General features: G+C 40.0%; 1 protein-coding gene across 3 annotated transcripts; it reads right to left on the bottom strand.

The window, feature by feature from the left end:
• Positions 1-75,144: 75,144 nt before the first annotated feature.
• Positions 75,145-225,318, bottom strand: CNTN6 (contactin-6). 3 transcript variants are annotated; one of them, XM_006122484.5, is made up of 20 exons: positions 225,143-225,318; positions 195,162-195,257; positions 180,245-180,448; positions 178,064-178,166; positions 164,430-164,614; positions 161,134-161,270; positions 156,046-156,175; positions 154,225-154,375; positions 123,894-124,021; positions 113,380-113,555; positions 112,928-113,045; positions 111,959-112,117; positions 111,718-111,867; positions 102,930-103,000; positions 96,616-96,850; positions 92,482-92,597; positions 90,475-90,661; positions 80,245-80,357; positions 77,580-77,748; positions 75,145-76,493 (listed from the first exon to the last, which is right to left on the bottom strand). In XM_006122484.5, the coding sequence occupies exons 1-20, from the start codon at positions 225,282-225,284 to the stop codon at positions 76,393-76,395; spliced, it is 2,871 nt and encodes a 956-aa protein (XP_006122546.4). In that variant the 5' UTR covers positions 225,285-225,318; the 3' UTR covers positions 75,145-76,392. The 3 variants fall into 3 exon arrangements, with proteins under 3 accessions (XP_006122546.4, XP_075794784.2, XP_075794785.2); XM_075938669.2 differs by lacking the exon at positions 178,064-178,166 and having other exon boundaries at positions 180,241-180,448; XM_075938670.2 differs by lacking the exons at positions 156,046-156,175; positions 161,134-161,270; positions 164,430-164,614; positions 178,064-178,166.
• Between the last annotated feature and the right edge of the window lie 63,040 nt (positions 225,319-288,358).

Here is a 288,358-nt window from a genome sequence, read left to right on the forward strand (position 1 = left end):
CCTATCTTGTACATAACCCGGGGACTGCCTGTACACTAAAACTCTTCTTGTGAGTGTTTGCAAACAGTGAATACTAAGGGGAATTAACATGGTGAAAACTAAACAGGTCCTTGGAATTCAAATGAATGTCCTCAAAATAAGTTTGCAGCATTGGAGCAGCTCTATTTACATGTTTTCTGAAACTGCTGAGAACTTGTTCTGTGTGCATCACCCCTTGTAAAATTAGTTATTACATTTGTGTGCTCGTGCATAGCTGAGGGAAAGATTGAGCCATGCTTGATATTCTCTTTTAGCATACTGAGAATTATGTTGCGTTAGTGCAACTTTTATCAGCAAGCAACCAACCATTCTGTGTAAACACAGTCCCTCCAAAAAATCCATGGGCTCTCTATTTCTTGTAAGGTTTAGACCTAAATTGCTCTCCATCCAGATTGTCAGCTGGTGCGTATCAGCTGCTTAGCCATTTTACATCAGCTGGGATCTGGCCCCTTGTTTTTAAAGCCCGCCATATTCATTTTAATTTTTAGTTCAACTAACATGGTTACGATTATTACCCCCCCCCCCCCGACCATGCAGCTTTTCTTCTCAGCTTGGAAACTAGGGATGTAAAGAATTAGTCGACTAACCGATAAGCAAAATGCTTATCAGATAGTTGACAGGATAGTTGACTAGTCACTTCACCCCCTCCACTTCTCGCTGCTGCTTCTATGACACAGAGGTAGCAAGTGGGTGGGAGACGAAGGGGGTACTTAAAAGCAGCAGTGCCACACGGAGCCCAGGGTCAGCTGATCTGTGTGGCGCTTCCACTTTTAATACCGCAGGAAGCCCGGCATCAGGCTTCTTGTGGCATTTCAAAGTGGCAGCGCTGTGTGGAGCCTAGAATCAGCTGGGGACCCCGGCTTCTGTGTGGCATTTGAACGTGGCAGCACCGCTTGGAGCCTGGGATCAATTGGGGACTCCCCAGCTGACCCGAGGTTCTGCATGGTGCTGCCGCTTAGAAATGTATAAGAATCCCCAACAGGGGCTCTTGTGCATTTCAAAGAGGAAGCGCAGCATGGAGCCTATGATCAGCATGGGACTCCCCACTGGCTCCAGGCTCCACACAGCATGTCAACTTTAAATGTACAAGAGTCTCCAGTGGGGGCTCTTGTGCATTTCAAAGTGGAAGTGCCCATGTGGAGCCCGGAGTCAGAGAGATTTCCTGCTGGCCCTGGGTTCCAAATGCACAAGAGCCCCCACTAGGGCTCTTGTACATTTCAAAGGTGGAACACGGAAGAGCTTATCGCCTAGTCAAGTAGTCAATGGAAATTCCTACTTAACATCCTTATTGGAAACATATTAGTGTGCATGGGTCTGGGTATAGGTGTAAGTGCAGAAATCATCTCAGTTCTACTGATGATTTCTCCATGGAAATATTGAGACTTCTCTATGGTCCATGTGGATTTATACCTGAACAGAACAGAATTTAACCCTGGGTGCATTTAGGGTCACAGAGCAAACAAAAGCCCCAATAACACATACTTAATGTGCACAAAAGCTTATTTAAAGCCCATAAATTGTGCATCAAGTCCAGACAGAATTTATTTCATGATGTGCAATCACTGACGTACTCTGTACAACATATTCAGCTTTAACACTATTGGAAATGTCCAACACATGGGTAATGTTCTTTTTCTACATGCATGGTAGAAAGGGTGTAGAAAATGAAACTCTTAAGCCTCTGGGAGAGATCCTTCCTCTCCCACCCACAACAGGAAACTGGTAAAATATTTACCTACGTTACATTCCATAAGAGTCTTTCCTATAGCAACAAACAGGCGATAACCATTGATAGTTGAATAATGCCGACTAAGTAGAAGTCTTCACGTTTGGAAATGTTCAGATGCATTTCAGTCTTTGAGGCCTGTATCAATCTGTGATACTTTAAATATGGTTGAAGTTGGTACCAGAAGTGCACAGTGGAGTTCCATTCTAACACATCTTGAGTCCCAGTTTCATCCATGTCCTTTTACTGTTACCAAAATGAGTTTGCTAATGATTTCTATGCAATGTTTTTTGGATGGCCTTCCTACAATAGATGAGGCAAGGGGTGGATTTGCAACTGAAAGAAGAGCTGCTGTTGCTTCTGGAATGTTAACACACAGTTAGATGACTTGATCTGTTATTCCAACTCTGGGCAAGTCACAGTGGTTTTCTGCTCAATATGGAATTGATTTCAAACTTCCTTTGATGACTCATAGAGCAGTATACCTTTGCATAAACCCTAGTCAATGTTTTAACTTATTTGACAAGCAATGTATTGTCTGTTCTAAAATATAGATCTGAATCTTCTGGAACATTAACTTTTTTGTCTAGGGGGCACCCTAAATACAACATTCATTTCTGCTTGCAGCTGAAAATATACTCAGGAGACACATTCAATTCTGAGCTTAAAGAACGCTGTTCAAGACTGTCCAAACTTTTTTTTCCGTATGTTTGACCCTTTTTTAAAATGACACTTTCCCCCTTATGTTATTATTTCCAAATTAATGTCATACCATCTAGCACTCCTGAATAGCCCAACAAAGCACTGTGTTCATGTGCTGGAGGATAAGAAAGGTGGCAAGGAACAGATTTAAGCTTCAAGATTCCAAAAGGTTATTTACAAAATGGATGGAGGTGGGGGAGGATGGGAATAGAAGGGAGAAAAAATGAATGATTTGTTTCTATACTGAATTATATGCTTCAGAAACAGAAGTGATTTTTTTTCCGGATGAAATAGAGCTGCCAGCATTATCAAGGCAAGACTTAGATATCCCTCCTGAGAGATAAGCAATAAAAAGTGCCCTACAAGCAATATTACCTACTAAAGCACCATGACCAGATGGATATACAGCTGAATTTCACAGAACATCCAGTGATAAATTACTTCCAATTTTAGATGAGGTTTATAAACATTCTTTAGAGAGAAAAAACGTGTCCTTATTTTAATTAACCCATGTTTCTGTCTTCTCAAACTAAAGAAAAAATCCCATTTAGTCCCTTTAAAGTTTAAAAAAAAAATTGCAGCTATTTGTTTGGAGAAAGTCACTCCTGTGCCTTTTTACCTGGTTCAAACCAGATTTGTTCTGGGCTGGTTCGTAGCAGATGGTACCCACTATTTAATGAATATGATAGGCCATTACAAATGGAACACTAGATATACAGAAAAAAAGGCTTTCAATGGGGTGGGATTTTTCATTTTTAAATACCACCTTCGGGGAATATTTTCTGAATTGGATTCAGTGTACAGTACGCAAATGACATGAGTTGAAACAGACGGAGAGACAGCTGTTTCTGCTCAGTATGAAACTCATTAGAGATCCCCAATATGATTCCATTTGTTTTTAGTTTGTTCTAGAACCACTTCTACACCAGAATTTAGAACTAACCCCTTTGGCAAGTGATGCTCGTAGGAAGAAACAGAAAACTGGCAATCTCTCTGCACTGGGTGATGCATGTGTGAGAATGGGTCACCTCCTGAAATATAAGAAAGATACTAAATGTGGCAAATCAAAAGATTTAAAAGCACACAGCATCAGAAAGAAATAAGATGTAGCAAGCAGTAGCCAGTTACAAAATGGATGCTTAGAGGCTGCAGCCATTTGCCTCTGACAAATTTTAAAGGGACAAGCCCAGGAAGAAATGCTGACGGAAAAGTGCCTATAAGGAAACAACCCGGCCTACAAGGGCTGGGAAGATGTTCTATGCTAGCTAGGGAGGCTTATTCTGCTCTAGCAGAGGATTTAAAAAGCACCTATGTAAACTAAATAGCAGTATAGGGTGTAAGGCAAGTTGAGATGAATGAGTTGTTGCTATTTAAATGTACTTTTGAATATAATTTTAACAGGATATTCCTGTGCAGTTGGGAATATTTAGCGATTTCTGTCTACATGAATATAAAACTAGATGTAAATTATGCTGATCCTTCTGATATTAAATAAGCTACAACACGACTTGATACACTTGCATTATCATAAGTGGAGCATAGGCATATTGTAGCTAGCTGTCTTTGCTGAAGTTTTATAAATCATTAACTATGGAAGAAGTATACAGAACTTCAGAAAGCTACCCAAACTTAGTGTCCAATCATGTCCTGTTGACTCAAAGGGGAATAATTTCATTCACTTCACTGCAAGAGGACATATTGCCAAGCTAATTGAATGTAATTATTAAAGGCTTGTTAGAGTTCATGGAAACCTCTTTACTACTACAAGGATTCAATGACTAGTTTTCAAGGTTGCTCATTTACGGGAATATGATACCAGCCGATGTCGCAAAGAGAAAAATGCGGGGGCGAGGGGAGGAATATTTACTTGTCTTCAAGGGGATGGTAAAATTGCTCTAGTATTGGTACATGTTATGATTCATTCCAGTAACCAATTATTAATTCCTAAAGTCATCCTCATATTTGATTACCACCAGAGGCATCCTTTTCTGCTTAGGTATTATTATAGAGTCAGGTTATTTTTATTTAAAAAGTTATATTTAACAAGATTTGAAATTATTGAGTTTCAAGAGTCACTTAATTACATGATGCCTTTTTTCCTGGTATCTGAAAAATAGTTAAAATATGACAGGAAAAAACCCTCAGGCCAATTATATTAGCCAAAATATTTGTTGCTAGCTTGATATAGCCCAAGGCAACAAAAGAGTTTGATAAACATTCTCATCTGTTTTTTTCCTCTGAAATTCTGTTCCATAAGAATGTTTTGCATGAAGAAATATTGTTACTATAAAACATAGGAAATAAACAGCTAGAGTGAAAATAAGTGCTGTTTACCTCTAACCATGTGTGCCCACAGAATGCTTCCTGTTTCCCTATGTGCATAACAATGTATTGAACCAAAATATTATCATATGTATTATTAGAGGCTCCCGAGTGGTAGGTTTTGTACACACATGTAATAAGACACAATCTCTGCCCTAAAAGGCCTTATAGACAAAGGAACATATTATCTCCATTTTGCAGGTGGGAAAACTGAGTTAAAAATTAAGAAATTTTCCTGAGTTCCCACAGGAAGCAGTAACAGAATCAGAATTTGATCTCATGAATCCCAGGCCTGTGCCCTTGCCAGATATAATTTTTTCCTTTTTAGCTATGCTGTGTGCAAATGCCATCCACATGCTGCTTTTCCGGGTACTCAGGGACCATTTTCAGAAATTATATCAAAAACTCATTAATGACAATCTAACTGATAAAGGAAGTGAAGATAAAGTACAAGTTGTAGCTGCAGTGCTCCTTTCACCCCATTAGGTTATATTTTGTAATTTTGGGAACTTGTTTTGGTCATTCCAGTTTTAAGCATTTGGATAATTTTTTCAGACTACATTTAGGCTACATATGCACTACCCATGCTGCAGACCCCTGTGGTAACTCAACTTAAGGTACATCGAGTCCATCTCAGCTATTCATGTAGCTGGTGTTGCATACCTTGTTGACTTTCTACTACAGTGTAAATGTAGCCTAAGATACTATATCATTTCTTCTTTTTCTTCTTCTTCTTCTTCTAAATGGGTGTCACAAGAAGGAGGGAGACAAATTGTTCTCCTTAGCCTCTGACAAGAAGCAACGGGCTTAAATTGCAGCAAGGGAGGTTTCGGTTGGACATTAGAAAAAACTTCCTAAATGTCAGGGTGGTTAAACACTGGAATAAATTGCCTAGGGAGGTTGTGGACTCTCCATTTCTGGAGATATTTAAGAGCAGGTTAGATAAACATCTGTCAGGGATGGTCAAGTCAGTGCTTGGTCCTTCCATGCAGGCAGGGGACTGGACTCGATGACCTCTTGAGGTCCCTTCCAGTTCTAAGGGATTCTAGGATTCTTCTTTTTTAAATTTTGTAGTTCTGGAAAGGAAAGTATCACTAGTGCAAATCTGAAATAACTACCCTAAGTTAAAAATTACATGAATGTAAAGTGTATATAACTGATCATAGATTTGGCCCAAAGGTCTTCTAATTTATGTTCTTAATCTTATGCTCCCATTTTGTTACATCTCCCTAAGAATGTAACACAATGAAAACTTCTATCATAGTAATGAATGCAGATAAATAATATCAGGTTTTAATATGTTTTGCCCATGGATATGTGCTTTCCATGAGCCCACCAAGTCACAGTAGGCACTGCATTACTTGAGTCAAAGATAGAAACTGTGAGAAACAGTAGAAATGTGACATGACATTTAATTACCATTGAATAAAAAGAAATGTGTGAACTACTCTGGATTTTAGAATATTGATTCAGCAGAATGTGAAAGGAAACAGTATAAAAGGGTATTCTATCCCTATGGCTGAATGTAGGATAAGAACAATTAAAACTCATTCACTTCTGCAAAGGCATTTAATAATGACAATATCCTGTTATAAGAAGAAGTGTGATCTAATGAATAGATAGCTAGACTGGGTATCTGAAGACCTGGGTGCTGTTATTTGTGCTGTTCGAGAGCTACTGTGTGACCTTAGTCAAATCACCTCACCTTTCTGTAACTCACATTCCTCTCCAGCTCTTTGTCTAAGTTATAAATAAGGCTGCGGTTTTGTCACGAAGGTTGTGGAAGTCATGGAATCTGCAACTTCCAGAGACCTCCCTGACTTCAGCTATGGCAGCTGAGAGCTCTAGGGTACCTTTACTGGCAGAGGCAGTGGGGCTCTTCAGGCTCCCAGCCACCACCTGGGCAAGGGTGGACACCATAGTTCCACCGCAGGAGGTAGAAGGATCCTGCCGCTCCCAGCTCTATGGGTAGCAAGGACCCCCAAAGCTCCCTGGTAGTTCCAAGCTGCCATAGCAGTGGGGGCCACTGGAGTACTGAGCCACCATGGGTGGTGGAGGTATCCTGCAGCTCCTGACTGCTACTGGCAGAGGGCAAACCCAAGCTCTGAGCTGCTCCGAGTGGTTTGAGCTCTTAGAGCTCCTAATATGCCCCTGCCCCTACAGAGGCCCAACTGGGGGGAGGGTTGTTCCCCTTCATTAGGCAGCTTCCCGGGGATATTAGTCAAAATCAAGGACAGGTCATAGGCTTCAATGATTTCTCTTTTTATTGCCCCGACCTGTCCATGACTTTAATTAAAAATATCCAGGGAAAAAACTTACCCTTAATTTTAATCTCTTTTGTGCTGGGATTGGTTCTTTTAACGTGAGTTTGCAGTCACTAAAACAGGGCTGCTGTCTGAAGTGGGAAGGTCCTTGGGTGGAAGGGCCAGGACTGGGGCTTGCATTCACCCATCCAGCCTTTCGGCGCTGCCCAACCTGCGCCTCAGGGGTTCTGGCAGCGATTTGAAGGGCCTGGGGCTCCAGTTACTTCCACAGTCTCCAGGGCCTTTTACATCACCAGACCTTCACGCAGTTGCTCCTTTTGCACCCTTCCCCCGCACCCTCCCTGGTAGCCCTGAATACACACTAAAGAAAAATGATATCACGGCACTGTGGACACGGTGGAATGGCAAATGTTGATTTTTCTTAATGGCAAACCACAATAATCTTCTGACGATATTGCCTTTTACTCAAAGCTACCACGATAACTGTACAAAGCCCCAGAGATAAAGGAAGTCGATACTACACTATATGCTATTATACAATCTACAATCTCTTGACACAAAGAAATACAATCCTCACGTGGCATGCTGCTTTTGAGATCTCACTTGGAAGTGTGTTTTGGCAATGAAGTTGTTTTAATCAATTATATTATCACTTGGTTAAAAAACAAAAACAAAAAACCTCACAGATTTGCTTAATAACATTACTCCTGCAAAGAAGTAGAAGAAAGGATTAGCAATAAAACTGGCTACATGTTAAAAAGGAGACACAACATATCATGTAGCATAAATCTTTCTTTTCTTTTTTGGAATTGCAAATGATTGATCATGTATGATGCAACAAGTCATACAATAGATCGATACTGATAATCCCCACTATATTAGATTTTGTTTTCTTCTAGTTACATTTCAGTGATGTTTCCTGAATTAGACTTCTCTGTAAATATATATACCGGTATTAAAGGGGAAGTTGTTACTAGGCACGGAGAAGGCTGATCAATTTGCCTTTCTCCCAGTTGATCATTCAAACCAAAGTCTAGTTATTTTGAATGTTTTCTGAGGCTACAGCTACACTGATCACAGGTTTACAATGCATCTTCAAAATTCAGTGTCACGGCCAAGTTAGATTAATGCAACTGGAAACCTTTGATCAGCTTCATTATTCAGACCATAAAATTACTGATACATAGTCCTTTAGTACACAGGTCAACATTTTTCATAAAGCCTATCTGATATTGGACCTTAAATCCTATGAGTTTCCCACTGGGTCCAAGAATGGAGACTCTGGCTCATTCTACATTTTCAGAACTGATCTTGGGAAAATACCATCATATTTCAGTACAACACTCTTGTGTTGGAAAACATAATCCTACTTTGTACAATGGAACTACAACTATACTCACAAAATGATGCAGTCTAAATTACCTGTTCACAATCAAGAAAGATCGTGAAGTCGTTGTGGGTAGTTCTCTGAAAACATCCCTGGCATATGCAGCGGCAGCCAGAAAAAGAATGTGAGTAATTATTAGGAAAGGAACAGATGTGAGAGAAAATATCATAATGCAACTCTATAAATCCATAGTATACCCGTGCTTTTGAATATTGCATGCAGTTCTGGTCACCCAACCTCAAAAATATATTAGAAATGGAAACACTATAGAGAAAGGCAACAAAAATAATAGAGGATATGAAAAAGTTTCCTTCTGAGGAGAGATTAAAAAGATTGGAACTTTTCATCTTGGGAAAGAGATGACAAGTGTGGGGGGCATGATAGAAGTCTATAATATCAGGAATGGCATGTACAAAGTGAATAAGGAAGTATTATTTACTCCTTCACATAATACAAGAACCAGGATCACCCAGTGAAATTATTAGGCAGCAGGTTTAAGACAAACAGAAGAAAACACTTTGCACACCATACAATCAATCTGTGGTACTCATGGCTTGGGGATATTGTGACAGTCAAAATTATAATAGAATTAAAAAAAGAAATAGATACAGTCATGGAGGATAGTCCATCAATGGCTATTAGCCAAGATAGCCAGGAATGCAAGTCCATGCCCTGACTCTCCCTAGCCTTAAGTTGAGGGTGCACAGCCGGATGGATCACTCCATGATTGATTTCCTTTTTTATAGATTCCTTTTGAAGCACTTGGTATTGGCCACTATGGAAAGCTGGGGCAATAGGCTAGACACACCTTGGCTGTGTCTACACTGACGCATTCTTGCGCGAAAACAGCCGCTCTTGCACAAAAACATGCCTCCTGTCTACATTAGCCACGTGTTCTTGCTCAATTAAACTGACGTTGTACTGTAGAAAATCATGGCTTCTTGTGCAAAAATGCTGACACTCCCTCTCAGGAAGAAACCCTCTTGCGCAAGAGCTCTTCCAGAACAGGCCAGTGTAGACAAGCAACATGAATTTCTTGTGCAAGGAGCCCCTATGGCTAAAATGGCCATCAGAGCTTTCTTGCGAAAGAGAACGTCTACACTGCCATGGATACCCTTGCGCAAAAGCACATCTCTTGTGCAAAAGCACATGGCAGTGTAGACGCTCACTTGTGGAAGAGTTTTTGCATAAGAACTCTTCCACAAAAGAGTTCTTGTACAAGAAGCTGCCAGTGTAGACGTAGCCCCTTAGTCTGCCCCAGATGTCTGTTCTTATCTGATGTTCATCACAGATGAAAAACAGATTTTGGATTTTTTTTTTCAATTCTTCATTTCTCATATAGTGAAAGTCACTAGAATCATGGGTTTGTTTCAAATAACCCTCTATAAATCTAATAAAAACCCATAGTTCTTATTTAGGCTTCAATTATATTGAGTCTGCTTGCAATATATGGTCACTCGTTACTATCCTGTATAAAGGGAATTAGTTGTTTTGAAAATTTTACCCAGAAAAAAAGCACTGTTGCAGAACTCACTGATATGTGCCGAACTAAAATGATTGATATGCTGTTGAAGAGAAATTTTTAAAATAAGCGATTGTTTTAATCCTATTTGAGTTGAAAATAGCAAAACATGAAAACAAACAATAACTGTCTGAGTGCCCCACCCAAGAAAAAAACATAGCACATGAACTACCATCATCAGAGACAGTACAGAACATGTCCAGACAGTTAAACTGGTGGTTCTAAGGACTGATTTACAGGACATGCTGTTAAGGTTCTCTGAGAATTTCCTTGCTTTTGTTCTCTCATTATTTTAATAACCCTTTAAATAAAAAGGGGATTTTTAAAGTATTTTCGTGTGGTTTATTTCTACTCTGAGACTTGGAATTTAATACATGGTTTTAAATTTTATGCATACCATGAAACTAATTCAGGACTTGCCCACAAGGGGACATCCAGGAAAGTCAATCCAAATGAACTCAACCAATTAGTTTAGCTGCTTTAACCCGTGCAGAATAAGTCTTAGACCACGTCTATACTGCAAACTTTGGTGAAGCGCGTTATGGTGGTGCAAAGCTGCAGCAGTTATTATACTGCTGGTGTGCGTGCATGCATTTATTTTAAGGTAAAATATTACACAGATAATATATTGAAAACAATACCTTCCTATACCCATACTAAAAGCTTACCAGAGGCCACCCATCATGCTCTTGTTGGGTGATAATCTTTCCAACCCTTCTTCAGGAGTCAGAGACCTCTTTGGACAGAAGGTTCGATCCATTTGCTGGAGGAAAAAGAAGGCCTTAGCAACTATAAATGACTGTTTTATACCCAAAGCTCTTTCTTTTCCTGTTACTCCCTGGAAAATCCAATGTGACCTAGTACTGGCAAGCCTCCCCAGGGTAGAGGTGTTTAAACTCTTAAGTGATTTTCCCTCATCACTCTCTCCTTTTTTTTGGCTCCTGCTGGAGGTGCAGTACCTCCCGCTGCCCCCTGAGTAGCATGTAATCCCTGGCCCGCAGTGATATACACACTACATATAAACTTAATACAACAGGCAGGTCCACAGATGAGAGGTGGGAGGCAAAGGAGCTAGTTACCCTGGAGCCCAGCAATTCAAAGGGCTGCAGCAGTAGCAACTGCCGGGGCCCCAGGCCCTTTAAATTGGTACCAGAGCCTCACACAGCATGATCCCAAACTTAAAGCTCCCTAAAGATCCTTTTGTTATGGCAAGTATGTGGCAGGGTTGCAATTTCTCTCAGACCCAGGTGTATTGCTTTAATTACGAGACCACCAATTTCCCCAAGCCCCAGTGTGGCCATTCCAGTATTGGGCATTCACTGTATATGTATTTAATTTGATTCAAAACAACCAAGCTTTCTAAGATCATTACAGATAAAGGGCAACTTTTCAGTCAGCTTCACTGTGTCATAGTTTTTTTCCTCCCTCAACTATATTGGCTGCCACATACAGTTATCAGCATGTATAGTTCCTTCCTAATTGCTGGTTCCTCATTCCTCCTTCCCCATACACAAATTTTGTGTCCATAGAGAATACAACTGTTCTATCAGTGATCAGGTTAAAACTTTATTAGACAAGTTCAGGAAGTTCTTCAGTATGATTGTGTAGCTGGAATACCAATATAGCAACATTTTTGACAGAAATAGAAGCGGGAAGGATCACAGTAAATGTCATATCCCAACAGTTTACTCTGTATGCTGTTTAGTCTGTTTTCTTTTTAGATTTCCATTTAATTATATGAGTATTACACAATGCTGTTAGGGGAGGATTGTTATGCTTGCGTTGATAGTCCCAAAGCCAGCACAATATTTTGTGGTTGTTGAACAATTATGCAATTAATTGCTCAATAAGATTAGCCATTGTGTTGCTAGGGAGATAGTCAAAATGATTTTTTTATTATTAGTTTTGTAATTCAAAGTCGGTCCCAATGAGCATTGGAGTTTCTGCCTTGTTTGCAGTCATTCGTGCTCTAAATGTCAATGAGAGAGAACCTTGTTCATGTAACACTCTGAGCATAAAGGCAGTGGAACAGAGGACAATTTAGCATATTGATATTTTTACTTTTTTTCCTATCTCTCTAAACAAATTTTTAGTTTCACAAAAAATTTTATGAATCATATTCTTTTTTATTGTTAGAATAGTAATAAGATTTTATATATAAATTCCCTTCCTTTATCTTATAACATCTTTACTGAGGCCCTTTATATACAAGTTTTCTCTTGACTTTTGCACTTAAACACTATCATATGAATTTCTCTCAACTACATAACAGAAAAATAATCTGATCCATGCTTGCTGCGAAGTCATGTCAATTTAGCTGTTATGTGTGTGTAGGTATGGAGAAAGAGAGTGAGCGAGAGCTGAATTAGAGGTCTGTGTAAGCTTGAAAACTTCTTTCACCAACATATGTTGATCCAATAAGAGAAACTACCTCATCCTTGTTTCTTTTCTTTCTTACATTCCACACACACGCACACATGCACAAAGTATATACAGGAACTTGTGTGTGTGCATGCATCTGTGCATACTATCTTTATATTTATGCAAGATGGAAACGTCTCTGGAATTTGTGATTACGGCTGTGATTTTCCTCTTAAGAAATCCACTGGAATCCTCTTATGCTCATCTCATTGAAGGAGCAGGCTTTGAATAAAGATACTGTAAAATAAAGGAAGCAACAGAAATTGGAGAGATATATTAAGTTGTGTGTCCGTGTGTCTGTGTGTGTGTGTCTGTGTTTGCATGACATTTTCTACTATATCTTTTGGCTGTTTCCTTCTCATGCTAATTAAATCTTCAGCGATGATGCATGTCAAAGAATACTTGTAATGATTTATTTTGAAATTTAATCATATTGTTTGGCCATGCTATTTTCTGGTTGCTGTTATAATAAAGAAGAGGAACCATATGGATGAAACAAAATGTAACAGAAATCCTACAAACTGTGATTAATGCCTCTTTCATACACCCCATATACCAATTAGTGCACCATGCTTCACCGCATGCAGCCTCATAAAAATAAACCCTCCACAAGGTTATCGACAAGACATTTTCATCTATAGTTAACAGATGAAAACTGAGAGTCTCCATCCCACAAAAGAGTGGTTATCTGCTTGGATTGCTGACTGAGCTTTGAAAACTTTGGAAAATCCAGCTTCCAAGCAAGCTCACTTTCTGTTAAACCAGACCATGTTTGCAATTTTGTGCTTGCAATTACATGTGAGCCTGCGGGGTGAATGGCACTTAGCTTACAAGCTTTGAGGGGCTTATTTGCCAGACATCGAAACTCTAGTGCAGCTTGCTGCAATTCTGTTTCTTAATGGCATGTCAGGGAGTTATAGCCTGAGGCTATAGAAATCTATGGATGTGGGAAACCCATGAATTCTGAGGATTTAGGGTCTTCACAAAGATTTCCTGAAGATTTTGGCATATTTTCCAGAATGTAAGCTTTTATTTTCAGAAAGTACAACTTCTGCAACAAGACAGGATGAGATGCCAGGGAATGTGAACCTCAGAAAAAATAAATATCAAAGAAAAGTTTCAAATGCAGTGGATTTGAACATGCAATGTTTACTCCCTCCTCACTGAGGGAAAAACTATTGATGGGAGTTTGCTTGAATGATGGCTGCAAGATTTAGAACTATGGGCCATAATCCACAAATATGACAATCATATCTGTCTCTTCCTTAAACCCATTTACTCACAAATGGCTAGAATGTGACATCAGGCACAAGCTTGAGCAAAAGGTGATATGAAGCATCAATCCAAGAGTAGTCCCAGGAGATGTCATGACTCAGAATCACATTTCTGTCACAATTCTTCCCTTCCTTCCCACTTGCTCTAGGGGATTAGTACTTTGCTGCCTGCCTATAGCTTCAGTAAATTACAATCCTCCTTCATCTCAGCTCTACTAGCCACTGAGTGTGTGTATAGGAGGTCAGGGGAAACAATGAAGGCACTGTACATTCTTTGCTTCTCCCTCACATACCTCTTCTAGCTCAAAGTGTAAAAGTAGCAAGTGACAAGAGAAAGTAGCACCTGTGCTGTAACAGTATACGATAATTCTCCTTACTGCAGAGCTGTCTGGGAAGATGAAACAGAGCCAGAAATTCAGTCATATGCAACAGGGGGGTAATGGACATAGGTAAGAGTAAGAGTAAATGTTGCAAAATGGTAAAAGGCGGGGACACCGATGCATAAGAAATGTCCCTAGAATGCTGGCCAACAAGCATTTTGAGTAAACAGGTTGGTAGGGAATACTTTTTTCATTGAAAAGTATCAATTTGTCAGAACTGAAACTGGGTTCAGTTTGATGAATTTCTTGACTCAAAAAATATTGAGAATCATTTTTAGATTTTTAAAACATTTCACTTTGACATATTCCAAATGAAAATTTCCAATCTTCTGGTTCAGAACATTTTTTGTTTAGAAATTTAAACTGAACAGATTGAGCAACATGTTTAAAAAGGTTGAATTCAGGACACATTTTATAATCAAAGAAGAAATGTTTTTAAAAAGTATCTTTGATTTGCCAGTACAGGCAGTCCCCGACTTAAGCGGATCCGACTTATGTCGGATCCGTACTTACGAACGGGGCTTTTCTCGCCCCGGAGCTCACGGGCGGCGGATCGCCACCCGTGTCCTCCGGGGCGAGAAAAGCTTCTCCCGGTCACCCTGGTCTGCTGGGGGGGTCCAGGAAAGCCGCTTGACCCCCCCAGCAGACCAGGGACACCCGAGCAAAGCCGCCCAGGCGGCGGGAGTCCCGCTGCCTGGGCTGCTTTGCTCGTTTGCCCCGGAGCAAAGCCGCCCAGCACTCCAGGGAGACAGGAGCAAAGCCGCACGGGCAGCGGGGTCCCTCCGCCTGTGCGGCTTTGCTCGGGTCTCCCTGGTGTGCTGGGGGGGGGGGGGAGAGAGGACTTTTTAGACCTATCTAAAAAGTATTTTTAACCTAACCTCTCAATTTATATGCTATGAATATAGTACATGGGAACCCCCAAGGGTGCTGGAATGGTTTGTGTATTGGAGATGTTGTGAGGCATTGAATGAAACTCTAAATCCTATGTGTGAGGGAAACCACATTAAACCAGGGGTTACAGCAGCCAGAACCATTGTGTCCAGCTCTACATCCCAGAATCATATTTCTGTAGGATATTTTTTCAGTTTCAAAAGAACAGCAGCCATGGAATTATCTATGTGTACCAAAAAACATGGCAACAGAGAGAAAGGAGGTGAGGAAATCTGGGCCCTATTCTATCACTAGATAGGTCTGCTCAGCAACTTCATTTCAGAGGAATTTACTTATACTCAGGGCAGAATTTGGTCAGCTTTCAAGTGAACAATGAGATAGCATTGGAGACGCATCTGGGAAGCATTCATTAGACCATCAACAGAGCACAGAGAGTGAATGGAGGTTAGAGAAGGAGAATAGAACTGAAGTCAGTCAAATGATGGGAAGAGAAGAGCCTCAGCAGAAGAACGAGTATGGATGTCTACAGAGGCAGCTAGAAAGAAAGAGGAGGCTGGCTTTATTAGGGGCCACACTTTTATAATGGCTGCCTTTACTAGCAGCCAATGGTCCATAAAGGGGAAGTGGAGAGGAAACTGATTGTACTGATTAGGGGTTTGGAATGGGTCCCATATGAAGAGAGAATAAAAAGACTGCGAGTTTTCAACTTAGAAAAGAGGAGACTAAGAAGGCATATGATAGAAGTCTATAAAATCATGACTGGTTTGGAAAAAATGAATAAGAAAAAGCTATTTACTTGTTCCCATAACATAAGAACTAGGGGGTCACCAAATGAAATTCATAGGTAGCAGGTTTAAAACAAATAAAAGGATTTTTTTCTTTACACAGTGCACAGTCAACCTATGGAACTCCTTGCCAGAGGATGTTATGAAGACCAGGGTTCAAAAAGGAACTAGAAAAATTCATGGAGGTTAGGTCCATCAATGGCTATTAGCCAGGATGGGTAGAAATAGTATCCCTAGCCTCTGTTTCTCAGAGGCTGAAAATGGATGACAGAAGAGGCATCACATGACGATTACCTGTCCTGTTCACTCCCTCTGGCGTATCATACCTGGCATTAGCCACTGCTGAAAGACAGAACACTGGACTAAATGGACCTTTGGTCTGACCCAGTATTTGCTGTTGTTATGTTCTTTTTGGTGGACAGAGTGCTGCAATTAGGGGTTCTTGGTGCTGTAATTCCTGGTTTGACATGGTTTCCCTCACACACGCGATTTACAGTTTGATTCAATGGCTCTCAGCATCTCCAATCCAGCAAAGTCATCTAGCACCCTTGGAGGTCCCTGTGTGTTATATTCATAGCATATAAACAGAGGGGTTAGATTAAAAAATAACTTTTTAGATAGCTTTGTGCTAGGCTAGCTGTTTCCAGTGGAATATAGTTCTTACTCCCTTTTGGAATATTTTACTTTAAAGGATTTAATAAAAGCAAATAATTTTTTAAAGAGAGTTTGAATTCATGTTGAGCATTCATGAAAATGGATATAGAAGCAAAATATGTTATGTACATCTGTACTAAACTTTATTCTGGTATCTGTTTTTATTTGGGAGTTGACAATGAGACAAAAGAGAAAGGGTTGAAATGGATTAATTAGACAACATTGTATTGGACTCTATTATTGAGGAAGCAATGTTGTTAGACCTCTGAATGCGTATTGTTGTTTTGTGCTATAAAGTGCAGATTGCTTTTATTTATTTTTTATGGTTCCATAAAAAAGAGAAAAGGAAGAAGAGCACTGATGGGCAATCTTGTTTTACATTCAGGGATTAGTACAATGCAGCTGCTTCAAATATAAGTAAAGGTATTCAATAGGCAATAAACTATTTTATCTCTGATTCCTTTTGTCAGGACTTATTGGACTAGGGGTATGTCTACACAGCAGGGCTAAAGTCGAATTAAGCTCCACAACTTCAGCAATGTCAATTGCATAGCTGAAGTCAAAATAGCTTAATTCGGTGTGTGGTGTTGTCTACACAGCAGGAAGTTGAAGGTAGAACACTCTTCCTTCAACTTTCCTTACACCTTGTAAAATGAGGGTTACTATGAGTCATAGTAAGAAGTCCTCCTGCTTGACATTATTTCGAAATAATATTTCGAAATAGTGTAGACACACGCTGTTATTTTGGAATAACGTCAGTGTAGCTGCTGTATAGACGCACCCTAAGGGATTCTTGATTTGTTTATTTTTACATAGATCCCTTCAAGAAAAATGTACACTACAGGCCAAATACTCAAATGATGAGTGAATCCTTGTATAGATGAGTAATAGCTCTTGAATGCTGTCTTAATGAAAAATGAGTCATTTCACTTTGGCTAATTGATCATGCCTTGTATATTTGTTTATTCACATGAAACCATTTGTTCCTGTTCCTATTTTGCATCTTTAGAAAAGCAAAGCTGGCAAGTGGTAAATTATGTAACAAATCTCCTTTGAATCGTAGTGGCAGTGAGGAACTGTTAATTTCATTTTTGAGAAGTTGGTTTGCATTTCCTTTCAGATATAAGTAAATTACAAAACTGATTTTAAAATCACCTGCTAAATTGTAACTTGTCCTAACATGGTTGCACAAAGCAAGTAAAGGAAGAAAGGTCATAGACATGTTAATAGAACTGTGCCAATAGCTGTTTTTTAACCATCAGAGAAGAAGTGAAGTTCAAAAACATCTTCAATACAGGCAGTCCCCGGATTACGTACAAGATAGGGACTGTAGGTTTGTTCTTAAGTTGAATCTGTATGTAAGTCGGAACTGGCGTCCAGATTCAGCCGCTGCTGAAACTGACTGCCAGTTCTGACTTCCATACAGATTCAACTTAAGAACCCCAAGCGTCCCCAAGTCAGCTGCTGCTGAAACTGATCAATGGCTGATTCTAGGAAGCCTGGGGCAGAGCAACTCTGCCTCGGGCTTCCTGTAGTCAGCGCTGGTCAGTTTCAGCAGCGGCTGAGTTGGGGACGCCTGGGGCAGAGTAGCTGGGGTGCTGCTGGGTTGCTCCAGTAGCACCGCTCCTCGGCGCTACTGGACCAACCCAGCAGCACCCCAGCTGCTGTGCCCCAGGCGTCCTGATTCAGCCGCTGCTGAAACTGACCAGCAGCGGCTGAATCAGGAGGCCTGAGGCAGAGCAGCTGGGGTGCTGCCGGGTTGGTCCAGTAGTGCCCAGAGCAGCGCTGCAGGACCAACCGGCAGCGCCCCAGCTGCTCTGCCCCAGGGTCCACAACAAAAGCCTGGTCTTCTGGGGGGGGGCACACTAGCTGCGCCCCTCCCCCCCCCAGCAGACCAGGGACACGGGGAGCAAAGCCGTAGTGGCAGCCGGGTGCCACGCCTCTGAGGCTTTGCTCTGGCCGCGGCTGCGGCTTTGCTCCCGGTGCCCCTGGTCTGCTGGAGACAGTCCCCAGCAGACCAGGGGCTCCGGGAGCGAAGCCACAGCAGCAGCAGGTTCCCACGCTTCTGAGGCTTGGCCAGAGCGAAGCCTCAGAAGCGCGGGAACCTGCTGCCGCTGCGGCTTCACTCCCGGTGTCCCTGGTCTGCTGGGGACCATCTCCAGGAGACCAGGGACACCGGGAGCGAAGCCGCAGCCGCGACGGGGTCCCGCGCATCTGAGGCTTTGCTCTGGCAAAGCCTCAGAAGCGTGGGAACCCGCCGCGGCTGCGGCTTCGCTCCCGGTACCCCTGGTCTGCTGGAGACGGTCCCCAGCAGACCAGGGGCACCGGGAGCAGCTTTTCTCGCCCCGGAGGTCGAGGTGGCGGATAGCTGCCTGCGAGCTCCGGGGCGAGAAAGCCCCGTTCGTAAGTGCGGATCCGACATAAGTCGAATCCGCGTAAGTCGGGGACTGCCTGTATAGGAATAAGGAAGGGGGACAACTTAGTTTTAAGATAGAGATGGACAAGCGTATAATTCACATCAATTACCGTGGCTATTGGCGGCAGGATGCCCATTACTGACATAGCACCTTTAAGGACCACAGAAAGGGATATAGCGGGAAAAGAAGGACAAAGTAAAGAACCAGATTCTCAGCTGGTCTATAATGGCATAGCTCTACTGACTCCAGTGCTACTGGGCTGATTTACAATAGCTAAGGCTCGGATGTATTAAAGTTATTTTGCAGTGCATACAAGTTGCTTTTTAGGAAGTTGCATGATGACTAGTTCCAGCAGAAAATAATATTCAGCGGTAAGCTATATTAAGGAAAGAGATGAAAAGAAAGATAGGGAGACTTAGTCTGAGGAGGTATACCTCAAGACAGGAAGAAAGTGGAGTGACAAGTTGGGGACCAACCACTTAAGTAGTAGTTCTGCAGAAAAGGACCTGGGGGTTACAGTGGATGAGACGCTGGATATGAGTCAACAGTGTGCCCTTATAGCCAAGAACACTAATGGCATATTAGGTTGCATTAAGAGGAGCATTGCCAGCAGATACAGAGATGTCATTATTCCCCTTTATTCGGCTCTGGTGAGGCCACATCTGGAGTATTGTGTCCAGTTCCGGGCCCCCCACTGCAAAAGGAATGTGGACGCGTTGGAGAGGGTCCAGCGGAGGGCAACCAAAATGATTAGGGGGCTGGAGCATATGACTTATGAGGAGAGGCTGAGGGAGTTGGGTCTGTTTAGTCTGCAGAAGCGAAGAGTGAGGGGGGATTTGATAGCAGCCTTCAACTTCCTGAAGGGAGGTTCCAAAGAGGATGGAGAGAGGCTGTTTTCAGTAGTGACAGATGGCAGAACAAGGAGCACTGGTCTCAAGTTGTGGTGGGAGAGGTCCAGGTTGGATATTAGGAAAAACTATTTCACTAGGGTTGTGTCTACATTGGCATGAATTTCCGGAAATGCTTAAAATGGAATACTATTCCATTTTCAGTTTTTCCGGAAAAGGAGCATCTACATGGGCAGGCTGCTTTTCCGGAAAAGCCGCTGGATCCCCCCAGCAGACCCAGGGACACCCGAGCAAAGCCGCCCAGGCAGCAGGAGTCCTGCTGCCTGGGCGGCTTTGCTCGTTTGCCCCAGAGCAAAGCCGCCCAGCACTCCAGGGAGACAGGAGCAAAGCCACACGGGCAGCGGGGTCCCTCCGCCTGTGCGGCTTTGCTCGGGTCTCCCATGAGTGCTGGAGGGGGAACTCCCCTCAGCACCCCAGGGAGACAGGAGCAAAGCTGCACGGGCAGCGGGGTCCCTCCGCCTGTGCAGCTTTGCTCGGGTCTCCCTGGTCTTCTGGGGGGGAGGGGGCGCAACTAGTGCGCCCCCCCCCAGCAGACCAGGCTTTTGTTGCGGGACGCCTCGGGTAGAGCAGCTGGTGTGCTGCCAGGTTGGTCCTGTGGGAACCTACCGGGCAGCGCCCCAGCTGTTCTGTCCCAGGCTCCAGATTCAGCAGCTGTTGAAACTGATCAGGCTGATTCCAGGAAGCTGGGGGCAGAGCAACTCTGCCTCTGGCTTCCTTTAGTCAGCCCCTGGTCAGTTTCAGTGGCAGCAGCTGAATCTGGAGCCAGTTCCGACTTACATACAAATTCAACTTAAGAACAAACCTATAGCCCCTATTTTGTACGTAACCCCGGGACTGCCTGTACTGGGCTGTCTACACTGGCCCTTTTCCAGAACAGTGTTCCGAAATAAGGACTTATGCCCAAGCGGGAGCAGAATAGTTTTTCCAGAATAGCGGCTGATTTTGTACAGTAGAGCATCGTTGCTTTTCCGGAAATTCAAGGGCCAGTGTAGACAGCTCGCAGCTTATTCCGGAAAAGCGGCTGATTTTCCGGAATAAGTGGCCCAGTGTAGACACAGCCTAGGAGAGTGGTGAAACACTGGAATGGGTTACCTAGGGAAGTAGTGGAGTCTCCATCCCTAGAGGTGTTTAAGTCTTGGCTTGACAAAGCCTTTGCCGGGTTGATTTAGTTGGGATTGGTCCTGCCTAGAGCAGAGGGCTGGACTTGATGACCTTCTGAGGTCTCTTCCAGCTCTATAGTTCTATGATTCTATGACTTTCACAGGAATTTGATGGAACAGAATCCCTTGTCTTGCTGGTAGCAGCTAAAACATTTTTTCATGATGCCTATGATCACAATTAGAGGTGTATCAGTTCGACTGAGGGTCACTTGGCCAGACGAATCTACCCAGGAGACATGATTCCTTGAAAATAAAAGGAGTAACTTGACTACCATGAAATGTTTAATGCTCAAGGAAATAGGGTGACCTCCCACCCCCGATTTGGGTGGGACAGTCCTGAAATACAAACTTCAAATCTTAGTCCCATATTGAATGATTGAGGGACAGTATTAGGCACGGATTCCCTGTGACACTGCTCAATACCTGCCTGAAGCTCAGAGCTGAGACCAGACTCTTCTTGGTGGGGGGAGTAGAGGGTTAGTTTCCCCTGCCACAAGCTCCCATCTGCTGTTCCTCCTATCCCTCCCCCCAAAAAAAACCTCCTTCCCCTATCCAGACCAGAAGCCAGACCCGAGCAGTAGTTAAGAGCTTTCCAGGAAACCTGAGCTACTGTAGAGATCTCTGGACTCTCCCTAGGGATGGGGACAGAGGCTAGGGGCCGGTTTCAGGGCCCCCCAGCCCATGCTGGTAGAGAATCTGGGGCTTTCTCAAATGCTCCCTGGGAGGTTATTAGCACTTCTTGGCACCAGCTTTTGGCCTGGCCAGATGGTGGGCTCTCGGTGGGGGGAGTGGGAAAAAGAGAAGGAGGGGCAAGGCCACAGATGGGTTTGGCCTCCTGCTTGTGCCCTGCTTTTGCTTTTTGATAAGATGGTCACCCTACATGGAAGACCCTGCATAAGAAGGAGTGTCTGGAGAAATACCAAGTGTTTTCTCATCATCATTTACCTGCTGGTGGATTAAGAAAGGGAACTTCCACCTCTGCACCCATTCAAACAAGAGCATACAAGGGGAAGGAAGTGAAATGGGAGGAAATAACACTTCCTAAGGTCATATAAGGGTGAAATTCACCCCTGCACAAGGCACTCGTCTGCATGCTTGGTGTTGCACGGCCCTCTCCCCTGCTGTATTTAAAGCCATGAAGAGTGTTCACATTGCCCTTGCTGCCCTATTGTCTAGTGTTTTCCTAGATTGACAGCTAACACAATCACACTGCCATTCTTCAGGACTCATTTCTTTGATAGACAGTAGCCAGTAGCCTTCCTGCTTTAATATCAGTTTAACCAGCAGAAGAATTTTACTGTTTAAAATATTAAACACATCTTCAAATATTAAACAGTTAACATTTTTCCTGGTTGTTAAATTTGTATTGAGACTGCCAGGAAACGGTGATGCAGCCTGTATCTATGGATCTGCCAAAAGCTGGTGTCAATGGCTAACTCTGATCTTACATCCATATATGAAAGTAGAAAGTGTTTGTCGTGAAAGCTTATAGAACACTGCACAGAGCAAAATGGGGAAAGCTTTCCTTTTGCAGGATATGTGCCTTTTGGGATTGATCCAGTGGGAAACAAATCTATGCCAATGAGCCTAAAGAGCAAAATTGATCCAAAGAATAATGGACAGGTTATTTTTGCTTTTTTCCAATTTTAACAAATTAAAATAATTAAAAATGGGAAGGAAGATAAATGACAAAATCAACTTTTAGTGATTAGTTCCGGGGGCTAAAAGCTCTTCCTAGTTCTCTCCTCTCACTGAAAACAAAAGAAGAAGTAATAGGACTATGCGCAAAGGAACTAAGGGGAACAACTGGGGTTGGAGTTTTCTCAGGGTATGTCTACACTACAGCGCTAATTCGAACTAAGCTAATTTGAACTAACGCATCTAGAACTAAAAACTAGTTCGAATTAGCGTTTTGCTAATTCGAACTAGCGCGTCCACATTAAGTGGACCCTGAAGCGCGGTTAACGATGGCCGGAAGCAGTGCCGGCAGGGCATCAGAGAAGGACTTAGAGCGTGGAGATGCTGTCTCAGGCTAGCCGAGAGCTGTGCTTAAAGGGTCCCGACCCCCACCCCGGACAGACAGTTCTCAGGGGTGCCCTGCTTGCAAAGCAGTCCTGGCTTGGAGTGCCCTGAGTGCCCACACTGGGCACATCACAGCACTCGGCCATCAGCCCGGCTGCACTTGCTGCAGGCTGCCATCTGAGGAGAGGGGGCAATTGGGGGGCTGCAGGAGATCTTCCACCCCCAGAAGCCCGCAGACCCAGCCCAGTCCTCCCCATCGGGGGCTCGTGCCCCATCCTCCCTCACCTCTTTCCACTTATCCTTCCCTAGCCCCTCTTCTTGATGTACAAAATAAAGATAACGTGTCTTCCAAAATGGAATCTGTCTTTATTGAACAAAACTGGGGGAGACTGGGAAAAGGAGGTGGGAGAGGGGAAGAGAGAGGCTGGGAGAGGGGAGGGCAACTAAAATGGTCAGGGGTTGGGAACAGGTCCCATATGAAGAGAGGCTAAAGAGACTGGGACTTTTCAGCTTAGAAAAGAGGAGACGGAGGGGGGACAGGATAGAGGTCTCTAAAAGCAGGAGTTGGGTGGAGAGGGTGCATACAGAAAAGTTCTTCATTAGTTCCCATAAAGAAGGACTAGAGGACACCAAAGGAAAGGAATGGGTAGCAGGCTTCAAAGTAGTAACAGAAAGTTGTTCTTCACAAAGCAAAGAGTCAACCTGTGGAACTCCTTGCTGCAGGAGGCTGTGAAGGCTAGAACTGGAACAGAGTTTAAAGGGAAGTGAGATCAAGTCATGGAGGTTGGGTCCATGGAGTGGTATTAGCCAGGGGGTAGGAGTGATGTCCCTGCCCAAGGTTTGTGGAATGCTGGAGATGGATGGCACGAGACAAATGGCTTGGTCACTGTCTTCGGTCCATCCCCTCCAGGGTCCCTAGCGTTGGCCGCTGTCGGAAGACAGGCTACTGGGCTAGATGGACCTTTGGTCTGACCCAGGACAGCCATTGTAAGCTCAGGGCTTAGGGTCGGGGGTCTCAGTGGACCCCCTTGATTCTCTTGCACACCTGCTCCTGGGTGGCCAGGCTGGCAGCTATCCTGCCCAAGCCGGCCACTTTCCTGTGCCTAGTGCGGAGATCATGGACGAGGTCCACGATGTCCGCACTAGCCCAGGCGGGTGCCCGCCTCTTGCGGTCCCGGGCAAGCTCCCAGGAGCCACCAGCCTGGTCCCGGGAAGAGGGGGAGGGCTGGGGGGCATCGGGTCGGTGGCTCGATCTGTGCCAGGTGCAGGGTCTGCTGGCTGGGTGCTGGCAGGCTTGCACCTGACACGGGCACCGTAGCCAGCCCGTGCCCCTTTAAGGGGTCCGGGGCCGGGAGGGGGGCAGTAGAGTTTCCCTGGTGTTGGCCAGAGTGTCCACCAGGGAAACCTGGGGAGGGCTAGCCTCCCACTAGTTCGAATTAAGGGGCTTCACACCCCTTAATTCGAACTAGCTAGTTCGAACTAGGCTTAATCCTCGTGGAATGAGGATTACCTTGTTCGAACTAAGCGCTCCGTTAGTTCGTATTAAATTCGAACTAGCGGAGCGCTAGTGTAGCGCCTATGAAAGTTAGTTCGAATTAACTTTGCAGTGTAGACATACCCTCAGAGGGTGTGCTGCTTCTCCACTGAAATAATTACAAGCAATGAGTTTTAGTAGCAGCTGCTCATCCTGCATACACCAGGGGAGGCTACGAAAGGTGTGGTTAGGATTGTAGATCCACGTAATGATGGACCTTTTGGAAAAACTTACACCATGCCTGTTCCAGCATGCCTGAAACCCCACTTTCTGTTGCTATGAGGAGAGGGGCTTCACCGTGTGTAGGAGGTTCAGAGACCCTCCATAATCTGCCCTGTCCTTTCTTCTTGGCATGCAGTATATCTGTGGTAGGTCCACAGACAGAAATGAAATGGGATATAGTGGTTTCAAGTCAGACTCAAAGGGGGGTGCCACTCTGTATAATGATGCCACCTAGCTATTGATAATCAATTGGCAGGGAATTAGCAAGGTCTCTTGGAGAGTGATGGGAAACCAGCAGTCGGTCACCCAAGCTCTTCTCTTGGGGCAGATGGCAACCACTGTCAGGCTCCGGGCCTTTGGGGAGGGCAGAGCACATAACCGGTCTCTAGCCCAGCCTCGCTGGCTGTGGCAGACAGCAAACAAACACAGCCCTTCTGGCCTCAGGTGGTGGGGCTAGCAGCAGGGAATAAGGGGATCCAAGTTCACCCACTCCAGCCTAGGACCCTAGGACTCTAGTTGTGGTGAGTGATCCTGCCGTTGGGATCAAGTGCTGGCACCACAACCAGACTAATTTCTGGTTTCCCTAGGCTACCTTCTACCTCAGTCTGTTCATAGGGCTACATCATTCACTGATCCTTGGGATACTTGGTGGCCTGCAGTCTCAGCAATTCCTTGGGATATTTGGCAGACCTAACAGCTCCCTAGAGTATTTGGTGGATGGCAACAAGGCAGGGGTGTCGGCCTCCTTCACTTGCTCCTGTCCAACGGAGCTAGAGGCCCATCTACTATACTTCCTATACCACTTCTTTGCTTCTAGAATTGGTTCAACTTCGGAGGAAGGCCACTTTGACTTACTATGGGGAGGGAAACAGTGGGACCTGAACATGGGCAGCAGGTGAGGGACCAGCTGGGGATGGCAAGCTGAAACCCGCCCCTTCAACTGGAAGTCCTGTCCCTTCTAGCCCCACACCATATCCCTTGAACAACACCATCCCCCAATCAAGCCCTGACCAATCCCAGCTGAGGACCAAGGCTGCTGCATTACCCCAGCCTTCCCCAGCTTCCGGGGAACTAATCTGTCATGTGACACAGCCCCAGCCCCTCCCAGGTAACTGGGAAGTGTAGGAAGTTTGAGGAAGGCAATGCCTTCCCTTGCCTATATTACCCACTGCTCAAAGATCTGATTTTATGTATTTCTACAGGGAAAAAATGACACTTAATAAATATTGAACTGTGCTGTCATTTTCTATCTAGGTCCACTTTCTTATATTGGATTCATTGCTAAAATCTACTCAACCAGGTCAAAAGACAGAAATGTTAAATTAACAAGTTGTGGAGTTTTATCAGTGTCATGCAGCTGTTCCATTCAATGTATTTGCATTGAAATGACCCTACAACTTCTGGAGACTACACAAACATTTATTTCATTACATTAATAGAACTTCATGAAATAATTAGTGGGATGAGGTTCACTAATCTTTCAAATAGATTTGAAGAAAACTGAATCATGCTTGTGACAGTTCATCTATAGATAAAACTGGAAAGTGAAGTCTTTAATATATCTATACAAAATTTATTAAACCAACAGCAGAAAAGTAAGGTTCCTTACAACACTCCACTCATTTGGTATAGCCTAGACATGGAGAGAAATAATCTCTGAGGGTATGTCTACACTACCCTCCTAGTTCGAACTAGGAGGGTAATGTAGGCATACCGCACTTACAAATTAAGCCTGGGATTTGAATTTCCCGGGCTTCATTTGCATAAACTGGGCGCCGCCATTTTTAAATCCCTGCTTGTTCGAACCCCGTGCCGCGCGGCTACACGCGGCACGGACTAGATAGTTTGGACTAGGCTTCCTAGTCCGAACTACCGTTACTCCTCGTGGAATGAGGAGTAATGGTAGTTCGGACTAGGAAGCCTAGTCCGAACTACCTAGTCCGTGCCGCGTGTAGCCGCGCGACACGGGGTTCGAACGAGCAGGGATTTAAAAATGGCGGCGCCCAGTTTATGCAAATGAAGCCCGGGAAATTCAAATCCCGGGCTTCATTTGCAAGTGCGGTATGCCTACATTACCCCGCTAGTTCGAACTAGCGGGGTAGTGTAGACATACCCTGAGTAGCTAACATGGTTGGAGGATATGGAAGCCACTTCTCCACCAGTATAAACTGTCAATTAGTGAAAGTTTCATTGTTTCTTGTTGCTGTTGTTGTAATAATCCATCATTTAGGAGCTGGACTGAGGCATTCAACTCTTTAGACAGATTTGTGTCAGTGTTGTGCAATTCTGTTGACTGTATATGTTGTATTTTGTCCAGAAAAAACTGGTTAAATGTCAAAATATTAAAGTATCATTGAACACTTTGTTCTTTGATTGAAATTTAAGATTCTTGAAATTGAAAATCCTGAAAATTTCAACCATCTCTGCTAATGATTCTGTTTAGCTAATCTGAAACATATTTAATATTTACAAATGTGTTTATTGATTGATAAGTGAAATAGTGTTTCATTTATTTGTTTTATCTGAACATACACTTTACTGGAACTACAGGTTGGATCTCCCAGCAATATCGGACCATGGATGTCCTGGGACCAGGAAGTGCTGGCTGGGAGCCCCAGTGTCAAGAGGGCTGGCCACTGGGAGCCCAGCGGGGCTGGGCTGGGACTGGGTCCAGAGCACAGCTAGGGCCATGGCAGCCTTGGTAGTGGCACTGGACCCAGCAATGTGTCAGCTCAGGATGCTGAGGCTGCAGCAGCATGGCATTCCAGTGGTGGGGAGGGGAGACAATGGGTTGGGGGAGCTGATAGCAGGATACCTCCCCGGTCCAGCAAATTCCTTTGTTCAAGACCAGCCAGGTCCTGAGGGTACTGGACCCAGAGAAGTCCAGCCTGTAGTATGATGGTTATTTATGTATATTGAGGTGGGATTTAAAGAGAGGCAGAAAAGTCCAGAACATGGGAGAAAAATATTTCCATTTTGTGAGACAAGAGATCATGCTGCAGAACAGGTCAAGTTTCAGGAAAGGATAAATCCATGTAAGACTTTGAAAAATATAAGGGGAAATATTGCATAGGATTTTTAAATGGAATAGAAGCCATTAGAGATTTCTGAAGGCTGTTTTTTTCCATAAAGCCAAATACACAGTTGTTAGCAATTTAATTTTCTTTCCAGTTTTAAGAATCCATGAAGGGATGAACTACCATGGTTTTATCAAATCAAAGTTTACATTTTTAATCTAGAATCGCTAACTCAATTACAAGAGTTAAGTTCAAAAGTGCACCGGAGTCACATTTATATAAGAGAGTAAACTCACATATAAAAAGCTGACTATAAGAAGAGTGGATCTTTCTCCTATTTTGTTGACACTTCCATTCATATGGAAAATTCAGTGCCAAGTTTTCATCTTTTCATGTTCTGTTACCGCTTGTAAAAGTCAATAAGTTACTATTTTTTGTATGTCAGCTAAGACTGATTGGACTGCTGACTTTAAATACAGGTCAGAAAGTCATTGGGAAATAAAACAACAACCTTTGCTAGAATGGAACAATGCTAAATGTCACAGAACAAAAGACTTAGATGTATTTCAGAGAAAAAACATGCAAAATGTTTAGACTGTGGTGTTTAGGGGAGTGTGCTCTTAATCATATTATTTTTAACAAGCTTTGTGCAATGAGCCAGATGTCCTGCCCCAGAGAACAAAGGACTAAAGCAGCCCTTGCAGAGGGCTGGGGCAGGAGCCAATCAGAAGAAAGCTGAAGGCAACCAATCAGGGCCAGGCTAGGCCCTATAAGGAGGACAGAGGACACTTAATTTCTCCTCAGGGCTCGAGGGAGATGGACTGGTTGCCTAAAAGGGACTGGCAAGGCGGCCAGCAGGGCTCCAACCTGACTAATGCCCAGGGGTAAGACCCTGGCAAAGAAGTCCCAGAGGGTACTAGGGCTACATAGGAGCATCCAGAGGAGAAAGAGGTAGCAGGTCTGTCCCTCTTGCTGCTGATGAGCATAGCCAATTCAGAGTGCAGTTTGCCACTGAGGGTCCAGGCAAGACTAGGGGCTGCAGAGGGTTACTGATGCAAATAGGATCAGGCATAGCTGGTTCCTTGGGGAAGAGGAATCCTGGAGCAGACAGCTCCAAAGGATAGTAACCCTGGGGAAAGTGTGCCGCAGTCTGGGAGAGATGAGGGTCTCGGCATGGGGGTGGCAGAAGAGGCACATAACTGGGGCAAGACACTGCCAGACGAGGGCACTCTGGGGCTGGAATGAGCTTATTCCCAGGACATCCATTGGTGGTGGAGACAGCATCTCCATTACCCTTTGCAATAGAAACATACAAATAGTGATAGCTTTACACTTCCCGTTCTCTTCTCAACTACATCAAACTACCTGTACCTTGAGTACAGTGAGCCCTGTGTTGTGAACCACACAGAGCTGCACCTACTGGCACTCTGAAGAATGTCTCCCAGGACTTTCAGCACACATGGGGAGTGTGTGAATTTCAACACTCCTTTTTAGAGCACACACTCTTCATACCGACCCCTCTCCATGGGCTGATCGAGCGGAGACTATGCTGCTTTTCTCTGCCTCCCCCCCCCCATGTTCTTTTGGGTCGTTCTACAGGGAGAATAACGAGATTTTTACAATGGCAATAAATGCTTCTCAGTAAAATGTCAGACCTGGGAATTCTGAATTTACTTCAGTTGCCTAATTCATTCCTTGTTCTCTGCTATTAATAATCATTCACAGAGCACTAGAAATGCACAAAGTACTTTACAGACATAGACCGAGACATGTCCTTGACCCCAGAGAACTCTAATCTATGGACTCAGTTGGAAAACACTTATTCACACCAGTTGTCATCATTCACAAAATTAGTCTCAGTGAAATAAAGAGAAATGTATGAGTGACAGTTGCAAGATAAGGCCCTAGCAATCACATCTGCATGTCTTTCTTTAGAACACACTATTTTAGTTCCAGTGATAGAGCAACAAGTAAAGAGCACCATAAAATGCTTTTGACAAAATGGAAATTAAAGCATTTGCCTATTTATCATCTAAGATCTGATTTTCTTCTTAGCGGTAACTGGATTTCAGTTTTCAAATGCACATTTTTGGGGCTGTAAATAATCAGAGACAAACAATGAATACAGAAAATAAAGTCCAGCTGTTAAAAACTTGCCTCTGACTGTACCTCAATTAATATGTTCTTCATACCCCTTTCAAAGCCATAACATCAACATTTGAAAATATGATGATGACTGGGCACACTATGGCTACGTCTAGACTGGCATGATTTTCCACAAATGCTTTTAACAGAAAAGGTTTTCCGTTAAAAGCATTTGTGGAAAAGAGCGCCTAGATTGGCATGGACGCTTTTCCGCAAAAGTATTTTTTGCGGAAAAGCGTCCGTGCCAATCTAGACACGGTTTTGCGCAAGAAAGCCCCGATCGCCATTTTCGCTTTTTTGCACAAAATGGTTCTCAGCTGTCTACATTGGCCCTCTTGCGCAAAAGCATTTGCGCAAGAGGGCTTTTTCCCGAACGGGAGAGTCATTGTATTTGCGGAAGAACACTGACAATCTTACATTAGATCGTCAGTGTTCTTGCACAAATTCAAAGTGGCCAGAATAGACAGCTGGCAAGCTTTTCCACAAAAGCGACCGCAAAAACTTGCCAGTCTAGATACAGCCTATGTATATGAAATGTTTTCTAAGACCCAAAGGCAATATTTTTAATTGCACAGTTATAGTCAATAGTAAAATAGAGTAGAAACTGGGAGATTTCAAGGTTTTAGTAATGGTATGTGTTATCTTTTGACTCTAGATCACATCTTACTAAATTTGGAAATGACAAAGGCATTACAATTTTATTGTTCAGTGTGAAATGCATTGTTAGTCTCAATCCTATTCCTAATAGAGGCCCGACCATCTCAAGAAATCTGCTATTACAAGGGGCATGAACTGCTATCCTAGGTGTCCATCTCTGCACGGAGAGCAAAGGTTAAATGAGCATTGAGATATTGGAAAGTCTCACCTCAGTGGTGATGGCTAAATTCTCCAACTCTAAATGAAACAAAGATAGATTCCTGCAAACACACTGAAAGTGGAACTCCTGCATGGTGGCATGGATATTCAGTTCAATATATTCAATATGCACAAACAGATATATCTGTTTAACAAAGCACCTACTAGGCATTATTTTTAAAAGTTATTTTGTTATTATGATTTCATGATATCTTTTTTGTACGATATTGAAATAATAAAAGAAATAATTGCTTGCTATGCTACACTAACTTGTATTTGATCAAAGTTAACCTACCTAATAACTTTAAAGTAAAACATTTCATTTTAGTCTATTCCTGTATTCAAAGTTAGTCATGGATGTCATCAAGGGAATTCAATCTGAATTTATTTAAACTTTGATCAACACAACAGCTTGAATAATTATTACTGACAATCACAGTTATTATACGGATGATCTGTGTAGTCCCCTTTTTAATGGTGTCATTCAGAGAAAAATATATGTATCATATTAGCGTATATTTAATATAGTTTCTCATTCAAAATGCAAATCAATAGAGCTAAATTTTAAGCAGCTTTCCTTTTTTTAATGGTAACTAATCTTCAGGGCCGAATCACTCCACTCTGGGCATATATAAATTGCTAGACAAACACATCACTCTAAATCTGGTTTGAACTCACCTACAAAGACACAGCACCATCCTTTAAATTGCCAGTTTTGGATGTTGACCTGATGAGGAGTTTGTGAAATCTGGGTACACCTAGGACAATAATTTTCTCAGATGTGATGTGACCACAAGAAGTTCTTATATTGCATGCAGAAGACACAAACTTAAATATGATCGCTGAAAACTTCAGGATCACATCTACATCAGCATCATTCCCCCAGATGTATTTATTTATTTAAGACCAGATTTGGCTACTCTACTCAAAATGACTAATACCTTAATTAATGAGTTGTAGTGTCATTGATTTCAATGGGATTGCTTACAAAGTCTTGTCATACTCCATCTCTATGTTTACACTACAGATAAGATCAAAGCAACTGCAGTCGATTTTCTGGGGTTCAAATTAGGGGGTCTATTGAAGACATGTTAATTTGAATTGAGAGGGCACTCCCATTGATACCGGTAGTCTTGCTTCTATGAGGAGTAAGGGAAGTCGAAGGAAGAGTGTGCTCCCTTTGACTTCCTGCAGTGTGGAAGGTACCAAAATTCGAATTAACTTGCTTGGACTTAAGCTTTACAATTAACAAAACTCCACTCCCCTACAAATATGAACTCCCGTCAGAGCCCTACTTCATTATAAGGCTGGGAATATAAATAGCCTTTGAAGTGTGCCCCAAAGGTCATTCTAATCTAAAAATGGGGCATGACTTTCTAAAAGATAACAATTCTTTAACATGTTTTTTATGATTTTGTATTTTTTCCGCTTACAATCCTCTATTTATAATTTAATTGAGAAACAAAATATTTTGTCTTTGATTTCCTGGAAAAAAAAATCAGCTTTCTTCAGAGTTCTAAGAGCTGTTTAAAGTCATTTTGTTTTTAAAGGCGAAAGTTAAAGGGAAACAATTTCAAAGAACCACAGAAGTGAGAAACCACAGTTACTGTGTCTTCTTGTGTGTGTATACTTTAGCGCTTACTTAAAAGAAGGAAAAATATAGTCTGTTTTCTTTGGGCTGAGGAAGTGAGACAAATACTGCTTAGAAATTGGCAACAGCAATGCAGAAAAAACTGACCCCCAACTCTCATTGAAATCAATGGGATGTTTTCCTATTTCTTTAGTGAGAAAAGGATATTCCTCTAGATACATTCTGTATTTACTCCATTATGTCATTGGGATTTCCATATTTAAGGGTAGAACATGATTATGACTTCCAGGTAGAATTAAACAAAAATGTCACCTGCCATAGTGAAAAGTTACAAATCTGACATTTTCTGACTGTGACGTTTCACCAACAGTGATTTCTTGACTCAGAACGAAAACTAATTTCTGGCATTCTCTTTTTTTTCCCATTTCCAGATCAATTCTAATAATAAAATTGTTGCCCATTCTGCTGGCACCAGTAACCGTTCCAACACCACTAATATCCTTCTTCCAAGTGGCAATAGAGGAGGAGAAACCCATGAAACAGACACTGGGTATGTTTAAAGTGCAACTTACTTTAATTACATACATACTCCATTCCTGCAACAAACAGCTACACACATGGCGTGGGCAATCTCCTCTTCCAGACATTTCCATCCTCACATCAATGCCTAGTTCCCAGGATGATTCTCTGAACCAAGAACTCTATCCAAATAGACAATTAAGCAGAGATGAAATTCCGTCTCTCATAGTTACTTCCAAAAGTTCACCATGTAACAAATCTGACAAGACACCTTTTCTTCAAGGACTGAAAACTTGCTCATATTATTAAACAAAAAAAAAAAGCCTTATCTCTAACAATACCAATTGGAGATAATAATACTCCACATTTTTAGGATTTCATTAATTTCAAAGTTGCCCAGAGTTAACAATAAAGGGCCGACACCTCTGAGGTGAAAAATGGCATATGCTCTACCGCACCCAAGTAAGCACTGAAATATCAATTTACAATACAGTTGTCTTACAATAGAGAAGATGTAAGCTTCTCAGCACAGTGAGGTATGGTTGTCCAGTGGAGAAGAAAAGTTTAAACAGAGAATTCTGAAGATTCCCTCTCCCCAAAGGTAACAAATATTTTCATAACTATGGGTAACAGTAACTGACTTCATTTTCTGCTTGTTTATAGATAGTTTAATTTTCTTTCTCTTTTTGACATTTTCCTAGTTTTCATAACGATAGGATTTTTATTTACTGAATGAGAATTCATACCACGTTTTGAAATATTCTCTCGGCTCTTTTTATTTCCATCCTCATTGTAATCCTTTTCTTCAGAAGTTGTCAAGGTCCATTGACTGGAGATATCTAGTCTGAACACCTCAGAGGAAAACATTTGACATATAATATTAACCTTCTAAATGTAATCCCCTTTTACGCGCGCGCGCACACAAACACACACACACACACACACACACACACACACACACGAGTCCTACTTCATAATCTTATCTAATAAATGTAATCTGACCTATCCCTCATTTAATGATACTTCTTCAAAGAAAAATGTCACATTAGTGCAATGTCTCAAAGTGCCATTGCTTCAAATCTTCCTGGTACTGTAAAATCAGAACATATATTCAAAATATCTGATTATGAGATTGAGATGTCTTCATTGAGATGATAGCTTCTTTTTATTTAATTCATTTATGCCGTCGGCCCGTATTCAAGTAAAAGTTTCCTGCTTACAGTGGTCTCTCTACTTGGAATATTTTGATCGCCATATTTGTTCTTACATTAGTACTAGCACAAATCCTATTGAATCACCTATACAATTCCAGTTGACCTCATTGGGAGAAGGCTCATATTCTGATTTTTGCCATTTAGTCAATAATATTTTTACAAGGTTAGTTTCGTTAGATCATTGCTTAGTCTGATCTCTCAGGACTTGTCTATACTACGGAGAAGATCGACCTTCCAGAGATTGATCTTCTATCATTTGATTTAGTGGGTCTAGTGAATTCAGACTGAGAGGGTGCCTCCATCAGCGCCAGAAGCCCTGCCTTCTCACAAGGACTAAGGGAAGCCAATGGAAGCATTTGCTCCTTTTGAACTCCTGCTGTGTGGATGGCATGAAAACATGATTTAAGATACAATGACTCCAGCTACATAATTAACATAGCTGAAGTTGTGTATCATATGCAACTTTCTCCTTTAGAGTAGACCTGGCCTCAATGAGCTGTTCTGGCTGAGGCTCAGAGCAACCTTTCCAGACTCTGGAGAGAGCTATAATGTCATATAGGAGAATCCCAACAGTGGGACAATTTCAGGGTGGAGGAAGGAAAGCGAAGAAGAGTAACAACAACCTCCAAAGATTCCGCAAGAAGAAAAAAAGAATAACATTAATTAGATTATTTTAGTGCAATGTTTAATCTTTTCAAATGAACTGAAATCTATTTCCACCCCATCTCTGCTGATTTCTTTTTCTATAAAACCTCTATGGAGTCTTTGTAGGGTTGTTTTTTTGTTTTTTTAATTTACATGAAATTGTCCAACTATAGATAATCCACTTATATAGATTAATATCTAAATTACATTATGATATCTGTCCTGTATAAGTCTACATAATATCCTTTCTTTCATTTTCAATATACCTGCATAGAATCACTGGTCTCTATGAAAAGCTTAGTTTGTCATTTCCTAAACACATTCATCTTCTTTAAATCACCTTTTCAGTAATCTCTGAAATTAGGACAAATTATATGAATAAAAGACTTAACAATTTTATTTTATCTTCTGTTATTGTTTTTTTCGCACTACAGATCTGCTCTCAATAGTTTTCACAATTTTTAAAGACTATTCAAGTTCTCTTGCAAAGGCTTCAGTAGCTCTTAAATAGTTTCATCTCTTCTATATTAAATATTTAAACTTCCAACATTTAATAATGATGAATAAGATTAAGATTGGTGCTCCAAGTAAATTAAGAAAAGTTATTTTATTTCAGCCAATGATGGCCTAATAGTTTTATTAAAGAATTGTTAAAACTATCATTCCCATATTTCTTTTCAGGTCATAATGTTGTCCTCCCTTCTTTATGTTTAAAATATATTCCCTTTTTTGACTGTTTGAACCACTGTTGCTGTACTTTAGTTTTGGTGCCTGAAAGATCTTAGTCTGGCCTGGTCTATTTGCCTACAGCATATTGCTTTTTATGCTGTCTTTTGGGAGACCTAAGTTTGAAAGTGACCTGAGATCTTTTGATTTTGTTTGAGCTCAGCAGAGGATGGAAGATGAGGGATTAATTTGCAAAACCCTATGCAAGTCAGACCAATAGGACACCTTCAATGAACAAGTGCTAACCTACCTGACCCAATAATATTCTCTTTTGGGGCATTTTTCTTTCCCTAGAGTAGGAACCTGTTTTATCATTTCAAATAGTTTTTCTCAGCTCCAGAACTCTCAAATGTATTTTTAATCTAACAATACCTAATAACTTTCTAATGTTACCATTATTGCCTTTTATTTTCATATCTCCCTTTGAAGGAAATATTGCACTTCACATGCAGTCTGTATGCACATAGATTATTTCAGGTGGTAATGCATCCTGTTTGTGACTCTTATGTTTATACAAGCTAAGTGAATCAGATGTAATCTCAGGGATAAATCTCCTACAGAATTGCAGGATGCAGGTCAGTAAAATCAAGGCCCAATCCATAAAATCATCTCCTAACCACGGCATAGTAATCCAGGGCTCCATTTTTGTTGTTTAATGATTACTTAGTAAAGAAAGCCCTGTCTCAGAGCCGAGGTCAATTGACTCAGACTCAGTTTGCAGAGCTAAATATATTGGTAATAGAAGACTTACCCAGCATTGCCTCAGCCCTTCAGGGCAGGGGGCTGGCAATGTGGTAGGTGCAGGAGTTAGGGCAGGGCTTTGGGAATGTCAGGTGGGGTAAGGCAGGAGGCTGGGGTATTGGGTAGGTGCAAGAGTGAGGGTTGGAGTGGTTCATCTTGTGGGGCTTTTTCCAGGGCGTGCCAGTGCTATATAGCGGTCCTTGCCTTCCCTAAGTTTGAAGAAGTGCATGCAAACAGACAAGTTCTATACAAAGTTCCTAAAATAAAAAAGTTTGTTTCTCCTTGCTTGGCAGGAGGAAGAAGCAGATAATGTCTCCCCGCTGAAAGCATTAACTGATTGCATTGTTGCTTGAGCACAGCAGCTGTCCTTCTACATTTAGACTCCTAGTGACAACAAAATTAAGGCAGTCTCCCCTCCTGTCAGGCAACAAAATGATTTTTTCAACTTCTTTATTTCTTATGAAAACTTCTCAGATTGGGAGGGGATCACAGGAGAGAGAACAGAATTGGTCTTTTCAGAGCTGCCCCTCTACAATAGCACTAAGATAGTCACGTGGAATTAGTCCACTGGATCATCATGACAGAGCCCATTCTTTAATGTCCCCCCCCCCCAAAAAAAAACAAAGAGAAGATAAACAATCAAAAACTCAAATTCCAGTGTGCCCCAGGGAGAGATTTCCTTCCTGGTCCCAAATTTCCCACTTAGTTTAAATTTCTTCATGTGAGTGAGTGTTTTATCTTGTTTAAGCCCAGGCTAGCATAGGCAATCCAAATAAGTGTTCATTGTCTTCTTCTATGCTGTTAGGTGGATCCTGCCAGTATATCCTCTGTGGCAGAGGACGATTATCCAGCCAAGGGAGGGAGAATGTTTCTGCAGGTATTTAACTCTTTCATTTTCCTTTCCTGAAGAAATGTCCAGATGCTTTCGCATTGCTACAAAATCTAAGAAGATCCCTACTATCCCTAAGAGGACCTTTCATTGCAGTAATGTCTATGATGACCCTAGGCAGTGTATGGATCAAGAATCAGACCTGCAGCTCTGTTATGTTGTGTACCCCTTTTGAGGATGTCATATGTGAGAGTGATTTGGCCCTTGGCTGCGTGTGGATCTGTAGCTCCACCTTTGCCCCTTCTCCTTCTTTGGCTCTTCCCAAAGTTGATCTAACAGAAAAGCTGGGGAGTCTCCACATATAGAGGAATCTACATATGGCACAACCCACTCTCCATCACCTTCTTTTAGCTCCCCCACCGTGGAAAGTACAAGTTGATGTCAAAACGAGGATAGAAGGGCATAAAGGCAGAGTGTAGTACTCTTCATTGTTCCCCAGATGATGAAGCAAATGACCTAACTTATGTTGGGAATTTAACTAGCCTCAGCAATCTAAAGCACATGGTTCAAAGCATTCCCAAAGTCATCTTAACTCCTTCCTTTTCAGGAGTAGTAATGATCCACTCAGGCTCACTAGAGGATCTGGGGCACTATCTCTATTTCTTTCTACTGCCTTTCATGTTAAGCCATCATTGAAATATGGCTGTGTGATCTGGTATGTAGTGAGAAATAAGGAAACTCCAGATAATTTTACCTTCCAAGATTTTTGGAGAAAAATTATTAAGAACTCCTCTCTCCCCCCCCAAAAAAAGCACTTTATCCTTTTCCCTGTCTTCAAACTCCTGTGAATGTTTTGTAGTTGCCCTCCTACCCTCCCATGAAACAAACAGATAGAGGTAGTCTCTTGAACCTGAGTCAACTGTTGCTGAGTAGAATTGCATATAGGTGAAATCAAAAGAAGAGGAGTACAATGGAATTACAATTTCACTAATATATAATGTTTTATATGAGATAAAATGTTAACATCTTTTAGGAAAGACTAAAGCACACATTTTTGTACAGATGTGGTTATACATGAGTGCACACCTACAGCTTAGAATTTAAGCCAAATGCTTGAGAAGAACTGCTGAGTTATTGTATCCAATAGACTATAGAAAAATTGTTAAAACTTTTCAGTACTAAGCTAAATTATCCAAATTTGCCACCACAGGCCACCTGTTGTCTGAAACATTTAGTTTCAGTTTTTAACTTTTGATTTAAACCTTGTAACTCACTTTTTTTGGCCACTTATTTTGAAAAAACCCTGTAGTCTAGACACACCCAGAGACTGACAAAAACCTCCTGCTGATTGCATTGCTGTGGGAGGAGGGGCAGTTGCCTTCTAAATCACTTCATTATTGAAGATTTGAAAATGATTCTCTGAATCTTTGTAATTGTTTCAGCTGCATTGCCTTTTAAACTCTGCTACTCATTGTAATTTTAAACCTTGCAACTCTGTAGTTTTTGGAAAACCTTGCAACTATGTAACTCTCAGCTACTTTGCTTTATAAGTTCAGAAACTTACTGTAAACTTGTAAACTTGGTGATTGTTGAGCCTTGCAACTTTGTAATCTTTGTAACAGCCACTTTGCTTGTAACTTGTTCTAAACTGCATTCTCCCCTGAGATAGAAATGAGTATGTGTGAGTGGAGACTATTGTGTGTTTGGGATTAGAAACTGCAAGGCTGAGCACTGTGGAGCCAGGTGATAAGTCATCAGACCAATTAAGGAGACTTGCTCTGCTAGATCAAGGGAGGTCTAGGCACACTTGCTAGTGAGAATGTGGATGAGTCACAGGGGTTGTACAGAGGCAATAAAAGGAGTGGCTCATTACAGTAGCCCTCTTTCTGAGAAGCTCCTCTTTCTTTTCTGACCAGCTCCCCAGCCATAACCAGTAGACAGTCCCTCCAGAACCAACATGCCTTGGCTCCTTCTGAAACTCATATACCTGTTTAAGCATGTGAGTGCCTGAGGACAGGAATGAATGTGTGTGAATGAATGAAGGTGTGTGTTTGTGAGAGAGAGATAGCTGGTTCCCCTTTTTTAAACCTTTAGTGGCAGCTCTATCCTCTTTACTTTAACCATATAGCGCATATAGTGGAGTGTTAATTCCTCAATCAATAAATCTATACAAGTGTAACCTTGGGTGATCTCCAGTGGAGAATGTATTGGGTAACAGTTGCCTCTGGAGAAAACCATCTTGGAATCATCATAGACAGTTTTTAGAAAACCTCTGCCTAATGTGCACTGGTAGTCAAAAAAGCTAACAATGTTAGGAACCAATAGAAAAGGGATAGATAATAAAAGAGTAAATATCACAGTGCCACTGTGTAAATCCTTAGTGCAACCACATCATTAATACTGTGTGCTGGTGGACCCATCTCAAAAAAGAAATTAGAACTTCAAAAATACAGAAAAGGAAAAGGAAAAAAAGTATTAGAGGTATGGAATAGCTTGAATCTGAGAAGAGATTACAAAGTCTGGGACTGCTCATCTTGGAAAAGAGACAAAGTAAGGAGGATATCATAGAGATCTATAAAATCATGAGTGGTGTGGAAAAAATGAATAAGGAAGTGTTAGTTGCAAATGATTCGGAGGGTAGGATTAAAATTCAAAATATCTGGAAAACTGAAGAAATGGTCTCAAGTAAATAAGATGAAATTCAATAAGGAAAAATACATAGTACTCCACTTAGAATAGAATAATCGGTTGCTCACATACAAAAAGGGAAATGATCTTAGAGGAAGTACTGTGGGAAAGGATCTGGAGGCTACAGTGGATCATAGCTTGAATAGGAGTCAACAGTGTAACAAAGTTACAAAAAAAGCAAACATCATTCTGGGATATATTCAGAAGTGTTTTAGGCAAGATACAAAAAGTTGTTCTTCTATTCTATTCTGGGCTGATTAGGCTCCAAATGGAGTACTGTGTCCAGTTCAGGAAGCCACATATCAGGAAATGTGTGGACAAATAGGAAATAATCCAGAGAAGAGCAACAAAAATAATGAAAAGCCTAGAAAACATGACCTATGAGAGAAGATTGACAAAACTAGGTTTCTTTAGTCTGGAGAAGAGATGACTGAGAGGGTACATGATAACAATTCTCAGGTACATAAAAGACTGTTAGAAGAAAAGCTGTTCTCCTTAAACTCTGATGATTGGATAAGAAGCAATGCACTTAAATTGCAGCAAAGGCTGTTTAGGTTTGGCCTGAGGAAATACTTCCTAACTGTCATGGAAGTATTGCCTAGGGAGGTTGCAGAATCTTCTTTATTGGAGATTTTTTAAAACAGGTTAGACATACACGTGTATGGTCTAGATCAGTGTTTCTCAACCTTTTTTTAATACAGTACCCCCTTTTTTTTAAAAAAAAGTTATAAGTACCCCGAGTAATTACAGTTTTCAGACACACAATTTTTTTTCTACCATTGCAACACATTTGTTTAAACAACTTAAACGTAGCTGGGTAATGACATTTTTGGGTGTAAAAAGTACATAAATAATAAAACACTGCAAAACTTAAAACAAAAAATCAGTTTTCTCCAAATTTCAGTTGTTAACATACCCCCCTGGATTTCTCTCAAGTACCCCTAAGGGTACTCATACCACTGGTTGAGAAACACTGGTCTAGATAACATTTAGTCCTACCATGAGTGCAAGAGACTGGACTGGATATTCCTTTAAGGTCTCTTCCAGTCCTGTGATTCTATAACTTAGCCCTTCACATAACACAAGAATGTGGGATCCCCCAACAAAATGAACAGGCAGCAGGTTTAAAACAAACATAAGGAACACTTCTTCACACAAAGCTCAGTCAACTCATGGAGCTCATTGCCAGGGAATGCTGTGAAGACCCAAAGTATAACTTAGTTCAAAAATAATTAAACAGATTCATGGAGATAGATCCATCATTGCTATTAGCTAAGATGGTCAGGAGCACAATCCCACCACACTCTGGGTGTCCCTAAAACTCTAATTACTAGAAGCTGGGACTGGACATCGAGGAGTGAATCACTTGTATAAATTGCCTTATTCTGTTCACTCTGCCTGAAGCACTGTGCAAGATAGGATACTCGGCTATGTGGACCATTGGTTTTATCCAGTATGGCCTTCTTATGTTCTTATCTTTTTAAACCATCGTTAGCTAGGAGTTGCCATGGAAGATTGGAAACTAGCTTGTGTTATAAAGGATTTTTTTTATAAAAATGTCAATCGTGCATTTGAATTTTAGCTTGAGATAAAAACATTCCTTAAAAAAAACCTGAAGCAATGTGATTTCTACATTTTTAAATCTGATTTCAGCTATTAGAATCTTAGTGTGACATCGTGTTAGCCTCTTTGCAAGAAAAAAACTTAGAGCGTCCACACTGTCAAGCCATTTATTTCAAAATAATGGCCTTGATGTTTCTAAATAACTCCTGCTTATCATGAGGAATAAATCTTATTTTGAAATTGTTATTTCAGGAATTATTATTTTGAAATAAGATATTTGGAAACATTTTTTATTATATACTAGAAGAAACTGGCATTGCTCAGACCCTTATCCCAATTAATGTTGGCTGGTTTTGTATGTTTGTTTGTTTGTTTGTTTTGAAAATAACATACAAATGTATATGACTTCATTTAAATCATTGATCTGGAGTGGGGTTAGGGAGGAGGGGTTCAGAATGCAGGCTGCCCTAGGCAGAGAAGACAACCCTAGCCGTCTTGCACTGCGTCAGTTTGGGTACGTCTAGACTACATGCCTCTGGCGACAGAGGCATGTAGATTAGACTACCAGGCACAGGAAAATGAAGTGTCGATTTAAATAATCGCCGCTTCATTTAAATTTACATGGCTGCCGCGCTGAGCCGATCAGCTGTTTGTCGGCTCAGCGCGGAAGTCTGGACGCGCAGGGGTCGAGGCAAAAGGCATTTTTCGACCTCCCAGGTATGCCTCAATGCCTTTGATGCCGACTCCCGTGCGTCCAGATTACCGCGCTGAGCCGACAAACAGCTGATCGGTTCAGCGCAGACGCCATGTAAATTTAAATGAAGCGGCGATTATTTAAATCGCCGCTTCATTTTCCTATGCCTGGTAGTCTAATCTACATGCCTCTGTCGCCAGAGGCATGTAGTCTAGATGTACCCTTTGAGGCCAGGCAAGAAGTGCTTCTCTATGGCTACTGCAACTCCGGTGGGCATAGCCAGAAGATGGGTGCATGTTCCCCAGATGAGGGAGGTCCAGGTTCATCTGCTCCCTGTGCTCTCCAGCCAGAGTGAGGAATGCAGCAAATGAGCACTTTTCTCTCACTCCTTGATAATATGGGATCAGTCAGCAATGTTCCAGTACAAGTTGGGGGGGGGACAGCTTTAGCCCCCTAACCACTCTAAAGGATGCCTGTCTGGTGGGAGGCTTGAGGCTGGGACAGTCCTGGATGGTGGTGGTGGGAGGGAGAGACATGCCTCCAACCAGCCCCATTCAGCTGCCTGGTGGTTCTGTCCCTTTTCTGTGGGTATGTTTACATTGCACCATTCTTTCACGATAACTAAGGTTATTTTGAAATAACAATGAGAGCATCTACACAGCTATTCTGTTATTTTGAAATAATTCAGAAATAACAGGAGGCTTATTCTGAAATTTGTAAACCTCATTCTACGAGGAATAACACCTATTCCAAAATAGCTATTTTGAAATAAGGAGTGTGTAGACACTCCACTGCTGCTATTCCAAAATAGCCCCTCACCAAACCCATTTTGTTATTTCTCCCAGTGCCTCCTCGGGGTCTAAATTGAGATAGCACGTCTACATTAGGGAAGCCTGCCTTGGGCTAATTTTGAGGCTTCCCTGCAGTGTAGACATGCTATTTCGAAATAAGCTATATCGGAATAACTGTCCTGGAATAGCTTGTTTCAAAATTAGTGTGCAGTGTAGATGTACCATGTATATTTTATGTAAAGCAAACCCAATACAGGAGCATCCCATTTTCCTGGCAAAACCAAACCCTTACCTTGCTATAAATTACAGGAGCATCAGAGGAAGCTTTATACCAATTTTGGTGGACCTAGCTCTTACCGTTTAGGAGGAGTTCTTGAACAAATAGATGGATGGATATACAGTCACACAAATTCAAATACATGGGAGTAGATTGTTTCTTTGTAGGCACACAACATGAAGAATCCTTTTATTTGGACCTTTCCACCTGCTCTCCATCTTTCTCACTCTTCCTCTTTGTTTGTGAGTTCCTTACACTAAGGACATTATCACCTACCTCCAATGAATCTACATCGACCTCGACATTCATTCTGCCCCTAGCTTTCTATTTACACAGGTATTCATAGCCATGATGTCATTTATGTTATGAAATGGAGTCATGCTCACAGGCTATTGCTGTGAATCTTATTTAAATACCTAGATAGATGCCTATCACCATCTCATTCCACCAGAGATTCCTTTATCTGTGGCCTATTTCTTTAACATGTAAGCTAAATCAGTCCTAAGATTGTTAGGACACTATTGCTCAGTTTCTTATTACAACAATGAATTTTACATTTACATTTAAATTTGATTTCTTTTTCAGCAAAAATTGCAGGTTCTAGGTCTGCTATAACACAATAATTCTCACAATTATTATTAATCTTTCAATATTTAATGTTTTTTTTTAAAGCTCTAACAGCTGGGAAAAAAAGTTTTGATTGCATCATTTGTTTCTCAAAAAAGTTTGTGTCTAGCTGTCAGGGATGCAGACAAAGGCCAAATCAAAGGCATTACCCAGCTCAGAAACCAGAGACAAATAAAAAGAACCCCAAATTTATTATTTAGAGAAAACCCTCATAACTGTGTCTGACTAACTTCAATAAGCTCTGTGGAATTGTAGGGTCTGGCTCTGTGGAGTTCTTATCAGAACTTCATGGGTGGAAAGCAAATAAACATAAAATTCACTGTTGTGCAGATGGCTCACATGAGGACTTAAGTCCTACCTATGTGTTATTTTGAATGCTTAAGTGGGTCTTAAATAGTGTATAGGTTTTGATCTCTGTCTTCTGGATGTGCCAGCTCATTAATTTCCAAAGGAAGATGGATATGGACAGAATGTTGTTTTTTTGAATTTTTATTGAATTCCTCTCTCCTTACCAAGATTTTGATTTCTTAACTGTGTTGACCTGAGATCTTTAGTCAGTTTGTGTCCTACTTAACATGATACATTGCTGCTTCAGAAATTCAGATGGTGACAAGCTCGTTATTTATAATACAAGACCAGAATGAAACTCCTTAGTGCCATCCCAAAAGAGTTCTACTACCCTTTTTTTTCCTGAGCCAACAGAAACATATTTTGCATTACAAACCATTAAAGTAAATAATAATTTTCTTTTAATTCAGTAACCTCAGTGTATAGTCTATCAATGCTACAAGGAAAGCTTAAAGTCATAGCTGCTAAATAGATCAAAATGAGCAAAGGAAAAATGCCTTTAGCTAAAGACAAATCACAAATGTTATTTAAGACACTTTATGTGTTTACAACATGCATGAATGCTAATCTTTGGGAAACTTCATGTAGCAAGCATGGTTTTAATTCTCATTTTTTGTTTTCTTAGTCTGGAACTGTAAATTAACTTCACCCTATAAAAAGAAATAGAGACATTTATTTTCTTAAGCGATCTGGCTTATTCAGCAGGAAACTAAATGTGAATTAATGTCCCTGATACACTGAATATAAAATTAGTGATACAGTAATGTGAAATGCACATAATGATAATATCAGATGAAAGAGTTATAATGTTAGGGTATAGCTTTCTTTCCATTAATATACTCCACTAGGATAAAAAATGGAATTCAATATGCTATCTAGCACTTGAATGCTTTTTCAAGAGCTTCTTTAAAAGAGATGGTAACACCAGCCATGCTAACACAATGAATGTACACTTTATTTTATTTGTGTGAGACCTGATTTATACCTATGTTATCCATTGGGAAAACATGTCTTGAATGAGGCCTGTATTTTGAGTGTTGCCTCCAGTTATTTCAGATATCTACTGAGCTTAGTTGCTTCTTACATTTATCCTGAATAGCTATTTCGGAATAAGCATTACTGTACATAGAATGAGGTTTACAGAAGTCGGAATAAGCTGACCGTTATTTCGAAATTATTTTTCAATAACAGAATTGCTCGCATAGTTATTTCAGAATAATAGCTGTTATCCCAAAATAACTTTGCTGAGTAGACACACCCAAACTGACCAATGGAGGCAGAGGATTTCACTGGGTACTGTTTGATAGAAATATCTCTGTTTGGGGGCAGAAGTACACATAGGTAGAGCTATTTGGGAATTATTCAGCCAAAAGTATGGCTTTTTTGACAAAACTGAAACTCTTTCTGGGAAATGTTTTCTTTTAATAAATTTCTTAATTAAAAAAGTAAAAACAGGTTTTGAAATTGTCAAAATGATCCAGCTTGACATTTTCAAAATGCAAAATTCCTTTCTTATGCATTTGAAATGGTTTTCTATTTTGAAATGTAAGTTAATTATACTTAAAAAGACCTTTTTCAAGAACTGGGATTCTAAAATGCTTTTTTTCTGGACATATTCCAGATTACTTAGTTACATCCTACCATTTGTCACTTCGTGCTCTAAATTGCTATGTAGTGTTGTGATGCACTCCAAAACAATTGCTGCATTTCACTTTACTGTGGGATACATTTCTTTTTATGTATGCAAAGGCATCTTGTTGAATGCTGTACAAGCAACCCAAACTCCATGATATCTATTTGATAGAATTCTGGGTATGTCTTCATTTGGGAACAAGATGTTTTCTCTCATGTTAGAAAACACACGATGACTAACGTGATTAAAGCTGTTGATTAATCACAGTTAACTCATGCGACTATCTAAAACAAATTAATCATGATGGAAATTTGTTTACAATTATAGGAGATAACACCGCCTGCTTCTTATTTACAATGTCACCTGAAAGTGAGAACAGGTGTTCGCATGGCATTTTTGTAGCTGGCATTAGAAGGTATTTTTGTGCCAGATATGCTAAATATTCATATGTCCCTTCATGCCTCAGCCACTATTCCAGAGGATATACTTCAATGTTGATGATGTTTGTTACAAATAATGTGTTAATGAAATTTGTGAGTGAATTCTTTGGGGGGAGAATTGTATGTTTCCTGCTATTTTACCCAGATCTGCCATATATGTCATGATATAGCAGTCTTGGATGTTGAACAAGCACAAGTTCATTTAAGAACACTTTCACTGCAGATTTGAAAAATACAAAGAAGGTACCAAAGAAGGTATTGAAGGACAGCTACAGCATTAAGAATATGACACTCCTTCCAACATCTTAGAGGAAGGAATTGTAGAGTACTCTTTCAGAACTCCTAAAAAAGCAATGCTCCAATGAGGAATGTGCAGAACCTGAAGCAAAAGAAAACAAAATCAACTTTCTGCTGGTGGCATCTGACTTAGATGATGAAAATGAACATACATCGGGCTTTACTGTTTTGCATTATTATTGAGCAGAACACATCAACATCATAGACATATGTACTCTGGAATGATGACTAAAGCATGATGGGACATACAAATCCTTTCCTCATCTAGCTACAAGTAATTAGAACAAGGCACATCTGTAATGTTACACTCCATTTTCTTTATGAAAATGTTCTTAGGATATGAATAACCAAGATATGCTTTATGCAAGATAACTCATGTAAGGCATTATTGGAAAGAGTCTGATTTTCTGAATATGATGCTCCTGTTTGTATGCATGCACATTTTTTTATCCAAAATTAGGAATATTGATTATGTATCTGTATTTCAACTATGCTACTTTGAATGATGCCCATTGCTAACAATTCTGGTACAACTGTGGAAAGTCCAGACAGGACAATTGATTTTGAAAAGACTCATGGATGCTGTGATATTAAACTCTATTTTGGACTGCTGAATTTTTCCACTGGGAGGTGGAGGAATTGAACAAAGGATTCCCATCTCACAGAAACCCTATATGAGGTGGGGAAGAAAACAATTCATGAAGTTCATTTCTGTGTAGCTGGGTATGGCCCTGCCTACATGCTTAGCTGGTAGAAGCTTGTGATCCTAGCCCAGCAACATCAAAAAAAGGGGACCCACGCTAGGCTGATTCATCTCAACGCATCAGGTGGCACTCAAAAGGACTCAAGACATCACAACACCTTATCTACAATTTTGGTTGACAGAGATAATAGTGTTGACATAAGGCACTTATATTTCAATATGATATTTGACATTGTATCACATCATTTTGATTAAGAAATTGGAATGATACAAAGTCAACAAATCACATATAAAAGTGATTAAAAAGTCTTAAAATTTAATTGTAAACATGAGTAATTCCACAAAGAGAGGTTCTTGCCCCAATATTATTTAATACTTTTATCAGTGACCTCAAAGAAAACAAGAAAAAAATCATCTCTGAAAATGTTTGAAGATGACTTGAAGAATTAGGAAATGGTAAATAATGAAACAGAGACATGTCTGATACGGAGCAATCTTGATCCCTTAATAAGTTGGGCAGAATCAAAAATTGAGCATATCAATAAAAATAAATTGAAGGCACAAAGAATGCAGGTTTTAATTATAGGGTGGAGAACACTATTCTGGAATTCAGTGACTAAAAAAGGCTTGAGAGGGCATGTCTTGGGGGACTGTATGTTGTTGGCTGACCATGAATTCCCAGTGCAATGTTGTGGTCCTTGGATGTATAAACACGGAAATACTGCACAGAGGTAGGTAGGACTTATCACCTCTGTATTTGATACTGGTTCAGCTACTCCTTCAATAAATTGCTTACATTTGAAGGAGAATGTTACAAAAATTGGAGAGGGTTCAAAGAGGAGTCAGAAGAATGATTAAAGGATTGAGAAACATGCCTTATAGTGAGAGAAACGATAAGCTACATTTATTTGGTGTATAAAAGAAATGGCTATCAAGTGACTTGATCACAGTGTACATCTACCAATGTAAGCAAAATAAATTTGGCGATAGGAGTTCTTCAGTGTGAAATATAAAGGTATAACAAATTCCAGTGTTTGAAGCTAGATGAATTCAAAGTAGAAATAAGGCATTTTTTAAAAAATAAGTGGCAATAATTAACAATTGGAACAACTTTCAAGTAATTCCGGTGGCTGCTCCAACACTGAAAATGTTGTAATTAAGATTGGATATTTTTCTAAAAGCTAAGTTCTTGTTCAACCACAGCTATTGAGCATCAAGAAGGAAGTACCATAATTCAAGGAAGTCGTACAGCCCATGTTATGCAGAATATTAAACTAGATTATCATAGTGGCTCTTTCTGTCCGAAAAAAGTCCATGAATCTAGGCTTCCTGATAGTTTGTGCCCATTAAACACAAAATGTTCTCTGTAAAAATAAAGCCTGGTTTCATAACTGGTAATGATTGATTTCCCTTCTTTTCATACATTAATCTTTTAGAAAAAAACAAATGTGTTAGATGTACTTTAACAAAAAGTTGCATTAAATTCCACAAACTTGCCTTAGAAAATTAATCCTGCAATTTAAAGCCATGTCATTTTAACCTTTGAGGTACTCATTTTGGAACAAAAGATGAGGGTAAGCAGCCAAAGTGTGACTCACAGGCCAAATATAATTATGAAATATGGCTTGCTGTCATCTTCATCTTTAATAGGACTATGGAGACTACAGGTTCCAGCATGCAATACTACATCTTAATATAAACAGAACTGCTGCAATATCACATGCTAGGACTTTTATTGTCTCTGTTTGACTTAAACTGGAATATTGAATGCTGTGACTAGAGCAGCTTTAAAAAAAACTGGACCATTTTCCATTGCAAACTGCAGTTCTGTGAAAGTCTAAAAGCTTTGTAAAATCATATTTAATTTTGGGACAAAAAGATTTGACCAAAATAAAAGTGTGTGTGGGGGGGGGAGGGGGGGGAGGGAATAGTTTGGCCATTGTCAAAACATTCTTTCTTGACAATTTTGGAATGGAATGGCTTTTTTAATGTTTCCTTTTGAAATAACTTTTACAATAAAAGAAACATATTTTGAAATGAAAAGTTCAAACGGAAACAAAATGCTTAGCTGGACGCAAATCAATATTTTCTGCAAAATTTTCTTTCCTTAATCATTTGCAATTTTAGGATTTTGTTCTTAATTGGGATGAAAATGAATTTTGAAATCTTGAAATTATCCATTAAGATTTTGTTCTTTTCACAACTGGAGCTGAGCCATAGTTCTTTGGCAGGTGGTGACGCTATAAAAATGATGACAGAAGCAACAGTTTCCACAAACAACTTCCACAAACTACTTCCAGCACTTTGGCATCAAGTAAACTGCCTTTATGAAGTCTTTGAATAATATTTGGATGTCACCGTGTAATTAAATCCCAAAAGAAATCTAGATAAAGCAACTAATTCTGATAAAGCAGTACATGTCTTGTATACAAAAGAGAAAATTCTCTGTTCAGGTCCACATGGCAAATTTGGACTCCAGTATTCTATTCAGCTGTAATGTCCAGGTCCAAACATGAATGTTAGTTCTATGAAAGAAAAGAGAGCAGAATATTGGAGGCCCTAGATTGGAAGCCTAAGGACCAAAGAATATTATTTTGTCCACAATAAATAATGAAGAATATCTTATTAAACATCAGGGACCACATTGGCATTCTGATTTTAAAATGATAACATAATTTGGTCCTGTATACTTAATATTATTAAATGCCAAACTACATACCCTCATAGCTCGTAGATCCTATGAATCAATAAGGTTTGACAGTTTTATTTTTTAATAGCTGTGAACTACCATTAAGTGACCAAACCACAATTAATGTCTTCAATTTAATATTAAAAAACTCCAAACTGTTGGACTGGCATAGTGACAAGCAACAGACTGTGATTTTATCTCATAGTTGTTTTTTAGTGTTTTTATTAAAAATGCTTTACAGACAAGATTTTATCGAGCAGGGCATGTTACCATTTTTACTTTCTCACAGTGAGTAGTATGTCAAAGACCCAGTGATGTATTTATAGAAGAAATCTTCCAGGGGCTGTGGAAAGAAAAACACTTAACGTTTGGAAATGATTAGGAATCCATACTTATGAGTGTAGTACCATAGATAAATTAGATAAATTATTATGGTGGGCCTTAGATACAAATGTCTGATGCTATGCACTGCCTAATATTTCAGAATCACTTTGATTTTCCTTCTCTGGGAGAGAGGGGTGATGAATAATTTATCCATCTCTTGACTATTTTCTGCTTCTAAAATAAGGATTTTTAGTTACAAACTTTTTATTTTATTTTTCTAAGCATTCTCCATCTCTCTGTGCATGAACATTGTAAAGATATGGTGGCTTAGACATTTCAGAATTCAATAACACGAAGGTTCTTCTGGGATATGTTATTCAAACTACAGGTTGAACATCTCTAGTCCAGCATTCTCTGGTCTGGCATCCATGGTCTGGCATGATTTTAGTTAGCTGGATATCCACTTATCAGTTTCCAGTGGCCCATAAAGTTTGTTTACTGCAACCAATCCTGGCTCTCAGTGTTCTATGCTTTTGTTTAGATCTCACTTACCCTAAATGTCTTCTGAGGACCCAGAAAGCAGTAGAAATGTTAGTAATGCTTGTAGACAATATTGAACTCCCGTGGTCTGGCAAATTCTCTGGTGCTGCCAAAGTCAGGTCCCAAGGGTGCCAGAGTAGAGAGATTCAACCTATACTCAACATTCAAATCTCTGTCCCATAGTGAGATTAAACATGCTGTTTTCAGGCTACATGAAAATGAGGCTACAAGAAAATTATTTTTAAAGAGTCAGCAAATAAGCTAATAAAACTGAAAAACATGCTGTTCTATTCAAATCTTTTATGGTCAAGGTTACCAAGATTACACCAACAGGACCATTGTGAAGCAATGAATTTGCAACATGTTAGTGCTTTTAGAAATCACAAAACCAATTATGCACATTTCCCTCATTGTGTAGACATACTCTTTGGTTACTTTTGAAAAGATACTTAGTCTCCTAAATCAGGGAGGTACTTTTGAAAATTATACCCCTTTTTTAATCTTTTGTTCTTTGTCATTGAAGCTTAAACTGTAATTAACAGCTCAGTTTACACTATCACCTTCAGATTCAGTCTATCACTGCTAGACAAGTAGGATGGTACAATTGTTTTAATCAGTTGGATAAGCTGCAATAATTATACTTTACATACACTGCAGAGAACATTTCAAAATGTTTGTATACATATATGTAAATATAGCATCAAAGTCTTGACAGTTGAGGGCAACACAAACTAGCAGGAAGAAGCTAGGCACAAAATGGAATTTGCCCTACAAGAAATTTTGATGTTTTTAAATTTCCTTTTGTTTTAAATCCATATGAAAAAGTTAAAATTTCTCAATTTATCATGGGATGGCAATGTCAAAATATTTCATTTCAGGATCATCAATTTACTTTATTAAAATATTTCATTTTGATATTGTAAAATATGTTCAATATTATGTAATATATATTAAATATAATATACATAATATGCTAAAATTACAAACATGAAAAAAGTCAAAATGAAACAAGAAATTTAGAACAAAAAACAGTTAAAATAAGGTATTGTATTTTGATTCAAATTGCTTCATTTCTTTCTGTCAAATTTCACTGAAAATGACACATTCCCAAGAAATGTTTCCATTTTGATAAAAATATTTCAGTCCAAAAAAAAAAAATCAACCATCTCTAATATGAATACTGCCTATTCCTATTGTGTGGGCAAGAGAAGAATATCTGTTATTTTAGGCTCAATTCCAGTAGTCTATAGGAAACTGGCATCTGTAATAGTACCCTTTGAAGTCAGACACCAGCTACAAGAGATGTTGTAGTTAATAGTACAATAGCACCTAATATTTCTATGCACCTCTCTTGACCTTGAATCAAGGAAAGTGTGGTTATGAAATCCCTCTCAGTAAGATCATGTTCTTCCAAGCGAATTCAGGAATCAAATAACGGTTGAGCTGATAAATTTCTAAATGTTCAGTTCTGATAAACACTTCCTATTTTCTTCACTCACTTGCTCGCTCTTTTTCTCTCTGGGTACATCTAGACTGTGGGGGTTTTTTGGGATACTGTTTTTTCCAGGGAACATGTTTGCACTTCTGCTTTTTTTTGCAGAAGAGCAGACACACTCTTTCGGAAGCCCTGTCTTCCTAGTTCCATGAGGAAGAAGGGATCTTCCAAATGAGGTGATTTTTCCAAAATTTGGCCCAGTGTCGAATTTTGGAAAAGCCTCTTCCGAAAGAAAAAGCGGAAAAAGGTACGCAAATTACAGAGCACATTTTCCATACCTTTTTCCGAAAAAAGGCTTTATGGCTATCGATCCTTTACATAAGGATCCATGGCTTCAGTAATGGCTTTCCCAAGTGGGCTGTGGCCCATTTTAAGAAACATTGTTCTATAATTTTTGCAGTAGTGTAAATTTTGTATGGAAATCTTTACATCAGACAAGGGTGGGGAACCTGCAGCCCTCAGACTTCATGTAGTTTGTCAGGGTTAGTTTATGGTAGGCCTCCAGATAGTTTGTTTACCTGAGCATCGACAGGCATGGAGCCCCACAGCTTCCAGTGGCCACGGTTCACTGTTCCCAACCCATGGGATGTGTGGGAAGTGGTGGCCCAACATGCAGCTCCCATTTCCAACAAGGGCAAACTGTACCCACTGGGAGATGCAGGAATCCCAGCTTTAGATTTTGGCAGGATGGAACCCAAAGAACCGTGCAAGACTCCCCATTTGTATAGGATTTTTAGTGAAAATTCATGGATATTGCTGTATTATGCTGTAATTAGTCATTTGAAAAATATGTTTTTTGGGTGTTGCCGTATCCTGAATTTGATGGGATTTATTATTTTCATTCATTGAGAGTGCTTGCTTTTAACTTTAGGGTCACCAATCTGCCTCTGACCTGTTACCAAATACTACAGGCACATATGATAGTTCCTTTGTGCCCACAAGTGTCTGGCCATTTGACCATTTGAATGCTGTGTGTAATTTTTTATACATTTATATTTTTGACTTACACAAATAAAAATTACACAGTTATTTTCTGAAAAACAGATCAAGTACAAATATTCTAAGATTAAGTAACTATTACTATTACAAATTTTTCCATAATATAAAACACATTCTTATGCTCTTAAAGAAGAAAACAATCCTAAGGATAAAAGGATGCCCATAGCGATTCATAAGAATCTCCTGCTCTGTTCCTGTCTTAGCACTGATAAACATAAACAGACTGCTTGATGCATCTTTAGCAACAGCACTAGGCCGTTCCTTTCTGCTAGTCAGAAACAGCGGCTGGCAGGGTACATTACACATTACATTGCAAAACCTACATTTTAGCTATCTGGCTCCATTAAAAAAAGGAACAGGGCCAAAATGTAGTCGTGGGTCCTTTAATTCCCAGGCCGCTCCCCCCTCCCTCCACCCCAGCATGTCCCAAGAGGCCTTCCTTCGGGCGCCATAGCCAGGCCTTAGAGAAAACAGAAAATGTTAGATGTCTGGTATTTTCTGAGTTTTTTTACTAGACAGAAGGCGCAAATACCAGACTGTTTGGTTCAATACCAGCCACCTGGCAAACCTACTCTAGCACATTCAGGACCAGGTCCTGAGTTGCAGCTAAATGCTCCTCACATTTCAGAATAAAGAGAGACAAAGTTGACTTTTTGTTCTCCTTGGCCATAGAATGACTCTCTGCCCAAGCACAGACTAGAATGCTACTTGAAGGCTACCCTAAGGCCTGGTATACAAAGGGAAATCTGGTCAATATCATTACAGCACTCGGTGTGAAAACCCCTCCCCCCCATGACACAGTTAAATTGTCTTATGCTCCCTCTCCTCCCGTGTAGATAGCACTAGCTACAACTCCTGGGGAAGTACACTAGCTACACTGGCAAGAGAAATAGTCCTCTTGTAAGGGAATTTAGAGACTAGAAACCATATCTGCAAAGCAGGAGCCATCTGATGTTCCCATGATGTCATCAGTAGGCCATCCAGAGTCCCAGGCAGGAATCACTGTACAGAATAGATGTTTCAGGAAGTACTACCCAATGTACTCAAAGTGATGGTTCCCTGTAGCCCTTTGATTTGACAAGCATTCCATTTAACATTAGAGGTTGTCCCAGGAAGTGGTCAGGGCATCCACACCAACTTTGAGCTTGCTGCAGGAGGCATAAGGGATCTGTCAAAAAAAAAGGCTTTCTTTCTTGACAGATCCCCCTCTAGACTGCTGCTTTTTGCAGACCAAGTACTGAGTCGGCAAAATGCGGTGGCCATTTTTATGCAAATTAAGCACGGGATATTTAAATCCCTGCCTCATTTGCAATGTCGACCTGCCTAGTCTGCATCCCTCTGCCGACAGAGGGATGCAGTCTAGGCATACCCCCTGTCTCCTGAGCTCTGATCACCTATCCCAGCCTGTCTCTCATTCTGAATCTCATCTCCTGGTTCTACCTCTGATTTATGGCCCCAGTCTGACTTTGACCACCAAATCTTGCTTATTGAGCCTCACTCTAGAGATTTCTCTGACCCCAAACTACTGTCCCTGATGTGTGGACCCCACCCCATCTGTGACTGCTATGATAGACTGCCTACTGCCACTGTCTGACACCTGTCAGCAGAGGTAGCATCCTCCCCGAAGTACTACAGGAGTTCAGCTATAGCTGAAGTGTTGCAGCTGTGCCTCGGCATAGCTAAGTATAAACAAGTCCTAACCTGTTCTGACTGTCAACAGTCTCCAGAGGCTAATCCAGGTTCATCCTCTGTCACAGGGGTTACCAAAGTGTAGGGATATCTTGACTGCCTCCCCTGCATTGGAAAATGGAGTGACGGTAGTGATCATTTACCACACATTTTTATTTTAAAAAATCCAGAACACTATACAATTAACATGGCACTCATTAAATGGATTAAAAACTGGGTAACACAGGTCTCAGAATGTCACTGCAAAGGAAGCTGTATCATTAAGTGGGCCTGTTTGTAGGGGTGGGGTCCCTCAGGAATAAGTTGCTGGACCTATGCTATTTAACATTTGTATCAGTGTTCTGGAAGGAGGCATACAATTGTCACTGATAATGTTTGCAGATGGCAAAAAAAAAAAATGGTGAAATGGTGAACAATGAAGAGAAGTCACTGATTCATACTAATTTGGATCACTATGTAGACTGGGCACAGGCAAACAATACATGTTTTATTGTGGCTACATGTAAATTTACACATCTAAGAACAGAATGCGGGACTCAGGCCCAGCCAAATAGTTTGTGGGCCCCGAGGCAGCATGCTGTGTTTGGCTGAGCCACATGGCTATGCGGCTCCCAGTAAGGGCAGTGAGTAAGTGGCCAGGTGGGTGAGGCCAGGAGCTGGGCAGTGCAGGGTCCTGAATGCACGGGGCCATGGGGCCCTGCATGTGCAGGGCCCAGGCAACTGCCTCGCTCACCTTGCCCAAAGGCCGGGCCTGGCAGGACTATCCTGGGAAGCAATGACTTTCAAAAAAGATGTGGGGATCATGGTAGCTAGTCAGGTGAGCAGGAGCTCCACTGCAGTGCCATGCCCAGAAGAGCCAATGAGAGCCTAGGATATACAACCAGAGACATCTCAAATGAGAGTTGAGTTTTTGCCTCTTCATTTGGCACTCGTGCTACTGAAGGTTGAATCCTGTGACTAGATCTGATACCCACAACCCAAGAAGGGTGTTGATAAATTGGAGAGAGTTCATATAAGAGCCACAGAAATTATTAAATCATTAGAAAAAATGCTATAGAGAGAGGCTCAAGCAGTTCAATCAATGTAGTTTAACAAAGAAAAGGTTACAGGGTGATTTGATTACAGCCTGTAAGTATCTACATGGGAAATAAATATATAATAATGGTCTCATCTGTCTAGCAAAGAACAGTATAACATGATGCAATGGCTGAAAGTTGAAGCTAGAAAAATTCAGACTGGAAATAAGCATAAATGTTTTCTGTGAGGGTAAGTAACTATTGGAACAATTTAGCAGGGGTTGCAGTGGATTCATCATCACTGATGATTTTTAAATCAAGATTTTTTTTTCCAAACTATCTACTCTATTATTATGGTTTTGGGAAGTTTTCAGGCTTGTGCTATACAGGAGCTCAGACTAGATGATAACTACAGGCCCTTCTGGCCTTAGAATCTGTGAAATCCTCTAAGGCAGCTCTGTGTCACTCAAAGGTTTCCCTAGACAGTGGCTTCAAGCATCTTTAAACCATAGAATGAGGCAAAACTCATGTCACGTGAGCAATAATCTCAAGAATCATGAGAGAGGAGCATTATGTCCACTTTACAGACGATCAACTGAAGCCAGCATTGCCCAGCCAGCCAATGGCAGAAGTGGGAATTTCAGATTCCCAAATAAGCTTTGCAGTGGTGATGCTGAGAGAGTCACCACGTCTAACTTTTGGTGCCTAGTAAACATTTCATTTTCACTGGGTTAAGTGCCTAAACTTCCTGTAAAATGAATGGAGATTATGAACAACTACAGTGATATGGTAGTGGCTGAGCTGTTTAGGGTTGGGAGCTTCTTTTTTTGGAGACAGCTTTTGCTTCATACTTTCTGTGCCAGAAAGAGGAATGCAGAAATGTAGCACTGGTTCAGTCAGGAGGAAGACTTTTCTCAGCTCATTTTTGTCAATAAATAGCAGCTATTTCCAGTGCTGTACATACCGGGCCAGTACAATGGCAGAATAAATCAATAGCCACATTAATCAATACACTGTAAAATGCTGATCTCAGTGAATAAATTGTACAGCTGTAAGAAGGCCTTCAAATAAATTTCAAACCCACTCAAACTTTGTAGGCTTTCAATTTACTTAGGATAGTGAGATGTGTGACAGATTCCTGTTGCACATATGCAGTGCTTTTAAACCTCCAGGGAAGCAGTGCTGAATAACACAATTAAATCACACTCGCACCACCTAAAATGTCTACTTCATGGCACATCGAATGCCCCAGGAAATATCCTTTAGCTCATACCTGTCAGCACAGAAAATTATCATGAGGCAATAACTCAGGAAGAAAAGCCAGGATGAATGCAAAGGAGTATAGAGACTACTGGATGCTGAATTGAAATCTCTGCAGACTAGCAGGACTGCATTGAAGGTTTTATGGAGGTAAATATGGGTATATTTGTGAATCTAATTGCAACTGGAGATGTAGTGATCTTAAATGCTACCATTCTGCTTAGGGTAGGCTGGAACAGTTCTCCCACCAAACACTTTCTGATTTAGTGAGTGACCTTTAGCGATATGACTGTACTTCAGCTGGGGGCTGCTTGCCAGCCAAGGTGGACAGATGGTAGTTCTTCTAGATCTAGCATGCTGAAAGGAGCAGCATGTCCATGGAACAAGGTCTGGGGTGCCATTCAAGCTAGGAGCCCATGTACAAACTCAGCTCAACACTGGATATACACCTGGATTGCTTGCCTGAGTCAATTGCTTGCCTGAGTCATGCAGACACAATACTATTTTTAGCATGCTAGCTCATGCGTAGCTAGCACATGTTCATCTACCACATTCGGAAGCGAGCTGCCAGTTGCTCTGTAGACATACTCTACAGGCATATGATGACCAGAAAGAATATTACCTTAAAGATCCACTAAACTATAATCCTCAGCTGAATGGCACTATGTACTCGCAAAGTATTATTTTCTCAGCTTTAATAATAATTACTCATGAATATCTAACTAATAAAATGAATCCTTTTCCTTGTTGAGGTGGTCAGGGAGAAAATACTTTTTTTTTTCAAATCTATTTGTTGTTCAGAAGTATTCAGTAATTGTAGTTTAAAATTCAGGCGGCGTTCCTTTTTTTTTTTAATGTGATCAGTAAGTCAGATGGTGTTGATTCTGTAACATGATGAAACTTTAATGTTTCTGATTAGGTTTCTGTCTAGGAGATAAGACTGCTTTTGAACTCACATTGGGGTACTTGGTATTTGTCAGAGTGAAATCCACTCTGTCGATACGCCTTAGGTACTATCGTATCTATGGGCCAGTTTCTAAAAGGCATTTACCTCTGCCTAAAGATGAAGATAGATATCTAATAAGACTTTTAAAAGCACTAGATACCTAATGCCCATTGAAATTTCTGGAAAGCAGCTTTAGAATCTGGGCCTGAACACCTCACTATCTTTTAATGTATGTATAAATCTTCACAAAATCACTTGAAATAGAGTAGCTCTGTTATCCCCATTTCACAGATGGGGACCTCGGGTAAAGACACTAAATCCCTTGCCCAATATCACACAGACTGTTTGTGGTGGAGTAGAAATTGATTTCACCCATCTCCTACAGCTCAGTCAAGTGTTAACTAATCCATCCTTCCTACCCAAACTAGGTCCTTATTGTGCCCTATCTGCATAGAGTACAGGGCAGTTGCTAGCTATCATACAACCTGGAGACAATAAACAGAGATGATGTGGGCCTTCCCCCTCATTACCTCACACCTAATATTCAAATGCAGCCCTTTTGCTGCCCTTCACAAAGGCAATTTATGTGGTGCAAGTGTATAGGCACCTCTTAGTGGCCACTGCCCTATTCTCCTTTCAAAAGGGACTTCAATGTCATGGAGAGCCTTGTGGTGTTCCCATATACCGCTTTGGATCTCAGAATTGTTGCCATCAAATAATTATCTTTCTAAAGACAAATATTGTCATATGAAAGGGCAAATTAAGTAACGAAAAGACTCATACCAACAGTATAAAAATGGCATTCTAATTGCTACCTCAGATGTATTTTCAAGTACTAACTGCTAGGAATTTACAAAGGAAAGAAGTGTGCATTAGAAAACCAAATGATTGAGGCTGCGGAGAGGCCTTTATTTTACCATTCTGTCAAAAATGTCTAAGTGACCTTTTCTGTATGGGAAATTTCTCAAGAAAGACTTTTTAAAAACCATTTCATAACACTGATTTTTTTTCATGCTTTTAGCATTAGGTAATGGTCACCATGAGAGAAATGCCAAGCCACTGTGTATACTCTGCAGAAGATGCAGGGCACATTTGAATTACGCGCTGCTCTTTTGCAACCTTGTTTCAGTTTTCAAGAGTTCGTATTTTTAATGCAGCACAAGTGGCAGAAATCCAATAATACACACTCAGAATTAGAAGGCGGGACACAGACATTATACAACTGCAATGTTAGAGCAAGATTGGACTTTGCATTTATTTAAATTATACTAAAAAGAGAGGTGCAGTATATGGTTCCACATTGTCTCCACTTTGAAAACTTCATCTGTATCCCTTTTGAACCAATTGATAGATAATTTGTCTATTAATAATTTTATTATATGCCAATTCACATTTAACCAAACATTTTCAAAACAGGCCATCTAAAACTAGGTCCTTAAAACCATGTTCAGGTACTTATATAAAAGTGGTCTGGTTTTCCTACACAACTTCTATAGTAATTGTGCATGCTGAACAGCTCTAAAAGCCAGATCCTGGACTAAACATCCACCTTTGAAAATGTTGGCTCAGATGATGTTATTTAAATATTCTACCCAAAATGTGCATAGGCCAAATGCCACCTTAAAACACCAGGCATCCTGTGGTGAAGCTAAGGAAGATGCATAGAAGTAGCTGAAAATCCATCCCTCTGTGATCTTGTTTTCATGTTTGTCATCTCAGCTGCTATCAAAAATCTACTAGCAAGAACAGAGTGAAGCTATAGGCTCAGCTCATTAGTTCATTAGGCAACAAGGAGTATTTTTGCCTCAGCTGTGCAGAGCAGTTGGAGCTCATCCTACTCTGCCTTCATTATCAAAGAACAGGTCATTTCAGCTGCTTGCACATTCCAGAAGAGGAGGGGAAAATCTGTTCATAGGGGGAAGGAAGCCTTCTGTTAATGTGAGTGGCCAACAATCCCTTAGCATAGAACACCAAGACAGGTAATCAGAGATGGTGCCCTGAGGCCTGGCAGATGGACAAACAAGCCTTAAGCAATCCAGGCACATGCTCTGATATGCCAACAGCAAAAGATGTTAGAATAGATGCTGTGATATCAAGGCATTGACAGAAGAGAGGCAGGGGACAGTCCAGGAAGGGGGCCAAGTATCAGCAGTAGAAATGTACAGCTGTATCCTGCATATATTTCCAATAGCAGAGGACCGGTCAGCCCAAGGAACTGGTCTAGCTGGAATCTAAAATAGCAACGTAAGTGCCCAGTGTACACGGCATGCCCTGCCAATATTCTGCACAGGCACTAGAAGACAACAATATGGAGGGCATTATGTTGGCTTGGAGAAGTGACTAGTTCCAGCTCAAGAATATGGTGAGATGAGTGAGATTCTCCAAACCCAGACATTAGTGAGGCAGCAAAGAATCAAGACTCAAAAACACACACAGGTTGCTGGGCCAGACATAATAATGCTTCACATGCATAATTCCCAAGACCTTCACATGGAGAGTCTAATATCCACTGATTTCTGTCATACCTCAAACATATTCAGTCACAGGCACTGCTGACCACCACATGCTCCCACCTATGACCATGATGTAGTCAGGATTTGCTCGCTTTTGAGAGCTGTCATAGGACTACCATTATTCTCACCATTGAATGCCCAATCCCCCATGCAAATAGAGGGATATATGCATGTAAGAGAGATGCATGTAAGAGAGATGTATATAGGGGTATATCTGAGATCTGTTGTATTCATAAAAAGATGTTACCAGCCAAAAAAGAACTAAGATGTTAATAAAATCCTTCTTCACTGTTAGAACATTTTAACAGGTAAGCATGGTTTGAGGTTTCATATCAAGTTATTGGTAGTGACTACTTTTGTAACAAACATCAATACAAATCTTTACTATTTATTAAAGTGACAGAATAGAAAGATAGTTAAGACATTTGAAATGTAAAGTAATAAGTAAGGCCTTCATTAAGCAGCATCTCTTATTCCCTTTCTGTTTCATTATCAAACCCTCTTGGACAGTCGTTTAGTGGTAGTTAAAGATGGTATTAACAGCACCTTTCAGTCAAAAAGAGAACAAGTCAGTATCGATAGTCTTGAGATCTTGCTGGAGTCCAACTTTGTTTCCTTGAAGACAAAAAGAAAACAAATGTACACAGGAGGGAATGAAAATGAGCAGCAAGGATAGAAACAGTTCTGTCTTTGGTGCTGACTTTCATTTGCAACATTGGTGCTGGGAAACACAGACCCATCATATGGTCTGATCAGTCACTCCAATGTGTGCCAAGCTTTTATTAGCATCGGGCTAAGACATTGTTTTTATCTCATCTTTTGTGTTACAGATTCACAGCAGTTTTTATAAAGGTTGTCTTGGCCAGCTGGGTCAGATTATAACTAGCAAAAGACTAAGAAATAAGACAGGGTATGAAAATGATGCACGCGTGAGGGGAGGCAGCAGGAACCTCGGGTTCACATCCCAGGCGTTAGTCAGGATTTAGCCCAAGCCAGTTGAGGGGTGACAATGCTTTGGTTCTCCTTCTGTGGCCAGGTCTGTTCACAGCTCTTACAACAAAGATCTAATGGTTTTGAAGTACATCTGGGGGTTCCAGGTGATGGAGACGAGGTTAGTTCCTCCTAGTTCACACATCCCTCCATTTCTCTCAGGCTACATCTAGACTGCACTGTTAAATCGGAAAAAAGATATGCAATGTGTAGTATGCAAGTTGTGTATCTTTTTTTAATTTACTTTCGAAAGAGGGTTTTTTGTAATTTGGCACATCTACATGATGCCAAATTGCAAAAGAAAGTGCTCTTTTGAACCATCCCGTATTCCTTGTAGAAGAAGGTTTACAGGGATGGTGAAAGAGCGGTATCCCCAAAAAGCAATGCAGTCTAGATGTAGCCTCAGTAATGATCCCCACCCCATTTAAAGATTGCCAAAAAGGTGTTGCAAGCTCTTCCCATTGCTAATAACAAATCAAAATATATTTTAGTGATTTAACTGCAAATATTTCCCCCTGTTTTCTAGAATCTTTGAACTCTTTATCCTTGCTAACTCCTGGGGTTACCAGCAGCTTTGAAAAAGCCTCACAATTATTGCTAAACCTCAGCTATTCAAAAATCAGGAGCCAGGACCCTGAAAATCATGAGACTAGCTTACAAATCATGGTTTTTTTGTTTTGTTTTGTTTTGTTTAATAATTCCATTGTCTTCTGGTTTCTAAGCCTTCAAGTTGCACTCACTGTACTTCATATTTTCAAGAATATTAGATTATGATGTGCCACAGGAAGAGAATGGGATGGATCAAAGTGCATCAGTCCTCAAGGCTTCCACAGTGGCTGGGAAATTCTTGAGTGACTATACACAGATAATGCGGGAAAATCTCCCACAGCCACAAGTTGCATCATACAAACCCTAGGTCACCGCCTAATTGACCCAGTGGAAAATTCCTTCTCAGTCTGGTAGACTTTAATCATGTGAGCAATAAAACACCTGAGAGAATACTTGGTGCCATCTCAGAGCCTTGGCCTTCCCCACCCAATATCCTATCTCCACCCATGCTTCAAATGATGGAAACCAAAAATATCTGAATATACTGGCTAGTGAGAGGAGTGTCTTCCTGACCGTTGGTGATGGCCGGTTGAAACTGTTCATGCCTCGTGATTAGGAACGTAAGAGACACAGCAGAGCAGAGCCCTACCTATTATTATCACAAGCAACCCTGTGATAAATTGCACTCATAAATTTGTCCCACTCTCTGTAAAAACGAATTAAGTTGGTTGCTGACACAAGTCCTATTAGGAAGCTATTCCAGAATCTCATTCCTCTGATGGCTAGAAACCCTCTAATTTCTAGCCTGAATTTGTTTATAGCCAGTTTATACTTATTTATTCTTGCACTCAATGGCTATGTCTACACTGGCAGATTATTGCTCAAGAACGGTGGTTCTTCTGGAAAGTGTCCACACTGCCCACCCGCTCTTTCACAAGAAGATTTACAATACGGCGAGGTAAGAGAGGGCTTCTTGCACAGGAGCTCTTGCTCAAGAGGACAGTGTAGACCCATGGCAGGGGTTTCTTGTGCAAGAAAGCACTATGGCTAAAATGGCCATCAGAGCTTTCTTGCACAAGAGAGTGTCCACACTGCCATGGATGCTCTTGCGCAAAATCACATCTTGGACATGGCAGTGTGGATATGTTCTTGCACAAGAGTTCTTGCACAAAAACCCTTGCTCTAGAAGTTCTTGTGCAAGAAGCCAACAGTAGACATAACCAATCTGTGTCCTTTAGCTAAATAGCTTTTCACCCTTCCTGGTGTTTGCCACCCTGTTGTATTAGTAGAGAGGAGTAATATCCCCTCTTAGTCTTCTTTTTGATAGATTAAACAGCCCAGTTTCTTCTAGCCTTCTCTTATAAGATAGTCCATCTGTCTCTCTGACCATTCTAGTAGTGCTTGTTTGCACCTGTTCCAGTTGGAATTCATCTTGCTTGAACATAGGCAACCAGAATGATAAAACAATATTCCAATTGATGTTTTACCAGTGCCTCATACAATGGCATTAATTCTTCTCTATCTCTGCTGGAAAAGCCTCACCTAATGCATTGGAGGATTGTGCCTTTTTTCACAGCTGTATTAGATTTGTGGCTAATAGTTATCCTGTGACTGTCCCACAAACCCACATCTCTTTCTTCTATCATTTACAGCTGAGTCCCAGCTTGTAGAAGAAATAATTATTAGACACCGAACACATGATACTGCACTTTACACTTTTGAATTTTATCCCATGTTTGTTACTCCAGACTTCAGAAAGATCTGAATGAGCTTCTATAATACTTTGATCCTCTGTATTAACTATGCCTCCCAACATTGTCTCATCAGTTAATTTGATTAGCCCATCAAAATATTGAATAAGATTGGTTCCAAGATCAGTCCTTCAGAAACTCCACCAGTAACCACTCCCCAGTCCTATAATTCACATTTCGGCACAACGTTTTACCTTTCTCCTTTCAGGCCTATCCTTATCTAGCTCATAATTTTGAACTAATCCCATCTTCTCTAATTACATTTCCTACATAGTACACTGTCAAATGTTTTATATACTTTAAGTGTTTTACATCTGCTGCATCTCCAATATCTAAAAAAATCAGTTATTTTCTCAAAAGAAGAAAATCAGATTAGTCTGCATGTTGCATTGCATCCCTTTTATTGTTTATTTCCATAAATTTAACTATTCTATTCTGTACAGTTTCTTTTAAAGCCTTGCATACTATTGAGGTCAGACTAACAGGGCTGTAATTGGCTGGGTCACTTTTTTCTCTTTCTTTACTATAAAGAAAGCACTAGCTATTCATCAGTCATATGACACTACCCCAAGTCAACAGCTATATTAAAAATCCATTAATGATCACATGTGCCAATTGTTTTAGTATTCTGGGAAATTATTTGATCCCCTTTAAGATTTTCTTCAACCACAGATGTGGTAATTTCCATTTCTACATTCTTACTCCCATCAGGCTTTCTGCCTTCCTGTTCCTCTTCCATATTATCATACTTATTGAAAATCAAGGTAAAGTATTCATTTAGTTTTGAGTCATATGTAGATTACTTTAATATCCTTCCCATGCACTGCCCATATACACTATAAATAACATACTTACCACAGAAATACAATGCAGAATGCTATCAATGGCAGACTAAAGCAATGAGCATGGTCAATTTCAATTTCTTTTACTCTATAAAAGTTTCTTCAGGCAAGATATTAATATATTTTGTTAAGACCAAGTGAAATGTACCAATGAATATAATTTAATCCAGTTGTATGACACCAAAAGCCTCTGTCCTGCTGACATATTTAGATTATTATAAACAATCATTATTTATCTGTACAATCCCAACAGTCTGCTAGTTGCTACTGTTCAATCAAAGAGTTCTATAAAATTACAAATAGTTATAAGATAATGATATTGAGCTAGATCAGGACAAACCTTTTTTGCTGGGGGCCACTTCAGAAATTTTTGAAGTGACCTCAGGCCACTCCGGAAGGAGTAGGGCCTCAAGCAAAAGGGGGAGAGAGCAGGATACTTCCCTGTTTCCCCATGCATAGACCATGATTGGCCTTTGCCCTGTCCCCCCCCCCCCCCCGAGGTTCCCCTTAGGCACCCATGCCCTTGGCAGTTGGAGGAGACTTTGTGCGCTCCCCCTTCTGCCTCCAGGCTAATCAGGGCTTAGGGGTGGGGGAGCATGCAAAGTCTCCTCCTTCCCTGCCAGGAGCACATGGCACTTCTAGGTACCGTGTGCTCCTGGCAAGATGGAGGAAACTGTGTGCTTCCTCCTGCCCCTGGGCCCTAATTGGACTGGTGGGGGGGGAGCAGCAGGGCCTCCACGGTTTGGATCAACCCACTTGGCGGGCTGGATCCAGACTGTGGAGGCCCTTTTGCCCACTCCTGAGCTAGACTGTGCCTTAGTTACAGCCCTATGGAGCAGTCCCAGGCCAGAAATATGATCCAAAGGGACATAATTGCATCTTGGCTTCCAGGTTTTTTTATCAGAGGGGTAGCCGTGTTAGTCTGAATCTGCAAAAGCGGCGAGGAGTCCTGTGGCACCTTATAGACTAACTGAAGTGTTGGAGCATAAGCTTTCGTGGGCAAAGACCCACTTCATCAGATGCATGTACATGTGTATTAAACTTTCTTAAAAAAAAACTTTTTTTAGGGGAGCTTAATACACATGTACCTGTCCTCACATGAGTAGTCCTATTGCCTTTGCAGAAGCTCCACACTTTTATGGACCCACTCACATGAGTAATGGCTGAACTTTGTGAACATCGCCTCAAACAAACAATGGGACTAATTGCATGAAAAGGGGGTTGGTGTATTAGGTAAATGTTTGAGGCTAGAATGAGAATAGCAAAGCATAGCTAGGAAAAAATGCCTACATTTTAAAAAAATGTCTTCAAAAAGGAGAGAGTGCAAGCAACAATGCTAAGGAACAACACTGTATATCAAGCTGTCCCCGTGAAATGTTTCATTTTCAACTAATCTTCATTCTCTGATGGAAAACCACTCCCTCAGAGAAATTCTGACCAGTTCCTACTGTAACTAATATCTGCTTACCTGTGACCAAAAGATAACAATTTTTTTTCATTATGGTATGCTCCTGGTAAAACTACACAAGGGTACATGCATGAGAGAGTGAAATGGATTCTCTTCTGGCTGTGATATCGTCGACATGCGAGGGAAATTTGTAACAGTGAGGGCGATACACGAATGCAACAGCTTACCTATAGAAGTGAAAATGTCTCTATTGCTTATTGTCTTTAAATCAAGATTAGGTGTCTTTCTAAAAGACAGGTGATGTCAGGTTACCTGATATTAACATATCTCTTGTGATATTTGGTGTTTTCCATAAAGCCACAGTAGATGAAGCTCTATCATGGTATGAAAATCTTTTATTTTGTATGCAGGAATATGTGATTTTCAAGGTGGTAGAGAAAAGCTTGCAAATGCAAACTCTAAAGACTCAAATACCAGATGGCAAATAAAAGTTGTATGATTTTTAAAATCATAAATCTAGGTTTTTCATAAGACATTATCATGATTTTGGGAAAACGGACTCATTCTTTTTTGAATGTTTGGTACTGGCAAAAGAAACCTCATTCAACTACAAATGACTTAACTCAATGCCGGGATTATTAGGTAAAGTTATATTTGCACAAGCAGTAGTAAGACAGCAGGCTCATAAGATCTGGCCCCAGACTCTAGAAGGATTGTTTACTGTTGGATTGAAATACAAACTCTTATATAAACAAAATCCTTATTGGTGTCAGTAATCCCTTTTCAAGCAGGTTTTGTCCACTGCCCTGTGTCAGAGTAGCTGTGGCCAGTGAAGCCAATCCAAGGGTTTGGGCTATAAGGGTATGTCTAGACTACAGGGTTTTGTCAACAAAAATGGACTTTTGTCGACAAAACTATACCTGCGTCTACACTGCCACTGAGTTCAGTTGACATAACATCGACAGAACTCAGTAGTTTTGTTGACAGCTATAAACCTCATTCTATGAGGAATAACACCTTTTGTTGACAGAGTTCTGTCGACAGAAGGCGTTATTGCATTTACACTGTCCTTTGTGTCTACACTGTCATGTTGACAAAAGTTCTGTCCACAAAAGCCTGTAGTCTATATGTACCCTAAAAGCCTGTTAGAGGAGGAGTTAAGGAAACAAGGTGTTCTTTAAGAGAGAGAATCTAATCCCTCTCAGGCAGTGAGTCCTTGGAGGAAGGACCAGAGTGCCTTCTTCTCACAAAGGATGCCCAGGAACTGTTATTCCAAAGAGTAATAGAGCTGGCTGAATAAGATTAATAGATTCCAAGGCAGAAGGGACCTTTGTAATCAAGAAGCTATATTCTAGAAAACCACCTAGTCTTGATTCAAAATTTGTCAGTGATGTAAACTCCACCATGACCCCGGGGAAACTGTTCCAATAGTTAATCACTTTCACTGTTAAAAATGTACATCTTGTTTCCGGTCTGAATTTGTCTTGTTTCAATATCCAGCCCCTGGATTATTATATTTTCCTCTGCTAAACTGAAGGGACCATTATTAAATATTTGTTCCCGGGGTAGTTGATTAAAGACTTTAATCAAGTCACACCTTCACTTCCTCTTTGTAGAGCTAAAAAGATGGGCTTAAGGAGTTCCGTCACTATAAGGCATGTTTTTTAATTGTGTAATCATTCTTGGGGCTCTTCACTGAACCAATCTGTCAACATCCTTCATGAACTGCAGGCATAAGAGCTGACTATAGTATTCCAGCAGTATTCAGACCACTGTCATAAGAGAAGGGAACTGGCTGGGACTAGAAAGCTGTAAAAAGCAAGATTACCAAGGAACCCTGGAAGAGGAGACTGTGGAAACTTAGGACAAAGAGTGAGCTAAGGGGACTTTTGTGGTTCATTTTACTAGCATATGTTTGTACAATAAGCCTACTTAAAGGAGACAGGGTGTGGCAATATAAGGCAAGAGAAGCTCTCTCATAAAAAAAACTATGTCTTACATATACATTTGCACATCTTTAACATATTTATATCTCTAGCTACAGATTCAATAGAGAGATACATGGACACAGTCAAACATGCACACACTTTTATGCTTTTTCCCAGGTTGCCTCTCATACTTAGCAACTCCCTAAAAATAACAGAATTATTTAATTGTCCTCCTTCAAATCGCTCCTTTAAACTCTTCTTTGATACGATACTTAATGAAAATACTTGAAAACAGTTAAGCAGCTAGAGTGCTGAGATTACTCTGGTCAATATTGTCTCACTGTTTCCCTGTGCTCACACCTGTTGCCTCGTCTCCAACTTAAATCTTGCACTCTTTGGAGCAGGGACCATCTTTTGTCCTGTGTTTGTACAGCACCTAGCATAATGGATTCCAGGCCAATGATTGTGCTTCCTAGGCACTACCAGGATCCAGGTAATGAATGCATAATAAATGTATTCACAAGCAGTTTTAACATTTAAGCATATGTATAAGTGTTTGCAGGATCAGGGCCAGTTGGGAATTTTGCCTCTGTAAAGGCTGCTGCTGGTTGCAGAATCTTTGAGTTGTAGGCTATGTCTAGACTAAGGGTTTTTGCAGGATACTGGAGGTATCCCGCAAAAACCCCACCACATCGAAGGAACACGTTTGCTCTTCCGCTTTTTTTCACGGAAGAGCAAATGCGCTCTTTCGGGGAGCTCTGTATACCTCGTTTCATGAAGCATAAGGCTCTACCAAAAGAAGAGGTTTTTCTACCATTTAGCCCCATCTAGACAGGGCCAAATGGCAGAAAAGCCTTTTCCGAAAAAAAGCGGAAAAAGCTACATAAAATGCAGAGCGCATTTTGTGTAGCTTTTTCTGCAAAAATGTTGCAGTCTAGACCTAGTTATAATGTCCCACAACCCACAAAGAACTAATGTAACATTTAGAGCCTGCATAAGTACAAACATAATTTCTTTGGGAACTGAGGAAGTTAAATGTTCGATTATGGAAAGGTAATTAACATGGAAACTTCCAGAACCACGCTTGCAGAATGGCATTCGGCAATGGAGCTGTGCTTTCGTTTCATGACAGAATCTCACAAGACAACATAAGGATACTCATCCTTCCATCCCTGTTATTGCTTTGCCTGTGGTAGACGCTAACAAATTCAGAGTGTAAACATCTGAAATTGCTATTAGCATGGAAAGGTGCCACGTGAACTGTAACCTACCTGCTGTGCCCATAAATTGACAGATACGGCACTCACTCTGACTATTCAAATTAGCTGAAAATAGTTTTACATGTCTCTATTTTTAAATGTCATCTGTTATCAAGTATGAAGCAACTCTAAACAATGTTCAGATGGCTTGTGGGGATGGGCATGCAGTCAGATATCTGCTTTGGAAGTTGGCACTGAGTATGAGCTCTCCACAACACAAAAGAGTGGCAGCATCCCAGCATGTGCTTGCGAGGTGAAATCCAACTGTAACGTAATGAGACAGCATCTTTATTTTGAAAAAGATAATAAACTTTTCTGATTTTTAACCCTGTTAGTAGGTTGGGTGGTCTTAACACAAATAGTCTTTTTTATAATTAATCTCAGTTTTGAAATTCCTTCAGGGATGATGATGGAATTACTTCAGATTTGCACCAATTGGGGAGGAGAATCTGGACCATCTTGCTCTTAGGCCATCTGTTCCTTTTTTGAAAGATCATTCACAGTTGCTATAACAGCAAGGGTTGCCAGGTGAAACACTTGAAAATATGTGAGGTTCTCCATCTACAGAGGGTATTTTGGACCTTAAATGGAGTGATGAGGCAAACTTTGGATAGTCCTGATGAATTTCTTTGATTTAGAAGAAACAGTTTGTTATTATTCATTCTTTTCTTACTTACAAATACTCATTGGCCTGGTCTATACTAGACCAGAAGATCAGCTTTAGGTACACAACTCCAGTTACGCAAAATGCATAGCTGGAGACAGCTTATCTTAAGCCAAGCCTTGGTGGCATCCACACAGAGGAAGGCCAATTGGAGCAAATACTCCATTTGGTTTCCCATACTCTTCACAAAAGTAGGAGTACGAGACACCAGTGGGAGCTGCCCTCAGTGTTTAATTTACGGGTCTATACTAGACCTGCTAAATTGAATGCTAGCAGATAGACTTCTGGAGTGTCAATCTTGCAGTCAGTATAGATGTGCCCTTTGTCTCCCAGAAAGTCTTCAAGGGAAATAGAGAGACAACAGCATTAAGAGAGAGGCTGAAATTAGAAGAAATGCTTTGGGTAAATATCTGAAGAGGAGTTGCTGTAGTCAATAGGCAGACCGCAGGCCAAATCCAGATTGCCAAACACTTTTGAACAGACTCCAAAATCTTTTTTACTTATTATGATCGTTATTGTTGTTTTTGTATTAGTTTTTTTCTGGCGTGTAGGCCTCGACTATATCTTGACCAAGAAATTTGAACTTTGCCAGAAATAATTGGATCACCCCTGGCCTCCAGGCTAAGTGTTCTGCTGCAGTTTACATGGATTTTTAAAAATGAATACACTAAACAAAACACCTTTGTGCAATTAATATACTACAGAAAGCACAAAGATAATAAATACCTGTAGTATAAATCCTGGTTTTGTATCTAGACCATAGTGATGTCCCATGTACTGAATTACATTGGGGAGAGGGAAATCACAAGTACTGTATCCATCTTTCAAGGATGGAATAAAAGTTTTAATTGTCTTCCCTGGAGCTGCAAAAGGATTTGTACCAAATACAAAGCAACCCTCCTCAACGTAAAACAATTCAGGATCCCCAGAATTTATTTTTCCCATCTGCAATTCCCCAGCATATATACCTTATCAGTCCAGCATTTGGAAGTAAGAAATTAAAGCTTCCAATGTTTGAATTACCCTACTCTAAAACACAAGAAAGCTGTATTTATCTTGCTATCCTGGTCCTGATTGGCCCCAAACTGTGTTTTATTCAGAGGCTAGGTTAGGTTTGCTGAGAGTTAAACCAAGACAATTAGCTCTGTCTTGTTTGGCCAATTGTTGTTAAGGCAACCTAACTGAGTCCCAGGTGTCAGGAATCTCTTATGCTCATTTGATTCCCAAAAGCGAGAGAGAAAGGAGTTCAAACAACAAAAACAATTCTGCAGCATAGACAGAATGTAGCACAGAAAGAGAAAACACGACAAGATGATTTTTCATGCTCTATTTACAACACATTGACACACTGAATCAAACCACATACAACACTGAGGTTTATAAGCTATGGAAATATCTACAAAACCCACAAAACCCCAGACCATCCTGTGTCCTGTCATGGCACATCTTCTCTCTGTGCATTACCAAGGTAAAAAAGGTGTGATTAATAAGAGTGCTGGTAAGAGATTGATCTTTACTTCCAACTCCAGTTCCAATCAAACGACATAAGTCCAGATGACAAAAGGCTATACCATTGTCACATGCCAGTGATCATTGTCTAATAAGTCCAGGGTTTATTGTTACCTCTTCTTTTTGTTAAATCATACGCAAACAACACTTAGTTTCAATATAATTAGCGGTCATTAACAAGCACAGGTGATCAATGAAACACACCAAAAGAGATGGAAAACTTTTATGTTCTCATAACAATTCTGTGGTTGGTTTGGCTTCTGTAGTGGATAGTTCACCTTAAGCCTGTAATTTTTCAGTGCCAGAGACTGAGCCGATTGTGTTACCTCCATCAGCAGCATTTAGGATGTCTGCAAAAAATAGAGACAGTGTCTTCCTTACTTTTGTTTAAATATCTTCTTTTTCTCCAACACAACTATCTATTGCATGTTGTGGATTAGATAGATATTAATTAAGTACACTGGAAACAAATTTCTGTTTGAAATTTACCATTTTTTCCCACTTGACGTGGGGTTACTGTTTGACATTTTTCTTGTTCTTTATCCTCCATTAAAATTTCCTGGCATATCAGTTTCTTGTGGAGGTGGCTGGAACACTTTCTGAAAATTTTCATTTGGCTGCAATATACTGCTTCATCAAAGCTGATACATTTAATGGGGGTGTATTGGTTTTGACAACATTTACATTGGAAAAGAGAGACAGATTTCCATGCAGCTTGGTGTTTAGGGCACATACCTTCCCACACGTATGTGCACACGTATGTACACGCACACACACACATACAGAAAATCTCAATTTTGTCTGAAAATGGACATTTCAACACAATTCCATTTTCATAAAACACATTTCAAATTTATTTCTTTCCATGCCAATGTGGAACAAAAACAAATTCTGAAACAGCAAAAGTTTCTGATATGGAATTGCCAATTCTACTTATTTTATCTACTTTAAAGTCAATTCCTTTGTCTCAAGAAACAGTTCAGACATTGTGATTCTGCCCCTATGTTCACAAAATGGTGATCCTGCTAACATACTAGAAAGTGTAATAAAATATTGTAAACTATCTTAACTATGAAACCCTTAAATTTCATTAAGGATATCTTTGCTATTTGCAGTGACTTTTATGTTAATCCTTTTAATTGTATTTAGTAATGGATTGGTGCTTATATATCAGAGTTCCTGAAATAAACTATATATAAATTGAGGTAAGTTATCATTTCCTAACAAACTATGACTTATAGTGTATGGTAATAAGCAATTACATTACTCCTCAGGGGGTTATCTAACAGCTCAATTTTCAAAGAAACTGAGTATTAGCCCCCTTTTTTAAAAAAGTAATTTTTTTTATTTAGTTCAGCTATGCAGGTCTTCCAGGAAGGGTGGCCAGGAATATCACGTGATTCTTCTGCATTTCATTGTATTCATTACAAACTCCTTTCTCTGCAGTTCCTTCTTTTCACTTACCCTTGAAAGTGTGTTCGTGATAGGAAGTTCCTCTTTGGGCCAGTATAATTTAATGAGGGTTTGTTTGGGGCTTTTTGTTTTTTGTTTTTGTGTTTTGCAAATTCATGCTAATTTCTGAATGTGCAGGTGTGACCTCAAATAATGATATAGGTTGAAACTCTCAAGTTTGGCACTATCAGAACCTGACCTGTGCTGAAACAGAGAATTTGCCAAACCACAGGAGGTCAATATTGTCTAACATCATTACCAACACTTCCACTGCTTACTGGGCTCTTAGTAGACAGTTAGGGGTAAATTAGAGCTAAATAACAGCACAGAACAAAAAGAGCCAGGACTTGTATCAGTAAATACACGTTATGGAACTGCAGGAAACTTGGCCGCACTGATAAGTGGAAATCAAGCTAACAAAAATCATGCTGGACCAGAAAGCACCAGACTAGAGAGATTCAACCTATAATACAATTTCTAGTGGTTTCTAATTTCTACCTCAGCAGATTTCTGCCAATATGCATATTCATGAAATGGCTCACAAAGGAACACAATTGCCAGCAGGTTTTTTTTTTTAAATCTCAGGATAGTTCTTTATGCCACAGGTGACTAGTCTGCAGAATGATTAGTCACCTATTCCATCTGAGCTCACATGTGTTATAGGCGGCACTGGTGCTGCTCTGGATGAGGCCTTTGATGCGTCTGTATGAGCATGGTGGTTCGAGCTGTGAAAAATGTAACCTGTTCAAAATAAATACTAATTTTATTAAGAACCTGTTTTTATTCCTCTGTTCCTTTGGCCAGGTCTACACAACGAAAGAAAGTCAACCTAAGATATGCAACTCCAGCTACTAGAATAGCATAGCTGGAGTCTACATACCTTAAATTGAATTTCTGTGGCCTCCCCAGTGCAGTGGGTCAACGGAATAAACTCTCCTGTCAACTTCCCTTCTCGTGACCCCATGAAGTACCAGAATTAATGGGGGTGCCACCAGCATTTGATTTAGTAATTCTTTACTAGACCCCCTAAATCAAATCCTGGAATCGATCTCTGGAACATCGATCTCGGGGTAAGTGTGATCTTGCCTTAGAATGTTAACAGATTTCTCTTCCCTCTGGGCCTTTTGTGAAGGGGTAATGATTTGCACAATAATCATCAGTAGGAACAATCAGAAAATGTAACTATGTTTCATGGAAAGAATGGATGTTGGTAAATATTTTCTACATATTCATTTTCTTCAAAAAAGGAAAGCAGACACAGCACTGGTCATTATGCTGAGCTTGCTCCTTACATAGTTTTCAGTAGTGGAGAGGGAATATAAACTTGTGTGAGAGGATGAGGAGATTTCTGGGCCCATCACCTTAATGTAAGGGAGCCAGTCCATTGATATTCGTGTTCATCAAGCTTCAAGTTATAATCAACCAGTGTTGATACATATTTTAAGCCAAACAAATCTATTTCAATCACTTACTACAGGGCCGAGTATGACTAATAATTTAATAAACTGAAAAACTTAATAAGATGATTTTCATTATCTTGTAGTATAAATATAAAACATTGCTTCTTTCCTTCCTCCTCAAATTCCTGTCTGAAGATGGATACACAGCTTTATATAGTGACTAGATAAATACCAGTTAATACATAGTGATTGAATCTGTCACAAGACTAGTATACATTTTTTAAGTGACAAAGGATTTTAACAAGATCTGATAGAGCATCATTGATCTGGTAAATGTGAGAAAACAGTGGAAATGAAACACAAAAGGGAAGAGTGAGATTTTTCCTTATGAAGATTGGTAAAATCTATACTGTATACTTCAGAGAGAGGGAGAGAGACAATTATAACACAGTCCTGCTGAATTAATTAAAGGTCCTGTTTACAAAACAGTAAAGACATTGGACCCTATTTTCCCACCACATGATTTGAGTATCTTCTGGTCCGATCTCCTTAAGGGAACTTAAAATTAAGCCAGTTATGTAATATGAGTCAGGTGATATTCTGCCCCATTGAAGTCAATTTTGCTACTGACTTTCTCAGGGCCAAGATTTCCTCCGCTATGTACAGTAATAGAGAGGTAGCCATGTTAGTCTGATCTTGTTAAAACAAAAGGAAAAACTATGTAGAACTTTAAACACTAACAAGATGGTTTAATAGGTGAATGAGCTTTTGTGGGCCAGACCCACTTCCTGGCCCACGAAAGCTCATCACCTATTAAAACATCTTGTTAGTCTTTAAAGTGCTGCATAGTTTTTCCTTCCACTATGTACAGGCAGAGATGATCACATAAATGTGAATACCCTGCTATTACATGGTTCAGCACAAAACATTTCAGATTTTTTCCCCACATTTAAGATTGTTTATGTGAAATCAATATGCAGAAGTTTCCAACAAACCACTGTATAGTTTATTGATATCAGAGAAAAACTCTCTTGAGATTCATCATTAATTCCTTCAACTGTTGCATTTTATTCAATGGAGTAGTATTGGTATAAAATGATATAGTGAAAGTGTGCTACGAGTTTTCTAAGGTCACACCAACTTTTCATCTCACAAGCTGTACATTTGTGAATTCTATTAACACTAAAGGAAATTATGTACACAAAGCATATCCCAAAGCAGCGAGAGGAAAATACACTCTTGAATATTTAAGTAACCATATGATTGGATTATTCAGTTACTTATTTATTAGAAAAACAGAATGGAAGCAGACATTTAAGAAAGTGAAACAAAATTACATGGAGTTTCAAATAAGAAATATAGTACATCCAATATTTTCGAGACCAGTTGTGAAAATGTTTCTTATATTAACTTGAATGTTTAGCCAGCTCTGAAATGCTTGATTTATTGACCAGAATAGTTTCATTTCATGAAAAAAACCATTATTTGTGAATGTGAAGGCTGTAGCATAAGAATTATTGTCTCATTAAGGGCTTGATCTACTGGTTATGTGATTGAAGACAGTGGGATTGTTTTAACTGAATTCAGTGAGTTTTGGACTGGACTCTAATTCCTTTTATACAAGAAGGTGACTATTTCCTTTTTCAGAGAAAATAATTTGGTAAAGGTCAAAAGATTACATTGCATGCCAATTCCTGTCTCATGACTTCGTAATGGATGATAACCTGATGCAAAAAGGTGCAACAAGTAAACAAATATTTTTCAATAAATTGCAAAGTATCATTATTATTCTTTTTATATATTAAAATGAGGAACATAGAATAAATATCCACTTTACAAACAACTGCAAACCTATTCCCTCTTTGTTATCAATTCACAATTTATGAGTTGACTGAAGTCATTTATGTTTTTCATACAATTAACCTGGATTTGAATCATAACTCACTGTTAGCAAAATATAATAGAGGTCACTTGTTACAATCACACATCTATATTTTGGCACCACTCTATTAATTTATATATATTTATCCTCAGAATTCAATAGATCTTAATTAATGTAATATTTACATTCTTAATAATGTACAGTGTATATTCCCACCCTGCGATAATACAGTCTTCGGGAATGTTGGCTGTATCAAGATAAAATCAACAGCTGATATACTTTCAAAAGTCTATGATTGTCCCTGGTTTTAATCATCAAAGAGCTGAGAACGTAAGAATGCAACTCAGAATCATAATCCCATTTGTTACCACATGGACTACCAACTCAAATGATTTTGTTCCTCTGGAGTTTAAACCTATAAAAATACAAAAATAAAACCACTTAAGGAAAGCATGCATGAGTACCTTGTGTCAGATCTATTTTTCAAAGAATTCAGAATCATTCATATTTGTCAACAAAAATGCATACACAAATGTTATGAATTACAATAATTCATAATCCAATCATGCAAAGTGTGGCATATCCTCAGTGCCACTGATGCTAGCACTTCACAAAATTAGGACCATGGTGTTCCGTTTTCTTTAATGGGCTCACGTATATTTTTACAGCAGCATTGCCCAGGAATTACAGAAATAAAGTGACACAAGTGCATCTCAACAAGAGAAAGAAGGAACCTTTCCTAATAGCTGGCACCTTCTTTGAAGATACTTTTGGAGGAAAGCATTGCAAATGCGACACAATACCCCAGTTGATTACCACAAAATTGGGACAACATAATTCCTATTGATCATACCTGGTGGTCATTTTTTTCCAAACTGGGTGTTGGTCCCACTCTCTAGGCCACTGCTGGGCTATGTCTACACTGGCAGGTTCTTGTGCAAAAACTCAAGAACACAAGAACAAGTCCACACTGCCATGTACTTTTGCACAAGAGCATCCATGGCAGTATGGATGCTTTCTTGCACAAGAAAGCTCTGATGGCCATTTTAGCCATAGAGGATTCTTGTGCAAGAAACCCCTGCCGCACGTCCACACTGCCCTTTTGCCAAGAGCGCTTGTGCAAAAGGGCTTACACTTAGAAAAGAGCATAGCTCTTGTGCAAGAAGCCCTCTCCTCCCACGCTTAACTGTAAATCTTCTTGCGCAAGAGCATGTGGGAAGTATGATTGCTCTGTGGAAGAATGGCCGTTCTTGTGCAAGAATCCACTGTGTAGACATAGCCCAGAGGTACAGTTACCCTGAAAAGTTGTCACAACCTGACTGTATAAATGGCTTTCCCTTTTTTTTACATTAAACATAAAGCTATACAAGCAACTGCTAAAGGTTTATCCAGCATTAAGCCGTGCTATTGGTCATCTATGGTGGTTAAGATCTAGTTCGCCTTCCCTTTAGAAGAGCACTGCCTGCATGTTAAACAATAATATTCAGAAAAAAAAACTTACTTGACATTTTTGGAATCCTTATTTCCTCACTACTGCTGCCATCCCCACCGTCACTGACTGTTCTTATTTCTATGAGATAATCTTCCTCAAATGGGACCATAATCTCAGCGGAGGTATTATTTGTCTCCAATATATGAGTTTTGCTTTGTCTATTTTGCCTGTACAAAATCTGAATGTGAAGAGATTAGAAAAAAAAGAAGTAATTGGATTTTTTAGGGTCTTTGGGAGAGCATTATTTCTCATCTCTCATACACATGTAATTCTGCATTTTCAGAACCCTGCAGATTTATTGAGCAGAAACACAGACTACTTCAGAAACTTATAATCATTTTCTGTGTAGACTCAGTATGGGGGCCATAATGGGTGTAGTGCTTCACGTACAATGCCAATCCTTGTCCCAACTGCAATACAGTATTCATGCAATATAGATCCAAACCTCATTTACAGTGTGAATTCAGGCCAGGTCTACACTACACCAAATGGCTGGCTTAAGGTATTCAATGCCACCTACATAGAATATGTAGCTGGAGTTGCCTTACCTTAAGCTGAGCTTGGGGCTGTCTCCAATGTGGGAGGTCAGCATTGCAAAGCAAACACTTCTATCAGCTTTCTTTACTCCTCAGAACTGGGAAGAGTACAGACATCGGCCGGAGCTTCCCTCGGCACTTGATTTACAGGCCTATACTAGACCTGCCTAATTGAATGCCAGAACTTCGATCTCCGGTGTGGTGAATGAAGACTTGCCCTCACTGAAGATTATTAAAATGTATTATTCATGTATCTATTTCACTTAGTGTGGAATTACTGAGGATGGACATAAGGCCAGAATTTGGGGCTTCTCATCCACAATGGAGGCCAGATTTGAAAACAACTCAGCTCTCATTAAGATATCCAAATGAGGGATTTATTTTCATAAATGCTCATCACTCAGCCTCTCCCCTTGTGACACTCATGACCCCATTTTCAAAACAGCAAAGAACCCATCATGCTGAGCTCTTTTGAAAATCTTCCCATTTGCTTTTGATCTAAAGTCCATCAACATTAGTACCAATACTCGCATTGACTGCCGTGTAATGCTTATCTGCAGAAATGAAAAACAGTGAAGCCACCTGTAGGTGTATGTGTTAAAAAAGCACAAGCAGATAAATTATGTTGGACAGTGTTGGGTAGAACTTCCTCTCTCCTTACACATACTTCACTGCATTTAGTATTGTTCATGTGGACTTTTTTTGATATCATTGTGTCAGTTTACAGATTGTTTGGTCTATGTCACTGGTGAATGTGGGCTAGCTGGTGATACATTTAGATGCAAATCCCGCATGCACAAATAATTTCTTCTTCAAGAAGTCTTTCTCCTTTGCATACATAGCTCTGACTTCTTGCTCTTGACAGCTTTTTGAGATTTATATGCTAAAAAGATAACTGAAGAGTGAAGTGGACAGAAAAAAGATATTAATGAGCATTTTAAAAATAGGTTTTTTGCACTGAGTACTTAAAGAGATTTTAAAATGTTGAAATAGAAAAATAGTTCCTAGAAGCAAATTGCCAAAGAAGGGTATGTCTACACTACTCCGCTAGTTCGAACTAGCGGGGGTAATGTAGTCATCTGCACTTGCAAATGAAGCCCGGGATTTGAATTTCCCGGGCTTCATTTGCATGAAGCCGTCCAGCGCCATTTTTAAATGCCAGCTAGTTCGAACCCCGTGCCGCGTGGCTACATGCGGCACGGAGTAGCTAGTTCGGATTAGGCTTCCTAATCCGAGGCGTTCCACGAGGCATACAGCTAGTTCGGATTAGAAGCCTAATCCGAACTAGCTACTCCGTGCCGCAGGTAGCCGCGCGGCACGGGGTTCGAACTAGCCGGCATTTAAAAATGGCGCCGACCAGCTTCATGCAAATGAAGCCCGGGAAATTCAAATCCCGGGCTTTATTTGCAAGTGCGGATGACTACATTACCCGCACTAGTTCGAACTAGCGGGGTAGTGTAGACGTACCTGGAGTGAGCCTAACAGAGCTCAGCAGTTTAGTCTGTTCCCCAAAGTGTATAGCTTGTCAAATAACATAACCGACTAATAACTTAGTGTGGACTCACCTCTTTTCAAAATATGTTGCACTTTATTTTTGATTGGGGAATAACTGGGCATAGCCTTGGGTTGAGTAAACCAACAATACCACAAAAGCCCTTTATACCCATACACACGTGTGTGAAGACTTGCATGGATAAGCATTTTGCCTAAAGGTCAGTATCTAAATTCTTCATGAAGGGAATGAAGAATCTTTCCTTTCTTGAACTGAATCATTGCCACATCCCTTCTTGATCAAAACCACTAAACAGGCTTCACACTAACTTTTCCTTTTTAAAATAATAGACTGCTTTAAAAAAAATTCAAATAGTGCTCCTTGGCTCTTTTGTTATTTAGAGGTCTATCCTCTGATATGTGTGGAGATGCATTAATGCATTCACAAATTATAAGAGCAGATGTCAGCCACATTTTAATTTTTATATTTAACTGCTCATCATGCATCCCAAACACTGAAGAAGTCAGTATTTCCCATTTAGTGATTATTCTCACGGAAAGTTGGATCATCACGAAGCATTTGCATTATTTGTGGTGCCTCTATTATAACCAATATGTATGATGCATTAGACAAAGAAATGATTTACCTTATAGCCTAGCACTTCTGATTCATTTTCCATTGTTTTTACATGTTCCCAATTCAAGCATATTTTTGAATTTGTCAGCTTCCATGCAATGTTTGCTGGTGGTTGACTTGGTGCTTTAAAAAAAGATAATAACAAGAGATAATTGGATATTAATTTGCATAGTGTAATCAAATAATCTGCTGACATGAAAGTAACCAATGCATGACTGATCCAAGTGAAGAAGAGTAAAAATATTTTCAGGTCAGTCGTTACTATCATTTTAGATAGAATAGTCAAGTTCTACTCAGAACACATATCATTTACTGACAAAAGTGAAATTTTGGAATATAGGCAGAATCTGGTTCTTTCTGACAATATTATGTTACACTGAATAGATTTCATTGAATTTGAAGTACTATTGTTAGTGCATAGATGCAAGGTATTACAAAATGCTTTTTTTATGTGTCCTCTATTTCAGGGGGAGAAAAATGAGGTCACAAAGTTTGAAGCAAGCTCAATGAACAAGTCTGTATTTGATAGGTCAGACTGCCAGTGTAACCCACTCACCTTCTGGGTGTGGTTCACTGTCCCAGCTAATGGCACTGAGAAGCAGCTGGCTTTTAGTTCATGCAGTAGAGACTCTCACACTAAGCTCTAGAGGTCCCAGGTTTGATTCTGCCCTCAAATTTCTGGGGTCTGCCAGCATTACACCAGGTTTTAGGAACCTTTATGTACAGTAGACATTTGAAGGCAAAAATAAATGCATTAGATTCTAGATCCACAATGTTCTAAATCCTCAAAGGTACTTAGGTGACTAATGCCTATAACAATCCATTGGAGTTAGGCTCCTATGCACCTTTACATGATTAGTGCCTAAATTCAACATTTAAGCACCATTAACATGCAATGTTGAATTTAAGCACCACTGAGATCCTCAAAACTCTGATCAACTGCCAACTAACCCAGTAGGCACCTGGAGTCTCCAAGGACTTGTGGGCATGTACAAAAATGCCTATGTTCTGACTGCCACCAAGCTGCTTGGTGCCCTCACCATTGCAGGATCCCTTAATCTGAGATGTGTGCTCATAATCCTCCATCTTTTTTCATGAAAAAGGACTGACTAGGTTTAGGAGACGAACCCTGGAGAGGGTTCATGGCTGAGAAGCCTAAATAAGGTGCCGTGTCTCTCTTTGCCTAGAATTAGGCAACTAAATATCTTGGGGTAGAGACCAAGGGACTTAAGCCCCCCCTCCCTCACATCTTTGCATGTCCTACTGGCAAGTTTAAGGAGCCCCTTACTCAGCTGTCTTGGACTATGTCCCATTTGAGGATTTAGATCCAAGTATCTAAGCACAGTTTGTGCCATTGATAATCTACCCCCAAATGACTGCGTTTACATACTGGCTGATTCAGAGATCTCCAAGTATGTGTGAAGTTGAAACTGCATCTCTGAAGTAGATGGGAGATTTAGAATGGTGGCTTGTCTTCTGGCTGAATGGTGTATCCTTCTGGATTAGGGACACATCTGGGAGAAAAGTATTTAGCAATTAAGGGAATTAGATGAGATTGCCCAAAGAGGAATGTGGACCATTGGCAACAGCAAGTAGAAAATATCTCCAGTAGCCAGAGATGGGACATTGGATATGCAGGGCTTTGAATTACTATAGTGATTTCTTTCGTGAGTGTCTTCTCATTGGTCTCTCAGATATGCCCATGATCTGATTGTCATACCTGGTATTGGGAAAGAATTTTCCTCCAGGTCAGATTGGCAGATATTCTGGGATTTGTTTTGGGGGGCGGCCTTCCTCTGCTATGTGGGGCACAGGTCACTCTCAGGTTTGAACTGGAATAAATGGTTGATTCTCTGTAACTGGGGCTATGTCTAAACTACATTCTCTTTCGAAAGAGGGATGTAAATTAGGCAGATCAAAAGTGCAAATGAAGCAGGGATTTAAATATCCCACGCTTCATTTGCATAATCATGTCACAGCGTTCTTTTGAATAAAGGATAGAAATGTAGCCATGTTAGTCTGGTCTAGCTGAAACAAAAAACAGGACTATGTAGCACTTTAAAGCCTAACAAGATGGTTTATTAGGTAATGAGCTTTCGTGGGCCAGACCCACTTCCTCAGATCAAATAGTGGAAGAAAATTGGCACAACCATATATACCAAAGGATACAATCAAAAAAATGAACATACATGAAAAGAACAAATCAAATTTCAGAACAGAAGGGGTATGAAAGAGGGACGTAAATGTCTGTGAGCTAATGATATTAGAGGTGATAATTGGGGAGGCTATCTTTGTAATGGGTAAGATAATTAATGTCTTTGTTTAGACCGAAGCGTAAAGTATCGAATTCAAGCATGAATGACAAGTCAGAGGATTCTTTTTCAAGTCTGGTGTTAAAAGGTCTTTGTAGCAGGATGCAGGTAATCAAGTCATTGAGACAATGCCATTTCTCATTGAAATGGCAAGAAACTGTTTTTTCTTTGTGATCCTGTCTAATATCTGTTTTGTGGGCATTGATTCTTTGGCGAAGCATATGAGACGTTTGTCCAATGTACATAGCAGACGGACACTTTTGGCACATGATAGCATAAATTATATTTCTGGATGAGCAGGAATATGTGTTCTTGATCTTATAACTCACTTGGTTAGGTCCAATAATGGAATCAGCAGAGTGAATATGTGGACAAAGCTGGCAACGGGGTTTGTTGCAAGGGAAGGTTCCAGGGTTGGTATTAGTGTGGTATGTCCTGTGGTTGTTGGTAAGAATCATCCTGAGGTTACGTGGTTGTCTATAGGAGACTACGGGTCTGTCTCCCAGAACCTCTCAGAGTTTAGCATCTTGTTCCAGTATAGGTTGTAGTTTATTGATAATGTGTTGGACAGCTTTAAGTTGGGGGCTGTAGGTGATGACAAGTGGTGTTCTATTATTGGTTTTCTTGGGTCTGTCTTGAAGTAGATGGTTTCTAGGTATTCGTCTGGCTCTTTCAATTTGTTTTTTTATTTCTCTGGGTGGGTAGTTGAGGTTTATAAATGCTTAGTAGAGATCCTGAAGTTTCTAGTCTCTGTCACTGGGATTAGAGCAGATGAGGTTGTATTGTATTAGAGCAGATGAGGGCTTGGCTATAGACGATGGATCGTATGGTGTGTTCTGGATGGGAGCTGGAGGCATGTTGGTAACTGTATGAGTCGGTGGGTTTTCTGTAGAGAGTGGTGTCTAATTTTCCATTGGTGATTTGTACTGTGGTGTCCAGGAAAGGGATCTCTCGTGTAGAATGGTCCAGGCTGAGATTGATAGTGGGGTGTAGGTTGTTAAAATCTCTGTGGAATGTCTCCAGTGTTTCTTGGCCATACGTCCAAATCATAAAGATGTCAACGATGTAGCATAAGTAGAGAAGGGGTAAAAGGGGACGGGAGCTGAGGAAACATTGTTCTAAGTCAGCCATAAAGATCTTAGTGTACAGGATCTTTCGAAAAAGTGGGTTTTTTTTTTCCAAAAGAACCACATCTAGACAGTGGTTTCACTTTTGAAATACCCTTTTTTGAAAGAAAACTGTGATGTGATTATGCAAATGAAGCACAGGATATTTAAATCCGTGCTTCATTTGCACTTTAAATCTGCCTAATTTACATCCCTCTATCGAAAGAGGGATGTAGTTTAGACATTCTCTGGAAGTCTTCAAATCATGATTTGTGTATTTCAGTAACTCAGCTAGAGGTTATAGGTCTGTTATAGGTTTTATGGCCTGCAATGTGTAGGAGGTCAGATGATATGATCATGCTGGTCCCTTCTGGCTTCAAAGTCTGTTAATGTAGATTTGGATGGAAATGAAGAAAGTAAGGAAGAATCTGGATTCATTCAGGCCAGTATGACTCCTATAGTTGGGCTTCAGATCCAAGATGGATATGTTAATTTTCTGGGATCCATTTTCTCCCTTTTAATACTATGTACCACTGTTCCCATAGCTGACCTTGACATTTAACAAATGTAAATTATAAGGAACAGTTAATTGGATAACAATCTGTAATCTCTTTTGTTTCTTACAGAGGTAGAACAAACTAATTGTTGCATTATGTGAGAAAAGTGGTGCTGTTTTTTCATAATTGTGAAGAGTTTAATCCTTTATATCATTAGGAAATGAAGATATTGGTTAACCATCCAGGTGTAACCACACAGATGTGTGCATATTTCAATTATTCTCTCACTCAGAAAAAGTGTGAAAGCTGGGTGAATACTGATTTCTTTTTTTAAAAAAATTCATGAACTTGAATAAAAAATCAACTCACTTAAATTCATATCCGCTTATTTGCTTTTCGCAAACACTTTTACAAGCAATTATGGAAAAGATAGCTACATTAAAAATATGGACTAGCTTTGGCCTGCTGGAGAATAGGAAACGAAGTCTTCTTTATTTTTTTAACCACAGTATTTCAGATATCTTGGAAGACAAGTGGTTTGATGGCATCAATTTTAATACCCTTATAATAAATGTATACTGTTTATAATCACTTTACATATTATCAGTTCTCATTATTGAAAGATGAGAATATTTTTAAAGAGTTTGAACATTTAATACATATTTTAAAATACTGAATTTGTTATTTTTACGTTAAATGAGCCATTAACATAATCCTTAGAGTGGGGGTAGCATTAGTCGTTGTACAATAAGCATACATTTATTTTCTTCCTGTCCTGCCATCAGGTTATAATGTATTTAACCATTGTTATTCATGTACTAAAAAGAGGATCTTCTCTTGCATGTACTGAATCATTTCCAGAGACTGTCCATTTTCCATTATTCAAATGTCCTACTAAGAAGATCCCAGCCATGGACCACAGATATTATGGCTCAGTTTTGCTTTTTTTTAAAAAAATGTAACAGTAGCTCATACTATGAATTATTATTTTTTTAAATACTTACATTGCACTATTAAGTAATAATATGGAGATGGTATTTGATCAAAAAGAAAAATGCATAAATGAGAGAAAGACATGGTAAATACTTTGTTTTTGTCTATATAAGGACTGATCACATGTTCACAGATGAAGAGTAGCTTGTAGATACAAGGCATAAGAAAAGTTATAACACTTAATACTGAATTTGGGGCAGTTAAGTTTAGAATGTATTTTGAAAATCTGGTCTATTTCTGTGTGTATGTAAGGGTACATCTAGACTACAGGCTTTTGTCGACAGAAGTTTTGTCAACAGATACTGTCGACAAAACTTCTGTCGACAAAGAGCGTCTACACTACATTCAGTTCTGTTGACAAAGCAAGCTGCTTTGTCGACATGGTAGTGTAGATGCAAAGGACAGTTTACATGCAATAACACTTTCTGTCGACAGAAAGTCTGTCGACAGAAGGCGTTATGCCTCGTAAAATGAGGTTTACCAGCGTTGACAAAACTGCTGAGTTCTGTCGACGTTATGTCGACAGAACTCAGTGGTAGTGTAGACGCAGGTATAGTTTTGTCGACAAAAGTCCACTTTTGTCGACAAAACTCTGTAGTCTAGACACACCCTAAGAGAGTGAATGAACAAGAATATTTTCTTTCCAGAACTGATTTTCTCTTTTCCTATAAACTAACACTGATTCTTGGGATCCTGGAAAATACTGTGTGTTTTTACATAGGAAATATTTGACTACTGATAAACAAACTCAATGGGGGCAAAATCTGGTTATTCTACTATCCCCAGAAGTTCCAGAGATCTCTAATATGGCACAGATCTCTAATATGGCACGATCACTGCCATAGACCCTAGCTGTAAAGTCACAATTCCTATTATGGTATAGATTCCGGTTGCCTTGTGCAGTAAAACTGTAATGGAGGGGGAGGAGATCTCAGAGGGAATACCTTATATAGGTAAAGGCCGTCTGGAGCTAGTATTAGTTCCCTTCAGCACAAGAATGTAGGCTGGCCTTCCATCATGCATTTCCTAAATACCAAAGCGTATTCTTCCATGCAGCTAGAAGTACCATATCCATTGTTGTAGGTGATACATCTGAGAAGGCCTGAAGATGAAGCTGGAGTTCATTGTGCTAATGAAATAGTCAGTGGTGCAGTCACTACCCATGTAAATTAGAGCAGTCTTAAGGTTGTTCTAAGTTACTCTGGAGGCCCAATTGGTCCCTCCAGCCAGTGCTACATTAATGGACTAGAAAGGTGTTTAAGAGCTATCTTTTCTCATCCCCCACTCCTCCTTATGTCTCTGCAGAAAGCCAGGTGACTGGACTGGTAGATCTGGCCTATGGAGAAAAAATAATGTGCATACAATATTCTTATTAAAATAAATTAAGCAAACAAACCAAAGCCTAACAGTCTTTGCAATATTTGGAATTAGATTTTCTTAAGCTCCAAGATTCATCCCATTGAATATTTTGATGGGCAGATCTCACTTTGATATGTCATTTTAGTGCCATGATAATCAAAAGAAAACACAGATGCTTTACTAAACCTCAAGTATTTTAGTGCCTACTGAGGAGTGGGCAGTTGGTGGTGGAGGTAGGAAGTATCAACAAAGCTTCTATTGAACAAAGCAAGTGCTTACCCTCTTTTCTGTCAGTTATAATAAATACTAAAGATTGGCCTGAAACACACAGATCCAAATCCTCTTCAACTGTAGAGAATTACAGTTCTAGATCAGAGCTTCTTAGTTCAGGCCCATACCTACTGTACATTTTTAGGAACTGTTCTCAAGTGATAAATATTAATCTAAAGTGCTTAGTTTCATTTATTATTACTCTTATTTGATACTTGTCACATCTAAAGCACCTATCTTCTGAGGAATTTAGAGTTTTTCAAATATTAGCTAATGAGGCCTCAGATGTCTTAGTATACTTATATTCTTTTAATAGACAGGTAAATTAAGCTTATAAGAAATTAAGGGAGAGATTCTGCCATTTTCAGTCAGGGTGAGTAATGCCTTGCTGTATGCTAAGGTGACCAATTGCACAGCTTGAATGTCAGATTGTAGTAGGCTTGCGGCTTAAAAGGCTAGCCAGCCCTTGTTGCTATGCAGGCATACCTGAGCAACGCTCAACTATTAAGAAAAGGGGAAGCTGCAGAGAGGGTATTCCCTGGGGGTATGTCTACATTCCCACCCTAGTTCGAACTAGGGTGGTAGTGTAGACATACCCTGGGAAAGCAGAGTGGAGAAGGAGGAAGATGACTGATTGCTCAGAGCAAACAGGCTCCAGCAGAGAACACTGAGATACCGGGGATGAACTGGGAGAGCAACTTACGGAGGAGTTTATGAGAGAGATATAAAATGAATCCAAAGGTTGCTGGGAACAAGTAACTTCCAGCACAGAAACCTGGGACTTGGGGAGTGAGATCAGAGGCAGGAGGCCACCAAGCAACCTGGTGAGAAGATATGTAAACAGATCAGCTTGCGGAGGGATTTGAATGTGAATTAATCTAATAAACCAAAAACTAAGGAGGTGTGTGAATGGACAAAAGGAATTGCGAGGGCACTCAGCCACAGGATGACATATTCTAATTGCTATATGTCATGAGCCGCTCATAAAAGAACCATAGGCTAAAAGTTTCATTTTGAAAGTTAGCCTAAAATATTCATTTTGAAAGGTAAATTAAATGGCATAAAGCAGCCACTTTAATCAGGAAAAAAGACCAAATTTACTGGATAAACTGTTTGTTACAAAATTTGTGTTCAGCTCTAATTCTGATGTACTCTTTTGAGGAACAGGCAAAATTCTGTTTTGCTGACAATGAAGGTTACAAAAACCATTACTAAACAAAACATATGTTTTCTCTCTTCTACAGGTTAATGAAGGTGGGGAGAAGGGACTCAAGGTTATTGTGAGTAAAATAAATTATATGAATAGTAACTAGACATTTAGAGTGGGAAGGGTAGATCTTGAATTATTGGCCTTTCCCTATGCCCTAAGTATGATATTGCCAAAGAAACTCAGTGTCCAATTCCCATTGAATTTTGAGATCATTGAGGACTTTTACATAGGCCCTAATTCTGTACAGAAAATGCCACTCCAATTCTGTTTTCTCTAATAATATTTGAAATACATAAAGAGACCAGAAAAACTATTTTCATAAGCTATATGTCCTGGAACACTTCTGAGCTTTCATAATGTATCATAGCATTACACATTAAAAAATAATTCGACTCTTCTTAGTTGCCAATATGTTTTGCTTCCAGCATATGCCAAATTTACAGACTCTGTGCCAGGTTTCTGCCTGAAGTTATTTTTCACTTTCAACTCAGAAACAACCAAAAATAGGAATTTATTATGAAAATGATGTAAAAAATGTATAGCAGAGTTTACAGCCAGCACTATAATAATAAATTGGTTTTATATATCCCCTTGTATGTGTATTTTTCCATCTGTAGAAATTATATGTAATAAAGGCAAAAAACAGAATTATGACTAGGATTAAGACAGTATGTGAGATACACAGCATATATTTAATAGCAAAGAAAAATATATATCAATTAGTAACTGATATCTTTAACACTCCCACCACTGAATCTAATTAAGTATTAGTATACTTTCTAGCTGTAAATGCTATCAATCTTCAAGGAAAAGGGAAGTTTAAGTAGATGATTTAAGCCTTCAACAACAATGTGCTTATTTAGACATCATCTAGAGGTGATATAGCTGCTTAATATGTCATATGGCATGCACATGCATGCTCGCTATTGCACAAAATCGTTCTGCAAATTCTTGCTATATGTAACCCTTCAGTGCCCACTGAAGTTAGTGACTTCTACTGGGACTGGATTAGTCTTAAATCTTATTTTTATTGTGATTCTACAAATATGTCCCATCTGTGTAGACCTGTGGTTCAATGCTTTTTCTATTACTGTTAGCTAATGTTAAGACTCTCATGTCACTTTAAAAACTTGATACTGCAAGATGTTTGGTAGCTCCTAGACTGTACTTGATATTTCCAGGAGTTTCTCAACACCCTATAAAAACAAACCTTAGACCATCATCATTATTAGCTTCATTGGACAGAGTTCTGAAAAGGGAATGGTATATTTTATCATTATTCTTTTAGGGAAATTTAAATGACTGGATAATATACCTTTATATGAATCCATTACATATATTTCTCGCATTCTACAGAACAGTGGTGGATAGCAATGTAAACAGTAAAAACTTTTATTGCAAACAAGCAAACAAACAAACACCCTGAAGGAAACTCGTATTCCTGGTTCCCAATATTGTGGTTTGCCATTAGGAATAGCTTTTCTTTATTTGCTTGGCACCTCTTTTAAAATCTCACGTGAAAACATGCAGCAGTGAGGACATAATTGCTATTGAAAAGTAAATGTTTTTCAATGGTTGCCACTTAGCAACATCTGAAATGCAATAAGGAGTCCTGCAGCACCTTATAGACTAACAGACATCTGACGAAGTGGGTCTTTGCCCACGAAAGCATATGCTCCAATACATCTGTTAGTCTGGATCTGCAAAAGCGACAAGGAGTCCTGTAGCACCTTGTAGACTAACACGGCTATCCCTCTGATACTTGAAATGCAATTGTTATTTTCTGTACCAAAAATTGTGAGTGACTATGAAAATCACCTAACTGTAGTCTATAATGTACAAAATAGCCTGTAGGGGTAAGATCATGGTCCTATTTATATTAAAGGGAGTTATGCAATTGCCAGGACTAGATTAATCCACATTGCAATTAAATCCATAATTAGCCCATTCTGGCTGGTATACGCTTGGTTTAAGGGTCTGTTTTATTGTGTGTAGACATTTGGCCTCAGCCTGGTGCTGGGCTCTCAGACTCTGAAAGGTGGGAGGGTCCCAGAGCTCAAGTTGCAGCCTGAGCCCAAATGTCTACACCTTAATTAAACCAAACCTAAGCCCAAATCTCTTACCCTAGTTCAGGTAGCACAGGTCAGCCATTGGTGTCTAATTGTAGTGCAGATATATCTATTGCAGCCAGGATTTCACCCCAGGAGTTCCCTTTTGGTGTCTATGTACTGAATTGGCACCTCAGATATCACAATGTAGGAAACTGTGGGTAAATGTTGACTTTCTCATGGTGACTACTCTGCCTATTTCAGAGGGAGAGATACAGTAGTTTATTTTGTAAAGAAGTTGATTTTGCTTAATTCTGTGAAGCTATTTGGGATACATTTATTAACGTCATTACAGAAAACAAAGATGCATTGTAATATATTTATATAAGGCTACACATTTGTTCTGCTTCTATATTCCTTATTTAGTATGACAGTAAATACTTACGAGACTTCTTAGTAGTGATGTTGACTGGAGTGCTAGATGGTCCTGTTCCAGCTGTGTTGTAAGCTCTTATTGTTGCAAAATATAGTGTGTTGGCTTTTAATCCTGTGATGTTTTTTGCTGTTACATTTCCACTGACTCTAACTTTACCAGCTGCGGTTTCCTTGGAATCATCTGTCCAGTATAAAACCTGAATATTAAGGGCAAAGAACAGACAGTTCATTGTTTTCCTACCAATTACAGTCTTGATTGGAAAGGAGATAAGCCAACAACTAAGGTTTCAAGGAAGACAGCATGTTTTGTAATCAAAACTGCCAGGAAATAAAATGAAGCATGAATATTTATAGTGAAGAAATAAAATTTCAGACTCTGAATACAAATTAGAAAAGCAAATGAGAAATCCTTAGTTTTATAGATGTCCAAAAGGGAAACCTTGAGAAGGTAAGAAATTTTAAAGGCTTGTCTTATTTTATAATTTGAGCATATTTGAAGGAAACTTAAAAAAAGACACAATGAGACACTTATATGAGCCATCAAGGAGGATTTTAATTATGTTTCTTTACTATGTAGTTTTGTTACAATAGCAAATATTTTCTTAGACATCTCTTTTTTTCTAATAGATGTTTGATTTACTAAGGCTTGCATACTCTACACCCCTACCACTTTATATTAATATAAAGTATATTAATAAGTATATTAATATAAAGTATATTAGTATATTAATAATGATAGGACAATAGAAATTTAAATATTTCTGTTGTCTGCATTAGTTTTATTAAGGGCTTATTTTAACAATAATGCATGTGAAATGGGCTGGATTTACAGGACTGGAAGCTCAAGTAATATTTCAGTGTCAGTGTATTCATAGAACATATAGAGCACAAATGGGGGTAATGTAAAAAACTTCCTGCCCCGCACCCTGCACCAGAGTGCCATAACTCTTTGCTGAAGGCATCACTTCTGGGGATCAATTATTTCCAGATTTATATCCCATGAAAACCCATTGATAGCAATGGAATTGCATGCTGCGTACATAAAGGTGGAGTTTGGAGCAGGCCTTCATGACTATTCAGTGCAGGAGACTGCCAATCAGTGTGTGCAATAGGGAGAAATGTGCTATTATTGTAAGCTGTTATTTTTTATTACTGGGATAGCTATTCGCTGCGAGCTGGGCTGAGAATATCAATGCAATTTACATAAGCTACAGAACAGTCTTTTGATGATAACAATTTTCAGTTACTCCCGATTTCAAATGAATTTGTACTGGTGACCCAATGTCAAAACACTTGCTCTCTCTCATTTATATGCCTCAGAGCCATCAAGTGCCCGATGTTGCTCAAACAGTATTGAATTGCTTATACTGTAAGAACATGAATGGATAGGTGGAAGAAAAGTTAGAGTTTTTAGAATAAAATGCAAGTACTCTTAAATAGGTTGAACCTCTCTAGTGCCGAAATCTCTGGTCTAACAACATCTGTTCACTTATCATGGGCATGGCCAAGTTTCCTGTGGTCCCATAAAGTTTGCTTAAAGCCAACATTCCTGGCTCTCAATGTTCTGTGTTGTTACTTAGTTCTAATTTACTCCTAAATGTCTTCTAAGAGCCCAATAAGCAGTGGAAGTGTTGGTAATGCTGCTATATAATGTTTTACCTTCTGTGGTTCAGAAAACTCTCTGGTTCAACATCAGTCAGGTTCTGAGAGTCCTAGCCTAGAGAGGGTCAACCTGTAGTATTCATTGCAAAAGAGCAGACCTAAGGGTTGATTATGAAGGCATAATTTATTTTTTGCCATTATAGGAAGGCACAGACAGAACAGTAGTATACAAATCCTTGTGATTATTCCAGGTGAAATGTTGCTAATGAGAGCTGGGTTAAGGTTTCTTTATCCATTAACTCACTGTAATGGAAGGCAAACTAGAATATGCATGGCTCTTAGAAGAGATATGATTGCAATGAAGTCCGAAAAGAACATCTTTCAATAAAAATATAATTAATGTTACATGCATCACCTCATAGCCAAGCACCCTTCCTGTATGCCTGTTCCATGCTATAGCATTCCAGGAGACTTCAACTTCAGAAGCGGAAAAGCTCTGCACGGAAACCCCCGATGGTGCAATCTGAGGCTCTAAGATCATAGGAAAGAAAAGGCAGGTCTGTAATAAATGCAATTTACAGAACATATCATTGGATTAAAAGCTGAGAACATCTAAAGCGCAGGAACTAAAAGGAACAAAAGGTATTGTGGTTAAGGCACTGGGCTGTAACTCAGGAAATTTGATTTCAGTTCCTTGTTTTTCAGACATCATGTGTGACCTTGGCTAAGTCAATTTTAAAAAATGCTCAACTCCTGCAACATAAGCCAGATTTTCAGAAAAGCTCAGCTCCAATTTAAGCAACAAAATAAGTGGCTATGTTTACAATAGTGCTTAGCATCCACAATATCAAACTCTTTAGAAAACTATGGATATAAGCAGCATCTTTTAGCCTTCTTCTGATTCCATAGATGGGAGCTGTTAGATGATAAGTGGTTTTGAAAATCTGGACCTACACCCTCTTCACTTGAACCCCCATCCAAAAAATGCAGGTCATATTTTTTCCTCTTCTATGAAACAGCCCCAAAGAGAATACAATAGCAAGCAAAATGTGGTAGCATATCTGAGCAATGCCTGGCACTATGAGGCCATAGTTCTCTATATTCTAGTAAGGAGGAGAGGATGGAAGATGACAAAATATGGGTAAGATCAGAAACAGTCAGTTGAAAAAGAGTGCCATTCAAAAACATCAGGAAATGCCAGATGGCTAAACAGTGACAAATTTTTAAATTGCTTATACACAATGCTAGAAGTCTAAATAATAAGATGCGTGAACTAAAGTGCCTCATATTTAAGGAAGATATTGATATAATAAGCATCACAGAAACTTGGTAGAATGAAGACGAACAATGGCACACAGTCATACCAGGGTACAAAATATATCAGAAGGACAGAATAGGTCGTGTTGGGGAGGGAGTGGTGCTCTTCGTGAAAGAAAATGAAGAATCAAATGAAGTAAAAATCATAAATGAGCCAAAATGTTCCATAGAATTTCTGTGGATAGTGATCCATGCTCTAATGATAAGAGTATAGCAGTAGGGATCTATTACTAACCACCTGACTAGGAGACCGTTAGGCTGCTTTTGCGGAAAAACTTGCCAGCTGTCTACACTGGCCGCTTGAATTTCCTCAAGAACACTGACGATCTCATATAAGAAATCAGTGCTTCTTGTGGAAATACTATGCTGCTCCCGTTCAGGCAAAAGTCCTTTTGCACAAAAGCTTTTGTGCAAAAGGGCCAGTGTAGACAGCTCAGATTTGTTTTGCGCAAAAAAGCCCCGATCGTGTAAATGGCGATCAGGGCTTTTTTGCGCAAAAGCGGGGCTAGATTGGCACGAACGCTTTTCCACAAAAAGTGCTTTTGCAGAATAGCGTCCATGCCAATCTAGACGCTCTTTTCCACAAATGCTTTTAATGGAAAACTTTTCTGTTAAAAGCATTTTTGGAAAATCATGCCAGTCTAGACGTAGTCTTAGTGACTATGAAATACAAAAGGAGATTATAGAGAGGTTATCAAAATAAAAATTCAATAATAGTGGGGGATTTCAACTTTCCCATACAGACTGGGTACACGTCACTTCAGGATGGGATGTAGACATAAAGTTATATGACATCTTAAATGACTGCTTCTTGGAGCAGGTGATTCTGGAACCCACAATTTTGGGGAGAGGCAATTCTTGATTTATTCCTAAGTGGAGCACAGGATTTGGTCCAAGAGGTAAATATACCTGTATTGCTTAGAAATAGTGACCATAATGCAATAAAGTTGAACATCTCTGTGATGGGAAAAACACCTCAGCAGCCCAACCCTGTGGCATTTAATTTCAAAAAGGGGGACTACACAAAAATGAGGAAGTTAGTTAAACAGAAATTAAAAGGTACAATGCCAAAAGTTAAATCCCTGCAAGCTGCATAGAGACTTTTCAAAGGCACCATATTAGAGGCCCAACTTCAACGTATCTCCCAAATTAAAAAACACAGTAAGAGAACTAAAAAAGTGTCACCATGGCTTAAAGATAAAGTAAAAGAAGCAGTGAGAGATAAAAAGGCATCATTTAAAAAGTGGAAGTTAAATCCTAGTGAGGAAAATGAAAAGAAGCATAAACTCTGTCAAACAACTAACCAAAACCTAAAAAAGTAATAGCAAAATATTTTTAAGTACATCAGAAGCAGGAAGCCTGTTAAACAACCAGTGGGACCACTGGACAATCGAGATGCTAAAGAAACACTGAAAGATGATAAGGTCATTGCAGAGGAAATAAATGAATTCTTTGTTTTGGTCTTCATGGCTGAGGCTGTTTGGGAGATTCCCAAACCTGAATATTCCCATTCATTTTAGGTGACAAATCTGAGGAATTGTCCCAGATTGAGGTATCATTAGAGGAGGTTTTGGAACAAATTGATAAACTTAACAGTAACAAGCCACCGGGACCAGATGGCATTCACCCAAAAGTTCTGAAAGAACTTAAATATGAAATTGCAGAAATATTAAATGCGGTTTGTAAACTATCCTTTAATTCTATACCTAATGATTGGAAAATAGTTAATCTGACACCTATATTTAAAAAGGGCTCTACAGGTGATCCCGGCAATGACAGACAGGTAAATCTAACATCAGTACCAGGCAAATTAGCTGAAACAATAGTTAAGAATAGAATTTTCAGACACATAGATGAACTTAATTTGTTGGGGAAAAGTCAACATGGATTCTATAAAGGGAAACTTAGCTTTCCAGAAAGCCTTTGACAAGGTCCTTCACCAAAGGCTCTTAAGTAAAGTTAGTAGTCATGGGATAAGAGGGAATGTCCTCTCCTGGACTGATAACTGATTATAAGACAGGAAACAAAGGGCAGCAATATATGGTCAGTTTTCAGAATGGAAAGAGGTAACTAGTGGTGTCCCCTAAGGGTCTGTACTGGAACCAAACCTATTTAGCCTATTTATAAATAATCTGGAGAATGGGGTAAACAGTGAGGTGGCAAAATTTCCAGATGATACTAAACTGCTTAAGATAGTTAAAAGCAAAGCAGAGTGTGAAGAATTTCAAAAGGATCTCACAAAACTAGAGGATTAGGAAACAAAATGGCAAATGAAATTTAATGTTGATAAATGCAAAGTAATGCATACTGGAAAAATAATCTCAACTATACATACAAAATAATGGGAACTAATTTAGCTATAACGACTCAAGAGAGAGATCTTGGAGTCATTGTGGCTAGTTCTCTGAAAACATCCACTCAATGTGCAATAAGAGTCAAAAAATTCAAACATAACATTAGGAATCATTTAGAAAGGGATAGAGAATAAGACAGAGAATATGTTATTGCCTCTATACAAATCCACGGTATGCCCATATCTTGAATACTGTGTACAGATATGGTTGCATCATTTCAAAAAAGTTTGAAAAAGATTCAGAAAGGGCAAATGATTAGGGGTTTGAAACAGGTGCTATATGAAGAAAGATTAAAAAGACTGGGACTTTTCTTTAAAAAGAGGAAACTGAGTGGGGATATGATAAAAGTCTATAAAATCATGACAGGTATGGAGAAAGTGAATAAGGAAAAATTATTTTCTTGTTCCCATAGCATAAGAACTAGGGGTCACCAAATGAAATTAATGAGTAGCAGTTTAAAAAACAAAACAATAGGAAGTTTTTCTTTATGCAGTGCACAGACAATCTGTGGAACTTCTTGACAAAGGAGATTGTGAAGACCAGGACTTCAACAGAGTTCAAGAAAGAACTAGATAAATTCATGGAGGTTAGGTCCATCAATACTTATTAGTCAGAATGGAGAGGAATGGTGTCCCTAGCCTCTGTTTGTCAAAGACTGGAAATGGATGACTGGAAAGGGATCACTTGAGGATTAGCTGTTTTAGTCACTCCCTCTGGGGCATCTGGCATTGGCCATTCTCAGCAGACAGGATACCGGGCTAGATGGACCTTTGGTCTGACTCAACATGGCATTCTTATGTTCTTAGGAATGTGGCTGGGAACTAAAATGCTAATTTAACATTAATAAAATAGTAAATAATAATGACAATTATATTTACCATCTTCTCCTGCATAGACAATGGATATGGAGCTCAGGGTTCCTTCTCCTTCATTATTGTAAACACCCACTTTAACTTCAAAAGGGAATAGAGGCATAAGACTTTCATTTCTGTAGATATACTTTGATGATTCTACCGAAGACACTACTGCCTTCGTCCAGCTTGTTGAACCAAGAGGTCGAAACATAATGATGTAGCCAAAACCTTCCCCATTCTGTAGTTCTTCAGGAACTGACTGTAGATGTAGAGGAAATCAATCAATAAGCATTTGAAAGTATATACAGTTTTAATTGAATCTTCATTCTATCAGTATATTTCAGGTGCATTGATTTGGTTGACTGTGCCTTAGAGAAGATAATAATATTTGCTCCATCAGTCAATTTAATATTGAAATAAAAATCAAAACAATACATCTATTGAGGCAATCAATTTAGAAACAAAAGATTTGATCAGCCCCATTAAAGACATGCTCTTGCAAGTGTGATTTTTTTTTTAAATTAAAAGCATTTCACTCAACTCAGGATGTATCTGAATTGTTCCCCCCACAGGGACTAAAATGCTAATTTTGGACAATTTATAAGGAAAAAAAAGAAGTTGGAAAAGAGCACATGTGGGTTATACATAAGTGTATGTTAATTGCATACTTGTATGCACACCTCTTTTATTTCAATTTTTAGCATGAGTGCAATCCCAAGTGCATAAAATGTCTTTATTTAATTTTGTCTTGCATAGCCATAGACAAGCTATTGAAGGACTACATAGCAAAATTAATGTTTCTATTAGTGAAATCTCCTCTCAAAGTATATGCTAATGGTTCATACCAAGTGGGCACTTTCATCAGCACTGTTTTTTTGTTTTGGTTTATTTTGTGTTTTTTTTGAGGAAAAGAACACAATCACACTGGCATTTTGAGGAGAGAGAACATTTGTATAATATTTTATACAAGGAAGTGAAAGGACCAGTGCTGCATGATACAAGATATACAGGATGTTTTCTGTAGCAATATATCACACAGTGCAGATATTCACATCAAACAAAGATGCATTGAAAAGCATCCGTGCACAAATGGTAGAAAATCTAAAGATATAGTCAAGGGCAGGAAGAACAGCAGAACTGTTAGTGATCATTAGTTTAGAGTACAAAGATCTACCGTACATATGAATTACTACAGCCATCAATATCGTAAAAAGAAGTGGGGGAAGGGGAGGAGAAAAGCATAACAAGCTTTCTAAGGACAATATATTTGCTTATTCTCCTTAATCCTTCCAAGTCCAATGGCAAGTACCATATGAAATAATAAAGCTTAGCATCTGTATTAAGCTTACCCACCCTGAAGTACAAATAAATAGCAGAAGAAGAAAGCTTTCTCTTTTCTCTGATATTTGTATCCTGGGCATCTTAACTCCATTCTTCTGAAGAAGAGGGTTTGTTGTGCCCACGAAAGCTCATGACACCATCTACATTTTTTTTTTTTGTCTCTTAGGCTATGTCTAGACTACAGGCTTCTTTTGGAAGGCCCTTTTTTTGGAAGAGATCTTTAGAAAAATCTTCCGAAAGACAGCATCCACACACAAAAGCACATCGAAAAAGGGATTTGCTTTTTTGAAAGGTAGAATCCACACTGAATGTTTTCTATCTCACATTTAAGCTATGGTTACTATGGATGGAGTGGCCACCAGGGCACCTGTGCTTTTTCCTCTTTCCTCTTCTTTTGAAAGAACTCCCTCTTCCCTGACCACACACACCTTTTTCTGAAAGAGCTCTTTCAGAAAAAAGGCTTCTTCCTCATAGAAAGAGGATTACCAATGCCAGAAAACCCCCTCTGCTCTTTTGATTTACTTTTGAAAGAATTAAATTGCAGTGTGGACATAACTCAGGTTTTGTTGAAAAAATGGCCTATAATTAGACATACCCTAAGATCCTGCAGGACTATTTGTTGTTTTAAGTCTTTTCAGTTACAGACTAACATAGCTACCCCTTTGAATCAATCCTGAAGTGTTTTACAAACATTAATCCTCAAAACCCTCTGTAGTATATTTCCCCCTTCTATTTTTTACCCAGGACTGAGAGAGTTAACTGTTATATTATGGTCGTGGTGGGGATATGTCAGAGTTTAAGCTATTTGCTAGAGCGTTTAATTTGTTTTGAGGCTTCTGTGACCTCAGATTTTATCAGGGTGGTTGGTCAGTTCATCACAGTAAGCAGAAGAGTTGTGTTCTGTGTTGTTAGCCTGGTATAATTAGCATCTCTCCTGGCTGCTCCTCAGGATAGACTGTAGAGTCCAATATGCTAGATTTCAAAATGGGAATATGGTGGTGCAGCTGCTTGACACAGGTAACAGTGGGGGTTAAAGCAGCCCTCAAAGAGGCTGAGCAGAACTCTAATCAAAGGGCAGGGGGCTTACTGAAATATCCAATAGGGAGGAAGCTTGTTAGGACTGCCAATCAAGGTCACGGAGGGCCATATAAGAAAGTCTGCTCAGCAGAGCAGAGAGGAGTCTCTCCCTGGAGAGCAAGAAAGGAGGACTGGCAGCCAAGAGAGCAACACGGTCAACACAGCAGTGCTAGGTAGGATCAGGGGAGCAATAGGGAGCTCCAGCATGACCGGCTGCTAGACTGAGATCATGGTGTGAAGGCAAATTAGATGCTGGAGCTACTGGGAAGTGGACAAGGGAAACAGGCATCAGAAGCCGGAGCAGGGGTAGGACAGCTATATGATCCCTGGGTTGGGGGACAGACTATTGGGTAGAATTGGTCTCCTCCTCATCTACCCCCCATTGTTCCACTTGCCATTAAGGAGAGTGGTCAGAGCACAGACTACAGCTTGCCATTGAGGCAAGTGGCTAGACAGGCAAATGCAGTTTGCCACAGAGGCAAGTGGCTGGACTGAAAATTAGTGGCCCTTCAGAAGAGGAAAGAGAAAACTTAATGGGGATGTTCCCAGAAAAGGGCATTGCGTTCTGAGGAATGGCATGGGTCCCAAGAGAGGAGACAGCAGTGATGGCAGGCAGAGATCTAATTCCGAGAACAGCCAGCAGGAGTTGCCACTGTAGTGACTCCTAGCCCATTACAGAGATAATTTGATGTGGCTGTCTGGCTGTTTTTCATGATGGATGAACAGAGGAGAAGAAAAGAGAAAGGAGAGAAAGTAGTATATGGAAACGTAAGAAAACCATCGTTGAAATGACATGGGCATGGGCATTCAGTGGACCTGATATCCAAGAAGAAAATCACATTTGCAGCAGTATGTGCAAAACAAAAAGCCCATTTTGCAATCTAAAGCTTTTATTTCAAGATTCTTATTTGCTCAGTAACCACTTGTGAACTATTTTACTGTAATCACCACTTGCTCTTGGATTCTTTCCATGGAGGGAAGAAAATAACGGCAGTGTCATTTCTCAAGGCCATGGAAATCAAGGGCTGCCACTTGTTTCTTGACACTGTGTAACAGAAGAAGAATTTATCTAAAGAAGGTGAGTGAACTGTCTGTTTAACATATGATCAAACACAAGAGAATTTAGATTTGTTGTGGCCATTAAATATGGAAATTGTACTATTTAATTGTCCTTTATCTCTTCTAGGGTTACACCATATGGGTACGTCTAAACTACATGCCTCCGTCGACGGAGGCATGTAGATTAGCCAGATCGGCAGAGGGAAATGAAGCCACAATTAAAATAATCGCGGCTTCATTTAAATTTAAATGGCTGCCCCGCTTTGCCGATCAGCTGTTTGTCGGCAGATCAGGGCAGTCTGGACGCGCCGCGTTGACAAAGAAGCCTTTCTTGATCGGCACAGGTATGCCTCGTGAAACCAGGTTTACCTGTGCCGATCAAGAAAGGCTTCTTTGTCGGCGCATCGCATCCAGACTGCCCCGATCTGCCGACAAACAGCTGATCGGCAGAGCGGGGCAGCCATTTAAATTTAAATGAAGCCGCGATTATTTTACTTGTGGCTTCATTTCCCTCTGCCGATCTGGCTAATCTACATGCCTCTGTCGACGGAGGCATGTAGTCTAGACACACCCTATCTGTGGGTTTGTAGCCAGACAGGAACCCCCACCTGTAACATCCATTTTTGCTTGCCTGGAGCATACATGGCACACAGAGCAGTAAAATCAGCAGAGTCTTTGAAGCCTTGACAGAAGACCCAGATATGCTGGCTGCTGTGACCCTGGATGGCTATAAACAGAGATACGCCAATTGTTGACCTCGAGGCTGTGAGCGCTGCCTTGGCTGGCACCTATATTGATACGAACACACACTCGTCCGAGTGGGGGGGGGGGGAGGAATCTCCCACCCAGTAAAGAATGTCCAGTACTCCCAATTTAGTTATCTCTCTTACAAGTGTAAATTAAGTTCACAACTCCCTTGTAAGAGCTGGCATCACAAAGACAAACCAGATCCATTTGGCGCCATAGATAAGGAAGAGAATACGTGACCCTATGGGTATAAAGATGGGTCCAGCTGCACACTCACTCTGAGTGTCAATCTACCATCTATTTGCTGGTTGAGTTAGGTGATTGGCCCCCCGAGGTTCCATGGGGACGCCCACCTCGTATTCGTCTTTCCTAGGAATTGAAGGACCAGCCCTGGCCTGATACGCTGGAGTCAAGAGGCACAGAAGGGGGTAAAAATTGTACCTGGATGTGTCCTTTGTCTTAAGTGTACACATAGACTTAGAGCTCTTTAAAGATTAAGCTGTCACTTGGTACCATTATTTCTATTTTCTATCTTTAGTTTCTTTGTAACCATTTTTTAAAGATCTATATTTGCTAGCAGTTAAGAAATAGAGCCATAGCCATTATAACCACATGCTTTATAAGTTTCCTTAATAAACCTGTAACTGGTTAAGTTTTAACCTGACTCCTTCAGTTGCTGTAACAGAAACAAGCACAATTTAAAAGAACTTCAGCTGGTCATAGGGAGCAGAATCAGGCAGAGCAGGGCATTTGGATCGTGTCGCCTCGAGGGGACAGATCCGTAGGGGCACCTCTCAGCCTTCCCTAGGCTGCCCGCTGCGAAGGGATCATGTGTCCTAGCAGTCAAAGGCTGAGGTATAATAAGCTCTCCTTGTAAACTCTAGGGCGTCTGTCAGCCTGTTGGCTGCCCTCTGCAATGGGACTCACCACAAAGGGACCCTGGTCCTAGCAGTCAAAGACACGGACATAAAACTTCTCCGGGTGTCCGTTGGCCTCCCCTAGGTGTCCCGTTGTGACAGGACCTTGTGTCCTAGCAGTTGAAGACTCGGGTGTATAACACACACATACACACAAACACTATCCTGACCATGGGCTGACAGGGTTCAGTTTAGGACTCTCCACTCTTTGCAAAGGGAAACAACCTCATGAGGCAAACAGAGGAGCAGAATCAGATCAGGCTCCTCCAATCATCCTGAATTCATAGAAGAGGGAACATTGTGAACAGAAGAGCCTGACCCAAAGTTCACTGAAATAAATAGGAGTCTTCCCCCTTAAAACATATTTCATCTTGTAGAATTCCATATCTACTCCCCAGCTCTGTCCTATTCAGGAGAGGATGAGGCCTACTTGGCTGGTGTTCAGCCTACAATCTGGGCTGTAGCCTCCTTTTCATGTACAGGTTGACATTTTCTAAGACAACTAAAATATTGAACAGTGTAAATCCCATAAATTTAAATATGAGTTGTGTGTCTAAATCCCCAAATCACCTCAGAAAGCCAAAGCCACATTTCTTATCTATAACATGTCCCCTCTCGCCCTCCCCCCCCAAAAAAAAAACCCTGAAGGAAAAGAAGAATTGTTTTAGGTGTCTCTCTGACTCCCGAAGTGGTGATTGGAGTTTTAATCCAGACCACATTTTATGGGTAGTATATTTTAAAGAAGAGATTTCCTTCAGATATATGATTGGTCTTTATTCTCTAATACTAAGTGTATGCATTGAAGGCATAGCTCTTTTAATACATGGTATTCCCAAATAAAGCACAGTATTCCCAAATAAAGAACATTCAAACAAAAGTGTAAAAAATGTTTAAGGCAGAAAATAGCCAAGCAGATTAGCATGTTAAGTGATTTTCTGTACTATGGAGATAACAGGGTTATAGACATGTTCTAAACATCTTTACAGTATGCCTCTCAAACTGTTTATTTCTATAAATTATTAATGACAAAGAAAACCTGATTTGTATCTTTTGAGTATTTCCATGCCAGCAGAGGGTAAAAGTCCTGGCTCTATTTAAATCAGCGACAAGACTTGTGGTGGCTTTAGGAGGTCCTGGGTTTCACCCATATTCTTTTCCTCAAACTATTTAGATCAATTGATTTAGATTAGACTTTACCTCCCATGTGATGACAAGCTCAGAGCGACTTCCTCCACCTCCGCTCACATTTGTTGGTGCCACTAGAGGAACTAAAGAACAAAGGACATTTGTAACTTGCAATTAACAGCAGCTGTTGTCAAAAGCATGATTGCAGCCTCCCATGTCAGCTGTTTTGATATACAGTAACTTTGCTTTTCGAAATGTAATGTGTAGTGTCTGTGGTTTAAATGAGTTTAAATTGTATTTACACATTTTAAGTTTTCTAAGGCAGAGGTCACAGATGAATTTGATACCTGGGTATCCTGGTTGAAAAAATTAAACAACCTAGGAACATTAAGTATTTGACACTCATATTCATCAGCTAATTGACAAAATGATTTTTCAATCAGGCTGTAGCTGCTATTCTACTGATTTTCTGGCTAATTATACATTTGAGCAGTAAATATGTTCCTGGAGAAATATATATTTTAATTAGCTTTAGGTTTTCCTTTTTCTGAAGAAACTTGACACCCCTCAAAAAAAATCCTACCACATTTGTGCTTGTCGTTTGACAAACTGTTTGAAGATTCCAAAGGTATTTAAATTTGGAGTTTGATTCACCGTAATGCTATTATTATAATGTCCAATTAATGTAACGAAATGGTATTTCAAGATGAGGAGCATACTTCATAGAACTTCCAAGCAATGTTACCTCTTTTTTCCCATCCATGTGCAGAATAATTGTATGTGCACTGATGTATGTGCAAATGTGAACCACCAACAGAAACAAAAACCTAGCTGTGGGTGCTGTGCTAATCAGATGGGCCTCATTTGAATTCTGCAACTTCAGAGTGTGCCAGAGCTTAGAAGCATTACTCAGATTGAATAGCACCTCATACGTAGCTTCAGTGGGAAGGATTCTCCCTTCCACTATGGCTGTTATATGTTGCTGCAGCAATGCTTTTGGCATGCTGGAGCTAGCCAAAGAGCAATCCTTTCATTAGTAGCTTTATGCTGCCCGACAGGGCCTCTACGGCAAGACTGGATGTAGAATCAGTATCTGACATGTCAGAGATGGAAAGGGGAGAGCATACATCTCACAGCTCCCTCAAATACTGGAACCTCGATGCACCTCAAGCGGATGAGGTCTGATAGTGCACAAAGGAGGCTTAAAGTCACCAGAACTGCAGGCAGGCCTGATGGGAGGGAGGGCACAAAAGGGGCAGCTGCCCTGGGGCCAGGTGATTTTAAAGGGCCTGGTGTTCCTGAAGCTGCCACCGCCAGCTAGAACTCTGCCTTTCAGAATTGTTATTCAAGTACCAGGCAAGATGCTCCAGAGCCCTGCACTGCATGCTCTGGCTGACTCAGAGGGCCAGCAGCAGGGAGACACTGCATGGTCTGAGCATCGCTGGGGGCTGGCTGCTGGCTGCCTCTGCGCTGTCCCTTCCGCCTGCGGCCCTGCCCTTTCCTGCAGCATGGAACCCCTCCCCCCACCACCACACACACACATTGCCCAGGGGCCTGATACTCCTGTCAGATACTCTGGCTGCAAGTTGTTCTGTGCCTCTCAGAGACAGATGGTAAAATCACACCCATTGTCTTCAGAGGAACAATTTGTGGAGGACAGTGTTATTAAACCAGAGTACAGGTAACAAAATCTGGCCTTATGGACCAAATTCTGACACCTTTTGAGAAGTCCCTTATTCTTGACTATTCTTCTATGGGACTAATGATATAAATAAGTTCCTAGTTAAAATCAGGAAGATAGTAACCACATATGTTTATGTGGTTTGTATTGCATTAACCCGAAACGTGACCACACACTAATTACAGGACTCCAATAGGGTATGTCTACACTACCCCGCTAGTTCGAACTAGCGGGGTAATGTAGGCATACCGCACTTGCAAATGAAGCCCGGGATTTGAATTTCCCGGGCTTCATTTGCATAAGCGGGGAGCCGCCATTTTTAAAACCCTGCTGGTTCGAACCCCGTGCAGCGCGGTTACACAGGGCACAAACTAGGTAGTTCGAACTAGGCTTCCTAGTTCGAACTACTGTTACTCCTCGTGAACTACCTAGTTCGAGCCCTGTGTAGCCGCGCTGCGCGGAGTTCGAACCAGCGGGGTTTTAAAAATGGCGGCTCCCCGCTTTTGCAAATGAAGCCCGGGAAATTCAAATCCCGGGCTTCATTTGCAAGTGCGGTATGCCTACATTACCCTCCTAGTTCGAACTAGGAGGGTAGTGTAGACATACCCCTTCAGTCCTAAACCTTTGTGAGGCTTCGTCCTTTCTAGTGATTTCTTACTTAAATCAGTTTTTTTCCAAGGAAACATATTCTGTAGCCCAAATTTAGCCTTTACCTCATGTCTTCTGCACAACATTTCTGCGACTACTTTTGCTTTTTTTTCCCAATTTTAGAACTTTGGAGAGACTATTGTTACAAAATGGCCGAATCTGATAAAAGTAAAGCAAGATCTATTGGCGAACTTATTATAAGAGGTTAAAGTTTGTCACTCATATCCAGTGTCACTGTGTGCTTCATAGTTAAGGCATTTAAGATGGGAAGGAGAGGGATTAATCTAAAGAAGTAAATGAAAAAAAAAAGACTTTCACGCCAGACTCAACTAGCGCTCCACTGTTCCATGAACCAGTTGATGCTCAATTAGCACATGTGTTAAATGAGTTCAGTGTTTACTGCATTTGCATGGGGAAAAATTTATACTACTGCTCAACAGAGCCTCAACTGGGTCATAGTTGAGAAACAGATGAAAATTTACAGTTGAGTGCACCAACGGAGGCTCAATTAATTCTCAGCTGCATTTTAATGAAATGAGCAGTGGTTCATTTGCATCCACAAATCTACTAATGCTCAATCAGGTTTTAGCTGGCAAAATCGCTATTACAACAGGGCATTTCTAATTTACCCTTTCATTGCTAGTCTTCTGCTGCCACTGCTGTGTTCTTGTTGTGAATTCATATTCTGTGAAGAAAAGAAGGCTAAGCTGTGTCTAGTATATCTTGCTGCACAGCCGTTGTATTCAGCCCATGTGTACAGCAGCTGGTACACTTTACCACAATAATGTGCTTAAGGCATTAGGTCCTGAACCAGTACAGTTTATGGAAGCCTCTGCCCTGGCATCAGTGCATTGGGCCAGGCCTTAGTGAAGCATTGTGAGCAAGATGTTCTTTTCTCTTATTTCAATTTCTTCCCCAACTGCCTATTTTAAATGGCCTGATTGTTATTGGGTTTTTCTTTTTTTGTTTTTTGCTTTGCAAACTGCTGTCTCTTTGCATCTAATCTAGTGCAGCCCCCTGGCAGAGCTATTGAAAGTTTTTACTTAGGCCAGGTCTACACTGATGAAGGAAATTGATGCAAGATACACAACTCCAGCTGCGTGAATTGCCTAGCTGGAGTCAATTTACCTTGCACCGATTTTCTAGGGCAGTCCAATAGTCAGAGGTCAACTGGAGAAATGCTCCTGTTAACTTTCCTTACTCCCTACAACAAGGAGTACTGGCATCGACGGTGGTGCCCTCAGCATTCAATTTAGTGGGTCTTTACTAAAAAGGCTAATAAAGTCATGGCCTAAAAGAAAGAATCTTGAATTCCAACATACTACTTCTCACTGAAGCATCATGTAATCAGCAGGATTGCTAATTAAGTGAGGGAGACTAAAAAGTATCTGACTATCTTATTTGCTTTTTAAATCTCAGCCTGAGAAGGTATTTTAGTGTTTGTTCCACTCTAGGTTGGTGGGGGATTAGAACCTTACATGGTTTAGACTGAACTTTCATCCTCACTCCTCTGTGAAGGATAGCACATAGTTCGGCCCCAGCAACAATTTTAGAAAGTCACAATTCCTTATGTACTCCCCACTTGCTCCAGAGGAAGAAGATATATTTTACTACAACCCTTTTTGGGGTGCAGCATTTTCCCCTTGCTTTTAAGAAAAGCTGGCCTGCATCTTCACTTTATTCACCATCACCCCATGAATGAGAGGAGATGAGTCACCCATTCCAGCTATGTGGGTCCCAGTCTTTAAAAGGCTTCCAGTGTGGGGTAAAATGAAGGCAGACTGGAGATTGGGGCTATGTCTACACTGCAGCGCTATTTTAGGATACTGGATGTATCCCAAAATAGCTACTCTGTGTCTTTTGGGCATGCCCATTATTTTAAAATATATTGGGCTCACTATTCCACAAGGAATAAGGAATGTTTTGGAATAGTGTGTTGTTTCACAATTTGAAGCTGTGTAGACAGCTCCAAATTACAAAATAAGCTATTTCAAAATAAGATAGAAATAAGATATGTAATTTGCATAGCTCAAATTCAGTCTCTTTTTTTGAGCTACGGTGCAGTGTCGATGCATTCTGAGGGAGTAAGGCAGTTGGTGACTATCCCTGGAACACTTCTCACCTATTGCTATAAGTTAAATCTGAGGGCAAAAGTGAAGTTCTCTTATCCTGGGGACATGGCATTGAGGATTCTGGGCTGGTTGCTGTGTTCTGAAATCTGGATGTGACTGAGGACTGTATGGATGAGATTGCCCTGCAGTTAGATGAGTTAGCACCTGTTTTCTAGCAGGGCTTTGGAGGTCAGAGCAGTGTGGTTTTTATTTGAATAGACCAGTTATTAAGGGCAGCTAGGAGAGAGGAAGGGTGGCCAGATTTCTCTATGCTGAATATGGGACGCCTATTTAAATTATGCATATCCAAGAGAGTTCAACAGCAATCAATCAGAACTAACTTTCATATTAACATTACTTGACTGAATCCCCATTAAAAATACTGTGTAGTTGGATTTTTTTTTTTATCATCAAGGTTTTGGGGATTATATGGGGAGAAGGGACACACCTCTCATACACAGGGGGTGACAGACTAACCCAGCACTCCCTGCCTGTTACTCTGTGCCCTCCATGCCTGGATGAATCTCTGGGGACAGACCCACCTCTCTTGGTATCAGGCATCATGACTCCCTGAGACAACACAATGAGGTGGGGGAGCAGGGTCACATCCCTCCCCTCCCCACACTGATTTTTGCCACTGTACATCTCAGAGTATAGCTACCAGAACCTTTCTGCACGATGCAGAATGGACGAGACAGGAACTGCTTCCAGTGGGGGAATGGAGGAGTAGGAAAGGAGAATGACCAAGCCCACGACTTGACTTTACAGAACCGAACCCTTCCTGCCTTCACAGTATTGAGGGGAAGCTATCACCTCCAGGCTGCTGCTAGCCACCAACATAACTCAGGCACCTCCGGTCCCTTGGCTGCAAATTGATCAGTAAGGTGTTAAACTCTAAGGATGCATTGTGCACAAGGGCCTAGGGAACCGTAACAAAGAGGCTTCAGTGGCCATGGAGCCTGGCTTAGCAAGAGGGAAGTGGCTTAGTAAGAGGGCTGCCTAAGGGACAGAAGAGGGAGGACCAAAGATGGGGGAGGGGAAGCAAAAAGGGTGTTAAGCCCCTGCTAAGGGGATGGCTGTGGAGACTGAATGTTTGGGGTGGGAACAGGCTGAAAACTGCTTCCACACACCATTCCAGAGCTTAGCTGAAGGGCAGAGGGACTTCTCTATGCCAGTGCTGAGTAGGACTTTGGCATATTCAGGGCTTGGCTTGTCCTGGACATCACCACAGACTGAAGGTTCTTGGATTTGCTTAGGGGGGGCAGCCCAGCCTGAAGCAGTGGAGGACAGAAGGAGCCTGCCAGTCTGGCTGCCAATGAGCTGAGTGCTCTGACCAGGGGATAGTTCTCCACACAGCATGGGGAGTGGGACAAGCATGGAGAGGGCAGTGAGGGGGGAACATGTACGGGGCCAATGGGGTGGGCAGCAGAGGTAACACAGAAATGGCCCCACCTGGCATCTGCCTACACTCTGCAGCCATTGTAGCTCACAGCACACAGCCAGCACTGTCTGGACATGAGATGGGGTGGAGGGCTGCTAGCCAGGAGCCAGCACACAGTGGAATCTGTGCTGACAGACCAGCAAAGGCAGCAGCTGGACCCATATGCTGCATCTTTGCCCCGTCACCAGCCTTCTTCCCTCTCCCCCATCATCTGCCACTGGATTCCACCCCAACTCAGTACCCCCCACTCAGCACCAGGAGGTAGGCAGTTCAGGAGCTGAAATCTGGCCAGCAGCAGGACTTACCGTTACTGATGGGGGAAGGGTGGAAAGACAAAAAATATGGGATAATTTGCATGTTTTTAAGAAAAAGTTGGGAGGCCTGAAGGAAGGATTAAATATGGAACTGTCCCTTTAAAAATGGGATGCCTGGTAACCCTATAGAGAGGGGTTGAGCCACTCACTCATGCTATGTGGGGCCCATACTTAAAAAGGATGTTCCAGAGTACATCTACATTACAATTAGACACCTGACTCAGGCTTGCAGGCCCTGGGCCATTTAATTGCAGTGTAGACATTTGGCTTCAGGCTGGAGCCTGAGCTCTGGGACCCACAGAGGTAGCAGGGGCCTAGAGCTCATGTCTACCCCCCATTTAAACAGTCACATCACCAAAGCTCTGTCTTGGTGTAACCCATACACCTAGGCTATGTCTACACTGGCGGGTTGTTGCGCCAGAAGTATGCAAATGAGGCTAAGCGTGGAATATCGCCAAGCCTCATTTGCATACCTAATGAGCCACCATTTTTGCAGAAGAGGCTCTTGCGCTAGAAGGAGCTGTCTACACTGCCCCTTCTTGAGCAAGAGACTCCTTCTAGCGCAAGAGACTCTTCTGCAAAAATGGCAGCTCAATGCTGGTTCCAATCCTTGCAACAAACCTCGGTGCCAACTCTGCCCACATATATACACCAGCAACACCATCACAGGACCTAACCAGATCAGCCATACTGTCACTGGTACATTCTCCTGCACATCTACCAACGTAATATATGCCATCATGTGCCAACAATGCCCCACTGCTATACACATCGGCCAAACTGGACAGTCCCTACGTAAAAGCATCAATGGACACAAATCTGATATTAGGAATGGCAACATACAAAAACCTGTAGGGGAACACTTCAATCTTCCTGGACACACAATTGCAGATCTAAAGGTAGCCATCCTGCAGCAAAAAAACTTCAGGACCAGACTTCAAAGAGAAACTGCTGAGCTACAGTTCATCTTCAAGTTTGACACAATCAACTCTGGATTAAACAAAGACTGTGAATGGCTTGCTAACTACAAAAGTAGCTTCTGCTCTCTTGGAATTCACACCTCCAGATCAGCTGCTAGAAGTGGGCCTCATCCTCCTTGATTGGATCCACCTCGTCATCTCCAGCCTGATCCTGGCCTGCATATTTATACCTGCCTCTGGAAATTTCCACTACATGCATCTGACGAAGTGGGTCTTTGCCCACGAAAGCTTATGCTCCTACATTTCAGATAGTCTATAAGGTGCCACAGGACTCCTCGCCGCTTTTCTAGTTAAAATCAAGAGACCTCTACAGCATGGGCTAGGCTTTTAGCTCGGGGGCTTTTAGCTGGCTTTTAGCTCGGAGGTAGAGGCTCCTATACTCAACTCTAGAGGTCCCAGGTTCAAATCCACCTGGTGGCACTTACATCAGCAACCATGGGCCAGCCATCAGGTTTTTAGTTACTGTGTAGACATACTCCATGTGGTTGGTAAGATGAAGGCAGATGGGAGCCTAAGGAAGTTCAACGATGGAGGAAGGCAGGTTTTAAAAAGGAAGAACCCACAAAGAGAGGAAAACTGCCTGTTGCCAACACCACTGTACCTTTCCCTTGTCTTGCATCTATCATGCCCCCACCTGATGGGATTCTTAACCCTGCCGGCATTAGATCAGGCTCTAGTCTTGACGTGCTGGAAATTCAGCTTTCATGTCCCCACCAACAAAAGCCAGGCAGGGAGGATCAAACCAATATAAGAGCTGTTTGTTGATAGAGTCCCCCAGGAAGTAGGTAAAATAAATTCAGAAGGAAATGGTTAGAGAAATGTATATGGACTAGGCTGACTGTGTAGCAAAATATCACGGCCACTGAAATCAATGGAAACAATCCTATTGTCATCAGCGGTCTTAAATGAGGTCCTAAGTCTCTTCCTTCTAGCTAAGCGCAGATATGGGTGGCTAAGCTCTCAGACAAGTTTTGAATGAAGATGTAAAACAGTGGGATTGTACTCAGGAAGACAACATTCACCCATTGCATACTGATTCTTTGCTTAGTGGCTGGCATGTTCACATCATTATAACCGTCAAAAAACAAGATCAGTGATTGGTGTTTAAACAATAGAATCCATATTTTGTAATAACAGTATGGACAGACTCAGACCTGGTATAACATTGAGATCAGTGAAGTTTCATTAAGACTAAATTAGCATATGATGAACTGAAAAATGCTTTCATAAATCTAATGTACACAGGGCCTGGACCATGGCTCATTGATGTCAATGAAAAAACCCTCTTTGATTGTAGTGGAGCAGTCCCATAACCCTATGTAATTTCATTTTTAAGTAGAATAGTGACCAGGGGCACATCAGACTGAGTTTATCTTTCAGGATACCGGAAGTATCCCAAAATAGCAATACCATGTCTTTAAAAGTTTATTAAAGGCATGCTATTGCAGCATCCCTGTAGCCCTCGTTCCATGAGGGTTAAGGGAGTTGTCAGAATAGTACCTTATTCGGAAATTTGGTGCTGTGTAGACAGTGCCAAATTTCAAATAAGCTCTTTCGATTTAGATTCAGAATAAGCTACACAATTCGCGTAGCACAAATTGCGTAGCTTATTCCGACAAAAGGGTGCTGTCTAGATACACCCTAAGAGGTTTCTACAATCATTGAAACAATTCAGGAAGACTTACTGGATGCTTTCGTTCTTAGCAGCTCTGATGGTCTGCTTGGCTCCCCAATTCCAATGCTATTGCCAGCAACTACACGGAATTCATATTCCACCCAAGGGTTTAAACCAGTCACTGTTGCTGAATAGGTTCTGCCATTGAGAATTTCAGGAACTAAATACAAAAGACATGTGAGTGAAAAACGCATCTTTGGATAAGTCATGTGACGAGCATGAAAGTGAACCAGAAATTTCAACTTGCTTACCGGTTGAAACTGCCTGCCAACCAACTGAAAAGGGAGTCCTTGTCTGAACACTGTAGATCTGGACTGGACTATTATTATCTGTTCCTGGTCTCCAGGATAGTAGTGCAGTAGTGCTAGAAATGTGTTCGACTATAACATCTTGCGGGGGACCTGGAGGGCCTGATGGAAATATGTATTTTATTGAAAAAATGACATTCCTGCCGTATTTAAAACAAGATATTGAAGGTACATATCTCTGTTGTGAACATGAAGGAAACAGAATGCAGTAGAAAGAGCTTAATTGTACAATACAAAAGTGTGAAACAGCATTTTGGAACCCATATTCTCTGTACATCCAAAATCCCCACTGAAAATAATGGGAAATTAGGATCCGTAAATATTGTGGCATGGAGCCTTATATCTAGTAGAATTTGACTTTTCCTAAAGTTTGAAATGGATGCATAATTCAGCTCCAGCATCTATCATAGAACATCTTTTTGGATTCCTAATTGTATCTTTTTTTAGCAAGGGCCACAAAATTGGAGTCTCAGCAGCCAGTAGAATGCCCACAATGTTCCATCCTAAGAACACTAAAGGGAGATGGAGAGAAGGTGGGACCATGACATTTCGTCTTTGCACTGACATGAATAACCTGGACACACCTGGGGGAGAGCAGGCTGTGTCATTCTGAAGGTTGGGGCAACATGTAGTGACAACCTCCACATTTACTAGAATTCTTAGGGAGGATGTTTGCCACTTTATCTTTAAACGGGGCTTGCTTCTATTGCTCACCACCCTTACCTTGGCCAGCAGCTACCAAGCATAACTTGGCCCAAAGAGAGCAATGAGTGTGGGAAATGCCATCACATTACTGCATTGTTATATCAGAGAGCCACAAACTTTTTAAATTTCACCAATCCAGTTGCTGATGTTAAGCATTTCACAATCTTACATAGAATATTGTTAGACTTCTACACTTAATAGACTTACCTCTTACAATTACATCTGCTGCTGAAGATAGACTGTCTATGGTTGTTTGTACCATGCAAACATATTTCCCGGAATGATTTAGCTGAATATTTCTTATCATCAAATCCCCAACAGATTCCTTGAGATAAAAGGAAGAAAAAGATAAAACTAATCACTCACAACATATTTTCCAACTGGACATTTTTATAACTTGCTAAATATTAATAAAAATGCAGCTTTTAAATTAAAGCATTCATTGCCATCATCAGTTTATTTCAGTTTGACAGTTTTATTATGACTTCACAAATAACTTGTTTATGAAATATAAGAAAGCAAACTAAATGGATGTAACTTTTATAAAGTAGCCGTGATTTGACATGCATATAAAAAATGAGCATGACAAAAGATGTTCATGTGGTTTAAGGATTGTTAAGAAGAGTTTGATGAAGCACTAAAGTATCTGAAGAACTTACTCCTCCAATTCTTTCAAAATGATTCACTCCTCTTTTAAAATCTATCACATTTCCATTGAATGACCATGTGAATACAACCTCAGCGGAGGGGTCATGAGACACCTGACATGGTAGAACTATACTTTCTCCAACTGTAACATCCATTTTAGAAGGTGGAACAGTAATTACAGTCCTCTCTGTTGAGAAAAATCATTCTTTATTATAAACAAGTGTATAAAAATACCAGTATATGATTGTAATAAAAAAGTAGAAAACTGAATGATTTTTGCAACATTTCTGAAATGGTTTAAATTGATTTAATGTTCTATTTCAGTCCCTATTAAAGAAACTTTAATATTTCAATAATTACAGTGCATTATTCATCATTTATAACCTATTACCAAGAGCACTATGTATACAGTGAGTGCTATGTATATTTTAGAGAAGACCTGAAGATGTGCAACATACCAAATTATTCATCTCCTATAATATGCTGATTCATAAATGTCATACTCATTTGACTTAATTTCAAACAATATAGTATACAATGTTGAAGCTGCTAAGACTACAGGGAGAAAGGGAAGAAACATGATAAGGTAGACATTGAAAAAACTTTCTTTACAGAATACTGCAGCAAAAGAAAATGTGGTCATTGTTTTTTCTTAGTTCATAAACTGAGATTTTCTGCTCATTTAATTTATTATTTGAATACAATTAATTTTCATTGGCAGTTTCTTACAGTGTCACATGCATTGCAGTATTTAGGGTCCAAAGGAGATGACTTGAAACCTGAAAAATCATTTAATATTTTTTATCCCCTACATCATTAATGAAAAAAGTAGCTTGCTGAAGCTGAAATAAGCTGGTTTACATGGCTTTACTGTTGTTGATGTTATTGGCACCACCCTTTTTGTGAACAATTCTCTTAAATAAAGTATTTGCATTAACTTTTATAAAACCGTGAGAATTCAGATGCACATGAATAAAATTTGCAGAAATCATTCAGTTTTAGTAATGTGTTCTGTGTGTATGTGTCTTTCAGGAACTGCATTAGTTCAGCATGTCTATCTCATGCCAGGATAAACCCTGTATTGGCAAAGTATTTGAAAATACAATACTTCATTCAATATAGAATCATAGAATCATAGAATAATAGGACTGGAAGGGACCTCGAGAGATCATCGAGTCCAGCCCCCCGCCCTCAAGGCAGGATCAAGCTCCGTCTACACCATCCCTGACAGATGTCTATCTAACCTGTTCTTAAATATCTTAAATAAAGTAGAGGGAGATTCCACCACCTCCCTTGGTGGGGGATCTTATTAACTTGTGATTCAGAACACTCTTTGAGAAGATTGCTAAAGCATTTCCAGTAACTGAATACTACATAGGTGGGAGCATTATGTACAGTACTGAACTTCAAGTGACTTCCTCACAGAGTTGAGTTATCAGTTCTGGGACTGTCAAGGAAGGTGTGAAGTAGCAATGAGGAGGAATACTGCACTTTCTGTGATCATTCTTTTGAACTAAAGCTGACTCTCCAGTTACAGTGTTTACACCAGATTTTAACTGGCACTTCCCAAGGAAATCAAAGAAAGGTCTTTGCATTGTTAAAATGGATTAGATGGTGCTAAAATCTTTTTCTTGTTGGACTTCCCCTTTAATGGGAACAAGTGACAAGGAAAGGAAAAAAAAGAATCTTTGAAGATCTTCAATTGTTGAAGCAAAGCATACTCTTTCTTGATTTCCATTGCATGACTTAATGGGTATTTGGAACCTTTTCTTTAATGATCAGAACAGTTTCACGTCACTTGGAGGTTTTGCTGGGGGTTTTTTTGGGTGGGGGGAGGAGAAGGTTTGCCCTAGTGTGGAAGCATGATGTGATAATATTATTATAGATTTTCTTTAACTAGTAGAATAGAGACATTTTTTCCTGTCTGAAAGCAAGAGTGGGCAGGTGCACTACATTTCAGATGCATTCAAGTCCCAAATTATCTGATGGCATGACCACAAATATTCACATTTTGTGAGAGACGCAAAGAATATTTCTTTCTAAAAAACTTACAACTCATATTACATCAATGTAGTTATACTGGGCTGCTTGATTTGCCTTTTACATCTAGCTTGATTAATCTTTAATAAAGCTGTGAATGTGCATTGTATTTCCCATGTGCCCAATGCGCTCCTTGTCCTTCAGGACCCTCTATACCCTTTACAGAGATGTTGCAGTGTCAATCTCTTCTTGAGTGTCTGAATACCACCTGGTGCCTGAACAGTTATCCTGTAAATCCTACTTGTCTGTATTAGATGGTAAATCAATTGGAGGTACTTTTTGCCTACTCTGTAAAGCTGTGTGTGAAGTTATAGCACTCTATGAATATTAATACTGCTATTATAAATAATGTATGCTTATGACAAAATTATATAAAAATGATATTATATCAATAAGATTGTGTGTAAATTCATGGAAATCATTCAGAAATCTATGGAATGTAATCAAAATTTAAAAGAAAGGATATTATTTTCTAACTGTTCTGTGGGGCATATGTCACAATACATGGAACACTAGCTTCACTTAGGGGACTGGAATGAGTTGGGGATTTGTCAACATTTTTTTTTTGCCAGAAACAGCCAATTTATCAAATCTAAATATTTTAATAAGAAAGTGTTGGCTTTACAAATTTTTCTGAGTTGAGACACTTATTGAAGGAAAGTTTTGATGCTGTCAATATGAAATAGTGACACTTTCTAAACAAACAATTCCAGTTTTCTACTTCAAAAGGAATTTAATTTGGAAATGGTAGCTAATTATAGATTTTAAAAGTAAAAATGGTCAAAGTCAAAACAAAACGTTTCAATTGACCTAAGCGGATTTTATTATTTTTCACAATATTTCAGTTTGCAATTTTTGCGGTGATTTTGACTTGTCACAACATGGGGTGGGAAAATAGCTATAAAAAATTGAATTGGAAAACTTTTCTTTCCAGCAATAGGTGTGAGGGGTGGAGTCTGATGGATGACACTGCACACATGAAAGAAAAATAAAATCTGTAAAAACGCGCTAGGAGCCAGAACACAAAGAAAGAGCAATTTATCCCTTCTTTCCTTCTTCTGCTTCAGAGGGGTAGCTAAGTTAGTTTTTAAGGTGCTGCTAGACTAGTCATTGTTTTTTAAGATTTTCCAGTTAGGGAATGTCTACACTTGCACGCTAGTTCAGACTAGGGATGCAAATGTAGGCCACCGAAATTGCTAATGAAGCAGGAATTTAAATATCCCATACTTCATTAGAATAATCTCATCCACGCTCTAGTCTGATTGCCAGCTGTTTCGAACCAGGAAGTGAGCTCTGGGCCGTGTTAGTTCGAATCAAACCCTGTGGTTTGAGTAACGTTTTGAGGAGTAACGTTAGTTCGAACCACGGAGTTTGATTCGAACTAACGCGGCCCGGAGCACACTTCCTGGTTTGAAACAGCTGGCGATTGGACTAGCACGTGGGCAAGAGTATGCTAATGAAGCACAGGTTATTTAAATCCCCACTTCATTAGCACTTTTGGTTGCCTACATTTGCATCCCTAGTTAGAACTAGGGTGCAAGTGTAGACATACCCTTACAGACTAACAAAACGTGGATATTATGATGAGCTTTCATGGTACAAACAACTGCTTCAGAAGAATACACACATCTGAAGAAGTGGGTTGTACCCATGAAAGCTCACAATACCATCTACATGTTTTGTTAGTCTTTAAGGTACTGCTAGACTATTTGTTGCTTTTTAAGTTTTTTCTTTCGTCTGCTTTGCATCCTACTGCCTTCAAATCCAGAACTTTGTTTCCCCGTCTCATTTCTGGTTTACCACGGTGTTCAGTTGTAATCACAGAGTTTAGCAGCAAAAGCGAGCATACAATGAGGAAGAAGGATGCCCATTCTACCAGTTACCAGTCACGCCAAGCAGTACATCCAACTTCCACTGTGTCTGCTTATTGCTATTTCCCTGGAACCATTCCATTGTGGCCACAAAGAATTGTTGGGTAAGGTTGTTGGGAAGACTTTTTTTTTTATTTATTATTTGAGTCTCAGACTCAAAGAAACTGAAAACAAACCACTATTCTAGCATTTGATAGTCATACCCCTCCAATAGAATGCTATAGAGAAAATTCTTAATCAGAGAGACAACTTGCAATTTCCTATTGATTCCCATAGCACAGAAGCATAAGGGACAGTTTGAAAGCAGTTTGAACAATGTAGTACTTGGGCTTCCCACCACAGATCTTCCCTTTTGGAATATCAAAACCCACAAAGACTTCCATTTATACACTGGCAAAGGCCATGACTACACAGTCATGCAAAGGAGCCTGGCTTTCTCAAAACTTCTCCATACTGGCTACCTTTTTATTTTTCCACAAAGACATATTTCAACTGCCTTATTGTGAATTATAGGGTCTATGAGTGAGAGTGGGTGTGTGTATTCTTGCTGTGATAGCAAAAGAAAAAAATACATCTTTATAGAAGTATCATGCTATGAGATGATTGTTCCTTTGGGTTCATCGTTCTTGCTGGGCCACAGCACATGACATGCCTCATGCTTTCTTGCTCACTTAGTGTGATCTTTGCTGATTCCATTATGAAGCTGTGTTTAAAACCTCCATCTCAGACCCTTTCAAAAGCCTCTCAGAAACTCTTGGTTTCCCATTATCTATCCATCTTGCTTAGTAGCTTCAGAGACACATTATATAAAATGGCTTTCATTCCAGAGACAAGTAAATAGATAAGATGCTCTGTGTGCTTGAGGTATAATAAAGACTTCTATCACAAAGAATAAACAACTCAATGAGCAGCAATAAACTTAATTTGCACATTAGATATGCTTTTCCAAGTTCTGACATTTCAGTTGAAAATAATGCTGAAGCAATGAGCCCTATAATTGAACAGCCCAAACTTCTCCAGAGGGGAAACAAAAACAAATGTTCCCTGCAAACAAGATCATTTTTATACCATGTTATTACTCTGGTTTTAATACATTTTGTAAATGCCAAATGAAATAATTTTGGTGTTGTTTTTAATGTGTTTCGTTGTTGTTGTTGCATACTGCTCCATTAGGAAGTATATATGGTGGTATGTGCAATGGTATCTAACTCTCATGGAGTGAGAGTTCCTCAAACACTACATGACTCATTTTATTCACTGCTAGCTGTGCTGTAACATTTTCTCAAATTACACCTTGCATTGATACTAATTGTACTTACAAAATATGAATGTGAAAACTACTTTAGCCAGCTGCAATATGGTAAGGAGGAAGTCAGGCCTGCAGGCTAGAAAAAATGATCATGAAATTACCAAAAATGAGCCCAATCCGAAAAAAAATGTATTACAAATGATGCTGAGTAATCTCTCATTCCTAAAACTACAGGTTCTAACATTATCTAACATCAAGAGTTGTCTTCTCATAGATCTGATAATTAATTTCAAAGCTACAGGTTTTACTTTCCTTTCTCCACTTTTTCATTGTTAACATTTAATGTCACACAGTATGGATGTTTTCCTAAGAAACCAATTATATTAAAATTTACAATCATGTTTCATAAGGAGCAAGAGGAGGTTCTAAATTTTCCACAGTTTTTCCTGTTCTGGCAGCTATATTGACTTAATGATTAACCCGTCCACTGATCAGCAGGGCCTGAACACAAAACATTAAGTATCAGTCAAAAGCATACTATTACACATAACCTAAACACTCTTCTCCCACCCTGTCCTTCTCCACCCTAACCTGCCATGCCCCTTTTCCAAGGCCCTGACCCTTCTCTGAAGTCCTGCCCTGCTCACTCCATCTTCCCACCTTCCATTGCTCACTTTCTACCACCCTCACTCTCTTTCATAGGCTGGGGCAGGGAGCTGAGGTACAGGAAGGGACTTGGAGTGCAGCCTCTGGCCTAGCAGCACTTGCCTTGGGTGGCTTCTAGTTGGTGATACAGTGGAGTTAAAGCAGGTTCCCTGTCTGCTCTGGCTCCACACCACTCCCGGAAGCTACTGGCAGCATGGTGGGATGGGGAGGTAGGTGTCTCTGCCCACTGCCCCCCACCTATAACCACCACACCTGAACTTCCATTGGCTGCAGTTACCAGTCAAGAGAAACTGCAATGGTGGTGCTCAGTGCAGAAGTGGTTCGGGGCAGTGCGTGGAAGCAATGTAGGGCCATGGCAGGCAGGGAACCTCCTTTGGTCCCAGTGCACTGCCAGACTTTTAGTGACTGATGTCACAGTGTGGCCTCAGGAGCCTTTGAGAGATCGAGCCCAATTCCGGGAGACTTCCAGTGAAACCAGAAGGGGGGACAACCCTATAGGCCTATCATCAATGCAGTTGCACTAGTGAAAATGCTTATTATTGTCATGATTTACACTGTGGCAGTGAATTTTCCTGTGCTTAAAAAAATAACAATATTAAAGGCAAAGGCAAAATGCACCATTATCACGCACATCTGCACTCAGGGCTTCCAGATGAAGTTCCAGTATGGACAAGGCCTTAGTCAGTGTATAATAGTCACAAGAGAGAGAGAAAGGTCATACATGCATAATACACTTTTAACAGGCTTCCCAGAACAGCAGTAGGAAGTCAGAGACATTTAAGCTGACAATCACACAGAGATATTATAGCTATAAAGTCATCAATCCATCCAGCATAAATCAGCACCCTATTTTAATAACATAAAAGGTGCATAGGCCAGTTGCTGACCTGGCATGCTACACAGGGATGAATGTCACTCACTCACCCTTTCCTGTGCTGAAAACTTGATCACTTTTTTTTTTTTTTTCCCCCATTCTTTTAGGTTTCCCACCTTTTCTAGCTAAGCCCGCTATGTATTATATAAAGGGATCTGGATACTTAGGCTTAAAAAAAAACCTGTCCCTTTCTAACCATTCTTTTTGTGGGTGATCTTTAGGATAAGTAGACAGGATCACTGAGGGCAGAGGGCAATTGTATGAGGGTCCTGAGCTCAGGGAGGGCCCAAAATATCTGTCTGATCTGTGTGTAAATAAAGCAAAATGGGGAAAGGTCAGGTCCCAGAGAACATGATGTTTTGGGGCCTTGACATTTTTCTCATGGGCTGTTAGGTGGTAGGCACTTACCTGTACTTAAGAAAAAAATATAGGTAAGGTTGATGGGTAGCAGCATTTAATATGTCAGCTTCACAACACTTTCAATAACAATTCATATACTTGGGAAACTTCTCTTCACATATTAGCCTGGAGGGTGCAGTTTGACATATCCCATCAGGTTACTTCAGTCACATTCTCTTAGAACACGTCAAAACGGATTTGTCATAATGCAACCTGACCAGGACAAGTCCATAGTGATGTCTCACAATGTGACATCAAGTCAATTTCTTTCAAAGAACAGGATTACAAGTTCAACTAATATGCAATTGGGGTGGGAGGGGAGGAACAAGGAGAGGAAAGGTGCTTTTTTCCTTCACTAAAATGACTTGCTAGGTGATGTGAGCATTTCTGGGTTTTGGCAGCTCAGATTACTCCCACTAGGAGCAAATATTTTTAGCTGCTGGAGCACACAGTGAAATGACACAAACGAATCTGGAAAGTTAAGATGTTAAAATTCAGGTAAGTAAATTGGCAGGAGATATTACAACTGCTCTTGGTGTCCTTTGGGAGTGAGTATGGGGAGAACATTTTAATATTAAGAAAAGGAGACTATATGAAGGACCTAAGACCACTTCTATTTAAGCTCTGTATTTTTTGTGTGTAATATGCCAAGGTGGTTAACCACGACTATGACATAGGGAAATAGCTTCTTAGTGATTGGGTGTTTTATTAGAATGAAGTTTTTATTTAGCTTCTGAACAACTATTTTTTTCAAATAGAACAAAAGAAAATGAAACAATTTGATAATCAGAGTAATTCACTCAAGGGTATGTCTACACAGCAAAGTTATTTTGAAATAACAGCCCTTTCCTAGCGTCTACACAGCCAAACCGTTATTTTGAAATAAATTTGAAATAGCGGAGCGCTTATTTCAAATTTAGTAAATCTCATTCCATGAGGAATAACACCAAATTCAAAATAGCTATTTTGAAATAAGTGCTGTATAGACACTTATTTCTAAATGGGGGCCTCCAGCCTTCCCAGGGTGCCCTGGTGGCCACTCCAGCCTCAACCAAGAACACTTCTCTTTCTCCTCCACTCCCTGGAGACCTTAAAGGGGCAGACTCTGGCAACAGTGCCTGTGCCAGCTCCAAGCCTACCAGCCCAGAGCCAACAGTCACTGCCCTTGACCCAGTGGCCCCAAAACATGAGCCAGCAAGCCACTGGCAGCCAGCCCCCACTGTTCCCCAGGAGCAGTCTGCCAGCTCCCAGGAGACTGCCAGGGTCCAGAGAAGGTGGGTGCCTTCCTACTCCAAGGTGGAGATCATGGACCTTATTCAGGTTTGGGGGGATGCCCCCAATGTCCATGATCTCCGCATTAGATGGAGGAATGTGGCCATCTATGGCAGGATAGCTGCCAGCCTGCCACCAAAGGCCACATGCAAACCCAGGAGCAGGTCTGCATGAAAATCAAGTTTGTCCAGTGAGATCCCCACCCCTGAGACCTCAGCTTTCTCTCCAACTTCTTTCCATTGCTTCCCCCTTCCAGCTCCCTCCTCCCAGGTTTCCCCCTCCCTTCTCCCACCCTCTTTTCTCCCTTCTCCCTCCTCCCTTCCTTAGTCTCACCAGAGTTTCATCCTCCCCACCCAGTTTTGTTAAATAAAGAGAGTTTGTGTTCATGAAAATATAGGTATTTTATTTTACAACAGGAAGGAGCGTTGGGGAGGGGTAAGTGGAAGGATGTGAGGGAGGAATGAGGCACAATCCCCCAGTGGGGCAGTCCAGGGTGGATCTTAGTATTCTTCAAGGTGGAAGCTCTCCCACAGGGCCTCCTGGATACTGACAGCCCCCTGATGGACCTACCGGATGGCAGCCTGCAAAAAGTGCAGCCAGGCTCACAGTAACACATCTACGAGAAGCACCAGAGTGGGGCAGCTCCGGCTCCATGTCGCAGAGTGCTGTGGTCTCCTGAGTGAGGGCAATCAAAGCACGCAGAGACAAAATGCTTTGCTGTCCCTCATCAAAGTAGATAAGCAAGCAGGGAAACGTGAGCACTGGGGCTGTGTCTAGACTACAGCCCTTTGTCGGCAGCCCCGTTATTCCTTGTGGAATGAGGTTTACCGGGGCTGCTGACAAAGGGCTTTGATGTCGACAGGGGAGCGTCCAGACTAGTGCGCTGAGCGGACAAACAGCTAATCAGCTTTTTGTCGGCTCAGTGCGGCAGCCATGTAAATTTAAATGAAGCCGCGATCATTTTAATTGCGGCTTCATTTGACTTTGCCAAACAAACAAATCTACATGGCTCCGTCAGCGGAGCCATGTAGTTTAGCTGTACCCTGGCTGTCCGGGGGCAGGCCCTTTAAGCACATACATCAGATAGCCTCAGGCATCATCCCCTCACATTACATCCTGACCTGGTGCCCTGCTGGAACTGGTTCTGGATGGCCTTAAATGCGATTTTGAGTCCACTCAGTGTGGACCTGCTATTTTGAAATAGCAAAATGTTTCTGGTATTTTGTTTACAAGCTGTTTGTGGCAGGGGCTCTCTGTTCTGTGTTTGTACAACACCTAGTACAATGAGGACCTTGCACAGGACAAGGGCTCCTCAGTGCTACTGTGATACAAATGATAAGTACTGATTACCATATATCTGAAGTCATTGATCAACTTCCAGACAGGGACATCCTTGTGATTTATGGGAACATACATAGTGCTATTAACTTAGTGCCCCTATGAACAACAGCAATCCAGAGGGTGGGGAATGGTGATTTTTTTAGAGGTGTAATTTTATAATCTTCAACAACACACTAATGTATTTTAAACTAAAGTTCTGTTGACTGAAAGAGTAAATTCAGAAAACTGACAGCATATAGCTGGGGTTAGCAAATGATTGTTAAATGGCTTAATTACCTCTTGAATGGCTCTCTCACAGGTTTGGTGTTCTAATAGAGATGGCAGACTTTTTCACTTTTAAGCTAGCTAGAGCCTCTCCCAAGAAAGTAGAGCCACAGAATAAGGATCAGAAGAGGCGAGTGAGCAGATATTAAGACCCAGCTGTGCCTCAAATTTTTGGGAGCCGTAGGCCTCTGTTTCTCCTATGTATGAGTAAGGACAGACCTGCTGCCAGATTTCTGTTGTTCTATCAATATTTTTCTTAGAAGTGCTAATTTGGAAGATATTGACAACAAAGCCTAATTCTTTCACCAAGGCCCTCTGGGTTATCAATATCATTTTAAGGATGATACTAAAGCATAGTCACTCCCTATGGACAGGCAAAGTATTTTAACAGTTGTTGCAGCCATTCAGTAGCTATGGTTCAGTATAAAGATTGGTTTATATCTTGCATCATAACAGTATTATTATGATCTTTGACATGCCAGTTTGTTTCATCAAATATGTATGTACATTTCCAATATTCATAAAGCACAAACGAAGGCAATAACATACCTTTCACAACCAGGTTTCCTGAGTTCCTAGCAACTCCAAATGGATTCATTGCTATACAAGTGAACACTCCCGCATCTGTTTTTGTAATGTTATATATCTTGAGACTGCCATCCTCTCCCATAAAGATCCTAAAAAATATACAGATAGATAGATTTACACAGATATTGTGCCAACTTCCTGTACAGGAACTGTAATAAAAGTAGCATCATATTGTTAATATTCAGATACTGTGATAATGATTATACTTTTCTACAGCAAACTAAATGTATTCCAATTATTTTTCAGTTCCAACTCTTAACTATCAAATATAATTTAAATGGGGCTACTATATGGTGGGTGAATAACTGGCTGGATAACCATTCTCAGAGATTAGGTATTAATGGTTCACAGTCATGCTGGAAGGACTTCGGGTACGTCTACACTACAGCGCTAATTCGAACTAACTTAGTTCAAATTAGTTAATTCGAACTAAGCTAATTCGAACTAACGCATCTAGAACTAAAAACTAGTTCGAATTAGTGTTTTGCTAATTCGAACTAGCGCGTCCACACTGATTGGACACAGGGGCGCATTTAAGGGCGTCTGAAACCGGTTCTGGCAGGGCATCAGGTCAGTAGTTGCTTTGTGTGGCTGCTATCTGAGGCTATCTGAGGCTCGTGCTTAAAGGGACCCCCCCGGACAGCCGGTTCACAGCTTTTCCTGCGTGCTTGCCAGCCTCGCCGAGGGACAGCAAAGCGTTGGTCTCTGCGCCCATCTGTGTTGGTGCTTCCCTTCGGGGACGCCGCCGCAGGTGGGACCATGGAGCCAGAGCTCGCCCTGCACCTTCTGGTGCACTTTCTGGACTTGCTGCTGCAAGCCTGCCACCAATGGCTTGAGGCTGCCTGGCACCACCTGGTGCACGTCAGCCCCCTGCCTCTCTGACTGGCCGCCCTGGGGGCCATGGAGGAGCCGCGGCGGCACCCCGGCACTGGCGTGCCCCGCCGCATCTGGACACCAGCAGCGACTGGTGGGACCGCATCATCCTGGAGCGCTGGGAAGACCGACAGTGGACCCAGAACTTCAGGATGAGGAGGGACACCTTCCTGGAACTAACGGACATTAGTTCGAACTAACTTTGTAGTGTAGACATACCCATAATGAGTGGAGTTCTACGGGGGTCTGTTTTGGGACCATTTCTGTTCAATATCATCATCAACTATTTAGATGATGTGATAGAGAGTACACTTATTAAGTTTGCAGATGAAACCAAGCTGGAAGGGGTTGCAACTGCTTTGGAGGATAAAGTCATAATTCAAAATGCTGTGGACAAACTGGAGAAATGGTCTGAGGTAAATAGGATGAAGTTTAATAAGGACAAATGCAAAGGACTCCACTTAGGAACAATGCATTTCACACACACAGAATGGGAAGCGACTGTCTAGAAAGGAGTACTGCAGAAGGAGATCTAGGGGTTATAGTGGACCACAAGCTAAACAGGAGTCAATAGTGGACCACAAGCTAAACATGAGCCAACACTGTTGCAAAAAAAGCAAACATGATTCTGGGATGCATTAACAGGAGTGTTGTGAGCAAGACACGAGAAGTCATACTTCCACTCTACTCTGCACTGTTTAGGCCTCAGTTCTGGGTACCACATTTCAAGAAAAATGTGGAGAAATTGGAGAAGGTCCAGAGAAGAGCAACAAAAAAAGCTCTAGAAAATATGAGTTAGAAGGGAAAGCTGAAAGAATTGGGTTTGTTTAGTTTGGAAAAGAGAAGACTGAGAGGGGACATGATAGTGGTTTTCAGGTATCGAAAAGGGGGTCACAGGGAGGAAAGGGGAGAATTGTTCTCCTGATAATAGGATGAGAAGCAATGGGCTTAAACTGCAGCAAGAGAGGTTTAGGTTGAACATTAAGAAAAACTTCTTCGCTGTCAGGGTGGTTAAAGACTGGAATAAATTACCTAGGGAGGTTGCGGAATCTCTATCACTGGAGATATGAAAGAGCAGACTATCTATCAGGGGTGATGTAGACAGTGCTTGGTCCTGCCCCTTGAGGGCAGGGGACTGGACTTGATGATCTCTCTAGGTCCCTTCCAGTTCTAGTGTTCTATGATTCTATAAACGAGAATTGACCATAAACATCCAGTCCAATTTTCTGTGCCCTTCTGTGTTCAATGCTGGATGTTTCAAAAGAAGAAATAAAATCCCAATAATGGAGCTAATTGTGTTACTTTATACTAGAGGGGTTTTCTCCCCCTCTCTTCCCCTGACCTCAGATGGCAAATCACTTATGATGTGAAATATAAGGACTGACAGCCAGTGTAATTTTGCTAGTTTTACAAAAAGTTGTTAGCAAGCTAGAGGAGAGTCTGAAACACCACCTCACAGGCAATGAAAACATAAAAAACACAGCTTTGTTATATTGCCCTATGAAATCATCTTCTTCTACGAAATCATCTTTTTAGTGGCTGTGTTTTACATTGCCCAGTTAAGCACTGATTTGTGAGTACTGACTAGATTATACTGGCTAATATTATGAGAATCTCAAAGATAATGGTGAGACATGTGGGGAGGAAGTTGGAGAAATATATACCAGATAAAAATAGTGACGATTTATCTGAACTGTCTCAAGCAGTATAAACCCAAGACAGTACCATGCCTGAATTTTGTATTTCAGGTTCATCACTGATTTTTATTTCTTTGAGTCAATGTGGTGTTTCAGAGTGCAAGCCAGTGCAGAATTTGGCCCAAGTTCTTGCTAGTTAAACTTTAAGGGAGCTTGAACAAGGACTCAACATTGTGTCACCTCCCTGTTAATGAATACAGAGAGATAACATTAGACTTTTTGCTGTGTCTTTTTATAGGCACATATACAATGTGCAACCATCCAGAGGTGGGAAAATTAATTTCAAATCTGAGTTAAATGGAGCCATAAATACTAGAGATAAAAAGAGACGGAATTTTCTGGCAGAGGGGCAGATATAAATCTGATTAAAAAAAACAGTTCACATAAGAAAAAAATTGAATATAAGTCTCACAGCCAGGGTGTTCAATATTTACAATGTAATTTTAGATGATTTAGCATTTAAATTATTAAAGCAAATGAACAACTAGAGTGCAAAAGGAAGTTGGCAGTAATATAAAATATATTACATATATACAAAATATTATTGGATCTTGTATTCCGACATGTATTTATATCCTTGTGTTTAGCTGCATAACATACCATGGTCTATGTTCTACTTTTGGTTTCAATTCTCATTTAGTTAAGAGCCATTCTGTGAAGGTGAATACAGTATCTGGCCCAAGTTTTGATGAAGTACAAATACTAACTCTTTGTGGAGCACCTCTGTGAACTGCATGAACAAATTCTGATTTGCTTGGAGACAGATACATTATTACAGACTGTGTTCAAGTAACTGTCAAATGAAAGGGAGCTCTCACACCTGTGTTTAGTGTGCTGGGTGATGAGGTGTGGATATAAAAGTTAGCTCTCTGGGGGGTGTTTTGTAAGGGGGCTTTCAGTTTACTGCTCTTGCTGAAACTGCAGGATACTTTCATAGGACTTAGAACTGACTAAATTTATCTTCAGATCTGCATTGTCACCACGTGTAATTCTTGTTCCTTATTTCCAGCACTGATCATGACCTAAATATGACCTTTTTTTGGTGGGTGAGGTGAGGCAAAATAAAGGTTCGGATTCTCTTCAACGCCACTGAAATCAGGGAAGGGAGAGATTTGCCATGGTCCCTAAAGATGTGTCTAACCAGCACCTTTACCTCGAAACAAAGCATCAAATTTCAAAATAAAGTACTATTTTGACAAATCTCTTAACCCTCGTGGAATGAGAGTGACAAGGATGCCAGGACTGCGTGCCCATTTTTTCAAAATATGTTTCAAAATAACAGGTGCATTTAAAGACACAGAATAACTATTTCACGATACTGGCGGTATCCCAAAACAGCTCCGCTGTGTAGACATAGCCTACATTAATTAACAACAAGAAGTCCTGTGGCACCTTGTAGACTAACAGATTTATTGGAGCATAAGCTTTCGTGGGCAAAGTTAATTAGGAGCCCAACTCCCCCCTATACACCACTTAAGTACTTTAGAAAAATCCATCTATAAATCATACACTACTCTAACTAGTGAACAAAGAAGGTAAATGTGAAGTCAATTTAACCTCCCCATGTCATGCAGAGGAACTTTGTAGCTAGAATGGGACTTATTTATTACTAGATCATAACTACCCTTAATATAGCCACATTGGGAAGAAAAATAAGATGGATTCATTAAGATTTTACCTGCAGAGCTGCCTTTTGTGAGACATTGGTCAGCACTGGAAGTGGATTGGAGAGAAGAATAGATGCCCACTAAGTCACTTCCCTCCCCCTTTCCTCTGCCCTTGGCAAGAGCAAGAAGGACTCATGGAAAGTATTATGACTGTGTACTTCCCAAGGCTGCTGGGGTGCTGCAACTATCAATTGTGCGGGACGATGCCTCAGGCCACACTAATGTTGATGACAAGATTACTACACTTCCACATCTTTGGATGGTCAACAAATTCACTAATACATAGCAAAGTCAAGGGTAGAAAATATTCCCTTTGAGAAATCCACCAGTGCCTTGTACATCTGCCTCTTTATTCCCCACACAGAACGTCATTTTATACAGTAGTTGTGCTTGCCTCGCTATGCCAAAGAATTTGCCAAATGTGCACTAGTGAAAAAGCAATAGGGGCTCTTTTGCAGCACAGCTTGAGTGTCTCAGCTTACAGACCGGGTTGAATGACATCCCTAAAGTTTTATCAACAGCCAAGAGCTTTAATGCAGCCAAAGGGTTGGTCCTAGAATGGACAAGTCTTTGGGATGCCCTGTGCATGAGGAGCTGCAATGAAGGCACTTGATTTTGCTGCACAAGCATGCAGTGCAGTAGGAGATGAAAGAGGATGACCAGACAAGACCATCTATTGAGCTGTCATGTACAGGGGCACAGCAGCATTTGGGACAACAAGTGTGTCTAAATTACATGGCTCCATCAATGGAGCCATGTAGATTAGGCTGATCGGCAAAGGGAAATGAAGCCGCGATTATGAATCGCGGCTTCATTTAAATTTAAATGGTTGATCAGCTGTTTGTTGGCTCAGCACCGCGGCCATTTAAATTTAAATGAAGCCACAATTCATAATCGCGGCTTCATTTCCCTTTGCCAAACAAACAAATCTAGATGGCTCCGTCGACGGAGCCATGTAGTTTAGACATACCCCAAGTTACAAGAGCTGCCACAGGTGGTGTATATAGCCATTCTGAATTCTTGGGTGAAGGGAAAGTTTTACCTGCTGGGTTTGCAGTAGAAAGAGGAAAGGATTTGGCTGTAAGTGAATATCCTTGTTGATTTGATTATGAGGCTGCTGAGGTGCATTCACATGCATACAGTTAGTAGCATGGTAAGAAAGTAAATTTGGATTTAACAGCCATAAATCAAAACAGTTCAAAATCAACCTACCTTAGTAACATATGAACAAAGAGGTAGACTGTTATCTCTAATGACATACCAACTAGCTAACATTTTCAGCTAAGAATGGCTGGACACAGAAGAATAAACTAGCACTTTTTAATTGACATAATTAAGCTAGACATCAGTGCAAGAAACTCAGGTATCTCTCTTAATCAACTGTGGAGAGAGCTGTGAGGGTTGTGTTTGAAAGAAGGATGTACATCAGTATGAAGAACCATCTTTGGAAAACGTTTCAGGCTCTGTTCTGCAAGCTTGACTTGCATTTAAAATAGGGCTATGCCGCAATTGCTGTGTGATGGGGAACCTGCCCCACACTGGGCTCTCAGGAGTTAATAGAGCCCTATGGAGGCAGCTAATCACAGAAGGGCTTCTGGGAGCAGCTACTCAGGGTTGGAAATTGCAGACCAGCATGAGTCACTTGCTGGAACTTGAGGAAGGAGAAAGAATGTCTGACTAGCATGCAGAGGACATCAAGCTCCCAGGACAGAGCAGTGCCACAGGCAGAGAATCGGGGAGCTAAGGGATGCGCTTGTTGTACACCAGGAATCAGCAGGCTGAGGCTCTGAGGCAAGGGAAAGGGTGCTATGGCCACAGGTAAATCTACTGTGGAGTCAGAGGGAAGGTTGGAAGCAGTGACCATCTACACAGGGTCCTTGGGCCAGGAGGCAAAATAGTGAACAGACCTGGGTCCTTCCCCTGATGCCACTCTATATAGTGGCTGGACACTGTGATACTCACTCCCCTTCCCCCCAAGAGTGCAGCACAGCTGGAGGGCCGTGTCACACTGAGGGTGGCATGGTCCTGGAAGTGATGTGAGACCCTGGAACAGAAGTGATAGTACAAGATATCACCAGAAGAGTGTGCACTGGTGAACAGAGCTAATCCCTGGGATGGCAAGCAGGAGGTGCCACACTGGTGAGTTGAAACCCCCCTCCCATCATATGCAGCTACATGGCCAAGAGAAAATATTGGTGACAAAATAGAATTAGGTGACTAACAAGCAAAGACTGTGCATTCTGTATAGTGAAAATCAAAGACTATTTCACTTGTGGATCACCATATAATCACACGCTGCATGCTTGAATTATAACTCAGACTGAGCAGGAGTTAGAGAGTTTAATCAGATATTATGTATTTATTATTCATTTGTATTGTGGTAGCTCTCTTCATTATCATACGTAATTTTCCCCTTTAGGTATTCTCGCCTTTTTTTCCATATCTACCCTGATTGAATTAGCACTGATGTAACACTCCTATTTCTGTATCCCTACTATCTCTTTCTTTCACTTCATGCATCTGATGAAGTGAGTTGCAACTCATGAAAGTTTATGCCATAATAAAATTGTTAGTCTTTAAAGTGCCACTGGACTCCTTGTTGTTTGCATTCTAATGTAAAATGTATGAAGTTAATCCATCTCTCTGAGAGAGATTACTGCTGCTGATGGTTCATTTCCTGACTGTAGCTGCAAACTCAGATATGCTTCTATATTGTTTTATAGAAATCTAGACTGGCATGCAGTTGGACAAAATGATTACTGTATATTGTGCATGGCATCTTGGGTACGCACATGTTTATTTACCAGGATTGCTTACTGTCCACTCAGAAGTTGGTCAGATAATCCTAGACCCAGGGATTCACTCACAGTAATGCTTAAATTATCAGCCAATTTGAAACTCAACATGAACAAAATCTATGCTGGCAAAGAGAAACTATGGCATAAGCCAGTGGAAGTTTTCAAATGGTTTTAGAATTTGAAGTCACATTATCTACAAATTAGGAAGCTGGCAATAAATAGAAGCAAAGGCATAATTATTTCAAAGGGTATTGAATACATAATTAACTAAAAGAAAAGGCAGTTGAAGCAAAGAGTGTGAGTTTATTTCTGGAAAAGGAAGAGGATACAGAGCATGGCAGAAAAGCAAAACAAAATTTAAATACATCCAGAAAAATAATGTGGTGAAATCCTCAATTTCATTCAGAGAATTGGGCTGATTGGCCTGTTCCTTGTATTTTTCTGTATGTCTGTTAGGGTATGTCTACACTAGTTCGTTAGTTCGAGCTAGGTAGGGTAATTAGGGCAACCGGAGTTGCAAATGAAGCCCAGGATTTAAGTATCCCGGGCTTCATTTGCATGTTCCCGGGCGCCACAATTTTTAAATCCCCCTTAGTCTGAACTCCGTGCTTGCGGCTACACGCGGCACAGTTCGAATTAGAGATCCTAATTCAAACTACTGCTACTCCTCATTCCACGAGGAGTAACGGTAGTTCGAATTAGGATCTCTAATTTGAACTACCTACTCCGTGCCGCGTGTAGTCGCGGGCATGGAGTTCGGACTAAGGGGGATTTAAAAATGACAGCGCCCGGGAACGTGCAAATGAAGCCCGGGATATTTAAATACCGGGCTTCATTTGCAACTCCGGTTGCCCTAATTACCCTACCTAGCTCGAACTAATGAGCTAGTGTAGACATACCCTTTTATAGTGAAATTGTGGGCCTGATCCAAAGCTCATTGAAGATAATGGGAATCTTTCCATTTTCTCCAGTTGGCTCTGGATCAAGTTCTCTGCAAGGCCATGTCTACATTACAGATAAGATTGAAGCTGCTGCAGTTGATATTCTAGGGTTTGAATTACCCAGTCTAGTGAAGACCTGCTAATTCGAACTGAGAGGGGGCTCCCATCCATGTGGGTAGTCCTGTTTCTTTAAGTCATAAGGGAAGTTGAAGGGAGAGTGTGCTCCTTTTGACTTCCCACAGTGTGGACGGCATCAAAATTCAAATTAAGATACTTCTACTTAAGCTACTCAATTAATGTAGCTGAAGTTGCATATCTTAATTGGAACGTATCCCCTAGTGAAGACCAGGGGCAACTGATTAGAAAGATCAGAAGTAGTGAAAAGTGATCCCATTTTGCTTTCTGAAGAGCTTACTATAAAACAATAACTTTTCACAATGTTTGGATGGGATGAAACTTGGTAATAATAAATCTTATTTATATAAAAAGTCAAGGTAATTCCAGCTACCCAAACAAGATAATAATGTGCATTAATATTTAAAGTTCAGTCTAACACAGGTAACCACAGAATAAATTTTCTTCTCCAAGAAATTCAGCTTTTGAGAACAAATAAACTCTCATTTGCCAAAGGACAAACTGAATCAAAGTTAAGGTAAATCTGTTAAAAGCATCTCCATTAAGATAGGTCTGAAGACAAGTGTGCAATGAACTTTTCTCATTGATGCCTTATGACAGCAAGTTACTTGGGTGTGTGCCGAAATCTGAGCATTAACTAGTGCCAATGAAGTGAATAGAATGATTCACTGGCATAAAGGTAGTCACATGCTTCCTATTCTAATCAGGATCTGAGCTTTGGTACTTTAGTGTAGGTGAATGACGCAAATAGGTGACCATTCTGTGTGAGATGAAGGGATGAATAAAAATCCTGTGTTCCAAACACAACAAATAGACACAGCCACTACAGACTTGAATGAATCCATTATTTCTAGAATTATTGTTTCATAAATGAGATAAACATAATATAAAGTCCTATTTCTATAACTAGAATCCTTAGCTTTGGATGCTTATGTCTTTAGACTATAAAAAAAATGAAAGGGACATTGTAAATTTTCACCTGAGTCAATATTTTCTTAACGGTCTCCAGAAATAAAGACAGTATGCCATATTTGTGCAGAAGGCACAAGTCTGAGGAACATCAAAAGTGTTCATTAAAATTGCCACACATAAGTAAAAGTTTAAGAAATCTAGCAGAGATTATATATACAACTTTTAATTAACTGCACCAAACAAATCAACTCCCAATGTGATATCTCAAGTGAACAAAAGATTGTTGACTGCTATTTCTCTTGATCTTGAGAATATAATGTGTGTTTACCAAAGTAAACAGAAAATAAAATCTGGGATGTGTAGTAGGAGTCAACACATTACCTCTGCCACAGTTTAAAATCTAATATGTACCCTGTTAAATTATTCCAACCGTGGCGTGCCCTGCTATGTCATTCATGTTATCTACAGGCAGTCCCCGGGTTACGTACAAGATAGGGACTGTAGGTTTGTTCTTAAGTTGAATCGGTATGTAAGTCGGAACTGGCGTCCAGATTCAGCCGCTGCTGAAACTGACCGCCAGTTCTGACTTACATACAGATTCTACTTAAGAACCCCAAGCTTCCCCAAGTCAGCTGCTGCTGAAACTGATCAACGCTGATTCCAGGAAGCCTGGGGCAGAGCAACTCTGCCTCGGGCTTCCTGTAGTCAGCGCTGGTCAGTTTCAGCAGCAGCTGACTTGGGGACGCCTGGGGCAGAGCAGCTGGGGTGCTGCTGGGTTGCTCCAGTAGCACCGCTCCTCGGCGCTACTGGACCAACCCAGCAGCACCCCAGCTGCTCTGCCCCAGGCGTCCTGATTCAGCCACTGCTGAAACTGACCAGCAGCGGCTGAATCAGGACCTGGGGCAGAGCAACTGGGGTGCTGCCAGGTTGGTCCAGTAGTGCCCAGAGCGGCGCTGCAGGACCAATCGGCAGCGCCCCAGCTGCTCTGCTCCAGGGTCCAAAACAAAAGCCTGGTCTGCTGGGGGGGGGGCCACACTAGCCGCACCCCCCCCCCCAGCAGACCAGGGACACCGGGAGCAGAGCCGCAGCGGCAGCGGGGTGCCGCGCCTCTGAGGCTTTGCTCTGGCAAAGTCTCAGAGGCGCGGGACCCCCCCGTGGCTGCGGCTTCAGTCCCGGTGCCTGTGGTCTGCTGGGGACAGTCCCCAGCAGACCACAGGCACCGGGACTGAAGCCGCAGCAGCGGCGGGTTCCCGCGCTTCTGAGGCTTTGCTCTGGCAAAGCCTCAGAAGCGCGGGAACCCGCCCGGTGCCCCTGGTCTGCTTGAGACGGTCTCCAGCAGACCAGGGGCACCAGAGCAGCTTATGAACGGGGCTTTCTCGCCCTGGAGCTCGCAGGTAGCAATCCGCTACCTCGACCTCTGGGGCGAGAAAGCCCCGTTCATAAGTGCGGATCCGACATAAGTCGGATCCGCGTAAGTCGGGGACTGCCTGTATATACACCCTGCTTCACCATTGCTTTACTTCAGTACAGATTCAGCCTACTGCCTCTGAAATCATTGGTTAGTCTGGTGTAAAGTTTGACTTATGTTTTAGAAAATCAGACTCAATGGTCCAAGTCCTGTAGTATTTACTCTAGCGAGTGGGACTTTTTTTTCCTTATTAAGGGCTGCAAAATCACAGCCTTTTAATTATAAAAATTGTCGTTATTTAAACCTAGTGCAATTAGGACAATGAAAGACACAATTTTTCAAAAGTTAGATCTGAAACTGTATATCCAATTTGTATGCACAATTAGCACAAGTCTGGCAACTGCATACACAAAGGAGGCTGGATTAAGGAATAGGCACTCTAGGAGTGTGCCTACACTGCATCCAAAGTGAGAAATAAGATACGCGATTTGAGCTACACAAATTGCATACCTTAGTTCTAGTCAATGACTAAATAGCTTATTTCAAAATTTGGTGCTATCTACATAGCACTTATTTCAAAATAAATCGCTATTCCAAAACATCACTTCTTCTGGAATGAGGTTTACAGCAATGTCAGAATAGCGAGCCCATTATATTTCAAAATAACGGGCACACTCAAAAGATGTGGAATGTCTATTTTGGGATACCTGCAGTATCTCAAAATAGTGCTGCAGTGTAAAGGTATGACTAGAGAATGTACTCCTGGAATTATAGGATTAAAAGGAAATGGGATTTGGGGGATAGGAAGAAGTAATTTTCTAGTCCTCTGGAATGTGATGAAAAGCTTTAATCTCTGAATCGATCAGAATCAACTCTAACATCTGCCTGAGTCTGCAGAGTGGTTGAAATAACTGTTGAGGCTGGTGTGCAAAATTCCACACATTTCAATGGGCTCCTAGCAACAAGACCAGCTAGTCTACTTGGTCTAACTAATATCACCCATATAGAGGACCCTGTGTGGGAGGAGTCAGCACATCCATCCACGCAGATCAACCCCAGCTGCTGGGATAAGTAATGTGAAGGGTATCACTCTTTGCAAAGAAGGGTCCCCCTTTACTATCATCACTCCAAAAGAGCTTGAGGTGACATTGCTGGGCCAAAACTATGCAGAGATCCATGTTGTAGTTTGTTTATAGGCCTTAGTTTAATCCGGCTCTAAGCATAAATAACAATTGTTGACCATTTGTGAATGCAAACACTTATACAGCATCTACGACCAGTGTACCTGCATTTATAAATTAGGCCATGAGACCCTAAAGGTAGGCTCACATTCATATATAGGCACCCAATTAATAGCCTCATTTTCAAAATACAGCTGAGTAGGTTCAGAATTCAAATGAGAGGCTAGATTACAGAGATTTGGATACGTAAACAGAAAATGAGAAAGAAAAGAAAAGTGGGCCAAATTCTCAAGTAACTTCAATAAGGGCAGTCAAATGATTAGACACTTATAAAGGTTTAAATCAGAGTGAAATTTAGCTAAGTGAATGAATTGTGCCTCATGACAGCTTTAGTTTTAGTTAAAAGATTCTACTGACTTCCATCTTAGCCTCAATTGCTTATATTATATGTTAATGATCTCTGTACCTCTTTATCCTATTCAGAGTATTAATTTGTATGCTAATGGTATTGCTATTTAATAAACTATGTTTAAAAGAAGACTTTATCTGCAAGCTGATATTAATGAACTTCTAAATCAAATGGCACAATTAACTGCAAACAAAATAAATAGCATTAAAACCAATGTTTAGTATTTGGATGAAAACAAAGTTACAAAATCTAACTGAACAAGGTTATTAAAATATTTAAATAAAGAATATTATTAGCAATCATAATAAGCAATAACACAATATTGTTCTTTGCTAATTAAAAAGCAGGTCTCTTATTTTTACTATTTTTTCTCATAACCTAAGGTGTAGGAACTATTCACAATTTGTGAAGTCAAATATTTGTTTTATGCAAAAATAGACAGACATCTTGAGTTGTGTTTTGCTGCAAGATAAAGCTTCAAGGCAAAATGCAATATGGTGAGCAAACTAAGTTTCCATAAAAGATATGTTGTTAGAGTTCCTCATTTCATCATACAAAAGAACCTAATATGACCCAGGATGTAACTTGTGAATTGACCTGATTTAATTTTTTTAAGAAAAAAAAGGGATAATGGATCCATTGTTAACCAACCACTCCCATCAGTACAAAATATACATGACACAAAAGCACATTGATGCACCTGGATAAATCATAACATAATAAAAAAGTAGGATTGGAAGGGATCAATCCCACTCCGTGCACAGAGGCAGGACTGAGTACCATATGGAACATTTCTGATGGATGCTTTTTTCTAACCTGATCTTAAAAATCTCTAATGACAGAGATTCCACAACTTCCCTAGGTAATTTGTTCCAGTGCTTAGCTACTTTGACAGTTAGGAAGTGTTTTGAAATGTGTAGCCTAAATCTCCCTTGGTGCAATTTAAGTCCATTGCTTCCTCAGTGGTTAAGGAGAATAATTTATCAACCTTCTCTTTATAACAACATTTTACATACTTGAAGACTTGTATCCTAACCTACTCCTTCTTCCCTTCTTAAGTCTAAATACAGTTTTTCCAATCTTTTCTCATGAGTAATATTTTCTAGACCTTTCATAATTTTTTTGTGGCTCTCCTGGACTTCCTCCAATTTGTCCACATCTTTTCCAAATTGTGGTCTTGAGAACTGGCTACAATACTGCAGAGGAGGCCTTAACTGTGCTAAGTAGAATAGAGAAGAATTACTTCCTGGCTACGTCTAGACTGGCATGATTTTCCGCAAATGCTTTTAATGGAAAAGTTTTTCTGTTAAAAGCATTTGCGGAAAAGAGTGTCTAGATTGGCACGGATGCTTTTCCGCAAAAGCACTTTTTGCGGAAAAGCATCTGTGTCAATCTAGACGCGTTTTTGCACAAGAAAGCCCCGATAGCCATTTTCACGATCAGGGCTTTTTTGCGCAAAACAATAACGCGTTGTCTACACTGGCCCTTTTGCGCAAAAGCATTTGTGCAAGAGGGCTTTTGCCCGAACGGGAGCAGCATAGTATTTCCGTAAGAACATTGACAATCTTACATGAGATCGTCAGTGTTCTTGCACAAATTCAAGCGGCCAGTGTATACAGCTGGCAAGTGTTTCTGCAAAAGCAGTTGCTTTTGCGGAAAAACTTGCTAGTCTAGACGCAGCCCTTGTGTCTTCTGATACATGACAGATTGATGGCTTTTTGTTTATTTGTTTTACATTGATTCATACTTACTTTGTGACATATTATGTTGACCCCCACCCAATCTTTTTCTGCAGTACTCCTTCCTAGAAATTGATTTCCTATTTTGTATCTGTGCAGCTGACTTTTTCTTCCTAAGGGTATGTCTAGAATACATGCCTCTGTCATCAGAAGCATGTAAATTAGACTACCCAACATAGTCAATGAAGCCAGGATTTAAATATCCCCAGCTTCATTCAAATAAAAATGGCCGCTGCGCTGTGCCGGCTCAGCTGATGGACGGCACAGCGCACGAATCAAGATGCGGATCAGTCGACAGGGAATGTCTTTGTCAACCACTCCTTTAAACCTTGTTTTATGAGGCATAAGGGAGTGGTTGACAAAGGCATTCCCTGTTGACCGATCCGCGTCTTGACTGTTGCGCTGTGCCGACTATCAGCTGAGACGGCACGGCGCAGCAGCCATTTTTATTTTAATAAAGCCAAGGATATTTAAATCCTGGCTTCATTGACTATGTCGGGTAGTCTAATTTACATGCCTCTGGCGACATACCCTAAGTGTAGTATTTTGCATCTGTCCTTATTGAATTTCAGCCTGTTTATTTTAGATCACTTTTCCAGTTTGTCAAAATTATTCTGAATTCTAATCCTATCCTAGAAAGCACTTGCAACCCCTCTCAGTGTGTTATTGTCTGCAATCTTTAGAAGTGTAGTCTTGATGTCTTTATCCTCGAAATCATTTATGAAGATACTGAGCAGAACTGGACCTAGGCTGGATCCCTATGGGATACTACTCAATATGTCCTTACAGCTTGACTGTCCATTGATAACAGCTTTTCGAGTGTGATTTTCCAACAAGTTGTTCGCCGTTCATAAGAAATTCATTATTAATCCATAGTATATCTTTACCTCATCACAGATACAAACTGCAACTCCCCATGCTTGTCTTTTTTAAGAAGAAAACGGGGCTCCATGTGTGTTCAGGCTACTTACACTGTTATACTCTGGCCCACAGTTCAGACTATTGGGAGTAAATAAAAGTGTGGGCCAAAGCGCTGTGGGTGTGAAATGAAAGTTTCTTAGTTCAGATTAAAGGGGTCCAGTTAGAAGATGACTATGTAACACACCCTAAAAACCTGTTCTTGTCTGCACACACAACAATGACACAGAAGAGTTACAACTCAGTAATTTACGGAGCATAGCTATTCACACCCCTGTAGTTCTAGGTGAAAGGCAGTGTATGCGTGCCCTCTGTATTAAGGCTCATCCATACTACCTATGTCCCATCTTCTTTCTAGCTCCACCCTCCTCTTTACAAGAGAAGACTAGAAAACTATGCCAGAGTTCTTGCCCAACCTCAAAGTTGTGACAATATATACAATCCTTGGGTGTCTGTAAATGGACAAATTACCCAAACTGCAAACTGAGATCACATTCCATCTTAGAAATGAAAAGTAACTAGCTAGACTGCTCAAATAAAAATTAATGAATATTGCAACTACTGAAAAAGTACACCAAGACAGCCAACCTGGGCTCATCTACCACAGACACAGACACACACAGAGAGAGAGAGAGAGAGAGAGAGAATCATTTTTCAGCCCAACTCTGTTGGAAGAAAAATTTAGTCCCAAGTACAAATTTAGTAATCAATATTAGGCAGCATAACCAAGGGCCAATTCAGATAAGGCCTGTGTCACCATCCTGTTCGGTGCTATGGACCCAGCAGACTGCCATTTTATTGAAAGCTGTAGCTATAGTGAAATTACCTTTTATCAGCGTAAGAGAGAAGGAATAATCTTCCCATTCAGTCAACAGCCATACACCAAAACTCAGAGTCAAAAAGTCACCAAAACTCAGAAATATCGCTACGTGAAGGGGGCACAGTGAAACATAGTCCTTACAGACCTGGGAACCTGTGGTAAAAGTCCACAGTTGAAAAAACATATAATATAGCTTGCTGTTGAGAGGGGAAGAATCAGCTTCCACTAGTTGTTGGATTCTGCAGTGAAAGTAGAAGTGTAAATGTCAAATATAATTGTCAGAAAGATATCCTGCCAATTTCCTCTATTTGCTAGTAAATCCTGCTGTCTTTGAAAGATATTAACAATGCAGGAGCTCCAGAGAAAAATCTCACTTACCCTGTGACAGTGTGCCCACACTGCTATTATTAGAACTAATTCCACCACTGATCATTATTTTTCATGATGTTTCAGCCAATTATTACAACTTCAGATGCAGCCTCAGATAAAAACAGACTCAGTACTGATATCAAGTTATAGCCTTAATTCAGGACAAAAGTGGGATTTCAATGGTCCAGTGGAATTTCTGATACCTTATGTGTGGGAGTGAATTCACTCCCAGAAAATTCTGCCTTCCACCAGTATATAGAGTCAACATAAAATTGAAACTGCTACTGTCTCACAAATATACCATATTTACTCTATGTAGAACAAGAAAGTACCATTCATCCACTTCCCAAATGTAAAGGCCTGATTTTCAGTCCCTGGACACTTAGGGTGCATCTACACAGCAGTGTTATTTTGGAATAATGTCCGTTATTCCAAAATAAAAATGTGAGTGTCTACATAGCAATTCTGTTATTTCAAACTAATGGGCAGCTTATTCTGATTTCTGTAAACATCATTTGATGAGGAATAACGTTTCTTCCGAAACTGCTATTTCGAAATACCAGTAATGTGAACGCTCCACTGCTATTTCGAAATAGATCCTCCTCAGAACCATTCAAAGTAATTACTCCCTAGTGATTCCTAGGGCTCTAAATCGAGAAAACACATCCGCACTAGGGGAGTGATAATTTTGGACTAATTTTGAGGCCTTCTTGTAGAGTAGATGCGCTACTTCGAAATAAGCTATTTCAGAGTATTTCTTTCAAAATTGCTTATTCCAAAATAAGTGTGCAGGGTAGAGATACCCTGACGGTCATGAACATGTTGTCTAAACATACCCAGTCTGCTGCATGTGCATTTTGGTATACTAATATCCCTTTCATGCCATTGAAAGACTCCAACATGCAAGAGATAAAATAATTATAATGAAATCACACTAGTCAAAATGGAACTTGTGAATGAAAATTCGAATATCTGTAACAGTGGGATGGGGACCAAGGACAAGAGACAAACAGGCAGGTCTGCATTTCACTCTTATGAAGAACCCTTCATTGTCATCAGTCTTCCTGCCTGATTTCAACACCTGCCTCTCCCTCTTTTCCCCTCTTCAGAATTCTCCACACTCATCTTTAAGACTTCAGATGGGTACTGACAACACATCTGACTTCTTAGCTGTACACTATATTCTTGCCCTCACCTGTGCCATCCTGGTTCGACTCTGACTCCAACAGGGCTAATAACTTGATTTGGTCTCCATCACATATTGCTCTTTCTCTGATCTTTCTTTTGCTGAGTTCCCCATCTCTGATCATCACCTAACCCCTTTCAGCATCATTCATAAGCCCCATACTCATGCTCTGCCACATAGCCATTCCATGACTTCCAGTCCATCAGAACCAATACTTCTCTTCATGGTTTAGCCCTCTCTACTCTCTGCCCTCTTTTCTTTTTCATTGATGTCCAATTATCTGCATTCTCACTTTCCTTCACTTAAAAAAACAAAACAAAACAAAAAACACACAGAAAACCCTTAAAAACAACAAATAGTCTAGTAGCACCTTAAAGACTAACAAAACATGTAGATCAGTGGTCTCCAACTTTTTTAATCACAAGATCACTTTTCAATTTCAGTGCAATGTAAGATCTACCACAAACCCAAATACCCTTGCCCCATTTGCTTCCTGTCCCTTCTTTGAGGCCCTGCCCCTGCTCTGAGGCCTCACCCTGCTCACTCCACCACCTTCCTCTCCCATCCTCACTTACTTGCACAGGCTGGGGTAGGGAGATAGGGTACAGGCTCTGATCTTGGGCCAAGGAGTTTGGAGTGTGGGAGGGGCTCAGGGCTTCACTCAGGGTGGAGGATTGGAGTCCAGGAGGGGTTTCAGGGTACAAGCTCTGGGAAGGAGTTTGGGTCTAGGGGGACTCCCATCCAGGGCAGGAGGTTGGGTGCAGGAAGAGCTTCAGGAAGCAGGCTCTGTCTGGGCACCATTTAGCTGAGATGGTTTTCAGGTGGAGCAGTGGGTTAAGGCAGGCTTACTCCTGCCCTGGCCCCACACCACTTCTGAAAACAGCTGGTATGTACAGCAATGGCTCCTTGTGCTGCCCCTCATCTACAGGCACTGAGACCACAGCTTCTACTGGTCATGGTTCCCCTATTATTGATCAATGGGAGCCTTTCTCAGGGGCTGCAGGGATATGCCTGCCACTTCCAGGAGCAGCAGTTACCACAGGAATAATTGCCAGCCACAACAGGTTAGGCATTTTAGAACTCACTGCACAATTAAATTTAAGCATAAAAGAGAAACGAAAATTAAGAAATGCACAGGCCAGTCAAAAACCAAAAATAACCCACTTTGCAAGCAGTAAAAGAAGTAACAACTACCCCACATGTGTTGGGTGAGAGATGAAAGTGAAGGACAGTGTGTGTTTGTGAGACAGTCACACTCATGCATTGTGTGTGTGTCTGCCAGAGATTTGCATTGCCAAGCTCCCTCCATCCACTTCTCTCTGTGTGGAGATAGGGTATAGGAGTGGGGAGAGGACGGACACCCTGACATCCAAACACACCCCTTTTCCTTCCCACCCCCTGCACAGCAAGCAGGAGGCTCCCAGGGGACAGCTCTAAGGCAGAGCAGGAGCAGCATGACAGTGGGTGGAGGGGCAACTTAAGTGCCAGCGCTTGATAGTGTAAGGGGACTGTTACCCCTTACTAAAACTCTGTGGGAGTTTTTTGGTTTGCCAGCTCCCACTTTCAGAGGGAGAAGGGTTCAGGAGGCTGACAGACCCCAGAGACAATGGAAAGCAGCCAACACTCCAGCTCAGCCTGATTGACAGGTTGGACAGGCCAGTGAGGAAGGGGAGAGGCCAGGCCCCGTCCTCCCTGTGAGCTGGGATTGTCTTGGCTCTCTCTCTGAACAAACAAGCTGTGTGCAGAAGAGGTCCTGCAAAGACAGAGAGCTGAAATAGGAGTACAAGCTGTGTGAAGAAGTCCTGCAAAAACAGGGAGCTGAAAGACTAGCAAAGCAAGCTGTGTGCTGAGGGGCAGTTTTTGCAGCAGCTGAGCCTGACACACACAGCTCAAAGAGCGCAGACCCTGAGTTGAGCAGCAGACTGGCAGTGCTCAGAGAGCCAAAAGGAACAGAGAAGCAACGCAAGAAGCTAGAGACTGGCCACACAGCACAGCCTGCAGCTGGATGTGGTGAGCAGCTGGGAACTGCAAAGTGTGGGGAGAGGCTCTGGACTGGGAGAGGGGTCTGGCCACTTAGAGCTTGAGGCTGTGTGGGCACTGCCAGAGCAAGCGTGTCCAGCCTGCAGCCTCCCCTGCAGCACATCCAAGGCCTCTAAGGGGCCTCTAAGGAAGAGACTGTGGACTGTCCTTACACTCTGCAGGCTGCTGTTTTGATGTCCCTGTGCTACAGAGCAGGGCTGTGTGTTCTCATTTAACCATTCTCATTTTTTTCTTATTCTTTTCTCTTTAATCAGTTGTTGTTTAATAAATTGTATTTGCTTTGAACCTTATGAAGTGATCACTGGGCCAAGAAGGCCTGCAGTGTAAAGAGAGCACCTCGGAGTGGGGACACCCTAACTCCTGCCCCTAGTGACTACAAGGTCAGGGATTAAGCCCCAGGAAACCTGGGCCCAGCCTTGTTGGGGTTTCAAGGGCTCTGCTACTCAGGAGAGTGGAGGGGGAGCCCTCAGGATCAGGGAGCCGTGGGGTAAAGGAAGTGGGAGCGGGGACTCAGATCCTTTCGCTGGTTCATTTCACCGGGGTGTATAGAAGCCAGGAAAGTTCCCCACAATAGCGGGATCATTCCCCCGCTTACAATAGCTTCCTAGCCAACCAAATCAGGAGACCCTGTCAGAGGCTCCAAGATCTACTGGTAGATCCCAATCTACTGGTTGGTGACCACTGATGTAGATGGTATCATGTGGTTTCATGGGCACAACCCACTTTTTCAGATGACAGTACTAGTTTGCCCCTATCTCTCATCACAGTCAGCCCTGGCTCACCCCCATCATCTTCTTCCTCAGCTCCTGCATTCATGCTGCAGAGCATTGGTGGTGGCAATCCCACGACAAGGCTGATTTATTTCACTACAGGTACTGGGGCTGGTTCCTTGTGGCGCTCCTAGGCAAGGTGAGGGGAGCTCAATGCCCCTGGAAGGGGTGGGGCCTCAGGCAGAAGGGATGGGGTTGGAGCTAGCTTCCCCCAGGAAGCCTCAGCGCCACTTGGACTTCATTACAGCTACTTCAGGAAGCCGTCAGCGCTGCCTGGAATGCTCTGTGGGAGGCTCCATTGGTGATTTAAAGGGTCCAGAGCCCCTGTGGTAGCAACGCCAGTGACTGTAATCCCGGGCCCTTTTGAGTTGCTGGGTCCTGGAACAGATGCCCATCCCTCCACCATCAGCAGGCCTGACTACAGATTTGTTCTTTCCTCCTTTAGTTCTACCATCTTGCCAGCTAAACAATCCTGTACCTCCAATGTAACAGAATTCCCCACCTGCCATCTCAACTGACTATTCACAGCATCCTCCAGCTGACCCTGAACTTCTGCCTGTGCTTCTCTATCTGCTCAGAATCTCACTGAGTTCTTCCAAAAGAAATCTGACAATATATGGCAGCCCTCCCTCCTCAGCTTCCCTCACCTTCTTCCTTGCCCTCTGACAGCTTTTATTATTATTATGATTATTACTATCATTATTATCATGTCACCTAAGAGCCCAGTCATGAGCCAGGACCCCATTGTGTTAGACACTTAACAAACACAGAACAAACACCCAGTCCTTGCCCAACAGAGCTTGTAATTTATGGGTAAGGCAAGAAAAAACAGATGGGTACGGAAAGATTTCTGACTACAAGGAAACAAAGAGGCTATATCTGTGGTAGGCAGCGGTCATACAATCTAGGAGCCTAACTATTGTCAAGTTTTTTGGAGGCATCACGGCAAAGGAGAGATTCCAGGTGGTAATTGAAGGTATGGTAGCTATGCAGATATGAGAAGGATGTTTCTCCCAGTCAAGGGGCACAGATTCTTTCTCCCTAAGGGTATGTCTAGACTGCATCACTCTGTCAGTAGAGGGATGCAGATTAGGCAGGTTGATATTGTAAATTAAGTGGGGATTTAAATATCCCACGCCTAATTAGCATAAAAATGCCCACCATTTTTGCCGACTCAGCACTTTGTCTGCAAAAAGTGGCAGTCTGGGGGGGGGGGGGGGGGGATCTGTCAAGAAAGAAAGCCTTTTTTGACAGATCCTGTAAACCTCCTTGCAGGAGGCATAAATTCAGCATCCTTTTCTCTGATCTTAACAAATAAAATTTTCCCCCATTCATACCCATTCACAAAGCCTCTGCAAAGATTGTTTTCCTACCGAGCCCATTGCTTTCAGCCCTCTCTTAGAATCCTCCACTGGCTCCCCCTTCTCTGTTACATAAAAGCATAAGCTGATTTGTTCACTTCCAAAGCCCTTTATGGCCTGCCTACCCTAACCTGTCATCTCTTACTATCTTACGTCGACTTCTTCCTCCAATCTTCCCATGATGCCACCCTCCATGGAGCACTTGTTAAATTTTCAAACATGCTTTCTCCCTCTGCCCTGATGCTTGAAGGGAGCTCCCCCAAAACATTCACAACACTAATTCATTACCCTCCTTAAAACTCTCCTTTTCCATGATAGGACTTATGGGCTGCATCTACTGAGGTGAATGGAAAACCTACTGAGGTCAATGGAAAGAGTACCACTGATTTTGTTTGGTTTTGGCTCATGCCCTCAATATCAGTGATATTTCCCTGGATGAATCAAGGGCTGAGTATGACACTCAGAAAGAGTGACAGAGGACTCATCAATGACCCTCACAGGATTTGAGCTTATTACAGCTCCATATAAAATGGTACAAGTGGCAGATTGTTTGGGACATTTTCAGAATGTACCACATCCCCTTTGGTATAGCTCACCTTAACAAGGTTCCCAGGAGCTCAATATGAACATTTTTTTTACAACGACAACATACAGAAGGTAAATTGTAATATGTTGATTATTATGCAGGTTGTCATTCTTCCTTAAGCATGAGAACATATGGTTCATTTGCCTACCTGATGCTCACAGGAGCTACTGTACTAAATGCGTTACATTAAGAAGTCGGTGGCAGATGATGAAATTAGGTTTATTGGCTTGTTCCGTTACGAAGCTCTCTAAGGAGGGGGAAGTAGAAGAAAAGGCTCTTTGCCTACTGCTTTCTATTGCACTGTTATTTTTATGTTAGCTGCCTGCTAACATTTTTTGGGTCAAGATGCTACATGCATTCAATTCAGCATTCTCATTATATTTCAGTGGAATGGCTTCAGCTGTAAAGAAAACAGCAAAGGAAGAAAGGGGGACAATGAAACAAAAGTGATAAAATCAACAAGATAATCTTCTTCCTTTTCCTATCCCTGCTCATTCTTCTATTATCAGTAAATATTTGTGTACTGTATTTGGGTAGAATGATGTAGTCATGTCATACAAAAACACTCCTTTCTTTCTATAGTATCTCAATAGGATATTAAATAACTGCTACTAAAGTTAATCATTTTAAAATCAGCAGAGCCAGATAACTTGAATGCCAAGAGTTTTAAAAGAGCTGACTGAGGAACTTGCTAAACCATTTATGGTGATTTTCAATATATCTTGGAGCACAGGAGAAGTTCCAGGAAAGTGAAAGAAGGGCAATGTTATGACAATATTTAAAAAGAGTAAAGAAGATGACTGGGAGAATTATTGGCCATTCAGTGTGACATTGATCCCAGGCAAGATAGTGGAGTAGCTAGTATGTGATTCAATTAATAAAGAATTAAAGGGGAGGCACATCAATTTGGAAAATAGATCCCTCAATATAACTTGATACCTTTCCTCTAGGTAATAATTTTGATGTAATATACTTAGATTTATTTAAAGTGTTTCAACGTATACCACACAGAATGTTGATTAAAGAACTAGAGCATTATAAAATCAACAAAGCATGCATTAAAGGGACTAAAAGCTTGCTGACTCATAGATCTCAAAATGTAATTGTACATAGAAAATTGTAAATGGAGGTTGTTTGTATTGGAGTCCTTCGGGGATTAGTTCTTGGCCCTATACTTATTGATATTTGTATCAATGATCTAGAAGACAACAAAAAATTATTACTGATGACGTTTGCAGATGTCAGAAAAATTAGAAGAATGGTAAATAACGTTTGAGTGAACATGATTGCTTGGTAAAATGGGTGCAAGCAAACAATACGCCTTTTAATGTAGCTAAATATAAATGTGTAGATCTAGGAACAAAGAGTATATTTATATTCATTGTATGGGTACTAAAAAGATTTGGGGGATGTAATCAGCAGAACATGCGCGTCCAATGTGAAACTGCCGTCAAAAGGGCTAGCTAATGTGATAATTGAATGCATAAATGGGGAACAATTCAAATAAGAGTAGAATGTTTTTTCTACCTCTTAATTTAGCACTGGTGCTACCATGCCAGAACACTGTGCAGCTCTAATGTCCACAATTCAAGATAGGCATTGGAAAAAATGGAGAAGTTTTAGAGACGAGCAAGAATGATTGAAGGATTAGAAACCATGCATTATAATGATAGACTCAATGATTAAAAGAGAAGGGTAAGGGGTGACTTGATTACAGTCTATAAGGCTCTACATGGGGAAGAAATATTTCATAATGAGCTCTTCATTCCAGCAGAGAAAGTATAACAAAATCCATTGGCTAGAATTTGGAGCGAAAAAAATCATCCTGAAATTTTTTTTTTTTTTTTTTTTGACAGGGAAATTAACCATCGGAAGCTATTTACCAGGTTCAGGGTGAATTCTCCATCACTGGCAATTTTTAAAACAAAATTGGATTTTTTTAAATAAAAAGCCATACTCATCAATTATTTGGGGAATTTCTAAGGCCTCTGTAATAGAGGAAGTCAGACTAGAGGATCACAATGGCCTTGGGGTATATGAATCTCTTTTATCTCTTGTCAGCTTTCAGCCATTAGTGAAAATAAGAAAGGCAATATTTGGTAAGTCCAATGGTCCATCTAGCCCAGTATCTTTTCTTTCAACAGTGGTGAATGCCAGATGTTTCGTAAGAAATGAGTAGAACAGACAGTCATTGAATAATACATCCCTTGTCATTCATTCCCAGGTTCTAGCCGTCAGAGGCTAGAGACACTCAGGCTATGTCTACACTACACTGTTTTGCGCAAGAAATATGCAAATGAGGTGAAGCAAGGAATATCGCCATGCCTCATTTGCATAATTAATGAGTGGCCACTTTTTGCGCAAGAGACTTTTGTTCAAAAAAGGAGCCATCTACATGGCTCTTGTGCAAGAAGAGTTTTTGCGCAAAAATGAGCTGTGTAGATGGCTCCTTTTTGTGCAAAAGCCTCTTGCGCAAAAAGCGGCCTCATTAATTATGCAAATGAGGTGCACTGATATTCCACACTTTGCCTCATTTTCATATTTCTTGCATGAAACAGCTCAGTGTAGATTTAGGCTCAGAGCATTGGGTTGCATCCCTTATGATCTTAGCTAACAGCCATTGATAGACCTATACTCCATGAACTTACCTAGTTTTTTTTAACCCTGTTATACCTTTAACCTTAATCTTGACTGGAGTTTTTCAGTCTCCCTGAACCCCACCATTCCATGCAGATCTATTGCTCCTTCCACTTTGTAATCCTCTCACTTATCATAATGGAAAGAGAGATTGATAGAGAGAAAAAATTGATTGAACCTAGAGACAAATAAATATGGTTAAAATAAACTTGGAACAATTGGCCTCTGTCTTGGTCTTTGGATTTTGATGTCAGTGTCTTTAGGTTCCCCCATTCTGTGCTGTTAGACAAATGGCCCTGTTTCTGCAAACACTTCTGCATATGCTCAGTTTTTGCGAAAAGACCCACTGAGACGCTATTCAGAAGTGCAATGTTAAGCATGTGCACAACTATTTGTAGGATTGTTTATAATTTACTGCAAATAGAAGAGTCATTAACAGATAAATAGATTCTCAAGGCTTATAAATCTCTTTTTCTTACATGTTTTTGTCACAAAACGTTATTGGCCATCCAGCCATGTAGAGAGAGAAGCCACCATGCACAGAGAGGGAAATATAATTTTAAAACACAAATACTCATTACTGTTGCCAGCATTCTCCTGAAAGAGATGTAATGATTATGTTTGTTGTCAGGGTTGCAGAGTATGTTCAATGTTTAGTGTTTTCTGCCAGTAGAAAAATCAAAGTGATTCTATCGAGCAATCTGAGATTTTGCATGCATTTTCATATCTCAGTACAGTAGATGATTCCAGAACAAGCAATACATGAGCACTGGAAACAGGCAGGCAAATCTATGCATTCGATTTCTGTCACTTCACTTGTTAGCTAAGAATGAAACTGAAGTGATTAATCAAATTTAGCAGATGTGGATTCAGTTCCATTGGTTCCCTAAGTCAAATTAGAATGTCACAAAGAGATAAGCATAATCTGTATTCATGTTGATTTACAGTGATGCTGCCTAAGATATCTAAACCTGTTCTGACTGTTAATGCTAGTGCTCACTTTCAAACTAGAAGGGGAAATGAACTTTCTTCTTTACAAGCATACACATGCTGATAAGATACTGGGTGAAAGGGAATCATCAAAGTTAAGAAAATCTCCTACTAAAGGAGGATCAAGAACTATAAGTGAGAACAAACTGAAACCGGCTCCCAAACTGAAAAAACATAAAGCCCAACTATTTTGTAGGTTCACGTGTTCATTGAACATTTTGTTAGAGAAAGCTGAAGTCAAAAGTGCCAAAACATAGTGAGAAAGCAACGAGGAGTCCTGTGGTACCTTAGGGTATGTCTACACTACCACCCTAGTTCGAACTAGGGTGGTAATGTAGGCAACCGGAGTTGCAATGAAGCCCGGGATTTGAATTTCACGGGCTTCATTTGCATAAAGCCGGCGCCACCATTTTTAAATGTCCACTAGTGCAGACTCCGTGCCGCGCGGCTACACGCGGCACGGACTAGGTATTTTGGACTAGGCTTCCTAGTCCGAACTACCGTTACTCCTTCACGTGAAACGAGGAGTAATGGTAGTTCGGACTAGGAAGCCTAGTCCGAGCTACCTAGTCCGTGCCGCGTGTAGCCGCGTGGCACTGAGTCCGCACTAGGAGACATTTAAAAATGGCGGCACCCGGCTTTATGCGAATGAAGCCCGGGAAATTCAAATCCCGGGCTTCATTTGCAACTCCGGTTGCCTACATTACCACCCTAATTCGAACTAGGGTGATAGTGCAGACATACCTTTATAGACTAGCTGAAGTGTTGGAGCATAAGATTTCATGGGCAAAGACCCACTTCATCAGATGCAGACATGCGTCTGACGAAGTGGGTCTTTGCCCACGAAAGCTTATGCTCCAACACTTCAGTTAGTCTACAAGGTGCCACAGGACTCCTCGCCGCTTTTGCAGATTCAGACTAACACGGCTACCCCTCTGATAGTGAGAAAGGTTGTTCCCATGTAAAACTATAACGCCAGTACAGAAGCTCGCATAGGGGTGCATCTACACTGCATAGTTATTTCAAGATAACTAGTGTTATTTCAAAATACCAATGCACGTGTTTACACAGTCATTCCATTATTTCAAAATAATTTTGAAATAACGGACAGCTTATTCTGAAATCTGTAAACCTCATTCTATGAAGAATAATGCCTATTCCAAAATAGTTATTTCAAAATAAGGTATGTGCAGACACTCCACGGCTGCTATTTCAAAATGGCTCTGGTGAGGGGCTATTCTAAGTTATTCCTCTGCAGTGCCTACTGGGGTTCTAAACTAAGACAGCACATCTACATTAGGGAAAACTGCCCCGGACTAATTTTGAGGCTTCCCAGCAGTGTAGATGAGCTATTTTGAAATAAGCGTGCAGTGTAGATGTAGTCATACAGAAAGTCCCCTCACTTCAAGCAGTTGATGCATAAGGTAGTTTGATCTATTCCCTGGCTTACTAATCTAGGTGTCAGGAACCCTGGGGTCTGCTTCTCTGCCACTGCTCTTATGTGTGACCATCAGAACACCACTTTGTCTGACACAATTTGCTCTGGTTTTGATTAGAGCATCTATGCATCCAAATCATGGATGAACCCATTTGCTTTGAAGGCTGGTGGCATAGTTCAAAGGCAATACCTTGGTATAAGCAGATTGAAATCCTTAATGAAACTTTCTGGGTCACCATGTTGGGAATGGGCACAGCTCTGAGTTTAAGACTCCAAAGGTCAGCTCTAAGACTTTAGCAATGACTGAATAATCTTTATTAGGCAGTGATACGAGTCTGCAATTACAACATCTGTTCAGTTGTTTAAGTTTTGTTTAGCTAGATTATTAAAAGACAGAATTTAATTCTTCTTTTTTCAAGATTTTGTTCACTGTTTCCTAAAGAAATAAAACTACAAAAATATCTGGAGTTATAATATTATGAATATTGTTATTGCTAATTATGAGTAATTAGATTACTGACTGTAATCTATTCCTTCCTTTTGCTTTATTAACTAATGTCTGTGTTTTCCCTCAGCAGGCTTCCTGTATCTATAAGTGAAGATTTAGCAATATATATATGTAAACACATACATGTGTATTTGTGTGTATACACACACACACAACGTGTGTGTTTACACATTTTATACAGAAAACAGATACTTTGACAAATGATCAAACTGAAATAAGATTCCCATCTACCAACTTGTTTCAGCTGAAAATAACTTTTAACATATAGCAAGATTTTCATTAGGGCCTGATTCTGCATCATTGAGGTCAATGGCACAGCTACTAATGACTTGTTATGCAGGATGAAAGTCTAGATTTCAGATAAGTCTTGCTTATCTTGCTTTATCTGAGATGCAAATCACTATTCCCTCTCCCTACCATTTCTTCATTTTTCACAATTTGAGTAAACAGCTATACTTTTATAGATAGAACATGAAGGTAGATCTCAGTTGATTAGCCAGCACTGCTTAATAACCTCTTCGTTTTTACATGTAGGAGATACAATACATAAAAGGCAACATGTTCAGACCATGTGATATTAAAAAAGGAATTGCTGCAGATGATAAATCTATGCATAGCCTTCAGAAATAGATCAAATCATGAGCAAGGATGGGGAGGGAGGTGAAAATCTTTTCTGCTTTAGGGCAAAATATTCTCCACAGATTTGGTAACCCCATCTCCTTAACAAAGGATTTAATTTGTCTAGATCATCCTAAAGGAGCTATGTGGTTTAACTTATTTAGCAACTTGTCCATCATCACATTCTTGTCAGAACTGTGAAAGATATTTCTTCCCAGATAATATGCCAGCCAGCAATTCAAAAAGGTTAGCAAAGGAATCCATGGAGATTATAAATGCTGCACAATAAAATAGATGGAGAACTCAGGTAACCTTTATTTAAAATAGTTCAGATTTATGTGTTCTGCTAGAATTCAAATATACACAAAAAAGCTAGAGCGGATGTCCCCCCCCCCCTTTATAAGTAAAGATGCATATGATTTTGCTAGGTGAGGAGAAAACACCTATTCAAGTCCCTTCATTTTCTGTATGCTATTTCACATTCTATGGAACTTCTGGAAGAGTTTGTCTTTAAAATTGTGGCACTAACTACTTTATGATTTAACAATCAAGGGAAAGAGCAATTTGCAAAAGATTGAACGTTGATTATTATGTTACTTTATGTCCAAACGATACACTGTAACTGCATAGGAGGAAGTTGAGGGTGTTATTATATAGGTGAATTCAAACATACAACCATTCCCATTGTCATTGAAATTATACTTCTGTGGTTTATTTTTGAAGGGTGCCTGGAGCCCCTCAGAATGGAGGTCCATAAATACAAGATAGTTATAATTACTAGTAATAATTTAATATTATCAAGGAACATTTATATCCAAGTTAATATTATGGCTGTGTGCATGCATAGCACATGCACATGCAAATCACACTGGACCCACACTGCCAATGCAGGTCTTGACATAGAAAAGTTTAGACCGCATTTATCTCTTTACTGCTGTATATAAGAAAGCCCAGTCAGTGTCTGTGAAATGCATCCTATAGCTGTAGCATTTTAATGAGGTTTTATTTCAACATTTTGTATAATATAACAGTAAATATTGTAAACATTGTATAATATACAATTAAAACAATATTCATGATAAGTAATAGCTGAAAGTTTTCCCCATAATTTAAAGATAGCTCTTCTGCTATTGTCTCAGAGAAAAAATTATTAGGAATCTCTGTTCTGTAAAAGCACCTTATATTACAGTCTCTGGGCCAGGTTCTTTACTGACTTTCTCTTGAGTAATGATTTACACCTGTGGATAACAGATGCAAAATGCTCTCTTTTCTATGTTAGCATTTTACACTCACTCACTAACGGTGGAAACAAAATACAAACCAATAGAAAATCTGGCCGTCTTTTCCTACACTTAACACCACTATCCCCAACTGCAATATTGAATTTGGAGTAATTGCACATTTGTGTGTGGAATGCCTATGAGTATGTACTATAAGTATAGATAGTAGATTTAATTTGTTAACTCTGAAGTGGGGGGAGGGGAGGAGAAAGAGATTTTTCCTTGTATGGATCATTGAAAATCTTAGGTAGATTTCTCCTTAAAGTCTTAGCGTATGTCTACACTGCAGCTGGAGGCATGATTTCCAGAGCAAGTTGTCAGTCTCATGCTAAGTCTGCTCAATTTGATTTACTAAAAATAAACAACTCAGTAGCCATCCACACTATGACTCAGTGTGTCAGGCAGGCTTGAACATGGTTGGCTCTTGGTGAACAAAGGAGGCTGGGGTGCAGGACTGCTGCAGAAGAGCCAGCACATGCAAATTACTCTACCACTTTCCTGTTCCACAGGCAAAATCTCCTTGCTTAAGGATTAAAAGCATAGACCATGGAGAGTAATGTAATCATGGGCTGCTGTGCTGTCTCTATAGCTACCATGCAGTTCATCTGGAGTTCTGAGGAGGATTTCATCCACTCAAACCTCCAATGATCTTCTTTATTAGAAGTGCATTCAATCAGGCTTTGCATAGGGTAAGAAGAGATGGCACAGAGAATACTGCAGTGATATAACTGTTCAAGAAAGCAAAGCATACATTCCAAGTGTCTTTAACCCAGTTTCGTTGTCAATCAACTTTCTATCTACAATTGTATGGCTAGAGCTCATAATGAATAGGCCTACAGCATCAGTGTGCTCCAGCAACGAGCTGTCAAAAGTAACAGTCAATTGATGTTCTTCCAATACCAGAAAACTAAAAACAAGCAAACAAACAAATTAAAAAAAAACAGAACCAAACCAAACCAAACCAAACCAAAATAAAAAAAACAAATCCCAGCAATCAGTTGACCGAAGTACCTTTTATTTTGTCGCAGATCATTGGTGCCCTTTTTCCAGTTAACTACTGCCCTGGGAGAAGCGTTTGGTTTACATTCAATGGTAACTTCGCCCCCAACTTGAGCTACTGACATTTGTTTCACAGGATTTTTGGAAAAATCCGGGGCTGAAGCTTTAAAAAAAAAAAAAGAAAAGAAAAGAAAAAAATGAAAAAACTTCATGACATAGTTGACAAAGTAAATTAATTTTCTGAAATTAAGTCCAATTGCCTTCTTTGCCTTTGAAGATTTGGATTAAAGATTTCTAGTTGCACTCTACGAATTTAAATCCATTTAGTGGCCTTGTATTTATATTGTCGTGTGAATTTTGTCCATCTGTAAACAAAAAGGATTAGAACAACCCAGCTTTCTATGTTATTCCTAGTAGCCTTTATTTAGGAAAGTCTCTGAGAACTGGACAGAAGGTTTGTGTTAGATTAGGAAGGAAGTGATTTAGCAGAGTTCTAATAGGCTGTATAGGGAGAATATACCTAGATGGATTCAAGCAGACTGGCATAGCCCATGATAAGGACCACACTCCTCCATCTTCAATTTATTTTTAGAAAATTAGTTGGATTAAAGCTAAAATGGGCATGTCCACATGAGCTACAAATCATATGCTCAGCTGCAATGCAGACGTAGTAAAAGCTAGAGCAGAATTAAGCCTGAATCTTGTCCATTTTATTCACTACTAAAGTGTAGATTATTCATAGCTAATATATTTGTCAATTCCATTTTTTTCCACAGGATCTCATTCTGTTTTCTGAAATCCATTCATTATTCACAGATTTTTATCAAACAATTCATGGGTGAAATTTAATCTTGCAGAGAGGAGCATCACAAGATCTGTACAGACTTTGTGTGACTGGAGGTTGTATTTGGAAAGGTTAACATCTGTTGGGAGACCAATACAACAGTACACAGACAATCCAGGAAGTTTTTGGAGAATGTTGGGCTTGTTTAGTTTGCAGAAGAAAGGAGTGAGTGGGGATTTGATAGCAGTCTTCAACCTCCTGAAGGGGAGTTCCAAAGAGGATGGAGGTAGGTTGTTCTCAGTAGTGACAGATGGCAAAATGAGGAGCAATGGTCCCAAGTTGCAGTGGGGGAGGTCTAGGTTGGATATTAGGAAAAAACTATTTTCTTAGGAGGGTGGTGAAGCACTGGAATGAGTTATCTAGGGAGGGGTGGAATTTCCATCCCTAGAGGTTTTTAAGTCCTGGCTTGACAAAGTCCTTGGCTGGGATGATTTAGTTGGGGCTGGTCCTGCTTTAGGCACGGGGCTGGACTTGATGATCTCCTGAAGTTTCTTCCAGCCCTATGATTCCAAGTGGGACTCATCATATGTGAACAAATTGTAGCCCATGGGTGTTGCTGAAATTCATATTGAGATTATATGCACTAACTGCTGTTGGCTTAAGTCACATGACATTGGTTTTGCTCCCTTGAAATGATGACTGATGTTTTTAAATTGCAGAAATCAAATAATATCAAGAAAGGAATAACACCCAATAAGTGCCCTTGTTCACACACAGAAATGCTGTTCACCCAGCATGTTGAAAATACCAACAAAGAACACCCGTTCCCCAAACATTCACGCAAACAAAACATGTTTGGACAAATGTTTGTGAATAGTAAGGGATACAAACATATATGAACTGAACAGCCTTGTGGAATTGAAATAGAAGTCCACAAAAGCTGACTCTGCAATATTCAGTCAAGTCTCTTCATTTTCTATGTTTTCAAAATTTTGAAATTAATTTTACACTCTAGTTACTATCTGTTTTTTAATGGTCTGTTTACTTACCTATCACTCTTAGCTCAGCATTGGCATAAATAGTATTGTATTTGTTTTCTGCAACACACTGATAGAGGCCAGAATCTGTCATGTTCAGCATAGTTATGGTAAGAGTTCCATTTTCTATTTGAATTCTCTCCTACCAAAGGAAAAACAAGCAAACATTTGTTTGAAGAGGTGAATATAAAAACAGATGGTCATGAGTTAGAAGCTAATATTCTGTTATCTTTGAATGCTTATTAAAACACTATAAAAATGAAATAAAAAATGAGGAAGCCAAGTAGCCCAGCTAAAATATATATATATCTTAGAATACAGATTAATGATGGTTATCATGATATCACAGTAGATGGACAAATAGTTTCACATGAAACTTCTTTTTGCTGAAAATTCAGATTTAGCACACCAGAATATTTTGCAAATCTGTAAAAAAATGGACTGATTCACTTAAACAATTAACAAATTACAAAACATTTTAATTTTTCTATTTTAAATTACCTTTCATTTAGAAACTTTCTTCAATTTATTGTTAAATAAATATATAAAACTTTTGAAATCAAAACATTTGATTCCCTCAAACTAAAATGTTCAATTTTTGGGGTTTCCAAACAAACATTTAAAACAAATGTTTATAGCTTCCCCTGAAATGAGGGGTTTTCCAAGTTTTTTTTTTAATTACCAGCAATCCAAATAATTTATTTACCCTGTTCTAATTTTAAAATCCCAGTTCATCAAAGCACTTAAACATATGTTTAACTGTGGACACATGCTGAAATCTCATTGTTTAAAGGCATTGTTGCATTGGGAGCTACAGGGCTACACTTCAACAGGAAGCAGACACAGAAGCAGCTGCAGCAGGGAGAGCTGCACCATGAGAGGAGGTAGAAAATGAGACCCTAAGGGATTTACCCTTTTAGCACCTGGAAGACAGAAACTTACAGGGAGACTCCTCCCCAGTGGCAGTAAAACCGATAGCCTACTCTTCCCCTCCAACCATGTGGACTTGGGGAAGAGAAAAGCTACAGAAACTCAGCAGGCAGGAGCAGATACAGAGGCAGTTGTGTTAAGGACCTTTTTGATGTCTACAGGCTCCATTTCTCAGTTTTTACTTTGGAAATTCTTCACCCTTTGCTGATTGGCTGTTTGCTGCAACCCCTAACATAGCCTCTCCTACATGCCCTCCTTAGCGGTCATGTATCACAGCCTCACTCCACCTGCCCCCCTGCTTCTTTCATTTCTCCTTCACCCCTCTCCTTTCCCTTTGCCCTTCTTCAGTGTTTCTCCTCTTTCCTTGCTTTTTATCTCATTCCCGCCCAATAAACTCTCCCCCTTGTTTTTTGTTTAATCATGGAACTAACAGGATGTTTGTCAATATTCTCATTATATTCTAGCTTTTTCCTTTTTTATTTGTTATAAACCACAAATAACAATATGTTGAAAATTGCCACCTCGCCTGCAGGACACTATACAGTGCCACATGTCCTGCACATGTCCTGCTAAAGCTCACAAATTGCCACACAGAGGAGCAGCTGTTGAGATTGAGACAGAGAATACAGGTAGGCAAAAACTATTGTTTTTGAAAACCTGTCTATCACCAGTTAAATATTTCAGGTGTCCAGAAGACTTGATAATATTGCCTAGTACATTTACAGCATGAGTCATATGAAAATAACCAGATCTGCACAATCAGAATAAAATTTGAGAGGGTTTTGGATTCTATTCCATTAATATGAATATTTAGTCCTCCCACTTTTGATCATTTAATGATATACACCATGGCTGTGTCTACACTGGGCCACTTATTCCGGAAAATCAGCCGCTTTTCCGGAATAAGCTGCGAGCTGTCTACACTGGCCCTTGAATTTCCGGAAAAGCAACGACGCTCTACTGTACAAAATCAGCCGCTATTCCAGAAAAACTATTCTGCTCCCACTCGGGCATAAGTCCTTATTCCGGAACACTGTTCCGGAAAAGGGCCAGTGTAGACAGCCCAGTAGTCTTTTCCGGAAAAAAGCCCCGATCGCGAAAATGGCGATCGGGGCTCTTTTCCGGAAAAGCGCGTCTACATTGGCCACAGATGCTTTTCCAGAAAAAGGGCTTTTCCGGAAAAGCAGCCTGCCAATGTAGACACTCCTTTTCCAGAAAAACTGAAAACGGAATAGTATTCCATTTTAAGCAGTTCCGGAAATTCATGCCAGTGTAGACACAGCCCATGTGTGAACACAACTGTTGTCTATCCAATTATTGGGTCCATACCTACAGTTAATTATTCAAGGGTACATTACTAAATATTTTAATTAGACAGGTCTCAAGTCAATAATGGCTTTAAAGGACAGTCATCACCTTAAACGCCACCTGGAAACCCATAGGCAGGACGATCCCAAGGGGGGTGCAGAACCTGGGCAACCCCCTGCAGTACCAAAGGCAGGAGTCTCAAGGCAACCCCCCTCACTGCTGGCCCTGCCTCCACCCCATCCTCTCCACAAGCCCCATCTCTGCTCTGCCCCCCAATCTGCCCATTTGCCTCCTCCCCTGAACAACACAACCCAGGTGGATTACCAGGGCCTGGCATGGAGCAATATCAGGGCCACCCTCCCCCTACTTACCATGTAAGCAGCAGGAGCTGGAGTGGTTTGGTAGCCTGCTCTGTCGTACCACATTTCCATCTCTCAGCCTTCTCTGTGGTGGCAAGAAGTGGAATGCCTTGAAGCCAGAGCTCTCTGCTTCCCACCGCCATGGAGAGGCGTGGCACAGCAGGCTGGGAGAGGGTGGTGCAGCTGGGGATGAAGAAGGTTGCCTATGCCCATGTGGTGAGTGGGGGCGGGGTGAAGGTGACCCCTTCTGGTGTCCGATGCGTGGCTCCCATAATCCCCCAGTCTCTCCCATCATTGGACGGTTGGGATGGCCACCGTTGGGTCCCCAAAAGTGCAGGGTTTAGGGCAGCTGTCCCGATTCATCCTATGGATGGGACAGCTCTGCCCACTGGCAGCCAGCATAAATCATCTAGTGGAAGCTGGATATGCTTACCTTCAATTTCAGCTTTTACGGGGCCAATTTAATCAATGGTACGATGATGATGAAGTAAAAACAACAATAAAAACAAAACAAAAAGTTCCCCTCCCTCAAACACACACATGCACATAGAAACACTATGAATAAATCTGGCCCATATTTTTGTTTCTATGCTTTAAGCAATTTTTCCTTCACTTTTCCTCAGCACACAATGAAACTGGCTCTGTACGACTAACATAACTTAAAACCAAATATTTCAAGTCTTACTATTGCTATCCTCCAGGGACAATAAAAGCCACACTTTAAAGTAGAATACCAAAAAGCAAGAGAGAGCACTCTCTCCAAAATGAATCAGTGACAAAGAAACACACAACAACAGAATATAAATTCCATCTTGGAATGCCAGTCTGGAAACAACAGATTTGTTTTTTTATTATATTTCTTTAGACTGTCTAGATTGCCTTCATAGAATTTAGAGTGAACCGTATAGTATTATAGCATGTAATAGAATCCCCAGCTGAAATACTGTATGCATCTGAAATAAAATGTACATTTCTGAACTAATCAATGTATTTCATGTAACTTCTTAATAGTTAAAGATAATGCTAGTTTCAGAGATTGTTTGATGTCCTCTTGTTATTACATAGATGCATAGGAAAGAGTGCCACCTATTGAGACAGCAAAAACATTTTCTTGGCATTCTGCTTTTTCCTTCCACTCAGAGGTCTACAAACCAAGTACTAACCCAGCCCAACTTTGATTATATTGAAAATTTGATGAGAGCGTAGCCTGGAGTAATATAGCTGATATATTGCTAACTAATTAACAACATCCCATTACTTATCCACTTTTTTCCCTCAAGTGTCTGACTACAGATATCTTCCGCATATTTAGTTCTTCCTACAGGGTGTTTGCTATCCTCTCAATGTATTTTTTTTCTTTTTAGCAGACATCCTATGAATATAAAACCCTTTTAAAAAGTAATGCAAGCAGTTCATGGAGAAGCTGAATTCCCCCTCCACCCACATCTGAGATGACTTTTTTCTTAGTTAGTCAGACAAAATGAAGAATGAAGTATCATTTGCACACAAGCAGAAATAACATAGAGATGACCAGCTATGTGGTCAGAGAGAAGTGGTTTGTTAAACCGTGGGCCTGTGTTATAGAATAAACCCTAGGGTGGAAGGCAGCATTCTAAGATGTTTTCAACAAGCATAGTTCTGAGACATAGTGAATATTCACCTTTAAACTATCCATTTAGTCAATTGAGTAATAGCATTCAACATTTTGTTTCCCAAAATATTCCATTTACAATGCACTGTAAGTGCTGTGAACAATATTAGTAAGACTTTATTTTATCCCTCTTTCATTAAAAGGATACCATTAGAAAATGGCAGTCTGTAAATAACATCTTCAAAGACAGACTTGATATTTCCACTTCACAAGGACAACAATAATAAGAACATAGGAACGGATATACTGGGTCAGACCAAAGGTCCATCTAGCCCAGTATCCTGTCTGCAGACAGTGGCCAATCCCAGATGCCCCAGAGGGAGGGAACACAACAGGTAATCATCACGTGATCCCTCTCCTGTCATCTATTTCCAAACAGAAGCTAGGGACACCATTCCTACCCATCCTGGCTAATAGCCATTGATGGACCTAACTCCCATGAATCTATCTAGCTCTTTTTTAACCCTCTTAAAGTCCTTGTCTTTACCACATCCTCCCAAAGGGTGTGTCTAGACTACAGGGTTTTGTCGACAAAAGTGGACTTTTGTCGACAAAACTATACCTGCGTCCACACTACCGCTGAGTTCTGTCGACATAATGTTGACAGAACTCAGCAGTTTTGTCAACGCTGGTAAACCTCATTTTACGAGGCATAACGCCTTTTGTCGACAGAGTCTCTGTCGACAGAAGGTGTTATTGAATGTAAACTGTCCTTTGCGTCCACACTACCATGTCGACAAAGCAGGTTGCTTTGTCGACAGAAGTCTGTAGTCTAGACGTACCCAACATGAGTAGGGTTTTATTTTTTAGAACAGCCAATGCTAAACAATGTAAAAAAATGTTGCATCTTACCTCTGGCATAAGAGGTTCACCATTTTTTAACCAACTGTAGGAGGGACTTGGTTTTCCACTTGCCTTACATTCCCAAAACAAGCTGTCATAGAGAGAGAGATAGGCATTTTGGATTTTTTTATCCCATTCAGGGAGAGCTGTATTAACAAGACAAAAAAATGGAAAGCATTGTAAACAGAAGCATGGCTTTTGGTTTGCTCAGCTTACAGTCTATCATGTGGACCAATATTGCCTCACTGTTTCCTTGTACTCACCAGTCTGTCCGTTTTCATCTCTTATCTTTTCATCTTACACTCAGACCATAAACTCTCTGAGGTAGGGATCATCTATTTGTCCTGTGTTTGTATAGTGACTAGCACAATAATGTCCTGGCAGGCCTGTTAAGGGGGGAGGAAGCAATTCAAAAGGTCCTGGGGCTCCTAAGCCCTTTAAACAACCAATGGAGCACCGAACAGCGTGCAGCTCTGGCAGCTGCCAGGGAAAGAGATGCATGATACAGATGCTTCAGGCAGTGCTGAGAGCTGGCTGCCCCCAACTCTGCCCTTTCTGCCAAAGTCACTGCCCCTTCTGGGAATGTGGAGCCCATGGGCCCAGTGAGTCTGTCACCCCTCTTCTGCCCCTCCAGGGTCCTAGTTTATGACTGAGACTCTGAAGTACTGACAACATAATAGTAGTAATAATACATAATAAACTGCATTCCTGGGAAGGGGGGCACCCGGAGTTATTCCTGTATGAGCTCTTTGCTGACAAGAGGACTATGCCAGATGATAGGACCTTCTCTCCCTGGTTGCTGACCCTGCTCCAGAGATTCCCACAGAGGACAGCAGGAGCACAACTTATCTATTGCTCACCACTGTTTGCCTTCCTTGAGATGATATGCATCCCCCAGAGGAATACAGAGGGAGCTAGTACTGTGCTCTCCAAGGGCTGTGTCTAGACTGCAGGGTTTTTTTTTGAAAAAGTAGACTTTTTTCGAAAAACTTCACCTGCTGTAGCCAGACACGGCTGACACCTGCGTCTAGACTATAGCCGAGTTCTTTCGAAATTAAATCGAAAGAACGCGGCTATTCTTTTGACGACGGTACTCCTCATTTTATGAGGAGGAACGCCTTTTTTTGAAAGTTCTCTTTTGAAAAAAGGTGTTCTTGAATGCAAACAGGGCTTTTTCGAAAGAGAGCATCCAGACTGCCTGGGTGCTCTTTCGAAAAAGTGAGCCACTTTTTCGAAAGAAGAGGTTGCAGTCTAGACTCTCTTTTGAAAGAGGCTTTTTCAAAAGATTCTTTCGAAAAAGCCTCTTTTGAAAGAGGCTTGTAGTCTCTGTAAGGGACCCTTGGCAGAGATGCTTTTTGTGCACATACCATCTTACATTACAGTGTAAAGGCCCATCACAGCCCTGCCTTAAGTAACAAAAAAGATCATTGTTATAATTTCAGGGGATAAACAGAGCCAGATATTTGACAAAATAACTTTCGATATAATTCCAAATATAGATCAAGTTATTGGTTGGCTCCTGACTCTGTATCTCCAGATCATTCATCCATGGATGCAGACCATTCCTAGAGTCCAATCCAGGAATTGTGAATGTACATTTGTGAGAAAAAAACAAGTTGGTAAAGGGGACCATGCTGAATTATGAATAATATTTACTACAGTTAATTATGAATAATATTTACTACAATCGTGCTCAAGGACTAACCAAAATTGAAGCCCCTTGTGCTAAGCACTTTACAAACAGAGTTTACCAGACAGTTCCAGCCCAAAATAACTTAGTCTAAATAGACCACGCAGACACAGGGTAGAGGATATGAACAGAACATTCTGCAACAGTGTGGGAATTAAGAAAGAGGAAATAAATCACACACAAACCATGCCCACTTGCTTATAAAATCATGAAAAATGTGTTAGATAGATAGATATAATCTACAAACAATTATGAATGAAAATCCAAAGTACAGTTAATAAGCTTGTAATGTTAATTACATTTATATAATTAAATCTGCAGTTATTAGTCTTGGCAAAATAATCTGCTAAATTGAATACAACCATTTATTCATGTTTCATGAAAATAACTGGACAGTGAGAACAAAATGACCCCACCAAAAGCATCACTAGCAGCAACAATTAAAGCAGCAGCAGCAAATAGTTCTATTTTCGGCATAAGCCAGTGCTTTGGCATGAAGGCCTGTCTCCACTTACCAGGAGATTGATATTGTGGGAATTGATCTCCCAGGAGTTAACTTAGCTGCAAAATCGACTGCTAATCACACTCCTGTAGACTTCACTGAGTTGTGAGGAGTAGAAGAAGTCCACAGTGGGGATGCTGCAGCAAGTTGAACTAAGGCATGTGGTCTCCACTATGCTATTTACATAGCTGGAGTTACATACCTTAGTTTGACTTTGTCCCCTACTGTAGACCTAACCTGGAGATTAGTAGTTGGTCAGTTAAACCAAAAAACTATACATTAGAATGAAAAAGTTTCCTTTTTCAACAAAGAAAGAAGTGTCTGCTGAATTAGAGCCAAATGCAGGATCAGGGAGCAGAACTGTGAATGCTCATCATTTCTCATTGCCCCATTTTATTTTTTAATCTCTTCGCTTTTACATTATTTCTGGCATATATAGATGAGCACCATACTTTGCTATTTATAGCAAGAATGTTTGTTTTATGTACCTTGCACAAGAACAAAGGTGAAAAGATACCCACTGATCATCCTCTGCATGCTTCCTTCATCCTAGTTCACAGAGCAGGAGTGGGATTGGTTCCGTGGGACTGCTCTTTCCCACTTCTGTGCATGTAGCAAGATTTAGCTGGAGAATTACTTTCTTCCACAACACATTGGTCAACACAGATAAGCTAGTATGGTAGGTGAAGTAAGCTGCTACTAGTATAGATCAGAGGGGCATAGTTCTTTTCCTCTGTTACTCCAGGACATCATAGATACATGTTCCTCCCCATAATATGGGCTGAGAGTAAATTTTCTATCTATCCCTTAATGTTTCATGTAAATACATGAGATTTCTTTCTGCCTTATATTAACCTTTTTAGCTGCAGCATGGCACAGCCTACATTTTTCAATCTGATACTAATACACAATATCTTGTACTCGCTGAAGTTTAAATTGTAATTCAGGGGTCATTTCAAGGCTCCAATCCTTTTATTAATCAGCTTAACCTGAAACTGCATTCTTCACTGATATCTCCTTTCAAGGGGCTAATGGACTTCATTATCTTTCTCTTGTACAGAATATTTCCAAATGCTAACACATTCTACATAAAAAACAATTCCATTTGCTCACCATAGATTATTAGTTGACCTCTTGCAATGTTTCTTCCTCGAATGTTTCCTGTAATACATTCATAAAAGCCTTCATCTTCCTGCTGAAAATCTGGGATTTCAAGGACTCCTTTGGATTTGTAGTGTTTGATTTTCCTTGACAATGGGTGTCCATCACTCCTCTTCCAGTTAATACTGGGAACGGGACTAAATAATTATACTATATTAAATGTGGGGATACTTTTATCAATACACCACAGAAAAGGTAAAACGTATTCCCTTAATCACTCTAGGGGGAAGAGGGAAGGATTTTAAATAAATTAAAACATAAAACTTGTTCATTTCTAAAAGTTTTATTAAAGTGGTCTCCAGTGAGATTTTCAGAAGCATTCAATGATTTAGGAACCCAAGTCTTATTGACAGGCAATGGGAATTGTATTACCAAGACCCATATGAGCTTTTGAAAGTACTGGTCTTAGATCAATATCACTTCACACAGATTTGCTCAACTTTTAGGAACAAATCCTGCCATCTGAGAAAGAAAGAAAGAAAGAAAGAAAGAAAGAAAGAAAGAAAGAAAGAAAGAAAGAAAGAAAGAAAGAAAGAAAGAAAGAAAGAGAAAGAAAGAAAGAAAATGCATGGGATGGAGGAGAGAACTCAGAAAACTTGAAAGGGCAGCTAACCTTCATGCAAGCATCTGAATTATTGGTGGCTTTCAGAACAAACAAAATGTCTGCACCACTTCAGTTACTTATCACTAATCAGAATGATGAAACATCAGACAGGAACACAAAGGAGGAATGAAGAGCTATAACTCAGGATATAAAAGATGGAGCAAAGAGAGGGTACAAAAAGAAATGAGCAGAGAACAGAAAAAGAACATGAGTGACAATCAGAAAGAAGGCAAAAGGGAGTTTTTTTTCCTTGTTTTGCATTTTTATAGCTTTTTATCATTTTCATTTATGTTTGAATCAATATATTCTATATGATAAAAAATAGCCAAGTATGACAAAGGCCATACATACTTCCTGAGTTCCTGGTAATATCACAGACCATACAAGCTTCACCTTCATGATTTGTTATGTCACCAGAACACTTTGAAATATTAATAGTCTTGCATTTCCAGATTGCTTTTCATGCTACTGAAAAGTAAAGTAAGCTTCTTTTCCAATGCAGAAGATCTGATACACTGTGAACAGCTTTTTGAAGTGGTTTTGACTCAGTGCTGGAGATGTTTCTTTGTGTGGCTTATAATATCATCAGAAAATATTCTGTGTTAAAATTTAGAAAGGCAACAACTATACTTTGTGTATGTTTCTAGATGCCTGTTTCAAGAGAGCAGAAAGTATATGTCACGGCTCCCAATCCTGCACACTCATCTTCACAGACGGATTACTGCTCCATTAGAAATCTTGTATGTCTATATTGAATCAGCCCATGCTAGATGATTCAGGCTCACAGAGCTCAGGCAAAGCAGCTCTTTAGCTATCATGTCAATTTTCAGGCTCAGGTTGCAGCCCAAACTCTGAAACCCTTCCACTTCATAAGGAGGGTCCTAGTGTTCAGGCTCTGTAAGGGTATGTCTACACTAAAAAGTTAATTCAGACTAACGGATGTTAGTTTGAATTAACTTTTATAGGCGCTACACTAGCGCTCCGCTAGTTCGAACTTAATTCAAACTAAAGGAGCGCTTAGTTCGAACTAGGTAAACCTCATTCTACGAGGACTAAGCCTAGTTCGAACTTACTAGTTCGAATTAAGGGGTGTGTAGCCCCTTAATTCAAACTAGTGGGAGGCTAGCCCTCCCCAGCTTTCCCTGGTGGCCACTCTGGCCAACACCAGGGAAACTCTATTGCCCCCCTCCCGGCCCCAGACCCCTTAAAGGGGCACGGGCTGGCTACGGTGCCCGTGCCAGGTGCAAGCCTGTCAGCACCCAGCTAGCAGACCCTGCACCTGGCATGGCTCGAGCCAGCCACCCAATGCCCCCGAGCCCTCCCCCTCTTCCCGGGACCAGGCTGGCGGCTCCAGGGAGCTTTCCCGGGACCGCAAGAGGCGGGCACCCGCCTGGTCTAGTGCGGACATCGTGGACCTTGTCCACGACCTCCGCACTAGACACAGGAAAGTGGCCGTCTAGAGTAGGAGAGCTGCCAGCCTGCCCACCCAGGAGCAGGTGTGCATGAAAATCAAGGTGGTCCACTGAGACCCCCAACCCTGAGCCCTGAGCTTACAATGGCCGTCCTGGGTCAGACCAAAGGTCCATCTAGCCCAGTAGCCTGTCTGCCGACAGCGGCCAACCCTAGGGACCCTGGAGGGGATGGACCAAAGACAGTGACCAAGCCATTTGTCTCGTGCCATCCCTCTCCAGCCTTCCACAAACCTTGGGCAGGGACACCACTCCTACCCACTGGCTAATACCACTCCATGGACCCAACCTCCATCCCTTTATCTCACTTCTCTTTAAACTCTGTTCTAGTTCTAGCCTTCACAGCCTCCTGCAGCACGGAGTTCCACAGGTTGACTCTTTGCTTTGTTAAGAAGAACTTTCTGTTACTAGTTTGAAGCCTGCTACCCATTCCTTTCCTTTGGTGTCCTCTAGTCCTTCTATTATGGGAACTAATGAAGAACTTTTCTTGATGCACCCTTCCACCCCACTCATGTTTTTAGAGACCTCTATCCTATCCCCCCTCAGTCTCCTCTTTTCTAAACTGAAAAGTCCCAGTCTCTTTAGCCTCTCTTCATATGGGATCTGTTCCAAACCTCTGATCATTTTAGTTGCCCTCCCCTCTCTCACACTCTCTCTTCCCCTCTCCCACCTCCTTTTCCCAGTCTCCCCGAGTTTTGTTCAATAAAGAGAGATTCTATTTTTGACCACACATTTTCTTTATTTTGTACATCAGGAAGGGGGGTTAGGGAAGGGTAAGTGGAAGGAGGTGAGGGAGGAATGGGGTACGAGCCCCCGATAGGGAGGACTGGGCTGGCTCTGTGGGCTTCTGGGGGTGGAAGCTCTCCTGCAGCCCCCCAATTGCCCCCTCTCCCCAGATGGCAGCCTGCGGCAAGTGCAGCCAGTCTGATGGCCGAGTGCTGTGATGTGCCCAGTGTCGGTACTCCGGGCAATCCAAGCCAGGACTGCTTTGCAAGCGGGGCACCCCTGAGAACTGTCTGTCCGGGGTGGGGTTCGGGTCCCTTTAAGCACAGCCATCGGCTAGCCTGAGACAGCATCTCCACGCTCTAAGTCCTACTCTGATGCCCTGCCGGCACTGCTTCCAGCCATCCTTAACCCCGGTTCAGGGTCCACTTAATGTGGACATGCTAGTTCGAATTAGCAAAACGCTAATTCGAACTAGTTTTTTAGTCTGGATCCGTTAGTTCGAATTAGCGCTGTAGTGTAGACATACCCTAAGAGTGTTAGAGTCACCAATAGGTATCTACTTATAGAACAGGAGCTATAGTGTGTATGACTTTGTCTAATTCTATCGTGAAAGAAGTCAAATGTTATCTGTATGGAAATATCATTATCTAAGTAGGAAAAATACAAATCTTTACAGAACAATTTACAGCTGGAGTACCATAAAAATATAATGAAAGATAAAATCAGGTAAACCTCACCTAGTTTGGGTAACATTAATAACTCGAAACTCAGACCAAACACATATTGTTTTCAGCAATCTAGTGCTGGCAGAAGTTGATAAATTGTGCAGCTGAAGAACTTCTAACCTAAGCTCCTTTCTGCTACATGAAACAGAAAAGTATAGCATCAAGACCAGAACATTAGCTGAAAACCCTCTAATAACTATTTAGAGAACTCAGTGATCTATCTAGCTATTATTTCATCATAACTACATTGCCTACACAGACGATGTACGGCTATACACAATTCATTCTGAGTCTTACTGTGGCTCTTAGCTCCAGCCCTGCACACGTGTGTATATATACAGGCAGTCCCCAGGTTACGTGCAAGATAGGGACTGTAGGTTTGTTCTTAAGTTGAATTTGTATGTAAGTCGGAACTGGTACATATTGTAGGGGAAACTCTACCAAACATTTCTCCAGAGCTCAGTTTTATTCTCCCACACCTCACTTCCCTCAGTCCTTTATTCTCAAGCTGAGGTGTCTGCTGAGAAAAGCCGCTCCGCGTCTCCCTGGTCTGCTGGGGGGAAGCAGCTAGTGCGGGGTTGCCTCACCCCGTTTGTAAGTAGGGATCCGATGTAAGTCGGATCCATGTAACCCGGGGACTGCCTGTAATTCTAATCTGACCTCTCCAATGTAGCTGAACAAGTTACTATAAGTGAGACTGGGAAATGGCTGAGAGATAGGCTGTGTCTAATCCAATGCACAGAAGCAGAGCCTGTATAATTGTTTACAGGCTTTCATCTGAAAAAAAAAAAGAATATAACTTTCTAGGGACCAAAAATAATAAAAGTCATAATGACAGTCCCTGCTTTCTGAACATCCAGAAGATACCTGGGGCCCCAAAAGCCCTGTAGGAGCCCAGGATCTTTCAAAAAAGGGTTTTAGTTTTGATTGATCCCCATCTAAACAACCTATAGTTTTCTTTCAAAAAGCCCCATTTTGAAAAAATGTGGCCGCCATTATTCACATAAAGCATGGAAAATTTAAATCCCAGCTTCATTTGAAATTTCAAAATGTCTAATTTACATCCCTTTTTTGAGAAAAGGGATGTAGTTTAGACACAGCCAAAGAGAGAGATAGAGTCAACTGAATTAACACTCAAGGCAATGTCGGTAGCAAGAGGAAACACTTGGAGGAAGCACCAAAATTTTATCTGTACCCACAATTTTCATTCCATGCCCTTTTGTTGTACAAGTTTGAAACCTACAGGGCTTTGGGGGCCCCAGGTATCTTCTGGATGTTCAGACAGCAGGGACTGTCATTGTGACTTTTATTATGTTTGGTTCTCTAGAAAGTTATATCCTTTTTTTTTTTTTTCAGATGAAAGCCTGCAAACAATTATTCAGGATCTGCTTCCATGCACTGGATTATTGCAAAACACACTCCTTAAACTCATGTAAAAATGGCAGCTAGTGGGCAGAATAGCTCTATTCCCTCATGATTGTGATCAAGATTATGAAAAAGATTGGTTGGAATGGCTCTTCCTATAGGTTGAAAGAGACCGTTGATAATAGGCAGAACATGGATGGCTTTTAAAAATGATATTGCATATTAAACAGTGGACTAATTGCTATAGTTTAATGTCAAAACCACAATGTATAAAATGCAAAAAGCATTTATGTAAACTTCTGGCCCAAAGTTGACAAAAAGATGAAGAGAAAATAGGAACCATTGGTGGTGGAGTGGGAGAAGAAGACAAAAATGATTCTTCAATTTTTTCCTACACTGTTACTGCCCCCCCCCCCCCCCCCCCGTTACTGGTTTGTTTTATTTTAGCAATCTCTATTCATGAATAAGGAAAGTCTTCACTGACACTAAGGCCAGAGGCAGAGTTCTGTGGGAAAATGCCTCTTCTGTCAATCTGTCAACTCAGGTTTACCAAGGCCTCAGCTGAAGATGACCTTCTGTTTTCCTTATCCATACCAGATCTTTATAATTACTTCCTTGGGGATCTTTCAAGATAAAATCTCCTCTTCATTTTTGTTTTTTGCTTTTGGGATTTTTTTCCCCCCTTCTCTCTCCTTTACACCAAGATAGTTTGAAATGCATTTCTCCTCTGATGTGAACTATTAGAATGATGATAGAAGGATGATAGATGATATTAGGATGATAGAAGTAAAATTTAGCATTTGGAGCATCAACTTTGCTCTGTGTAAATTAGTAATTGTAACATACTCAGTGGTACTCTGTGCTCTCCTAGAAGGGGCTTAGACTGAGGAGGTGGCCTAGTTTTATGAAGAGAGAGAGTTCATTTGTCAGGACAGCAGCTTTAGCAGACCTTCTCCAACCTAAATTATAGGTTAAATGACTGCTGTTGCAGTCTAGAGTAGGACTGGTGTTTCTTTTATGTGCCTATCATACATAAATACAATCTGTGATATCTGGGCTTTTTCAGAAGATCTTTTTCTCCATTGGCTTTTTCTGGTAGCTGATTAGCATGTACTTTCCATGTCTTCAGTCACTGTTTATTGGACAAGACAACTTTTTATCTGGTTTCTATAGATTTAAATGACACCCCATTACCAGTGAACTTCATTCTAGTAAAATCTCTTCATAGTGACCCATTACAGTGGACCAAATGAAATAGTTTTGACTAAGGGGAGGATAAAAAGGAAATATTATATAGGATTTTAAATGGGTGAATTAAAATTCACCTTGGCAAAGTGAAAGCTGTTCATTTTTTCCCTCTTGTCCCATTTAGTAAAAGCCAGTGCTTTAAGAAGGAACACTGAAATATGGCTCACACACAGTTTGTCCAGATGCTAATCTTGGACTTTTATAGAGGGAAATAATTTCTATGGGAGTGTTAGTGTTCAGTATATTTTAGGATCAGAATTATCCCAATGGCTACTGAATGACCATAACATGAAACGTCAGACAATAGTATCCTTATACTGAGCAGTACCTTACCCAATCAGTAGACCCACTGACAACAGTGAGGGTGTGTCTAAACTACATGGCTCCATCAGTGGAGCCATGTAGATTAGGCTGATCGGCAGAGGGAAATGAAGCCGCGATTTAAATAATAAGCCATATTTTCCCTGACAGAGGGGCATGCACTTTATATTGGGACTGTTAGTACCGTATTTACCATGATAGATGAGCATTGATTTATATTGGGACTGGTAGTGCCATATTTACCCTGATAGAGAGGCATGGCCTTTATATTGTTAATACCATGGATGCCCTGAGCTAGGAGCCCGAGAGGGGCAACGTGACCTTAAAAGGGGGGGGCACAACCCACACCAGGGGTGTACCCCACGACAGGCTTATTTCGACTTCAGGGTGTTGTGTAGATGCACTCTAAGTTACTAAATTAGACGAGCCCTGCAGATACACTAATATCTGCTTTATATTCACAGATATATGCATCTATGGATGTGAATTTGGATATCCTCAGCTCATGTTTGTGGATGTAGATACAAAGTTTGTATGTCAAACCCTGCATATTCATGGATATCTGCTTTATATCCATGACCATCCAAGTGTACGGATGTCAATGTGGATATCTGCAGCTCATTTTTGCAGATGCAGATACAAATTTTGTATCTGCCCAGGGATCTATAAATGAGATAGAAAAGAAGTCCAAAATATTTTATTTTGGGGCATAAATCTTGTCACACTGGGCCTCAATTTAAAGTGCTTGTACTATCATAATCTGCACCAATAGGAAAGTTCCATCTCTTGAAGGCACACATTGCATAAATCAGTCGATCAGAGCATCTTTCATGCTGTGCCTCTCAGGGCACTTCACAATGAAATTAAATTTACAGTTTAGATAATTAAGACTATGCCTGGTTAAACAAATGAGACAAAGCTGAGATGTGAAAGCTGCTATGATGACTGCGTCAAATATGGACACGAGAAAGAATGAAGATCCAAAGGGCATAATAATTAGAGGGTTCAAGGTTCCAATCATTCTGCTTCATTACTTGGAGAGCAGCTGAGACTTCCATTGCTGTGCAAGGCATGTTTGGCCAGAAGTGTGATAAGAATCAAGTGGTCCACCCTCAAGCAGTATAACAGTGAAATGAAGATGATCCCTCTAGAGCTTCTAATTGGTGATATCATGTTGTTATCAAATTCTAGCAGGCAACCAGCAAAAATATCCATTTCCTGTATCGGGTGTCGGCTGGATGTAGCCCAATCCACAGACAGTGTACTGGAGCTGGGAAATATAATTAAAAAAACTTGGGAGCCTTCTAGTGATCCTCCTTCTCTTCTATTTCATAAGCCCCCAGATCCTCACAGAGCAGCTGTGTGTAGAGTTAGATAGACTTTGTATGTGTCTGTATAGTTAGTAAGCATGCTTGAAACGCATAGACACAATGCAATCTTTGTCCTAAAACCATGGCAATGTGTTGGTAGCTCCCTCTCCCCCCAGAGATAAGTGTTCTGGGTTATAATTCACAAGGCCTGCGCAACATAATCCATGTGGATAAGCTTGTATGTTCTCTGGTTCAGCAATGGCCCATATGCACAGGCTTCCCAAGGTTATTCCTGATGTTAGCAGAAATAATCTACACATGGAATGACTAGGAAAAGGGTTACTCTCAGCCAGAATAAAAAATAAATTTGCATTTACAGCATGTGTGCCTGTTTGGGGTGCCGTTTTGTTTATTTTCTCAACAAACGTAGCCTCTAACTGATGACCATATTCGGCATTAGGAAGGAACTTTACCCCCAGTCAGATTGTCAGAGATCCTTCTGCCATCATTAGCCGCATCATTAGGGGGCATGTACTGCTTTCAACTACAGTAAATGGTGGATACTCTATAATGTGAAATCTTCATATCAAAAATTGAGAACTTCAGTAACTCCATCATAAGTTATAGCCTTACTCTAGGAGTGAGAGGGTGAGATTCCATGGCCCGTGAAATATATAAGGTCAGACTAGATGATCATGAGGTTCCCTTCTGGCATAAAGATTATGAGTCTGATCCTTTATTGTATTAACTCCCTTCAAAAGCAATGTTACAGTAATATCAATATAATGTTACTGATAGATAATGTGACAATGAATGTTGCATGGAGATAATATTGTTCAGTGGAATGAACACAAGGGTGGAACTCACAAGTTTAGATCCCAGTTGTGATGAGTTGCCGAATCGAGTAACAGTTCTGAATTTTAGTTTCCCTCTGTGTAAAATGATTAAACTAAAGAGCACATTTAAATGCCTTAGGTGTCCTATTCTGTTCATCCTTCCAGTTAATCATAAATGTAACTGCTGTTCATCTGATGGTGATGCATTTTTGTTTTCTCCAACCCACCCAGTAATCCAGCACTTTCGGTACCAATTTATTTTCCATCCACGTCAAAGGTTTCTTCGTGGTCTGGGGAAGCTACACACAGAGTCTTGTTGCATTCTTCAGAATACGATTCAGTGTCAGTAGGTGATCCATGATTTGAAAATTACTTTTGAATACAGCCTGCTGCACACTTGATGCAAATGGAATGATATTCCATTCACCACTAACTATGGGGTCCTTCATGCTTGTCTTATCACTTGATATTAATTTTGTTTTTCAGCTTGTAGGTATTCCTGTCCTTCAAATATTGTGTGAACAGGTAACCTACATGCAACCTCTCCATCCACTGGGAAGCCACTTCAACTAAATTAATCTAATATTGATGCTCTGTCCACCTTCACTTTCTTGGCAATTCAGTTTTCTGATTTCTGAGATCTGTTGTGACAAAAATTGCCATCTCCTTGGTTGCCAAATTGCCAGTGAAGCAGAGTTCTGCAGGGATTTTTCCTCCTCCTCCCAGTGAGCTAATTGGTCTTTGATCAAATAAGTACTTCATTATGGGTTATAGCTATTATAGTCAAGGGCACCTGAACCTTTGTAGAAGTTGGCTGGGGGGCAAAGCCAAAATACTCCCTATTTCTTTGAAGCTGATTGCTCTGTGAGCCAGCTGCCCTCTCAGGCAACACAGCAGCTCCTTCTGGGCAAAAGGTATAATGGCAATGCCTCCTCTGCAGAATCTATTATTCTGCTGGGGGAAAAAAATCTAAGGAATGTTCCAGAACTCATGATTTGTCAAATAATGTAAGGGACAGAGGATGCTAAATGTCTCCTTTAACCTTCAACTTTCCAAAACTATCCAATCAAAAGATAGTGGGCACAGTTTTATTTTCACTTATAACTAGAGATAAATAAACATTTTTAAATGAAACCTCTTCCTAGGTTCACCACTTTCTAATATTCACAGAAAACATTTATTGCAAGGTTTTTGAGACAGGGACTGGGCTGAAATGTTGGATATATTTGGAGACCCTCAAGCACATTGTGCGCAGAAATAATACTTACGAATTTGTTTAAAAAATCAGGTAACTTCATCTTTAAGATTCAAGTTTATCTTTTTTGTGTATTTTGCCCTTACAAGTTTTCATTAAGACTGGAGATAGAAGTAAACGTAGCTTGCTGGCCAAGAAGTCATAGGAATCATCAGTAACTCAGAGGGCTCATAAACTACGGGGAACTGTTGAAAAAAAGTATGCAAATGCTGCGGGAATTTGCATATCTTTTTCTTATCGCACTTAAAGTCCTTTCGAAAGAGAAAGTGTTAAGACACGGCTTTTTCGGTGACGCCCCCCCCTCATCAAATAGCCGTGTAAACCTCTTTTTTTTGAGGAAGAGCTGCTTTTTGATGAAGGGGGGAGTTTGCCAAAAAAGCCACATCTTAACCGTTTCCCAAAGTCTAGATGAGCCCTAAGAGAAAGACTAATCTGATAAAACTCTCAGACCTAGGAAATCTGAGCAAGTTCAATTAAGATTAGATAACTATCTCGACTTCTAAGGACAAATCTTGAGCTGGTATAGAATGGTATAAAATGGAGTAATTTCATTCATTTAAGTAGATTAAGTTACAGCCCTGAGGACTTGGCCTAATATTCTTTTCAGAACTCAGTATATGAGTTTTTGAAGATAAACATTATTGTGTATTGCAGGACTATTCAACTTTGGAAGCCCCAGTGGCCACAATTATACTCACAGCACATGCCGAGGTCTACAACTTAAGTGTGGTTGCATATGCATGCAAATATATGTAAATAGCTTATTTCACACTGACAGACATGAATACAAAGATTAAGGCAATACTACATAACATGTAGGCCCCATTTAAGTCAGTTCTGCTGATATTAATAAAATGCAATATTTACCTGATTTTCAGCCATATGATAGCACTTTTAATGAGCAACGACAGTCCAGGAATTTAACTACTAAAACCTATATCAACAGAAGACCATTATATTGACTACTTTTTTGTTTTGGTTCCCACCCACAGCCACGTATTGAGCCCTGCATAAACCCAAACCACACCACGGGCCACAAACAAATGGGCCGTGGGCTGGGCCATGTTGAGTAGCCCTGGTGTACTGCAATAATTATTAAAATGTTTAAAGAAAACTGCAGTATCTCACCCTTTTAGTAAAAAGGGAAGGAGGAAGAAATTCAACAGATGCTGAATCTCCCTCTCTTTCAGCACCCCAGGAACCTGACCGGTGATGAACCAGAGAATTTGCTGAACCACGGGAGATCAATATTGTCTTGTAGCAATGCCAACACTTTCACTCCTTTCTGGGCTCTTAGAAAACATTTAGGGGTACATTAGAGCTAAATAACAGCACAGAACAATGAGAGCCAGGACTGATGGCTGTAAACAAACTTTGTGGGACCACAGGAATCTTGGCCTCACCCATGATAAGTGAACTTCCAGCTAAATAAAATCATGCTGACCATGGATATTGCCATTCCAGAGAGTGTCAGATTAGAGAGGTTCAACCTGTATTTTGTCATTTCCAATTCTCACTGTTTCATAATGTTGTTGGTTGGTTTTGGTTTTTTTTAAATCCTGCTGTAATAAATAATTATCCAGACCATTTCAGGCTATCATGATATTACTGTGGTTTACATGAAGAGTAAATCTATTGACATCTATTGACTGCATTTACATCAATGAAACACCAGTCCATCCCTACCCCACTTTTTAATACAGTATCATTCCTTTTATATATAATAGAAAATACAATACCACCTTAATAATCTTGATCTAAGCTATTGCGATACTTTTTTCTTAAATCACCATTACTCGGGAAAACAAAATCAAAATAGGACTAATGGATTTGAAGTAATGAATAAAATCCATTAATTACAATTAATGGTAAATTTCTCTTTCTAGAACTAACATTTTATATTATGTGTCTGCACTTATTACCTGAACTTGCTCTTCTTTCTCTTGCCTGACATTGCAGCTGGTCAAAAAGAGAATTACAAGGCAGAACAATTCTCTGGATGTTGCCTCCAAGGTTTCCTCACTAGTCCTTTAATTTTTAAAGTCAGTGGATGATTTTAATCTCTATTGATTTGGTAAGTGAAATTTTCAATGTGATAGTCTTTTCTCACTTTCAGCTATTATATATGTGACACCTTTGTTCCCTATAAAATGAGCATTTGGGCAGCTGCCCAAGAGAGATTTAAATGCTGTCCAGGTAATTAGCAGAACACCCATAGCATCCACAGCTAGCAGCATGAGTTTCTATTGATGGTGCACATGTGTACATGCCTTGGTGCACACAACAAAATATATCCTGCACACACATGGAAAAAATTGAGGGAACATTGTGTGGCATCCACTTCCTTGGACATTGAGATTAATGGAGATTAAGATTAGGGATGCAAATCAAGTGCAGAAGAGACCATTTTTAAATCCAGAAGGGACCATTAGATAATTCTCTCAGACCTTCTATATAACACAGACCATAGAATTTCATCCTGTAAGACCCATTATTGAGCTGAATCACATGTATAACTATAGCGTATCTTAGTAGGGAGAGCACTGGTGGACAATCTAAGAGTAGATTCACTATAATGTGTAGCAAATTCCCCAATACTAGCTTTTCCCCCCCAAAATTCATTTGTCATAGCAAATGCAGTATAGTCAATATCACTTAATAAACGTTGTTCATAGTTAGCTACATATTGTAGCTAAAAGGGCCAATCATCTCTTAGAAGCAGTGTATTTCCACTAGTACTATGAGAAGAGGACAGAACACCTGCTCCATCCCTAATTGATCCAGTTTATCTCTATCATTTAAAAATAGCAGTTAATTGTGCTTTAATATTCAAAACATGAACATGTTTTTATCTCCAGAAAATGCCAATTAATCATGCAACAAGATACTTCAGAACCTGGTCAGATTCTCAGCGAGTAGAAATTGGTACAGTTCCATTAACTTCATTGAAGTTATGTTGAATTACACCAACTCAGGGTCTGGCCCACTGTGTTGCTCAGTGGGTGACTTACTGCACAGTGTGTTGTGAAATATGAAGTGAGAAGTCGAATGACTTCAACTACTCCTTTAGACAAGTGCAATAGTTTCTTATAAGTACCATGCCTAAAGGATATAGTCCAGTCCTGATAGGTGCTGAGTATCTGCAACTGTCAGATTTTAATGGAAGGCTTAATCCTTAGCGCCTCTCAAGAGATAATCAACACTTCTGAGCCATTGGTATAAAGAGAACTGTGTGAATGACAATGGTTTCATTTTGGAAGGGTCCTTGGAATACATTCAAGTTCAATCTGTATGAGTTCATCCCAAATTTTGTTCTGAGATGTGAACTGAATCCCAAAATTTGGTTTCACATGGGATTTTAAATGATTTAAATGCATAACTGAAAATCAACTCAGAAATGCTTGTTACTGAGGCTTGGACATTCTTCCAAGGTTTAAATAGCTCAGTGAACCTTTCAGTGAATGAGTCTTAGTTGTGAGTTTGTAACAAAACTTACAATTAAGTCAGCTTCAGATTTTGTTTGTTTGCCTTCATTGTGAATATTCAAAAGAGAAACAGATAAGCTGCAAAAAGGTGTTTTAAAATGACCTGACAAGGTATTATTGACATTTCGATGACAACCAATCAAAAAAATTTCCACTTAACCAAGCATTCTAAAGATACTCATAATTCTTTGTGATTACCACTGTTGAATAAAAAACATTAAATAAAAACAAAAACCCCTTACTTTCCAAGAGCAAAGCATTCCAGTTTAACAGATGAACCCTTCGCTGCGTATGTTGTTTCTGGAAAACGTACTTCAATCTTTGGTTCATACTCTCCCATAACACCTGTTGAACATCAAAACAGCTAGCACTCCAGTTGTGTCTCAGACCTGTCTAGTACAACAGAATTTCAGTGTAAAAGAAAGAATGTCGTTATTTCTAAACTTAGAATCTCATCCTGCTCCCATTGGACTCAATTAGCATTTTTCAAATGATTTCAATGGGAGTAAGGTAGGAGTTCTGAGTGAATTTTAACCGCAGACAGCCACCACAAGCACCATAACTGACATAAGTCTATATGGATGTTAATTAGTATATGCTGTTGTTTTTATGCTGGGTAAATTTCACTTGTGGGTACAGATGTTTAAAAGACCTCAGCACCGTGATGTTCTTATTCAGAACAATGACTACCAATACACAGAGCGTTAACCACATTACCATCAAATATCAAAAGGAAGATGGCTAATGTTCAGGATGACATGTGGGTGAAGAGGAAAATAATGAAAGCAGCTAGGTACTGAACATTTTTGAAAATCTGACCATTTCATTTAGGCTCCAAAGTGGAATCTGAAGATTTTGGAAAATCTGATCCCAATTTTCTGTACTGAACAGTTTGGAAAAATCAGTCTAAAGAACTAGTGTTTACAATACTTACTGTGAATGGGATCAGTTTGAGGGTGCTTAGCATTGCAGTGAATGTAGGCTTAATTTTAAGCAAATGTGCTTCAAGCTGAACTAACTGTACAGACGCTTTAGAGGTGTAGCTGAGTTTGTTGTTTTTAAGTTTATCCTGTACAAACTAATAGTCTGGTAGCACTTTAAAGACTAACAAAATATGTAGATGGTATCATGAGCTTTCGTGGGCACAGCCCACTTCTTCAGATGACCGGAAAGCTCATGATACCATCTACATGTTTTGTTGGTCTTTAAAGTGCTAGCAGACTATTTGATGGATTTTTTTAAGTTTAACTGTACAGAGATAGAGTTCACTGCATTACAGTAAACCAGTCTATTCAGATGTTTCTATTGATCCAACGTCTTTACCATATCCCATACTGGATGTAAACCAATGCTTCTTTTTTATGCTTAGCAAGAATTTTGTAATCATGATGTGTGTTGTTTTTCATTGTCTCTCGGTGCTTTAGAGATCCTTGGCCTAAGGCCTGATCCAGAACCCATTGAAATTAATGGAAATACTCCCCTGAATTTCAGAAGGCTCCTACTCACTCTAAAGTAAAGGAAGCGGAAAGCAGATAAGGAGTGGAAGACAGATGGAAAAAATTAGGGGGTAAGGAAAGGAGGGTAGAAAAAAGGAGCATATTGGTAGAAAGGGGGTGAGAAGAATAGGAGCAAAACATGGGGTGTTTGTACCAATGTTTTATATAAAATAGCTAACGTATGAGCCTATGGAGCATGATGTTTCTTTGGAGGCTGTGGTCTTCGTGCAAATGACACAAACATTATCTGAATTAAAATGTGATCTGAACTTTATGGAGGAAATATCCTATAATTCACAAATGCCTTTTATTTATTCTAGGAATGTAACCTTCTGCTGTATTTTGTTAGTGTATCAGAGTGCTTTGAAAGCAGTATGGGGGATTACAATTCAGGTAAACAATCCCATCAAAAAAACTTTGCTAACAGATTTCCCAGCTATATATTCCCCACTGTGAACATTTATTTAGAGAGCTGCCTAAAAGGCGTTTGTTTTTCTCTCACTCCAGTGACTCACTTAGTTTTGAGCTATCTCTGGATTTTATATTTGAGCGATAACTTGAATTTAAGTTTAGAAAGCTTTGCCAAATTCAAATCCACATGTAAGCCTTCCTGGGACCAAAATTAGAATGGAGAACTGGAATTTTTTTTGCTTTCTTTCAACTGTAGCGTGTCTTCCCTTGTTGTAGACATATTTATTGACCACAAATAGAACTTCTTTCTTCATTTTACAAAGGTCTGATCCAAAGTCCACTGGATGTAAAAGGGAATCTTTAGCTTAGACCCCAGATAATAGTATGAATGTACATGTTTGCATTCAAGGATTAGTTCAGCCTCAGAATTAATTACTAACATCAAAGTCAAATAAATGATTTTTAAAAGTTTTGCGTGGGTTTGTTTTTTCAGAAAGTCAAATTAAAAGAACTTACCATCGCTACGGAGGATAAGGGGAGTGGGAGGGCCCCGAACACTTTGTTGTGCTTTAGCATTAGTTACAACACAGGTGTAATTGCCCACATCAGATGGCTCTACTTTAGCGATATATAGATTTCCTGTCTCTTGGGATACAAATCGGCGACTATCCTCCTGAACATACAAGGGGTTATCATTGAAGATCCAAGCATAGGAAATGTCTGGAAAACATCAAATATTCATGATGCATCCTTTCCAAAGTACTGTATTCCACATTAATGCCTAACCCCGATGTAGCAAGTTTCAAATAGCCAGTCACCCTCGTAGGATGCATTTGGGATGAACTTAGATAAAATAAGCAGTTGTTTGTCCTAAAACATAAATCAAACCTTTTCAGAAGTTCATCAACTTTTCGACAACTTTTGGGCAACAATCAATTAATTTAATTTTCCAGTGTGAATCTTGCATAAAACACAACTTAGTTAGTATGCCATATTCATATCATAACACTATTTCTGTGAAGAATATGTGGTGTAGCCTCACAGAAGTATCACACCAACACCCAGTATTCTATAACTATTGCTTGTTTCTGTACTGCTGCTCTTTGCTGATGGCATCAGACAAGATCTAAAGCATGCATGTATATCACCTTCTAACAGCAAAACATATAAGAAATTTGCTTTAATATTACTGTTTCTAAACAGCTCTTCTTTGGGTCAGTAACAGAGAATCATGTATCTTGTTAAAATTATCACAGGTACACTGTGAGATTACTGACACTGTTTTGCAGATTGCTGACCACCTACATGGAAGAGGTCATGAATATTGACTATTATATAACGTGTTCACCCCCAATATTCTATTTTACTCATTTTCTTATGGTTTAAGCAATATAAACAAAGTAGGGTAATTTGAGAATATATCACCAGATTTCTAAGAGGGGAGGAGTCTCACATGGACATACACAAGTTGTACTTTGTTCTATTTTTAAAATGAATTATAGAAACAATAAATATGCCCTTTTCTACCATCTGCTTCTTGATATCTCATGATATCTATGTCTCACTTCTCCTATGCTCCTTGTGCTTCACTGAATTCCTTATCTCCCTCTCTGCTAACTCTTTTCTTTCACCCCCTTTCCTCTTGCTTTGCCTGCATTTCTTATTCTTCTGTTTGCCTCTGCCACAGTTACTCCTTCCTGCTGCCTGGAGTTTGACAGCTGACTGAAGGGTTTTTTGTGGGGGGGTTTTTCTATCCTGTTCCAGAAGTGGCAGGAGTAGTTCTGAAATTCTATTTTTAATAAAACACACTAAATCAAAAGTTTCAAAATCCAACAGCTTAGCTTTTCTTAATTGAATGTATAATTCATGAGCTAACAACGTTCTGCCAACAGCTTCATTTTTACACATTTTCCCTGCCATCATCGGTTATGACATCAGTATGGTATGATAATAAATCTGTAAACGACAGTAGTTTGGTGGAGTTTTACATTATCACCTTCCAATATTACAGAAGCACAATTAGAAATGACACGAATCTGGGAACTGATCAAGGACACTTTACCTAAGTGGCTAATGCCTGTTTTACTGCTAGACCTTACACTATTCCCTCTAATAAAATACAAAACAAAAACCTGTTTGGGGGTTATGAGCCATTCCATAGAAGTTAATGGAAAAATATATGCCTGCTATAAAAATCAATAGTGTGGTATTAGAAAAAAGATCTATAGAAAGAGTCTTGCTCCCTACTAAACGCTATGTAATGTAAGAAAATTTCTACAAAATTCTATTAAATGTCTGTCAAATCCTTCCAGAATCATGGCATATAAAGCTTTCCCATAAGGCTGATATCAGAGGCTAATGAATCAGCAAAGAAGGGTCTATGTCTCTCTGTCCTTCTCTCAGTTTTCAGTAGTCTCCAGTTGACCTCAGCTACTATTCACTTTGCTAGGCATCTCCCAACATCCCCATCACATCATTGTCTTTGGGTTTATCAGTGTCATTGGGAGATTTTGCCATGAACTTACTTGGGATCAAGTGCAAGTCCTTCTCCTTCATATCTGAATCTATGGGTATGTCTACACTTTCACCCTAGTTCGAACTAGGGATGCAAATGGAGGCATTCAAAAGAGTCAATGAAGAAGGAATTTAAATATCTCATGCTTCATTAGCATGATCTTGCCAGTGCATTACTCTGATCAACAGCTTTTTCGAAAGTGAAAGTGCGCGCCGGGACACGTTAGTTCAAACCAAATCCCTTGGTTCAAATTAACATTATTCCTCAAAAAACATCCTCCTCATTTTTTGAGGAATAATGTTAGTTCAAACCAAGGGGTTTGGTTCGAACTAACGTGTCCCTGTGCGCACTTTCACTTTCGAATAGCTGTTGATCGGAGTAACGTGCCGGCAAGATCATGCTAATGAAGCGCGGAATATTTAAATCCCCACTTGACTGACTCTTTCGAATGCCTACATTTGCATCCCTAGTTCGAACTAGGGTGCAAGTGTAGACATTTACTTCTCCCAGAAGAAATATAAGGTAAGAGCTCCTAGTCTTCTAACTGGAGGTTGATTCCCTTCCACCTTTTGCAGGCCAAGCTTGCCTAGAGGCCAATTCAGCTCCCCCCAAAATCAAAGGAAGCCTTAATTTTACCAGACTTCAATGAGATCAAATCTCCAGAGAGCAAGATACCAAACTCTAGAGCTCTTCTATATGGCATAACACTGAACTGTCAGGCATGCTTCACTTACACTAACTTCTTTTCTAATGCAACACTACATTTTCTAGTCTATTATCTCTGTGAAAGTTAAGGTACAAATACTTAAACACACATGCCTTCACTATATTTTGGGTAAAACAGCTTCAAGGCAGAGCCATTAAACTAGTGTATTATTGAAGGAAGGTGTGCTAGGACTATGTCTGTCACTTGTAGGATTTCCTTCATTTTTATGACTATCGGTATCGGAGCAAAGAGTCTAGTAAGGATACTATTGGACAAGTATATAGGAGTGGTGTGTAGATGCAGTAAAAGCACAGAGAAAATGGTTGACAGTAGGGCCCTAGCAAATGAGGCTTAGTGAAATGAAAAGGCTTGGTGGTTGTAAATATGCAGGCTGTTTCATAGAAAGTCAAAAAAAGGACACCCATATCTTTTTATTTATTTGTTTGTTTTGTTTTTAATTTACCAACAGGATCGCTGTGAAAAACACAGTTGTGTGAATCACACCTCTTCCCTGTGACAGTCAACATGCCTGTGACAGTTTCAGAATTATTGAATCCTGTAGACTCTGGTATGAGAACTACAGTGTTGCAAGTCGGGATACATATTTTAATCTTCAGCACTGGTGAGAGTTCTTGTGATTTCTTCTGTTCAAAGAATAGTATCTACACAAGCCGCCCATTATTCTGAAATATTTTTCAAAATAACATGTGTTCTATTTTGCCATCCGAGGAACTCTCGTTGCCTGAGGTATAAGGAATGGCTCAAAATAGCGCATTATTTTGAAATTTGGCACTGTGTTGATGCACCAAATTTCAAAATAGATTCAATTTAAGAAACTCAATTTGCATAGTGCAAATTGTGTATCTTATTTTGAGTTTAGGGTGTTGCGTAGACACGCCCTGGAGATTTTCCCTTTGGGAGTAACTATTTCTATATGAAATTAAAAATGAGACAAAGTTTCTGAAGTTAGGGAATAGAGGATTTTCCATACCAGATTGACACTTGATTTTACTCCATTGTTCTCTTCAGCCCTAGCCAATGTCTCATGCTTTAGCAATATGAATACATTTAGCAAAATATGCAGACTTGCATAGGAGGGTGTGTGTCAAGGTACAGTAGTTGGAGCCCTTTTAGAATCACTTGCAGTCAGTAAACTTATTCCTAGAAATATGAGATTTCTTTCAAGAAATATAATAAATGGTCATAAAGTTACCTAGTCTTTTCCAAATGTGGAAGAACTACCTAAAAGATTAGATAGAAAGACAGACAGTATATCAACACACATCTAACCTGCAATGGATTAACAACCAGGCAAAGTTATATCATTCAGCAAACTAATAAAATATCTCTAAGAAGATCTGTACTGTTCTGAAAAGAACACACTGTATATAATATGTTTTAGATATTAAAAAGACTGAAGAATTAAGTTCTTCAACTGGTGAATTTTTTTTTCCATTTGGGCCCAAAGCCCATATAACTGGTAACACTGAAATCAATGAGGCTATGCACAGGGTGAGTCAGACATGGTCTATTTTGAAATAACAAGCAGAGCATCCACACTACCAAGCCCGTTATTTCAAAATAAGAGGTTGGTTATTTCAAAATAATAACTCTTGTTTCCATGAGTAATAATGCTTATTTCATTTCAAAATAGTAGCGTGGATGCTTTCCTGCTGCTATTTCAAAATAACTACTCCCCAGAGTCAAAATAATTACTCAAAGTAGTGCCTCCACATTAAGGGATCTTGCCTCAGACTAATTTTGAGTGACCCAGGCCTCCCTAACTGGGGGCATACTATTGTGGGGGCATACTATTTTGAAATAGTTATTTCAGTAGTTATTTTGAAATAATTTCTTAGTGTAGATGTACCCTCAGTGTGTAATCTACTGCTGAATGGGGTTAACAGGAGCAAATGCTGTTGAGTTACACCCTGCTTGTGTCAGGAAAGCAGAATCTTTGACCCACCCACTTTTATGGTGTTTTTTCTAAACTTTTGAAGCAAAATCATCTGCCCTACTTGCTGGACTCATTCCAATGGTACTGCTGGAACAGAGTGAAATTTACCCTTAGGTCACAAAAATGTTCTGCTAACCTTATGACAATTTTACACCTGGAGAGAAACCCCTAGCTATATGTGCCTGCAAATAATTATTGAAAATGAAATTCACAGATGTGTGAAACTTTTATGATTAGCTTAGCAAAAACTCCTCAGCAAAATTGGAATGCATATAAAATACTCATGTCACTTTCTCCTCACATTTTTAATGTAACATTGAGGTGGCAGCCTCTCAGGAAAGCTTACAAAGTGTAATTATTCTAATTTGGTTAAAATATTTTGGTTATATTCAGCCACTACATAATAAGCATGGAATGACATTTCCTATTAGCAGGTACTACTGCTTGGTCTTTGCCCACAGCAATGTGCTTGAATAACACCAACAACTAGTCATCTGCAGGTGGAATTGAACCGGGGGCTTATGGAGCTTAGAACATGAGCCTCTACAATATAAGCTAAATGTTTCTAAGATTCAAATGGCAATGGACCCTGAGCCCATAACTGACTTAGGGTGGGTAGATCCTTCAACTTCATAGGACTCCTGTCACATCAAAGGAGATCCCTGTCCATGCAAGGGTCCCATCCAGGGAAAAAAGGCCTTAGATGCATATCCACAAAAGGATTTAGGTACTGAAGTGCTGAGCATCATAACACCTAACTGTTAGGTGCCTAGAACCAGTTAGGGAGGCCTGGGTCACTATAAATGTGTGGGGAGAGACAGAGGACTTGGATGGCTTTTTTAGACTTCTTTCTATGTTAGATGGCTGCTACTTAAGCAAAGCCAGGTAAGTGGTGAAAGCTGGCTGCCCCTGGCCCTGCCCTTTCTGCCTGAGGCTCTGCCCTTTCTGGACATGCAGAGTTGCCTGTGTGTCCCGCTTCCCCCGCTTCACCAGAGGCCTGGTGAGTCTGTTGGCTCCCCTTAGAGTCTGGGTCCAGTTGTCCTACCCAAGCAGTTTCTAAGCCATTTTGTGGGTATTGGCCCTGGTATCCTGCTACACATGCTGCAGATCAAAGACTACCTCCACTAGTGCTACATCTGGAAAGCACATATGGCCTTTATCTACTCTCAGGAGTAAGCCCACTAAAATCACAATAGGAAAGTTAAACATTTACTTATATATACGGAATTAGAGTCCAGTCCCACAAATCCTTATTCTTATGTCCAATTTTAAGCATATTAGTAGTTCTTCTGTTATCTATAGAACTACTCACATGCTTAAAGTTAAACTCTTCTGTAGTAAATTGAAAGAGCAGGGCTTTAAGTTTCATATACTGGATATCGGCTGTGTCTAGACTGGCAAGTTTTTCTGCATAAGCAGCTGCTTTTGCAGAAAAACTTGCCAGCTGTCTACACTGGCCACTTGAATTTCCACAAGATCACTGACGATCTCATATAAGATTGTCAGTGTTCTTGCGGAAATACTATGCTGCTCCCATTCGGGCAAAAGCCCTCTTGCGCAAATGCTTTTGCACAAGAGGGCCAGTGTAGACAACGCGGTATTGTTTTGCGCAAAAAAGCCCCGATCGCGAAAATGGCGATTGGGGCTTTCTTGCGCAAAACCGCGTCTAGATTGGCATGGATGCTTTTCCGCAAAAAGCGCTTTTGCGGAAAAGCGTCCGTGCCAGTCTAGACACCCTTTTCTGCAAATGCTTTTAACGGAAAAACTTTTCCGTTAAAAAGCATTTGTGGAAAACCATGCCAGTCTAGACATAGCCGTAAAGTAAAAAGGATGATAACTGGTCTTTGGTTCCAGTGCAACACCAAAAGAACGCAACTTTCTTAATAAACAGCTCCAATCAACACATATCCCTGCTGTGCATTCATTTGAATGAATTAAGAGCTTGTTTATTTACTTATGTCATATAAATATATGATCCTTTCCTAAATACACCCATTACTTAATAAGGTCACAATTTCATTTTTAACCTGTATATAATTGAATGAGAGCAGGAAAACATCCTCAGATTTCCTGGGTTTTTTTCTTCTTTTGTTCTACTTTTTAAAATTACACCAAATTATCAGTTAGTAACTGATGTGGCTGACAGTTCTCACAGAGACTGTGGCAGTGATAGAATTAAAACACCTCCCATGACAATCAGCCCTGCTGAACCTTCTTAACCAGTCCAGATAGTTTAGCAGCTGCATCTTGCAGAGTGTTGATGAGCATCATTAGTAAAAAGCTGCTGAATTTATTTGGAGGTGTGGGGCAGGGTATATAAATCCACATGGCAGTAGCAGCAGAAAGGAGCAAAGATGGGTTAGGTATTGTGATAGAGGACTTATTTATGAGCCTTATTATGTGCTTTAAACATGGAAGAAATCAGCTTGCTTTATTATTTTGCATACTTTGAACTTGACAGAAGAAAGCCTTCCCTTCTTTTGATTAGTGCTAACAAAAAAAGCTATGAAGAGGCAGGATATTCTGGATGGCCACATTCATTTTGCTCTTACACTTAACTCACATTAATAGATAAAGATGGTAAGAGACAGATTAAGGCTGAAAGTTTTCAGACATGGCTAGTGACTGGCAGTTTTAAGGTGCACAGTTTGGCTGTGTCTAGACAACATACCTCTGTCGTCAGAGGCATGTAGATTAGACACATAGGCAAAGGCAAATGAAGCCGCGATTTAAATGATCGCAGCTTCATTTAAATTTACATGGCTGCCGCGCTGAGCCAACAAACAGCTGATCAGCTGTTTGTCTGCTCAGCGCGCTAGTCTGGACGCTCCCCTGCCGACATCAAAGCCCTTTGTTGGCAGCCCCGGTAAACCTCATCCCACGAGGAATAACAGGGCTGCCGACAAAGGGCTTTGATGTCGGCAGAGGAGCGTCCAGACTAGCGCGCTGAGCGGACAAACAGCTGATTAGCTGTTTGTTGGCTCAGCGCGGCAGCCATGTAAATTTAAATGAAGCCGTGATCTTTTAAATCGCGGCTTCATTTGCCTTTGCCAAAACAACAAATCTACATGGCTCCGTCGACAGAGCCATGTAGTTTAGACGTACCCTTTGAGACACCTTAAAGCTATTACTGAAAACCTTGGCTAAATTGTTTGAACTCCACCAAAGTGTTCAGGATTTCTTGCTTTCTTGCTTAAAATCTTTATCTCCTTTCTACATGGCAACCTTCCTACACAATATATAATTGATCTCCTTTCTGAGATGGTGTCAACTTCTCCTTCTATTGGAAATGGAAGATAACCATTCTGTCTTGGGTTGGGGGAGGAGTCTTAGAGGCACAGCTGGATTTTTTTTTTTACTTCATACATAATATTTAAACTTTGGGGAAAATCAGCTTATTTTAAGTGTTAGCTTTTAACATTTAAGGTATATGAAGATAAGCACCTATAGCCACCAAGGTATCTCCATATTGCAAATTCAGAATGCACTAGTGGCCATTGCTCTGTTCTCTTCTCATAGCAAATGTGGGACTAGAGGTGAGGCTGGTTTCAAAACATTTATAAAACAGAAGGGCCAGACCCTCAGCTGCTGTGAACTTGCACAGTTTTGAGACAGAGAGGTCCAATCCAAGCTTCTGTCCCCCCACTCCCAACCCTGCTTTACTTCTCCTGCCAGGGGAGAGAGGAATAGTCTTTTCTCTGAAGGACTGGATACACCCCCTAGGACTATGATTTTTTTCCTCCATCATCTCATGGTTTTATTTCTGGGTTCAATGAACATGAAGTCTTAGGGCCCCAGTTGGCACCTTAATCTACATTCCCCTCCTCTTACTCTTGCATTCCAATCTTCTAGCAGTGAGGTGGGGAAGGAGAGAGAGAAATTCTGCTTTTAGGATTATCTGTACTTAAGAGTATGGAGAGATCTTTCTCTTCAGTATTCACTGTCAGCATTTCCTCTCTGCATATTTAGCTTCAATTCTTCTACATGGAGAACAAAATAATATGGCAACTTTCAAGTCAAGACTATGTCACATTCAACAAGACTGTGAATTCCTCAGGGCAATCTTTTCAATGTAATATGTAGAGCATTATGGATGCATACTACATCCTGCAACAAGTACAGTAAACTTCCGATAATCTGGCACCTTCCAGACCCAGGGAGTGCCGGATTATTGGATATGCCGGAGTACTGGAATAGGGACTATGAGGTGTCGGGGGAGAAGGGGTCGGCGAGGAATGGTGCAGCATGGGCAGCACCCCAGATGCTCTGCCCCCGGCTTCCCCAAGTCTGCCGCTGCTGAAACTGACCAGCGGCAGACTTGGGAAAGCCAGAGGCAGAGCAGCTGGAGTGCTGCCGGGTTGGTCCCACAGCACCGCTCAGGTCAGACCAGCTTTGGATTTGGGGAAGCAGAGGACAGAGCAGCTCCAATTGTCCAGCTGGCCAGAGCACTTCTGGGTTCCAGCTGGTGCTGGACTATCGGGAGTGCCGGACCACTGGATGCTGAACAACTGGAGTTTTACTGTAATAGTCAAATAAATATACAGGAGTCCTTATTTTCTGCTTTGCATGTAGAAATCCAATGGCATCACTAGAATGTCATGTATGGAACATATACACTCTGCAGTATGCATCCTAGGGTTTGGCAGAACAGAAAATGGACATAATTATTTTTGGTCTCAATAATCTACAAATAATGCAAGGAATAAGATTAGATACAATTTTGATTTAAAAACTTCTTGATAACATACTATTCAAATTGTCTATATTAAATGGTGATCTTTTTTTTATTATAAGCCTCTTTTGCAGCAACTGGATTCATGTGTTTATTTCACAATATTAAACCAAATGATTAGCTGAAATATAATGTCAAATGTATTTGAGTGACCTAGCTATATCAGTAATGAGAATTGTGGCAAAGTAACAAGAGATTTTATGTACAGCCTGGGTGTTATTCACTGTAATATTTGTGGGAACAATATTAAGATGTCTAAAAAGGATCATCAGTAGCAAATTTAGGCAACCTTGGGGCAGGGATCCTTGTTCTCTGTCCAGTGTGTAACACAATGTGGTCCTGGTGAATGATTAGAGCTTGTAGGTACTACGGTAATCTACAATATTTTTTAGACAGTTTGTGCATCTGTGTGTGTGTGTCTGTCCATCTGTGAGTCCATTTGTTTAAGATCTCATCCTAAATATTCAGAGCAAGGACCACCATATTTGGTATGCAGCTTTGTCTTATCATAACTTCAAGCAAGGTCAGGGTTTGGTTGTTCCAGGACAACAGGATATGCCTGGAATTTGATTGTTTCTCATAAAATGGAAAGAGAAGGGTCTGGCAGGAGGGACAATTGTATTGTAGAATGACGCAGGGGACAGCAAAGAGCCAGAGATGGGGACCAAGACAACTATAACCCCATTGGGCCAGCAGGGGGCAGGGGTGGAGAAATGACAGCTATCTACTATATATTTCAGAATGAGTTTGGTTGTGTATCTCTCCATCCCATGGTCAAGGGACTTGCACCCTCCCCCAGCTATGCCGACTGCAATTGCTGCAGCCATGGACAGATGCTTCTCACCTAGCCTCAAGCTTCTATGGTGACAGAGGGCTGCGGTTCTCCTCTCTCCCTAGGGCAGCCTGCGTACTGAACCCCTCATCCCCCTCCCCACCTCAGAGCAATGACTTAAATAAAGAAAAACAAAACTTATGTTAAAGACTGAACCACACTGGGTAAATATTTTAGTATAAATTTATAATGGTTAGCACAAATAGCCTCATCTTTAGTTTTGAGACTGATCTTAGATTGCAACAAACTTACTTTATTTTGTCTTAAAGTAATAAATGCAGAGAGTACCACCTGTAGAAACTAAACTTTTGTTTAAAGAAACAAAGACCAATTTAATCTGAGCACTCTTTCTCTCTCTCTCATGAAAGTTGAAGAATGTCCATTCAATAAGGATACCTCTTATTCTAATCCAGATCCCCCCTTTATATAAAACAAGGAAATTCAACACATTTGCAACTGTTCTCTGGCACAGGGTACAATCCAAGAAAAGTAAACATCCAACTGTTTGATAGCTAACTAGTTTCCTTCCCATTTATTTTAAGACCTAAATCCTGCTTGCCTTACTCACACAGAACTCCCATAGAATTTAGTGGGAGCCATGCACAGAGCTACTAGATTTTTCTCTTTTAGGTGTAAGGGGAGAGAGCTTCAATCAAAACACCTTTTCCATAGACATAGAATTGTTTCACTATCTTAGAGCCCTAGAATAGAATACTATTTATATGTAGCTCATGCCTTACTCCTCATCCCTATGGCATATACTTTTGGAGCACATACAGTGTCAATGGCTCACAGGAGGAGAGGAACTCAATATCCATTCTCTGGAGGCTTGTTATTTCAAATAATATTTTTGGTTTTCATGCACATTGGTCAGACGCTAACATTTCCAACCAATAAAGCACCATGGAACAGGGTTTGTTCATGACTGTCATTCTGTCAGTTCAATTAATCTGGGATCAATTCACCTTTATCTATTGGATTCCATTATGAATGCCTTCCCCGATTTTATGTCACTATACTGTTTTACTTTACGAATCTAGAGAAACCTGCTAGTTTGAGGATGGTTAATTATCCCATCTGTCCCATTGATCCATCTGAAGGACTCCCTTTGGAACTTTCCCCACCTTTAAGGACTGGGTTTCAGTTAATCTCCCTGATTATATACTGCTTTCACAGTGCTGTAAACGTTATATGAACTGACATTTTATTCTCTGGGCTTATGCCAATTGATGGACTTCATTTCCCCTCTGATATAGTGCTTTCCCTTTACAGATCACTATTTACCTTCTCTTCTTGAGAATTGGTCTCATAACTTTGTTTCTTTAATAAGAGTTGAGAAAAATATTGGAGATAGAGAAGTGTGAGTGCTAGAACTCAATAAACTATTTTTACTTCCCAAGCATGTGTGGTGATCTCCCCTGGAAGACAGACAAAATGAATGACCAAAGAAAAGTTACTTCTTTCAGTTTGAAATACTGATTTGACCATTGTGCTATCTTTCTTCTTCGTGTTATTATTTTTAAATGATATGTTCTGTGCTCTTTAGCAGGTAAGACAGGCAGTTTGGGCCACAGTAGAAAACAGTGGGGTTGTGAGCATTCAGTTACTCCTGGGTAGAATTCAAAAGGTTTGAAGGTGTGATCTGGGTTATAACACCTAGCATTTTTGTTTGTTCATGCAAATGGTTCAAGCTCGCTTCAGATTTGCAAGGCTGAGCTGCAAAATCTCAAAAGAACAGGTTTTCTTGAGAATAATATCACATATTTCTCGTAGGGACATAAATGCATGAGAAAAATATATCTATATCAGTTTTCCGTGTAAGCTGAGAGCTCATGTGGCTGTACAGGTGAGATTCAAATGCCACCTAGCTGATTAGCAGAGCACCCACAGCTTCCCATAGCCAGTAGCATGTGTTTTTAATGGTGGTACACATCTGCACATATCTTGGTGCACATAAAATTTATTCTGCACATGGATGGAGAAATTAGATGGAACATTGATCTATATAAGCATACGTGCATACACATATATATGCATTCATACTAAAACATACACATGTGATACTGGTAGTAGAGGGTAAAAGAGAAACAGCAGTGTAGGAAATCAATGGGAAGATCAAGTAAGTACAATATCCAAATGTAGAAAGACTACATGTGATCTTGGGCTACAAGCAAAAACTAGATCAATGTGATTGAATAGCAATGTCTTGAAAAGGAATATATTCACTATTGAAATTTTGCCGAATCCCGTCTTTCACCAAAAGAGATCATCACTACAAAATACCTGCTCGGGAGCACTGATGGCTTAGAAATAGCAGTTGTGGGGCAGCAGAGTCATCAAGAAACCTCCAATCAATTCCTCCACGCTCTTTATGGTGTTTAGCCAAAGTTTTACTGTGTGTTTGTGTACTATACACAGTTACAGCACAAAACACACATGCAAACACACTTGGTTTTGCCAGAGTATTTAATCAGAGATATTCCACAGAACACAGCAAGTTTCCATGTCAGACTGAATGTATAAAATATTGAATCAAAGTAACAGGGAGCACAAGGACAAATGGCACTCTTCTGCCATCCAAAGCAATTTGAATGTGTAATTAAGTTCTTGCTACAGGCTACAGTTCAGTTAGTACACCTAGAAGATGGGGGAATTTATACGGGATGAAGTGAGGTGGTGTTGCCTGTTGGTTCAGAGCATAAAGGGATACAAAATGTTTTGAACTTTCCTACTTTCCTTTCCTCGCTTTTGTTCTTCAGAGGAAAAATAACATACTCTTTTCCCTCTGCAACAATTCTTGAGCTATGAGGGACACGGGGGAGGGGGAAAGGGTGGGGGTATAATAAATACAAATTAGACCATTACTGAATGGAAACTATATAAGAGTGTGCAGGACATCACTCCTGCCTACATAAACCAAATTATTAATGCAAAAATGCACTATTTTCTTGTCCCTTTATAGGCCCCTCAATGGACCCTTCCCCTGATTTTCCCTATTTCCCAGTATGGTTGTTTTTTTGGAAGGTATCACTGATGACCACGTATCCCCAGCAGTCACTCAGTAAAACTCATGTCTGCTTTCTGACCAGCATGTTGTCTTGCTTTCTCTCACACAAGTGTGAGGAAACAAGAGAAAAAAACCTTCTAATGATCCTTCCATGCATATAGAATAGAATACAGGTAATTAAGAAGATTGAGGAAATATCATGCGACTTCATTTGGGTATTGACACCCAAACAACACAGCTTGAGGTACTAAAAACTTAACTGAAAACACTGCCATGTTTACCTTCAACTAAATACTGAGGAGAAGCATTTTGCACAGAAGCCCTTCAATCTCAGGAAGTGTATTTAGTTTCTCAACAAATGTTTCACACAGCTCTTAAGATGTCATAGTGCATATGGTCAACATTAGCGTTATGGAGTTGTATATCTAGGGTGATCCAATTTTATAGGGACTCTTCTGATATTTAGCGTTTTTTCTTCTATAGGTGACACTCCCCTGCCCACTTACTGTCCTGATTTTTCAAACTTGGTATCTGGCCAACCTAAGTATATCTATGAATTGTATGCCTATTTTCAGAGTTTCCACTTTCTTTCTGATGATGGAAGGGTATTGAATACTGATGAGGGAACATTTGCTGTAACCCATTTCCAGATAGGGAACTCCAAGTACTTAGTTCTGTGTCACAGGGACCATATTTATGTGTGGTCAGCACAATGGAGATTTGATCTTGCCTGGAGTTATAATACAAATGATAATAAATAAAAGTTTGGGTTCTTCATGACCTTATAAAAATGAAGAACTATCATCTATCTGAAACAAAAGACAGGACTATGTAGCACTTTAAAGACTAACAAGATGGTTTAAAGTCTTTAAAGTGCTGCATAGTCCTGTCTTTTGTTTCAGCTAGACCAGACTAACACGGCTGCATCTCTATCACTATCATCTATCTGAACTTCTTTGATCTTTGAAACTGGACTGCTAATCTCATGAAAGAGGGTGTCCATTAATTTTTTGCTTTTGGTGGGTATGGAAATATGAGACCTTTATAATATACTTTGCACATTTTATACAAATCCCTTTCTTAAGGCATCTATTACAGCATACTCTAAAGAATACTGTGTACATTTCTGCACCACCAATATTGGAAGATCCCACTCTCTCTATTAAGGAAACAATTATTATCAGTGTTTTTAATTTGCATGCTGCTTTGTATTGACAACAAATTTCCAGATATGTTTGCAACTTGTATGTCAGGTTGAAAACGCTAGAAGGTTTGACTACAGTTTTATATTTAAGTGAATATGTTTAATGGCTTTTATTTTATACAACCAGGTTTACACAGCTCTAGTATAGATTAAAGCCCCAATCCTGCAAACATTTTATGCACTTGCTTAATTGTATTGCCAGAGAGAAGTCCAATTTAGGGATCTTAATAGTGATAATCCAAGCATCAAAAGAAACCCATTGAAGAGCATAGCTTTAGAGGTTTAAATATGAAGAATAATTAGTCATATCCAGATTGTGATGCTTTGAAAAAAAATGGCCAATTTACTATTATTCTATTCAATTTATGGTATTCTATTGTCCAATATCTTGTGAGCTGCAGGCTACTGTTTCCTGGATAGGACAGTACTGTACCTGTACAAATTAATCCCAATTGCACAATTCAGAACTTTATATCATACCTCCATAGTGTGGTGGAGGACCACAAAGCAAAACCACTCCTTGTCCTTCTCTGACTGAGACGGTGCTTCTTGTTTTTGTTTCAAAATTTCCAAGATCTTGAACAAAAGAAAAGAAAACAAAAAAATTCAAATATTAACTGTCAGATTTATTTAGCTGCAAACGATGGGTCCAATTTTCCATTATTATTCTGACAAAACTCTAAATGAAATTAACAGAGCCAGACCTTTTACTCCAATAGTATATTAGAACTTCTATCTGCAAATATGCTCATATACCATGTCAGACTAATGGTCCCACTAATCTCAAGTCCCTATGGGAAAGAACTCCCATCATTTTGTAATATTATATTCCCCCTTTTAAGCTCATTCAGTACTATTGTATGACACTATAGCACCATTTTTGGATACTGAATGCAAAAAGGTTGGGCTGTTTTGTATATTTCTGATTTACAAGTCCTTCACATCAATAGAGAACAAATCTAATGTTTCTAATAATAAAGTTTTATTAATTTAATTATTAGGTGGACATCGAAGTTAGCATTTATTTTAGTACATAGTTGAGAATCTGTGCTTAAATACCTAAGCAGGCAGAAATTTTTAAATGAATCTGCTCACTTTAGTTCACATTCAAAGCCCCCTGAAGTCTAGGGAATCTCTTTCTTAATATGAATGGGATTTGCATTCAGAGCTATAGGAGCAAATGAAGAGCTTTACAGGAGACAAATTGACACTAGGAGATTCATTATTGTGTAAAGTCTCCCTTTGCCAACACACACACACATACACATGCATAACCCATGCTTATGTGTAATTTCTGTGGCAATTTGTCAATTTCTTTTAACTGAAGCTATGAATATACATAAGGAGAAGAGTCTACTCTTTGTTTCATTGCTTATTGAAAAAAGTACAGATAATAAGTTTCTCAGTATAGTTCCCCTTTAATAATGTGACTCTAATGACAAAAGATAACATAGCAGATGTATCTTCCAAAAAATTCCATCAAAGCCAATGGTTTTCTTTTTGTTCCAAAAGCTCTCATTTAAAATGCCGAGATTCATTACTTTCATGTCAGAGTGCCTTATGGCAAGGGTTGTATCAAATGCTATTTTTTTTTCATTCAAACTGTGATTTAATAAAATATAACAGGATATATCATCTCCTCCCTAGAGCTATCTATACCATATAATTTCACATATTGTTCGCTTTATTTACTTTACCACAAGGGTTTTGACTCACAGCTTATTATGTTCATAATCTGAAAAGTAAGTTTAGGTTCTGTTAGGCATGGAAACTTACTCTTATAAGATAGTGTCATACAAATCAGACTGATAACCTACAAGAAATCAGGTAAAATAATAGCTGTGTTTGCTTTTTCCACTGAATTTACCTTTGTATCATCCCTTCTCCAAAGCATCAACCAAGCTTTAGATATCCACTTAATTTGTACTTATCAGCAAGTCATTTCAATAATGTGCTATTTTCCCCCCATGAACTAAACCTTTTTATTTAATTCTGTTTTATTTAGAGCTGCACAGGGATATGGATGTGTCAGGGGACTCTGCTAATGGGGCAGCTAAATGTCAGGGTTAATTCAGGTCATTTGTATCCAGTGACAGAGTCAACTGTGTCTCACTGTGAGGAATAACCAGATTATTCTGCGGTTAAATTAGCTCAGATTTGGCCCAGGCTATCTGCTTCTGCAGTCACCTTTGTTTTTTTTTTCCAATGTCAATTGCTGAGATGCTGGTGGGGATAGGGAAGCTTTCTGTTATAACCTGAAAATGGAATCCATTTCCTTCTCAGCTAGTGAAGGCCATCAGGAAGTTGCTCAGGCTATTGTTGGAAATAATTTCCATGAGCTGTCTCTGGTAGACAACGTATAATTTTCTTTGAAAGAGGTGATTAAGCAAGCTGTCACTGACAATGACAATATCCAAAAAAAGGTTTTTTTATTTTTATTTTTGTATTCCATTACTGAAAATTATCAAGAAAGCTTTGGTAGAACCGGTTGAGAATCTAATATCGCTTTCAGGAATATTTACCATAGGAATTTACCATAGAGACTATGCTGATAGTGGTGGTCAGCAGATGAAGAAGATAATATGTCCATGCGGTTCCTTTTGTATCTGTCAGCTGTCTGTGATAGCACTAACACTCATGGAACTTAATATGAAGCAGTGGAGTCCCACATGAATATCTCTGTCCTTTTCTTTTTGAGAATCATAGAATACTAGGACTGGAAGGGACCTTGAAAGGTCTTCAAGTCCAGTCCCCTGCCCTCATGGCAGGGCCCAGTCCTGTCTAGACAATCCCTGATAGACATTTATCTAATCTACTCTTAAATATCTCCAGGGATGGAGATTCCACACACCCCTTAGGTAATTTATTCCACTCTGACAGTTAGGAGCTTTTTCCTAATGTCCAACCTAAACTTCCCTTGCTGCAGTTTAAGCCCATTGCTTCTTGTTCTATCCTCAGAGGCCAGGAAGACCAAGTTTTCTCTTTCCTCCTTGTGACATCCTTTTAGATATCTGAAAATCGCTATCATGTCCCCTCTCAATCTTCTCTTTTCCAAACTAAACAAGCCCAATTCTTTCAGTCTTCCTTCATAGGTTATGTTCTCTAGACCTTTAATCATTCTTGTTGCTCTTCTCTGGACCTTCTCCAATTTCTCCACATCTTTCTTGAAATGTGGTGCCCAGAACTGGACACAATATTCCAGTTGAGGCCTATTCAGTGCAGGGTAGAGTGGAAGAATGACTTCTCGTGTCTTGCTCAAAATACACCTGTCAATGCATCCTAGAATCATATTTGCATTTTTTGCAACAGTGTCACACTGGTGACTCATATTTAGCTTGTGGTCCACTAAAACCCCTAGATCCCTTTCTACCGAACTCCTTCCTAGACAGTCACTTCCCATTCTGTATCTGAGAAACTGATTGTTCCTTCCTAAGTAGAGCACTTTGCATTTCTCCTTGTTAAACTTCATCCTGTTTACCTCAGACCATTTCTCCAAATTGTCCAGATCATTTTATATTATGACCTTTCCTCCAAAGCAGTTGCAACCCCTGCCATCTTGGTATCATCTGCAAACTTAATAAGTGTACTCTTTATGCCGATATCTAAACTGTTGATGAAGATATTGAACAGAACCAGTCCCAAAACAGACCCCTGTGGAACCCCACTTGTTGTACCTTTCCAGCAGGATTGTGAACCATTAATAACTAATCTCAGGGAACAGTTATCCAGCCAGTTATGCATCCACCTTATAGTAGCCCCATCTAAGTTGTATTTGCCTAGTTTATTGATAAGAATATCTTGAGAGACCATAGCAAATGCCTTACTAAGGTTTATATATACCACGTCTACTGCTTCTCCCTTATCCACAAGACTCGTTATCCTATCAGATTGGTTTGACATGATTTGTTCTTTACAAATCCATGCGGGCTGTTCTCTATCACCTTATTATCTTCGAAGTGTTTGCAGATGATTTCCTTAATTACTTGCTCCATTATCTTTCCTGGCACATAAGTTAAACTGACTTGTCTGTAGTTTTCTGAGTTGTTTTTATTTCCCTTTTTATAGCTGGGCACTATATTTGCCCTTTTCCAGTCTTCTGGAATCTCTCCTGTCTTCCATGATTTTCCAAAGATGATAGCTAAAAGCTCGGATACCTCCTCTATCAACTCCTTGAGTATTCTAGAATGCATTTCATCAGGCTCTGGTGACTTGCAGGCATCTAACTTTTCTAAGTGGTTTTTAACTTCTTTTTTTATTTTATCTTCTAAATCTACCCCCTTCCCACTAGAATCCACTATGTTAGGCATTTCTTCATGACACTTCTCGGTGAAGACCGAAACAAAGAAGTCATTAAGTATCTCTGCCATTTCCAAGTTTCCTGTTACTGTTTCTCCCTCCACATTGAACACATAGAAGGTTATAGGGATTTTTATATAGCTAGCTAGAATTCATGAACTGTGATATCATCAGTATGAAATACCCACTAGCTCTATTTGCCAATCTCTTCAATTCAAACTTCAGTGAAGCACATTGCCTAGCATCTAATTATGAGCTTAAGGATGAGACCAAGCTGATGTAGTTAAGAATGAGGTAACACCTATGGTGTGTCTAGATAACAGAGTTTTTTCGAAAAAAAGTGACCTTTTTTCGAAAAAACTTCCCCTGCATCTAGACTGCTGCCGCGTTCTTTCAAAAGTAAATCGAAAGAATGCGGTAGTATTTTCGACCGCAGGAAACCTCATTTTACAAGGACTAACACCTTTTTTTGAAAGTGCTCTTTTGAAAAAAGGCACTATTTAATGCAAGCTGTGCTTTTTCGAAAGAGAGCATCATCCAGACTGCCTGGGTTCTTTTTTTAAAAAAAGTGGCTTGCTTTTTCGAAAGTACTGGTTGTAGTCTAGACACTCTTTTTCGAAAGAGGCTTTTTCAAACGCATCTTTAGAAAGCCTTTTTCGAAAGAGGTTTGCAGTCTAGACATAGCCCTAGTGAGCAAATATAAGAAATAGAGGAATGTATATCTCTCATCATTTATTACACTAGTTTGCAACTGCTATGTCTAAATTACATTTCTCTTCCAAATGATGAATGTAAATGAAGTGCGGATTTACAAATCTTGCACTTCATTTGCATAATCATGTGAGAGCACTTTTTTGAAAAAAGGATTTTTTGAAAAAGAAACCGCAGTCTAGATGGGGTTATTTCGAAAAAAAAAAAAACCTTTTACTAAAGAACCCATACACCTCATCTTTTCAGGTGTACGGGTTCTTTCTAAAAAGGTTTTTTTTTTTTCCTAAAGAACCCCGTCTAGGCTGTAGTTTCTTTTTCAAAAATCCCTTCTCAAGCGATTATGCAAATGAAACGCGAGATTTGTAAATCCATGTTTCATTTGCATTTTCAATGGGGCTCATTTACATTCCTCTTTCAGAAGAGGAATGTAGTTTAGACATGCCCCTAGTGTTTCCCCTAAGGAACATTTATCCTTTAGTGCTGGGACTGCCCAGGTTGGCCAATATACGCAGAGGGACAATACTAGCACTTGATGGCATACATTATGTTAGTGAATGAGCCCCTGATGTTGTGCCTTATGTTGTTAGGTCCTGTGATGGTATTGCTTGTATAGATATGTGGACAGAGTTGGCAATGGGGTTTGTTGCAGAGAGAGGGTTGGGACAGTTCTTGTTTATTAATGCCTCAGTTAGCTCCCTCTTGGATGAACCTTTGACAGCTCACTTTATTTTTTCCTCCTTCTCTCTCTTCTTATGTATTGGTCTTCTATGCCAATATTGTCTATTCGGAAGTGGCTGAATTTAATTAGAGAGCTGCAGCACTTCTTGAACATGTTCCACACTCTTACGGTAATAGTGGTAGGTATCTGTCAATGTATTGGAAAAGCATTTTAAGCTCTATGATATCCCTTTAACTCCTTGTTTGCTAGTGCTTTGTGTCTGAGTATTTTATGGGGGGAAAAGAAACAGAAAAGGAGAATATAGAGTGTTGTATTCACTACCATAAACAGAAAGCAAACCAAGCATGGCTTGGTTCTGTAAAACCTCACTATATTAATTCAAACTTAACTAATTGTCAGAGCTCTCACACCCACACCAGGGAAGAGATGGGGTGGGGTGCAGAAGGGGGGGATGGCCCTGGTTATTGTTGTATTTATTGGTGAACTATCCAAACATCCAATCTTTTAAACCTTTTTCAAACATGTCTATGTCCTTGTTCTGAAAAATTAGTACAGTATAAGGGTATGTCTACACTTGCACCTTCTTTCGAGAGAGAGATGCAAATGCAGTTGAGCGAAATTGCAAATGAAGCACGGATTTGAATTTCCCATGCTTCGTTTGCATATTCATGTTTTGGTGTTATTTCAAAATAGCGATATTTTGAAAAAAGAAACACTATAGAATAGGGTTAAGCGAACTCATGAAGAAAGTGGTGGTAGGAATATTGATGTTCCTTGTCTTAATATGCTCTATATACATAATGATACAGCTAGCCTTATGCTGTATTAAAAGGTGCTTACAAAAGATAGACAATGTAGCAGAAAGCAAGGTACAACAGATCTTCTTCTAAATGTACAGAACCCTCCCGAGAAAGACTACGAAGACACTTGCACGTTTGAGGATGAATGGGAATGGATGCTTAAGATTAATTGTGATTCACAAGTGGATCAAAGGGGGAAATGAAGGATAAACTTAACTGTTGTCAGTATGACCTCTGTGTGACCTGGATGTTAAGTCTGGTCTTTGTAAAGAGGTACGTGCTTGGACTTGGGTATACAATCAGGAGGGGATAGGTGTAACTGGTTTGAACCTGTAGTAAGGCCTCCAAAGGGACTGTGAGGGGACAAATAATGATTGGAGGGAATTTGGTGCAAAGGGGCATGACCTGTATATGCATGCAATTGTAAGTGGTCAGTGAAAAAGAGGTAATTACCATGTAAGGTAGTATAAAAGACCTCACCTTTTGTTTGGGCAGTTGCAGAAACTTTTCCTGAGTATCCTGGAGATTTTTGCCTTGGAATGCATTCCTGAATAAAGCTGGTTGCTTAAGAAGGGTGTCTGGAATTGATTTGGTAGGGGTTTGGGCCCCCATCCGAACCCTCGGATTAAATTCTCCTTCACTGTCTAGATCCGGTTATTTCAAAAGAAACCCCTTCTTCTGAAATAACCCTTATTCCTCCTACAACGAGGTTTACAAGTTATTTTGGAAGAAGGGTTTTCTTTCAAAATAACTGCGTCTAGACGGCATTTCTTTTTTCGAAATAGTGCTATTTCAAAATAGCGCCATAATGTAAATATTCAAATAAAGCATGGGAAATTCAAATCCGCGCTTCATTTTCAATTTTGCTCAGCTGCATTTGCATCCCTCTGTCGAAAGAGGGTACAAGTGTAGACATACCCTAAATGATAGAATCATTGAATTATGCCTGTTCTCTTTTTTCCACGGTGTTAACAATTTGCTGTAGATCCATATCAATTCCCCACCCATCTTCCTTGGAAAGGAAATTGGCAAGCGCATTGTACTCACTCACAGTTGGCCCCAAATACAGGCAATGCCACAGGTGCATAGGACCTAGATGTTAATGTTGACTTGCTTTATGTACATATAAAAGCCTCTCAAAGTTGTGTGCTTATTAGAACTTAGTAAAAGTCAAGTCACATAAGATCTTCCAACATGGTGATGAGATACCAGCGATGACATGTGACGTCTGCTGTGAAAATTCCATTTTTAGATAGTGTGTTAACACCACTAAGAAGTGCTTTTGAGAGGATTTGGTAGATGATCATCAGATCTGCTACATTTAAAAATGACACCAAAACATTTGGGGATCCCTCAGGCCTTGGATTTAAAAATGTCACCAAAATAGCTAGAGAAATGCATGGAGATTAGGTAAATCATTGGCAATTAGCCAGGATGGGTAGGAATGGTACTCCCAGCCTCTGTTTGTCTGGAAATGGATGACAGGAGAGGGATCACGTGATGATTACCTGTTGTGTTCCCTCTGGGACATCTGGCATTGGCTACTGTTGGCACACAGGATATTGGACTAGATGGATCTTCAGTCTGACCCAGTATGGCCATTCTTGTGTTGTTATTTGGGGATCCTTCAGGCCTCAGATATTAAAATGTCACCATAACATCCATCAGGCCTGAATGTCCCAAATTTCAGAGTTTAGGATTTAGGAGAAGAGATCTATTTATCTTTGGGGAGGGAGGAACTACCATGGTCTTCAGTAAAAGAAGGGTAAGAAAACCTTGCAGTTTCAAACTCACACTGCGGTTTCAATAGATGAGCATGGGAGATTAACTCTTCTAGACAGGAAAAAATATGTACAGAATGGAGACACTGGCTTTATGATTTATTAGTATAATCTGTTACCCACTAACTCCTCTGTGTCTGTGAAGAGTTCATGGGCCACTCTATCTAGAACAATCCCTTAGGGCACGTCTACACAGCCAGGCTAAATCCAAAATAAACTACGCAACTTGAGCTATGACAATTGCGCAGCTTATGTCAAAATAGCATATTTTGGCTTTCGATGATGTCTGCACAGCAGGAAATCCAAGTTAGAGCACTCTTCCTCCAACTTCCTTTACTCCTCATAAAATGAGGGTTATAGGAGCTGGAGTAAGAAGTCCTCCAGCTCAACTATGTCAAAATACCTGCTTGTAGTGTAGTCGCGGACTATGTTATATCAAAATAACATCAGTTATACCAAAATAACACTGCTGTGTAGACGTAGGTCCTAACTACTTATGTTAAATAATTTCTTTCGCTTTTCATTTAGCTGTGATGCTGGGAGTACCTTTTCTAGACCTGAAGAAGATCTGTGTGTGTTTTGAAAGCTTGTCTCATGCACCAACAGAAGTTGGTTCATTAAAATATATGACCTCACCCACCTTGTCTATAATATAATATATCTCAGAGTGGTCTGTGAAACCACTTTTAGAATCCTGCTAACTGACTGTGCTGATGTGTTTAGTTACTAGCTCTGTGGCCATAAAGCCTCACAGCTCCTATTGGCTCCAGTTTGCTGTTTGCAGCCAAGGAGAGCCATGGGAAGTGGCACGAGCCTGTTGGCTGCAAATGGTGAATAGGAGCCATTGGGAGCCACGAGGCTCCGTGGCCGCAGAGCCAGTAAGTAAACACACCAGCACAGCCAGTTAGCAGGTTTGTCAAAGTTGTTCTGCAGACCGCTTTGAGAAACACTGCTCTAATATCATGGAACCAACACAGCCACAATTGCACTGCTTACAAAGTTACAGATTGTGAGTTCACTTCACAGATGGTCATCCAAGAGGAAATAAAACAAATCTTTTGAGGTTTGTTTATGAGTAATAAAATGCTCTCAGAAATACTTCTCTCTGAGCACATTCTTTCCTCCCTTTTGCTAATGAAGCAAAAAGAAGATAAGGTTTTATCTTTTTAATAACAAAATACAACAAAACACCCATAGTTTAGTCAATGGTTTCTACTCCCCTTCCATTACTATAAATCGTAGACTCACAGTTCCGCTAAGAAAAGCTTTTGCTGGTAAAATATGCTCCGTTAGGGAAAATAAAGAGCAATACCGTGAAGAATATTTTCACACAGAGGCAAAGGTAACCAAGTTTGCATTGCTCTTCTTAGAGTTCTCCAAGTAATTTTACACATCACTCTGGAAACTGGTACATTTGCTAGAAAGCGGGAGACAGCCAGAAGAAACTTCAGTATAATGTGACTATAATAATCTCTTTTGGTCTCACCATCTACCTTCTCTTTGTGAATTGATTTCCCTTTATTTTCCATTTAAAAATCACTGAATACAAATATCAATAGTATAACGGTGACTTAAATCCTAGAAACTCCTTTTGTTCCCTGATTAGTAGGATTAATTGTGATGTTGTGTAAGAAATTATCTTCTGTATGTGACGGTGCTGTGCCAAAATACCAATTTCACTGTCATTTTTGGTGGGAAACTGTAGGTCAGCTTTACTCTCGCCACAACTGGGAACAGATTTCAAAAAGAATTTAATTCCCACTTGGTTACCTGAAGGAAGCAGCCAGATTATTTAGAGGTACGTAGCATCCAGCATGTCCCATTAAAACCAATGGACGCATACTGGATGCTTACCAGTTTGTCATATTCTTTGAACATAAAAACTGTTTTCCATTGGCCTCTGCAGAAAATACCAAATTTTCATAACCCCTCATGCACCAGAAAAAAGAGAGGGGGAAAGAGGGGAAAATATTCATAAATACCTCAGTTGTGCCTCATGAGCTCTGTTATTCAGGTGCCTCGTTCTTCTCTGTGGGCTCAGTTTCTCGACACTTCCTATGACACATAGCAGCCAGGGACTCCCATGGTGTACTGTGACAGCTCCTGGGAGACTGGGACATGTAGTCTAGCCAGGGAACCCAGTCCATAGAAAAGGAGGGTGGCATGAGGCTCCATAACTGTATTTCCTAATCCAACACTTTAGCTGAATTTGTTCCAATTTTGGCCAAAAAAATTGGGTTTTGTTTTTTAGTTTTTCACTTGAAACAAATGTGTTTTAATTTGTGTCTTTTTTTTCCCTTAAGACACCTCCCCCTTTCCCCCCCCCCCCCCCCTCCCAATTTTCCAATCAGTTCGAGAGAGGAATGGTTTTGAAAATCTGTCCACTTATTTAAAGGACTAAATGTGAGCTGCTAGGTGCTGATCCCTTTTGAAAATCTGGCCCAGCATGAACATTTCCAATAACAGCAGCAAAACCACCCTGTCTTCCTTTTGACTATGTTACCTAGCATAACTTTATAACATAACATGACATAACCTAATAAAGTATAATGTGGCCTGTCAAGAGCTGTATTAAATAAGATAGCAAAGATCAGGTGTTTGGCATGTATTTAGATTGCTAATATGCACTTAGGAATAGTGAGGCTATGTAACAGATGGTATATTTTGCTAACTATAGTGTTTCTGCAGAAATCTATAAATAAGTTATTACCTATTTCTCTATAAATTCCTTCTATTCTTTGCCTGCGTTTCTCTCCCTTTGTGAATAATGAGTTGCCACAAACTGCATTGTACCATGAACTGCAAGTCAAAAAAATAATCCCCTTTCAGAACTGTGTGTGCTGGCAGATTACTATTGGGATGGCACAATTAATCAGTCAAATGTAATAATGAGGGCATGTAGACTAAGCAAAACACTCAGGTGAATAAGTGATTCTTCACAATGAAGGGTGGAAATGTATGGACTCAGCTGTGTGTGGCAGCAAGTCATCATCTTCAGTAGGGAACTTTTGCAGACCTCAGCAAGAGAGATATATGCTTAGAGCAGGAAAAACATATGTTACCCTGTGGAAACCAAATTAGCAGCTGACAGGACTATTTCTGATAGAGGCTGAAAAATCTGAGGTAGTGAGGCTTCCAGATTTGCATGGGGTGTAAATATGTGAGGGAAGTTGCTATAATGGGTATGAATTGTTATAGGTCTGTCAAAGTCAACAGAATTACACTGATTTACACCAGCAGAGGATATGGCCTGTGATTTTTTAATTTGGATATTCAATTACAATAAAAGCAGAAGGTAAAATGAATAGTATTTTAGAGGAGAATGAACATCAGAGCAGTTTTGCTAAGTACTGCACTGCAGCTACCAGGAGATAAGCAAACCCATAGTGATCAGTGAAGTGTTTAGTTAAGGTGATGAATGATGATATCTAGAGAAATGCACTAATGTAATATACACAAACATTTCCTGCTCATTATGCTCATGCTACTGCATTAAAAGAGCTGATGATCAATCACTGAAAGGAGTCTGTATCCCAAAGTCTTTCTTTTAAAAGTGTTTAATGCCAACCACTACCAGAAATGCTGATTGCACCAGGAATTTATAATTATTTTGATTTTTGCCTATAGGTTCCTTGATTTTTTTTAATGTAAATTGCTTTTAAAATAAAGAGATGGAGTAATTCTTTGAAGTCACTCAACAGTGTATCCTAACATGTCACAATGCAATGACTGGATATGGGAAGATAATGCAGTTTTGTACAGCTGGGTATCAAAATCCCATCAGGAGTAAGAAAAAATTTAATGTTGCCTATTTATAATAATTTCACATCTACATAAATTTACATAAGGGTAGTTGGGACACTTTCCAATCTGCATCTTAATCAAATATCTAACTTCAAGGTGATGAAATGCTATTCTGTTCTTTTTTGTGCATTTTAAAATGTCAGGGTGACAAAGTTGTCCGTGTCCTCACCTTTCAGACAGAAGCTGGTAGGGAGAGAAGGATGAACTGGTGCTAATAAAACATGAACTTGCTCGAAGCTGATTGTCCATCCCCTGATCTGAATCAATTTTTTCCCTAGATTGAGTCCCCTTATTCTGCCTTACTCTGGTTCTATCAACATCTCTACTTTCCACCACTATTCTTAGGGTATGTCTACACTACCCCCCTAGTTCGAACTAGGGGGGGTAATGTAGTCATACGGAGTTGCAAATAAAGCCCGGGATTTGAATTTCCTGGGCTTCATTTGCATAAAGCTGGCCGGCGCCATTTTTAAATGCTGGCTAGTTCGGACCCCATGCCACGCGGCTACACGCGGCATGGACTAGCTAGTTCGGATTAGGCTAGTTCGGATTAGGCGTACAGCTAGTTCAGATAGGAAGCCTATCTGCACGGGGTCTGAACTAACCGGCATTTAAAAATGGCTCCGGCCGGCTTTATGCAAATGAAGCCCGGGAAATTCAAATCCCGGGCTTCATTTGCAACTCCGTATGACTACATTACCCCCCCTAATTCGATCTAGGGGGGTAGTGTAGACATACCCTTAGTCCCTTTCCTACAGCTGATTTCTCTCTTTTTTGAAACTATTGGGTACAGCATTTTCTTTAGTGAGCCTTGTCAACTAACAGCTATATAACTAACATGCTGACTAAAAACTAACCGGTTCTAAAAGTGCTCTTAGGTGATTTGAATACAAATAAATTTGATGGTATCTGCAATTCTTGCTTACAGATACATATCATTCTGATATCATGGTGAGGGAACTATGTAGAAAATAATGAATCTGAATACTATTCTGTGAAGTAGAAGCATAACAGGCATCAAGACCACGAAGTACTGACACACCTTTTTCAATAAATTAAATCCAGTTTATACACCCATGCCTGTTGAGTGATAAATAATGCTATTGTAACCCAAGCCTGCTTGGTGTGGCTCTCTGGCCCCCTCCAGTGGTCCCTAGGCTATCTAGAGCAGTGGCTTTCAAACTATGGGTTGTGATCCAGTACTGGATCATGGAATATCAGGCACTGGGTCTCATTGTTGCACAGTGATCAGGTGACCAGTGGGGGTGCTAAGGCAGCTAGCTACCTGCCTATCCTGGCACCACAAACTATACTGTGCCCCAGAAGCAGTTGGCAGCAGGCCCATGGTGGGGCGGGGGGGAAGTGCACAGGGCTTTGTGCACTGCCCTGCCCTGAGCACTAGCTCCACACTCCCACTAGCTGAGAACCTGCTGATGGCTGTTTCTAGGATGCAGCATGGTCTATGGTGTCAGGAGAGGAAGGAAGCCTGCCTTAGTGTAACCCACACAACTAGGCTACATCTACACTGCACCTCTCTTGCGCAAAAGCCTATGCAAATGAAGCACAGATTAGCATAATGTGCATAATTAATTAAAGGGCATTTTTGCACAAGAGGCTTTTGAGCAAAAAGGAGCTGTGTAGACTGCTCCTTTTTGAGCAAAAAAAAAAAAAACCCTCTTGCACAAGAGCCATTCTTCCTGAAAAAAATGAGGAAGAACGGATCTTGAGCAAGAGGTGTTTTTGCGCAAAAAGGAGCCATCTACACAGATCCTTTTTGCGCAAAAGCCTCTTGCACAAAAATGCCCCCTAATTAACTATGCAAATGAAGTGCAGCAATATGCTAATCCACACTTCATTTGCATAGGCTTTTGCACAAGAGAGGTGCAGTGTAGACATAGCCCTCTTGTGTTCACTGTACCATGCAGTGGCACTTAGACCACAGCAACAGATAAAGAACAAGAGACCTCTATAGGATGAGCTGCGAGCCAGCTGCTTTTTAGCTCAAAGGGTAGAGGCTCCTATACTAAACTCCAGAGGTCTCAGGTTCAAATCCACCTGGTGGTGGTTACATTAGCCATGTTGCACTGCTTACTGGATGCTGTTCAAGTTAAGCGCCTCCTGCCACAGCCCTCACACTCCAAAAGCTAGAGCCTTGTCCTATACCACAAATCTCTCAGCCTCACTCTAGAGGCTACACTCGAGCCAATTTATTTTGGGTTGCTGGTATCAACAATTTTCTTCAGCTGAGTCACGAGAAAAAAAAGTTTGAAAACCACTGATCTAGACAGCCTTAGTTAGCTAGGCCACAGGTGGATTTTAGCTCATGAAGCAGAGACTCATTAATTTTCAGAAGTTACCAGGTTCAGTCCTGCTTATCCACAGCCTTACACTATCAACAGAAACTGAATGATTTAAGTAGAGACAGATAAGCCTTAGAATGCTCTTAGCTTGGGTTCAGTTGGGATGCTTATTAAAAAAAAACCTGTCAGAAATATCCAGACCTCCTGTCTTAGTAAATTTGGGTTAGGAATGTCACAAGAACAGGTTGTTTCATGATGTTCTCTGACATTTCCATCACTTCTGCTCCCCTGTTATAGCTGGAAATATTATGAGGATAGCTGTTATTGTGGCCTTCCAGCATTTCTTGTTGCAGTCCTTGCCAGAAACACAAAATAAGAATATAGAACTGCATGGGGGAGCAAACAATCACTATACTCTTTTTCTAAGTTTTGAAGACTAGCTCATAAAGAAAGTATTGATCCAAACATTTCACAGGTTCAAAAAAAGTTTTAGTTATTCATTCTAAAAATGGGTCAAGGTTCAGACCACTCCAATTCATCTGATGTAGTGGGTTATACCCATGAAAGCTCATGAGTCTATATATTTTGGCCAGTCTCTAAGGGTATTTCTCTACACGAGGAAATTATTTCAAAATAACATATATTGTAATAATAACTCTCAAAATAACTATCTTTAAAAAGTGTGTCCATGCTACAGGAAAGCCTTAAAATTAGTCCAAGGCAGTTAATGTAGACATGTTACCTCGACTTAGAGCCCCAGGAAGTACTGGGGAGTAATTACGTTGAATGTCTCTGGGGAGCAGTTATTTCAAAATAGCAGCAGTGGAACGGTCACGCTACTGCTATTTCAAAATAAGCATTTATTTCTTGTGGAAAGCAGGAGTTATTATTTCGAAATGACCAACCCATTATTTAGAAATAACAGGCTCGGTAGTGTGGAGCTCCACTGTTATTTTGAAATAGGGGAAGTTATTTTGAAATACCTCCCTAGTGTAGACTAGAGCTGAAGTGCCACAAGACTACCTGTTTTTTTGTTTTGTTTCTTTTAATTTTAACTAGTATTGACCCTAGATATAAGCCTAGCTTTATAGGACAGGACATTTGCAACTATTTCTTGCACTGGGAATAAAATATCTCTTGCACATTAGAGAAGCAATGGAATTGGGACTGAGAGAAGAATGTAGCTCTGGCTTGGGGGATCCTTGAATCAATCTGCTAGTGCAGGGCAGTGTTTCAGAAAGACAGTAACCAGAAAACCAGTTTTACTGCTCCTCCTGAAAAGACCAGCATGTATTCCCATTTGTATGCATGTTTCCTAACTTTGAGAATGCTCTATATGCACAGTAGCCCACTGAATTTTCCATGACTCCAACCAAGATACTATGTTCTTTTGGGATCTTGGTTAGTGTCATTGTCACATATACCTCTATTTGGGCAACTGATCCAGGTCATGCAGCAAAATGGGTCTGATGCAACAGTATGGTTCGGTTACTCTTGGGCTATGTCTAGACTGGCCAGTTTTTCCAGAAAATCAGCCGCTTTTCCGGAAAAACTTGCCAGCTGTCTACACTGGCCACTTGAATTTCCGCCAAAGCACTGACTTCCTACTGCAAGAAATCAGTGCTTTTTGCTGAAATACTATGCTGCTCCCATTCGGGCAAAAGTCTCTGTTACGCAAAAAGGGGCAGTGTAGACAGCTGAGATTTGTTTTGCGCAAAAAAGCCCCTATCGCGAAAATGGCGATCAGGGCTTTTTTGCGCAAAAGCGCGTCTAGATTGGCTATGGATGCTTTTCTGCAAAAAGTGCTTTTGCGGAAAAGCGTCCGTGCCAATTTAGACACTCTTTTCCGAAAATGCTTTTAACGGAAAACTTTTCCATTAAAAGCATTTCCGGAAAATCATGCCAGTCTAGACGTAGCCTTGATGTATTCATTTATAGATGATAAAAACACCACTGATTTGGGACTGTGAGAATTGGTCACACAGAGATAAATTACGTTGCTTTATAGAAGAAAACATCTTTTCTTTAATTAGAAAAAAATAAAAGTATGTTAACTTATATTAGGAATGAATATGGGACAGCCCTATAGTACTAAATAGCAAACAAGGATATAAGAGAATTTTAATCCATGAGATTGTTACAGACAATTAAAGCAAATTAAATTTACCACCTTGCATAATTACTAACAGTTCATCTGAATTAATGCAATTTCATGCTTTCTTAAACTTTTGATTCTTTTCCCTAAATGTTTTGTCATTATACAATCCCAAATATTACTGCTATAATTATGGGCTCTTACTGAATAAAACAATAAATGCTAAGTCATTAGAAGTAAGAGCACTTCACAAACTAGAAGTCCTGCTGAGGAAAAATCAATAGTCTTTCTCACATTTCTGTGGAGATGTGCTGATTTGTGATACACCACATTGGGTTCCAGTTTCTTCTCTTTGTTTTAGAGGGTGTGATGGATCATAACATGATTAGTGTAACTGTGCATGATGTATCACAATGCAATTTTCCTCATGGAGAAATGTGACCAAAAATTGTGAACTCAACAGATTTCAGAAAAAACTCTTTGTTAATATTTGCGATGAGCAATTCTACCATCTGTGATGATAGACTGGTTATTTGTTACCTATTCTTTTTCTGTGGTGGAAATTACTCATATAACACACTGCTTTTATGGCATATGTTACAGCTCTTTCTTTGTGCCTGAATCATAGGGGATACGGGTTGCTAATACAGCACCCAGCTAGAGAACCTGGCTCTTTACTTCAAGCTGTAAAAGTTTATGCTTTTAGTTTTGGAGTTACCTGATTCAGTCCTGATCTGTGGTCAAAGATGGGAGCCATAATTCACACACAAATGAGTTCTAGTCATATAGGTTAGCCCCAGTGCAAACAAATGAGGCTACTCACATAAAGCTTTGCAGGTCTTGAATCTTAGACACAGGATTACCTTTGTTCCTATTTTTAATCATTGTCTTTCTTCATGTAGGAAGGTTCATTGACTTCAGCAGGGCTACAAAATTAGTTAGGGACAGATTTGATTGCCCCTTATATGCATCCACAAGTGTGAAGGACACCAGAATGCTCCAGAAGGTATTGCGCTTCCTAGTAATGCAGTGCCTCCAAGTGTACCTGTTTGGGCACTACAGCTTTGAGCAACCGCTAATGGAGATTGGTTCTAAAATGCCATAACTGGGGCTACGTCTAGACCACAAGCTCTCAGAAAGAGAGCATCTAGACTGCAACCATTTCAAGATGCTTTTTCAAAAGAGAGCACCTAGGCAGTCTGGATGCTCTCTTTCGAAAAAGCCCTGTTTGCATTCAAGAATGCCTTTTTTCAAAAGAGCACTTCTGAAAAAAGGCATTCTTCCTTGTAAAATGAGCTTTACCATGGTCGAAAAAAACACCGAATTCTTTCAATTTAATTTTGAAAGAATGCGGTGGCAGTCTAGACACAGGGGAAGTTTTTTCAAAAAAAGGCTAAGATCTTTTAAGATGTTTACTATGTAGGTGACTATCTACATCTGCAGATGCATCGTTTAAAATCTGGCACTCCATCTCTCTGTGCTCTAGTTTCTCTATTGCAAAACATGGATAGCAACTTTTCTGTCTTGTAAAATAAAAACTTAGTTATCTCTGCAAGATAATATTAAGCACCTCCATGGAAGAACAGCAAGAAAACCACAATTAAATTGAACAGTGAAAATCCTTAGCTGAGTTTATATTTGCAATGTGCATGAAGAAACTCACTGCAAAGCATATCTTATGATGTCCTTCAGCTGGCCCACATCTGACTCTCTTTCATCTCTAGTGTTAACAGTATAAAATATTAAAACCCACTTCTGAACTGAGCCAGAGTGAGCTATCCTGAGCAGTGAGTACTGATAAAGGCTTTCACTCTGAATTCCATCTCTCTTCAGGCCAGAGGTACAACCACGGCATTGACACCCACAAAAGGAAATAAAATATATATTTTTAATATTTATAGTCTTTGACCATTTTCTCGTTTGTCATTATAGAGTCTATTTGTCACTAGTCAGCACAGAGTCACTTTACCATCTACATGATTTTTCCCCAGATTGGAGTGTTCTTAAAAACAGATTTCTCACCACAAGTCTAAATCAAATGGGCTAAATTAATCCTTCAGTGCACCTACACTAGGGATGGACTTGGCCCCGTGTGTCAAACTGTACCTCATGGCAGAGGTATTAGTAGTCATCTTGAACTAGTCTTGTCTATTTCTATTCCTCTGCTCTCCTATTTGTATTTTTCAGCATGCATGTAGATTTTTACGTATGACTAGCTTTGCCCAATTGGTTTGCTCACTCGGCCTACACCTAGACAGTGGGGCTATTCTGAGACACCAGAAGCATCCAGAAATAGCAATTCTGCATCTTTAAACATGTCCTTTATTTTGAAATATATTTCAAAATAATGGGTGCACTATGCCAGCATTCTTGTAACCCTCGTTCCAAGAGAGTTAAGGGAATTGTCGGAATAGCCCTTTATTTCAAAATTTGGCACTGTGTAGATAGCTTGAAATAAGATAGACAGCACAAGCTGTGTAGCTTATTTTGAGGGAAAGGTGCAATGTAGATGCTCCCTGGGACTCTGATCCTGCAATTGGCTTTAGACACACGTAATCCTCAACCTGCACAAAGCCAGATCTTGCAAGGTGCTGAGTACCTCCTGTGAAATGCTGAGTGCCCTCATCTCCAGTTACAAGAAGAAATACATAATAAAAACTGATTAAATTACTTTTTACTGTGAATTTTATGTGGTTTTCTTATTTTTTTTCCACAACTCCATCTATCTTTTTTTTTTGCACCAAACTAAAAATAAAAAGTTCATGTGGACATTGTAGATATTGTATTCCATAATTTATTGCAAGCTAAGTCATACTGTGTGCAATGAAACTAGGAGAGAGAAAAAGGAACTTAACCCACTTCGCAAATAAAGAGACTGGTTATACCCTTCAAAAATATTAAATTTTATCAATCAGAATCCAGCAGCTCTGGGACCAACAATATTTCAATCACACATATTACTTTTCCAGGACAGCTTGCAACAGGCTGACTTCGGAAAAACATTTCTACAGAAGAGTAAATAACCTATAACTAAAAATAATCTTCAAATGTGTATATGGTCCCTATTACCTGAGCTATTCATAATCTTTAATACTCCACATAACAACTCTTTGCTATTTGGAATTACTATTATATCCCCATTTTATTTTATAGACATACAGGGAACTTTGACACAAGGAGAGCAAGCAACATACTGAAGGTCACACAGAAAGTCTATGGCAGAAATAGGAACGGAAAGATCTCCCAGGGTATGTCTATACAAGGTTGGATTGAAAGACTCAGGCTAGCAGGGTTTCTAATGGCTGTCTAAAAAGAGCTGCATAGGAAGCACCTTGAAGTTGCCACTTGGGCTCTGAAGCTTAGCAATGGATGATCTTCAGAGGGGGTTGGGTTGCTGATCTGTGCTCGTAAACAGATGGACAGATTAATTTTACATGAGGCAGAGCTTCTCCAGCCAATTGAGATTTGTTTCTACATAATAAGGAGTTGCATTAGTGAGCTTCAGGCTTATCTACTATAACTCCATGGGTATGTGTACACAGCAACATTATTTCAAAATAACTAGTGTTATTTTGAAATAACTTAGTCCGCGTCTACATAGCAGGAAGTCATTTCAAAATAATGTCAAAATACTGTCAAGCTGGAGAACTTCTTACTCCGACTTCTGTAACCCTCATTGTACAAGGAGTAAGGGAAGTCAGAAGAAGAGTGCTCTAATTCGAAATAAGTGCTGTGTAGATGCTCCCAATTTTGAAATAAGCTATGTAATTCACGTAGCTCAATTTGTGTAACTTATTTTGAGTTAAGCCCTGCTGGATAGATGCACTCTATATGCTCATTCCTATTGGTCACATGCTAGCCAGTCACAGATGGGATTAGGTATTTACTGTGGCTAGCTATTTGAGTACCCAATCATAATGAAGATCCCAACAAGGAACTCAGATTTGTGGACCCATTTTACAATCTGAGGGCATGAGTCAGTCAACAGTGGGATAGCTTCAAAGCAATCTCCTCCTACTGCCAGCATCATTTTAGTCTTCCTTGAGTTTGGTATACTGAGCTGCTCTTTCCTCTCTAAGTGGCAGCCTTCATTGCTACCTTTTGGAGTTTGAATCCATCCAGGGCATATCTTGCCTTGGTAACGGTGTGAGGTGAAATGTACTGGACTAGAAACCATGCTGTTTCTAATCATCAGCAGAGTGAGGTTCAGGAATGAGCTTTCAATAGGAGTAGGGGGCAAACGACTAAATTAGTTTTAATAAGGAGCTTGATAAGATTATAAATGGATAATCCAGAAGACTGGACTGAGGATACATCTACAAAGCAGTGTTATCTACACTACAAGTAGTTATTTTGAAATAATGTCAAAATAATGTCAAGCTGGAGGACTTCTGACTCCAACTCCTGTAACGCTGGTTTTATCAGGACTAAGGGAAGTCGGAGGAAGAGGGCTCTAACTCAGATTTCCTGCTGTATAGGCAGTGCCAAAAGCCAAAATAAGCTATTTTGATTTAAGCCACGCAATTGACGTAACTCAAGTTGCGTAGCTTATTTGGGCTTTAGCTGTGCTGTGTAGATGTGCCCTGAATGACTGGGGACATTCCTTCCAGTCCTATGTTTCCTCTGTATTCTATCTGGTCCTATATGTGCAGACGAATCTTTCCACCAATGATGGAATGTTTAAGATGTCACGGTTTGCTATTGCACTTAGCTGTCACAAGAGAGCAGTGTAAAACAAAGGTCAAAATTGTGACTTGCCCTATGTGCCCCTACAGTGGAATTTCTGGTTTGAATTTGGCAGTGCTACTTCCTTTCATCTCATAAGAAGGAAAGGCGTGGCCAGACAGTGAGGAATACATGGATACACAACTCTGTGTGTCTTCCCCTTCCCCATTCATTGGCCAGTAGAGAGTCAATACTGCTGGGAAGTAAATTATTACTGATATGAGCCAATTATTCATAGCTTTCATTTCTGGATGTCACTACTCTTTCCCTGAGCTGCTGTAATGGGGCATATTAATAGGCGGCTCCTTACCCAAAATGGGAAAAATTTTCGAAAGTGAGTAAACTAATGGGATTAAGACCCAAATCCTCAAAGGTGTTAGGGAATGAGGAATTAGGTACCTAAGGACTTTTGAGAATTGGGCTTTTGACATTTAAAAGCCCCCTAAGTTCCCTTTGAAGATAGAGCTGAGACTCCTACTTTATTTAGGAGTTTTTGAAAATCATATCCATCATTGCAAAACTTGTCAAAAATGAATAAAATGTAAACAACACAATAAAATTCACACTATCACTTGTTAAGGAGAAAAAATGTTGCAATGATTTTTGTGTCATGCAGTTCAACAAGATATACAAACATCTGTTGGTAATTAATTGGTAATCAGTGGCTCAGATTATGAGAGAGAACTTGAGAGAGAGCTTTTACTCCTAGGCAGTAGATACTACGCCCACTATATCTTTAATTATGATATAATCACAATGGGCATCTCAGTACATGTACAGTAGTACACTATCAACCTAGGTAGGAGTATAAGAGCCATTTAGACTGAAATTCATGCATGTCGAGACTTCATAAGTTCAGAGTAGCTGATCTGATTTAACTGCATTGATTTTTCCATTTTCTGTTTCAAAACATATGGTTCAAGCAGAAAGGGTTATGACATTTTGAGGCATGCCATATTGCTTTGTGATGTTCATGTAATTTGTGTGCAGTCAAAGGTAAACAAGATGATGAAGTAATCAGATGAAAAGTGGGATTTTATGCTTTCTGAACATCTCATACAAAAATTGTCTAAAAGGGCTCTGCACGTAGCTAAGACTGTCATGGTCTAGCTAAAACTAAATTAATCTGAATGTTTTAAATATCTTATCTTAAAATGGTTAGATAAAAATAAAGTGTTGATGTTTGGGATTTTTTCTGTTATCCTCTAGAAGATCATGTTCTAGATGGGTCTATCTCTCCTTCTATTTGGCATTTTAAATATGAGACTATTTCATGTGTTCTGCAAAAATCAGGCAAACACTGTGTTAGAGTATTCAGGAAATCCAGATTTCTTCCATGACTTCCAATTCCTGCTTTTGCATCCATTATTACTGAAACATGTGTGACATCATTGAACCTTATCTCCAGCCAAGGGCAGAGAGGATAAAAGTGCAACATGAGGTGCTCTCTCTATCATTGATAATAAGGCCCAGGTTCTGAGGCAGAATAGCATCTTACTTTCTGACGTAGCCCATGGAAATTTATGGGTATCTGAATGTGGCCATAAAATGCCAAGCAAAATAACATTATTTACAATTAGAGCTCTGTTTAAAATAAAGAGGGAAGCTTTTTGAAATATGAACAAATATCAAACAGATTGATCAAACAGTATTTTTCTCTTTTAAAACCCATTAACCTTATACCTACCTTCAAATTCTTGTGAATGTTTCTTGAAATTCATATGTAAAAATTAACATTTCTGACTCTCCCTTGATTTTTGCATGGGATAGAAATAGACATGTGTTTAACAGAAATTATCTTTGCTTCTGATTAGCGATAGAATAGGTAACAAAATGTTTTTAAAGTATTAGAAAGAATCGCATTTAAAACCCCTGACAAATTAAGTGTTTTAAATATTTGGGCAGCTCTTTTCACTCCATGAATAGTCATGTTTTTTTCACATAATTTGATTCACAACATAACATACACTTTTTCCCCTTAGTATATAATTTGAGTTGCCATTTCTGGAATGTATTTTTATATGTTTGGCTTTTTTATATGTTATTTTAAAAAATAATAATATAGGAAAGGATGGACAGTTTTACAGTAGCTGGTTGTTGGTATTTTCCCCAACCCCAGCTGTTTGCAAATACTTAGTTTATATAAAACCGATGAAATAATTTCTGCAAATTCCTTGTGCTTGAGGGATAGAATCCTAGCAGAAGCAGCACTCTCAGGCTTTGTCTACACTGCCGGCTTTTGCGGGCAGAGAGTATGCAAACGAAGCACTGATTAGCATTTTGTTGCACTTCATTTGCATAACCAATTCGAGCCCTTTTTGCGCAACTCCCAGAGAGGCATAAGGAAAAAAACTCCCATTGGTCAAAATTCTTCCCTGCTCTGAGATGCTTTTTCACCTTGTGGATTTTCTGGTGTGGTTGCTATTTCTGGCAGTGAAATTATACCACCCAAATTGCTGCGTTAATGGGCTCTGTGACAGTTTTGAGAAACACCTTTTACTAGTGGTATCATCACCCACAATCCTGTCATTGCACCCTCCACTGCAGGGGCACATAGGGCAAGTCACAATTTTGACCTTTGTTTTACACTGCTCTCTCGTGACAGCTAAATGCAATAGCAAACTGTGACATCTTAAACATTCCATCATCTGCACATATAGGACCAGATAGAATACAGAGGAAACATAGGACTGGAAGGAATGTCCCCGTCATTCAGGGCACATCTACACAGCAGGGCTGGCAGTGGACATTTTTAATGCTATGTCCATGAAGTGGAAAGCAAACTAAAACTCTCCATATGGGGAAGCCTGCACCCAAAGCAAATGTCACATCTTTGGTTTGGAAAACACCATGCTGAATGCAGCACCAATAATTAGTTAATCGTCATTCAATATTTGCCCCCATCACTCAAAGTATTGTATAATTATTGATCTGATTGATTTTTCAGACTGAGTGAAGAGTGATTAAGATGGGCAAGGGACTCCTTGGCAGCTACTCCAGCATATGTGTTTGTTTTACATGTGAAGTGCTTTTTTGGGACCACCAATTGCACCTAAACTCAGATTTCATGGCTCAAGAATGGACCTGCCCCGAGTCCTCCCCAATCACCAGTCTTCTATTTGATACTCCTCCCTCTGCACTGTCCAAAGGAAATGCAGATGCGTTCTCCATGTCAGCTCTCTGGAAGGTTCTCCCCATTCTGGGGTTAAGCATTGCATAACTTCATGCTAGATCTCTGCACCATGGCTGCATTTGTCATCTAGATGATGAAAAAAGATGGCTGCTGACTTCTGACTCTGGAATAGAAGGGGTTGCTCAGACTCTAAATCTAGTTCCAGGCTCCTTTTTTGTGACTGGCTGCAGAAGCAAGATCTGAGATCTGTTTATTTGAAGAGGTTGGAAATTCAGATCTCGATTTGGATTATTCAGCTCCAGTTATTATCAAGATAACATTAGTAGTTGAAAACCATATTCAGCAGGTAATAGTCAAAGCTGTATTGCTGTTTCTAATTTAAAAGTTATTTTTATAGGGAATACGTACATTTTCCTTTCTATTTAGAATGACTCAAACTTTTCCATCACCATGCCATGTGTCCTGCTTAAACATCTATATGATCACACAGTCCTCTCTATCACCAAGACTGTGTTTAATTTTCATAATCTGTGTTGCTTCCTTCCATCTTATATTCCTCCTGTGGCTTTGATCTGACACCTCTGTTTTCAATAGAGGATAAGCCGGAAACTTCAAGTGAAGTGAAATGCCTATTTCTAATCTCAAGAATAGTGCCCTACTGAATTCATGACAATGAAAAACTTGTCATGGACCATGAAATATGGTCTTTCCCCGTGAAATCTTGTCCTTTGTGTGCTTTCTAACCTATATACTATGCAGACTTCATGGGGTAAACCAGCATTTCTCAGATTAGAGGTCCTGACCCAAAAGGGAATTTCAGGTGGATTGCAAGGTCATTTGAAGGAGGTTTGCTGTATTGCTACCCTTACTTCTGTGCTGCCTTCAGAGCCAGGTGGCCAGAGAGTGGTAGCTGTTTGCCAGGCACCCAGATCTGAATGCAGTGCCCTGCCAACAACATTGCAGAAGTAAGGGTGACAGTACCATACCAGAGCCTTCAGAGCTGGTTCCCAACCACTCTCCCAGCTGTGGTGCAGAAGTCAGAGTAGCAGAACCACCATCTCCATCCCCCACCCCAAGTCCTTTTTGGCTCGGAACTTCTGCAATTACAACACTGTGAAATTTCAGATTTAAATAGCTGAAATTGTGAAATTTACAATTTTTAATCCCTATGACTGTGAAATTGATCAAATCAAACCGTAAATTTGGCAGGACCTTACTCGTGGAGCAATTGTTTTGTTACTCAGAGAAGAACATGTTTATAATCTTCACAAATCTTATTGGGTATGTCTACACTACCCCGCTAGTTCGAACTAGCAGGGTAATGTAGGCATACCGCACTTGCAAAGGAAGCCCGGGATTTGAATTTCCCGGGCTTCATTTGCATAAGCGGAGAGCCGCCATTTTTAAAACCCCACTGGTTCGAACCCCGTGCCGCGCGGCTACACGGGGCACGAACTAGGTAGTTCGAACTAGGTTTCCTAGTTCGAACTACCGTTACTCCTCGTGAAATGAGGAGTAATGGTAGTTCGAACTAGGAAGCCTAGTTCGAACTACCTAGTTCGTGCCCCATGTAGCCGCGCGGCACGGGGTTCGAACCAGAGGGGTTTTAAAAATGGCGGCTCCCCGCTTATGCGAATGAAGCCCGGGAAATTCAAATCCCGGGCTTGATTTGCAAGTGCGGTATGCCTATATTACCCTCCTAGTTCGAACTAGGAGGGTAGTGTAGACATACCCATAGATGTGTGCAATGAATATGTGACCACTATGTTTGAGAAGAGGGAAGAAGATTTGAAGTTAATTTGAGTAACTGTACTTTACATTAGAACTCATGGTTATTTGCCTTCTAATAAAGAAACAGATATACTTAAAATTCCCCTTTCCAAATATATTACTAGAATTATTTATGATTGGGATGGCAATAGCAACTTGGAGCCCAAATCACAGATCAGGTTGCTGTGCACACATTTTTAAAAAAATAGACACCTCTAGTCACAAAGGGTGTGTCTAGACTATAGGGTTTTTTTAGAGAAAAGTGGCCTTTTTTCAAAAAAACTTCCCCTATGTCTAGACTGCTGCCGCGTTCTGTCGACAGTAAATTGAAAGAACGCGGCAGTTTTTTCGACCATGGAAAACCTCGTTTTATGAGGAAGAACGTCTTTTTTTGAAAGTGCTCTTTCAAAAAAAGGCGCTATGTAAAACAAATTGTGCTTTTTCGAAACAGAGCATCCAGACTGCCTGGGTTCTGTCTTTCAAAAAAGCGTCTTGCTTTTTCACAAGTACTGGTTGTAATCTAGATGCTCTCTTTGAAAGAGGCTTTTTCAAAAGAGGCTTGCAGTCTAGACGTAGCCAAAGGTATTATCATAAGATATGAGACAACAGGTGTATGCAAGACCTGATTCAGAAGCTCGAACCAGCTGGTCAGATCCCTGCATTCCCACAAAGCCCTAAGGAAGTTCCTGCTGACACAGTAGCAGGCTTATGGCCTAAGTGAGAAGTCAACTGAAATGAATGAGACTGCTCCTGTAGAGAGCTCTTACTGTTTGTGAGAGTGACAGAACTGAGCCACTGTTTTGTTTCAGGAAAAATTACCAATAAAAACTATGAACTTGATAAAAGCTAGTAGGATCTTGTTCTGCATTCCCACTCAGTGCAGTCATGAACTCCTGACCCACTCAAAACTCCTATTGATGTTTATGGGGCCCTAAAGTGGGCAATGTAATAACTGGCTATTAAGCAGTGCAATTTCAAAGTGTTAAAAGATAACTCAGGGTTTCATTTATCAAGGCCTGTCCCTTAATTTTATAAGAACAATTTTGTGGCTCTACTTTTGCACAGCAATTTTACTTTTCTTTTTATTGGACCCATGGATGTAAGGCAGGTTAAAAGCTATGCAGTTTTTTAGTAGGATTGGGGCCATGGGCCATGCAGCCCCAAAAGTGGCTAGTTTGAATAAATTAAAACCCCTTTCTGTGATCCTGTCTTTTCAACTATTTATCAAAGACTTTATACTGGACTCCTCACCAAGGTGCCCTTGTGCCTTTCTCAATGTTGCTGTTTTTTTCTTTCTGTAAATCAGGTTATGAGTCATGTTCATAATGCCTTTTTTATTGGGTGCTTTCACTTCTGTTTCTTGCTGCTTTGTCTGACAAGGAAAAGGATGTACATTTCTGCCATCTCCTCTGATAATGAAGCCTTCAGCCTGAAATTAGTATCGTATATGTCTTTATATTTCTGTTCCTTATACTTCTGCATACTAGTACTGGAACTTGCTGGTTCATCTGATCCACAAAAATAGAATCTTGTGTTCAATATTGGTCCCACAAGTAGCTGTGCAAAGTGTGTCTCTGAGGACACAAAGCCTCAGTAAACTAACTGCTTGATCTTTAACCTCTGAAACCAAGGGATCTTATTTCTCAATGAATTAAGTTATTCTGGAAGAATGCTTCACCAGGGTAGAGTGCCAAAATTCCTGTATTAAACAGATAAAACCATTTAACACTATCCATACAGTCATAGTCCTTACTAGTTGTTGAATTGCTTTAATTGTATCTGATTGTGATGTAGCTTTTCTGGCCAACAGACAGAAGAAAAAAATCATTTATATTTTTCCTTTAAGTTTGACTCCTGATAACATGTGGCCAGTATTTGGTACACTAATCTAGGATTGAGAGAGTCTCCTATGTAATATCTTTGCTCTCCACTGCTGAAGCATATTGAATTCTTGTTTGTCCATCTTAATATTATTTGTCTGGCAAAGACAATTTCCTCTGCGTTTCTGAGAGCTATGTTGTACTTCTGAAAGAAATCCATCTACTTTTGGCCTAGCACCATACAATAATGTTAACTCCTACTCAGTTTGGAGATATGTATCTTTGCAGTTTGCCTCAGATTTATTCTCACCTTCAAGTTCTTTGGCTAAATACAGGTTTGTGTTTCTATTCCACTACTTGGCAAAGTTTTCCTTCTCTGCATTGGTGGATGTTACTTCAAACACCAGCTCTGTATATGGAATGTATCTCTGTTAGGCATCCTAGCTAATACCATTGATCATGTGATTCATAAAATAAATGTGTAAAAACAACATTGCAACAGCAGCCTGGCAGAGACTAGTTTTCCTTTCCTTCTTTCAAGTGAAAAGAGACAGTCCTTCCTGCAGGCCACCCTTCTCTTCTATTCTACTCTTCCAAAGCTCCTTTTCATATTTTGTAGCTCCCTCCTTTTCCTACCCTTGCAATCCAGGCTGTGAAAAAAGTAATATTCCTAGAAACCTTCAGGAAATCCTGTGAATAGGGTATGAATATTTTTTTTATTTTTTTCTACAGGGTCCCTTTCAATGGATACATCTTCCTCTTGGCAGTATAGTGTGCCTATGGCTGAAGGAACTGAGGAGTTTCCTTCAATCCATGTGGAGATGGAGTCTGTAATGAATACCATAATTGGAGGTGTTTTTGGCATATAGCCTTCAGCTTCCTCCTCATAGTCTCTCTTGGTACATTCCTTTTCCTCATTTGAGCTCGTCCTCTTCCATTCATTCCCCAGTTTCCTCCCAGTAACTTACCCTGCTTCTTTCTTCACTCACAGGGTGCGTCTACACAGCACCCTAAACTTGAAATAAGATATGCAATTTGCTCTATGGAAATTGTGCGTCTTATATCAATTCTAATTTGAAATACCTTATTTTTAAATTTGGCATGTCTACATAGTGCCAAATTTTGAAATAACACACTATTTTGAGACATCCCTTAACCTTCGTGAAATGAGGGATACAGGGATGCCAAAATAGCGCTCCCGTTGTTTTGAAAAATATTTTGAAATAACAGGTGGCTTGTTAAGATGTGGAGTAGCTATTTCGGGATACCTCAGTATCCTGAAATAGCTACACAGAGTAGATGTACTCACAGTTTCCACAAACAAAATTCTAATATGGCTGCTCCACTATTTCTGCCTGACAGGGATTTTGTTTGGTCACAAAGCAAATTTCACCTACTAGCTTGGAATTCATTTCCCACGAACAAAAGGTTGCTCGCAGAAATATTTGAGAAAAGCAAATATAAAGGGTCAGACTATGATGAATTAAAATTTGGTTTTCATTTGCCCCGATCTCTAGAGACCAAATCTCTTTGCTTAAGAAATTCAAAGGAAAAATTACAAAACTCAGTACAAATGATAAAACCAAATGATCAGCTTTATGAAAAGAAAGTCTGTGAACTATCTCAACTTCTGATGTCTCCTTTGTATAACCTTTGTGACATGAGATTTGCTATGAGAAATGGAACAGGATTAATAATTAATACATTTACTGATGTCTGAAATAGCGACATAAGGTTGGCTTTAGATGTATGTTTTATTAATGAGTTTTGAAAACAATTGCTTTCTCACAGTAACAGGCAGTGCAGACCTTTAGAAAGGAGAAAAAAATGAGTGCATGTAAAATGTGTGGCTTCCTTCAAGTTTCCTTTGAGGGTACCAATAAAATTCAGTTACCATTCAAAAATGTGCAGAAGAAATAATAAAAGGGTTAGCATAATAATTCAGAAACTGGTTCAAATTGACATCTGTGACTGCATCCAACCCGGCTGAAATATGATACATTTCAGCACAGCACAACAATATCCTTTTACACAGTATATAAAGAAGAAGAGAATCTTCCTGTATATCTCTTAATGTAACAAAATGTCACTGAGGTAATTACTGGTGTGACATTTATGTGACACTGCTGGGCATCATTATGCAGAAGCAACCATAAAGACTAGTCTTCTGCATTTTTTTAGCTTTTTTTTCTTTGCACGTGTGGCTAGGTATGGAAGAAGATAACTAATGAACATCACTCAGGCCAAAAAAAAACCCCACCCTCTTAAAAATTGTAATAGCTTTATTAAACAAAAGTAATTGCATTCATCTTTCTTGACCTTTCAGTCAGCAGTGGTAATTATTGTTCTCTGAGTGCTGTAAGGAATCGGAAGTCTGTTTTAGTTGTAAATATTTATAAGAAAATAGGATTTTTTAAATCTAAAATAGAAAAGCACTGCAGAGATAAATTCACCCCTTTCATTGTAGTCATTGTGATACTTTTAATGATCAAATAAATGACATGACACATACAAAATTAGTTAGAAAGTAATGCTTTCATAACTTACATGCAAACTGAAGCTTTGCTTTCCTGCTCAGAATTGTTCCAAATGAATTTGTGGCCAAACACTGGTATGTTCCAATATCCTGTTTTGTATGTGGGTTATTGATTGCCAAGCTGCCTTCAACCAACCTGTAGTGATAACTCATGGTAAGATCAATATCTGTACCATTTTGCTTCCACCTTTGAGGGGAAAAAAATCAAATTATGCTTATAATTTACAGCATCTATTCAGATTTATCAAATAGTGTGCTGTAGCATCCCTGTAACAAAAAAAGTGTATCAATCTTAATATTATCAATATTTCTTCGGTTTAAAAATCTTTGCTGCTTGTATGTTAGTCACCAGAGTTCAACCCATATCCACAAAAGGTAATTATAACTTATTTATAAAAAATTAAATTATTCATCCAATTGGGAGTACAGATACCTTGACTGCAGATGCATTATTTTTATAATATAAATGGTACCTGAAAGTGTTTTATTGCCTTTGCAAGTGATGTCATAAATTTGCTTATAGAAATGTTTTAGAGATATAAATCAGGAAAGGATTATACTTCAAAGAGCAGAAGAAAACAGCCAGGTTTTCTATAGCATGTCTGAGATTGATAATACAATAATAAGAATGGTGCTATTTTAAAACATGAGTTGTCACTATCAGTCTGTTAAGTAGAAAGATTGAGTCTGCAACATTTCACAGCTACTTCCAAATGTCAAAATAAACATAATATTTCATTGAAAATAAATATATATACAAGCAGTCCCCGGGTTACGTACAAGATAGGGACTGTAGGTTTGTTCTTAAGTTGAATTTGTATGTAAGTCGGAACTGGTACATATTGTAGGGGAAACTCTAGCCAAACAATTCTCCAGAGCTCAGTTTTATTCTCCCACACCTCACTTCCCTCAGTCCTTTATTCTCAAGCTGAGGTGTCTGCTGAGAAAAGCCGCTCCACGTCTCCCTGGTCTGCGGGGGGCGGGGAGGCGCTAGCTTCGTGTCTCCCTGGTCTGCTGGGGGCAAGCAGCTAATGCGGGGTTGCCTCACCCCGTTTGTAAGTAGGGATCCGATGTAAGTCAGATCCATGTAACCCGGGGACTGCCTGTATATATATATTTAATTTTTAAAAAGGAAGTGTCTCAGGGCTTTGCCATTATTCACATTAGAATGGGATTCACATAACTCAGTTAAAGCCCAAAAAAACTAGCATTCATATGGGCGAGGCCCTTCAGTAGGTGTTGTCCAAGCAGTGGTCTTGAATAATATCTAGAGCCTTATCCTTGCACTATACATAAGGGTTTTTTTTCCACGCTAGTTCCACATGATCCTTATCATTTTTCACCTAATGCATTCCCCCATTCCACTCTATCTAAACACTGCACTGACATGTAGATGTGATGTGGACCCCTCTATGACCTGCAAGGGTATGTCTAGACTACATGGCTCCATCGACGGAGCCATGTAAACTACTTTACCCGACATAGTCAATGAAGCGGGGATTTCACAAAGCATAAGGGAGCGATTGATATAGGCTTCCCTTGTCTACCGATCTGCGTTTAGACTGCCGCGCTGTGCCGTATCAGCTGATTGTCGGCACAGAGCGGTGGCCATTCTTATTTTAATGAAGTAGGGACTATTTAAGTCCACGCTTCATTGACTGTGTCGGGTAAACGAGTTTACATGGCTCCGTCGATGGAGCCATGTAGTCTAGACATACCCCAAAATATATAGAAATCTTGTGCATGACTTAAGTGGCATGCATGCCTTCTGTAAGTTCTCTGCACCATGGGAATTTTGTTTAATTATCCATAGACTAACAGAGCAAAATATAGAGTACTAATTAGTTTCAGCAATAAGTGATGATAGTTTAGCTGAACTAGATACTATAGTCTAAAACTTGAAAGAGACTTTTGTACCTTCACCAATATCTTCTAAACTAAAACTGTTTCCCACAAATGTAAACACTGGTAGCTGATCTTCAGCCGTCATAAACTGGCATAGCTTCATTAAAATCAATAGGGCTATACATCTGAGGAACTCTCCCTGCCATATATTGCAAAAAAATGTATATGAGCCAACTGCTGAGAGGAGTTTCTCCAAGAATTTGATTGAGCGGATTATTTGTGAGTAGGAGAAACTGCTTCAAAGAATCGTGTGAAATGTCATTGCACGCTCTAAGGAAAATCTTGACAAATATATACAGAGAAAGACAAGAAACATGACCTTGGAGAGGGATATATGCTTTTAAAGATGAGAAGTGATTGATCAAATATCAAATCAATTGAATTTTTGTGAACAAATTCTAGAAGCTTTAAATAATTTAGCTGGATCCTCCATATCTCTGACTTCTGTTTTATGAATGCTTTAGCATTAAGAAGTCTAGTGGCAACTGCAGAACAGCAATAGTTTGCTTGCCTCTAGTTACTGCTAATTTTGATCCCTGGATTCCTTTATCTTTTACATTTTTATCAGGACAAGCAGAGCTGTAGGCAATGGCCATCCATCAGCCTTCTATAAGAAGCAGTTCTCTATATCACAGTCAGTAGTTCTCCATATTTCATAATTTGTGTACTGTACATGCTCTCTGGACCTTGGTTCTCCTTTTAGTTTTCTAGCATAGGAAATAGTGGTATTTAGTTTGCCAGCTCTCTTTAATTTGAGAATCAATCACTGAAATAACTGCTGTCATCATTACATGGCTCCCAATTAAGCTCCATAATTGTTTTTCAACACAAATGCAAAGTTGTTGGCTTAGTTGCAGCGAATGAATTTTTCACACTATCCCCATAATCATTCTAATCACCATGGTACAATGATTATTAAACTGTGCATATAGATCAGGGGTTCAGCTCCTGGTGTGGGCTTTTTTCCTAATTAATATGTTTAAATCAATGAAGGAACAGAATTAATGAATCCATGTGATTGCCAGACAAGTGTTTAATCATAGCATGTGTGCCCTAGTGTATTTATCTGATATTAACTAATCCATGAAGGATTATTTCAAATCATTTTTAATATCTTTATATTAATCCCAGCTGATCTAATAGTTTTATGAACCTTTTTTGAATTCAATAATTTAAAATGTATATTTATCATTGCATGTCAAAAATACATCACTGACTGCTAATTTATCTTCAGAATAGAACCAAAAATATGCAAGTCACTGAGCTTAGTTTAAATATTTGCCTAGAGAGGAAGTGTTCTCAAATAAGACTGATGAAAAAAAGACCTCTAGTGAAATAAATACTATACGGCTGTGTCTACACTGGGCCACTTATTCCAGAAAAGTAGCCACTTTTCCGGAATAACTTGCCAGCTGTCTACACTGGCTGCTTGCTTTTCTGGAAAAGCAATGACGATCTACTGTAAAATTGTCAGTGTTTTTCCGGAAAAACTATGCTGCTCCCGTTCGGGCAAAAGTCCTTTTCCGGAAAAACTGTTCTGGAAAAGGGCCAGTGTAGACAGCACAGTAGTCTTTTCCGCAAAAAAGCCCCAATCGAGAAAATGACCATCGGGGCTTTTTTCTGGAAAAGCGCGTCTACATTGGCCACGGACGCTTTTCCGGAAAAAGTGCTTTTCTGGAAAAGCATCCTGCCAATGTAGACACGCTTTTTCCGGAAATACTTATAACGGAAAACTGTTCCGTTTTAAGCATTTCCGGAAAAGGGTGCCAGTGTAGACGTAGCCCATGTGTTTTATAGATTCATAGAGTTTAAGGCTAGACAGGAAAAATAGGATCAACTATTCTGATTAGGAATGTTAAAACAGTTAACTGATTAAATGATAGCGCTTAACGGTTGCCCATTTTTACTTAGGTTCTGCCACCAAGACCTGTCGATGGGGGAGTGACAAAGAGTGCAAATGTCCCAGGGCCTGGTGATTCCAGAGGGTCTGCGGTTCCTGGCTGCTGTCACCATTACTGCCACAATGGAGGTGCCCTGAGCCCTCTAAATTGCTGCTGGAACACCACACAGCATGCTCCAGGCAACTCTGGGAGGGAGGAGGTGGTATGGACAGTACTGAGGGCTGGCTGACCCAATCCCGTCCCTTTCCATCTGAAGCCCTTCCCCTTCTGGGAGCTTGGAGCCAGACTTTCCCCCACCTTTCACAGGGACCTGGCAAGACTGTCAGCCCCCATGCTGGCATCTAGCTCATCAACCAGGAAGCCTACTATTAAGTCTCAGTATGCTTTCCAGTTAATTTGTTAACATTCCTAATTCTGATCTCTTACATAACATGAAGAATAGACCAAATCCTCCATCAGGCCCAAAACATCTGGTTGAACTGGAACATATCTTTTTTAAAAGACCTGTAGTGATCATTGGGGCCTAGTGCAGCTACCCCAGCTATGATCCTAAATGCAAGGAAGTGAATAAAACAGTTGATAAAATAGCACAATAGTCTGTAACAATAAATATTTATCAGGAAAGGGACACGGATTATTAGGCCAAATGCAAAAGGCCTACAGATATAATTCAAGATTTTGTAAAGATCATGCCCTGTTAAACAACAGAAATGTGGGACTGAAAATCGGTGGACCAAAACTGGTGTGTTAGAAATTAGGACTAACTGATGGACAAAATAATGAAGGGATAGGCTCCATTTCTACCCACCTCTGCCCTTTGGGAATTTTAAAAATGATACTCTCAGAGGAGAGGCGGATTGGTTATCATGGATGCTGGTTCACTGATAGCAGGGAGAATGGGAGGGTGCTAACATCCACACATTATTTCTTGAGATCTTGAAATCCAGTGTGATGCCATTGGCAGTTCAACACTCTGATCTTGAGGGCTATACTGATGAGATTTGGCAAAAGAGGTGGACACACAAGAGATTTCAGCCTCCACTGTCTCTAGCTAAATCCCAAACACAACCTGAGATGTGAAACTTTGTGTCCTTTCTTCCTTAGGTTTTTTTCTCTCTCTTCCCTGTGTTATTTCTTAGCTTTCCTATCCCCTTCGTGTTGCCTTCTGTTTAATAGGAGTCTGCCTTATCCAACAACACTGTATACTTTTCAACACTGCTGTAAGCCTACTGACCAAAGAAGTGGCTAAAATCAATGCCCTAAAAACCTCACTGCTGCTACAATTTTGCCAGATCTCACCGTATCTAATAAGATGGTGGTGGTGTGCCTGTATTTTATTAGCTGAGAGAGTACAAGGTGAAAATAAGCATCAGGGACAGAAGCTGCATTTTCTATCTTAACTGTTCTTTTCTGTACCCTTCTGTGTGCACCTTATTTGGTCTTTTAGGAAACTGGATCAGACAGCAAAAATAACAGCTCCAACCCATCTTAACTAATCTTTTCTCTCCCCTTCCAAAAAAAGATAGTTATTATCATCTAAGATACTGTCAAAAAGGGAGTTTTCTTCATAAAAACTCTTTATAGCTAAAAGAGAAAGCAGAAGGCAATAGAATGAAAAGGAAATGTTATGTTCTAAACTTCATATTTCAAATGCTGTACATATTTTTTTCCTTTTTCTGTGTCTTTAATAAAATAAAGTTTAAAATATGTTTAATGATGTGTTTGCCATGTTACTAAACAGTATTTAAAACTGTATAGTGATGGACAATGACAGGGTCATGTAACACTTTTGAATCTTTGGGTCCATTTATTGCAACAAAATTAAAAGAACAGACTTCCACTTTTGATTTAAAGATTGGAAGTGATGAAGAATGTCTCTTGGTAAATTATTCCAGCGATCAGTTAATTTCATTGTTAAAAACACATGCCTTATTTGTAATATGACTTATGTAGCTTTATCTTCCACCCATTGGATCTTATTATGTCTTCTTTGATAGTTTAAAAGTTTTGAGATATATTTTCCATATGTTGACTATAATGTTATTACTTGTTGACTTTCTTATAGATAATAAAGATCCCCTAATTGATGAAGGTTTCCCATTTAAAATTACTTTTGAGATCCATCATTTAGAGATGTTAATCCATTTAATATGTAGTATATTGTTATTGTTAATGCTATATTTTAATCAGAATGTCAAGTGCCTTACAAAAGGCTAATAATATGTTGTCAACACAGATATCTTTATTAAGCAAATTCATAATCTAATCAAATATGGTATCTAGTTCATTTGACAAGATCTATTTTCCATAAAATTACTTGACAGGTTCACTTTATTTAATTAACTTTGTCTAAACATTTCAACATTATAAAAAATATTTTGATTGTCCTAAATAGATTTTTCCTCTGAACTTATGTTCCATGGGAAATTTCAAAATGTTGGGTTTTTATTCCAATGTGGAATGAAAACAAATTTTGAAAAGTCAGAACTTCATGTGGAATCGAAATTCCATTTGACACTAAGCGGTAGGTTCTATACAGTGCAATAGTCAATTTAGGTGCTTCCCACCACATGACAGGTTGTGGTGTGAAATGAAAGTAATCTCAATTAGAAAACATCCTGTTAGGCAGCTCTTCATGCTTTGGATTGGATTCTTTATGCTACCAAAAAATTCTAGCCACGAGCACAGAAAAGAGGGTTAGATTTGTGTTACCATTTTGTTTTTCAAATATACCTTAGTCTTCTGTCTAAAAGGAAGATCGCCAATGCCACGATAGATTTTCCGGAGTTCGCTGTAGCGAGTTTAGTTAAGACTTGCTAAATCAAACGTCCAGTACTACTCCTTTTGCAAGGAGTAAGGGAAGCCAATGGGAGCATTTGCTCCTATCGTCCTCCCACTGTGGGAACACCTCTAAGCTTGGTTTAAGGTAAGCTGACTGTAGCTACATATTCTATGTAACTGGAATTGCATACCTTAAGCTGAGCTGCCTGGTATAGTGTAGACCTGGCCTTTGTTTTAAGCATTAATTAGAATAACCGTTCACCTGAACAAGCCCTATTTATCACAGACTTTCATATCAGATGTGAGTAGAAGCAAAATCTGTACTTTATCTCAGTGAGGTGGAATGAATTCTATGGCGCATGTTAGTACCAACTCAAAGCAATCAAATTATTATTAGTCTTTATTGATGCTCTTGTAAATGGTTAAAATATTTATGTGTAGCTCATTGCCACTTACTAAGGCATGGAATTCATTCCTGTCTTTGAAAACATTCAAAACAGCTTTTCGATTTTGACTGTTTCAACCAAAAAACAATCTTACTAGTGTAAGGGGTGGGTAAGCACACTAAAATCTTTGGCAATCAAAATTGGCTCCATACAGCACAATGGCAGCTGTCAGTTGTGGTCAATAAAAAAAATTATTTCCCTTCACTTTCCGGTCTAAGGCCAGGTCTACCCTAAAAGAGAAAGTCAAATTAAGATATACAAATCCATCTACAGTAATTACATAGCTGGAGTTGACATATCATAATTTGAGTTTTCCTGCTTTCCCCACAGCAGGATGCTGATGGGAGCAAATGCTCCCATCAACTTCCCTTACACCTCTCAGTTCCCTTACTCTTCTGTGTTTGATTTAGTGCGTCTTTACTAGAACTCTGGAAGATCGATCACAGCAGCATCGATCTTCTCCTTAGTGAAGACATGGCCTAAGATAACATTTCCAGAATAAGCAATGGTACCTATTTGTACAGTAAAAAAACCAAGAAGTGGGTCAGTGATGAACCATACAAGTAAGGCTCCCCCCTCATTCCTCTGTTTCCCTCATAACGTTATAATACCCAAATGTTGGTGTGAGTATATCACATGTTTCCTAGTTATCTGGACATTGGTGGGAGTGGGGCTGATACAACTCCCACTGTAATCAATGTGAGACTTTCCTTTGAGCTTTGTATTAGATTCTAAAACATCTCCTCTGACCTCCTACACTTCTCTAAAGTCTCTCTGAAGTAGCAGCAGCAGCTTCATCAGAAGCCAAGTGAGCAGTAGGCATTCATTGCTCCCACTAGAACACTTTTACACCCTCACTGTACCATCATGTGGAGGCTCATCTCTAGTCAGAAGACATATGGATGTATTAGTCATGTACCTGATTGAGGTTCGATGATAGTTAAGCCATGAAATTAAAGAAGTGTATGTAAGGGCAAGATTCTCATTTTGTATAAACTCTGTCTAATTATTCCAGCTGATTATCTGGCCCATTGTATTTAAACCAAAACAAAATATGTGTTTTAAGAATTCTTGTGTAGCAACAACATCTTCTGTTAGAAAGGACGTTTTAAAAGTCTGCATTATTAGAATTCTGTTTTTGTCAGACATCTTTGTATTCATCTGGAAAATCTCCTACACAACTCTTTAGAGGAATACAGTTCTTTTTTGTGATCAATATTTACTTGTAAGCCTCCTGGGTTTATGTCCATGAATGATCACAAAAAAGGAAGGGAAAAGGCTAACATCTAGTGACCAAAACAGAGGGGAAAGAGATATATAATTCACTAATGCTTTTTATATGTTCTTAACATGATGTCCATCATATAAATTTGATAGTTGCCTAATTGCTAAAGGCAGCCTACTACAGATAGATATTTATTTAGGGTGTTAAAAAGACAAACATAATAATGAATAAATTAGAGGAAACAATGATATGCTCATAGATATTTTTCAGTTAGAAAAAGAGACTAAGTATAGTTGTAAAATAATTTATTGTCAATTATTGACTCCACGCTAATGAAAATATTCATGTGCAATGAATTTATCTTGTAAGCTTCTGTGATATTTTTTTCCTTTCACTAATATTATATTAAGTACAGTAAAGATACTGGATCAAATTTTGTAATTAACAATCAACTTTGTCATTAAAAGGTAAAGTAGGGTATTAGATCTGAGGTAATATAACTGAATATTCATGTTTACTCGCTATCTAAAGTTATATTTCTATCTTTAGTTTTGTTTTCATTGTAATCTGATCTGCATTATACAATTTCTGAGATAATGTCTCATTTTGTACTTATTCATTATACTCATTTCAGTTCCCTCTGTGTGTGTGTGTGTGCGCGCGCACGCATAAAATGTGTGTGATATTATTAAACATCATTTTTTTAAAAACGCTGAAAAAATAGACTAGAATCAACAGTTTTCTTTAAAAATATATATAATTAAATTCTTACTTAAAAGACCTTTAGGAAATGCTAAATATTTCCAATTTATTTATTTGTTTGTTTTATCTTTACATCAGCATATTTATTTTTATGTAGAAAACTACAAGGTAGAAAATTACATTGTATATAACTTTATTCCTACTGTAGTACTTCTTTGTTTATGAATCAAATAAAACCTTTGCACTTTGTCCTTGCAACCATCAACACTTTACTCAGCATAGAATATTACTATAGTTTCATACCGTACTCAATTTTCTAGATACATGAGAATCTAACATATGTGGACCAGATCCTTAGCTAGTATAACTGATTTAGCTGCACTGAAATCAAAGAAGTTAAGCGATTTACACTAAGGCTATGTCTACACTACAGAGTTTTGTCAGAAAAATGACAATTTTTCTGACAAAACTTGAGGAACGTCCACACTGAAATTGCGTTCTTCCTCAAGAAAATCGAAAACAGTGGAATTTTTCCAGCATTGGTAATCCCCATTCTACGAGGAAGAAGCCTTTTTATAAAAGACCTCTTTCACAAAAAGGCATGTGTGGTCAGGGAAGAGGGAGGTCATTCGGAAGAAGAGGAAAGAGGAAAAAGCACAGCTGCCCTGGTGGACATTCCATACATAGCAATCACAGTTTACATGTGAAAGAGTGTCCATTTAGTCTGCACGCTCTCTTTCGAAAAAGTAGATTGCTTTTTCAATGCACTTTTGGAGCATGGATACTCTCTTTCAGAAGTAGTAGATCTCTTCCAAAAAAGGCTTCTTCTGAAAGAAGCCTGCAATCTAGAAGTAGCCTATTCCTTCTCCCACTAAAGTCAATGCAAGAGTGCAGACGAAACTCCAGGAAAAGATATAATCAGAGAGAGCAACCAGGATTTTAGAAAAGATTTTATATGTTGCAAATCTTTAAAATGTTTAAACTGATTCTGACATCACACTAACTGCATCTGTAATCCACACACATAGGGTATGTCTAGACTACATGGCTCCGTCAACGGAGCCATGTAGATGAGTTTACTAGACATAGGGAAATGAAGCTGTGATTTAAATAATCGCCGCTTCATTTACATCAAAATGGCCGCCGTGCTGTGCCGATCAGCTGTTTGGCGGCACAGCGGGGGTGTCTGGATGCTCCACAGTCGATAACAGAAGCCTTTGTTGACCGCTCCATTATGCCTCGTGGAATGAGGTTTACCGGAGCGATTGACAAAGGCTTCCGTTGTTGACCGCGGAGAGTCCAGACTGCTCCACTGTGCCGCCAAACAGCTGATCGGCACAGAGTAATGGTCATTTTGATGTAAATGAAGTGGCGATTATTTAAAATGCCGCTTCATTTCCCTGTGTCTAGTATACTCATCTACATTGCTCCATCGACGGAGCCATGTAGTCTAGATATGCCACTAATGTGGTTACTGAGCAATGCAAGTGGTATCTAGACCACAGCAACAGTTAAGATCAAGAGACCTCTACAGCATGGGCTGGGAGCCAGCTGGCTTTTAGCTCAGAGGGTAGAGGCTCCTATATTCAGCTCTGGAGGTTCCCAGGTTCAAATCTGCCAGGTGGCGGTTACACATCACTGTAACTCCATTTACAATAATGGCACGACTACACTAGGAAATTATTTTGAAATAACTGAATTCAAAATAATAACTCTTGAAACAACAAATAACAAAATTGAAATAGTGTGTCCCCACTACGTGGGAGCCTCGAAATTAGTCTAAGGCAGGCTCCATTATTGTGGACATGCTATCCCAACTTAGATCCCTCAGGAAGCACTGGGAAGTAATTTGAATTACTCTGGGGAGTAGTTATTTTGAAATAGCAACAATGGAACATCTATACTAACACTATTTTGAAATAAGCATTATTCCCCAAGGAAAGAAGGAATACATATTTTGAAATAACTAGCCCTTTTTTTTCAAAATAATGGGCTTGGTAGTGTGAATGCTCCACTTATTTCAAAATAAGGGGAGCTATTTTGAAATAACTCCCTAGTGTAGACCAGGACCAAGTGAGTTAGTCCTGAATTAAACCAAAGAAACTGAAAAGGGAGTGAGAAAACACCACCAAATGATTTGTCCCAATTGGAAACATATAGGAAAGGAGGTAAGGAATGCAGGAGAGGGAGAAAGTGAGAAGCGGAATAAGAAAGAGGAGGGAGAGAGACGAAATAGGGGACTATGGCATGTGACCAGGAAGAGTTCCTATTCCAAGTGTCTATCTGGATATTGGGGGAAGATTCACAAAGGAGCTGAGACAAGTCTCCCAGGCTGATGATCCATTCCAGTGAATTTATAGTGCTGAAGGCTACTCTTGCTACTGCACCAATTATTTGTGCATGTTTGCGGCAGAGAGGAAACCGTGCAGGTCAAGGTAGGGATTTTCATGATCTGCCAAGGAAACGTCACCTTCCCCTGGCCATTGTGAAAATGAGTGAGTAAATGGACTGGAGAACCTGAAACTCAGGGTGTTTCTACACAGAAAAGGTATTTCAGAATAACGGCTGTTATTCCGAAGTAACTATGTGAGTGTCCACATGGCAATTCTGTTATTTCGAAATAATTTTGCAATAACGGACAGCTTATTCCAACTTCTGTAAATGTCATTCTACAAAGAATAATGCCTATCCCAAAATAGTTATTTTGGAATAGGGGCCGTGTAGACGCTCCACTTCTGCTATTTCAAAATAGCCCCTCAACAGGGCCATTCTAAGTTTTTCCTCCCTGGGCTCTAAATCGAGATATCACATCTACATTAGGGAAGTCTACCTCAGATTAATTTTGAGACTTCCCTGTAGTGTAGACGTGCTATTTCAAAACAAGTTATTTCAGAATAACTGTTCCAGAAAAGCTTATTCTGAAATAACTGTTCAGTGTAGATGTAGCCTCTGTGACCTGTGGATTTTAAGTAATTTTATAGGTTTTAAAACACTTTATGGGAAGTTTTCTGTGATGTTTTTTCTTTGTTAAACATGTGTGTGCTGGTAGATAGCAGGAGATCATGGGATGAGGCTAAAAGACCTATATATAGTGAAAGGCCACAATTATAAAAAAAAAAGTGGGATTGGGAGAAAAAATATTGAAACCCTGAAAAATTTAACTGCTAAAAAGCTACACTTAAGAGTCAGAGAAGCCAGGTTCCCATTTATTATTGACAGCTTTGCAGGGAAAATCTGCACCTCATACTTAACAGTTATTTAATATAGTTTCCAGTATTTTAGGTAACACTAGTTTTCCTTCAATAACTTGCATGCACTATTTCTTCTTCCTCAGTTTCCTTTTTCCCAAGCCTTTGCTTTAACCCCATGTAATGAGGAACACATAGCATCCTTTTCTACACTTACAACTTCTTTTATAAAACTCAGGTTTCCTGAGCCTTGGAGCAAAGGGCTATGTTAAAATAAGAGTCTAAGTCATTGTTACTGAATGAGCAAACAATTCTTTGGACCTAGATTTTATTAAGTTAGCCTATTGGGTATAGTAAGCAAGAAATCAGAACTGTGCCATGCAGTTTCTCTAAATAAACCTTATAAATATATTCATGAAATGTTAGTGTTAAGCAAGACTTGTGTTTTTTGCTTTATACGTTTTTATGATACACACACACACACACACTTAGGCACAACAAAAAGCTATCCTTTTCTGGTTTTCACAGCTGTGCTATGGATTTTAAATAATTTTATAGGTTTTAAAACACTTTATGGGAAGTTTTCTGTGATGTTTTTTCTTTGTTAAACACTCGTGAAGTTGCACCAGTAGAAGGACATTCTAATGACATGTACTCCACAAAGTTGATATATTTGTGCATTTTTTACCACCTTTTTAAAGGAATTCTGAACAACTCAGGCCTGATCCCAAACTAGTGAAGTAAGAGAAAGATTTCCATTGTCTTCAGTGTGGTTTGAATCCAAGTCAATGGGATATATTATTTTCAAAAGGTCTAGTTTTTGTTTGTTTGTTTCCTGCCCTTTACATGCGGTTTCTTAATAATATTTTAAACTATTTCTTTGTGATGATTATATTGTCTTTATTATGTTTTAATGTAAATAGCTAATCAAATTTTATGCAAATGAAGATATTACATTGTTGAAGGGTAGATTGTACCACTTTTACTCATATTGGTGAGTATCTGCTCACAAAAGTAGCCCCAATGATCCCTTAATACCATTAGTGTGTGTGTGTAAGCACTCACTAAAGTCAAGGATGTGCACCTGAGCGTTTCAGGAGCTATAGTTTAAGACATTGACAGGGAGACCACAGAGTTGCAAAGATGACTTCACCTGTAGTTTGGCAATGGATATCCGTTGGCTGTACAATTCAGCAGTATTTCTGAATCCTCTGAACCAATAGAATAAGTGATGTCATATGGCTCTTGGATAAAAATAGGACCGTGAAGAGTATCTTCCTCTGCGAAATAAAACAATAATGTAAGATTAGCCTTTTAAATGTTCTGATAAAACACTAGAACTTCTAGTGTCCTTCCTTTGTTTGAAAATGAATACTCTGCAAACTATTATATTGGGCATCAGACGACAGGGTTTTTCCCCACTGTACTGAGCAAATATTTAAAAGCAGATACATAATACAACTTCATTCTGGGAGATTCATGGTTTATTTGTATAATGAAAGTGAAGAGTAGCTTGTTTCTGTGTTTCCTACATAAATTATGTGGATGTCTATTATATTTACTCCCTCTCCTCTCAGCATCTCACTTAGGGCACCTCTAGACTGCCTGCGGCTTTCGAAGGAAGATATGCAAATTTGGCATGATTTAGCATATCTTCTTCTGATCCCATTTTCGGAAGAGTTTAAATAAAAAAGCAATCTAGACACGGTTCTTTTTTTAAAAAAAACCCTTTTCAAAAGAACCTTGTACACCTAATTTTTTTAGAAAGAAGGGTTCTTTCGAAAAAGGATTGTTTTTTTTTTTTTAAGAACCACATCTATATTGCATTTTCCCCCCCAAAAAACTCTTCTGAAAACAGGATTGGAAGAAGATATGCCAATTCACACCCAAATTGGCATATCTTCTTTGAAAAGCCACGGGCAGTCTAGGGGTACGTCTAAACTACATGCCTCCGTCGACGGAGGCATGTAGATTAGCCAGATCGGCAGAGGGAAATGAAGCCGCGATTAAAATAATCACGGCTTCATTTAAATTTAAATGGCTGCCCCGCTCTGCCGATCAGCTGTTTGTCGGCAGATCGGGGCAGTCTGGACGCGACGCGCCGACAAAGAAGCCTTTCTTGATCAGCACAGGTAAACCTGGTTTCACGAGGCATACCTGTGCCGATCAAGAAAGGCTTCTTTGTCGGCGCGTCGCATCCAGACTGCCCCGATCTGCCGACAAACAGCTGATCGGCAGAGCGGGGCAGCCATTTAAATTTAAATGAAGCCGCGATTATTTTAATCGCGGCTTCATTTCCCTCTGCCGATCTGGCTAATCTACATGCCTCCGTCGACAGAGGCATGTAGTCTAGACACACCCTAGATGTGCATAAAGATTATGGTGGAAGTGAAGATTGACAAAGAGATGTCATTCCACCAATCTAACTTTAGTATTTGTATGTTGTACAAGACCTCAAAATTGTTAACACATTTATCCTTAGAGTAACCCTATGACATAGGGAAATACTATTATATCAGCATTGTACAGATGGGGAGCTGAGACACAAAGGGCCCAGCTATACTTACCAGAAGATTGATGCTCTGGAGGTCGAGGAGTAAGGGAAGTTCCTTCTTATGCGAGGCATAAAGGAAGACAACAGGAGCATTTGCTCCCATCAGCCTTCCTCAGTGTGCACACCATCAAGGTGTGGCTTAAGGTAAGCAAACTCCAGCTACACATTTTACTAGTGTAGACCTGGCCAAGAGACTTAGGGTGCATCTATACATCAGCCTAAACTCGAAATAAGATACACAATTTGTGTAGAGCAAATTGCCTATCTTGATTCTAATCCATTTTGAAATTTGGCATATCTACACAGTGCCAAATTTCGAGAACGTGCTATTTTGAAACATCCCTTAGCCGAACGAGTGTTACCAGGATGCTGAAACAGCGTGCCCATTATTTCAAAAAATATTTCAAAATAACGGGCAGCTTGTGTAGATGCAGGGTAGCTATTTTGGGATACTTACAGTATCCCAAAGTAGCCATGCAGTGTAGACATACCCTAAGTGAGCTGCCCAAGGTTACACAGGAAGTCTGATGAACAGAGAACTGAATCCAAGTTCTAAGTCAGTACCTTGACCAGTGGACTCTCTGAAATGTTTAAAATTAGTGTGATGCCACTCACCAGTTTTCAGTATGAATTTTTTGTTCTCTGGGGGGGGGGGGGTTCTTGAAAAAAGGATGATTCATTGGTTAGTAATGCACAGACATATTGCAATACACTTAAGTATACATTTAGTTCCTGATTCTGCAAGTAGAACTTCACAGAGATTCCTGTATTGCCCAAACCTCAATTGATTTCAAGGGTCTATCAGCTCAAAACTTGCAAGAACAAGGCCTTATAAAGTATATTGTGAAATATAAGGAGCCCTTGTTACATGATGGGTGTAATCCTCTTTGATCTTCTTACTGTTATTAAAGCTTCTTCTGTTCACAGATAAGATCTGAATTTTAGTTTCATGGATCTGAAACCAATAACATTTGACACTTACAATAAGTCAGTTGAAATGTTATGATCATATAAAAATCTTGTATATTTTAACTTTATTACTTAAAAGCTTTTCAAGGATTGCAGCAGACCATCAAGACAGTACCAGGGGAAAAAAAGATGCTTCATAAAAGGCTTTTAAACATAGAAGCACTTTTGAAAGACTTGTAAGAAGCAATTGCCCATTTCCTATTTCCTGGTATAATATTGGCTTTTTTGTTTTATTGCTATCCAATTTACTGATTAATCATTTATAATGAATAATAATCTAGGGAACAGGATTAATTAACATCAGATAATACAATTGCTATTTTTGAATTATAGCTACTGTTGGATTTAAAAACAACAAGCAGTCCAGTGACACTTTATGCTAGGTCTACACTAGGGGATAAATTCGAATTAAGATACTTCATTTCCAGCTACGTAATTAATGTAGCTGGAGTTGCGTATCTTAAATTGCACTTTGGCACCATCCACACAGCATCAGATCAACGGGACACATTCTCCCTTTGACTTCCCTTATTCTTCATAGGAGCAGGATTGCCACCATTGATGGGAATTACAGTTCAAATTACTGTGTCTTCACTAGACCCGTTAATTCTAACCCCAGAAGATCAGCTGTGGCAGCTTCAGTCTTCTCTTTGAGGGCTGGTGTACATTAGAGACTAACTAAATATATAGACTCATGAGCTTTCATGGGTAAAACCCTTTGTTCAAATGAATTGCAGTAGAAATAACAGAAATCAAGAGTTATATATAACATCAGAAGAAATACCTGTCAATGGTAGGACGCATTAATGAGACTAATTAAATGGGCTGGATGTGTCCCATACATAGCTTTTGATGTGGAAATGCAGATGTTAAAGGCAGGAGAAATTTGTTTCCTGACCTACATTCGTGTGTTGTGCTGTGCTCTTGAACAGCTTTTTATTCACCCAGAAGTGTCTGCTGCTGCTTTTGTAAAAGAGTAACACAATGTTGACTACTAGTCTTTTCAATGGAAAGTTTATATTGAAATATCAGTGGCCTTGTCAGGAATCCGACCGAGGTTAAACACAAGTGTTTCCAATATATATTTAATGTTACACTCTGCCCAGGAACAAATTCTGCACACCAATATAAGATATATTTGGTCTATGCTTCTGGAACAACATAAAAATGCACAGAACTCAACCTGACTGTGAATATATTTTTATGACTAGCACTTGGTAGAAATAGCCTCCACAAGAGGTGGAGTTAAATTGTGAATGATAGTCCAAAGAGATTGATTTGTTTTGTACTGCAATAGCTGTTGGGGAAGATACATCTCATTTTTAAAAGAGTATCTTGTGTTATAAAGGAAATGGTATGGGTATACATACATTAGATACACAAGAAAGATAAAATACATCCGCCAAGTATAGGATATAAAGCTAGAACTATACAATATTTCAAGCCAGTAAAACAGCTAAGATGAGCTAGTAGTTTGAAGGTAAAACATTAAACTTCTCTGAACATTATATGAGGTATTATAAGTGACATAACAGACCATAAAATGATGTAAATCATATGAAAAAGCATCAATTTCCATAACTGTTTATATTCTGCTGAACTTTAAAGGCTGTATCTGAACTTGAATGAGACTTTTGAACATTTCTTCATTTAGCCATTTCTAGTGGACATAAAGCAAGCTTCCCATAAAATACAAAGCAAAACCAGTGACAAGATGCAAAAGATAGAAAAACAAATATGCAATTGAATACAACCATTGGTGTCATCTCACCATTTTCCTTTAGTGGGACTACTTGTTCTTTAAAAAGTATGTACTTCAGTGCCTTGCTAGATCAGGGCCTAAATTCACAAACTGTTGTTGTTATTACTATTACTGCTACTACTATTATTATACTACATTATGCTAGGTGCTGTGCAAACACAGATCAAGAACACAATCCCTGTCCCAGTCTTAGTAAATATCTAAGTAGGGCTCTCAATTATTTTTCTCTGCCTGCTATCCTGTTTGCTTATACTAAAACTAAAGATATTTTCCATATTGTACAGAAATATTTCAAGTAGCTGAGGTCTTCATAATGTTTTCCCATCTCTCTATATGTACATTAGAGATCTGGGAGTCCATCCATCTGTCTATCTGGGAGTCCATTTGTTCAAGAACTCCCCCTAACCGGTAGCAACTAGGACCACCAAATTTGGTAGGCAGCTTCCCCTTATCCTAACTTAAAGCAAGGTCAGGGTTTGGTTGGGCCAGGAAAATGAGCTGTGCCTGTAATTTAATTGTTTTCCATAACATGGAAAGGGAGGGGTAGAGATGAAGGACACTGTAGTACAGAGTAACCAATGGAGGCAGCTGCATCAGGAAGGGAGTGGCCACCTGGGGACTGGGCTCACCATCTTGCCAGCCACCAGCCCAGGTAAGTGACTCTCTTGCCCCAAACTCCTCTCACTAGACTGCGGAGGAGGAGGGGGGAAACTCTGTCAGCCCCATTGCCACATGCCCTCTTCCCCTCCCTCACCCCCAGAACACTGCAGGGGATGAGCAGCATAGCTGACCCTCTCTATCCCAAGCTGGCCCCCCCTCTGGCACTGGGCCAGGCCCGGAGAGTGCCAGTGGGAGGCTTGTACAGTCCCCACCCATGCCTCCTGGTAGACCTAGGCAATGCCAAATAAGTCTTCTAGTATTTCTTAAGGAAGGAATCAAATCAGGAGTGGCAGATCGCAGAGTCACTCTTCAGGTTGCTCCCATTTCCCTGAGCCCTGGTGAAGAGTCTTCACAGACATGTCCCCCATGAAGCTAATGGTGGGAGAGAAAATCCATTAGCACCAATTTATTCAGTTAAACACCATTTTAATTTTGAAAATTCTTTGTAGGGGAGTGTCTGGAGAGGACTACCAAAGACCACAGTCAGCTATGCTACCATAGAAATGGGGAACTCTGCTGAAGCATTTGACCTCCTTATAGATGGTTTCTACTCATGTCAACACACATTTAGGCATGTCTTTTGGTTTAAATAAAAGAACAAGCACCATTTATCCAATTCCTTGAGAGGCAAAGGAGAGCAGACCCCTCCCTGAAGATGCAATGCAGAGTTGTCAGTGCATTTTTCTCAGTGGAAAGGGACAAAACTATTTTTTCTATAGTATTAAAAAATGAACAAATACATTAATGTATTATAAAAAATATTGGGAGAAAGAGATACTGAAGTGACTCATACATCTGTCCCAGCTACCTCCCTAGATGCTTGCAAATTAACTGTTCTTTCTCTCGGCATTTCCTACATTGCGACTTTTTTCCAACATGGCTCTGCTAGATCTTTTTAATGCTACCCTTAGTAGAACATTTGTCAAACTGACCATACACTGAGTAATAAAATTTATTTAAATCTCTCCCTCTGTGCCCTATGATTTCTTATTTTTACTGCCTTTCTGAAATGTTAGGTTTATTATTGCAAGGGCCAAATTAGTTCCCTTTCCTTCAGTAAGTACCATGTGATTTTCTTGCCTTCTGTGTTAATCTACAAAGCCTTTTCATCATCATTATCTTTCTGTGGCTCCTGTCTAACATTTTTAGAAGCACCTCTATGTTTTAGAAGCATTAGTGCCACTTTCAAAAATGATTTTGTCCCTTAGAACACCGTCCCATCAGTGGGACATAGACTTCCAAGGGCCAGATTTACAAAGGTATTTAAACACTTTACAATGCAGATAGGTGCCTAATGGGATGTAAAAAGATCACGTGTGCAGATTAGGCTCCTAACGCCCAATGAAAATCTTTGTGCTACAATATGATGCCAAATATGTTACGCCAGTTGCTCCAGAAGGATCTTTGAGGAAGATGTGTTACTTACCCCTATTAGAAAAATTACTCAGATATTGAGCATGATTTTTTGCATGTTTCTGACAATGGCTTGTCTGACAGATGAACCTCTTAATGCCTACTGGCAGAGGGCACGGGGCCTCAAACATAAATTCAGTAAGATTGCCTAAGGGTATTTTGTGATGTCTCTTCAAATAGACAATGGATAGTCCTAACAACCGAAATGTACATATGGATAAAATTTAAGGAATTATGTATCTATACTGAAAATTGTGTTCTCATGATATGTGAGTTAAAGCAGGTCACCAGGAGATAATAAACATGCTTCTGTCAGGTAGGAAAGAAGAGATGCTTCTCTCTCTCTGGCTGGTTAGATGTGTTGTCTAGCTTCACAGTAGAGGCCCAGCTGCAGTCTGAGACAGAAGCAAATCAAGGGGCACATGCTTGGGGAGAAACAACCTGCAGGGGGCATCTCTTTTATGAACAAGGACAACAGTAAGGATAAAGGCTATAATGAGGGTGCAGGAAGCATACTGGATCTTTTTTATTGAGGAGCCAAACTAACAGAATGGCTTTTCTGAAGCATGGAAGTCCACAGCCAACCCTGGCTATAAATTTGGGGTGAGCTTTGCCCTATAAGATGTGGTAATAACTAGTTAAGAGGGTTTATGGCTAACCGGCAGAGGGACAACAGGACCTGGATACTGACGCTATGTCTAGACTGCAAGCTTCTTTTGGCAGAAGCTTTTCCAGAAGAGATCTTCCGGTAAAGCTTATTTTGAAAGATAGCATCCACATTGATTGGACACTATCTTGCATTTAAGTTATGATTACTATGGACAGAGTGGCCACCAGGGCACCTGTGTTATTTCCTGGAAGCCTCTTCTTTTGAAAGAACTCCCGTTTCCGCGTCCACATGTGCCTTTTTTCCAAAAATCTTTTTTGGAAAAAGGGCTTCTTCCTTGTAGAAAGAGGTTTATCACCATCAGAAAATACCTTCTGTTCTTTCGACTTTGGGTACATCTAGACTACAGGCTTTTGTCGACAGAAGTTTTGTCGACAGATACTGTCGACAAAGCTTCTGTCGACAAAGAGCGTATGGACTACATTCAGTTCTGTCGACAAAGCAAGCTGCTTTGTCGACATGGCAGTGTAGATGCAAAGGACAGTTTAGATGCAATAACGCCTTCTGTTGACAGAACTCTGTTGACAAAAGGCGTTATTCCTCGTAAAATGAGGTTTATCAGCGTCGACAAAACTACTGAGGTCTGTCGACGTTATGTCAACAGAACTCAGCAGTAGTGTAGATACACGTTTAGTTTTGTCGAGAAAAGTTCACTTTTGTCGACAAAACCCTGTAGTCTAGACATACCCTTAGTGTGAACTTTGCAGTGTGGATGCAAGTATTATTTTTCCAGAAAAATTGCAGGTTTTTTTCAGGGAAATGCTGCAGTAGAGATGCACCCTGAGAGGGGAGTGCTCATATTGCCCATAGTCAGTGTAGCTGGACACCTGACTCCTGCCAGGCACGGACAAGAGGTTCCTCAGGCTAAGAGCAGGTGGTAACGAGGTGCCTCTGGGAAGAGCCACAGCATCCCAGTATCAACCTGTCTTCATTCTAACATCCTTCTCCCACCCTGCGAGCTGTGGAGGATGGCACCAATTTTGTCACAATATACTTGCATTGTTGGAGATGATATAGATTAGGTTTTATCAGTCTATATTTCTTCAGCTATGTTAGGAACCCATTCCTTATTACTGTCTCTCTATGAAAGGTCAGGCATGGTCATTTCTAATTTCCTGATTCTTCCATTATCCTTTCTTGTAGACCATAGTCATATATTTCCCCCTATATTGGCCAAGAACCCCTGTTCCTCCATAATTACTTATGACAAATGAATCTTTTTAGTATCTCTAATTTCTCTAGTATTTGGATTTGGATTTCAGTCTATCAGAGTAACGGCATTTGACTAAATGGATGTATTTGTCCACACACCTTGGATGTGACACTTCTGCTTAGCATCTGAAAGCAAATACAAACTCTCATTAGGAAACACATCCTTAGAAAGTCAAAATGTATGTGTTTTGCTATGCCGCCTGATCAGTTTGAGCTCCATAAACATAATAATTATGCTAGCTTGAATTCAAATGTGGAATGTAGAAATGAAATATCATTCCTTTCATCATTATGTGACATTGTCTTGAGCCAATTAAAGATTATCCCCCCGGTGGAAGCCTATTCTTTTCATAATCAAAACTCAATGGAGGATTTCAGTGTGGTTTTCTTTAATGTCTATATAGGCAGTACATTTTTTGTTATGTGGGGCTGAGGAACTCAATTTGGAGGCACTTGAACAATTTTCAGTGTGTGCCTTTAGATTTTTAGTTACTTTTACGCTGTATCAATGACAACATAGTTAAATACAATTCTAAGTCTGTTAGGGTATGTCTACACTTGCAGCCTATTTCAGAATAGTGCTGCAAATGTAGGCATTCAGAATTGCAAATCAAGCCCAGGATTTAAATATCTTGTGCTTGATTTGCATCTTCCCGGCCAGGCGACATTTTTGAAATTTACAAGCCCGGAATAACTGCCTGCGTCTACACGAGGCAGTGAAATGGGCGTTAGAAATAAAGCCCTATTTTGAACTACAGGCAGTCCCCGAGTTACGCGGATCCGACTTACGTCGGATCCACAGTTACGAACGGGGCCCTCTCCCTGGTCTCCAGCAGACCAGGGAGAGGGAAGCAAAGCGGTGGAACACGCGGGCAGCGGACAGTCTGGGCTGTCCGCTGCCCGCGTGCTCCACGGCTTTGCTCTGCTTTGCTCCCCGTCCCCCTGGCAGGGGCACGGGGAGCAAAGCAGGGCAAAGCCGCGGCAGGAGGACGGGGAGCAAAGCCACGGCAAGGGGACGGGGAGCAAAGCCCTGGCAGGGGGACAGGGAGCAAAGCAGAGCAAAGCCGCGGAGCACGTGGGCAGCGGACAGCCCAGACGTGTCTGGGCTGCCCGCTGCCCGTGTGTTCCGCCGCTTTGCTCCCCGTCCCCCTGGTCTGCAGACCAGGGGGACGGGGAGCAAAGCAGAACAAAGCCGCGGAGCCCAAGGGCAGCAGGACAGCCACGGCGCGTCTGGGTTTGTAAATTTGTTCCGGGTTTGTAAATTTCAAAAAATGGCGCCCGGCCGGGAAGATGCAAATCAAGCGTGGGATATTTAAATCCCGGGCTTGATTTGCAATTCTGAATGCCTACATTTGCAGCCCTATTCTGAAATAGGCTGCAAGTGTAGACATACCCCTAGATATGCTTGGGATCTGAAAAGCAGAGAACAGATCAGCAGTTCCCATCCTTTTGAAACCCTCATACCCCATCACAAATGGATGTATATGGAGTATACAGAACTATGTGGGTTTTCTTTATATTATATGGGTTCTATTTTAAATAGAATTATAACCCCTGTTACATAGTGCCATAATTACTATTATATGCAGCCTCTATAGCTAAAAATGACCTATGCATAGAGGGCACCTACAAATGTCCATGCACTGCTTAAAAGAAAAGCCATACAGGGCTTTTGGCCTTTTTGCAATCTCCAAACAGACTAACACAAGAGGAGACACTAAACATGGGTATGGCCCGTTCTACGCATTTTCATTAACCCAGAAGCCCATATATGATGTATAAACAGAAGATCATGGGGGTACTGTGTTTCTTCTTATTTCTTATTATATGCACTGTGGTAATATATAGGTACCCCAGTGTGGGACATAGGTCCCATTGTACTAGGTGCAGTCCTAACAAATATCAATAAGATAGTACAATACCTGCCATAAAGAGCTTGAATTGTGCCAATGACTCTTTTTTGTCCCATACTTCTGAGTAGCAGACACAGAAGGACAGCATTGCTGTCCCATAAAATGAAAGTGTTGGTATTAAGGGCAGCCTAAATAAGTTGAAATATCACAACATAAAAAAGGTTAGAAAAAGAAAGCCATATAGCCAGAAGCTTCTAAAGGTGAAGCTGCAATAATTCACATAGGGAAACCAGATAAGGAGGAATTTACCCAAGTTATTAGCTTCCAGGAAGGTTATAAATTTAAGAGGTCATGAGTCTTTAATGAATTTTTCGTAACATGTCTTAGGCAGAGCCTCATATCTGATTCAAAACATTAATATGACTGCATGAACCAAAAACAGAAGATGATTAAGAGGTGTCTTTTCTAGCAACCTTAGGCTGTGTCCAGACTCAGGGTTTTTTTTTCGAAAAAAGTAACCTTTTAGTTAAAGTAACTGCAGCTGCGTTCTTTAGAAATTAAATCAAAGAATGCGGCTTTTCTTTCGACGGCGGTAAACCTAATTCCACGAGGAAGAACGCCTTTTTTTGAAAGTGCTCGTTTGAAAAAAGGCGTTCTTGAAAGCAAACAGGGCTTTTTAGAAAGAGAGCATCCAGACTCACTTGCTGCTTTCTTTCGAAAAAGCGGCTTGCTTTTTTGAAAGTTCCGCGTGCAGTCTAGACACTCTCTTTCTAAAGAGGCTTTTTCGAAAGATACTTTCGAAAAAGCCTCTTTAGAAAGAGGCTTGCAGTCTAGACATAGCCTTATAGTAAAGACCAGGGCAATGAGAGAAAGAGAGAGAGAGCAACATTTCTCCCTTACCCTGTAGCGACGCCATGAGGGAAAAAAAAATACGGAAAACCAGACTATCTTGAAAATCAGTATAATTGTTAGACTGGACACACTAGAAAGTTTTAATCATATCAGTACAATTATTGTCTCACATCAATACAGAGCACAGTTATGTGTCTTCACTCTGCATTCTCATAGTCAATAAGTAGGAAAATTACAACATCCATGTAATGTAATCAAATCTAAATTAATGCACATATTTTCAAACATAATTCCATTTGAAAGGTTTTTTTTCTAAAAATTTCTTTGTTTTATTACCACTTATTTATATTCTGGTAGCATAGATGCTCCAATTGGTATAGGGGAACCATTTTGCTAAGCACTTTAAAACAGGTATCAGGCCCAAAATACTTACACTTTAACAACTATATTATGACTCTTATGCTGGGTAGCAATTTATTCTGTGATATTTCCACTGAATGCTTAGTACTACTCATCAATTAGGAGTGGGATTTTCTAAATGGACTTCTGACATTTCCAAATTTATTTTCCTCCTAAATGAGGATGAAATGCAAAATCTAAAATATTTTGTGGAATGGAAATTTTTAAAAATAGACAGTTAAATAACCCAAAAAATATTTTGGTTCAAGAATGTCAACATTTAATTTCAATATTGTGAAATATATTAAATATGAATTATGATGTATGAATAAAATAGTAACATTAATACCATCACATATAACTTCATATAAAGGTAGACATGAAATGAAAAAGCAAATGAGGGTCTACCAAATGAAAAAGCCAGTGATGTCTCATTTATACCCAATATCGTAGGGAGAAAAGGGGGACTGGGTTAAAGACTTCTGTCCCCCAACAGTTGCTTTCAATCTCTCTCTCTGATGCTTTCCCACTTTATATGAAATATCTGGATATTTATTGGATATGAGAGAGTGCAAATAACTCTCAATTCCCATGGCCAGGGAACTGAAGTAGGAAGACCAGGTTCCAGTCCCTGCTCTAATAAATAATTAATTGTGTATACAAGGTGGAACAGTTTCAATCAATTACAGTGTGACTTGCGCTCCTAAACCACTCATGGACTTTGGACAATCTCACCATGGTGTGTGATGTTGGCCATGTGTAAAGGTTTAAGCATCTGGTTCTAAGGAAGCCCTGCAGTCATAAGTATAATACAAGAAGACAGTATTTTATTTTAAATACTACCCCACATATATGTAAAGAAGAAATGCTAGTTATCCTCCCATACTAAAATTGTGTGTGATTTTCTTGTTGCAAACAATGCTAGGGATTTTGAGCCAGTCCTGTTTGAAACAGAACAAAATGGATATTTGCTTCAACCAAAAAGTAGCTCAAGGGCTTTTAATAATATGACTGATACAAAAGAACAGGCAGTGGACAAATGCAGTGTCAGTCCATTAACTTGTTAACACCAACGGGGCATAAACTTACAATAACATATTAATGCAAAGAATTAGATATTTTCCAAACAATGACAGGTAGAAAAGAAAGGGAATTAAAGCATCCAAGAAAAAGAATAAAATATGTAAGACATAGCAGACATTGTACACCCAGGGAGACATATTTTCCCCATAAGTTGTTCAAATCCCAGCCTGATATTGAACGCAGAGAGTAGCGTACCGAAAGTAAGATTAAAGGACATATTACAGGCTTCAGCAACAAAAACAGCCTAAAGCCTGTAGGGTTTTTCCCCCTCAGGAGTCTTCAACTTTCATGTGCTTTCTTTCCCTCCAGAAATTGAAGTATAGAGCTTCAGAGATATTGGGTTCCTTTCAGGTTTCAGTTTCTGTTGAAAAAGTCATTTAGGGAGCAACCAAGACCTCCTAGTTTGTCTCTTATCTGGAGCTAAAAATAGAAAGGAAGCCAACTTTCTGAAATGCTCAAGAATGTGGTTGTAGCATTCTACGAGGCACTTGGAGTAAAACCCTAGTCCCACTGAAACCAGCTGAAATACTCCAACTGACTTTAATAGAATTGAGGATTTCAGACTCAGGCTTTACATGATGTGGCCATATATACAATTAATATATGTAATTAAGTACAGGTTGGACCTCCCAAAACTGGGACTCCCTCATCCATCAACATCAGTGGTCTGACAAGTATTCCTGGACCAGGCAGTCCTGGCTGAGAGCCCCAGTGGCAAGCGGGCTGGGGGCTTGGAGACCAGCAGGACTGGGGCTGGGGCTGGGACTGGTACCAGACCCCCAGTAGTTCAGTAAGGGCTGTGGGAGCCCTGGCAGCAAGGTTGGAGATGTGGCAGCCACAGTAGCGGACCCTGAGTTGGAGATGCAGCAGCTATGGTAGCCCTAATAATGGGATTGGGGCCAGGGGAGACCAGGCTGTTGGGACTGCATCAGCACAGCAGCCCAATAGGGGTTGCAGCTGGGGCCGGCAGCAGGGAGGGAAGATGATCTGGGGAGCCAGTAGCAGGGAACCGCCTCTGGTCCGGCAAATTCCTTCGTTTGGGACCGGACAGGTCCTGAGGGTGCCGGACCAGAGAGGTCCAACCTGTACCAACATAGGCAGACATCATTATGCTCCAGGTCACCACAATTTTATAGCTGCAGAGTTGGTACCAGCTCTTAGCATAGGAAGTAGCAGGATGGTTCAGGGCACAGCTTTGAAGTCCTGTGGTCCTAGGGTGACCGGATAACAATGTGAACAATCCGAACAGAGGGTGGTTAGGGGGGCAATAGGTGCCTAAATAAATAGGTGCCAAATATTGAGACTGTCCCTATAACATCAGGACATCTGGTCACCCTTTCTGACCCCTGGCAGCCGGACACAATATAAAGCAGAATTCTTTTCAGCAAGTCACCTTTGTATCTGCAGAATAATTTATATCAAAATATCTATGGTGTGTTGATTGGCTAGAAATTTGGGGTAGTTGGAGGTGGAGTGCCCATTTTCACACTCTTAAATTCCATACTACTTGTGTAATCTCTTAAGTGTTTTGATGCTGCAAATGCAATACTCATGAAAACTATTACCTTGTTGGAGTTAATTTCTGTCTAATCAGAAATTACTTATCAAAAGTTACTACATTTAATGAAATTGTTTTCCTGAAAAACAACACACTGAAATTTAGGGCCAAATTCTATGCATGCAGAGGACTAAAATAATTTGATTACAATTTCAAAATATTCCCACTCCCCCAAAGCATTCAGAGTTAAAAGCTCATGCTATGACATAGAAATATGTCTGGTAAATTGCATAAGAGTGTTCTGTCAATGACATTTAAATCAGTTCACACCAGATGAGGATGTGACATTATATTATGTAGACTTGGTTACTGCTATGTATGGATAAATTCATTATATAGATGTTGGTATAGATATATAGACTACAAACAGGTATAGAGAATATAGACATACATATCCATGAGTTTATTAACAATTGCACAATACCACATGGAAGAAAACTTGCAGGTTTACAATTGACAGGTTTTGCTGGAGTAGAATGACTTGCTGTACCCTGCTACACTGTTTTTACAGCACATTTTTCTGAAGATTTTGTATTATTGTGTAAGATGTGGACAAGATAAAGAAAGCCTTTTCTTCCGTGAGGATGATTTGTTTTATATTCTGAACTTGGCCATGTCCTTCAGATATAAAAGTATTGCAGAACAGGCATCTAATTACACAGACAAATATCCACAGTGATGTTAAAAGGATGTGTCTTTATGATGTACAGTAATCCTGACATGCATTCTTCTCAATGAAATTTCATTAGTTTTTGTGTTACCAGGCAAGACGAATAAATAATAATGAATCTTTTTCCAATCTACTGCACAAGCATTTTATTCACTGTAATTTTCAGCTATAAGTGGGACCTAGATTCAGTGACAGATATTGTTTGCTGCATTGTACTGCTGTAATATTTATTTGGTACTATTGCCAAACTGACTGAAGGTTTAATTCAATAATTTACAATACAGGAAAAGATAACAGCTATATTATTTAATATCCTGCCAGTTAAATAAATCCAACATTGTGTTTTCATAACTTTTCTGAGTAAAATATAACCATGCTTACTACATTAAAAGAATAGTTAATTAAGGTCAGGCAATTCTGACAGGTGCTACAGTTGGTTTACTCTGTGTTTTTGTGGAATTTACACAGAAATCTATCACTAGCATTTCAGTTCTGTTAGCATGTTGATCTCAGATTCGGGTTTAGATAAGGTGGGAAAGAGACTTAAGTGCATTAGCATATAATAGTTGACCCATTGCAAAGTTTTGTTTAGACTCAAAAAAATATTGCACAAAAAATAAATTGGTATGAAAAATATTCTTCAAACCTCTGTGTTTGAAGAATCATTGAAAGTGTATTCAAAACAGAAGGACATTTGCTTATCTGTCTATTTTTACATAACATTAGTGGTTTAAGTAGATTTAGACATAGCTTTTTACTGAAAATTCTTATTTTATATATTTATAGATTATACCTGTCACAAGGCAACATTGACCGAGTAACTTTATAATCCATCTTGAACAAGGGTGGCAGTTAATTGCACTGCTTGGAGGTATAGCTCAATACTTCCCCTACTTCTCCACTGCTCTGTGGAAGGAAGAGATTACTTTAACTCTTTCGTGTAGCAGTTTACTGTGCATGGAGACAGCTATGACTGAACTGTGTCTTTGTATTTGTATAGCTATGAATCATTCTACTCCTTTTAATGCCTCCCATTTCCGCCCCCCCCCCAGGAATTAAATATTCTCAAATCTCTCCCTACATCCTCATCATATGGTAGGAAAGACAATCTGAACGGGGTAAAGGAAAGAGGGATGGGAGTAGGAGACGAGGGGATAACTTATATCTCCTTCATCTCTTGAATGAAAAGAAGGGTTAGGGGCAACCTAGCTGCAAATCTTTGGGTGCATTTACGAAATCTGTAAACCCGCATTTGCTTTTCACTTATCTGATTATCTTCTGGAGTGGTTTATTGTAGGATCTGATGGAAATAAAAAGGATAAATACAAGAAGAGTTATGTAGAGAATGACAAAATAACCTTTCCCCTCTTCCACAGCATGACTGTAGATGCATAATAGAAATGGCTTACATTTTTATAGCTGGTGCTAAGAAAAATTTCAAGCCACAAATTGAATGCTTCATCAATTTTCTCTCTTTCTGTATAAAGGGCATGAGTCAAATCCTTTTGAAGTCAAAGAAAGCCATTGACTTCAATGGGTATTTGATCAAGCCTATACTGAGAATACCATAACAGTGTATATACACCACATCCTCTCTGTGTGTATATAGATGTGTGAAAATACTGCTATTGGGCACACTGTGTGTGTGTGTATACATATACATATAGATACAATCTGGAGAAGCACACACATAAATACACTCCTAATGAGAAAAATATTACAGAAGAGTTTTTATTGCCCTTCTATTCAAATTGAATATTGTGCTGATTACAGTATATTACACAGGAAATAATAACCTATTTACTGTATTACAGTGTCTGATAATTCCACCAGAACCGTGCGAAATAGCTAGTGATTATTGAAGACAACTGCATTGTTGTGGATGAGATATTAAGCAGTACAAAAAATGGACCTGAATGACAATGAAGTGATGAAGGAGAGTGCATAACCACACTTTTGTAAATGTACTGTGATAGACTCAGGCCAGTTGAATACAGAAAAGTAGTCTTATTGGGTTCCAGGAAGTGGGTGGGCCTAAGTAGGAATGTGACCCATTATCCTGTATTTAAATAATTCATAGCATCTTCATGACTACAAAACTCCACATAGTCTTGAAAACCCTCTGTATAATACTGATATAGACTTGCAGAAATAATAAGGAATGATTGATACAGCAGATATTTTCTTTTGGGGGAATCAATAAGGACTATGGAATCAAAGAGACCCAATGGGAGAGTTTATCTTGAATTAGTAGCCCTCTCTGCTGTAAATACAGTACCACATTTCAAAAAAGATGTGGAGAAATTGGAGAAGGTCCAGAGAAGAGCAACAAATATGAATAAAAGTCTAGAAAACATGACCTATGAGGGAAGACTAAAAGAATTGGGTTTGTTTAGGTTAGAAAAGAAAATACTGAGAGGGGACATGATAGCAGTTTTCAAGTGTTTTACAAGGAAAAGGGAGAAAAAATTGTTCTCCTTGGCCTCTGAGGAAAGGACAAGAAGCAATGGGCTTAAATTGCTTCAAGGGAAGTTTAGGTTGGTCATTAGGAAAATGTTCCTAACAGTCAGGTTGGTTAATCACTGGAGATATTTAAGAGCAGGTTAGACAGACACCTGTCAGGAATGATCTAGATGGTGCTTGGTCCTGTTGTGAGGACAGGGACTGGACTTAACGACCTCTTGAGGTACCTTCCAGCACTAGGATTTTATGATTCTATGAAATAATCATATCTTCCAACATATATCAGGTAAACACAAAATGTATACTAATGGCATATGAACATAAGTTTATTTGGCAAAGTATTCCCATCTATAAATATGCTAGTGTGAGAATTTAATTTGGAGAATGAAATTGTGCATCCTTCCAGGGATAGTGAAGTATAGAGACAGAGCTGTTTTGATCTGAGGAGAATGTGAAAATGTAACTCTTTTTTTCTGTATTCTTTATAGTGCTGAACTAATCTCTGAGGGTACGTCTACACTAGCCCCCTAGATCGATCTAGGGAGGCTAATGAGGGCGACCGGAATTGCAAATCAAGCCCGGGATTTAAATATCCCGCTCTTGATTTGCATGTTCCTGGCTGGTCGCCATTTTAGAAATTGACTAGTCCAAAGTAACTGCCCGCGTCCACACGCGGCAGTGAAATGGGCTTCCGATTTAAAGCCCCTAATTCAAATCAGGTGGTAAACCTCATTGCAGGAGGAATACTACCTAATTTGATTTAGGGCTTTAAATTGGAAACCCATTTCACTGCCGCGTGTAGACGCAGGCAGTTACTTCAGGCTAGTCAATTTCTAAAATGGCAACCGGACAGGAACATGCAAATCAAGCGTGGGATATTTAAATCCCGGGCTTGATCTGGAATTCCGGTCACCCTCATTAGCCTCCCTAGATTGATCTAGGGGGCTAGTGTAGATGTACCCAGACTGATAATCTTTGATTAAATAATTCCAGTTGTTTGACAATCTTGAGTCATCCTTAGCTGTGGTACACAACAAAGTGGAGATCCAGAGTTGAATCTTAAAAGCTAGTATGTACGGTTCCTTTTGGAACTACAAGCCTGGTGATGGTGTGTATCCATTGGACAAGGGAATAGAGGCTACCAGGAATGCTTCAAGGACTGAGCCACTGGTGTATGCTTTTGCTAACCTGACCAGAGACAGTAAAGCCCATGCAGGCCTGAAAGACAGAGGTTGTATTGCCAGAGCTGGGAGTTTCAGGGAGCTCAACAGCAGCAAGCATAGACTCATGTTAATGGTAGGTGGTGGTGAGGTTCCTCACAACTCTGGATGCCTCTGAGGAACATACACAGACCCAGTTTCCTTTTCTGGACAATAAAGTGCCAGGCAGAAACTTTTTAAAAGCAACCACTCTGTCTGTTAAGTCAGTGAGGGAGTAGAGCATGTGGGTAGAATTGTATTTTGATCTGAGAGCAGGGTAGAGAAGCTAGACATGGAGATTGCTGGAGAAGCCATGTGGTAAGATGGGAGCAGGGCACAACAGCAGACTGAAGAAAAGCTAAGGAGTTATATGCAGAGCAGAAAACTAACCAACAAAGCAGAAGCTGAAGGGATACATGTCTTGCAGGGAATGAACGGTTGGTGGTTCAGTGGGATATAGATCTACCCAGAACTTGTGGGAAGGAGCAGAGACTGAGCAAGCATCTTGCAGCCAGAAATCTTGAAGAGTACTCTCAGAGGCACAAAATGAACAACAACTCCTCCTAAGCTGACAAGATCCTGAAGAAGCTATTACAACTGAAGTGCCCCAGACAAAGGGAATTATGTCCCAGGAACAGATCAGAATGTTATGGGTAGGTGTTGGACTCAAAGAGAAGGGCTAACATTTGTAAAGGGCACTCATATACAAGCAGGTACTGCGGGGGGTGGGGTGCGTATCTTAATACCCACTGGAATTGGAGGAGCTTGCAAGAAGGGAAGTGCTGCTACAGTAGTGGGAGGGGATCAGTGCAAAGGAGCCCCCAACAAGATATACCATGAACTGATACTGCCCAGGAAAACTGTATCTTAGCACATTGCCTTTAACAGAGCCCAGGACTGGAGAAAATACCCTAGGCACCAGACCTCAGGAGCTTTAACTCTTATTGGACTTACCTCTGAGGCCAAGCTATGAATTACTATACTGTGTTTTATCTTGAAATATAACTGGTTTGTCCACTATATGTGCAACTTCTCCTTTATCTGCCAGCACTAGTAAAATATCCCTTCACTTTGGCCATAAGAACGGCCATACAGGGTCAGAACAAAGGTCTCCAACAGTGGCCAATGCCAGATGTCCCAGAGGGAGTGAACAGAACAGGTAACTCATCAAGTGATTCATCTCCTATCATCCATTTCCAGACTCTGACAAATAGAAGCTAGGGACACCATCCCTACCCATTCTGGCTAATAAGTATTGACGGACCTAACCTCCATGATTTTATTCAGTTCTTTTCGAGTTCTCTTAAAGTCCTGGTCTTCACAACCTCCTCTGGGAAAGGAGTTCCACATGTTGACTGTGTGCTGCATGAAGAAAAACTTCTTTTTATTTATTTATTTTATATCTGATACTTATTAATTTCATTTGAAGACCTCTAGTTCTTATGTTATGGGAACAAGCAAATAGCTTTTCTGTCCCTCTGGGGGCACGGGGCATTGGCCACTGTTGGCAGACAGGATACTGGGCTAGATGAACCTTTGGTTTGATCCAGTATGGCCATTCTTATGTTTTTAACTTTTCCTAATTCACTTTCTCCATACCTGTCATGATTTTATAGACCTCTATCATATCCCCCCATACTCTCCTCTTTTCTAAGATGAAAAGTCCCAATCCTTTTAATCTCTTTTCATATGGCACTCATTCCAAACCCCTAGTCATTGTTGTTGCTCTTTTTGGAACCTTTTCAAATGCAAACATATCTTTTATGAGCTGAGGCAATCACATCTGTACATAGTACTCAATATGTGGGCATACCATGGATTTATATGAGGGCCATAAGATATTCTCTGTCTAATTCTCTATCCCTTTTTTTAATGATTCCTAACGCTCTGTTTGCTTTTTTTTCTGCAGCCTCATATTGAGTAGACGTTTTTAGAGAACTATCCACAATGGCTCCAGATCTCTCTCTTGTGCAGTTATAGATAAATTAGTCCCCATCATATAGTATGTATAGTTGGTATTATTTTTTTTCCAATGTGCATTACTTTGCATTTATCAACATTAAATTTCATTTGACATTTTGTTCCCAATCACCTAGTTTTGTGAGGTCATTTTGGGCCACATGAGTGGCTCTCCAACATCTCAGTGGACTGCAAGTTTGTCGTAACCAAAATTTTTCCTCGTATAGGGTAGTTTTCCTAACTGCGCTTGTGTACCTTTCATTTGTGATGTGTGCCAACTGAATCATAGCAGCACTTTGGCTAGCTGCAGAGGGAGAACATGGCTCTCCCTGTCAATGTTGTATACAATCTCATGTCATATATCTCATGTCGTGTGTCCTTGCTTTATGTGCCTGTCACTTTAGTAATACCCGTAGAGAAAAAAATGATGTGGTCAAAACCCAGTAGAATCTGGCAACCATGCACATAGGTAATGGTAAACAAAATATTTCACAGGCTACATATAGAACCCTGGTGGACCACATGTGGCTTACGGGCTGCAAGTTGCTTACCCCAGGTTTGAGTGCTTTCTGGTTCCCACTGGAGTAAGAACCTATATACCCTAGCAGCTGAATCTTTCTTGTTTCTTTCCTCTGTGTCACTTTTCATTTCTGCTTCTCTTCAGAGGTTTGGTGTAGTACTAACCCAAATATTGTAGCCCCCAAATGTATGCAACCTAAACCCCACAACTATTCTAGCTGCTATGGACACTGTGTCCCATGAGCCTATAGCCGTCATGAAGCTCTCTGAGTTTTACTGATTTACCCCAATTATTGATAACAGAAAATATCCAGAATCCCAGAAAATGCAATTATCAAAGTTGGGGTTGTATAAAACCATAATCTGATGGTAAAATAATGTAAATACACAGGAAAGCCAAAATTATTCAACCTTGATCAATCTGCAACATGAATAAAATAGAAAATAGAGACAAGTACAACCAAGGTCAGAAATGACTAATTCCTTTTATACCAATACATTTTTTCTAATCAGGGGAGAGTAAAAATAATTGAAAGAATATTAATTTACCACATTTTTGGTCTTCCAGAATAAGCGCTTACTGGAACTTGGAAGATCTAGGTTAATTTCCCAAATCTGTCATGAACTTTCTCATTGACTATTGGCACATTGCTTACTATTTCTATTCCTTTCTATAAACCTGAAATAATAATATTTCCCTTCTCTGATCCTTTTCTGTTTAATCTACAAGCTGTTTGGAGCAAACACAGTCTCTTACTAAGGCTACGTCTATACTGCATTCCTCCTGCGCAAAAGCCTATGCAAATGAAGCCTGGATTAGCATATTGTCGCTCTTCATTTGCATAATTAATACAGGTCATTTTTGCTCAAGGGCTTTTGCACAAAAAGGATCCAACTACACAGCTCCTTTTTGTGCAAAAAAACCCCTCTTTTGCAAGAGCTGTTCTTCCTGAAAAAACAAAGAACGGCTCTTGCACAAAAGCCTCTTGTGCAAAAACGCCCCTATAATTAATTATGTAAATGAAGCATGCATTATGTTAATCTGTGCTTCATTGACAGGCTTTTGTGCAAGAGGGATGCAGTATAGACATAGTCTTAGTGTCTGTATGGTGCATGTCAAAAGATAACCTTGATCTCAAATGAGGGATGCTAACCACTATTATGATACATGTGATAATAATCATGCTATTCCTAAGAGCCCTGCCAGCAGGAATAGCTCCTTGAATCAATTCTTTTAATTATTTATTTTTAAATTAAGCCACCGTTCTCACACTAACCCCATGCAAAATGTCATATATGAAAAATTCTATGCAGTATAGCAGAGTGGCTATTTGAAGGTTACGATTGTCATGCTCACAACTAAGAGTGCCAATCTTAGGTCCAACTGCCAGAAAAGAGAACAGGCACCACAAATTTCTGGTATAGTCAACAACTATACATCACCAAGCCAATAACAAGTGTGAACTCCTGGATCATTATGCAACTCTTATCCATGGAGACACAGAGAGTCTCTTTAGTGCACTAGCCTATCTTGTCACCAGACAAACTGGACTTAGTGATAATGGTCACATAAACCAAAAATCACATTACATCAGGTTACTCACAGTTACAAAGGATCAGTCATTAATCCTTGACAGATTGGTACTATGGATCTCAAACCAAAGACAAAACTGACAGATAATTCCCTAGTAAACTAATTACAGGCAGTCCCCGGGTTACGTACAAGATAGGGACTGTAGGTTTGTTCTTAAGTTGAATTTGTATGTAAGTCGGAACTAGTACATATTGTAGGGGAAACTCTAGCCAAACATTTCTCCAGAGGTCAGTTTTATTCTCCCACACCTCACTTCCCTCAGTCCTTTATTCTCAAGCTGAGGTGTCTGCTGAGAAAAGCCGCTCCGCATCTCCCTGGTCTGCTGGGGAGGGGCGCTAGCTTCGCGTCTCCCTGATCTGCTGGGGGGAAGCAGCTACTACGGGGTTGCCTTACCCCGTTTGTAAGTAGGGATCCGATGTAAGTCGGATCCATGTAACCCGGGGACTGCCTGTAAAGATTTATTAGCTAAGAAAAAGACATGATTTATTGAGAGGTTAAAAGAAATAAAATTGCAGTAACAGACAAGTGAGTCAATGTCTGAAGTCCAAATTCAAACAGTTGATAATTATAAACTAGTAATGTTCCCCTACAGGTTTGTGTGTGTTGCCATTTCTGATGTCTCATTGGTGTCCTTTTATCCTTTTGTTGTAGAGACTGTCCATGTATATTGGCTAATACATGGACAGTCTCTATGATAAAGGATAAATGGACACAAGTCAGACACTGGGCACTCATTAATGGATTTAAAAGTAGCCATTCTTCTACAAAGGAATTTCACCAGCCAATTACATACAGAGAGAGAGAAAGTGGAATTGATATTCATTTGTGAATGTGACACTGTTTCTCTGAGTTTGATCAAAGACATTAATTGGATGTCACATTATAAAGCCAGCCTTCCCTGCATTTAACATCTCATTTTTACATCAAAAGCTTAGTATGGGGCATTTCCAGCTTACTTAATTAGCCTGATTTGCACCGGTACTAGAACTTCAGGTACCGCAACTTTTTTTTTCTGTTATAAATTCTGGGTTTCTAATATCCCTCTCCAGCTCATCTGATGAAGTGGGTTTTGCCCACAAAAGCTCATTATACCATACAAATGCTTGTTAGTCTCTGAGGCACTACAGGACTACTCATTATTTTTTATCTAGGGTTGACTAGTTACAGGGATATACATAATGTAATACAATAACAATTAGCAGATTATACATAAGTGAATACAGTAACAGCATTTCCTTTGAACTGAAGTAACACTGTAGTTAAGTGGCCTGATCACATTACAATACCTTCTGATACTCTTTTAATTTCTATCAGTGTATGAGGGAATTTTCCCGTAGTCCAACCTGAACTGGCACCAGGACAGATAGCATCCTAAAGGTCAAAGAGAAGACTGATAGAACAACAAGGTGTGATAAATGTGGAACATAATCCATGCAGTCTATTGGAAAGAATGTACAAAACATAAGAAAAGTAATCTTAGTGGAAAGTGGGAAAAGCCAAACATACAGTACATAAAAATGCACTCAACAGACTGAACTCTCCCTGTTGTGGTTGTAACAAATGTAAACAATATTGATCTTGGGGGCTACCAATAATTATAAGCAATTGTAACATGCCTTTTAAATTACCCTCAGGGGACTAAATCAATCTTATTTTATTGAGACACTATATTAGTTCATGTGCACTAAAATGCAAATGAAGGTGATAAGAGGCTCTGGGGCTGATTTCCCAGCTAAAGGAGAGATGAGCTAGTATACCATCATCAGCCAAGAGAATGATTCATATCATATCAAGTGCTTGATTGTATCAAAAGAAGTACAGCTTGTATGAGACCTGAGTGCATATGAGTAGATGAACCTGATTAAACAGGAGTGTCCAGTAACACTAAGCATTTGGTTTGGTTCTTGAGTGTCTGAATTAATTTAAAGATGTAGGAAACCAGACATTCCATGCATAGCATCATCTGCTGTTACTTCAGATTTATCCCAGACTGGGAATATTCTTGTGCAGTTATTATTTTGGCATTCTGCCAAAAATTTCCTGCACAACAGAAGGGAAATACTGATTTTTGACAGTTTATATTTCAGCCAAACCTAAATGAAATTTCATGGGACATAGTCTCAGGGATTTCCACCTGCTACATTTCAAAGACACGATGAAAACCAGAGAAGTACAAGAACTTCTCAAAAATGGTCACAAGACTATTTTATTGTGGAAATTATTTGGCAAATTACATATTACACTGCTGCTAACATAATTAGTGTTGTATATTTTATTGTATCAAGCATCTCAAGCTCATAGTCAGTTTTAAAATAAACAGATAAATAACTCTGAACTATGTTCAATTAGTAAAGTAAAAACTATTTTATTACTGTCAATTAGCACCAAAAGTCAAAACACAAGCTATCATTATCACTCATTGATTAAAAAAAACAGTTTAGTATGTTGCATTTCAAATTGCATTACCTGCCATTTGCATGTTATGTATTTCAACATGAGTGGCAGCACAATATTTTAAAAAATAATTAAGAACACAGCATGTGTGATCCGTGTTAATGATCTTGAATAAAATTACCAAAACAAATGATTACAGATAAGCAAAAACACAACTCAAAGGAGTTGTCTTTTTTGAATATTTAGGATCTTGATGTCAATCTCAGTCTGTGCAAGTTATTCACAGAAACAGGGATGAAGTTGAAAGCAGTCCTAATGTCAATATCCTGCCCGTTTTTTTTTCTTCGAAAAGCCCTGTTTTGGAAAAAAGCGGCGTCTGCCATTATGCTGCCATTTATGCAAATGAAACATGGGATATTTAAATCCCGGATTAATTTGCCCTTTTGATACGTTTAATTTACATCCCTCTGCCAACAAAAGGGTGTAGTTTAGACGTAGCCAAAAGGAGGCAGAAAAACATAGCCTAAAAGCAAGTGGTGGTGGTGACACATAGCAAATCTCTTGGTAGCTCCGAGACCTTCTTCTCCTCCACTGAAATCATGTTTCAGGAGGTGACTGAGTGTTTCTCTTTTCTGCAGGGAGAAAGGTGTTTGTTGGGAAGTAAAGACAAAAGTAGGAAGCAAACGAGATTGATGGAAACAATAGCAAGAAAGATCGGGGAGAGAGAGAAGAGTTTAGTATGAGGGACAGACACGTGACTGGAGCAGGCCAAAAAACTTCATGTAGCAATGTCCTTGATGACATCTGAAGGTCAAGTATTTGTCCCAGGCTATTTTAGCAAAGCAGAATCCTTTCACAGGGCTTTTAGTTCCTCTTCGCCTTTTGATTTGAGTGGTGGAGATCATCTTTGCTTCAGACCTGCCCTTACAGAAAAGTACTACAGTGTTCCACAGAAATAGTTGAAAATACACAAATAGAAACACTATCCCAGAGGATACCACTGCCAAGCTGGTAGCAGACCTATGTAACTTTGTTCTCACCCATGATTATTTCCAATTTGGGGACAACTTATACCTCCAGATCAGCAGCACCAGCCACGGGTACCCGCATGGCCCCATGCTAACATCTTAATGGCTGACTTAGAACAACGTTTCCTCAGATCCCGTCCCCTTTTATCCCTTCTTTATTTACGCTACATCGATGACATCTTTATGATCTGGACCAAAGGCCAAGAAACACTGGATGCATTCCACAGAGACTTTAACAACCTACACCCCACCATCAATCTCAGCCTGGACCATTCTACATGAGAGATCCATTCCCTGGGCATCACTGTACAAATCACAAATGGTAAATTAGATACCACTCTCTACAGAAAACCCACTGACTCATAGTTACCTACATGCCTCCAGCTCCCATCCAGAACACACCATACGATACATCGTCTATAGCCAAGTCCTTAGATACAATCACATCTGCTCTAATCCCACTGACAGAGACCAGAAACTTCAGGATCTCTACCAAGCATTTATAAACCTCAATTACCCACCCAGAGAAATAAAAAAACAAATTGAAAGAGCCAGATGAATATCCAGAAACCATCTACTTCAAGACAGACCCAAGAAAACCAACAATAGAACACCACTTGTCATAGCCCCCAACTTAAACCTGTCCAACGCATTATCAATAAACTACAAACTATACTGGAACAGGATACTACACTCTGAGAGGCTCTGGAAGACAGACCCGTAGTCTCCTCTAGACAACCACCTAACCTCAGGATGATTCTTACCAACCACCACAGGACATCCCACACTAATACCAACTGTGGAACTTTCCCTTGCAACAAACCCTGTTGCCAGTTTTCTCCACATATTTACTCTGCTGACACCATCATTGGGCCTAACCATGTCAGTTACAAGATCAAGAACACATATTCCTGTTCATCCAGAAATATAATTTATGTTATCATGTGCCAACGGTGTCCGTCTGCTATGTATATTGGACAAACTTCTCAGACACTTCGCCAAAGAATCAATGCACACAAAACAGACATCAGACAGTTTCACAAAGAAAAAAACAGTTTCTTGCCATTTCATCCAGACTAGGCATTGTCTCAATGACCTTATTATATGCATCCTGCTTAAAAGAGATTTTAACATCAGACTACAAAGGGAAGCCTCAGAACTGTCTTTCATGCTTAAATTTGATACTTTACGAATGGACCTTAACAAAGATGCTAATTATCTTACCCATTACCAAGATAGCTTCCCCAATTATCACCCCTAATATAATTATCTCATAGACTCTAACCTCCCCTCCCCTCCTTCTGTTCTGTCAATTTTATATGTGTTCACTTTTTTTGATTGCATCCCTTTGGTATATATGGTCATGCCAATTTTCTTCTGCAATTTGATCTGAGGAAGTGGGTCTGGCCCACGAAAGCTCATCACCTAATAAACCATCCTGTTAGTCTTTAAAGTGCTGCATAGTCCTGTCTTTTGTTTCACACTTCCACTAGTGATACTACTACAGTGTCCTGATATAATTATTGGGGCAGAATAGATCAGCATTTTTAAAGGTGTTGACTCAGGTCTCTACTCCTCTCTTTTCCTCTTGGGATTTAATTTAAAGTCCTAACTGTGCCATTCTTTACTTCACACACACACAGACACACACACAGACACACACACACCATTCTCTCTGACTCACTGGACCATCCCTGAAATGAGCAACAGCTACTTTATCTTTTGAATTTCTTTTTCTTTATTTCACTCTGCCCTTCCCCTTGATTCTTTTACTCCTGAAATAAAATGATAAAAATAGCAAACTCTAAAACCTCTTAGGAAAGGTTTTTCAGATAGCTATTATTATGGGGCTAAAATAAATGTTGCTCACAAAATGGTTAAACTGTCAAATGGCAAATTCTATTATAGCATAATTGACTAGATAATGCTCTTTTCCCATAGAGTGTTTTAGTGCTGCTAAGAGAGTGTACTTACGTTAATTTTGGTGTTACTTTTTATAATTCATATGAAAAGAAATGAATAGAAGACATAGAGAAAATGGCCTGTATCTCACACTGAAATGGCTATCACAAAGCCATTAGAGAATATGGAGACTATTTTGAATGGAATTTCCTTTGAAGGGAAAGAGTGGCTGTGCTTTTCAAGAATGTTTTCACAAGAGAAATTACCAATTGGAAATGGATCGCACAAGCAAATCTGTGAAAAATTCCATGTTATCTCTGATGCTAACTGCAGCAGTAAGGGCAGTTTAGCTTCCCTGTTTGTATGCTCCTTTTATCCCCATTTTCACTAGTACTGGTTCCAGTTTTTTGCTTTTGCTTTTCAAGCCCACAACTATATTGCAGAAATGACAGCATTCACAGATAGTGCCCATCTTCCTCGAAATGTTTTGGGGTTGTATCTATATATCAAATCCCTGGAAACTGCAAAACAAAGGCTGAAATCCAAACTATTAATCTCAATGAAACAAGAATGATTTGAGGAAGAACATTAACAAAACCAAAAAATGTTTCATTTTTGTCAAAATTATTTTTTGGGAAAAAATCAACCAGCTCTAATTTCCATGCATATTTCCATGATGTTCCTCTAACCTCTGCCATCAATTTAAATGCCTCCTTAGATTCCATTTTCTGTGATGGCCCCAAACATTAATCTGAGTCAAATGCCTTCTCCACTCTAGTATTTTTTAAAAGGACTGTAATAAAAGACAAGCATAGTCTTAATTTAACACCTGCTTATGTTTCTCTCAAGCTGCTCAGTACTGGATGATTTCTTGAGTTTCTTCAATTTGGTTCAAATGGAAATACTGAGTTGAGGTTTTATGTGCACACAAAAGAGCCTGCAAGACATTTCAACACAGGGCAAAAAAAATGAAATGTAGGGAAAACACACTGTATAAAACTTTTCTGTATATTTTCACTAATGAAATACCACATGTGCCTCCCAGCCCACACAAAAATGATGTCTATGCAGAGGAAAGTAGATGTCCCCAGAGTGGTATGAAAGGGAACACTGCATACAAGGACAGTGGATTAGTCATCTCATCAATGACAGTGCTGAAATTCAGGCTGAAACTGAAAAAAGATTGATGAAAATAAAGAGGCAGAATTCTGTAGTATGGTAAAGGAAGAAATGCGCTCAATTGGTGCGCTCAATTGGAGACAGTGTTTGAACTGAGACACAAACTGAGCAATTAAAAATATTCTCATCTAAAAAGAACACAGTAAATAACAAAATAGATGCTACCAAAAAACCCATGAGGGCATTTGGGAATGGGCATTTAAAAAGGCCGTAGAGCAGTTTTTAAACTAAGAGATGGGGGAAAGCCGATTGGTGCGGAAATGCACGTAAATCGGAGGGAGACTTCTCTTAGAGGAGAATCCATTGATAGAGATTCTTTAAGCTGTAGTCAGAAAGAGAGGAGGGGAGAGAGCAAACCATGGGCCAGAGCAGACAAACAACCACATACAAAGGAATCCAATGCATCAGAGAAGGGCAGACAAATAAGCAGTGGCAAATTTTTAAAGTGCTTGTACACAAATGCTAGGAGTCTGACTAATAAGATGGGTGAACTAGAGTACCTTGTATTAAATGAGGAGATTGACATAATAGGCATCACTGAAACCTGGTGGAATGAGGAAAATCTGTGGGACACAATCATACCGGGATATAAAATATATAGAAAGGATAGAGCAGGCTGGGTGGGTGGCGGAGTGGCACTGTATGTGAAAGATAAGGTAGAATCAAATGAAATAAAAATATTAAGTGAATCAACATGTTCCATAGAATCGCTATGGATAGTAATTCCATGCTCCAATAATAAGAAATTAGCAGTAGGGATATTACCGACCACCTGACCAGGACAGCGATACTGACATTGAAATGCTGACGGAGATTAGAGAGGCTACCAAAATAGAGAACTCTATAATAATGGGGGATTTTAATTACCCCCATATTGACTGGATACATGTCACCTCAGGAAGAGAAGTGGAGATAAAATTTCTCAATGGCTTAAATGACTGCTTCTTGGAGCAGCTGGTACAGGAACCCACAAGGGGAGAGGCAATTCTCAATTTAGTCCTGAGTGGAGCACAGGATCAGGTCCAGGAAATAATCCTTACAGGACCGCTTGGGAATAGTGACCATAATATAATAACATTCAACATTCCTGTGGTGGGAAGAACACCTCAGCAGTCCAGCACCCTGGAATTTAATTTCAAAAAGGGGAATTACACAAAAATGAGGAGGTTAGTTAAACAGAAATTAAAAGGCACAGTGACTAGAGCCAAATCCCTGAAAGCTGCATGGAAACTTTTTAAAGACACCATAATAGAGGCTCAACTTAAATGTATACCCCAAATTAAAAAACATAGCAAGAGACCTAAAAAAGTGTCACCGTGGCTTAACCACCATGTTAAAGAAGCAGTGAGGGACAAAAAGGTATCTTTTAAGAAGTGGAATTCCAATCCTAGTGAGATAAATAGAAAGGAACATAAACACTGTCAAATCAAGTGTAAAAATGTAATAAGAAAAGCAACAAAAAATTGAGGAACAGCTAGCCAAAAACTCAAAAAGAAATAACAAAATGTTTTTTAAGTACATTAGAAGCAGAAAGCCTGCTAAAAAACCTGTGGGTCCCCTAGATGATCGAGCTATAGAAGGAGCAATCAAGGACGATAAAGCCATTGCGGAGAAACTAAATGATTTCTTTGCTTCAGTCTACACGGCTGAGGACATTGGGGAGATTTCCGAATCTGCACCGTCCTTTGTGGGTGATGAATCTGAGGAACTGTCCCGGATTGAAGTGTCATTAGAGGAGGTTTTGGAACAAATAGAAAAACTTAATGTTAACAAATCTCCGGGACCGGATGGCATTCATCCAAGGGTTCTAAAAGAACTCAAATGGGAAATTGCTGAGCTATCATCTGTGGTTTGTAACCTCTCCTTTAAATTGGCTTCCGTACCTAATGACTGGAAGGTAGCCAACATGACACCAATATTTAAAAAGGGCTCTAGAGGCGATCCTGGCAATTACAGACCGGTAAGTCTAACTTCAGTACCGGGCAAATTAGTCGAAACAATAGTAAAGAATAAAATTGTGAAGCATGTAGAAGAACAAATTTGTTGGACAAAAGTCAACATGGTTTCTGTAAAGGGAAATACTGTCTTACTAATCTATTAGAGTTCTTTGAAGGGGTTAACAAACATGCGGATAAGGGGGATCCAGTAGATATAGTATACTTGGATTTTCAGAAAGCATTTGACAAGGTCCCTCACCAAAGGCTCTTGTGTAAATTACATAGTCATGGGATAAGAGGGAAGGTCCTTTCTTGGATTGAGAACTGGTTAAAAGACAGGAAACAAAGGATAGGAATAAATGGTAAATTTTCAGATTGGAGAGGGCTAACTAGTGGTGTCCCCCAAGGGTCAGTCTTGGGACCAGTCCTTTTCAACTTATTCATAAATGATCTGGAGAAAGGGGTAAGCAGTGAGATAGTAAAGTTTGCAGATGATACCAAACTGTTTAGGATAGTCAAGACAGAAGCTGACTGTGAGGGACTCCAAGAAGATCTCACCAAACTGAGTGATTGGGCAACAAAATGGCAAATGAAATTTAATGTGGGTAAGTGTAAAGTATTGCACATCGGGAAAAATAACCCCAACTATATGTACAGTATGATGGGGGCTAATTTGGCTATGACAAATCAGGAAAGAGATCTTGGAGTTATCGTGGACAGTTCTCTGAAAACTTCCACGCAGTGTGCAGAGGCGGTCAAAAAGGCAAATAGGATGCTAGGAATTATTAGGAAAGGGATAGAAAATAAGACCCAGAATATCTTACTGCCCCTGTATAAAACTATGGTACGCCCACATCTTCAATACTGTGTACAGATGTGGTCTCCTCACCTCAAAAAAGATATTTTGGCCTTGGAAAGGGTTCAGAAAAGGGCAACTAAAATGAGTAGGGGTTTGGAACGGGTCCCGTATGAGGAGAGGTTACACCGACTGGGACTTTTCAGTTTAGAAAAGAGGAAACTGAGGGGAGATATGATAGAGGTCTATAAAATCATGAGTGGTGTGGAGAGGGCCGATGAAGAAAAGTTATTTATTAGTTCCCTAAATAGAAGAACTAGAGGATACCTAATGAATTTAATGGGTAGCAGGTTTAAAACTAATAAAAGAAAGTTCTTCTTCACACAGCGTGTAGTCAACCTGTGGAACTCCTTGCCAGAGGAGGCTGTGAAGGCTAGGACTATAATAGAGTTTAAAGAGAAGCTAGATAATTTCATGGAGGTTAGGTCCATAAAAGGCTATTAGCCAGGGGATAAAATGGTGTCCTTGGCCTCTGTCAGAGGCTGGAAAGAGATGGCAGGAGACAAATCGCTTGATCATTGTCTTCGGTCCACCCTCTCTGGGGCACCTGGTGCTGGCCACTGTCAGTAGACAGGATACTGGGCTAGAAGGACCTTTGGGCTGACCCAGTACAGCCGTTCTTATGTTCTTATGTTCTAAATGCAAGGACAGTGGGCCAAATAAATCAAATGTCCATAAATGTCCATGAGTTGTGTGTTCACTTTAAAATACAGTACAGATATTAAGCTGTACTCATCCACTCCTGGAAAAGCCTGATTCAAAAGGTAGGGGATATACTTGTTTTATTTACAATGGTTAGAGAAATTTATCATGGAATTATATTCATTGTGTCCATTGAGTAGCACTACCAACAACACCCTGACAAACTACCTGGAGGCCATATTTCCAAAGAATGACACAAAAGTTATTGTTGTGACGTTAGTACTCTAGTTTAGCTATGCAGAGGGGATACAGTTTGCAATGAAATAAAGCATGGCAACACTTCCATCATTTTGCTTTTGAGTGTGTGTCCAGCTGTGGGTGGGAGGCTGGGGGATTCATGGTACATCTTCATAGCTTCATATATCCCAAGTCCAGAAGGGGCCATTGTGATCATTCTTCACGTACCAAATATTTTCCACATGCTTACATTTAAACCAGCATCTCGTTATCCTGAAAACTGCACCTGAACTACAATTAAATTTCAAAGCTTTAGCAAGTTTCTAGTGAAAATGTTAGTTGACTTACTGTGAAAATGCCACAAATTTTTTACATGTAAAAGAATTTTTCCCATTTTCTATATACTAGCTAATTTATATGTACAGTATTTAAATGTGCTACTGTAACCCATATACCTAGGTCACGCCTACACTGCACAGTTATTTTGGAATAAGCTATTCTGAAATAGTTATTTTGAAATAGCTCATTTTAAAATAGCACATATACACTGCAGGGAAACATTAAAATTAGTCCAAGGCAAGTTTCCCTAATATAGACATGCTATCTTGATTTAGAGCCTCAGGAGGATTAACTTAGAATGGCCCTGGTGAGGGCTATTTTGGAATAGCAGCAGTGGAACGTCTACACATGGCTTATTTCGAAATAGCTATTTTAGAATAGGTGTTATTCTTCATAGAATGAGTTTTGCAGAAGTTGGAATAAGCCATTCATTATTTTGAAATTATTTCAAAATAATGGAATTGCTGTGTAGATGCTCACATAGTTATTTTGGAATAATGGCTGTTATCCCGAAATAATTTTGCTGTGTACACACACCCCTAGTGTGGTTCACTGTCCCATGTAGTGGCACTTAGGCTACTTACAGCAAGAGTTAAAGAAAAGATGTCTTTACAGCCTAAGCTGAGAGCCAGCTGGCTTTCTAGCTCAAGCTATAGAGGCTCCTCCCCTAAGCTCCAGAGATCCCAGGTACAAATCTGCCTGGTGATGGTTATATCAGATTGGTTGAAAATCCATTTCTCCCATGCAATGCATTATCTGAAACATGTATATTAGGAAATGATTTATTGGATAAAACTTGACTCGAGACACTACTACACTTAAGACACTAGGGCCAGATTCTCAACTGACGTAAATCCATAGAGGTACACGGACGTTGACGATCTGGCTATTTGCCTAGATGAAATCAATTTGTTGTTAACTAGAATTTCTTAAAGCTTAGAATCCTCAACAGAAATCCATTGAGTGACCTTTTCCTTTAGCTTTCATTAGTGAATTCCCACTTCCTAGGTTTCACTTTCAGTGTCAAATTAGAATGAATACAAACACTTGGTATGAAACTCAGCTAATACCCAATTTTGGGCTGACCCCAGCATAGACATGATTTGAATATCAAGCCTGGAATCCAAACACATTCCAGTGGAAAAATTGGTCTTTTAAAAACATTTTTTGAGTTTGTAGCGAAAAAAGGGCACAAGACTGAGAATTAGTACATCGGGGTTTGGCTTTATGTGCTGCCACAGATTTTGTATCCTGTGTGACCTGAAGCTACTCACTGAACTTTCTGGCTTAAGGGACTGTGTTGTTATGAAATGGTGTGATATGAGATGTTATTACCACATAAGAGTTGTTAACCAAAATTGTATGATGGGGTGTGTTGTTGGTTGAAGACAAAGAACATATGCTGTTGAATATACAGAGGCACGGGGTATATCTACACTTCAAAAAAAGTCTTGTGGCAGTGGGTCTCAGAGCCTTAATCTACAGACTCTGGCTTGCCTGGTCCTTTGCAGGGCTAAATGCAGCACTAAAATGTAGAGATTCCCACTTGGGCTGGAGCTCAGATTCTGAAGTCTGGCGAAAGGGTGAATTTCAGTACCTTTCCAGCCCAAGGAGGAACATCTACATAAGTATCTCAGAGCCATAGTGTGAACCCGCATCTGTAGGTTTGAGCTTTGATACTCAGGGTCTTGAGTGCTTTTTCTGGAGTGTAGACATACCTCCATAGGCTTGGATTTCTGGAATGAAGCTTTGCCCTAACTACTTGTTCTGAACTTTAGCAGAAATGAAATTGAAACGACTGACAGCTGGCTTCCGAGAAGAGAGGGAGAGCAAGATTGAAGAGGAAGTTAGGAAGCTAGACTGTGCTCAGGAATTTAAGTACAGATGGGATCTTATAAAACTAGAGATTCCTTATGGGATTGGGAAGTAGAAGGATTACTGCATACTGCCTTTTGGTTTATTCTGGTTAAAGTTTAGTGGGCTTTGAGACTCAGAAATTGGAAGTGTTATTGATCAGTGATTCCCTTACCCTAAGAGATCTTCAGCGCTCTTGAAAAAGAATGAGTAATAGCAGCCAAGATAATACAATATTCACAGACAAGCTTTTAGACAGGGAGTTTTGAGAGGGGAAAGAGCTATGATAATGACCCAGAGACAATGGTATTAAATCAGGTGTGCGCGCAGGAAGAGCAGGTAGTGACAGCTGTAAGGGTCTGTTTAGACTACATCTCTCTGGTGACAGAGGGATGTAAATTAGACAAACAGAAATTGCTAATGAAGAGGGGAATTTACATATCCCGCACTTCATTAGAATAAAAATGGCCGCCACTTTTTGCCGATGTGGCAATTTGCTGGCAAAAAGCAGCAGTCTAGATGGGGATAGGTCGGCAAGGAAAGCCTTTTCCAACTGATCCTTTATGCCTTGTGCAACGAGGTTTACAGGATCGGACGGAAAAGGTTTTCCTTGTTGACTGATCCCCTTCTAGACTGCTGCTTTTTGCCGGCAAATTGCCATGTTGGCAAAAAGCGGTGGCCATTTTTATTCTAATGAAGAATGGGATATTTAAATACCCGGTTCATTAGCAATTTCAGTATGTCTAATTTACAACTCTCTGGCGACAGAGGAATGTAGTCTAGACATACCCTAAGATAGTGAATGGGTAGGTAAAAGTTTTCAAAAATAGCTACATGTGTTAGGACCCAAATCCCATTTTCAAAAGTGACTGAGTCAGTTAGGATTCACTGTCTAATTTTAGAAATTAGATCTCTATCTTTTAAAGGTATTGAAATCAGCTTCTGTACTCAAGGACTGGAAGACAGCTAACATAACGCCAATATTTAAAAAGGGCTCTAGAGGCGACCCTGGCAGTTACAGGCCAGTAAGTCTAATGTCAGTACCGGGCAAATTAGTTGAAACAATATTAAAGAATAAAATTGTCAGACACGTAGAAGAACATAATTTGTTGGGCAAAAGTCAACATGGTTTCTGTAAAGGGAAATCATGTCTTACTAATCTATTAGGGTATGTCTATACTACATGCCTCTGTCAGCATGTATAAATTAGACATACTGACATACTGTCAAGAAAGATGTGGAGAAATTGGAAAGGGTACAGAGAAGAGCGACAAGAATGATTAAAGGTCTAGAGAACATGACCTATGAAGCCAGGCTTCATGAACTGGGCTTGTTTAGTTTGGAAAAAAGAAGATTAAGGGGGGACATGATAGCGGTTTTCAAATATCTAAAAGGGTGTCACAAGGAGGAAGGAGAAAATTTGTTCCTCTTGGTTTCTGAGGACAGGACAAGGAGTAATGGGCTTAAAGTGCAGCAGGGGAGGTTTAGATTGGACATTAGGAAAAAATTCCTAACTGTCAGGGTGGTCAAATATTGGAATAAATTGCCAAGGGAGGTGGTGGAATCTCCCTCTCTGGAGATATTTAAGAACAGGTTAGATAGACATCTGTCAGGGATGGTGTAGACGGAGCTTGGTCCTGCCTTGAGGGCAGGGGGCTGGACTCGATGACCCCTTGAGGTCCCTTCCAGTCCTATTATTCTATGATTCTATGATTCTATAGTCAATGAAGCGGAGATTTAAATATCCCCCGCTTCATTAGAATAAAAATGGCCACCATGTTGTGCTGGGTCAGCTGTTTGTCGAGGTTTACAGGGTCAGTCAGCAAATGCTTTCCTTGTCGACTGATCCCTGTCTTGACTGCCGGTTTCTGCTGACAAACAGTTGAGCCGGCACAACGTGGCAGCCATTTTTATTCTAATGAAGCGGGGGATATTTAAATCCCTGCTTCATTGATTATGTCGGTATGTCTAATTTACATGCCTCTGTCAGCAGAGTCATACCCTTAGAGTTCTTTGAAGGGGTTAACAAACATGTGGACAAGGGGAATCCAATAGATATAGTGTACTTAGATTTTCAGAAAGCCTTTGACAAGTCCCTCACCAAAGGCTCTTATGTAAATTAGGTTGCCAGGGGATAAGAAGGAAGGTCCTTTCATGGACTGAGAACTGGTTAAAAGACAGGAAACAAAGGGTAGGAATAAATGGTAAATTTTCAGAATACAGAGGTGTAATTAGTGGTGTTCCCCAAGGGTTTGTCCTAGGACCAATCCTATTCAACTTATTCATAAATGATCTAGAGAGAGGGGTGAGCAGTGAGGTGGCAAAGTTTGCGGACAATACTAAACTGTTCAAGATAGTCAAGACCAAAGCAGACTGTGAAGAACTTCAAAAAGATCTCACCAAACTGAGTGATTGAGCAACAAAATGGCAAATACAATGTAATGTGGATAAGTGTAAAGTAATGCACATTGGAAAAAAATAACCCCAACTATACATACAATATGATGGGGGCTAATTTAGCTACAACTAATCAGGAAAGAGATCTTGGAGTTATCATGGATAGTTCTCTGAAAACATCCACGCAGTGTGCAACGGCAGTCAAAAAAGCAAATAGGATGATAGGAATTATTTAAAAAGGGATAGAAAATAAGATGAAGAATATCTCACTGCCCCTATAAAAAAGTATAGTACACCCACATCTTGAATACTGCATACAGATGTGGTCTCTTCACATTGAAAAATATATTTTGGCATTAGAAAAGGTTCAGAAAAGAACAACTAAAATGATTAGGGGTTTGAAACGGGTCCCATATGAGGAGAAGCTAAAGAGACTGGGACTTTTCAGTTTAGAAAAGAGGAGACTGAGGGGGGATATGATAGACGTATATAAAATCATGAGTGGTATGGAGAGGGAGAGTAAAGAAAAGTTATTTACTTGTTCCCATAATATAAGAACTAGTGGACACCAAATGAAATTAATGGGTAGCAGGTTTAAAACTAATAAAAGACTGTTCTTCTTCACACAGCGCACAATCAACCTTTGGAACTTCTTGCAGAGGAGGCTGTGAAGGCTAGGACTGTATCAGAGTTTTAAAAAGAGCTAGAAAAATTCATGGAGGTTAGGTCCATTAAAGGCTATTAGCCAGGGGGTAAGGAATGGTGCCTCTGTCCTCTGTTTCTCAAAGCTAGAGAAGGATGTCAGGAGACAAATTCTTGATCATTGTCTTCGGTCCACCCTCTCTGGGGAACCTGACACTGGCCAAGGCTCGACGGACCTTTGATCTGACCCAGTATGGCCATTCTTATATGCCTAAAGAGGCAGGTAGGTGCAATCACGGGAGTTAGGCACCGAGGTGCTTTACAAATTCCTACAAGAGACATGTCCTTAGGTACATATTCACTGAGAGCCAAACTTCTGAAGGTGTTTATGTCATTTTGAAAATGGGACTTAGGCATGTTCTGTGTTTCCTGGTACCCTTGTCTTTTGTGCGGTCACTCTAATGCTCCTCTATTATTGGCAGTTTGTCTCCACCCTTTTGCTGTGGGGGCTAGTTGTTAACAGGTATTAGGCATCTACTGAGCAGGCTTCCTGGATTAGGGTTCAGTGACAAAATAAGTGTACCCCCATCTACACTGAGAGTTCTGCTTTGTGACTTCCAGGGCTCCAGTTTGAGCTATGGCTCTAAGTTAGTTGTGGGGAGACATTAGCACTTAGGTGGCTTTGCAAATCCCAGCTGTGAAGGCTACAGTCCTTAGACTCATACCTAATTAGCTGGTAACATGTCAATGGTCACACAATAGTGGACTGTAACAGGGCAGCTGCCCTGTACTGGCCCTTTAAGAGCCAAACCCCAGACTGGAGCAGGCCCGGGGAGTTCAGCCCAGCTGGGCGGCGTTGGCCAATTAAGGCCCAGCTGGGAGCTATAAAAGGGAAGGGCTGCTTCAGAGAAGGTGGTGTGAGCCTGGCTGCTGAGGGAGCAGGATGCTCCCTGGAGCTAGGGCAGGGCTAGAGAGTCAGGCTGGGCCGGGGCGCTCAGACAGCCAACCGGCCAGCCTGCTAGGCCTGCGGCAAGGCCTGCTGGAGAGACACCAACCCCCAGAAGGGGGAGCTCAGAGCGAGTGACTTGGGCGCTGCCGGAGGGCAGTGTGGCGAAGAGAACGACGTGACCGGAGGGTTCCGGAGGGGAAACGCCATGTGAGCGGAGGCCCGGGCGGGTGGAATGGACTGATTCCAGGGACAGATGACGGACCCCCGCTACGGTGGTGAGTGACCCCCTCACATGGACTTAGACACCTAAAGATGAAGAAGGGGCTAATTATCTATAAGGTCTGGGCCTAGGATCCAGAGATGTCATTATTCCCCTTTATTTGGCTCTGGTGAGGCCACATCTGGAGTATCGTATCCAGTTCTGGGCCCCCCACTATTGGAGGATGCATTGGAGAGGGTCCAGCAGAGGGCAACCAAAATGATTAGGGGGCTGGAACATATGACCTATGAGGTGAGGCTGAGGGAGTTGGGACTGTTTAGTCTGTAGAAGCGAAGAGTGAGGGGGGATTTGATAGCAGCTTTCAAATTCCTGAAGGTAGCTTCCAAAGAGGATGGAGAAAGGCTGTTCTCAATGGTGACAGTGGCAGAACAAGGAGCAATGGTCTCAAGTTGCGGTGGGAGAGGTCCAGGTTGGACATTAGGAAAAACTATTTCACTAGGAGAGTAGTGAAGCACTGGAATGGGCTACCTAGGGAAGTAGTGGAGTCTCCATCCCTAGAGGTGTGTAAGTCTCGGCTTGACAAAGCCCTTGCTGGATTGATTTAGTTGGGATTGGTCCTGCCTTGGGCAGGGGGCTGGACTTGATGACCTTCTGAGGTCTTTTCCAGCTCTATGATTCTATGATCCTGTTTCACTTAGACATTTTTGAATATTTTCTCCAGAAATACTTACCTAGCTCACAAGAGTTTTCTGAGGATCTATCTATTACTGTGTGTGAAGTTGAGACACTATGTCATAGAGATACATGCAAACAAATAAACCAAAATGAACTTTGCAGATGAGTTTTATGTAGCTTCAGGTTTTATAATGAAAGTTTTCCATTGCTTCTTTTATTAAAGGGCACATCCAGGAGTGATGATTAAGTATCTCATTGTTTGTCTTCAGCACTCTATAAACATTTTTTAATAATACAGAAGTGATTTTAGTCCACAGATCTCATAGCACTTTTGTAAAGTTGAGGTATAATTATCTCTGTTCTTCAAATGAGGCAGTGAAGGCAGGACAGGTGAAGTGACTTGGTCAAGGGCACATAAGAATCCGGTGGCAGAGTTGATAATAAAATCTGACCTACAGACTCATTCCTTTTATGCTGCACTGCACTGCTTTAGTCCACAATAAGTATAATGAGTTATTAAGAAGACTTGGTAGATCATCATACTTACTCATGGGGAACCACCACAAATCTCACTCAAAGAGCAAGGCCCATTACTAATACAAACAATTAGTTAAAGGTATTTTTACTTAATAAAACAAAATACAATAAATACCTTCAAAAACAAACTAACCAGTCTCACAAAAACAGGACACTTCACTTTGCCCTCTGGGGAAAAGATGAATCACATGACAGATGTGTAATTCTATTGCTTACTGCCCTACAGGAAGGCTCACGGATACTGCAGTGCTTAGTCAAGTATAAAAACTTATACAGAACAAAATAGAAAGCAAAACTGATGAGCACATTTAAGGCCATTCTCCCAGTTATAATATGACACAATTTACACATTGCCAGCTTATGTTACAGAAATGCTGAGGGTTGTTGAATGAATGAATGAATGAATGAATGAAATGCACTAATTAGAAGATGCCAAGTCATGATAGATAATAACTTTTCAAGCAAATAAGAGTTCAGTGTCTCTCACTGGAAATTACTACATTTCCTCTAGCCTAGAGCTAAATATTCTCAGTTGTAATTAAACAAATGTTTACAGGGGGAAAAGACACAGAGAAAGCTCTCTTTTCATCTCAAATACAAACAGCATAAAGCATAACAAATTTAATTATCAATTTCATTTACAGTGAGAGTGTTAGATTCTGACCTCAGTCACAACAATGTAAATCTGGCAATCAAGCATATCTTCTGTGGATTTACTCCAGAGTAAAATTAGATATTGTCTCATAATGTTCTTGTCAACAAATTCAGGTAAGGGCTAATGATGACATTATAGAGATTTACTCCATCTTGTCTAGGGGTTTTTGTTTGTTTATTTGTTTTTTTGGCAGAGCACCTACTGATTATAAATTCATCTGAGAGTCACATGAAAGTGAGTAATTTTCAGTTACTATTGGGTATGAGTTTTTGTAGTCTATAGAGTGTGTGTATATATACCTGCCTATCAATACAAAGTATGGAATGCAATAATATATGTATAAAATATGTATATAACATTGCATTCCATATTGTGTCTCAATATTCCACATGTTGTATATATGTATATTTTGCATATATGGAATATTGAGATGCAATATTACATATATATTATTGTATTTCTTATTTTGTCTTTTTATGGATAGGCAGGTGATCTAGGCTTAGGCATCAGTTCTTGAATAATTTCATTTTAATAGGTTTTACTGTTAATCTACAAAGTAATTTTCCAGACTGGATCAGGACAACATCTTTTAGAAGGAGAACATGCTGTCATCTGGAGGAAAAGGCAATGTAGATGTTTGTAGAGGTAACCAAATACTATAAACAAGAAACTGACCAAGACTATATAAGAAAGGCAAAGAGGGAGAGGGAATATCTTTTACTGGACCAGCCTCTTCACAAAGCTCTACTTGTCTGTTAGAAAATCTTATATAGCAATTCAACAAAGGCCCATCATATAATCTACTGCGGATCACTGTTTCTACAGTTAATGGTGCGGCACTAAGTGTGATGTAGTCAAGTTCCCAGATATGTCTCAACATGATGAATATTAAAATCTCTGTGGTGGCCCTTTAGGTGGAGTCAGGTAGAGCCAGTACATACACCCCTTTGTGCAACCATGGAGACATTGAAAGCCTGGTGTGCTGGGATGTTTTTGCCCAACCTGGTGATTATAACGAATGTCTGGAGGAAGGTTAGTTTTCTGAGGCCTGGTTTACACCAGGGAATACGTTTGAATTACGATACACAACTTCAGCTATGTCAATTACATAGCTGAAGTCGAAGTATCTTAACTCGAATGTTGGCATCATCCTTACTGTGGGAAGTTGAAGGGACCATGCTCTTCCTTTGACTTCTTTTACTCCTCATAGAAGTAGGACTGCTGGCATTGATGGGAGCCCCCTCTCAGTTAAAATTAGCATGTCTTCACTAGACCATCTAATTTGAACCACGGAAGATTGACTGTCTGCTTCAATCTTATCTGTAGTGTAGACAAAGCCTGAGAGATTATGATGTTTTGTACAAAGTAAGCCTGCTTTAGGTTTAGGATTTGGCACTGACAGAACATATGTTATGCCTCTAGCTGCTCCAGGTCTACCTCCAAGACGATTCATGTTTCTGACCTATATTGCAATTCACATTGTAGATAGGTTTGATAGAACTGAACCAGAAGTTTATGCATCCATAAGTGACACATGTATGTCATACAGAAGGCAGTTAGACCTACTTGTTGAAGAATGCCTGGTTTGGCACACCCATTCAAATTCTGCTTGCAGCCTAGGCAGATGAACACATTTACAATCTCTACGTTACTTGACCCAACCTGTACCAGTGGTTCTGGAGGGCCACCTTCAAACTTCTTGTACCTTGGTGTTCTGCCCTGACACGGCTCCATGTCTTTCTTCAAAATGCTCTTTCCCTTCTTCCCCTCTCAATTCAAAAGAGCCTGAATCTGTTGATCACTGGAATATCTTCAGAATTTGCCTGTTTGATTAGGCCTTGAGGATGGTGGGGGAAGGTAGCTGAAAGTGATGTTTCCAACTGATGAAACCGTGTGATGGAGGTGGGAATTTTAAACATATTCATTGATTAGCACTTATGTGACATATGGCTGAGTTGGGGAGGAATATGTGTTTCAACTTCAGACTATTTTTGCTTTGTCATTCTGATGATATTGTATTTTCCATCTATATCAGGAGGGATTTTTGTTCTCTAGTGGGGTTCTGTTCATGTGATTTGTTTCAGAGAAAAAGCCAATTAAAAGAAATAAAAAGACACAGAACTCAGCCTTTTTACATAGTTATGTGGCATTAAAAATGCACACTTACAATGTTGTATATTTATATATTAGGCTAGGCATTATAAAGAGCAGTTCTACAACATAATGCACTCATTTACAAAGACTTCAAAATAGCCCCACACATTGATTCAAAAACATTTTCGTTATAGCGATACATTTAATAACCGATGTCTATAAAGCAATTGAGTATAAATGGCACTTTATATTTTCAAAATACCACAAAAAATTGTTAACACAATATATCAAATTTACCAGATGTAATATTCATAAAAGCATATAGGCCATTTTTCAGTTATACACAAATAAACAACCACGCAATAAGCAACCACACAATCAATGCCAGTGTCAGAAATAGTTTACACTAATGGCATTTTAACGACATATCCATTGTGTGCACTCTAGTGGTTCAGGAGCAGACATAATTGTGTATCAATTAAAATAATGCAAATATGAGATGAAGACGCTAGGTGAGGAAAATCCTGTTCCCAGCACACAGGCTGGATAACTGGACGTTATTTGCATTCACATTCACAGAGGATAGGACAGAAAAAATTCTCTTTTCCAAGGGACAGTATTTCAGTGCAGTCCTCCAAAGCGGGTACGGCAGCCTCCTGCCCAGCTGACACAATGTTTGGTAAAACCTGTGGTATTCATTGCACTCTGACCACTTTCACAGACATGTAGATCTTCTTAATCTCAATGGGCTTCACCAGATATTGTTGAATCCAGGAATCTCCATGACCCAAGTGGGAAGTAAATCTGTCACTAAACAAACAGCTTCAGTCACTGGATTCTTTTCTGGACTATTCAAGGCAACACACACTGTGGCAAGACTAAGGATGTGTCTACACTGTACCGGTATTTCAAAATAACTAGAATTATTTTGAAATAACAATGCGAGCGTCTAAACAGTCATTCCATTATTTCAAAATAATTTTGAAATAATGGATGGTTTATTCCAAAATCTGTAAAGCTCATTCTATGAGGAATAATGCCTATTCTGAAATAGCTATTTCGAAATAAGGAGTGTGTAGACCAGTGGTTACCAACCAGTAGATCGGGATCTACCAGAAGATCTTCAAGCCTCTGACAGGTGATCCTGACTGGTTTGGCCAAGAAGCTATCAAGCACTGGCACTTCAGCTGCCTCTCCACCCACTGTCATGCTGCTTCTGTCCTCTGCCTTAGAGCTGCCCCCCTATAGCCTCCCACTTGCTGTGCAGGTTGTGGGAAGAAAATGGAGGGTCCTGATGTCTGGGTGTTCCTCCTTCCCCCACTTCTGTACCCCTCTCTGCACGGAGAGAAGGGGATGGAGGGAGCTTGGCAATGCAAATCTCTATCACTCTCACACACTGTGTGTGTCTCTATCATTCTCATCTCCTGACCCAACACATATGTGGGGGATTGTTACTTCTGTTACTGCTTGCAAAGTGTGTTATTTTGGGTTTTTGACAGGTCTGTGCATTGCATAATTTTCATTTCTCTCTTATGCTTAGATTTAATTCTTTGAGTAAAGAGTTCTAAAATGCCTAACCCGTCACAGCTGGATTAATTATCCCTGTGGTAATTGCTGCTCCTGGAAAGAGCTGGCATGTCTCTGCAGTCCCCAAGAAAGGCAGAACAGGGGGTCTCCACATGCTGTCCACTCCTGCAGCTCCCATTGATCAATAACAGGGAACTGTGGCCAATAGAAGCTGTGGGCTCAATGCCTGTAAATGAGGGGCAGCACATGGTGCTGTGGAGCTAAACATGCTAACCGCTTTCAGGAGCGGTGCAGAGTCAGGGCAGCACGAAGTAAATGTTGGTATTTATTTGTTTATTTGTTTGTTTATTTATTTAAATATCTCTGTCATTATAATCGTGGGCCACAGCTATACATTCTGAATTCTTGGGGAAGCCTGCAGAATCTTTTTCAGACCTGCCATGGACATCAGATGCTCTCTACCTCCAACCCACTATCAGTGGAGTTCTAAACATGCCCAAACATGTACCTGTAATTTCCTGGGGATACCACCTCCATTTTCTGACAAAGACTTCAGAAAATCTAAAGAAGAAAGATTGCCTCCAGGAATCTCTCTCAAATGTTGCATTGAACAGACTTCATGCAGCAACAGGACATTGGGGCAATGGAAAGAGGATATGTAGCTTAGTGTGAGTTTTATTGATCATATCTGCACTATTCAGAGTATCGATAAAACTCCAGCTAAGCTGTATTTTTGTCCTCTATTCAGATCTCTACATTCTCTTAATGCTGCCCTCCCTACATCTGGCTCTCCCCAGCAAACCCTATCTAATACGATTCTGGCTCGATATACAAATAAGGGTCTGGCTCTGACTAAAGGTTGGCTTCGTGCACACACAATCCAACTAACAGTTATTTTGGTGGAATTAGGGACTCATTGGTCCAGAGAGTTGTCTAAAAATTCCAAGCTCTCCAAATAGATTTCTTCTCCAATCAATGAACGATCATCTGTGTCTGAATTTTGATTAATTATGTTCAAATTAAATTGTTAGCACTTGAGGGCTCTGTGCAAAGCACACTTCCCATATTCAGCTAATTCTAGAAGTTAAAACAATAGTAACAATGAAAATGGTTTAACATTTCCTTTTTACAGAGAAATTGAAAGGCAAAAAAGTTTTTGAGTGCATAAACACAGTTACTAAGTTAGTCAGCATTTGCTCATAACGCTTCTTTTTCAAATATATCAGTAAATGCAATCAAAAGGAATTCAAAGAAATGATAGTGTTAATTTCTGCTTCACAAGAAATATGCAAATCCTAACAACTTGATATATTTTAAAAGAAAAAAGTAGCAAAATTGGTAATAACTAAAGAAATTTTACTTTCAAGCTTCTGCAAAAAAACTGAGGTTCTTTTGTTTATTTGCTTGTTTGTTTCAGCGTGTTTAATGACACACTGAAAAGTAGTAGATATTGTCCTTTCTGTTTTGGAAAGACAAAATGGGTCATATCCAGAGCTGGCATCAATGTGTGTAGCTCCATTATCTATGAAAATGTACACCAGCTGAGGATTTGGTACAAAATGTCCATTACTACATTAGATAATCACTTTTAACATTTTAAAAAAATGTTTTTAATGATTCGAGATTATACATTTGAAAATTAACTCCTGAGAGTGCACAGTAACTCACTTGGACTCATTTTTTTCGTACTAACTATCCTCAGAGTTGTTGATAATTATTTGTATTATCAGAGCATCTTGGGATCTTGGTCTTAGATCAGGAACCCATTATGGCAGCTGCTGCCCAAGCAAAGCAAAAAGATGGAACTTGTCCCAGAGAGCTTGCAATGTAAGGCAAGAAACAGACAGACTAATGGGGGGGGGGGGGAGGGAGCGGCATTGGATTCTTTTGAGATCTCACATTACTGGTTGGATCTCCAAACTCCCTCATCCAGCAACAGCTATGGACCAGCAGAACCATGAATGGAGTGCTAGCTGGGAGCCCCAGTGGCAAGAGGGCTGGTGGCTCAGAGCTGCTGAGACTGGGACCAGCAGCACAACTGGGGCTGTGGCAGCCCTAGTAGCAGGGCCAGGGATGCTGCAGCTGCAGCAGCCTTGGTAGTAGAGGTGGGTGGGGATGTGACAGATGCGGAAACCCCAGCAGTGGGGTGGGGGACATGTCAGTCCAGGTTGCCAGGGCCACAGCAGCCCAGAAGCCCAGAAGGGGAGGGTGGAGGCTAAGGCCGGCAGTGGGGAGGAGAGGTGGGTTGGGGGTCAGTAGCAGGAGGGAAGGGTGGCACTTTTATTATACACTAAGAGTTCCTATGTATGCATTTTTAACACATTTTGGAAGTATATAGTGCTAAATAGCCTGAAGGCACTCTTAGGGCATGTCTATAATTACCAGAAGATTGATGCTCCGGAGGTTGATCTTCTGGCCTTTGATTTAGCAGGTCTAGTATAGACCCCTAAATCCAATAGGGTATGTCTACACTACCCCACTAGTTCGAACTAAGAGGGTAATGTAGGCATACCGCACTTGCAAATGAAGCCTGGGATTTGAATTTCCTGGGCTTCATTTGCATAAGCGGGGCGCTGCCATTTTTAAAACCCCGCTAGTTCGAACCCCATGCAGCGCGGAATGTGCTATTTCGTGGAATGAGGAGTAACGGTAGTTCGAACTAGGAAGCCTAGTTCGAACTACCTAGTTCGTGCCCCGTGTAGCCGTGCTGCACGGGGTTCGAACAAGCGGGGTTTTAAAAATGGCGGCGCCCCGCTTATGCAAATGAAGCCCAGGAAATTCAAATCCCAGGCTTCATTTGCAAGTGCGGTATGCCTACATTACCCTCCTAGTTCGAACTAGGAGGGTAGTGTAGATATACCCATACTGAGGGCAGCTCCCACAGACGTTCAATACTCTTTCTTTTGCAAGGAGTAAGGGAAGCTGACAGGAGCGTGTGCTCCCATTGGCCTCCCGCAGTGTGGATGCCACCAAGGCTCGTTTTAAGGCGAGCCAACTCCAACTGTGCACTTTGCGCAGCTAAAGCTGTGTACCTTAAGCCAACTTTCCTGGTCTAGTGTAGACCAGGCCGTAATGTGCAGGAAGAATATCTACATGGGAAATTTGTGGGGAGTAGTAAGTGCACTTTTAAGTTCACTGTGGACTAAGTTTTCTATGTAGACAACCCATTAGAAATAGCCTGGGACCAATAATGTAACTTCCTAACTCCTTCAAAATTTAGTGGGGGCTAGGAGGAGGAGAGGTTGAATCTGAAACTCATTCTAGATCCAGATTTATAGCTGATTCTTCATTTTTGTAATGTGCTACGCAGAAACCATCCCAAACACTGGAGGCAGTCAAAATCCAGCTTTGAATTTTGCATCTGGGAATTATTTCTAATTTCATCAGAGGTTTACAAAAAGAGACTCCAATAAGTCAAAAGGGAAGAGTTATCTACAATCAATGAGTAAGGCTTGAAAACCAGACCAGGATATATTTAGATGAGATGCCAGAAACCTTTTCTTAATAGATCTTTCAATTTTTCAGTTAACCTAACTGATGAGGTGTCCAGCCTTATCTTTGAAGGAGTTTACACATAAATAAAGTGAATCAAGTCTATTAGGTCAGAGAAAAATCCTAGATAGTACAGTAGACTGGACAAGGTGACTTTATAGTCTTTCCATCATTCTGTACTTATAATAAATTAGAACAGATTTACGTTAGGAAACAGTGGTTGAGTCTGATTTAGTCATTCTTGTAACCTACACATTTTCATATTACCTTCCTAGGTTTGATTTTTAACATTTATTTTCCCACTTTAAGCAACAGTCAAATGCTCCAAAATATTTTAAATCCTTAATCAGCTACAATTCTCAGCTTCTTGGCAGAGATAATGAAGTGCAATTGAATTTTCCTGGAACCTGCTACATACAAAAATGAAAACACAAAATTATTTCTAAAGTACCAAAAGAATGTTATTTTCTAGAGTTAATAAGCCTCATAGGCAAAGGTAAAATTACTTGATTGAAAATAGAGAAACACCATACAAAAATTCAGTAGATAATATATATCTTCTAACAAAGAAACTCATTGAAGAGATTATGAAATAATTATTTAAAGCACAAGGTGGTAGTATTTTCAATTTGAAGATCTATACTACACACATATAGTAAACCTTCAGCTCAACAGGTACCTCAAGTAATGACTTTTATCTGTGCATTCTAGTACACATCACGTAACATTAAAAACTGTAAATAAAATCTTCTTGGCAGGTAAATCAATGCAAACTAAATCTGAAAGTGAATTGCTCCTCAAAGTATCATCTGTGTTTTAACCTCTTTTGCACCATGTGTCTGTGCACTACAGGGAATTCACAATAGAGCAGACAATCTTCTTGGAAATGAACTGTGAGCAAAGATTGCTCACAATACTGATTGTAACATTGTTATATGATTTTTAATTACTTTCTGTTCCTTGCGTTTAACTGGTCATTTTGATATGCTATTATGTTTTTGGGTAACAGAAGACTCCATAAACAACAAAGAGTGCTATGGCACATTAAAAACTAAGAAGTTAGTCTTTAAGATGTCACGGGACTTTTTGTTTTTTCTGGAACAGACTAACACTCCTCTGAAACTAGAAGACACTGTATTTCATTGTCCTAAGTGTCTGATTTGTTTTAAAGGCAACTTGAAATAAATCTCTGCAATTTCAAAATGGAATGTGTGGGAATTTCAGAAGTCCTCAGCATTGGTCAGCATTGGTTGAGGTTAAACAATGATCCTTATTGAAATGGACTGACGATAAAACATCATTATTATTGACCAGTCTACTTCTATGCCCATGTCACCACAAGATGAGTCCAGGCTAAGTGTGTTTGCAGAAAGAAGTCACTGACATGCTTGATTGCTTGTTTTGTGCCCCTGAAATTACAGCATACCACAATTCTTAGAAGGAGACAGAGGGAAATAATCAGCATATGAGAATTAGCACTCTGAAAAGCAAGGAGTAGGAGCCAAATTCTGTGTGAAATCCATCAGAGTGGTACTGAGAGCAAAACTTGCTTTGTATTTAATAATGGTTCATTCGCCATGTAAGACTACTTTAGGCAGTACATGGAAAACATGTGTGATAGGTACCACCCTGGAGTGATTTCAGCAAAGCTGGCAGCCACCAACCCATTTACATTAACAGGGTACAGTTTGTAGTATCGAGTATTTTTAACTCCTTTTTTGTTATGCACGATCGAGAGGATTTCCTCTGCCAGCTGGTGTTTCTATTGTGCCATCTTTTTGTGGACCACAGAAAAAGAGTTAGAAACATGTTCATGTTTGAATGCATGTGTTGCTATTCACCGAAGGACATGGTATGGGTAGCACTTATGTGGGAGCCTTCTCCCTCCTTTGAATTGCCCACCTCAAGCTCAGCCACAATAACAAACTTTGCACTGCAGGGAAAGATGCCTCTGGATGTTCTTGAGGAGGAGGCGGATGCATTGCCTTCTCTCTTCCACTCTACACCAATATTCATGGCACACTCCAAGCATTCGGAAAACAGGCTGCACCATCTTGAGAAATGCCTCTTTGAGGCTCATGAACAGAGTCTTGGGGTCAGGAGAGGGTGAAAAATACCTTTAACAGATCAGAAGGGT

This window comes from Pelodiscus sinensis, chromosome 11, assembly GCF_052426305.1.
Source record: "Pelodiscus sinensis isolate ZL-2025 chromosome 11, ASM5242630v1, whole genome shotgun sequence".
NCBI classification, from domain to species: Eukaryota; Metazoa; Chordata; order Testudines; family Trionychidae; genus Pelodiscus; species Pelodiscus sinensis.

Coding starts and splice junctions, on each gene's coding strand:
- CNTN6 (XM_006122484.5), bottom strand. CDS start 225,284: ATGAGTTATCACTACAGGTTGGTTGAAGGCAGCTTGGCAATCAATAAC. Junction 164,615..178,063: donor GAATGCTTTGCTCTTGGAAA/GTAAGGGGTTTT, acceptor ATAATTATTTAG/TCCCGTTCCCAGTATTAACT. Junction 113,046..113,379: donor ATTTTGAAAGAATTGGAGGA/GTAAGTTCTTCA, acceptor TTTTATCTCAAG/GAATCTGTTGGGGATTTGAT.